A 243,793-nucleotide genomic window follows, 5' to 3' on the forward strand; every position below is an offset into this window, starting at 1 on the left:
TTTTGAGGTCAAAAAAAATTTTGACTTTTTTTGGCCGAAAAAAACGCCTTACTATACTATGACGTTTTTTATGACATTTTGAGGTCAAAAAATTTTTTGACTTTTTTTGACGCCTTACTATACTATGACGTTTTTTATGACATTTTGAGGTCAAAAAAATTTTTGACCTTTTTTGGCCGATTTTGACGCCTTACTATACTATGAGGTTTTTTATGACATTTTGAGGTCAAAAAAAATTTTGACTTTTTTTGGCCGAAAAAAACGCCTTACTATACTATGACGTTTTTTATGACATTTTGAGGTCAAAAAAAATTTTGACTTTTTTTGGCCGATTTTGACGCCTTACTATACTATGACGTTTTTTATGACATTTTGAGGTCAAAAAATTTTTTGATTTTTTTTTACGCCTTACTATACTATGAGGTTTTTTATGACATTTTGAGGTCAAAAAAAATTTTGACTTTTTTTGGCCGATTTTGACGCCTTACTATACTATGACGTTTTTTATGACATTTTGAGGTCAAAAATTTTTTTGACTTTTTTTGGCCGATTTTGACGCCTTACTATACTATGAGGTTTTTTATGACATTTTGAGGTCAAAAAAATTTTTGACTTTTTTTGGCCGATTTTGACGCCTTACTATACTATGAGGTTTTTTATGACATTTTGAGATCAAAAAAAATTTTGACTTTTTTTGGCCGATTTTGACGCCTTACTATACTATGAGGTTTTTTATGACATTTTGAGGTCAAAAAAATTTTTGACCTTTTTTGGCCGATTTTGACGCCTTACTATACTATGACGTTTTTTATGACATTTTGAGGTCAAAAAAAATTTTGACTTTTTTTGGCCGATTTTGACGCCTTACTATACTATGACGTTTTTTATGACATTTTGAGGTCAAAAAAAATTTTGACTTTTTTTGGCCGAAAAAAACGCCTTACTATACTATGACGTTTTTTATGACATTTTGAGGTCAAAAAAAATTTTGACTTTTTTTGGCCGATTTTGACGCCTTACTATACTATGAGGTTTTTTATGACATTTTGAGGTCAAAAAATTTTTTGACTTTTTTTGACGCCTTACTATACTATGAGGTTTTTTATGACATTTTGAGGTCAAAAAAATTTTTGACCTTTTTTGGCCGATTTTGACGCCTTACTATACTATGACGTTTTTTATGACATTTTGAGGTCAAAAAAAATTTTGACTTTTTTTGGCCGAAAAAAACGCCTTACTATACTATGACGTTTTTTATGACATTTTGAGGTCAAAAAAAATTTTGACTTTTTTTGGCCGATTTTGACGCCTTACTATACTATGAGGTTTTTTATGACATTTTGAGGTCAAAAAAAATTTTGACTTTTTTTGGCCGATTTTGACGCATTACTATACTATGACATTTTTTATGACATTTTGAGGTCAAAAAATTTTTTGACTTTTTTTGACGCCTTACTATACTATGAGGTTTTTTATGACATTTTGAGGTCAAAAAATTTTTTGACTTTTTTTGACGCCTTACTATACTATGAGGTTTTTTATGACATTTTGAGGTCAAAAAAATTTTTGACTTTTTTTGACGCCTTACTATACTATGAGGTTTTTTATGACATTTTGAGGTCAAAAAAATTTTTGACCTTTTTTGGCCGATTTTGACGCCTTACTATACTATGACGTTTTTTATGACATTTTGAGGTAAAAAAAATTTTTGACTTTTTTTGGCCGAAAAAAACGCCTTACTATACTATGACGTTTTTTATGACATTTTGAGGTCAAAAAAATTTTTGACCTTTTTTGGCCAAAAAAAACGCCTTACTATACTATGACGTTTTTTATGACATTTTGAGGTCAAAAAAAATTTTGACTTTTTTTGGCCGATTTTGACGCCTTACTATACTATGACGTTTTTTATGACATTTTGAGGTCAAAAAAAATTTTGACTTTTTTTGGCCGAAAAAAACGCCTTACAACACTATGACGTTTTTTATGACATTTTGAGGTCAAAAAAAATTTTGACTTTTTTTGGCCGAAAAAAAAAACGCCATACTATACTATGAGGTTTTTTATGACATTTTGAGGTCAAAAAAATTTTTGACTTTTTTTGGCCAAAAAAAACGCCTTACTATACTATGACGTTTTTTATGACATTTTGAGGTCAAAAAAAATTTTGACTTTTTTTGGCCGAAAAAAACGCCTTACAACACTATGACGTTTTTTATGACATTTTGAGGTCAAAAAAAATTTTGCCTTTTTTTGGCCGAAAAAAAAACGGCATACTATACTATGAGGTTTTTTATGACATTTTGAGGTCAAAAAAATTTTTGACTTTTTTTGGCCGAAAAAAACGCCTTACTATACTCTGACGTTTTTTATCACATTTTGAGGTCAAAAAATTTTTTGACTTTTTTTGGCCGATTTTGACGCCTTACTATACTATGAGGTTTTTTATGACATTTTGAGGTCAAAAAAAATTTTGACTTTTTTTGGCCGAAAAAAACGCCTTACTATACTATGAGGTTTTTTATGACATTTTGAGGTCAAAAAAAATTTTGACTTTTTTTGGCCGATTTTGACGCCTTACTATACTATGACGTTTTTTATGACATTTTGAGGTCAAAAAATTTTTTGACTTTTTTTGACGCCTTACTATACTATGACGTTTTTTATGACATTTTGAGGTCAAAAAAATTTTTGACCTTTTTTGGCCGATTTTGACGCCTTACTATACTATGAGGTTTTTTATGACATTTTGAGGTCAAAAAAAATTTTGACTTTTTTTGGCCGAAAAAAACGCCTTACTATACTATGACGTTTTTTATGACATTTTGACGTCAAAAAAAATTTTGACTTTTTTTGGCCGATTTTGACGCCTTACTATACTATGAGGTTTTTTATGACATTTTGAGGTCAAAAAAATTTTTGACTTTTTTTGGCCGATTTTGACGCCTTACTATACTATGACGTTTTTTATGACATTTTGAGGTCAAAAAAAATTTTGACTTTTTTTGGCCGATTTTGACGCCTTACTATACTATGAGGTTTTTTATGACATTTTGAGGTCAAAAATTTTTCTGACTTTTTTTGACGCCTTACTATACTATGAGGTTTTTTATGACATTTTGAGGTCAAAAAAATTTTTGACTTTTTTTGGCTGAAAAAAACGCCATACTATACTATGACGTTTTTTATGACATTTTGAGGTCAAAAAAAATTTTGACTTTTTTTGGCCGAAAAAAACGCCTTACTATACTATGACGTTTTTTATGACATTTTGATGTCAAAAAAATGTTTGACTTTTTTTGGCCGATTTTGACGCCTTACTATACTATGACGTTTTTTATGACATTTTGATGTCAAAAAATTTTTTGACTTTTTTTGACGCCTTACTATACTATGACGTTTTTTATGACATTTTGAGGTCAAAAAAATTTTTGACCTTTTTTGGCCGATTTTGACGCCTTACTATACTATGAGGTTTTTTATGACATTTTGAGGTCAAAAAAATTTTTGACTTTTTTTGGCCGAAAAAAACGCCTTACTATACTATGACGTTTTTTATGACATTTTGACGTCAAAAAAAATTTTGACTTTTTTTGGCCGATTTTGACGCCTTACTATACTATGAGGTTTTTTATGACATTTTGAGGTCAAAAAAATTTTTGACTTTTTTTGGCCGATTTTGACGCCTTACTATACTATGAGGTTTTTTATGACATTTTGAGATCAAAAAAATTTTGACTTTTTTTGGCCGATTTTGACGCCTTACTATACTATGACGTTTTTTATGACATTTTGAGGTCAAAAAAATTTTTGACCTTTTTTGGCCGATTTTGACGCCTTACTATACTATGACGTTTTTTATGACATTTTGAGGTCAAAAATTTTTCTGACTTTTTTTGACGCCTTACTATACTATGAGGTTTTTTATGACATTTTGAGGTCAAAAAAATTTTTGACTTTTTTTGGCCGAAAAAAACGCCATACTATACTATGATGTTTTTTATGACATTTTGAGGTCAAAAAAATTTTTGACTTTTTTTGGCCGATTTTGACGCCTTACTATACTATGAGGTTTTTTATGACATTTTGAGGTCAAAAAAAATTTTGACTTTTTTTGGCCGAAAAAAACGCCTTACTATACTATGACGTTTTTTATGACATTTTGATGTCAAAAAAATGTTTGACTTTTTTTGACGCCTTACTATACTATGAGGTTTTTTATGACATTTTGAGGTCAAAAAATTTTTTGACTTTTTTTGGCCGAAAAAAACGCCATACTATACTATGATGTTTTTTATGACATTTTGAGGTCAAAAAAAATTTTGACTTTTTTTGGCCGATTTTGACGCCTTACTATACTATGACGTTTTTTATGACATTTTGAGGTCAAAAAAAATTTTGACTTTTTTTGGCCGATTTTGACGCCTTACTATACTATGACGTTTTTTATGACATTTTGAGGTCAAAAAATTTTTTGACTTTTTTTGACGCCTTACTATACTATGACGTTTTTTATGACATTTTGAGGTCAAAAAAATTTTTGACCTTTTTTGGCCGATTTTGACGCCTTACTATACTATGACGTTTTTTATGACATTTTGAGGTCAAAAAATTTTTTGATTTTTTTTGACGCCTTACTATACTGTGACGTTTTTTATGACATTTTGAGGTCAAAAAAAATTTTGACTTTTTTTGGCCGATTTTGACGCCTTACTATACTATGAGGTTTTTTATGACATTTTGAGGTCAAAAAAAATTTTGACTTTTTTTGGCCGAAAAAAAACGCCATACTATACTATGACGTTTTTTATGACATTTTGAGGTCAAAAAAAATTTTGACTTTTTTTGGCCGAAAAAAACGCCTTACTATACTCTGGCGTTTTTTATGACATTTTGAGGTCAAAAAATTTTTTGACTTTTTTTGGCCGATTTTGACGCCTTACTATACTATGAGGTTTTTTATGACATTTTGAGGTCAAAAAAAATTTTGACTTTTTTTGGCCGAAAAAAACGCCTTACTATACTATGAGGTTTTTTATGACATTTTGAGGTCAAAAAAAATTTTGACTTTTTTTGGCCGATTTTGACGCCTTACTATACTATGACGTTTTTTATGACATTTTGAGGTCAAAAAATTTTTTGACTTTTTTTGACGCCTTACTATACTATGACGTTTTTTATGACATTTTGAGGTCAAAAAAATTTTTGACCTTTTTTGGCCGATTTTGACGCCTTACTATACTATGAGGTTTTTTATGACATTTTGAGGTCAAAAAAAATTTTGACTTTTTTTGGCCGAAAAAAACGCCTTACTATACTATGACGTTTTTTATGACATTTTGAGGTCAAAAAAAATTTTGACTTTTTTTGGCCGATTTTGACGCCTTACTATACTATGACGTTTTTTATGACATTTTGAGGTCAAAAATTTTTTTGACTTTTTTTGGCCGATTTTGACGCCTTACTATACTATGAGGTTTTTTATGACATTTTGAGGTCAAAAAAATTTTTGACTTTTTTTGGCCGATTTTGACGCCTTACTATACTATGAGGTTTTTTATGACATTTTGAGGTCAAAAAATTTTTTGATTTTTTTTTACGCCTTACTATACTATGAGGTTTTTTATGACATTTTGAGGTCAAAAAAAATTTTGACTTTTTTTGGCCGATTTTGACGCCTTACTATACTATGACGTTTTTTATGACATTTTGAGGTCAAAAATTTTTTTGACTTTTTTTGGCCGATTTTGACGCCTTACTATACTATGAGGTTTTTTATGACATTTTGAGGTCAAAAAAATTTTTGACTTTTTTTGGCCGATTTTGACGCCTTACTATACTATGAGGTTTTTTATGACATTTTGAGATCAAAAAAAATTTTGACTTTTTTTGGCCGATTTTGACGCCTTACTATACTATGAGGTTTTTTATGACATTTTGAGGTCAAAAAAATTTTTGACCTTTTTTGGCCGATTTTGACGCCTTACTATACTATGACGTTTTTTATGACATTTTGAGGTCAAAAAAAATTTTGACTTTTTTTGGCCGATTTTGACGCCTTACTATACTATGACGTTTTTTATGACATTTTGAGGTCAAAAATTTTTCTGACTTTTTTTGACGCCTTACTATACTATGAGGTTTTTTATGACATTTTGAGGTCAAAAAAAATTTTGACTTTTTTTGGCCGAAAAGAACGCCTTACTATACTATGACGTTTTTTATGACATTTTGAGGTCAAAAAAAATTTTGACTTTTTTTGGCCGATTTTGACGCCTTACTATACTATGAGGTTTTTTATGACATTTTGAGGTCAAAAAATTTTTTGACTTTTTTTGACGCCTTACTATACTATGAGGTTTTTTATGACATTTTGAGGTCAAAAAAATTTTTGACCTTTTTTGGCCGATTTTGACGCCTTACTATACTATGACGTTTTTTATGACATTTTGAGGTCAAAAAAAATTTTGACTTTTTTTGGCCGAAAAAAACGCCTTACTATACTATGACGTTTTTTATGACATTTTGAGGTCAAAAAAAATTTTGACTTTTTTTGGCCGATTTTGACGCCTTACTATACTATGAGGTTTTTTATGACATTTTGAGGTCAAAAAATTTTTTGATTTTTTTTGACGCCTTACTATACTATGACGTTTTTTATGACATTTTGAGGTCAAAAAAATTTTTGACCTTTTTTGGCCGATTTTGACGCCTTACTATACTATGACGTTTTTTATGACATTTTGAGGTCAAAAAATTTTTTGACTTTTTTTGGCCGATTTTGACGCCTTACTATACTATGATGTTTTTTTATGACATTTTGAGGTCAAAAATTTTTTTGACTTTTTTTGGCCGATTTTGACGCCTTACTATACTATGAGGTTTTTTATGACATTTTGAGGTCAAAAAAATTTTTGACTTTTTTTGGCCGAAAAAAACGCCTTACTATACTATGACGTTTTTTATGACATTTTGAGGTCAAAAAATTTTTTGACTTTTTTTGACGCCTTACTATACTATGAGGTTTTTTATGACATTTTGAGGTCAAAAAATTTTTTGACTTTTTTTGACGCCTTACTATACTATGAGGGTTTTTATGACATTTTGAGGTCAAAAAAATTTTTGACCTTTTTTGGCCGATTTTGACGCCTTACTATACTATGACGTTTTTTATGACATTTTGAGGTCAAAAATTTTTTTGACTTTTTTTGGCCGATTTTGACGCCTTACTATACTATGAGGTTTTTTATGACATTTTGAGGTCAAAAAAATTTTTGACTTTTTTTGGCCGATTTTGACGCCTTACTATACTATGAGGTTTTTTATGACATTTTGAGATCAAAAAAAATTTTGACTTTTTTTGGCCGATTTTGACGCCTTACTATACTATGAGGTTTTTTATGACATTTTGAGGTCAAAAAAATTTTTGACCTTTTTTGGCCGATTTTGACGCCTTACTATACTATGACGTTTTTTATGACATTTTGAGGTCAAAAAAAATTTTGACTTTTTTTGGCCGATTTTGACGCCTTACTATACTATGACGTTTTTTATGACATTTTGAGGTCAAAAAAAATTTTGACTTTTTTTGGCCGAAAAAAACGCCTTACTATACTATGACGTTTTTTATGACATTTTGAGGTCAAAAAAAATTTTGACTTTTTTTGGCCGATTTTGACGCCTTACTATACTATGAGGTTTTTTATGACATTTTGAGGTCAAAAAATTTTTTGACTTTTTTTGACGCCTTACTATACTATGAGGTTTTTTATGACATTTTGAGGTCAAAAAAATTTTTGACCTTTTTTGGCCGATTTTGACGCCTTACTATACTATGACGTTTTTTATGACATTTTGAGGTCAAAAAAAATTTTGACTTTTTTTGGCCGAAAAAAACGCCTTACTATACTATGACGTTTTTTATGACATTTTGAGGTCAAAAAAAATTTTGACTTTTTTTGGCCGATTTTGACGCCTTACTATACTATGAGGTTTTTTATGACATTTTGAGGTCAAAAAAAATTTTGACTTTTTTTGGCCGATTTTGACGCATTACTATACTATGACATTTTTTATGACATTTTGAGGTCAAAAAATTTTTTGACTTTTTTTGACGCCTTACTATACTATGAGGTTTTTTATGACATTTTGAGGTCAAAAAATTTTTTGACTTTTTTTGACGCCTTACTATACTATGAGGTTTTTTATGACATTTTGAGGTCAAAAAAATTTTTGACTTTTTTTGACGCCTTACTATACTATGAGGTTTTTTATGACATTTTGAGGTCAAAAAAATTTTTGACCTTTTTTGGCCGATTTTGACGCCTTACTATACTATGACGTTTTTTATGACATTTTGAGGTAAAAAAAATTTTTGACTTTTTTTGGCCGAAAAAAACGCCTTACTATACTATGACGTTTTTTATGACATTTTGAGGTCAAAAAAATTTTTGACTTTTTTTGACGCCTTACTATACTATGAGGTTTTTTATGACATTTTGAGGTCAAAAAAATTTTTGACTTTTTTTGACGCCTTACTATACTATGAGGTTTTTTATGACATTTTGAGGTCAAAAAAAATTTTGACTTTTTTTGGCCGATTTTGACGCCTTACTATACTATGAGGTTTTTTATGACATTTTGAGGTCAAAAAAAATTTTGACTTTTTTTGGCCGATTTTGACGCATTACTATACTATGACATTTTTTATGACATTTTGAGGTCAAAAAATTTTTTGACTTTTTTTGACGCCTTACTATACTATGAGGTTTTTTATGACATTTTGAGGTCAAAAAATTTTTTGACTTTTTTTGACGCCTTACTATACTATGAGGTTTTTTATGACATTTTGAGGTCAAAAAAATTTTTGACTTTTTTTGACGCCTTACTATACTATGAGGTTTTTTATGACATTTTGAGGTCAAAAAAATTTTTGACCTTTTTTGGCCGATTTTGACGCCTTACTATACTATGACGTTTTTTATGACATTTTGAGGTAAAAAAAATTTTTGACTTTTTTTGGCCGAAAAAAACGCCTTACTATACTATGACGTTTTTTATGACATTTTGAGGTCAAAAAAATTTTTGACCTTTTTTGGCCGAAAAAAACGCCTTACAACACTATGACGTTTTTTATGACATTTTGAGGTCAAAAAAAATTTTGACTTTTTTTGGCCGAAAAAAAAAACGCCATACTATACTATGAGGTTTTTTATGACATTTTGAGGTCAAAAAAATTTTTGACTTTTTTTGGCCAAAAAAAACGCCTTACTATACTATGACGTTTTTTATGACATTTTGAGGTCAAAAAAATTTTTGACTTTTTTTGGCCGAAAAAAACGCCTTACAACACTATGACGTTTTTTATGACATTTTGAGGTCAAAAAAAATTTTGCCTTTTTTTGGCCGAAAAAAAAACGGCATACTATACTATGAGGTTTTTTATGACATTTTGAGGTCAAAAAAATTTTTGACTTTTTTTGGCCGAAAAAAACGCCTTACTATACTCTGACGTTTTTTATCACATTTTGAGGTCAAAAAATTTTTTGACTTTTTTTGGCCGATTTTGACGCCTTACTATACTATGAGGTTTTTTATGACATTTTGAGGTCAAAAAAAATTTTGACTTTTTTTGGCCGAAAAAAACGCCTTACTATACTATGAGGTTTTTTATGACATTTTGAGGTCAAAAAAAATTTTGACTTTTTTTGGCCGATTTTGACGCCTTACTATACTATGACGTTTTTTATGACATTTTGAGGTCAAAAAATTTTTTGACTTTTTTTGACGCCTTACTATACTATGACGTTTTTTATGACATTTTGAGGTCAAAAAAATTTTTGACCTTTTTTGGCCGATTTTGACGCCTTACTATACTATGAGGTTTTTTATGACATTTTGAGGTCAAAAAAAATTTTGACTTTTTTTGGCCGAAAAAAACGCCTTACTATACTATGACGTTTTTTATGACATTTTGACGTCAAAAAAAATTTTGACTTTTTTTGGCCGATTTTGACGCCTTACTATACTATGAGGTTTTTTATGACATTTTGAGGTCAAAAAAATTTTTGACTTTTTTTGGCCGATTTTGACGCCTTACTATACTATGAGGTTTTTTATGACATTTTGAGATCAAAAAAATTTTGACTTTTTTTGGCCGATTTTGACGCCTTACTATACTATGACGTTTTTTATGACATTTTGAGGTCAAAAAAATTTTTGACCTTTTTTGGCCGAAAAAAACGCCTTACTATACTATGACGTTTTTTATGACATTTTGAGGTCAAAAAAATTTTTGACTTTTTTTGGCCGAAAAAAACGCCATACTATACTATGATGTTTTTTATGACATTTTGAGGTCAAAAAAAATTTTGACTTTTTTTGGCCGATTTTGACGCCTTACTATACTATGACGTTTTTTATGACATTTTGAGGTCAAAAAAAATTTTGACTTTTTTTGGCCGATTTTGACGCCTTACTATACTATGTCGTTTTTTATGACATTTTGAGGTCAAAAAAATTTTTGACTTTTTTTGGCCGATTTTGACGCCTTACTATACTATGAGGTTTTTTATGACATTTTGAGGTCAAAAAAAATTTTGATTTTTTTTGACGCCTTACTATACTATGACGTTTTTTATGACATTTTGAGGTCAAAAAAAATTTTGACTTTTTTTGGCCGAAAAAAAAAAACGCCATACTATACTATGAGGTTTTTTATGACATTTTGAGGTCAAAAAATTTTTTGACTTTTTTTGGCCAAAAAAAACGCCTTACTATACTATGAGGTTTTTTATGACATTTTGAGGTCAAAAAAAATTTTGACTTTTTTTGGCCGAAAAAAACGCCTTACTATACTATGAGGTTTTTTATGACATTTTGAGGTCAAAAAAAATTTTGACTTTTTTTGGCCGATTTTGACGCCTTACTATAACTATGAGGTTTTTTATGACATTTTGAGGTCAAAAAAAATTTTGACTTTTTTTGGCCGATTTTGACGCCTTACTATACTATGACGTTTTTTATGACATTTTGAGGTCAAAAAAAATTTTGACTTTTTTTGGCCGATTTTGACGCCTTACTATACTATGACGTTTTTTATGACATTTTGAGGTCAAAAAATTTTTTGACTTTTTTTGACGCCTTACTATACTATGACGTTTTTTATGACATTTTGAGGTCAAAAAAATTTTTGACCTTTTTTGGCCGATTTTGACGCCTTACTATACTATGAGGTTTTTTATGACATTTTGAGGTCAAAAAAAATTTTGACTTTTTTTGGCCGAAAAAAACGCCTTACTATACTATGACGTTTTTTATGACATTTTGACGTCAAAAAATTTTTTGACTTTTTTTGGCCGATTTTGACGCCTTACTATACTATGAGGTTTTTTATGACATTTTGAGGTCAAAAAAATTTTTGACTTTTTTTGGCCGATTTTGACGCCTTACTATACTATGAGGTTTTTTATGACATTTTGAGATCAAAAAAATTTTGACTTTTTTTGGCCGATTTTGACGCCTTACTATACTATGACGTTTTTTATGACATTTTGAGGTCAAAAAAATTTTTGACCTTTTTTGGCCGATTTTGACGCCTTACTATACTATGACGTTTTTTATGACATTTTGAGGTCAAAAAAAATTTTGACTTTTTTTGGCCGATTTTGACGCCTTACTATACTATGACGTTTTTTATGACATTTTGAGGTCAAAAATTTTTCTGACTTTTTTTGACGCCTTACTATACTATGAGGTTTTTTATGACATTTTGAGGTCAAAAAAATTTTTGACTTTTTTTGGCTGAAAAAAACGCCATACTATACTATGACGTTTTTTATGACATTTTGAGGTCAAAAAAAATTTTGACTTTTTTTGGCCGAAAAAAACGCCTTACTATACTATGACGTTTTTTATGACATTTTGATGTCAAAAAAATGTTTGACTTTTTTTGGCCGATTTTGACGCCTTACTATACTATGACGTTTTTTATGACATTTTGATGTCAAAAAATTTTTTGACTTTTTTTGACGCCTTACTATACTATGACGTTTTTTATGACATTTTGAGGTCAAAAAAATTTTTGACCTTTTTTGGCCGATTTTGACGCCTTACTATACTATGAGGTTTTTTATGACATTTTGAGGTCAAAAAAATTTTTGACTTTTTTTGGCCGAAAAAAACGCCTTACTATACTATGACGTTTTTTATGACATTTTGACGTCAAAAAAAATTTTGACTTTTTTTGGCCGATTTTGACGCCTTACTATACTATGAGGTTTTTTATGACATTTTGAGGTCAAAAAAATTTTTGACTTTTTTTGGCCGATTTTGACGCCTTACTATACTATGAGGTTTTTTATGACATTTTGAGATCAAAAAAATTTTGACTTTTTTTGGCCGATTTTGACGCCTTACTATACTATGACGTTTTTTATGACATTTTGAGGTCAAAAAAATTTTTGACCTTTTTTGGCCGATTTTGACGCCTTACTATACTATGACGTTTTTTATGACATTTTGAGGTCAAAAATTTTTCTGACTTTTTTTGACGCCTTACTATACTATGAGGTTTTTTATGACATTTTGAGGTCAAAAAAATTTTTGACTTTTTTTGGCCGAAAAAAACGCCATACTATACTATGATGTTTTTTATGACATTTTGAGGTCAAAAAAATTTTTGACTTTTTTTGGCCGATTTTGACGCCTTACTATACTATGAGGTTTTTTATGACATTTTGAGGTCAAAAAAAATTTTGACTTTTTTTGGCCGAAAAAAACGCCTTACTATACTATGACGTTTTTTATGACATTTTGATGTCAAAAAAATGTTTGACTTTTTTTGACGCCTTACTATACTATGACGTTTTTTATGACATTTTGAGGTCAAAAAATTTTTTGACTTTTTTTGGCCGAAAAAAACGCCATACTATACTATGATGTTTTTTATGACATTTTGAGGTCAAAAAAAATTTTGACTTTTTTTGGCCGATTTTGACGCCTTACTATACTATGACGTTTTTTATGACATTTTGAGGTCAAAAAAAATTTTGACTTTTTTTGGCCGATTTTGACGCCTTACTATACTATGACGTTTTTTATGACATTTTGAGGTCAAAAAATTTTTTGACTTTTTTTGACGCCTTACTATACTATGACGTTTTTTATGACATTTTGAGGTCAAAAAAATTTTTGACCTTTTTTGGCCGATTTTGACGCCTTACTATACTATGACGTTTTTTATGACATTTTGAGGTCAAAAAATTTTTTGATTTTTTTTGACGCCTTACTATACTGTGACGTTTTTTATGACATTTTGAGGTCAAAAAAAATTTTGACTTTTTTTGGCCGATTTTGACGCCTTACTATACTATGAGGTTTTTTATGACATTTTGAGGTCAAAAAAAATTTTGACTTTTTTTGGCCGAAAAAAAACGCCATACTATACTATGACGTTTTTTATGACATTTTGAGGTCAAAAAAAATTTTGACTTTTTTTGGCCGAAAAAAACGCCTTACTATACTCTGGCGTTTTTTATGACATTTTGAGGTCAAAAAATTTTTTGACTTTTTTTGGCCGATTTTGACGCCTTACTATACTATGAGGTTTTTTATGACATTTTGAGGTCAAAAAAAATTTTGACTTTTTTTGGCCGAAAAAAACGCCTTACTATACTATGAGGTTTTTTATGACATTTTGAGGTCAAAAAAAATTTTGACTTTTTTTGGCCGATTTTGACGCCTTACTATACTATGACGTTTTTTATGACATTTTGAGGTCAAAAAATTTTTTGACTTTTTTTGACGCCTTACTATACTATGACGTTTTTTATGACATTTTGAGGTCAAAAAAATTTTTGACCTTTTTTGGCCGATTTTGACGCCTTACTATACTATGAGGTTTTTTATGACATTTTGAGGTCAAAAAAAATTTTGACTTTTTTTGGCCGAAAAAAACGCCTTACTATACTATGACGTTTTTTATGACATTTTGAGGTCAAAAAAAATTTTGACTTTTTTTGGCCGATTTTGACGCCTTACTATACTATGACGTTTTTTATGACATTTTGAGGTCAAAAATTTTTTTGACTTTTTTTGGCCGATTTTGACGCCTTACTATACTATGAGGTTTTTTATGACATTTTGAGGTCAAAAAAATTTTTGACTTTTTTTGGCCGATTTTGACGCCTTACTATACTATGAGGTTTTTTATGACATTTTGAGGTCAAAAAATTTTTTGATTTTTTTTTACGCCTTACTATACTATGAGGTTTTTTATGACATTTTGAGGTCAAAAAAAATTTTGACTTTTTTTGGCCGATTTTGACGCCTTACTATACTATGACGTTTTTTATGACATTTTGAGGTCAAAAATTTTTTTGACTTTTTTTGGCCGATTTTGACGCCTTACTATACTATGAGGTTTTTTATGACATTTTGAGGTCAAAAAAATTTTTGACTTTTTTTGGCCGATTTTGACGCCTTACTATACTATGAGGTTTTTTATGACATTTTGAGATCAAAAAAAATTTTGACTTTTTTTGGCCGATTTTGACGCCTTACTATACTATGACGTTTTTTATGACATTTTGAGGTCAAAAAAATTTTTGACCTTTTTTGGCCGATTTTGACGCCTTACTATACTATGACGTTTTTTATGACATTTTGAGGTCAAAAAAAATTTTGACTTTTTTTGGCCGATTTTGACGCCTTACTATACTATGACGTTTTTTATGACATTTTGAGGTCAAAAATTTTTCTGACTTTTTTTGACGCCTTACTATACTATGAGGTTTTTTATGACATTTTGAGGTCAAAAAAAATTTTGACTTTTTTTGGCCGAAAAGAACGCCTTACTATACTATGACGTTTTTTATGACATTTTGAGGTCAAAAAAAATTTTGACTTTTTTTGGCCGATTTTGACGCCTTACTATACTATGAGGTTTTTTATGACATTTTGAGGTCAAAAAATTTTTTGACTTTTTTTGACGCCTTACTATACTATGAGGTTTTTTATGACATTTTGAGGTCAAAAAAATTTTTGACCTTTTTTGGCCGATTTTGACGCCTTACTATACTATGACGTTTTTTATGACATTTTGAGGTCAAAAAAAATTTTGACTTTTTTTGGCCGAAAAAAACGCCTTACTATACTATGACGTTTTTTATGACATTTTGAGGTCAAAAAAAATTTTGACTTTTTTTGGCCGATTTTGACGCCTTACTATACTATGAGGTTTTTTATGACATTTTGAGGTCAAAAAATTTTTTGATTTTTTTTGACGCCTTACTATACTATGAGGTTTTTTATGACATTTTGAGGTCAAAAAAAATTTTGACTTTTTTTGGCCGATTTTGACGCCTTACTATACTATGACGTTTTTTATGACATTTTGAGGTCAAAAATTTTTTTGACTTTTTTTGGCCGATTTTGACGCCTTACTATACTATGACGTTTTTTCTGACATTTTGAGGTCAAAAAAAATTTTGACTTTTTTTGGCCGATTTTGACGCCTTACTATACTATGACGTTTTTTATGACATTTTGAGGTCAAAAAAAATTTTGACTTTTTTTGGCCGATTTTGACGCCTTACAACACTATGACGTTTTTTATGACATTTTGAGGTCAAAAAAATTTTTGACTTTTTTTGGCCGAAAAAAAAAACGCCATACTATACTATGACGTTTTTTATGACATTTTGAGGTCAAAAAAATTTTTGACTTTTTTTGGCCGAAAAAAACGCCTTACTATACTATGACGTTTTTTATGACATTTTGAGGTCAAAAATTTTTTTGACTTTTTTTGGCCGATTTTGACGCCTTACTATACTATGACGTTTTTTATGACATTTTGAGGTCAAAAAAAATTTTGACTTTTTTTGGCCGAAAAAAACGCCTTACTATACTATGAGGTTTTTTATGACATTTTGAGGTCAAAAAAATTTTTGACTTTTTTTGGCCGAAAAGAACGCCTTACTATACTATGACGTTTTTTCTGACATTTTGAGGTCAAAAAAAATTTTGACTTGTTTTGGCCGATTTTGACGCATTACTATACTATGACATTTTTTATGACATTTTGAGGTCAAAAAATTTTTTGACTTTTTTTGACGCCTTACTATACTATGAGGTTTTTTATGACATTTTGAGGTCAAAAAATTTTTTGACTTTTTTTGACGCCTTACTATACTATGAGGTTTTTTATGACATTTTGAGGTCAAAAAATTTTTTGACTTTTTTTGACGCCTTACTATACTATGAGGTTTTTTATGACATTTTGAGGTCAAAAAAATTTTTGACTTTTTTTGGCCGATTTTGACGCCTTACTATACTATGACGTTTTTTATGACATTTTGAGGTCAAAAAAAATTTTGACTTTTTTTGGCCGATTTTGACGCCTTACTATACTCTGACGTTTTTTATGACATTTTGAGGTCAAAAAATTTTTTGACCTTTTTTGGCCAAAAAAAAACGCCTTACTATACTATGACGCTTTTTATGACATTTTGAGGTCAAAAAAAATTTTGACTTTTTTTGGCCGATTTTGACGCCTTACTATACTATGACGTTTTTATGACATTTTGAGGTCAAAAAAAATTTTGACTTTTTTTGGCCGAAAAAAACGCCTTACTATACTATGACGTTTTTTATGACATTTTGAGGTCAAAAAAATTTTTGACCTTTTTTGGCCAAAAAAAACGCCTTACTATACTATGACGTTTTTTATGACATTTTGAGGTAAAAAAAAATTTTGACTTTTTTTGGCCGATTTTGACGCCTTACTATACTATGAGGTTTTTTATGACATTTTGAGGTCAAAAAATTTTTGGATTTTTTTTGACACCTTACTATACTATGACGTTTTTTATGACATTTTGAGGTAAAAAAAAATTTTGACTTTTTTTGGCCGATTTTGACGCCTTACTATACTATGACGTTTTTTATGACATTTTGAGGTCAAAAAAATTTTTGACTTTTTTTGGCCGAAAAAAACGCCTTACTATACTATGACGTTTTTTATGACATTTTGAGGTCAAAAAATTTTTTGAATTTTTTTGGCCGAAAAAAACGCCTTACTATACTATGACGTTTTTTTATGACATTTTGAGGTCAAAAATTTTTTTGACTTTTTTTGACGCCTTACTATAGTATGACGTTTTTTATGACATTTTGAGGTCAAAAAAAATTTTGACTTTTTTTGGCCGATTTTGACGCCTTACTATACTATGACGTTTTTTATGACATTTTGAGGTCAAAAAAAATTTTGACTTTTTTTGGCCGAAAAAAACCCCTTAATATACTATGACGTTTTTTATGACATTTTGAGGTCAAAATTTTTTTTGACTTTTTTTGACGCCTTACTATACTAAGACGTTTTTTATGACATTTTGAGGTCAAAAAATTTTTTGACTTTTTTTGGCCGATTTTGACGCCTTACTATACTATGACGTTTTTTATGACATTTTGAGGTCAAAAAATTTTTTGACTTTTTTTGGCCGATTTTGACGCCTTACTATACTATGACGTTTTTTATGACATTTTGAGGTCAAAAAAAATTTTGACTTTTTTTGGCCGAAAAAAACGCCTTACTATACTATGAGGTTTTTTATGACATTTTGAGGTAAAAAAAAATTTTGACTTTTTTTGGCCGAAAAGAACGCCTTACTATACTATGAGGTTTTTTATGACATTTTGAGGTCAAAAAATTTTTTGACTTTTTTTGACGCCTTACTATACTATGACGTTTTTTATGACATTTTGAGGTCAAAAAATTTTTTGACTTTTTTTGACGCCTTACTATACTATGAGGTTTTTTATGACATTTTGAGGTCAAAAAAATTTTTGACCTTTTTTGGCCGATTTTGACGCCTTACTATACTATGACGTTTTTTATGACATTTTGAGGTCAAAAAAAATTTTGACTTTTTTTGGCCGAAAAAAACGCCTTACTATACTCTGACGTTTTTGATGACATTTTGAGGTCAAAAAATTTTTTGACTTTTTTTGGCCGATTTTGACGCCTTACTATACTATGATGTTTTTTATGACATTTTGAGGTCAAAAAAAATTTTGACTTTTTTTGGCCGAAAAAAACGCCTTACTATACTATGAGGTTTTTTATGACATTTTGAGGTCAAAAAAAATTTTGACTTTTTTTGGCCGAAAAGAACGCCTTACTATACTATGACGTTTTTTATGACATTTTGAGGTCAAAAAAATTTTGACTTTTTTTGGCCGAAAAAAACGCCTTACTATACTATGACGTTTTTTATGACATTTTGAGGTCAAAAAAATTTTTGACCTTTTTTGGCCAAAAAAAACGCCTTACTATACTATGACGTTTTTTATGACATTTTGAGGTCAAAAAAAATTTTGACTTTTTTTGGCCGATTTTGACGCCTTACTATACTATGACGTTTTTTATGACATTTTGAGGTCAAAAAAAATTTTGACTTTTTTTGGCCGAAAAAAACGCCTTACAACACTATGACGTTTTTTATGACATTTTGAGGTCAAAAAAAATTTTGACTTTTTTTGGCCGAAAAAAAAAAACGCCATACTATACTATGAGGTTTTTTATGACATTTTGAGGTCAAAAAAATTTTTGACTTTTTTTGGCCAAAAAAAACGCCTTACTATACTATGACGTTTTTTATGACATTTTGAGGTCAAAAAAAATTTTGACTTTTTTTGGCCGAAAAAAACGCCTTACAACACTATGACGTTTTTTATGACATTTTGAGGTCAAAAAAAATTTTGACTTTTTTTGGCCGAAAAAAAAACGGCATACTATACTATGAGGTTTTTTATGACATTTTGAGGTCAAAAAAATTTTTGACTTTTTTTGGCCGAAAAAAACGCCTTACTATACTCTGACGTTTTTTATCACATTTTGAGGTCAAAAAATTTTTTGACTTTTTTTGGCCGATTTTGACGCCTTACTATACTATGAGGTTTTTTATGACATTTTGAGGTCAAAAAAAATTTTGACTTTTTTTGGCCGAAAAAAACGCCTTACTATACTATGAGGTTTTTTATGACATTTTGAGGTCAAAAAAAATTTTGACTTTTTTTGGCCGATTTTGACGCCTTACTATACTATGACGTTTTTTATGACATTTTGAGGTCAAAAAATGTTTTGACTTTTTTTGACGCCTTACTATACTATGACGTTTTTTATGACATTTTGAGGTCAAAAAAATTTTTGACCTTTTTTGGCCGATTTTGACGCCTTACTATACTATGAGGTTTTTTATGACATTTTGAGGTCAAAAAAAATTTTGACTTTTTTTGGCCGAAAAAAACGCCTTACTATACTATGACGTTTTTTATGACATTTTGACGTCAAAAAAATTTTTGACTTTTTTTGGCCGATTTTGACGCCTTACTATACTATGAGGTTTTTTATGACATTTTGAGGTCAAAAAAATTTTTGACTTTTTTTGGCCGATTTTGACGCCTTACTATACTATGAGGTTTTTTATGACATTTTGAGATCAAAAAAATTTTGACTTTTTTTGGCCGATTTTGACGCCTTACTATACTATGAGGTTTTTTATGACATTTTGAGGTCAAAAAAATTTTTGACTTTTTTTGGCCGAAAAAAACGCCTTACAACACTATGACGTTTTTTATGACATTTTGAGGTCAAAAAAAATTTTGACTTTTTTTGGCCGAAAAAAAAAACGCCATACTATACTATGAGGTTTTTTATGACATTTTGAGGTCAAAAAAATTTTTGACTTTTTTTGGCCGAAAAAAACGCCTTACTATACTCTGACGTTTTTTATGACATTTTGAGGTCAAAAAATTTTTTGACTTTTTTTGGCCGATTTTGACGCCTTACTATACTATGATGTTTTTTATGACATTTTGAGGTCAAAAAAAATTTTGACTTTTTTTGGCCGAAAAAAACGCCTTACTATACTATGAGGTTTTTTATGACATTTTGAGGTCAAAAAAAATTTTGACTTTTTTTGGCCGAAAAGAACGCCTTACTATACTATGACGTTTTTTATGACATTTTGAGGTCAAAAAAAATTTTGACTTTTTTTGGCCGAAAAAAAACGCCTTACTATACTATGACGTTTTTTATGACATTTTGAGGTCAAAAAAAATTTTGACTTTTTTTGGCCGATTTTGACGCCTTACTATACTATGTCGTTTTTTATGACATTTTGAGGTCAAAAAAATTTTTGACTTTTTTTGGCCGATTTTGACGCCTTACTATACTATGAGGTTTTTTATGACATTTTGAGGTCAAAAAAAATTTTGATTTTTTTTGACGCCTTACTATACTATGACGTTTTTTATGACATTTTGAGGTCAAAAAAAATTTTGACTTTTTTTGGCCGAAAAAAAAAACGCCATACTATACTATGAGGTTTTTTATGACATTTTGAGGTCAAAAAAATTTTTGACTTTTTTTGGCCAAAAAAAACGCCTTACTATACTATGACGTTTTTTATGACATTTTGAGGTCAAAAAAAATTTTGACTTTTTTTGGCCGAAAAAAACGCCTTACAACACTATGACGTTTTTTATGACATTTTGAGGTCAAAAAAAATTTTGACTTTTTTTGGCCGAAAAAAAAACGGCATACTATACTATGAGGTTTTTTATGACATTTTGAGGTCAAAAAAATTTTTGACTTTTTTTGGCCGAAAAAAACGCCTTACTATACTCTGACGTTTTTTATCACATTTTGAGGTCAAAAAATTTTTTGACTTTTTTTGGCCGATTTTGACGCCTTACTATACTATGAGGTTTTTTATGACATTTTGAGGTCAAAAAAAATTTTGACTTTTTTTGGCCGAAAAAAACGCCTTACTATACTATGAGGTTTTTTATGACATTTTGAGGTCAAAAAATTTTTTGACTTTTTTTGGCCGATTTTGACGCCTTACTATACTATGACGTTTTTTATGACATTTTGAGGTCAAAAAATTTTTTGACTTTTTTTGACGCCTTACTATACTATGACGTTTTTTATGACATTTTGAGGTCAAAAAAATTTTTGACCTTTTTTGGCCGATTTTGACGCCTTACTATACTATGAGGTTTTTTATGACATTTTGAGGTCAAAAAAAATTTTGACTTTTTTTGGCCGAAAAAAACGCCTTACTATACTATGACGTTTTTTATGACATTTTGAGGTCAAAAAAAATTTTGACTTTTTTTGGCCGATTTTGACGCCTTACTATACTATGACGTTTTTTATGACATTTTGATGTCAAAAAATTTTTTGACTTTTTTTGACGCCTTACTATACTATGACGTTTTTTATGACATTTTGAGGTCAAAAAAATTTTTGACTTTTTTTGGCCGAAAAAATTGCCATACTATACTATGATGTTTTTTATGACATTTTGAGGTCAAAAAAAATTTTGACTTTTTTTGGCCGATTTTGACGCCTTACTATACTATGACGTTTTTTATGACATTTTGAGGTCAAAAAAAATTTTGACTTTTTTTGGCCGATTTTGACGCCTTACTATACTATGTCGTTTTTTATGACATTTTGAGGTCAAAAAAATTTTTGACTTTTTTTGGCCGATTTTGACGCCTTACTATACTATGAGGTTTTTTATGACATTTTGAGGTCAAAAAAAATTTTGATTTTTTTTGACGCCTTACTATACTATGACGTTTTTTATGACATTTTGAGGTCAAAAAAAATTTTGACTTTTTTTGGCCGAAAAAAAAAACGCCATACTATACTATGAGGTTTTTTATGACATTTTGAGGTCAAAAAAATTTTTGACTTTTTTTGGCCAAAAAAAACGCCTTACTATACTATGACGTTTTTTATGACATTTTGAGGTCAAAAAAAATTTTGACTTTTTTTGGCCGAAAAAAACGCCTTACAACACTATGACGTTTTTTATGACATTTTGAGGTCAAAAAAATTTTTGACTTTTTTTGGCCGAAAAAAAAACGGCATACTATACTATGAGGTTTTTTATGACATTTTGAGGTCAAAAAATTTTTTGACTTTTTTTGGCCGAAAAAAACGCCTTACTATACTCTGACGTTTTTTATCACATTTTGAGGTCAAAAAATTTTTTGACTTTTTTTGGCCGATTTTGACGCCTTACTATACTATGAGGTTTTTTATGACATTTTGAGGTCAAAAAAAATTTTGACTTTTTTTGGCCGAAAAAAACGCCTTACTATACTATGAGGTTTTTTATGACATTTTGAGGTCAAAAAAAATTTTGACTTTTTTTGGCCGATTTTGACGCCTTACTATACTATGACGTTTTTTATGACATTTTGAGGTCAAAAAATTTTTTGACTTTTTTTGACGCCTTACTATACTATGACGTTTTTTATGACATTTTGAGGTCAAAAAAATTTTTGACCTTTTTTGGCCGATTTTGACGCCTTACTATACTATGAGGTTTTTTATGACATTTTGAGGTCAAAAAAATTTTTGACTTTTTTTGGCCGAAAAAAACGCCTTACTATACTATGACGTTTTTTATGACATTTTGACGTCAAAAAAAATTTTGACTTTTTTTGGCCGATTTTGACGCCTTACTATACTATGAGGTTTTTTATGACATTTTGAGGTCAAAAAATTTTTTGACTTTTTTTGGCCGAAAAAAACGCCTTACTATACTATGACGTTTTTTATGACATTTTGATGTCAAAAAAATGTTTGACTTTTTTTGGCCGATTTTGACGCCTTACTATACTATGACGTTTTTTATGACATTTTGATGTCAAAAAATTTTTTGACTTTTTTTGACGCCTTACTATACTATGACGTTTTTTATGACATTTTGAGGTCAAAAAAATTTTTGACTTTTTTTGGCCGAAAAAAACGCCATACTATACTATGATGTTTTTTATGACATTTTGAGGTCAAAAAAAATTTTGACTTTTTTTGGCCGATTTTGACGCCTTACTATACTATGACGTTTTTTATGACATTTTGAGGTCAAAAAAAATTTTGACTTTTTTTGGCCGATTTTGACGCCTTACTATACTATGTCGTTTTTTATGACATTTTGAGGTCAAAAAAATTTTTGACTTTTTTTGGCCGATTTTGACGCCTTACTATACTATGAGGTTTTTTATGACATTTTGAGGTCAAAAAAAATTTTGATTTTTTTTGACGCCTTACTATACTATGACGTTTTTTATGACATTTTGAGGTCAAAAAACATTTTGACTTTTTTTGGCCGAAAAAAAAAACGCCATACTATACTATGAGGTTTTTTATGACATTTTGAGGTCAAAAAAATTTTTGACTTTTTTTGGCCAAAAAAAACGCCTTACTATACTATGACGTTTTTTATGACATTTTGAGGTCAAAAAAATTTTTGACTTTTTTTGGCCGAAAAAAACGCCTTACAACACTATGACGTTTTTTATGACATTTTGAGGTCAAAAAAAATTTTGACTTTTTTTGGCCGAAAAAAAAACGGCATACTATACTATGAGGTTTTTTATGACATTTTGAGGTCAAAAAAATTTTTGACTTTTTTTGGCCGAAAAAAACGCCTTACTATACTCTGACGTTTTTTATCACATTTTGAGGTCAAAAAATTTTTTGACTTTTTTTGGCCGATTTTGACGCCTTACTATACTATGAGGTTTTTTATGACATTTTGAGGTCAAAAAAAATTTTGACTTTTTTTGGCCGAAAAAAACGCCTTACTATACTATGAGGTTTTTTATGACATTTTGAGGTCAAAAAAAATTTTGACTTTTTTTGGCCGATTTTGACGCCTTACTATACTATGACGTTTTTTATGACATTTTGAGGTCAAAAAATTTTTTGACTTTTTTTGACGCCTTACTATACTATGACGTTTTTTATGACATTTTGAGGTCAAAAAAATTTTTGACCTTTTTTGGCCGATTTTGACGCCTTACTATACTATGAGGTTTTTTATGACATTTTGAGGTCAAAAAAAATTTTGATTTTTTTTGACGCCTTACTATACTATGACGTTTTTTATGACATTTTGAGGTCAAAAAAAATTTTGACTTTTTTTGGCCGAAAAAAAAAACGCCATACTATACTATGAGGTTTTTTATGACATTTTGAGGTCAAAAAAATTTTTGACTTTTTTTGGCCAAAAAAAACGCCTTACTATACTATGACGTTTTTTATGACATTTTGAGGTCAAAAAAAATTTTGACTTTTTTTGGCCGAAAAAAACGCCTTACAACACTATGACGTTTTTTATGACATTTTGAGGTCAAAAAAAATTTTGACTTTTTTTGGCCGAAAAAAACGCCATACTATACTCTGACGTTTTTTATGACATTTTGAGGTCAAAAAATTTTTTGACTTTTTTTGGCCGAAAAAAACGCCTTACTATACTATGAGGTTTTTTATGACATTTTGAGGTCAAAAAAATTTTTGACTTTTTTTGGCCGATTTTGACGCCTTACTATACTATGACATTTTTTATGACATTTTGAGGTCAAAAATTTTTTTGACTTTTTTTGACGCCTTACTATACTATGACGTTTTTTATGACATTTTGAGGTCAAAAAAAATTTTGACTTTTTTTGGCCGAAAAAAACGCCTTACTATACTATGACGTTTTTTATGACATTTTGAGGTCAAAAAAAATTTTGACTTTTTTTGGCCGAAAAAAACGCCTTACTATACTATGACGTTTTTTATGACATTTTGACGTCAAAAAAATTTTTGACTTTTTTTGGCCGATTTTGACGCCTTACTATACTATGACGTTTTTTATGACATTTTGAGGTCAAAAATTTTTTTGACTTTTTTTGGCCGATTTTGACGCCTTACTATACTATGACGTTTTTTATGACATTTTGAGGTCAAAAAAAATTTTGACTTTTTTTGGCCGAAAAAAACGCCTTACTATACTCTGACGTTTTTTATCACATTTTGAGGTCAAAAAAATTTTTGACTTTTTTTGGCCGAAAAAAACGCCATACTATACTATGATGTTTTTTATGACATTTTGAGGTCAAAAAAATTTTTGACTTTTTTTGGCCGATTTTGACGCCTTACTATACTATGACGTTTTTTATGACATTTTGAGGTCAAAAAAAATTTTGACTTTTTTTGGCCGAAAAAAACGCCTTACTATACTATGACGTTTTTTATGACATTTTGATGTCAAAAAAATGTTTGACTTTTTTTGGCCGATTTTGACGCCTTACTATACTATGACGTTTTTTATGACATTTTGAGGTCAAAAAAATTTTTGACTTTTTTTGGCCGAAAAAAACGCCATACTATACTATGATGTTTTTTATGACATTTTGAGGTCAAAAAAAATTTTGACTTTTTTTGGCCGATTTTGACGCCTTACTATACTATGACGTTTTTTATGACATTTTGAGGTCAAAAAAAATTTTGACTTTTTTTGGCCGATTTTGACGCCTTACTATACTATGTCGTTTTTTATGACATTTTGAGGTCAAAAAAATTTTTGACTTTTTTTGGCCGATTTTGACGCCTTACTATACTATGAGGTTTTTTATGACATTTTGAGGTCAAAAAAAATTTTGATTTTTTTTGACGCCTTACTATACTATGACGTTTTTTATGACATTTTGAGGTCAAAAAAATTTTTGACTTTTTTTGGCCGAAAAAAACGCCTTACTATACTATGAGGTTTTTTATGACATTTTGAGGTCAAAAAAAATTTTGACTTTTTTTGGCCGATTTTGACGCCTTACTATACTATGAGGTTTTTTATGACATTTTGAGGTCAAAAAAAATTTTGACTTTTTTTGGCCGAAAAAAACACCTTACAACACTATGACGTTTTTTATGACATTTTGAGGTCAAAAAAAATTTTGACTTTTTTTGGCCGAAAAAAAAACGGCATACTATACTATGACGTTTTTTATGACATTTTGAGGTCACAAAAATTTTTGACTTTTTTTGGCCGAAAAAAACGCCTTACTATACTCTGACGTTTTTTATCACATTTTGAGGTCAAAAAAATTTTTGACTTTTTTTGGCCGATTTTGACGCCTTACTATACTATGAGGTTTTTTATGACATTTTGAGGTCAAAAATTTTTTTGACTTTTTTTGGCCGATTTTGACGCCTTACTATACTATGACGTTTTTTATGACATTTTGAGGTCAAACAAATTTTTGACTTTTTTTGGCCGAAAAAAACGCCATACTATACTCTGACGTTTTTTATGACATTTTGAGGTCAAAAAATTTTTTGACTTTTTTTGGCCGAAAAAAACGCCTTACTATACTATGACGTTTTTTATGACATTTTGAGGTCAAAAAAAATTTTGACTTTTTTTGTCCGAAAAAAACGCCTTACAACACTATGACGTTTTTTAAGACATTTTGAGGTCAAAAAAAATTTTGACTTTTTTTGGCCGAAAAAAACGCCTTACTATACTATGAGGTTTTTTATGACATTTTGAGGTCAAAAAAAATTTTGACTTTTTTTGGCCGATTTTGACGCCTTACTATACTATGACGTTTTTTATGACATTTTGAGGTCAAAAATTTTTTTGACTTTTTTTGACGCCTTACTATACTATGACGTTTTTTATGACATTTTGAGGTCAAAAAAAATTTTGACCTTTTTTGGCCGATTTTGACGCCTTACTATACTATGAGGTTTTTTATGACATTTTGAGGTCAAAAAAAATTTTGACTTTTTTTGGCCGAAAAAAACGCCTTACTATACTATGACGTTTTTTATGACATTTTGAGGTCAAAAAAAATTTTGACTTTTTTTGGCCGATTTTGACGCCTTACTATACTATGACGTTTTTTATGACATTTTGAGGTCAAAAAAAATTTTGACTTTTTTTGGCCGAAAAAAACGCCTTACTATACTATGAGGTTTTTTATGACATTTTGAGGTCAAAAAAAATTTTGACTTTTTTTGGCCGATTTTGACGCCTTACTATACTATGACGTTTTTTATGACATTTTGAGGTCAAAAATTTTTTTGACTTTTTTTGACGCCTTACTATACTATGACGTTTTTTATGACATTTTGAGGTCAAAAAAAATTTTGACTTTTTTTGGCCGATTTTGACGCCTTACTATACTATGACGTTTTTTATGACATTTTGAGGTCAAAAAAAATTTTGACTTTTTTTGGCCGAAAAAAACGCCTTACTATACTATGACGTTTTTTATGACATTTTGACGTCAAAAAAATTTTTGACTTTTTTTGGCCGATTTTGACGCCTTACTATACTATGACGTTTTTTATGACATTTTGAGGTCAAAAATTTTTTTGACTTTTTTTGGCCGATTTTGACGCCTTACTATACTATGACGTTTTTTATGACATTTTGAGGTCAAAAAAAATTTTGACTTTTTTTGACGCCTTACTATACTATGAGGTTTTTTATGACATTTTGAGGTCAAAAAAAATTTTGACTTTTTTTGGCCGATTTTGACGCCTTACTATACTATGACGTTTTTTATGACATTTTGAGGTCAAAAATTTTTTTGACTTTTTTTGACGCCTTACTATACTATGACGTTTTTTATGACATTTTGAGGTCAAAAAAAATTTTGACTTTTTTTGGCCGATTTTGACGCCTTACTATACTATGACGTTTTTTATGACATTTTGAGGTCAAAAAAAATTTTGACTTTTTTTGGCCGAAAAAAACGCCTTACTATACTATGACGTTTTTTATGACATTTTGACGTCAAAAAAATTTTTGACTTTTTTTGGCCGATTTTGACGCCTTACTATACTATGACGTTTTTTATGACATTTTGAGGTCAAAAAAAATTTTGAGTTTTTTTGGCCGAAAAAAACGCCTTACAACACTATGACGTTTTTTAAGACATTTTGAGGTCAAAAAAAATTTTGACTTTTTTTGGCCGAAAAAAACGCCTTACTATACTATGACGTTTTTTATGACATTTTGAGGTCAAAAAATTTTTTGACTTTTTTTGGTCGATTTTGACGCCTTACTATACTATGACGTTTTTTATGACATTTTGAGGTCAAAAATTTTTTTGACTTTTTTTTGACGCCTTACTATACTATGACGTTTTTTATGACATTTTGAGGTCAAAAAATTTTTTGACCTTTTTTGGCCGATTTTGACGCCTTACTATACTATGACGTTTTTTATGACATTTTGAGGTCAAAAAAATTTTTGACTTTTTTTGGCCGAAAAAAACGCCTTACTATACTATGAGGTTTTTTATGACATTTTGAGGTCAAAAAATTTTTTGACCTTTTTTGGCCGATTTTGACGCCTTACTATACTATGACGTTTTTTATGACATTTTGAGGTCAAAAAAAATTTTGACTTTTTTTGGCCGAAAAAAAAACGCCATACTATACTATGACGTTTTTTATGACATTTTGAGGTCAAAAAAATTTTTGACTTTTTTTGGCCGAAAAAAACGCCTTACTATACTCTGACGTTTTTTATGACATTTTGAGGTCAAAAAAATTTTTGACCTTTTTTGGCCAAAAAAAACGCCTTACTATACTATGAGGTTTTTTATGACATTTTGAGGCCAAAAAAAATTTTGACTTTTTTTGGCCGAAAAAAACGCCATACTATACTATGAGGTTTTTTATGACATTTTGAGGTCAAAAAAATTTTTGACTTTTTTTGGCCAAAAAAAACGCCTTACTATACTATGACGTTTTTTATGACATTTTGAGGTCAAAAAAAATTTTGACTTTTTTTGGCCGAAAAAAACGCCTTACAACACTATGACGTTTTTTATGACATTTTGAGGTCAAAAAAAATTTTGACTTTTTTTGGCCGAAAAAAAAACGGCATACTATACTATGAGGTTTTTTATGACATTTTGAGGTCAAAAAAAATTTTGACTTTTTTTGGCCGAAAAAAACGCCTTACTATACTCTGACGTTTTTTATGACATTTTGAGGTCAAAAAAATTTTTGACTTTTTTTGGCCGATTTTGACGCCTTACTATACTATGACGTTTTTTATGACATTTTGAGGTCAAAAAATTTTTTGATTTTTTTTTACGCCTTACTATACTATGAGGTTTTTTATGACATTTTGAGGTCAAAAAAAATTTTGACTTTTTTTGGCCGATTTTGACGCCTTACTATACTATGACGTTTTTTATGACATTTTGAGGTCAAAAATTTTTCTGACTTTTTTTGACGCCTTACTATACTATGAGGTTTTTTATGACATTTTGAGGTCAAAAAAATTTTTGACTTTTTTTGGCCGAAAAAAACGCCATACTATACTATGATGTTTTTTATGACATTTTGAGGTCAAAAAAATTTTTGACTTTTTTTGGCCGATTTTGACGCCTTACTATACTATGACGTTTTTTATGACATTTTGAGGTCAAAAAAAATTTTGACTTTTTTTGGCCGAAAAAAACGCCTTACTATACTATGACGTTTTTTATGACATTTTGATGTCAAAAAAATGTTTGACTTTTTTTGGCCGATTTTGACGCCTTACTATACTATGACGTTTTTTATGACATTTTGATGTCAAAAAATTTTTTGACTTTTTTTGACGCCTTACTATACTATGACGTTTTTTATGACATTTTGAGGTCAAAAAAATTTTTGACTTTTTTTGGCCGAAAAAAACGCCATACTATACTATGATGTTTTTTATGACATTTTGAGGTCAAAAAAAAATTTGACTTTTTTTGGCCGATTTTGACGCCTTACTATACTATGACGTTTTTTATGACATTTTGAGGTCAAAAAAAATTTTGACTTTTTTTGGCCGATTTTGACGCCTTACTATACTATGTCGTTTTTTATGACATTTTGAGGTCAAAAAAATTTTTGACTTTTTTTGGCCGAAAAAAACGCCATACTATACTATGATGTTTTTTATGACATTTTGAGGTCAAAAAAATTTTTGACTTTTTTTGGCCGATTTTGACGCCTTACTATACTATGACGTTTTTTATGACATTTTGAGGTCAAAAAAAATTTTGACTTTTTTTGGCCGAAAAAAACGCCTTACTATACTATGACGTTTTTTATGACATTTTGATGTCAAAAAAATGTTTGACTTTTTTTGGCCGATTTTGACGCCTTACTATACTATGACGTTTTTTATGACATTTTGAGGTCAAAAAAAATTTTGACTTTTTTTGGCCGATTTTGACGCCTTACTATACTATGTCGTTTTTTATGACATTTTGAGGTCAAAAAAATTTTTGACTTTTTTTGGCCGATTTTGACGCCTTACTATACTATGAGGTTTTTTATGACATTTTGAGGTCAAAAAAAATTTTGACTTTTTTTGGCCGAAAAAAAAAACGCCATACTATACTATGACGTTTTTTATGACATTTTGAGGTCAAAAAAATTTTTGACTTTTTTTGGCCGAAAAAAACGCCTTACTATACTCTGACGTTTTTTATGACATTTTGAGGTCAAAAAAATTTTTGACCTTTTTTGGCCAAAAAAAACGCCTTACTATACTATGAGGTTTTTTATGACATTTTGAGGCCAAAAAAAATTTTGACTTTTTTTGGCCGAAAAAAACGCCATACTATACTATGAGGTTTTTTATGACATTTTGAGGTCAAAAAAATTTTTGACTTTTTTTGGCCAAAAAAAACGCCTTACTATACTATGACGTTTTTTATGACATTTTGAGGTCAAAAAAAATTTTGACTTTTTTTGGCCGAAAAAAACGCCTTACAACACTATGACGTTTTTTATGACATTTTGAGGTCAAAAAAAATTTTGACTTTTTTTGGCCGAAAAAAAAACGGCATACTATACTATGAGGTTTTTTATGACATTTTGAGGTCAAAAAAATTTTTGACTTTTTTTGGCCGATTTTGACGCCTTACTATACTATGACGTTTTTTATGACATTTTGATGTCAAAAAATTTTTTGACTTTTTTTGACGCCTTACTATACTATGACGTTTTTTATGACATTTTGAGGTCAAAAACATTTTTGACTTTTTTTTCCCGATTTTGACGCCTTACTATACTATGACGTTTTTTATTTTGAGGTCAAAAAAAATTTTGACTTTTTTTGGCCGATTTTGACGCCTTACTATACCATGACGTTCTTTATGACATTTTGAGGTCAAAAAAATTTTGACTTTTTTTGACCGAAAAAAACGCCATACTATACTATGACGTTTTTTATGACATTTTGAGGTCAAATTAAATTTTGACTTTTTTTGGCCGATTTTGACGCCTTACTATACTATGACGTTTTTTGACATTTTGAGGTCAAAAAAATTTTTGACTTTTTTTCACCGATTTTGACGCCTTACTATACTATGATGTTTTTTATGACACTTTGAGGTCAAAAAAATTTTTGACTTTTTTTGGACAATTTTGACGCCTTACTATATTATGACGTTTTTTATGACATTTTGAGGTGAAAAAATTTTTTGACTTTTTTTGCCGAAAAAAATCCGCCATACTATACTATGACGTTTTTTATGACATTTTGAGGTCAAAAAATTTTTGGACTTCTTTTGGCCGATTTTGACGCCTTACTATACTATGACGTTTTTTATGACATTTTGAGGTCAAAAAAAAATTTGACTTTTTTTGGCCGAAAAAAACGCCTTACTATACTATGACGTTTTTTATGACATTTTGAGGTCAAAAAGTTTTTTGACTTTTTTTGGCCGAAAAAAACGCCATACTATACTATGACGTTTTTTATGACATAAGATAAACCTTTAATAGTCCCACAATGGGGAAATTGCACAATTTTGAGGTCAAAAGAAATTTTGACTTTTTTTGCCCGAAATATACGCCATATTATACTATGACGTTTTTTATGACATTTTGAGGTCAAAAAATTTTTTTGACTTTTTTTGGCCGATTTTGACGCCTTACTATACTATGACGTTTTTTATGATTTTTATGACATTTTTAGTTCTTACAAGAAAATGTATATTTTTGGCATATTTTGAAGCCGTTCTATACTTTGACGTTACATTTTGAGGACATAGGAAAGTATGACTTTTTTTGGACGATTTTGAAGCCTTATTGTACTATCACCTTTCTTCATGACATTTTGAGGCCATACTAAAGTATGACTTTTTTTTGGCCAATTTTGAAAGCTTACTTTACTATGACCTTTTTTAGCCTATTTTGAGGCTGGTCTAATGTATGACTTTTGTCCCCATCCAACCAAAAACCAACACACTATACAAATTATACAAAGCTTTAACTATTACCAAATCATACGCATGGCAAAAATGTCTACCTAAAATCACCTTGTTGTTGTATTCACACCTGGCAGAATTCCCAAAACAAGAGGGGGTGTGGCCACAGACATCATTCATCATTCATCATAAGACACCACTGAACCAAACAACTAGTCCCACTCAACTATAGTCCCACCTCCCTACATTTAATCATGAAATGTGTATGGTTAAAATACAAATTACACAATGCTTGGAAAAACAATGTCTAACTTTTAACAAAAGGCTCATTAACCTGCTTCATCCACATCTCTCAAACTGAACGCTAACTGCATGAGTTATCCTCTGACAAACTTTATGATACTTTTTCTTACGTGCAACTTTCTTGTGACCACATTACACATGTAGTCACATACACACAACTCACTCAAAGTACAAATGTCCACAAATACCAGGATACATTTAACCAAGGACAGGATTTACAGTAAATGTAAGTTCTTAACATGTGTGGTATTCTTAACATATGTGGTTGAAAATAACACCATTGAAATGTCTACACAAACTCTAAACAACACTAAAGTAATTTACAAATAACACACTGTCCATTAAACCAAATTACATTTGCTCTGCACAGATAATCAGGATGACCTTACACGCTCAACTCATTTATATGCTCATATGATGATACACTCATAGCGCTTCCTGCTTGGAGGGGGCCATGTCTTTTCTGTTGCTGTATACTCCTGTGCTTCTCTGGGGAGAAGAGCAGGAGAGAGGAGAGGACATAGGAGGACTCTTGTGCGTGGCTACGCTGGCTGCGACTGCTGCGGCTCGCAAGGGGTGCGAGGGCCCGCCATTGCTGCTTGCAGCTCTAATTTCACCTGCTCTTGTAGTTAAATCGCTTTGACTTTTTACCACAAGATTTAATCAATGAACAACTGAATAACTATGAATACAGAATGAATGGCAAATGAGAGGCTGAATGGCGAAGGAAAAGCTTTGAACTTGTACCGTTCTATGATATGACAGTTGTGTGACACTGAAAATATATAAAAATGTTCTTTATTGACATGAAAAGTGAAACATACAGTACTTTCAGTCAGTATTATAGGTTTGCCTTCAGAAATTACCAATACGATCTGCACAAAGGGGGGAAATAAATTCAGAATGTTTAAATGTTAAACCAGCTTTAAACATTTTAAGCTGCAGTAAACCACAGACAAAATACAGAAGACTTCCAATTAATAATTTTAAAATGAGAGAGAAGTGACAGAGAGAGAGAGAGAGAGAGAGAGAGAGAGAGAGAGAGAGAGAGAGGATCTACTTTAGATTCCTGTTGAGAGGGAACATCAGAATATGTGTTTTCAAACAGTATAATTTGTTGGCAGAGGTAGACAGCAATTAATGGATGCCATAGTCATAATATATGTTTCACCAACACAGAACAGTGTGACTTAAATTTGACATTAAAACACAGGAAAATCAATTGTCTCAAGACATTACCTATAATGACTACAATCTAGTGGGGCAACTTATTAAATTAAAAGTGGGCCTATATAATAACAGTAAATACTCATTTTCAAATTGTACGGCAATGTGTTGTATATTCTTACAAAACTATCAGCTATCTCTCTGAAGTTTTTTTTTCCTTTTTTTTTGTTGCAAAAGCATAGTATTAGGCTAACAGCCACAGACACTTACCAACAATGATATACAGTTCATGAACACGTATTCAAGGAGTAAATCTTATGATAAACAAAAATGGATTTTGTAAAAATGTTAAAGTACTGCCAAATCTACATTCTGTTGTGATCAAAATGTGAAAGATGTTATTCAAATACAGAATCAAATTAGTTTCCTTTACACATTGTTTATCCTTTGTCATGTTGGGGCACTCGTACCAGTGCACCTCATGCTGCCAGTGTTAGTGCTCTTGCCAAAACAATGACAAGAGAATGTGACATATTTGCTCACAATTATCCAGTAAGAAATTAGCTTTGGCATCTGGTTTTAACAAACAATGTTTAGAAATTTACAAACAATATTATACTGTAGGTGTAACTATGACACTGTGGACATTAGGTGAGAGTTAACAGAAGTGTTAAGTGTGCAAACAAATAATGCATCTGACACTGACAAGTAAAATAATGTACACTACATTTTTAAGGTGAGAGTCTAATTTAAACAAGCTTTAAGCAACTCTGCTTTGGCTTACTTTAGTCATAACACTCTGTGGCAAACTGCTGAAATGAACCTTGCCTCATATGGGAATCTGACGTGTCTGTTTTTATTTATCTGATACACAAATATTGTAGAGGGTATTCACATTTCTTGTAGGAAAAGACGTTTAAGTGGTTATGGGGAAAAACATCCATACAAGCCTTTTTTTTTCCATCCACTGATTCATGGTCCATTGGAGCCATCTCTTGCACTTTGTTGCTCAATCTCAGGGCTACTTCCAAACAGGGTGACCAGCTGCTCCTCATAGTTAGCAATGTTTCTCTTCATGATGTCCATGCACGGGCCCAGCAACCTCTCAAAGGCTTTAACATCCATGACTAAAAAACAAAACAAAACAAAACAAAAAAAGAACACAAGAGTCAGGCACAGTTTTAGGAGAGTAATGTAAAATAACAAGTGGCATACTGGATAATTTACATGCCAGGCTTAACATAAAATAATAAATTATCATGAAATTAAACAAAATATACCCAAGCATTTGACACTCCCCACAGCATATGCCGATGCAGCTCTGGGCTTGTTTGTGACAAGCGCCAACTCCCCAAAATACTGGCCCCTAGAGCATGTGGCAATATCCACCTCCTCTTCCTCCTGGTCTTTTTTCGTCTGTCAAGAAAAAAAAAACGCACAGAATACCCAGAAAACATGACAGATTTTTTTTTTTTAGTCAGAAGGTTTTTTTACAAATAAAAATTAAAGAGAGACAGTGCAAACGTACCCTGCTTCTTTTCATGGTGATTCTAACTTGGCCAGACTCGACAATGTAGAAGCAATCTGCTAAATCACCCTGTAACACAAAGCACTGATGCATTAATAAATTAGCCCCCAAAAATACGTCACTTTGTGTTTATAAATACTCTTTTGGAACAGAAAATAAAAAGACCAGTCCAAGAACAGGCCATACAAACAGGCTCGTCACCTGAGCAATAATCTGCTGTGAATCATTGTACACCTTGGTGGATAGCACGTCCACAACCTTCATTCTCTCTGAGAGCTGTGGATGAAAAGATATTTGGTTGATGTTGGTTTTACTGTGAATGCAGACTGCAGTTTATTAACACCGGAGGACAAAGCCAGTCTTCTAACCTCCAATGATGTAAGCAGTGGTAGAGTTTCAATGAATGCCTCATACATCTTCCTCTTCTTGGCATTGTTCTTCACTATGATCCTCCTGAATGTCAGACGATCCTGAAGCAGAGATTTGAAGAAAACGTTCAGGTTTGTGATTAAAGAGATGGTGAAAAGAAATATGCATTTTACAGGATCTAATCTTGTGTTACTGCAGTAATTATTTATAATTATTAAGTATATGTCAAACATAATTTTTTGAGTCAAAAGCCCTCTCGATTTTTGATCACTCATCTTGAATTTAGGGGATACAGCCTACGTAACATAATAATAATGATGATAACAATAGGAATAATGGCAAAGAATCAAGAATACGCAGAAGGCCTGGCACCATCATAATTTTTAATTCTGTGCTTGTTTTCCCTGCACTCTCTTGAGTTCAGGGTGACTGGGTTGTGACAGAGTCATTTACATTTCCCCTACAGTTCCAGACTGTTCTGGCACCCTTATACCAAACAATAACTGATATGAAACAACATTTAGCAGTAGGGGTCACTGTAAACCAGATTTTAAATAAGGAGTATTTCCTGCAAACCCTAACACCATATTTCAACCAAGTCACATCCTGCTTCTGTCAGTGATAAACCTTTAGAAATCTCAAGGTTGTAGGTCATTTCAGCAGGATAAAGTGTTGTTGAGACACAAATATTGGCCAGGAACATGGTAGATGACTACATACTCTACAGTCTAGGGCGCCCTCTAGCTGGCAAGACAAAAAAAAATTCCCAACCAAACAATTCAGCACATCTCAAACATCATCTTGTGGTAAAGCGGCCGGGAGACTCAGCCCTTGGACCTAGAACTCATGAGTATTGTAGTTATAATATCCTGCCAGACTACCACTATGTTACAGTGCACTTGAATCTCAGGCCTAAATCAGACTCTAATTGGAGCCTCTGTTTGCTCAGAAGCCCCTCAGCAGTGCTATCCTTTCTCAACCCAAGGGGATTGTTAGTTGAACAGAGTTCGCTGCTTGTTCAAGGACTCAAAAACACAGTACAAGTGCCCAGGTCAGCAGGGGATACATCTGCAACCTGCCCCGTCTGCGCAGAGATGACATAACAAAGCTGTTACCCACAGTTTAAGGACACGACCCTCACTGAGTCATTAATAAACAAGCTGCTTCACAGAAAGAGATCAAGTAGCCACTGCATATTCAAAACAGCTGTTCTGACCACAAGTCATTAAATAGCTGGATGTTGTTTAAGCAAAATACCATTAACTTTCACTCAAAGAATAATCATGCTCCATGACTGTGCTGGCAGCTCCACCTTCACAGTTTGATCATTTATTACATCTTAAGTCAGTACCTAAGTTCATCTGAGGTGAATAATTGCTAAAACAGACAAGTTTAGCCTTGTTTATCTGAGCTGATCAGACAGCTGAGTTCTCAGAAAGGGTCACGCAACATTTCTTTTTCTTAAAGTCCTGCATTAACATTCACAGATATCTTTTTTTCCATATTCAGTTTGCACATTCATTATGTTTTAATATATGAATTAATGAGCATGTAAAATTATATCTGGAGGCGCGATTAGTAGTAGTCTCACTTTTAGTCAGACATCATCTTACTCATGCTACCAGGTACTAACACTGCCACAGACAACCTGGATGTTTACTGTAAATCCTGACAACTGACAGCACAGCATGTTATACAAACCTAAGTACAGAGCCAACTGTGCCTTTGAATGAGGATTTAATGGTTTACTCACTAGGCACCAAAGGGCTCCAGGCGACATGGCGATTATTGTGGCTGCCCTGGGGGTGTTGTACATCAGCGCTAGTTCTCCAAAGCTGCCTCTGTTGTCATAGCAGCCAACCAGCTTCTCTATGCCATCAACCTTCACAAAGATGTTAAACGTCCCACTGAGTGAAAATACAAAAGAAAAACAGCGAATCAGAGATAATATAAACACATGGTAGCTGTTATGGTGTCTTCTGAGATCTTAAGTCAGCAAGAAACATTGATTTTACAGAACATTTTAGAAACATATTCATTTTCAGAATTACTTATTTAACAATCAGTGATCTGATTCAGGACAAAAGAAAGTAATCATGTGAAAATTTACCTTTCAATGACATAAAAATTGTCCCCATCATCATCTTGATCAATGATATGCTCCCCTTCTGTGCAGAATTTCTCAAACATTGCATCCAGCACCTGAGACATCTCTTCCTGTATGATACAAAATGGCAGGGTTCGACAAAAAAAAGTAAAGTATTTGAATTTCGCATGTTGAAACAATCACACAGAACCAACTCAGTGTGCTGCTTCAGCTACTTAAAAATAACCATCTTTAATAATCATGCATAGTGCACTGAGCTGTGGCAAAAAGCTGCTGGCCTCAGGCCCCGTTCTCCTTTGTGTAATTTAAGAGATGGCAGAGCACACACCAGAGTGCTTATGGAATAATCCACTTACCGGATCCAAATTCTTAAACAGAAGAATGTCCCTACATGCTTCCTGTAGCCTCTGTCTCTGCTCATCGGTTTTTGGGTGGGTGACCTGCAAAATAAAACACACCCATGTGATGTTGCCTGGAGGTAACTTACACAGAATAAGTCATATTGTTGACCATTTTATTCAAATTCTGAGCTACAATTCATAATGCTGTCGCACTGAATGGAAAATGAAAATGAGATAATTGTGACATGGAACACAGCTTACCCATGGCTCTTTATCCTCCTCATCTTCATCAGGATTGAATGCTTCAGCACACACTGCGTGACACAGATCAACAAATGAATGAACTGTTCAGTCACTACCAGTCAGTAGATTCAACCAAAACTTCTGTTCCCTCTCCCACATCTGAATTTCTTTTGTTGATAAGTGTTTTGTGTTGCTGTCAGTCCAGAATTGTTTAGTCCTTATTGCATTCTATGACTTTTAAGATACATTGTTTATATTATATTATGGGTGTATTTTATTATTGTTATTGACACTGTGATTGCTTTAGGTGTTTGTAATTTGGATCATTTGTCGATTGGTTGTTGCCACCTGTTGCTCAAGTATAAGATACTGTTCATATTGCAGGTTTAAAGCCCGTCTATGGTCTATGAGATTTGTGTTGACCACATTTTTGGGAAAAAAGACATCGTGTACGGGCACCCCCGTAGCCTGAGGCTACAACAATGTTTAGGTTACCACATAACTGCATATTCAAGTAGCCCACATTTCGTACCGCATTTCCTTCCTGTTTTAATGGTAAGATAATAGCAAAGCCTTATCTGAGTGAACCTAGCATCATGTAGACACAAGCTGAATTATGCTTTATGTTTGTTGATTTTGCAAAAACATACAAACTCCTGAAACATTGTTGATAAAAAGTCCAAACCCCACTATCTGTACTCTCAATTTTTACTTTATATAAAAATATACTTTCTTTGGTTTAATATTTAGTCTACTGCCACTGTTGTGTCAGGTGCAGAGGATGTTCATTTCCCATTTGAAGTGATAAAGGGTAAGAAATTGACTGAGCTTCAAGTTTTACTGATTATTTTCACTTTCTCATACTTTCCATTCAAACTGTCCAACATGCAACCATCAGTCCTAATACAGAAAAGTTCTTTTTGTGATGCTACAACACTACTATAAGCCAAGCAAGAGATTTTTATTAGTAGTGGTACTTGTCCAGATCTCCCCACCCGAATCACTCAAGGACATTATTAACTGGGCTTGAGGCAAAGTTGGTTCACAAACTCCAATAAATCGACACTATGACAATAAAATGAAGACAGGGAGAAAAGACAGATGGAAAAATATGTCACTATTGCTTGTACTAGGACGAATCTGACGCAGCTTTAGTGTTCATGCAAGTTTTATACATTTCCAGCACTGACACTGTCCAGAGTTTCCCTCTTGACAGAACAGGCTTTTAACAGCCAGTTTAAACAGGCAGCAAATGACAACTCACCTGATGCTCTTCTGATGAATCTGTTTATTACCGGGGCTGCAAAAGAACAAAAAAATATGTTAACAGATTAAATTTCATCATAAAGTGACCCTATCTTACAGTAACTCAATTATCACCGGAAGGAATTAATGCTCTAGTTTTCTACATCTACAGTGGGACATGTGTGGCAGAGTCCACCCAGCCCTGTGCTCATTAAGGATCCATATTCATTTGGGTAAAACCTGAATAAGGACAGCTGCTTTGAAGTGCCGTTTGCCTATTTGAATCAAATTTAAATAAGAAAAAAAATTGAAATGTAAAACCCAGCAAAAAAAAAAAAAAAAAAAAAAAAGTAAGTGCCAAGCTCCAACACAATAGCTCGGTATGAAATATACATTAGATAGGAGGTCTCATCCATTAATAGCCTGGCAGCCAGCGTTGTCCGAGGAGGCTCACTGAAATATCATTAAGATAAGGCAATGGAGGTGCGATGGTGCAAGATCATGACACAAAAATACCACAACAGATAGTTTAATGATTGATTATAGAGTCCTTATGTAACCGTTGCAGCCAGCCTTGTAGACCCCACCACTCATTGGGATGCTGTGTCAGAGCTCTGGGTTGCTATGCTACTTGCTGCACCTTATGGCAATCCAGCACTGGCCATTGTGTTAAATATGACCACAGTTAAGGAAGCACAAATTAATCTTGGCTGGGTAGTCGTATTTTCGATAGCTCACATCACAGCAGAGCTTTAGTTTTCTACCTTTACATGCTGTCATATTTTTCATACAGGGCAGGCCCATCAGGCCCTGCGTCTGAAACTGAAAATATTCAAATGACCTAGAGGTGCAGGGTCTTTCTTTAAAAAGAAACAGCGATTCCCTTGATTCTGCAGCTGTTTTCAACTCTGTCCTTAATACAAAAAAAATTCTGTCTGCATAGATGAAGCGCAAGACATGTTCATTAACCACCATCCAGGCTCCGTGACCATATATGGCAAATGACAGAGAGCCGCGGTGGATGCAAGGTGGCGATCGCTGGAGCATCACTGCGCTCGGTGTGTTTCTTCTCCTCTGCCACCGAACAGAAGCCATGCACACGGCGATACACGCTCACAATTCAAATCAAATTAAGGTCATACACGTTCACATTCGGTGTCTTCCTGACATATCGTAAATCTATCAGCCTACCTACGAATTCCTCGTCATCGTCGTCCTCCTCCTCTCCGTTTTCCGAATCGATCTGCATGGCTTCGTCAATGAAATTGACCGCTTTTCCAGGTCTTGGGGCCGAATTTTGGTCATTGCCAAATGAGGCCTCTTTGGTCTCACTGTCCTTCAGCTGGGTGAAGTACTGTAATGCAAACTCGAGCAAATCCCTGGGCTGATTCCTCAAAACTTCCACGGTAAAGCTCTGTAACAGCTCCGTCAGTCCTTCAGGAATTTCTATACTCATTCCTGTTATCAGTCTATGGATGTGGACTAAATCGGTTTGCTGCGATTTTGAAATAATCAAACGCACCACAGATAAGATGAAGGAAAACAAAAGCCAAAATTAGCAGACGGGTGTAGTCGGGCCACCCAGCCAGCGAGCCATCTACAGCGGATCCTCTCTTTTTCTTGAATGAAAATGGCTCTGGATTTTTGATCCAAGCATCTTCTGCTGCTTCTGGCTACAGGAAGCCCACGCATGTGACCCAGGAATCCATGGCAACCACCTATCCAGGGATTGCGTATGAGCAGCAGCAGCAGCAGCGCAGAAACCGCAGTCAGTCGCAAAATACAAATTATGGGAAAGAAAAGCCCTCGGGAAGATCGATTTTCACTGCGAGAGATGAGAAGACATCTCAGGTGTCCATATTATTACTATGTTGTCCAGTAGTAAGATTAATATTTCTTGTTTTATGGCCAGACTCTTTTTTATTATTATTGTTATATTATTATTCAGTCTACTGTCCTTCTCTCTATTCGCACAGGCCGAGACAGTAAATGTCTCACAAGACCACTTCAAAGCAGTTCAAAATGTATTAATACAAAATGAGCTAATGAAATTAAAAATACAAAAACTAATTTTAAAAAATCAAGCAATGATGGCCATTCTAAATATAAAGATGTGCAACTTTGGATTAATATATGGAAAATGGGTAAAAATTGTTCATCACCATGTCATCTGTGTATGATTAATTGTTTATAAGGGGGTCAAACAGGTCAAAATTAAAACAGCTGTAATTTACAGAAAGACCAGAGAAAAACAGCTTTCCATTCACATTGTAACTCAGGCTAATATTTCAGAAAATTCTTAAACTAATGAATAGCCTTAAGACAAAGGCTCATTATAGAGGGACTGTCTTTCACAGCAATGGGAGTTTGGAGCCCATTTCTAATAAATCTGATGCTTTCAGAACATTATGACTCCCAGGCAGAAAGTTTCATTACAGACTGAAACATTCAGTTTTGGAAAGAAACGGCTGTTACAAAAGTATTCTCATTCCTGAAACTAAAACATGACAGTCAGCACACTTCACATAGTCATCTATAGTGAGCCCTTTGCCTTTTTGGGTGACAAGTCATTTGGGTTTTAAAGATCAGTGAATATGAGTTAAATATAAGATCAAGATATAAGCATTTATGATTAAACAGTACACTTTAGAATCTGGGCCTTCCTATTGACTTTCCCACAAGAGCAGAAAACATCATCTCTGGGATTCAAACATGCCCTTAAACCTGTAAAACCAGTAACTCTTTCCAACTGCGCTCTCAGCTTTAATTCTGTAGTACTCATGTTACTCAACCTCTCCTTTTACAAAGTATATAGAACTTTAAACACAACACAGTCAATCCACTGTGCTGTAGTTAGTGTTTTGATTGGGACTCATGGTGGTACAACTGCTACCATATGAAAAAACCCTGAGGCTGCCAAATGTGCAACAACCTTCTGTTGTGTGTGCCATATTGTAGGGATGATCATGTTGAGTTGGCCTTTGATGATGGTGAGAAGAGAGCAAAGAGACATGAAGGAATAGTTCTACAGGTGAACAGCAGGGAATAACTTGAGGAGGAAAATATCTACCAATAGAGCGCAGCTATTATCTGCCATGGTTATCAGTCCTCTGTGCCTCCGCTGCAGGACCCCTCCCCCTGCTGTGGCCCATATCTGTCACCCTTTATTAAGAAGGCACAACATTTTCTCACTTAGGCAAACATATGGCCTGTCCATGGAGTGACCTGCAACACAACACTGCTGCAGCTTAGCTGCTAGTTCTCAAACTCACCATTCAAAATTTTAGGTTTCTACTGTCCACCAAAGGGATTTTATTTGGATGTGCGTAGTACAACCCCATCCTGGTTTCTAATGAAAGAAGACATTAGAGACAGTTGTTAGTAGAGAACAAACACAGAACATCAGTCCTGCTCTCTGAACCGTAGATCCTGAAGATTGTTTCTGCTTTATGCTTCTCAACAGACCAATAGAGCTTGCAGCTGTGGAATAATCCCACTTCAAAATGCAAAGAGTTTCTGAATCGTTGCAATAATACTTCAGATTGTCATTTAGTCAATGCAATCAGGGAAGAATGAATAGTTACATGTGTGGTTAACTATATATACAAGCAAGTGCAGGCCTCTGTTGACATTTGGATTAGGGCACAGTATTTACACAGTCAGTCTACTGCATCAGACAGGTTGATGACAGAGTTTATAAAACAACAGTCCTGTAATAAAAATATCCTCACAAAGGTTAGAATGTTAAGTTTTTGTTTATTCATATTTAGCCCACCCTCCTTAATATCTATGAGGTGAATGAACTTGTAAAATCACCTGCAGTTTAAAACAACGCAGTTCAACAGTACCACATACTACAGCTTCCAAGTTGGTAACAAAACAAACACTTCTCTGAAATAGTTTCAACAAAAGACAAGCCGTGTGCGGTCAAGCTACAATGCAATACTACAAGCGCAGCCTTTAAAAGAGATTTTACACTGTGTTAAAGGTGCTTTCTTATTGCCACAAAGGCTATGGAACTACTGGGAGGCATAAAACAGATGTGATTGGCCAGGGTATGTTTTAAGGGACATATTGTGTAAACACATTATGTATGCTCACTGTTAGTAACAGTGTGACTAGGCTGACTTCTGTGGTTCAGCTTTGGGTATATAAACTCAGACCAGTTGTGAGAATTTATTCATCTGAAAATGTGGGCCACAGCTTGGCCCATATCTTTCACATCCAAAGGAAATATGCTGCCTGGGTAGCTTACTCACACACCTAACACATCATCCTGAGTGTTTTCCTACTTTCTCAGCAGATAATACCTGCGGTTAAGGCAGCTTCTGATATTTTTAACGCTTCTTCACCAGTCTAGACCTCTGTAACCTCTTCAGTGGTAATCAGTTTTTTTTTTTACCTAGTGGCAGTAATATCATTCACAATTTTTATATTCCCAATTAATAAATTGGGGGTAGTTTATATCGCTGGCTTTGGGACAACTTGAAGACATATGGCTGACTATTATAACTACGTGTGCCTAATGTTAACACTAAAACGGACCGAAATTGGATCTTTTAGCAACAGACGTTCTGCAGTCTTTTTTACTGTACGTTTATCATGTCTGTAAATAAAGAGTATTAGTAAAAGGGACACTAACATGTTTTCTTTCTTCAACACACCTTATAGTGCCATTTTTATTTTCAAGATGTGGGTAACTGTGCCACCTACTGGACATGGCAGGGTATTGTAATGCATTGTTACATCATGATATCTTGTCTTTACATTATCAATTTTGAACAATGGAGGATTTCACTAAACGCAAGACAGATTAATAAATGGTTCCTGCAACCTATTCACAGGGTTGTGGAAGGAACATAATTTGTTTCATGTTTTGTAAACTCAACCATTGTAAGCCTTTTAAGTTTTCATAACAGTAACTCCTTCTGTACTGTAGATATTGAGATAAGTCCATACAATTTGCTCTTATCAGATTTAAAACCGCACACAGGTGCTGCTGCTAAGAAATGTCAACCTTGGAGTTTCCACTGAATTTATGATTACCTGGTGGCTTGGAAATTCACATATTTAACTTCTTTTTTGCCTTATTTTCATGCTGTAGTGATTGTGAAAAGACCTAATCCTGTTGATGCGGCACAAAAGGTATTGATAGTTAATTGTGTTTCTACCGTAAAAGCTGATTTTTCTCAGCCCTTCCCTCACACCTGTTATGATCAGTGAGCGTGCTCCCAATAATACTGCAGAGAGCTATTTGTGTCCTCTTTGGGTGACAACAGTTCTGCTCCCAGCACCTGGCTCCAGACTTCGAGCTGTATTCATACACTCTCTGTGATTGACTCTTACCTGGATTAAGTGTCTTTCCACTGAACCCAGAACTGATTTTGTTCTCCTCCTATAAATGAAAGAAAACACACTGGTAAACTTCAACAAGCTCAGTCAATGAAGACAGAGTTTGACACAATAAAAACACAATTTCTATATCAAGTCTTACCTGTAGGATCTCTCTCTTTGGACGTGCTGTAAAGAAAACACAGGCACTCAGCCTTGTCCAGTTCATCACAAGTGTGGCTGATTTCAAAGTCTCTGTTAAACAAGGTATGTATTCTTCCCTGAATCTGCAAAGCTCTGAAACAGAAAAGCACCAAAAAACATTTCACAGTAAAAGACATAAAAAACATGCAATGAACACACTGTTTAAAAGCTTATCTTCATGTGATTCATCAAACCATTGCAGTACAAAACACTTACAGTTCTGCTTTTTCTTCCTCGTCTCAGTAAGTAACAGGTGCAGTTACACATTCAGCAGTAATCCAGTAGTAGCTTGGAACCATGGGTAATAATGAATCGCATGAACCAGACATCAGTCAGGCTAAATGTGTTCTCTGTTAGAATAATAGAAGGTGAATGGTGTGGTGGACAGAAGTGGTGGAGACGTCTCTGTCCCGACTTGTTGACGATTTTGACAACTGATTATTTATTGTATTTGGAGGAAGCGTCCGTGATTTAGATGTTTGGATGAAACTCTGAGAAGAATTTCGATGGCGTGTTGATTCAAGGTTTTAAATATTGGATGATCCATGTGAATTTTTTAAAAGTCCATTTTTCAGAGGTGCTTTCACAAAGCAAAGGCTCAGAGTAACAGAGAGAAGCCCAAACCACTTCCTTCCTCTGTTTAAGTAGTGACTTTATCTGCTACCCTTGGCTTATTAATCAATTTTGCAGTACCTTTGCAAAAGTAATAATGATTTGACTTCTAAAAATGTGTATTTACCTTATGTTGCTTTTAGAAACTCAGACTCCTGATTGGCATGTACACCTCGGGGTCAACCGTCTTTCAGTTACATGTATACTTTTAAAATCAATGCGCTTCACAAAACCAGACAAACAGTGCATGTCCTTTTTCCAGGAAACATTTATTCGATCGAGAGACAGGATCGCATCTTTCCATAAACAAGTCAGTTAAATATTAACAAATTTACAGTCATGAGGAATGTAATAAAAAAAAAAAAACAAGAACAAAAAAAAAAACAACTCGCCTTAAAAAACCCAACCCAGGGACCCCCACCCAGGATAACGTCGACCACGATGGCGCTGAAACAAGAGTCAAATCCCATTTCCAGCTCCATTGTTACATGCTCTTCCATTCAGTGCTTCACAGTTCATCTTTGTCTGTTTTTGGCTGCAGAGGAACAACAAATCAAAGTTAAGGAAAGAAAAAAAAACAGCCAGAAGTAAATAATCTAGCATCTGAATTCTTTACATCCTAAAGATGCTACAGTTTGTTAAGTGTTCTCACCGTTTCTTCATCATCTTCCTCATCTACAATTTCATTATCTTCAGAGTCGTCCTCTGCTGGCTCTTCTGGCTCCTCCTCTGGTTCTTCGTCAATCTGCAGAATGGTCACATACTCTTTAACAAAACCCATCACTGAGCTGACACATCCAAAATTACTCAACTGGGCAAAGTGGAGAAGGTAGGGATGATTAAACTGTTTACAAAGAGAGAACATACTACAAAAAAGGAAAGTGGAAACATTTCCAATGAAAAAGGAACACTGTTTAATCAAGTCAGAGATAAGAATGTGTTCACTGGCTGCAGAAGAGGAGATATGACTTGACACACGCACACCGAAACTGGAAACACTTGCTATGCAAATGCCTATGCGCAGTAATACAGCATGTGGCAGGTGGCATTGACTTGCCTGTTCATCCAGGGGTACATTCATACTGAGTCGGAGCATGCGCTCTATCCTGTCTCCATAAGCCTTTGTGTCAGTCAGTTGGTAGCCCGAGCGCAGAGTGGCCGTCTCAAACAGAACCACGGCCAGATCTGAAGCAGTCTGGTCCTCAGCGTCAGTCTGAAGGATGCAAGAGATAGAAACTGTTAAGCTCTCTGCATTGATTGGTACATTTTATGCTCAAAAATAATGCACTTGAACCAATTAAAACATATTTATAGGTTAGATTATCATGTTAAAAACGGTAATCACTGATACAGCAACCACATTCCCATGTTCAGCCATATTAAATATGCAGTGCATTTTAAAGCTGTCAAAAAACTAAACCGCTTGATGTGAATTACATAACATTTATAGCATCATTTTTTAAATAAAAGAAACAAATCATTTGATAACATCACACAACATGGAATTCAAATAGAACAAGGGGTCAGACTTACATTGACTTTTGCAAGCATCTGCTTGATAAGAGGATGTTTAGGGTTGATTTCTAACGTTTTCTTCTGGCTGGCATAATAACTAAGGAAGAGAGAGAGAGGAATTGCCATATAAGCTCAACAGTCAGGCCACAGCTTGGCCTACATTTGCATTTTACGACTGTGACAACAAGCTTAAACATAGTTGGGAAGCACGGGATCATCATCACTCACTTCGTGGAAATGTCTTTTCCTGTCTGGTAAGCCTGTGCCTTCATGATCCTCTCCATGTTTCCTGACCAGCCATACTGGCTGGCAACCAGAGCACAGGGTGAGTTGGTGAGCCTCTGGGAGAGGATGGCCTTCTCAATCTGCATCATATGAAGCATCATATGAAGCAATGAGGTTGATGAAACAGACATAGCCAAGCAGCAGCCAAACTTCACCACTTCTGTGGCTGGTACTTAATTGCGATATCATGAATATTACAAATTAATGGTGCTCTACCTTGTCCTTCAGGGCCTTGTCCTTCAGCCAGGTGGTGAGGGGTTCATACTCTTTCTCCAGGGCCTCCCTCTTCTCCTTGGCCTTGTCGCTCTCATCAAATTTGACACCCTCCTTCGCCACGTTCTGGAAACGTTTTCCGTCAAACTCGGGCAGTGCCTGGACGCAGTACTCATCCACAGGCTCTGTCAGGTAGATCACCTCGTAGCCCTTCTTCAGCAGCCTCTCAACGAAGGGAGAAGACTCAGCCTGCAGAGAAAAAAAAAATACAGATGTGCTGTGATTCCTTCTTTGACTTTATGGTATGAATTTAAATACATGTCATTTAGTCACATCTTCTATGTAGGAGTGTTTAGTTTTAAATCGTTCTTACAAATCATTCCAACCATCCACTCACCTCCTTCCTGCTGGTACCAGCCATGAAGTAGATCTTGTCCTGCTTCTCCTTCATGCGTTCCACATACTGCTCCAGGCTGGACAGGGTGGTTTCGCTGTTGGAGGTCTGGAAGCGCAGCAGCTTGGCCAGACGGGTCCTGTTGGAGTGATCCTCAATGACACCCAACTTGATGTTGGTTCCAAACTCTTTCCAGAACTTATCATTGTACTGTTCCTCCGCGATCTTCTTGATCATGTCCAAAGTCTTACGCACCAGCTTCTTACGGATAACCTGAACAGGGACAAGATGAGCAATGATTTTGTTGCCATTTTCCACTCATATTAAGTTTTAGCGTTCTTTTTCTTACACGTTCTTGATTTCACAACTTTTACTCTGTTCTTTCTTTCCCTTTGCTCTTCCTGTAAAGCACTTTGTGATTTCTGCTGTGAAGTGTGCTCTATAAATAAGGCTGCCTTCCTGCTGGCTTCTCTCTAAAATGCCTCAAAGACCAAAATTAAAAAATGACATTTACAAATAAAATGAAACATAATTGGTATTGACATGAGGCATTAATCTTAAGCCATGAGGCTCACCTTGAGAAGTTTGTGCTGCTGCAGAGTCTCTCTGGACACATTCAGTGGGAGGTCATCAGAGTCAACCTAAGAAAATAAATGTACTTTAATCACAGTGCTGGTGTTGTTAAAGCAAAGGCTGAACAGCCCATAATATCACGTGGCTCCGTCATAATTACAGTTAGAAATAACTCACCACTCCCTTGATGAAGTTCAGGTACTTGGGCATCATGTCGTTGAAGTCGTCCGTGATGAAAACTCTCCTGACAAACAGCTGTGACAGAAAGACAAATTTATTTCAAAACTGAGCTCATGAAATGACTGAATATCCTTCTACAAGTGTATACAATCCCTTAAAGTGAAAACTGAATATTGCTCAAGCCACATACCTTGATGTAGTCATTCTTCTTGGAGCCGTACTCGTCAAACAGGCCACGGGGAGCTGAACTGGGCACAAAGAGGATGGACTTGAAGGTAACCTCACCCTCAGCTGTGAAGTGGATGTGGGACAGAGGGTCGTCGCTGTCCTGTTGGAGAACATAACGTAGTTTGACTTGCTAAAATTAAAACTTGTTGAGCCCACAAGGAACACACACACAACATACACTGATTTGTGACAAAGCGTTACTGTTCAGGTACCTACCTTGGAGAATGTCTTGTAGAAAGCCTTGTACTCATCCTCCTCAACCTCCTTAGCTGGTCTCTGCCAGATGGGCTTGATATCATTCATCAGTTCCCAGTCCCACACAGTCTTCTCAACCTACAACAAACATGATGAAACTTTTTTTAAAAAACAGAAGACATAAAAAAATATGTGTGTGTGTCCAAAAGTCCAAATTATTGTTAGTATGGTAAGTAAAAATTATTTTGACACAATTTAAAAAAAAAACAGTGCAACATGTTAATATCAAGACACATGTGACAGTCATCCCAGTATTAATTTTGTCCATATTAGCCACCTCCAAATGAACTTCCTACCTTCTTTGTCTTTGGCTTGTCTTTGTCCTCCTCCTCCTCTTCTACCTCAGCCTCGTCTTCAGCAGCCTCTTTCTCTGGTTCCTCTGCTGCCTCAGCATCTTCCTCAATGGGCTCCTCAACTGTCTCAGTCTGGCATGTTGAGAGGAAGAAATGATGTAACTGCCATTTATTCATTTCCATATTTGTCAGTTTCATAATCGAACTGAACACGGAAATCAAGTCCGAGTCAAAGTGTGGAGGGAAGTGTCTTAAGTAATCACCTTGCTGGCCCAAACATAGATGGGGAAGTTGATGAACTGAGAGTATTTCTTGACGAGATTCTTGATGGTCTCCAGCTCCAGATAGTCTGAGGCCTCCTCTTTCAGGACCAGTCTGAGGTTAGAAAAATATGGGAAGGATTTAATTTCAAAATAAATACTAATAATACTAATTATTATAATAATTATAATTATTATTACTAACAGTTGAACAGTCTCTCTTAATTGCCAGTAGATTGTGATATATAGACACTTCTCCTGTGACTACACATATATTCCTATTAGTTCTAGGGACAGAAGGGGGGGCCAATGTAAATAGCTGTAAGACTAACAGTAGCTCTTCATGATCTCAAAAAAGAACCTAAAACTGGTGTAGGCAACTTAACAACGGAAAAACAAAACATGAACTCACGTGATGGTGGTTCCTCTGCCCAGTGTGGTCCCGCGGGGGTCCTCAATGACGGAGAACTGATTGGAGTCTGACTCCCAGATGTGCTGGGTGTCATTGTTGTGCTTTGACGTCACAATGACTTTGTCAGCGACGAGGAAAGCAGAGTAGAAACCCACGCCAAACTGGCCAATCAGCTCTGAAGTAGACTGTCCCTCAGACTGCATCTCTGTCATCTTGTTGAGGAACTCGCTGGTGCCGGACTTGGCGATGGTGCCCAAGTTCTTCACCAACTCCTCTTTGGTCATTCCAATACCAGTGTCAGTGATGTGGAGCATGTTCTTCTCCTTATCAGACTGGGGATTTGAACAATACACTTAAGTTACCAACAGTGCAAGAGCTATTAACAAAGTCAACATATATATATGTAAACTCCCTCCACTTATCATGCATACTTTTATTTTGATGGTCAGCTCTTCATTGGAGGCCAGTGCATCTTCATTGGTTAGAGACAGCAAGCGGATCTTATCCAGAGCATCAGAGGCATTGGAAATCAGCTCCCTAAGGAAGATCTGTAACAGATAAACAAAAATAATTTGAGCATTAGTTTAGCCCACCCTGATGAAGTCTGTAAGCCATACCATACAACTAAAGAAGTTATCTTGCAATACTGCTGATTGTACTTCAAAATACTATTTATTCCTGCTCACCTCCTTGTTCTTGTAGAGGGAGTTGATGATCAGCTTCATCATACGGTTGACTTCAGCCTGGAAGGCATGTTTTTCTGACTTTTCTCTAAGTTCCTTAATCTGAGCTGCATTCAACCCATCCAGCTGGACAGCCTCCTCCTCTCTGAGAATAGACAGATGCATACACAGGTGATTATGGCGAGTGCAACAACAGGAAGTCATGGTTGTCAAGAAAAATATGCAAATTTTTTCTCCCCTCTAGAGATCAATATCCAAGTTATAAGGGAAGACATACAAGATGCCCTAATCTTAATATGGGACGTGAAGCAAATCCTGCAAGGCTCTGCCACCACTAAAAATTCCAGGGTTTCTCTGTTTGTTTGCACAAGCTTGGTCACATTGACCTTGTATTGTTAACTTAAGGTTTAGTTGACCTTCTCAGATAGAAACACCCACAGCTCGCTCAACTTATACAGTTTGAAAATATATTCAAAGTGAGACCTACCTCTGCACCACCTCATCATCTGTTCTGGAGCCATCCCTGCTTTTACCCAGGTCCTCCTCTACTGTCCCATCCACATCAAGTTCATCTTCTGCCTTTACAGCAGCTGCCAGGTAAACAAATAGATGTTAGATTTGAAAAACCTTTCTAATTGCTGCAGGCATACGTGGAGAAGTACTCAGCATTTAAGATTATCTCAATAAGAACGACGTTCTGCAACGACATGATCAAAATCACCAAATAGATAAGGTGTAACGTTTGGTAGGCTGGTTTTTACAAGTTAAAATATGGATGTGCATCGGTGCAACAGCAACTGTTTTTCATAGCGATGTTAGCTAGCGTCAGGCAGCTTTAATATACAATGTGTTTCAATCAGAAACTTCTGGAAAGGCATTTAAGAATAACGGGTACTGGCGTTACTCTGAGAAATCCGTGGGAGCTACACAAACCATGCGGTCTAACATTAACAAATGGACAAAATTAAACTTGGAAACTGGAAATATAAGAAGGCTGCAGTCACAAATGAGCAGAGAGTTAACGTTAGCTTACCGGCTAACCTTCTTAGCTACAATGCTGGGTAATTTCAACAAAGTGGGACGAAATAGCAACTCTTTTCGCTACTCACCAAAGGCTAAGAGCGCAAAAAGAAGACCTATCAACCAAACTCGCTTCATTTTGCGTTGAACGACGACGTGACCGTTCAGCTGTTGAAACAAAAGCCGGGGATCACTGCACGCAGCTCTGCCTTTACTACTGAGACTGACAACCTGCCTCTCCCACCAAAAGAGCCCACTCTGTTAAACCCGTGACCACCGGCCAATGGCTGCGCACCACGCACAACCTTCAGCCAATCACAGCAGAGCCCATGGCACATGTTGTCCAATCAGATTCTTCAACATAAGTCGATACCCTAAAATCGTGGCTGGACACCATTGGCCAAGAATGAATGATCAACACATCACTTCCGAAAATTTACCTTTCATTGTGGAAAAAGAAAATCTCAGACAACACGTTAGTTAAACTTTGATGTTCTTATGCAATGTCACAGTTTCACGCTTGACTGACAATATAGATGCAGACATTTTTGTTTTTGGCTCTGTTGTAACAAACTATAGCATTATATCTGTGTGTGTCTATGTTGCGTCTGTATAGTATTTTGGCTATCTGCATTGTCTTTCCTATTTGGTGTATATTCACTGTAGTCAGAAATTCTGCTGTGAAAGTACACACTGAATGAGCACACATCTACATCTCTGATCTTTCTCCATAGGATGGCACTGTTCAGGTAGTCTGGTGAAAATGCAGATGATGGCAAACAGTTATTTCCCCTCCAAACACAGAATCTGATCCATCTCAGATTGTGCCTTACTGGAATCACCAGTGGATAATGTGCATAGTATTATCATATAAATGCACACATTATTGTGCCGTTTGCTCAACATGTCTGAAAGGTGTGTGCCTGTCTGTGAGCGATCAGGCTACAGGTGTCAAATAGAAGTTATAGTTAGAGTTATGGGTGTGACAGGGTGGAATGTATGTGTGTCAAATCCCCAGTTTTACTTCATATGATTTGGGTCTACATAACTTGATTGATCGCAATTTTTTTTTTTGGACATTTGCACCATTGAAATACAATATCAATATCTATGACCCAGCATTGTAGAGTTAGACCTTCACTGTTTTAGTTTACACTGAGGTCATTTTGTTGAAGCTGTATTTCTTCTAATTCCTTCCACTTTTTCCTTTTCTCAAGTGACTAACACACAGTAGGGCACAGTGTTATTCTATTACAGGAGAATTGTAGGGCTGCAACCAACAATTTCCTTCACTGGCATTTTTTTTTCTGTAATAATGGATTAATTACTCAGTGATTAAAATGTCAGAAAATAGTAGTAAACGTCCATCATTGATCCCTGAACAGTGGATTGTAAAAACTTGAACAGCCAATCAGTTACCAGAAATGTTGCCTTTTTTTCTTCTTTTTGTCAATTGATGAATCGATTAATCAGTCGTTTCAGCTGTAGAGTACATACATTACAGGAGTTCTGTATAATAATGGATCTTTTTCTGGATTATATATATTTAATGCACGTATCTGGTGACTGTCTCAGCTGTTTGGTGGACAGTAGGAAACGACTGAGCTCCACACTCGAGCGCCTCTGATTCGCTGGTTGGCTGGGACCTTGCCAAACACGGACGTGACGTACAGAGCAACCATCCAGGGACACTTTCGGTATTTACAGAGGAGCCTGTGAGCCGCATGCAGTCGTCCGGGAGCCCACTGCGACCTACACACGGGCTGCCACTCAAAGAACAGAGCCATGGCGCCCTTGTCATTGCCCCTGTCGTCTCTCCTGAAACATAAGGAATGTCTGCAAAAGGCGAATGTTTTCTGTAGTGTCTTACAGGGTGTACAGCACCGGCCATTCAGGTCTTGCTTATGGAAACGGAATTTCGGTGCGGTATACCATGGAGTCGGTCAACTACTGTCACACCAGCCCAGAGCCAAAAACTACGCAGCATCTGTTTGTAGCAGCTCTTCAGACGGTCAGGACATGACAGAGAGGCTGTGGTCTGTTTACAATGAGACCAAAAGGCAGACACAAGGTATGAACACTGATAAAACAACGGAGTGATCATTCATTCACAGATATACAGCACTGCGGTGAATACACAACTGTTATTGCTTTATAACCCTGTTATGACTAATGTTTCCAGGAGACTAATGCTCCATTATTTCCGCAGCCTCACATTAGCAGATTTCCAAACAATAAACTCAACCATCAAATGTCGTGGAAATAATCTAGTAGCCACAGTCTATGATAATTTATTTCACAACATCAGCACTTGTAAAATAAAATGCCAATTCAAATCCATCATTTTCTCAAGGTTGTGGTATTGTTGTAGTGTGTTGCAATATATTCCTAAGTCTTTCTGTTATTTTATCCAAATTCTTAAACACAGTTTCAAAGCCATATCCGTAACTTGGTTATTAATAGTGTTTTGCATTTAAGTTGAACTCAACAACATGAAACCTTGTAAAATATAATGTAATAATACTTAGTGAAGTGCATAATGTCCAGTATTTGTTGAGAATATGTCAAAGAAGGGTTGAATCAACCTTGTGGTGATTTTGAAGTGCTTTTATACAAAATAAAACCTAGTATACTAAGGTGTTCCTATTATATAATATGTTATTATTTATTTTACCAGTTATGCCCAAGAACTTATAAATTCTAAATTAACAGTAATTCAGGTACCAGACAGAAATGTACCTCCAGTATTCGTTTGGGTCTGTACAGACGTTTATGGACAAAAGATTTTAAGTTAAGTCACATCTTGCTCCTTTTTGCCTTCACTTGAAAAAAAACAGGCCTTTTCTGCTCAGTGTTTACAACCAACTAAATCGTGAGTTCCTGCATTCTTTAGAAAGTGGTGGTACTGTCTAAAGCCAGTAACAGCTGTTGAACATAAACAGCTACAAATGCAGGTTTTCCAAGTCAGTGTATACTGGCACTTATTCCCAAATGGAAGCAAACTGCAAATAACCTCTAGTGCGTCTCTCTCTCTTCTCAGATTTGATCTCGGTCATATCCACAAACTCCGTCAACCCTGACACCATTTTTGCCAACAATGAGATGAGCCTGCGAGACATAGAGATCTACGGTTTTGACTACGACTACACCCTGGCGTTCTACTCCAGCCACCTCCACACCCTCATCTTCAACATAGCCCGGGACATCCTCATCACTAACCACAGAGTGTGTGCAGTGTGGGACTCTTGAAACCTGTCACTTCAAATACATTTTTGTTCCAGATACAGACAGAATTATTCATGTTCGTCAGGACAATATACTGTATAATCCTTTGTCTGTGATGTAGTCACTCATTTCCACTTGTGATTTTTTTTTTGTCTATTAGTATCCAGAGGGTCTGCGAAAGTATGAGTATATTCCAAATTTTGCTGTAAGAGGACTTCACTATGATGTTCAAAAGGTGAGATCTTTTTTTTTTGTCTAAGTAAAATATAAAAATATTTTGCATATGTTGAACTGTAAGTTCAGAGTGATGATCAATTTTATGAAAGAATTCAATGATTTACTACAGGCGCTGCTGATGAAGATAGATGCTTTTCACTACATCCAGTTGGGAACTGTATACAGGTATCTGTGCAATGTATTACACCAGGGCAGTGGCTAAAATATAAAATTTATACAACACCGTGTGAGTATAAAATGTTTCACTCCAGGCAACAGATGTACATGTAGTTTTAGGAGGTTGCTTTGTAATATTTCATGTTTCTCCTACAGGGGCCTTCATCCAGTTCCTGATGAGGAAGTAATTGCCATGTATGAAGGTTGCCATGTACCGCTAGAGAATATGAGCGACTTTTATGGCAAGGTAATAAGCACTTTTATTAACACAGGTACACAGATGTAAACACAACAGAACATAATTATGTTAATCACTCACTGTCCTGCAGAGTTCCCATGGCCACACCATGAAACAGTTCATGGACATATTCTCCCTGCCTGAGATGACCCTCCTGTCCTGTGTCAATGACTTCTTCATGAGGCACAACATTGACTATGAGCCAGTCCATCTCTACAAAGACGTGAAGGTGAACTTTCTTCTTATCATTCATCCTTCGTTTATCCGTGTTTTGAAATATTGTGATCAAATGACTCAGCATCACTCTTCTTCTCCCTGATTGAATCCCCCCTGGGGAGCAGTGTGTGTAAATAAAAACCATAAAATCCAACCACATGAATGCTAATGTATTTACATGTTTGCAGTGTGCCATGATACTCTAGCCATTCAGTGCTGTTTTAAATTTAGCTCCGAAAACTGGTGTCTAATTTTAGTAGAGCAAACCCGCCTCCAGCCATCTGCGTCTGCTCTCCGGTGGCTCCGCTACTTCAGAGGGAGAGAGGCGAGAAAGAAGCGCTGTGTTCTCCCTTTGAGGGCAGCTGTCATGCTGGTCCTGTCTGTTCTGTGTGACACTGTAGCATTTTTGACAGATCACTGTTATTAAAAGCCCTCACACACACTCTGTTCCACGAGTGCCTCTCATATCTTTTCAAGGACACCCTCCTTAGTCTTTTTTGTTCTTGACAAGCCTGATTTATTATTTGGTGTTAACGCTTTCATTTTTTTTTTTTTTTTACTGTATTTTCCTTTAACGTCTGCACACCTCAAACAGCCTTTGTATATGATAAGCGTCCTTTAAGTTTGACCTTTAATGTCTAGCTTTATTGACTCTCTCACTGATTCAAAAGCACAAGATAAACTGTTGAAAATGTGGTGGAAAGTTTCTCTCCGTGCCACCAAAGTAACTTCACTCCAGGGTCTGTTTTCTTCATGTTTAATTTGTATTCAGAGATGCACTCTTTGTGCTTCCAAGTCAACTGTTTATGTACAGAGCAAAGTGTTGCTATGAGAGCTGAATGCTAACATTGTGTCACTGAAGTCAAGACTTCCTGGCTGAGGGCTGTTTACTTTTTCCTCTTCACAGGAAGCCATTAGAGATGTTCACGTCAAGGGCATTATGTACCGTGCTGTGGAGGCAGATATTGGTAATGCTCTTTGATTTATATTACTTTGTTTGAACTAATGTAAAAGAAATTATACGGCCGCATCTGAGCTGTTGCCGAGACATAAAAAATTGATTTGGAAAATAATGAGGCTGTACAAACAAAAAGCAGAGTTTTGTTTGCACAAATTATATCAGTACCACCCACTCTACCCCATCCCTGTTCCTCTTTTTCTTTGCCTCACTCTGTTTTCTCATTTTCCAGAGAAATACATTTGCTATGGTGAGCAAAGCCACGCTGTGCTGAAGAAGCTGTCAGAGCATGGAAAAAAGATGTTCCTCATTACCAACAGCCCTTTTGACTTTGTGTAAGTGTGAGCAAACAGAGTGCAAGTGTTTGTTGGCATGGTTAATTAAAAACGCTGGGTATTGGTATACAAATATTTAATTGGTGCCACTGCATAATGCCCCAACTTTTTAAGGATAGCCATTAAGAATCAAAGAGCTTTCTGTTCGTAAGTATTTGTAATTCATGGTAAGTCATTGACTGTGAGCCTCTTTTGAAGTCAGGGTTGATTGACCAGCTATGTCTGTTCAACCTTAAAAGGCTTCCCAGTACCCAAACACATAAAGCTTATTTCCCTGATTTAACCGCTAGTTGGATTCATTCATCACAGCAACGAAACATGGAATCGGCAGATTTAAAATAAAGCAACTGTTTCACTGAGTTTTGTTTAAACTCACACTAACATAGTAAAAGTTGGACATATTATTGCTGGTGTTTGCGTCATTATCACTCTGTGCTGTGCCGTCAGCTCAGTCATTTGTCATTGTACCCTCATCATGAGCTTTAAGATGCTGCTGACAAGGTAACATTTGAGTCTTTGTCTTCCTTAGGGACCGAGGAATGAGCTACATTGTAGGGAAGGACTGGAGGGACCTGTTTGATGTTGTTATTGTTCAGGCCGACAAACCTAGTTTCTTCAATGACAGGAGAAAGTAAGTGTGTTTGTGTCTGTAGCTCATATTAATCCATGTTATGCCTGTTATATCCCACTAGGGGTCTCACTGGACCACACAGCCAGCAGTCACAAGCAGCCTTGTACAATATTTGTAAACCAAATGTGCATAAGTATATGTGTATTTTTGAGCTATTAATATTAAAAGTAAGATTTGTCTTTGTGTATTTGTTCCTAGACCTTTCAGGCGAGTGACGGACAAAGGTGCGTTGCTGTGGGACAGGATTCACAGATTGGAAAAAGGGCAGATTTACAAACAGGTGTTGTACCAGGAAATTACCATGTCATGCCGGTTAAATATCTCTGACAGATTACTCCAGCATACACCTTTTGATGAAAAACATGGTTGATTTTTTTATGTGTCTTTGATCACTGTAGGGAAACCTTTATGAGTTCCTGAGACTCACTGGCTGGAGAGGATCCAAAGTGCTCTACTTTGGCGATCACATCTACAGTGACTTGGCTGTAAGTGGCATCCAGACGTATGTACAACAAAGGGCCAATTATAACTACACAAAAATCTGTGGTACAAAATTTTATAACGATATGAACACCGAGGGGAGCCCTGCTTTGACCTTGCTCCACTTAAGATGTTATTTAAGACTGAGTTCAAAGGATGTTCTTTACTCACAGCAGTCTAAATGTTAACATTCTGGTGCAATATGCACATAGCGAGATACTGAGCAAATGCTAGAAATAAATCAATGATGCTAAAATAACTGGGTTGAGAATAATTCATGCATTAAACCACAGCCACTGTAGCACTGCACCGGCTGACACACATTTTAATGAGTGTCAGTGTCTCCTGATATATCACACCTACCACATCTACAGAAGTGAGTATGACTTCACCTGATTTACCTTTTTTACCTGTTACCTAGCAACTTACCAACAGCTGCCCCTCATCTGCACTAAACAAAATTACTAGCATCTTTTTTTTCTTATTGTATCACAATGAATTATAACAACCTGAATATTTGAATGTGTGTCTGATCAGCTGTAAATGGTGATAATGAAACACATCTTTGGCATAATGCCTTGCTGGTGGCTGGCAGCCAGCTGTCAAACATCTCATCTTGCTTATTTAGAGGGATGGAACATGGCGTGTTGGGTTTACTCAGTCAGCCTCACTGGCTGTAGGATGAAATCATTACTATAAGCGGACACAGAGCAGAAGCATCTCTGAGTTACTAAGACTTTACAGGGGAAGAAGGGATGGAGCAATATTTTATTTTTTCCCCTCATACAGTTGGATAAAGAATTCTGATACACAGAGTCTGAAAGGATGTCCTCATTACTCAGATCCATTTCAACTTGGTTTTTTAATTTCATGTTTGTCTGATGGAACAGATAGACTTTGGTTTTAATTGGTGCTGTTTGCACTGGCCACCTAACAAGCTGCTCTTCACTAAGGCTTTGGGCACATAATTGCAACCAGAAGGATTAAGGCTTGAAGTCTGTTTTCTTTCATCTCATGTGCAACTGCATTGACTGCATGTTGGGCTGTGAGCACTGTGTATTGCATTTCAGTATGCAATACTTCTGTGATTGTATATATGGTATGTAAACTATGGGCCATAAGTTAGAACCCCTCAGTTTTTCCATTTGTTATTTAAATTTACATAATTTAAGGTTTCAGTGTTTTTGGAATTAAAACGTAGAACAAATAAACAACTGCAGAGTTTAAAAACACTGAAAGTGAATTTAATCTAAATTCTTTGACTCATCCGACAGCCAGACATACTCGTGACATTCTTTATACAGTGGAAATCAATATGGTTCACAAAGTTCATCCCAACACTGCTGCAGAAGTTCCCACAAACGTGTTACAGTTGCAGGTTGTTTTTCCTTTCACCTTCTGTCCTTTTCATCCAAAACCAGCTTCATAGGACTCCATTTCCTTCTGATAGATACAGTGGGTACAGAAAGTATTCAGACCCCCTTAAATTTTTCACTCTGTTATATTGCAGCCATTTGCTAAAATCATTTAAGTTCATTTTTTTCCATTTTCATTAATGTACACGCAGCACCCCATATTGACAGAAACATGAAATTGTTGAAATTTTTGCAGATTTATTAAAAAAGAAAAACTGAAATATCACACAGCCATAAGTATTCAGACCCTTGGCTCAGTATTTAGTAGAATCACCTTTTTGAGCTAATACAGCCATGAGTCTTTTTGGGAATGATGCAACAAGTTTTTCACACCTGGATTTGGGGATCCTCTGCCATTCCTCCTTGCAGATCCTCTTCAGTTCTGTCAGGTTGGATGGTGAATGTTGGTGGACAGCCATTTTCAGGTCTCTCCAGAGATGCTCAATCGGGCCACTCTGCCATAAAGCCCCGACTGGCAGAGGCCTGCAGTGATAGTTGACTTTCTAGAACTTTCTCCCATCTCCGGAGCTCAGCCACAGTGATCTTTGGGTTCTTCTTTACCTCTCTCACCAAGGCTCTTCTCCCCCGATTGCTCAGTTTGGCCGGACGGCCAGCTCTATGAAGGGTTCTGGTCGTCCCAAACGTCTTCCATTTAAGGATTATGGAGGCCACTGTGCTCTTAGGAACCTTAAGTGCAGCAGAAATTTTTTTGTAACCTTGGCCAGATCTGTTCTTTGCCACAATTCTGTCTCTGAGCTCTTCAGGCAGTTCCTTTGACCTCATGATTCTCATTTGCTCTGACATGCACTGTGAGCTGTAGGGTCTTATATAGACAGGTGTGTGGCCTTCCTAATCAAGTCCAATCAGTATAATCAAACACAGCTGGACTCCAATGACGGTGTAGAACCATCTCAAGGATGATCAGAAGAAATGGACAGCACCCGAGTTAAATATATGAGGGTCACAGCAAAGGGTCTGAATACTTATGGCCGTGTGATATTTCAGTTTTTCTTTTTTAATAAATCTGCAAAAATTTCAACAATTTCGTGTTTCTCTGTCAATATGGGGTGCTGTGTGTACATTAATGAGGAAAAAAATGAACTTAAATGATTTTAGCAAATGGCTGCAATATAACAGTGAAAATTTTAAGGGGGTCTGAATACTTTTTCGTACCCACTGTACATACAATACTCCTTCCTGCAGTACAGTATTGTCCTAATAATGCATCAGAGGGTGTAGTAACACAGTTTGTTCCAACATTGCCTTTGTGCAGACAGACGGTTTGTAAGTAATCAACAAGTTGAGGAACCTAATTTGAGGTAATTTCCTGAATCATTGACAAGTCAAGCTGTTATACAGTATTTTGGGTTCAAGATTGGTCTTCTGGTCCTTTGCTCTGCAGGATCTAACACTGAAACACGGTTGGAGAACAGGTGCCATCATCCCTGAGCTGAGGAAAGAGATCAAGATTATGAACACGGAGCAGTATGTGCACATGATGACCTGGTTGCAGGCACTGACTGGACTCATTGAACAGATGCAGGTCAAGACACTTAAAAACTTTTGTGTTGATTTCTTCCTTTTGCCTCTAATATCAACTTTTTGTGCTTAACTTTTATATACTGTTCCCATACAGATACACAGGGATCCAGCCTCTCAAGCTGTCGTTGAGGAGTGGATCAGAGAGAGAGAAGCCATGAGGTAATGGACATAATTACTTTGGCATTCATGAGAAGTTTGAATAATTTACTGAGCTCTTGTAGAACTGATCTAACCATATGGTTATGTGTTTGTGTTTGTGTGAATATATTTTAATGGCAGGCCACAGACAAAGGACATCTTCAACGCTCAGTTCGGGAGCCTTTTCCGAACGTACCACAACCCCACTTACTTTTCACGGCGACTTTCGCGCTTTGCTGACATCTACATGGCCTCCATCAGCTGCCTGCTCAACTACGACTTCCAGCACACCTTTTTCCCTCGCCGTACTCCGCTACAGCACGAGTCCCCCTTCTGGCCTGAACACAGCCCCGCCGGCCTGAGTGTCTCCTCGCAGCTCCACAGGACCAAAGCAGAGTCTGATTAGAGAGAGAAAGGAAGACATTGTTAAAAAGACAAGGACTGAATGATCTCCATTGCTAATTTAAACTTAACTTTTTTTTCCAAGTTTTGAGATATGGCATTTTAGAAGATGCATGCCACATTTAAGTTATGTATAACTGGTAACAATCATGTAAACTGTTGATATTAAGCTTTAAATTAAATAGTAATGTAGATCCTGTCAAAGAACTCAGTGGATTTAGTGCTTTTAAGCCAAATGACACAACAGAACAAGCATTTTGACAATTTGAATTTAAATATGCCTACTTTGTATTTTAGAAATTTTCTTTGAAATTTGGAACATTGAAGGCACTGATTGTTTTTGGGTTTGCGTGTGTGTGTCTGAGAGAGAGATTTTGTTGTGCGAGATTACACGAAGATGATGCATTTACACTGTTTAAACAATAGGAGGCAGTCACACATCAAGTTTATCATGGTGGATCTCTTTAGTACGAATTGTACACCTTCTTTAAAGATCATCTTTGCCTTTTTTATCCTTTGCATCTGTGAAAATGTGAGAGACTGTTGGTGAAATACTCAGATGTGACATTTACAGTACAAACTCTGTTGCCTTAATCTCTTGTTCACATTACTGCAATGTATATATTTTTGTAATAGCCTAATATTATTTATGGTGATCAAGCTTTTCAGATTTTGTCCACAAATATTTTAATTCATTTCATTTTAAAGTGAATATTGTGATACACACTGCACACGGATTCCCAGAGATCTTTTGTTTTGATAGTTTTCGCACAGCACAGCCTGTATGTCTCATTTTAGCAGATGAGAAATGGTAATATTTGTCAGGAAAAAAATAGAGCATTATTTCTATATTTAGCATGAATGCTGTTATTTGATCTGTGAAGGCAGCACACTGGGTTTCGTGGGTTTGTCACTTTTTTTTTGCAGCAAATGTGTGAAATTCTCTCACACATGCTGCAATGTTGGCTGGAGAGGATGTGTTTCATGTATAAGCTGGAATATTGCAGTGTGTAATGAATTTGAAAAAAAAAAGGGAATTCTTACATACCAGTGGCCACAACCAAGACCTCATGGTTTATTTTATTTATGTGTTTCTGTAGTTTCAAATATGTCTTGATGAGTTGTATTTTTATTTCACTATTTATTAAAATAGAAATGGTTTAATGATCCAACCCCGTGTTTATGTCATTAATGTAAAGCAACTTGATGTGATTGGATAAAACCATGATTGGATTTAATTTGCAGGTATGTGTTTATTGAATGTGCAGTCCACTTTTTCTACTAACTGTATAAACAACAAAGGAAACACTTCATAATTTGAAAATTAATTTGAAGGACTAATTGATCCCTTGTTAATAACTCTTCAACTTTCCAATTACCATTATAGCTGCGGGTATATTGGAATTAATCCCTCCAAATCGTGTTACGGACCAATTTTCCATATTGCATTTGGGGCTTTCTCTATTAGACAGGTGCACAATCTGTGATCTTGGAAATAAGAAAAGCCGAGTAGTTCGACAGGGATCAGACAATGATAAGATCAATGACGCTGTTTCCTGAGCTAAGCAGAGGGTCTGCGGGTTCAGTCTCTGGCCTCACAGTTGTTAGGACTTCATCTAGGCACCATGGACAGCAACAGCACTCCATGGACCTCCAGCTCTCATCCTCCATCCATCCACGACGAGGTGGTGACCGTGGCGCCCACCATCTTCCCCCGCGTGGGCTACAGCATACTTTCTTTCCTCATGTTCATCAACACGGTGTTATCAGTTTTTAACAATGGTCTGGTGATAACCGTGATGCTGAGGAATCCGTCTCTTCTCCAACCTATGAACGTTTTTATCCTCAGCCTGGCTGTGTCTGACCTCATGATAGGCCTGTGCGGCTCCTTGGTCGTCACCATCACTAACTACCAAGGCTCTTTTTTCATTGGCCACGCAGCCTGTGTGTTTCAAGGATTTGCGGTCAATTATTTTGGTAAGTGGAGATGTGAGACAGGAGTTTGTTTTTTATTGACCATTGAGACTTTGAGACAATCTAGCATTTTCTGTGTTTGGAGGTCTTTAATTATGATACATAATATACAACATTTTAAAGAATGAAATGCCACCTTATTGTTCTTTCACTTAATCACTGAATGATTATGTTTGGGCTTTTTGAAGAAGAAGTCTTTCTGTTCACATCAGAGTTTTCAATGAAATCTCATGGTCTTCTCATAGATGTTTTCTCAGTTGATGCAGTTAAAAGAAAGCTTGTCAGTGAACCTTGATCTAAGATTTTTTTTTTTTTTTTTTGCTTTCCCAGGTCTGGTGTCTCTCTGCACTCTGACCCTGCTTGCTTATGAGCGGTACAACGTGGTGTGTAAGCCAAAAGCTGGTTTAAAGCTCAGCATGCGGAGAAGCATCATCGGGCTACTATTTGTCTGGGCTTTCTGCTTGTTTTGGGCTGTGACTCCTTTATTAGGCTGGAGCTCCTACGGACCGGAGGGAGTCCAGACCTCCTGCTCTCTGGCCTGGGAGGAGAGATCGTGGAGCAACTACAGCTACCTCATCCTCTACACACTCCTCTGCTTCATTTTGCCTGTTGCAGTCATCATTTACTGCTACTCCAAAGTGCTCAAATCCATGAATAAGGTGGGTTTAGTATGGCTTATGTATATTTATCACACTTTTACTACATTAAAACAAAATTTAAAACTCACACCTCCTTCTTCATCTGTTTGCAATCTACCACCTACAGACTAAAACAAGTTTTTTAGCTTTTAATGGGGGTCAAATTTGTTTTCCACTCGCAGCTGAACAGGAGCGTAGAGCTCCAGGGTGGGCGTTCGAGCCAAAAGGAGAATGATCATGCCACCAGTATGGTCCTGGCCATGATTATAGCTTTTTTTGTTTGCTGGCTGCCCTACACGGCCTTGTCGGTGGTGGTAGTCGTGGATCCAGAGCTCTACATCCCTCCACTGGTTGCAACCATGCCTATGTACTTTGCCAAGACCAGCCCTGTCTATAATCCAATCATCTACTTCCTTTCCAACAAACAGGTAAGCAGCTAAAGTATGCGTCTGCTGTGGAATTGAGGTCCAAAGGCACTGTGAACAAAGAAGCACAAGAAATACAAGAAATTTGCATGTCTTGATGTCTGAGATGAACGCTCATATATTTCTTGACAGGGTGTTTACGTATTTTTATGTCCAACAGTTCCGTGATTCCGCTCTGGAGGTGCTGTCGTGTGGCCGCTACATTCCCCATGGGCCCACCAGTGTCAGCATCAACATGCATTCGTTGAACAGGAAGAGTCAGCAGACTTCCTTAAGCAGGAGTATCAACATGCACAGCAAGGTGTTGCCTCTGTGACGCTCTCCAGCAAAAACAAAGGCGCTGCCGTGGTTGTCGGTGTTTATTGGTGCCTCATCAAGGACACAGACCTGCACATCTACAGGCTCATGTCTTTCAGAGAGGTCTTCACTGTAGCCAGATGAGAAAAGAATCAGCTCAGAGACTTATGGCTGATATTCAGAAGGTGGATAAGGCAACAGGGAAACTTTAGTATATACAGTAATCAATACAATACCACTGAAAAAGGGTTTATTTTGCTCATCTTTTGTTTAATCTCTTTTTGAGACTACGTTGTTTTGGCATTTTATTGAGCTACATAATATTGCAGAGGTGTTCCTGTAGTTATTGTTCATCCCCCTTTTGTAATCATTAAGATGGCTTTATTTCTGTGATTTGTTCAGATCAATAAACTGTTACCTTTTTCACATTGATGTTTGCAGGTGTGTGTGTGTGTGTGTGTGTGTGTGCGTGTGTGTATGTATGTGTGCATGTGGGAAACTAGCCAAATAGAAAGGAGATCTCGAAAGAACAGAAAACATTGGCTGAAATGAATGTTTTCATTTGTATTCCTTTTTTTCATTTACATGCATTTTTAACTAAGACTGGGCAAGTCAAATACAGCCTGACTGCAGTGAGAGACTGTGAGGAAGCCAAACCTTTGGCCCCTGACTTTTTGTTCATAAATAAAATGCACTGGACCTGTTTTTGTGTAGTGTGAAAACACGCTTTCTACTTTCTGAAAGTCACTTACATTTCACGGAGTTGGGTAATGAAATATTGATCCATACATATAGCAGACTGTGCAACCCCCCCCCCCCACCACCTTTTTTTTTTAATATTACAAGGCCTTTTGGTAGCAAGTGCTCTGATTTTATGTAAGAAATACTGCACAGCACCTCTTCCTATGTAATGCTATTATGCAAATAAATAAAATTAAAGTCAACAGTAGCCATCTCCATCACCCAATCAACACTGACAGCTAGGCCAAATAATTTTATGCAATTACGCAATAATAACATTCACACTTTCTAGATGCCTGCTGCACAGAACACAATAATGTTACATTGCTGCAGTATATCCAGGCTTAATTTTGCTTGTAAGCACAAGTGTGAATACAGGGTTTACTCAGTACAATTATTTTTCATTTGCAGGGAAACAACAAAGGCAGCATAATGTGCTAAAATCATGTTTGCATTACGCACAAAATCACATTAGGAAAACATAGGGAAATTTGGGTGCACTTGTTAAGTAAGCCTGCAGCACCCCTCACCTTAAACAGCACCTGTTTCATCAATGGTGAGTCAGTCAGGCAGTAAAAGACTTTCATTTTTCTTGGTTAGCCTGTTCTGTGGTCTAGCTTTTCTGCATTTGTACTGTTTGTTGTTGTTGTTGTTGCTGTTGTTGTTATTGTTTTTAATCTTTATGGACGGTTCAGTGGGGAGATTAGACAGTTCAGAGAAAGATGACATAATGACATAGTCTCTGGGCCTGATTCAAACCCAGGACATCGTGTCTCACATGGCACGGACCTGAACCCACACTGAGACACCAGAACAAAGATTAATATGCGTCAGTGAATAAAGATGAAGTGAAACCAAACACAACTGAAGAGAATTTTAAATGCTGAGTTAGTGTTAGCAACTGGATTATAATGTTTTTGATTAGTTATTTGATTATTTACTTTATTTTGTTGTTCTGTTTCTTTTTATTTACATCCTATTGTTTTTCTATATGTGTCTCTGTTCCTCTCTCTCTCACTAACTCTCAAGGTGTGATCAGCTGGTCCCACCCACCTGTGAACTACAGACCAACCTCTCATCCGTCACATTGAAATACAGTTGTGCAATCCACTGCATCAACACCTAATATGAGGATAATACAATCAGCATCAAGAGAGTTCATTCCCCTTTTGACTTTGTTTAACTATTGTACTCTGTAGAACAACAGTGTTGTTAGATGAGTCTGCGTGTAAAACCTTTGTTTGGTCTGCCTTTCACTGCACACTGTGCACACTAATCTCTTAGTCTGTTCATCCAAGTTATTTCTTATCTTGTCCTGCTCTCTCCCACTCGCTTGATGTAAATATTGTAAATTGGAATTTAATTCTAAATAAAATATTTTTTATTTGTAACTCCTACTTTGTCTCATCATTTCTATTTTAGCAAACTGCTTATTATGTTGTCACAGTTCATGGTGTCCCAAAATATTTGCAGTTATTTGTTAGCACCAAGAAGTTTTTTCCAGTAAACCTCCAGGTTTTTTTTTTTATCTATATGCTTTTGAGAGACATTTGATCAGTCTAATATGAAGCCTGGTCAAGAGGAAAATGTATTGTGTTGATCTAATCCCAGATTTGGCATAGTCCATAAGCTCTTGCATCTGAAGCAAAGAGCATTTCACACTTTATCTCCAAACAGGATTACACAATGTCATGCTATAATCCAGCAGCATGGTTCCCTTTATTTCCTGAGCCAATTCAAGAACTCCCAAGTCATCCATCTGGCATGTTTAATGCAAACCTTTTAACCTTTGTACGGTACTGTATTAAATTAAATGGATAGCTGTTCAGTTCACACACATATGCACATTCTATGCATCACTCTGCCATTCATCATTAATGCATTTCATCTGGTTGGCTTTTTAAAGTTGGATTTCAGGATTGAGACAACTATGACGTAACTGCTTTTCAATTAACAACCATCTTTTTTTTTTTTTTTTCCAGTTGTCTCTGATGTGAATACACAGCACAGTTCTTAATGAATGTGAACAGTGAGGACTCCCAGGTGACCCTCTGATGCTGTGGAGTGATAATGAAAAGGGCGGACACTTTGACGTAACTTGTCCAAGCTACACATTCACCCATTAATATTATTCATTCAGCGGAGAATCGCTTGCCTTAATGTATGTTAGATCATCGTTTGGAGAATGAAGATATAGAACTAAACATGCTGACTCTTTGAACTTGGAGATGAGAGCCGAACCTACACCTGCATGGGACTCTGGTAACAACACCATTTGGGAGGAATACATCGACATCACCTTTGTAGTGGCAAACAGCTTGATTCTGTTGATAACTTGTATTGTGGGAATCGCAGCAAACATTTTTGTGATACTGGCAGTTTATCACCAGAAATCACTGCAAACTTCAAACAATGCACTAGTGGTGAGTCTTGCTATTATTGACATCCTGCGATGTGTAATTGACTGCCCCATTCTTCTAACCATTGTTACGGCTGTGCATCAAAATGGACATGCGGACGAGTTGATCTGTGATGCACAAGTGGCCTCTTTCTCTTTCAGCTGCTGTATCCAGCTTTTAACACTGGCATGCATAAGTGCAGAGAGATACCAGGCCATTGCACAACCGTTCAAAACTAGTCAACGAAGAAAACGGATCATGGTGCTAATTCCAGTCACATGGACCTTGGCTATTCTGGTGGCTGTTTTTTGTCTCATGTTTGTAAAGGACTCACCCGTGCATATGAGATGCAAAAAATCACAGAGCGAAACATCATCCTCCTATGACACTTTTGGACTTTACATTCTGTTGCCACTGTGGGCAGCTTGCTTTAGCGTTATCATTGGATTCTATGCTCGCATATTTATCCTTGTGAGATCACACAATCGCAAAATATTTGACAAAGGCACTTTTCCACTTTCTAAAAAACACAAAACTCAAGATAAACAGAAGAAAGAAGAAACCACAGTGGAAAATGGGAAGTCTGGGCAAAACCAGAAGCTGAGCAAAAGTGTTGCTCACGTGGAACCGGTGACACAAGTTGAACCAAATTCAGCACAGAAAGATTCTTCAGCGGTTTTACTGACCTCAACAAAAGCTGCACAATGTGTCTCCAGCTCAGAGAAAAAGAAAGAATTAAAAAATACAGTGGAGATAACTGACTTGGAAACAGAACAGCCTTGCCCTCCTGCAATGCAGGTTGCAGTGCAGACTAAAGAGAAACCTTTTAAAACAGAGCAATCTAATCCCTGTGCCACAAGAGTTGAAGCAAAACCATCAAATGAAGGTTCTGTTGGCAGTGTTAAGAACTCAGCCACAAAGCCACAGAAGGTGTCAAGCAATTTCGACACAGAAAGCCAGTCCAAAGAGAAAGTGAAAAGTGACGAAGTACCTTCTGAAATGAAAGAAAGCAGCCCTCATGTTCCCTCCTCTGCACAGTTAGAAAAACCTGAATCCACCTCTGTTTTACTGACGGAACAGAAACAAGCTAAGAACAACGATGGAGGAGAAACACTGGCCATTACTACTGTAGATCAAACGTCTTCATTACCTCCAGTCTCAGGCAATGCTCCTGAAACAGAAGCTCCAAAACAAAATTTGGAGGTCGAAGGTGCTGTTTGCATAATGCCTTCAAAAGCAAATAGAGACAGAGCGAACAAAAAGAAGGAAGGTAAAATGGCTAAGCGTGCCGGTTACATAATTGTAACCTTCCTCTTGTTCTGGCTGCCACTGATCACAACCATCGTGGTGAATTTTGTGGTTCACAAAAACAAGAATATACAGGTAAGTGTTTGTAGCTGTTAGGATGCAACTTTTACTGACATTTTCCAAGTCAAAAAGTGTAATACAAAGTTTTTGTTTGTAGTAGGTGAATATCAGTGCTTGAATAGTTTCTTGCTTCTCAATTATTTCTGACCCATGAACTTACTTTTGGGTCGCAAAAACATCATGACGTTAGCTATTAAAAAACTGTGATGCAAATTTGAGTATGCTTGAGCATGCTTTTAACTGAGCTATGTGTGTACATATAAAAATATGTATATGTATATACATGCAAAAATTGTACCTTGTACCTGTGACCTTTTCCGTACGACAAATGACCATGTGTGTTGTGTGTATGTTGTGTACTTTGATAGCCATTACACAAAGCCTATTAAACGATCTCTAACGCTTTTTAAATTCAGTTAATTTTTTTTTGTTTGTTTCAGATAAAGATCATTCAGGATGTGGAGATCCTGTCAGTGTCTGTTGCCTGCATCACTTCACTGAGTGACCCGATAATTTATGCTGCAGTCAACCCCCAGTTTCGATCAGAGTTTTACAGGCTAAAAAATAAGGTTAAATCCACATTCAGTGACAAATGATAATATTTCCACTTCTGTCTACCTTTGAGTGGCACTAGACCAAATGACCATATTCAATATTTGTAATGTAAATGAATATTAAAATGGTTAACATTTGTCTCGCTTTTGTTCAAATATTAACTGAATTAAACCCCAGACGCCAAAGTTTGAATTTTTATTTGGGTATAGGAGGCCTATTATTTTATATGCTGCTGTGTTATCTTAGATTTCATGCAGGCTGACTTCTCAGCAGTTAGTAAACACTGCAGAGAAGAGGCGCTGCATGCTGTGAGAAGCAGCCTGGACCGATGCAATCAGCTCAGCGGGGGTATGCTGCTGAGTTCTGAGTGAAACAATCAGTGAGGTCTGCTTGTCTGTCTCCAGAGACCCTGCAGCCGGGACCCACCACTGGGCCAGTCAGGTCCTCACATGTCCTCCAGCAGCACCTACTTATTATCCCATCCCTGTTATTAGTAATGCTCTTTGAGTAATCAGGAAAAACATTATGAAATCCACCTAATTGTATTTTAGTTTGATTTAAAGAAAAAAAAAAAAAAGACATGGGTCACGTAATGGATGTTTCAGTAGAGCTACAGTATTTATTCTATCCACTGCACCAAATCCACAATGTGTGATTATTTGTCCCTTTTCCTTACCCTTTATATATGTACTCATTGACAAGATTTGTATTTCATTAAAAGCAAAGTGTTGCAAAATTTACATAACATACCAGCCTCATTGTGTTTCCTTCCATCAATCTCATTTTTACTGACAAACCTCCAACAAGAAGCAGAGACATACCTTAATAAAACGGAATTCTGCAATGACAGCATGCAAATCCTTAATTCAACCAGTTAACAGACAGAAATAGTATGCCAACAATTGTCAACTAAATCTAGAAATAAGAGGAGCCAACTTCAAACGCGGTTGATAAAGTTCTAACCGAGATATTTACAATATGAAAAATGTACAAAATGGCCCTTTAACACAGTGAAATCTACCAAGTCTCGCCTTTGAATGTTATAATTTAAGAGGAACTCGGTGGAATTGATGTTCAACACTCTTTTGTGTGGTTTTCCAGGTCAATACTATGTGTCCACGCTGGGGTTAGTATTAGTTAAGTGTTGCAAAGAACATTCACTTGTATTTCTACCTTGTAACCTAACTAATATGTACCCTGTATTTCTCAGTATCAGTCGTTAATTGATGACAGTGGCTTTCACATAGATCCACATCAGAATGTCAAATATGTAAGCTAACACAGATTTTGTCATTTTGACTTTCACTTGCACGTTTCACAAACATGTCAGGATGCGTAGTATATTTTACTCATCAAGCGATGACATCAACCAGTTAATGAGGCAGTTAATGAATATTCACAACAGTTTTTCATTCCCGTGGATGTATGTTTTCTGAATTTACAACAGTGAGGGGACGATTAGAAACCAGTTCATTGGGGGTTTTTAAAACAATCTATTTAACTGGGTGGTGAGCGAGATGAATGTTTCTAATGTGTACGCAGACTGCTTTAATATTCACAAAGATGGCCCTCGGGTAATGAATGTGTGCTTTGTCATCAGAGGCCATCAAGAATGACCTTTAAACAACTGCCTTTCCTCCTCTGAATCAGAAGACAACAAATACACCTACATACCTACATATTCAAAAATAAAGTTTTTTTCTCAGTATGTTTAGGCAACGATGATAACCACGCGATCCCAACACTTCCTTGCTCTGCTGTGCTTAAGCTTAATGGAGCAAGATCTGCTGGTCGCTTTTATTCCAAGGCAGCCGTCCACGTCATTCTAATACCATGCAGAGTTTGACATCAGATGAGATCACTACTTCAAAAACCCAGACCTCGGCTAATCTTATAATCCCTCTAGATTATGGCAGGTTGATGCTCGGTGGTCCCTCTCCTCAGCATCTGGTGCTTCTTGAGACCAGTTAGCTGATAAGATAGGCATGACATCTACAAGGCAGATACTCGGACAATGTTGCTCTGAGAGTATGCGGTGGTGGTAGTGGAGCCGTCCCCGTCTGATGAGGTCACCACTGGGGCAGATAGGCTGACCATGGAGGGAGTGATGTAAGGTTCGTCACATTTCAAGGGCACAGTTTCATCGAGTTTGGCATTCAGGCTGGAGCGGCTGTAAAAGAAATCACAGGATGAAAGAGGGTGAGAGGCCTGACCTTGTGAATGTATTATACAAAGCCTGTATTACACAGGGTCCTTTTATACACTCTACACTCTATAAAAGCCACTGTTAAAATATATCCACATTCTTTGTACAGAGGGGATATAGAAAGGAAACTGGATCATGTTGCTCATTAAGGTATAACTCAGTTTTCAATGCAGACTTCTACAGCTTTTGTCAGTCTGTGTAGAATACCCTGTGTATATGAAACTAAAGGCCTAGACTGACAATACTTGTGCAGTATTTCTCACATGTAACTCTCTTTGATATGAAGCCCATCATGTTTGAAATCATTCTGTAAAAATATACATAATAAATGTGTTTTTTGGATGACTGTGAACACACTTAACATTCTGCTGCGCCCTAATTTAACAGAGGTGAATGGAATTTCATGTTATGCTCACAACAACTGAAAAATTACATTCAACAGGAACCCCTCTTTCCAGATACAGTGTCCTCGTTGCTCTGGATAATCCACAGAACAAGCTGTCAACAGCTTCCGTAGAGATTAGGGACTATTTCTCCACTAGGAAGCAGTTTCAATGAAAATCATTCACTGTTCTGTGAATCGACCAGTCTCCACTGTGTCTGGAAGTACATGTTGATTTTCAGTTTTACTTTAAGCACCAACAACAAAATTCAATTCACCACCAGCATATTGGGTTGGAAGAAGAAATCTCAGGGACAGACACAGAGACAGAAACAAGGGCAAATAAAAACCAGATCTATCTGCTGATGCTATCAGATACACCGGTAGGTGCATCTGCAGAGAAAAGAGAAAAAAATATGATTCTCCATAACATGAATGAACTGACCCTTTAAGACAACCACAGGTAATTTGAAAAAATGGTATACAGTTATGAAGACCAGCATGTCCAAAAATTTTTTTGTTTGTTAGTTTCATTTAATTTCCTTGCATGGAATCAATAAAGGTTAGCTTATGTTATAATACAGGACCAGTGGTTTGCATGCAGGGTGGTTGTGGTGTGTATTTGATGTGAGTGAAATGAGAGAGACAGAGATGTAGAGAGAGAAAAAAGGACAAAAGAGACAGACTACCTGTTGACCACTGGCCTCTCTCTTATCTGTATGGTGCTGAGCTCCTGGTTGTTTGTGCTGGGTAGGCTGAAGCTGCTCTTCTTCCTGTGGCGTCGAGAGCAGCATGAGCTGAGGCCGTGCGGAGACGAGGACAGCGAGGAGGAACGGGAGCCCGACTTGTTCATCACAGAGATCTCCATGCAGTTGGCCTGAAACGTCTGCTCGTCCACAAACTCATGATTCTGCAGAGGAGCAGGGTGGAAATTTGGATTCAATGTTGCTCATGAATCACTCTATTACATCAATGATTGGCTCTGTTAAATAATGAGTAAAGATGTTTCACAGTAAAGACTAAACAGACTGAACAGAATCCACAGCAAAATTGTTTAATAATTGGAAAATGAATCATCAAGGGAATGGAAATATATTGGCCCAGATGTCCATATTAAGTGCCATCTGTGAAAACATTCACAACTGTTATCCCTGTGACAAATGTGCATGACTTGAAGGTCAGGCTCCAAGTATGTTTCAGACTCTGCCAGCAGGTGGCAGAGTCGCCACGCAGAATCTGATGCCATGCCTTGAATCATATCTCCTTTCTTATACCTTCCCTCTGTCACTTCTGCTCTATTCTCTGCCATCTATAATGCACACACTGAGAGGCCTGATGCACACATGTGCACTGCCATCTGAATGGCATGAAGCCTTTATGGAGATTTTCCCAGACGACAGGCAAGCTTTTTATACCGGGGGAGAATCATCTGTGAGGAGGAGCACTGATTTACTGCCTGTCCATGTCTCTGTACGGGGTTTAGAGCTGCAAGTGTAAAACTCATGCCAAAGCCAAGCATTAAAGACGCTCTTGCACCTCTAAATTATAGATAGTGTAAAATGAAGTACGCTGGTTTGTTTGGAAGGAATAATGTTACTCCCTGGCAGAGTCATGTTATCTTTAGTATGTTGCTGGTGAGGGGACTCAACATCTCCCAGCCCCATTTACTGCTATTTTTAACTCGTGTTGCATATGAAATAGATTCTACAGTTTGTGCATGGATGAGAAAACTTAATCTGTTTCTATTTGCAACGCACTGTAACAGGCTGGCACTGCTGATGATACAGCGCAGACTGCAGGAGTGATGTAATTTTACATAAAAGGAACTTTTTTTTTTACAGTGAGCTATTTTAAGGTGTACTGTGTAAAGTGTGTTACCAAGATAGTAAAAATGAAAGATGTTAAAGTGACTGTGTGTTTTCCAGTGGACTCAGCTTTTAAGTTTTAGAGAAGGAAAAAAAAAAAAAAAGGATTTTTACCGTGGTTTTCTCCAGGCAGTGCAGCAGGTGATGATGCTGGCTCTCAAAAGGAGGGCTGGCGGCCTTCCCCACCAGGGCTTGTCCTGCCTCCTTGGAGGCCTTGGAACACACAAAGTGGAAAAAGAAAACTGTAGATGAGCAGGCTCAGACTGCACAGGAACAGAGTCTCAGGCAACGGCTAGTAGCTCGATGATGTAGTGGAGAGTATGCAAAGCACTGAGGGTTGAAATGCTGATCTGTAGCACGGCAGCCAATCTACTGAGAACCTAGTGAGATGGGATGTTTTACAGATGCATAGAGACAGTGGCTGATTACAACATGTTTCACTGATAAACTTGCTTTTGCCATTCTTTCGCTGATTTGGTGAGAAGGACCAGAAAAGTCAAATTAGAACTGAACTCATTTCAGTGCAACAGCAGTGGCACACCTAGACACAGATCAAACAGACTGCACCAAACACAGCACAAATTCTACACCACAACCACACGACAGACTTTGATGAAGCTCTGCACGGCTCTGGGATGGAAGGTATGTTGTGTTAGTCTGCACTACAACCTGGATGCTCTAGAAATAACACACAGAACACACAGCAGATCAAAAAACAGAGTTTAGAGGAGATGCAGGCTGAGCAGACAGCCTCCATAGGCGACCTACTGTCCAGGAAGCCATTGGTTCCCTCCTTCCCCTCCAAACCCTGTTGGACAGACATGCAGAGCTTGGTCATGAGTCAGTGTGACTGTAATGGCTGTGCTCCACCAGAAGGCAAGTGTGCCTGCCTGGCCCTCCTGCTGTATGGACAGAGAGAGAGTGTTGACGAAGCATGTCAATGCTGCAGCTGAGAGGTGTGATGTAAGAGAGAGGACGATCACACTGAAGCACTGGAATGACAGTAGCCCCTGTGTTACAGCATGAGAAGCCCTCCCCCCTCCCCTGTGTGTGGTGGCATGGCCCCCGAGCAGAGTGGCATGCAAGCGTCAGCGAGGCCCCGGTCAGTCAGCCCCCAAGCCGCTGCTTGGCCCCGTTACCTCCTCCAGTGAGTCGATCAGGAGCCCATTTTGTTTGTAGCGCATATAGGCATTAGTGCCTCGAATCTTCGCAGCACGGATTCTAGCAAGCCGAGTTTTCTGTTTGAACAAACAGACCTCTGTTTTAGCCTCTGACGCTTTGTCTGTCACACTAATTGGCTCTGTCTCCCTCTGGCAGCCACAGTATTTAGTAAGGAGTAGCTATGCTTAAATCTACGATTAGGAAATTCTGCCTTAGCAAACACTTTTAGAAAGAAATGCACATATTGCTATTGAAAAGCTGCTGACACAAAAATGAAGATCATTTGTTCAGTCATTGTCATTCCCTCTTATTTCTTTCTCCCACTGAAATATACTCAAGCAAGTTTAGCCCACCCAATACACACATACACAGAGGCACAATAAAAGATTAATATTCTGGAAGATAGAGTTTGCCCTGTCATTGTGTTATGCGTGGATAAGACAGGGACAGAGGAAAGAGGCAGATAGAAGCAAAATAAAGGGAGATAGAGAGAAGAAGGAGGAGAGGGAGGGGGAGAGTCAGTACCCTCTGGGCTCGTCGTTTCTCTGCCCGCTGGCTTTGGTGGTAGATACGGCTGAAGTTTGACACTATGACAGGGACAGGCAAGGCGATGACCAGCACCCCACTCAGAGAGCATATGGACCCAAATATCTTCCCCACGATTGTTTTTGGCACCATGTCACCGTACCTGAAACACAGAAAACAGACAACAGTGAGCACACTGGGTGGAACAACAAGAAGGAAATATATTCCCTTTAAAGACTCTGCCCTGGTGGCTTGTTTTATCGTGTTACGTTGTTGTGTGTTTAATGTTATTTTTAATAGTCTTGAAATAGTTAGAGTGACCTTGGATTATTTCACTGCTTCAAATAAGAAGTCACACATTTGAAGTGGGTGAGGAATAAATAGGACTTTTCAGAAGTCTCTGCTTCCTGGCCTACTTTCTACATGCCATCATGATGCTCCTCTTTTAAAACCCTGTTTCATATATAATTACACACCTGCTGGCACCGGCTAATGCTTTCACGTCGTGACCAAACGTGCTACATATCCCCTGTGACCTCTGTTAGCCAAACAGCTTGTGAAAGATACAGGGAGTAGTATCACATCGAGTAAAAGCAAAAGGGGAAGGGAACAGTGTGATGCCGAACCCTGGAGAGATCGTTTAACTTCGTGGGCTTCAGTAACAGCCATTTGTGTGTTTTGTTCTTCTTCCCACATGGACCTTTAATATTGAATGTAGCTACGTAGTGAAAACACATTAAAAGAATTCATGTTCAAGATAAAGAGAAAAGCAGCTCTTTGGAAATTGTGCACGACACTGATCCGACGGTGCACCTAAGCACAAGCATGTAATTTTTCAACACCATACAAATGTTGAACAGGCTACATTCAGCATGAACAGATTAATGGTTGTATTTATGTCAGATGGGACTGAATCATCCCCATTAAAGAGATTAATGTGCCTGTCTTCTCTCAGGCAGTCAGACCTGTCTGTGCTCAAGGTAAAGCTGAAATCAAACTGTCTTCATGATCTCACTTTCTTTAGGTTAGCAGACACCTCCAGTGCCGCTTACCAGGCATTAAAACCAAGACTAACAAGATAACATTCGCCACAAAACACAGTGATATTCTGTTGCCCGACAGAGAAGTGACAGCCATTCAACATCATAAAAAATACAAAAACATAAGAAAGCAAGCCCTGATTTCTCAAAGGCAATTAATAGGTACAAGCCTGCAAATTAAACACACAAATCATTAGAACATACTCTGCATGTTCATGAATACCCCTGTGTTTACGTGTGAGGCCACAGGCAGAACTGGGGTTTAAAAAACAAGCAAATGAATGATTCAGAGTGTGTATGTTTTTCTTGTCTTATAAACATTCCTCTGTGTGCTGCAGAGGACCAGCAGTCCACAGGATTGCAGGTGGGTGAGATGAATGATCGAGACCCTAATGCGCAAATGACCTGAGAAGACCATTACCTCCTGAGAGTAAGATGAATGCAGGTAGGAAAGGACATCAGCATTGCTCAGTGGCTGTGACAGCAACGCGTCTCTCAAGTGAGGCAGGGTAATGTGAATGTATCGCTACATGGGAGGTTGACTATTTCATAAATGAAGTTGTCTAATGCCCACGGCCGTCTGCTTGAGTCATTAGCCTCAGGTTTCCATCACATTGGACCCAACAGCCTGGGCTTTTACAGAGCTTGGGCGGAAAGATGTAAAAGTGGACATTTTAATATCACGCTTGATGGGACCTCATGTACAACAGTTTGCTTTCAAGTTGAGTAATCTCACACAGATGTCATTAGTTTTACAGTTCATTACAGGTCAAGTCATTTTCCTATGTAATCACCGACAAAGCCTGACAGCAGGTGTCAATTATAGATTCCGGATGTACTGTTGAAAGCCTATTAAGAGATCCACATAAAAAATGCAGGACAGCATTGCTTCATATAAATGTGACTGCTCACATGTGCTTTATTCCATCGGGAGGAGCGGCAAGATGCTGCTGGATGTAAAAATTAGTCTGAACAGTCAGCTGTGGAATACAATATATTGCAATTCGTTCCGTGAGCATCGTCTTTGGAAAGCAAAGCATAGTAGTGAGCAGGTGAAAAAAAGAAAGGAGCAAGCGCACTCTGGAGAGAAGCACTAACAGTGATGGATTGTTCATACGGGAGAAGCTGAGATACACAAAGCTCTGCCTCTTGGATGATGGCAGAGGTAGGAATTAACAGCAGCGAGAGATTAAAGTAATGTTCCTGCTTTGTTCTTGTTGTCTCTGACTACCAGGTACCCACATTTGCTACCCCGAGCTGACATGGGTGAGACACAAAGATGGATGACCAGATCCTTATCCACCCTGCAGAGGAGGAAGAGGGGTGTCGGAATGACTGAGTATCAATTCCCCAGTTCCACCCACCTGAAACCATACTGTGCTTGCACTCGCACCGCTCTTAAAAACAGCGCATCCTGTAGAATTGTCCTACAGTAAGATGACAGCACTGCAGATGAAGCCCAGCGCAGTGGTGAGAGAGGGTGAAACTGGAGGTTCGCCTCAGACGTTGTGGGAGAAATGTCAGCCTAAAAGGAATATTTGAATTCCAGAACCGGGGGATGAATGTCCCCGCCCGGCGTGGATAATAGACCAATCAAACATTCATGAGTCCCTGTATCAACCTGCGTGGCTGGGTTTGTGCGGCTGACCTTAAAAGCAGTGCGGTATTCCATCAGGGGGTGCTCTGAGACAGATTTCTGTACATGACCTCACCGCCTCACAGCGAGCACTGACACCCAAAAACATGGACACGCCTGAGACACACAGGAACACACACACACAGAGGCAGTCACGAGAACATGTACTTATTTGTTTGTGTGTGCGTGCATGCGTGCTTGTGTGTGCGCATGTGTGTGTGTGTGTGTAAAGCCCTTTAATTTGACATCTACTTAAACCAATCCCCCCCTCCTAAAAAAGCAATCTTGTTCCTTGATTGTCTTCCAGAACCCTGTGTCTGAAATCTGACTGCCATCTGGTTAGTGGGAAGCGAGGAAAAAAAAAAAAACATATCTGGATGACTTTACAAACACGTCATTTGTTTATTTCTCTTCTCAGAGAGAGCCTTTTTTTCTTAAATCAAACAAGATAAAATCAAATCTTTTCAGGTGAAATGAACTTAAACTGTAAAAACCTGACCTTTTCTGGTCATTTGAGCCACTGCGTCCACTGCACACAAATAAACCAAGCTATTAAAGTGTTTGGGGGTTGGCAGGAGAAAGGCAATACTTGCGTACAAACTTCTCTTTAGTGAGCACAGGCTCAAGTTTCTGATGTAATTATAGAGGTCTAAAGTAAGTCCTGCTGTCCCACCAACTCACATGCCATTTGAGATCATCGCCAACAGCTTAGCAGTGCTGACAATTAGGATCCAAGAAGGATTGTGGCAGATCTTTCAGCTGAGAGGGCTTTGTCAACAGCGTTAAAATCCAATCATCCACTGGCACCCCTGTCATGGTACTTCTAGTTTTCTCTTCCTGGGTTTTACTGTGAAACCAGCTCGTCTCCTGCAGAGGAGACTATAGTAAAGTGCATCAATAAAAGCAGAGGGAAAGGCTGATGCTCAAATGGCCTCACAGTATTCAATTCCACTGATGTAAGCAATCAAGGTCAAGGTGTTCAAATAAAGAAAAATCCTGTGATGAAAATACCAAAGCTGCCAGACTGCAAGGTGCCATCCTGTTAAATCCATCATGGTAAAGACATTAAATCTCTATTTCATCAAACTGCACTTTGATCTACTCCTTTTTGATATTTCAATGAGAAGCAATGGAATGAAACTAATTTGATTAATACATTAAGCGTTTTGACTCGTCAGCTGATTAGAATCGAGATGAATTAAGCCCACCATCCTATCTCATGCACCATCTATCCGCGTTGTTTCATGGCAATAATTACTGAGGGGCCTTCAATCTGATAATCTGAATCTCAAATTAATTTCAATCTCACCTTCTTCCATGAGATTGGTTTAACTTCATTTCCCACTCAGCATTTGTCTCTTGTTATCTGCAAGCAGGGGAAATCGTCTTGAGACGCATCCATTGGACTCACTGGCATCTGTTGTGTGGGTTGAGTCCCAGTGAACTTACCACTAGATTCTCTTCGCTAAAACAAGACATTCATCTGCAAAAAGCACTTTATCAAGAAAAAAAATGTCAAGGTCAACCATTTTTAGTCTGCAGCGGCATTAGCATTTTTTATCATTTCAAAAAGATGAGATTGGTAAATTCAAAACATGCTCTCTGCATCAAGTATCCTCAGCATGTCTTTGATAATTCTGTGAATGCATGATTTTCTGTTTGACCTTCACCAAACATCCCATCGCACACCAAGCTCCCTACCAGTGCTTCCTGAGGTAATTCCACTCATTCAGTTTCACAGTTCAATGGCTTCTACAGCGCAGACAAGCCCTCCAAACCTGTGAGACCAAAACCTGTCAATTATCCAGTGTCTTCCGATACTGTCACTGACTGTACCAATCAAAAGTTGATAATGAAAGAGAGAGGCATTAAAACTGTACAGGGATACCAGGATAGTGGCAAGGTCGGGAAGTATCGGATACTGCATCAGAAGCGGTGACATCTCGAGGTCGGGCGTGATGTGAAATGTAAAGCTATCGCAGAGGATCAAAGAGTGTCAGGGTGGACACAACATTAAAATCTTGTCCTAGGACTTGACATGGAGGTGATGAAGCCTTACGCTGACCAACTGAGAAAGGCTCCTTTTTTTTTTTTTTACAAGCCATGACAAGGAGCAAATGGAGCAATGCTCCTCGACAATACGGTTCTCTGTACCTTCTCTACAAGGCTGAAAGAGGACAATATTCATCCTTGCTGACAGTTAAATAATAGATGTACCACAAAAAAGTAATTTTCCTCCTGAACTCCATCATGCTCGTATAACTATGAATTTAGAATCTCAAGAAAATGGATTATACCGCCTGCATGTCATGGAGGCATACTAACATGAGTGACAAGAAGATATAAATTTTCTGGGGTGTATTTGTGAAGACCGCAAGATTTATAGAGTTCTGCAGGAGAGGTCTTGAGGGTGGTTATGTCATATTAAGAGCCCTCATAAAAAATTTAGTTCATAAAAACAAGAAAGGCAAGGCTATATGATCGTTCTTTTCTGTGCCAATAGGCATTGTGAATCTGACCACCGAGAACGAAAAGAGAAATGCAGCAATATTATTGCTGCATTTACAGATAAACAAGGGTAAGTGATGCTAGTCGAGTAAAGGAAAACACTCTCTGGTGTAGCATTTATTTGTATTATTGATGAACCAAATGTAAATGTGCTTTGTGTTTTGGTCAGCATGTTAAAATATTAAGTACATTCTGTATTTATTAATCTTCACCATGAACAGACAGCGAAACAGAGCAAATAAAAATTTTTGTAATGCCAAAGAGACTGGCTGCATCACTGGTGGCTAACACCTGCAAGCATTTTTCAATGCAGTGGCACAGCTACAGCACGAACCACTGCAATGATATCCTTGGAGAGATATACCACAAGGTTTCAGAATCAGGAGCACAATAAATGAACATGATCTCCAACATGATCCCTAAACACCACATATCATTCCTGATGTTCTGCACTGCAACTCTGGCTACAGGCCAGGAGCACAACATCCAAAGCATTGCCTCTCTTGGGTTTGGACACCAAAGACTGATGGGATTAAGAGTGTGTGGGCTGATAGGACTCTGCTCTGATGCTATCCCCTCAGATATACATCATTATAGAGGGGGGAATCCCACAGGCGCTGGGATTAGCCCACTAGATTTTCACTGCAGGTGATAAGGGAGAGAAGGAGAGGCTGGCAGAACTACACAACATAATGGGGAGATGGGAAAGCAGAGATAGGAGGGAGCCAGCGGACCGCACTGCCTGGTGTAATGCGTGTGGTAGGAAAAAACAGAGCGCTCGAGTATGAGTAACTGCGAACAATAGCTACAGGGAGGAACAACTTTGAGATAGGTGAACATCATCGACTCTGTGGGCAAAAATGCACAGACTAAATTGTTCTGACTGGAGGTTGAAATGCAGTAAAACGTAGTGTGGAGCAGATGTGAGAGATCATTTTTTATGCTTTCCACAGTGCAACTGAGATCTAGTCTCTGCAGATTTGTGAAAAGGCAGTGGGTAGAGCTGAAGGTTACCATGTGAAGTTCAAGGAAACAGCCATAGAATGCATGGCTACATGCCAGGTGGTGTTAATACATTGTAGATGAAGACTTTGTGGTGCAGCTGTGTCAACGTGACTTTGATCTTCCAACTGAACATTCACCCAGGAATCTCAGGAACTAACCCTAACTAACACACAGTGAATAAAGGCCAGTGAAATTCCTCTCATTTAGCAATGCAGACACAGATAAACCATATAGAATAATCCCCCACGTATAGCTCTGGCAAAGGCACCTCAGCTCTCTCTCTCTCTCTCTCTCTCACATATCAAACATGTATTCCCTTGGCCCTCCAAATCCCAGCTTAACCCTCAACCCGCGAAACCAGGCGGCTAGTTATCACCGCAGCTTTGACATTAGCATGCACGCCCTCTCTCATTTGGGAGATCTTCTTAAGAGTCAGGGATGATAAAAAGCTTTCCTCTCTACCGCTCTTCCATTCCTGACTTTGACTCACCCTTCCTCTGCCTGGACCTGCCTGCCTCTAACTACGAGTTGGAGATGAAACACTTCATTCTCTTTCTTTTTCTCCTCCTTTTCTATTATCATGCAGTGCTAGCACAGCCCTGCTTGACATTTTTCTTTTCTTCTACTCTTCTCCAGTCTCTCAGTCTACACCTGCTGACACTTGAGAAACAACTGCTGCCCTATGCAAAAACGTACCCCTATTTCACTTCTATTATATGCCAAGTCACCTCTACTTCAGCTCCTCATCGTCATGATTACGACCAATGCCTTGTGGCAATTTCTTTTAATTACCAGATGAATGGCTGCTCTGTATTAATAGAAGTTTTACGAGGGTGAAGTATCCACATGGATCCATAAAATAGCATGCTATCCTGCAAACACACAAATATGAGAGTAGTCATTTTTGTGTGCGTCACTGGGAGGTCCGGATGGTGCAAGCCTTTGATCAGTCAGGACATGATGAAACCAGTGTAAACTGACTCAAACATGTCTCAAAGTCTAATTTGTCATTCCATGTTTAGATTTCTGTCCGTCCTCCTTACATTACTTCAGAAAGCCAAGGGCTAAAAATATATTCCCACAACGTCAGTATAATACTTTGATAATGCAATTACACTGCTTCGTGGCTGAATCGGGAGGGCAAAGGAACATGAAAGAGGGGTTGGAAGCACGAAGGGGTGCCAGAGCTATGGATTATGAGAGAACGTGATAATGAAATGAAATCATCAGACACTCAAGCGATTATGCTAATGAACTCATTACGTATTCATCAGGTTAATCGGCATGCGGGCGAGAGAGTGGTGGCATTTTCTTGAACACCAAAAGCTTTGATTGAGCAGGCAGCGAGTTACCTCGCCTTTGGCGCGTGAAGGCCTGAGGCGGGGTTAAAGGTGAAAACGCTGAAATTTTAAGATGACCAATTAAGAAAAAATGAGAAAATGAGAGCAGTGATGACAGTAGTAACATTAGTAATAGCGAAGTTAATAGTAACGGTTTTTTTGTTTTTCGGGGTTTTTTGTGTTCGATAAAGTACAAAAAATCCACTTGAAAAAGCACAATCGAGATGAGACTCAATAGCAAAACCCATGAAGAACCCATGCTAATGGTCAGCTACTACTGACCCCATGAGATTTCAAAGTGACCCCTGTGACCTTTGTTGTGTGGTCAGGTGATGGAGGAGAGGAAAAACGTGAAAGGTCTTGCGGATTAGTGCCTCTGTATTGGAAAGGGGAACTGGTCCAGGAGCCTCATCACACTGACAGCAGATTAGTGCTCCGCGGCGCCAGAGCAGACGGTGCAAGATTAACTTTGATGTGCGATTCCACACAGAGCAGCCGCTGGATATCAGCTCCCTCCACCAAATGGCCCCTTAACTCTGAGTATGCAGCGGGTGCATTCATGAGCTACAGTATCTAAAAATCTGCTTTTTAATGGAAGAGAACAGTGTTACCAGATTTTGCCCGCAGTGAATTTGCAGTCTTGGTAGTGTTGAATCCACCATAAAGAAACATGTACATGCTTTTGATTTTAAATAAGCCAGTTTTATTCATTAGCTATTATGGCCTGTACTTACATAATGTTTTTCAGTATTGATTAATCTTTTTTGATTAAAAGGGAACTCCACCAACTTTACACATGAAGATCAGGAGAGGATCAACAGTACTCAACTTGTAAAAACAGCAGTATAATGGTTTGTATAAAAATCCCTTTCAACTATTTGACCAAATCCCAAAGGTTATTTAATTTGTAATAATAAAAGACAAAGCACTTCATCTCATTTGAGAAGCTGGAATTCGCAAATGTTTTGATATCAAAACTGAGCTCACATGAGCTCACAGATTCATCTTCATGACAACTGAGCAAACTCAGATTGTGTGATAGGATTGAAACCTCTGAAAGAGCTAGTAAGTGGACCTCATATTGGCACTATTCTGTCAAGCTACTGCTTCCAAGGTCAAGACCAAATTGTCATGATTAACTCACTAATTGTATAGGCATCAATTTGCCGTCTCTGGACAGATTCGTGTTATAACAAATGAAACACTAGGAGAAGCAAATAAATTAACACCCAGAAGGCCAAATATATAGAATTCGGAGGGAAGGAGAAGTTTCAGGATAGTACACACTGGTGGTACAGGATCGATTTTTCTCATGCTCAACACCAGAAAACTTCTAGATTCTGTTTGAGTTGCAGCTTTAAATTGTCTATATCAGCTTTTTGCAGCAAACAGCTGCAGCCCCTCATTTTCAAGTTCGCTTCTTGTACATACAGAGCCACACGCACATTCAAGATAGTTAATGCCTTGTATGGCATACTGTAAGTAGACACAGAATTCAATACAGAAATGGCCTTGTTTGTCACACTACAGCAAGGAGCATTCAAAATTCCTCAGAGAGTGTCTTTGAAACAAACATCAAGGTACAAATTCCAGCCGTTTAAAAAAAAAAACAGTTGCAAGTTCAAAGGAACATTTCAAAATCTCACTGCGAAACTGGGGGGGAACAGCGGAGGTTGGGATGAGACAGAAAGAGCGGTAGAGCGTAAAAATGTACTGAGCGCTCTCTCAGAGAGTGTGGACAGCAGCCAGACTGGTGACAGCAGTGAGCCCAGATAACAGCGAGTACCAGGAACCAGCGAGAACCTGTGGGGAAGTATTGGGAAGAGCTGCATCTCTTCTAACAGCTGCTGACTGGCCCCTGGGGCAGAGTGGAGCTGCTAGCTGCAGCCATATCCACCATCTCCCCACCTGCACCACGCGACTTCATGCGCATGGGGACATCATTACTTTTTCCATTTCACTCCACGAGACTCCTCCTGTCAAATCAAAAAATGACATGAAAAATAATAACTCAGGGCCATGGGCAGAACAACAACAACACAACCGAAAAGGTCATTTTGCCGATGAAAATTAGTCTCGCATCCACGCAATCTATCAGTCAACAGCAACTTTATTGTTATGTCTGCTTTCACAGCAGGGGTGGCTGAAGCCTGAATTGAACTGACCCTGGGCCAGTGGGAGAAAGTATGTGTACTTAATGACACAACTCTAATTATTTATAACTTCAGCATCATTGTCACTGCAGAGAACGGGCCTCCTGATGAACAATGATGCTAACACGCTGGAGATAGGCAGAGTAAAGGCACAGCTTTGGCTCCACCACAGACAGCACATTCGAATGTACCGTTAACAATCGTGACTGAATGAAGGTTATTCATTTTAATCACACTACAGCACACCCTCCCTCCCACTATCCCAGGGGGTTGCTATATTTAAGCACTTTTTCATTTCTTCTCCTTTTTTTGGTCTTGGCTGATGGCAAGGCAATTGCTTTGTGGGACGTCTGCCCTTGAAGAATCAGACAACAGAAGGAGATATTTATACATACTGTAGATGTGGAGTGAGAGCGAGCTGTATCAAATCCAGCGCCTTCCTTTTTGACTGTGTAGTGTTAAGAAATCGAATCATTGGCTTTGTTTTTGCATGCTTTTTAGATTTTATTTCTCTGTTTTTTTTATGTTTCCCTTCCAAAACAGACGTGATGTTGGTTTTGTACCTGTACTCTAAGATTAGCTGTCTGTCCTGGGGGAGAGAGAAAGAGTTGGAACGTTTGTCTCCCATTTCTCCCATTCATTCACCCGCTTTCTAATTGGACTTCTCCATCTGTTGAGGGCTACAAATTGTCTTCTGGGGATGCTACGGCTAAAACATCCTATCAAACACACAAATACATCAGGGACAGCCTTATTGGAGCACTGCCATACCAGACACTGAAAGAGTAGTCTGGTCTGTGTGTGTGTGTGTGTATGTGTGGCTGTGTGATGTATAATCAGAAGTCCAGCAGCATACAGCCTGGAGATAAGTAGATATACAGTATACGCTGTACTGTGATATAAAGCTGGCAGGATTGGCTACTTGGAAAATTAATCTATCTACCACACAGCAGATATGTCGGCGGCGAGTGACATACTTTAATAAGAATTATTTCATGAGATGTCAGTGTTGATGTGTGACTGAAACACAGTGTCAGAAGTATTGACTGTATGTCACATGCTCCTCTAATAAATGTTTCTCCTCTGCAGTCCCCAAAGATGTTGAGCAAACAGATGAGATATTTCAGTTTTGAAAAATGGCAAAGTTTTGAGATTCTCTTTGAATTCTCACTTGGAGTTGTTAATGATATGGGAAACTGTATTCCTCAGGCTTGTCACTCTTTACATCCCATTGACTGTGTGTTGAATACTCAGGATCGAGCAGTGGGATGTGTGACAGTATATTTGTGGTGATGATTACAGCCCATTAACTTTGATGGATGCTATTCCATAGAAAAGACGATGGGAGTTGGAACAATGGCAGCACAGCTTGTTTTCTGTCACCAACATGTGCACACAAAATTGTGGGAGTAAACTGTAGCAAAGTCCATGCAAAATTGATTTTTGGATCTGAATGAGACCACTTCACCTTAGGTGGTAATTGAATGTCACATTAGAGAGGCTGTTGTTGGATCTGTCTCCCAGGATGCTCAGGCATGATTCCCCTGTGACCTCCAGAGGACAGCAAGGACTGAAGCATCCAACAACACCACATCTGCGACCAGCAGATACATCAGGAATGTAAATGATGTGTGTATTGTGTGTTTCCTTATGTGTGAGAGTGAGTCCGTATGTGCAAGTAAATGAGACTAAGCTACATCTGTAATTGATTGCATTGTCCGGCTTTATTAATGCTAACTGTCTGGGTGGTTTCTTTTCAGCTCAACCTGCTTGCTTGTCTTTGCCCTCCAGACTAAATGTGTGGCGCAGTCAAAACGAGACACATTCCATTTGTCTGTGGCCGTTACGTAAAGATAGGGCCGTGGATGCCAGAAATCTAACTCTTAAGCTCCTCCACAGGGATTATGGACAATTGGCTAAGGGGAAAAATACAAATAATAATCAACTGTTTACGGTTTTCCCCTAATACCTTGAAAAAAAAGCAAAAATCCCCACATGGAAATGCAATCCTTAAGCTGGTGAGATACTCCTGCGTAGGATGCCTGCGGAGAGACACACAGGCAGGAAATCCCTTAGGTGGGAGCTGAACCCACACTTCAGTAATGCCTAGACAAACATATCAATCTACAGTAGCTATCATCTATTCCGCTCTAAATAAAGCTTTTAAATTGTTGCCGTTTTTAAGTGAATGAAATCCAACCAGTGCAGCATCAGAAGGCACTGACAGAATAGGATTAGGATTTGTCATTTTGTTTTTTTACTTTCAACTTTAATGTGCTTACCTGGTGCGACCTTGTTAGCTGTTAGCCTAACTTACCCCCTGGAGAGTGTTTCACTACTTGCATGTAGCCTTTAAAAAAATACCTACGTTGAATACATATAGAAAATGCTTTGAAAATCCCTTAGCAATACTTCAATGAAGAAATACCTCGTTATTAGTAAAAGTTCTCCATTGAAGATTTTACTTAAGTAAAAGCACACAAGTATTATCAGCAAAATGCACTGGAGCATTAAAAAGAAAAGGAGTTGAAAACTCTGGTCGGCTTCACAGATTTATATTTTTATATGTATTATATTTCTGGATTCAAATTATTGATGTATTTATGTGTGAGCCGCATATGTTCTGTATGCAAAATCTAAATCTCCAAGGAACTATTCACTATACTGTAGCTGTTGCATAATTTCCCTCTTAAATGCAGTGCTGTAGATGTACTGAGTAAAGCAGCACAACATGGACAAACTGAAGTGCAAGTACCTTGAAATTGTACTTCGGAAAAATACTTAAGGAAGAGTTACTTTCCACCAGAAAATACTGCTAGCTAACTGTCCTGACCTGCTACTGACCCCCCAGCGGCAACATGGTGGGTGTCACACGTGACACATAGGTAAGGGAACAAAGGCATCCTGCATGGATCCACTGAATCAAGCTCAGCACAATGACAAAAAATGAACACTAAAAATACAGAGACAAGATATAATTTAGCTGTAATTCAGTGTAAAGGTTAAGCAATGTGATGTTGGAATAAGAATTTGCAGGTTTTATCAGACTAATCTTACAGTTACCTGAACAGATTGTACTACAAAGAAAACATCATATATGCTCGCAGTGACAGTGCTAACAGGCTGATGTTTAACAGGTAACGTCTACCTTGGTCAACATCTTAGTGTAGCATGATAGCATGCTAACCATTGCTAATTCACAGTAAACCCAAAGTACAGATGGGAAGGTTGTATCCAGGTATTTTGCAGGTAAACCAACATATTGGACAAATTCAGTGTTTTAACTGAGGATGGGGCTATATAAAAGAAAATTGATCATTTAAGTTACTGCAATTCATCTCAGTACCAAATTTCAAGGAAATCTGTCCAGTCTGTAAGGTTCTTTCTTTGGTGACCATGAATATCTGTACAAAATGTCAGAAATCTATTAAACAGTTGAAATATTTCCTTCTGGACCAAAGTTGTGGATTGACTGACTGACAGCCATGCCACTATAATGGCAAAAAAAAATTACTGTTGCCAGCTGTTTATGCAGAAACCTTAAAAAACACTATGGTTTATCTCCGTGGGATAATAAATTATACTGAAATCCAATAGACAGACACTGGCATGTGCTGCCTTCCACCTGTCATGTCACTATTCTGAATTTACAGTGGGTGGGTACAATAAAAGCATCATCACCATCTCCCTTTGTAAAGATTTAGTGCTCAATTCTTGTTGAGACTGTGCCTGTGAAATGTTGACTTCACACTGTGGGAATGTTTTTAAGACCACAGTTTTTGGTAATTCAGTTGCACCATATTGTTAAGTGTGACTGAAATTCTGACCACCTTTTGGATATCGTTCTGATGGACACAGAAATACAGAGAACTAAGGAATATTACAATTTGCACAAACTGGCAGTTACTGGAGTGCTATAGGTACTGTATAGGTAATGATTTATCTCTATCACTGATTTTCACTGTGTGGGACAGCAGAGGGTAATGTGTTGTTTCTGGCCTATTCCAAAATAGACATGATTGATTTGTTCATGATAGTCAACATCTGAACAAAAAAGGCAACTAGCTGCCCTAGCCTCTAATAAGGAATAGAATAAACACTCAAAGTGGTCTGTCATGACACCACACCCCTTTAGACTACTGTCTCCTCTCTATCTAATTCTGTACCCTCCTCATTCTGCCTAGACAATCCTTATAGTTTTAAATCCATAAAATGTTTTGGATAAATTCGTTTGAACATCTAAAGCTTGTGTCAGCAAAGAAGGATGTACTGAAAGAAGACAGATCCTGATGTTCTGGTTGTCACAGAAACCTGACTATAAAAAAAAAAGCATAAATAATTCTGATGTCAATAAATGGGTGCAATATATATAGAATAAGCAGGATTGGTAGAGGTGGGGGGTGTTGCTCTTTATGTGAAAAAAAAAACAGTTTTAATGTGTTTATCCAGTCTATTACTGTACCTAAATACTTAATTAATACTTATTGCACTGAAAACTGATTGTGGATTTAACAATTCCACTGTCGTTGTAGGGATCTATAGGGCTCCTTGAGTGGAGTCATGCTTCATAGCTAAGCTAGAGGATGTTCTCTCTTAGGTGACTTTAAACTTGATTGGTTATGTAACACTTCTTAACACCTTAAGGAATTGTGCAGGAATCTGAACATTTCAAAAGTGATTAGTGAGTCTACCAGGCCCAATCAAAAAAAAAAAAAAAAAGGTTTTTTCAATCTTGGAATAAGTGATCAGTGCCCAGCTGCTTGTGTTAGGGATACACATTTGAAGAGAACACAATCTAGAATTGTTGTCAAAAGCAATCTTACAATATGCAATCTAAACAAACGCTTATATCTTACTTTTATCATAGTGACACTCATTTCACCTCTGAAATCCCTGATGTTGAAATAGCATTAGATTATTTCTCAAAGAACTTCCTTGCAATTGTGGATTAACATGCACCTTTCAAGAAGCTCAGAATAAAAGACAGGTCAAATCCTTGGTTTTCCCCTGAACTTTCAACTCTGTTTAAAGCATGAAACAAGGCATGGTCTCTTGATAGACGCTCAGGGGATCATCCCACTGGCTCTCCTTTAGGCAACTGAGAAATAAATGGGCAGCCTATGACAGGAATCAAATTCACCGCTCAAAGTGAAACCAGCAAAATTCTGGAAGGCAAATTATAGGCAAAGTAAATTAGTGAATAACACACATATTTTATCTTTCCATTTCAACTTGTATAATTCCCAGTATTTGAAAATCTGCTCACATGATACATTTGTACAAGGAAGAAGACAACATTGCAATAATTGACAAAAATCCCGGAATCACTGGTGTATAATCCACTAAAGGTATTTCTCTCAAAATATTCTGTTTCAGCCCTTAACAGACTGGTTTCAGACCTTTGAACAATACAAGCTCTGATGTTACATCCATTGTAAACAATATTGTTTCTGGTAAGGACAAAAGGATGCATTGTGCTGCTGTTTTCATTGACTTATCAAAAGCTTTCCATGCAGTTGATCATTGCCTGCTTATCCAGATAATGTATAATATTGTGTTTGATTCAGCTGCTGGTGGATGGTTGTAGAATTCCCTTCCTGAAAGATTGCAGACAGTCAAAGCTGTAAATATCCAATCAAAATTTTTACCAGTAACAAAGGTGTTCCACATGGATCAGTTCAAGGCCCTGTCATGTTTACATCTTCTCTCTTCTCTAACTGACTGTAAAAGCTTGTATCTTTTATCCCTTACTGGAGATTCACCACCCTATATAACACGTATGCTGGACTGGACCACAGGATCCTGACCAAACTCCCTCTACTAACTGTCTTATGCTTCAAGCCCCTGAACTTAGAAGATTTGCCTTTCATTTTTGTGCACCGATTACATGGAATTATCTACAACACATCCTCAAGATGACACTCACACTACCCCTGGACAATTCAAGATAATGATCTCAATCCACTTCACCTCATTGTGCCACTGTTTTCAGTAAGTACTGTCCTCTGTGAAGTTTTCTGTGTCTCAACATTGCAAATGAGGGTTCAAAAAATAAAGGTTTGAACTAAACAGGCTTTGTTGTGTCACCAATATGCAGTTACTTTTAATAGTAATTATAATAATAGCATCTGGAAGTTATCTTCACAGTATCTTCCTCAGGAATAATATATAGCATAATCCTAACAGATATATTTATAATATTTACCTTTATAATCTATTACGCTTGCATTAGACAAGCTAAAATTATCATCTAAAGGTGTCTGAAGGTCTAAACCTGACATAAAATAATGGCACTATACGATCGCCACTTAATATATCATCAATCCATCTGAGGCCATATGGAGACAGTTAAAGAAGAAGGAAATATTAAGACTGTGGCGAACGCACTGATACACCTGTACATGAGAAATTAGTTTGAGGTGAAAGAGAAAAATGTAGCCCCAGAGCACATGCCCTGTTTAGTTTCTGTTTGACCAAATGGCCTACATTAGGTGATATATTTAGCTATTTATAGAAGCTGGGGCAGGCAGGAAACAGCTGCCATGCGTCAGGGTGACAGGCTGACATCCCTCATCTCAGCAGGACCTCCCTGCCAGGCAGACAGGAGGAAGGGCTTTATACCTAAACTGAAATGGGACGTAGCTTCTTATCATTCATACTGCATACAGAAACTAATAATCTATGGAGCCTGTGGCAAAGACTCAACAATGAAACTGGGTTAACAGTAGCTAGTATGGGCAGCTCGATTCAAAGCCACACTTGTGCGCTTTACAGAGATCTGTATTCTGCCTTTACAGCTAACACTGTGTATTTCATTCAAGTGGGATCAGTATTGATCATGAGGAGCTTTTATTGTGGCATCCTGGCGCTGTAAACTGGCACAAGATTCCTCCGCTCTGACAAAAATGAGATGGTTCATGAACAGTGAAACAGAGCTTTAAGCCGACAAACAGGCTGAATCAATATTCATGACTTTGCCGTGAAGCTGCTGCATTTAGGTATCGTGAATGGGCTGTAAACCAAATTTCAATTAATGTGTTAGCATCAAAGTTTTACGGCTCTCTCTGAAACTGATGACAAGCCGTGCCTTCTGTTTGTTTCTGGTACATGAAAGTCTATATTGATTTCAGCGCTCTCACAGGATACAAGACAGTAGCTGGTGTTAACATTACTCTCTATTACACAATGAAAGTGAGTGTGTTTACTTGCACACTAGTATCCTGGATTGTATGTTTTTTTTTTTGGGGGGGGGGGGGGGGGGGGGGTGGTCCTGGTTATATTTTCTGCGTGTAAACAGCTCATCCTGGTTTCCAAAACCTGGATATGCTACCTGAAGTACTCCTATAGAAAGTAAGTATAGAAACCAGGATACTGTGGCATGTAAACACCCTATCCACTTTTCTGAAACATCTCATAGTGGCAGAGATGGTGGAAAATCGAGGTACACCTGCAGGCAGACGTTCAGAAACCTGGATTCTGTTATGATACAGGGATGGGAATAACCAGATTTTTTATGTTGCATGCAAACACCATATCTCAAATATAATCAAAAACAAAAAAAACTATTACACATGTAAATGCACTGAATGTGTCACCATGAAATGAATGTATACTCTACAGCATTTGTGTAGGTAGTGTGTAGGTACTTAAAAAACTAAGGTAACTGCCAAGGTAATGGATTTCTCTCATTTCACTCCAGTTAATATTTTGCTGTGAGGCTTTAAAAACAGCATAACTTTCTTTTTAAAACCTTATCTAAGGTGATATCCTATCAGTCTTCAGATGAGGTGTCAAAGAGGCAGAAGTTACATCACTTTTCTGTTTCATTCCCCCAGCAGACTGATGATTGCTGTTAGCTATAATCTCAGAATCTCTGCTGATCACAGATGTTGGCTTGTTGGCTGGGGGGTGTTTTTGATAAAGAGACAAATGTTGAGGGGTAGAAAGGGGTGGGGCAGGGTGTGTGTGTGTGTGTTGGAGGGGGTACTCACACACTGGCATTATAAAAGCTGGCACCGTTTCAAGATATTGTGTTTGCTATGCTGTCCCTGTGAGCCTGAGAGAATTAATCGGTGCAAAGAGCAGTACCCCCCCCTCCCAAACTCTTTGCAGTGGCGGGCGGGACTATCATCACCTTCATCATAAATTTTTGGTCCTACATCTGTGCTGCAAAGCTGGATTTCGAGGTCAGGAAGGGGCGATGGCTGGTTTGGGTCTGAGAAATGCAGTATAATGAATACTAGCTGTTTGTTTACCATAGTGACAGCGGCATCTAAAAATAAAAGAACAACTGTTTCTCCCTAAACCAGCGCTCATTACATGCCAATGCGGGGAGGAGTGTAATGTTCAGACAGGCATAGCGGACATGAAAAATCTTACAGCTCTCCATGAAAACAAACCACAGCTTGTTCTTCTGTATGCTGATTAGTTCAACAGTTACACAAAAGTAACAAGTGCAAGGCCAGCGACTTGCATATGTTTAACACTATAATTTATAACGGTGACTATTTTCACAGTGTTAATGTGTGGGAATTACTCATATCAATTCATTTCTTTGTTGTTTCAACACTATGTTGAGTTGATAGCCTAATTCATTTTCTGACCTAGAGTGAAACCCTGACCATGAAAATTTAAACAAGTGAGTGGTCGTGAATTTCTCTGCAAGGAAACATTTTGTAGCTGTTGTTGAACTTAGAAAAAGCGTTTGTGCAGAATGTGAAAATGTTGTATTGAATGTGAGATTGTGCCTTCATAATGCTGTTAAGATCCTTTCAGAATAAGAGGGCACTAGCATGGTGAGACTTCAATGCACTTTATTTTAGAGAAATACTTCCACATTTTGGGAATTGCACATATTTGCTTTCTTGTCAAGAGTTATATAGGACATCAAGTCCCCCGAATTAAAAAATAAAATAATAATCCATGTCCTCAAGAAAGCCACATAGAGGCATGTTCTGATCTATCAGTACAGTACAGTATAATTTGCCTGTGTCTTCTAAAACTGAAACAAATCACTGCTGAAAAATAAATCACTCTCATGATGTGACAAAGCTATGCTTAAAATGGCTGGTTAAGTTTAGGGAAACATTGTGGTTTGGGTTAGAAAGATTACTTTTTTAAGGAACGATTGTGGTCATGCTTAAAAAAGAACAACAACAACAATTGGCTTGAAAAATGCTGCAAGTCACAAGCAGCACGATAGACGTCACCAGGCATCACTGAAACTGATATAACAGTTATTAGTAAAACTGAACACTACCGTAGACATACTGCAAATATGTCCAACAATATTGGGATTATGATATCACATTTAAACTAAGATAAACATTGTTTGTTCATTTTCCAACATTACTGATTATTTCTGTATGTGTATTGGTGTATCTCTGTGTGCCACATATGTATTGTCAGAGTGGCATTTGCTTGTGTTTTCCTCAGCTGTATTGTGCTATGCGGGTGGGTTGATACCTAAAATAGCTAAAAATGGAATGCACAATACAGATATTTGTTATTTACAATTAAAAACTGATTTGCATTTATTTACAGTCTATGGTTAGACTGTAAATAATAAGAATAATAAAAAGAAATGACTAATGTTTGGAGCTCAGGGAAATATATTCAGAAGTAGCCTATTAATGATGATAATATTCACCTCATAAATCATGACACATGGTTCTCTCCTACATGAAATTACATTATCGCCTGTAATAATAAAAGGTCTCCGAATGATTTTGCTGTTTCTGGCCCTGGTGCTAAAATTTTTGTTGCGTTTGCCAAATTTTTATGGAATCGCCCACCTCTAGGATAGTCTATGTAAACAACTAAAACAGCCTGCACCTTTTTCAATGGAGGCATAGTAACAAGAGTAATAGTAATAATAAGAATTAGTGTTTAGCATAATAAGCTCTACTCATAGGCCGCCAATCCTAAAATCTTGTGTACTTCTTTGTAGAACACATTTATCATGATCCAAGCATGATAACTGCATGGATCTACTGGTAAGCACAGTGTAAACCAGAGGCCTAAACTAAAAAGTATCCACTTAGTAAACTGTTGTACATTTCAACAAAGTGATGAGGAGGCATTATGTGTGTCTGCATACCAATCTCCATGACCAGACAAGCCATTTTCATCTGTATGTTAATGCTGACTATGTAAATAAGCCATGCAGCACTAGAGGAGGAGATAACTGTTGGGCTTGGGTTTATCATTTGCACACTACAATATTTGATCCACTGATCTCGTGGCATACACTTTACATCCGACATCTTTTACGATATATCAGCTTCCAAGATAGGACACAGTCACATAATAGGCAAAATTTCCTCATTTCATTCATTCAGTTGGGCTGGGTCAGGGTTTCTGGGCTGTTAGATTGGATGGAAGTGGAGCCAGGCAGAGCAAATGCTTTCTAACAACAATGAAATCGAGGTGATGTGTTTTCTCACATATCTCCTTATTTCCTAATGCAGTGATGCTGCATTCATTCTGAGAAACTTTAATCTTGTTCTGGAAAATTACATTAATCTTTGATGTTGCTTGCAATACAAAGAAGAAGATGAAAATGCTGAGCTGTGGAAAAAACACTGATGCCATATTTCATGTCCTCACACTACGTTACCCAGACCCAAGTGCAGAACATGCTAGTCTATTTCCCTGCTTAATGCAGCACATTCAAAGTGAATTAATGAAAACCCCCCGCATGGAATGAGTGTTATTGGTGCTGCCTCGAAGACAGGTTGTCAAAGAAATCGAATCAAATGGAAGGACAGCCATTTTGTCCTTGCCATATAGATTATTTATCAATCTGACCATCCGCAGTGATGCATGCCTGCTTTTAGAGTCAGTTCACACACACAGTATCCTCACATCAACCAACCAGCTGGCCATAATCTGATTTTCAGTTCAGGGTTGACTGACCACAAATACATTTTCTTTTTGACATTGTATTATTCCACAAAAAAATAAATTAATAAATTAAATATATATATATATATATATATATATATATATATATATATATATATATACACTCTATAATTAAAATATAATTGAAGGCGCAGATCAAAGTCTTTGAAGTTTCTACATTTTAAAGTACATCAATATGATGCAATAAATCTGTAATATATGAATGCCTATAAAATGTTAATCAATCATTCAACTCACACCTCCACAACACCCTTTTAAATCTCTGCCAGTGGGAAATTGTTTCAGTGATGAAAACAAAGAGAATAAAGAAAATGTAGGGGCTTGCGTATTTTCAATTTAGCAGAAAAAAGAAAAAAGATATTTGAATTTTTTTTTAAAAAGAGGATCTTTGTTTTTTCCTTTCACAGATTCTGTCTTTCACAATGATCTTAATCTTCCCTGAAGAAGGCTGCCTGTTCCCGCCCCTCGTTCTCACTCCTCCATTTCACAGTCATTTGCATGGGCAAAAAGGAGCTCGCACAGAACACATTTCAGTGCCAGGTTCCCCTCATTAAGTCACCTGTCACTTCAGGACCATTATACCAGCCTCGTATTAGCATCACCTCTCCTTCCCAATAAAGCACCTGGAGGGGCACCGTGAGCCTACAGGCTAATGGCAGCCTACACATCTCATATCAGCCACTTCTGCTTTACACAGTAATACATCACATCACATCGCTCATAATGGATTGCTGATTTTCATAATGTGCATAACACACACAATGCCAAGTGGTGTAATGTATTCTACTGAACACAAAAATTACACCCATTGCAGTACATAATCAAACACACCAAATGTTCTCGCTGACTGTCGTGCTCAGTTGAAAAAAAAAAGGAAAAGAAAAGAATGAAAATCCTCTGCATGGTAACTTATCCAACCACATGAGTACTATATCATTATGAATGCATTTGTTATCTCTTGGGTACAGAGACAGTAAAGGGTCCTCCAGATTGTTCCTGTACATTTCAATTACATTTGACATGCAATGAAGGGTTTGGACTTCAAAAAGCTTTGCTCTGCACCACGTCGAACCACGAAGTTAACGCTTTGGATTGTAGGCTTTGATTGCCACGGGGCTGAGATGTCAAAACTGGCAAGCATGATAATGGTTATACTTCTGGTAGTTTATGGGCCCTACAGTGACCCTTGTGTCTGTTAACCTTGCCTCCTCTGTCTTATAAATCCTATCCTGAGAGGTTTATAGAGCTCCCTTGTCAAGCCTTTCCAGCCGTACTTGGTGGGTGGAGCTGTGGCACAGACAAACGACATGGTGATAAATTCTGCATCTGTTGAGTGACTACAATGTACTGCCACGTTTGTTGCACCGTAGGACAATGCACACAGTAAATGCCACAACAAATCAGTAATTAGAATAATCATTCTTCTCAGTGTTATCCAGAGGCAGTATAGCTGAAAGAAGGATATTGATATGAGGATTGGGAGTTAAGTGTGTGGATTTGAAAAGAACATGTTTGTGTCGGAAGCTAAGGCCTATTTAGCTTCCGACACAGGTAATGTCTGTGTCCATGGTGTGTGTGCCTCTATGCCAGACTAAACCCTGTCCTCCCCTCTCCTCTTCCCTTGTGGGTTGCGCTTGACTTCCACTGTTTTCACAGCTGCTCTCAGCAGTGCACTCCATTACACCTTAAATCACTTAAAAGATCTGAAGCACCAAAAACTCCCTCCGCAGCTAATTCACCCTGACTGTGTGGATCATCTAGAGAAAACAGGAGCAAGAAAACATTGCAACATCTGATTCCCACCTAATAAAGTGCAATGCTATCTTTGTATTGGAATCTATCGCTGCCTTAAATGGACAATATTTAATCAAGTCACAAAATTATACTCTAAGACCTTAGTGCAGTTTAAAAAAAAAAAAACACAATTCCACAGAGAAGAATCTCATATTTTACACCCAGTCTCCCAGTTCTTGAAGATCTTGGCTGAAGCATTCTCACAGGGGCAGATTCCACTTTGTAGGTTGTCCGAAAGCAAGCACAGAGATTAGGGTCAATAAATACGTAGGGATAAGTGGGTCTTGTCCTGTGTTTGGTGCCACAGAGCAGTAGACGCACAGAGGTGTGACACACAGCTGCACAGTGCTATTGATTCTCCACTGGTCTCCAGGCACCCTTCCCTTTCATTCAGGCTGCCTGCCAAGTGCCTCTGAACAGGAGCCCCTGCTCTCCCAATGTCTGCACGTCTGCTTAAGCACAATCAATGGGCCATCAGCAGGGGAGAGAACGCACGCCACTGTCTTTACTTCCACAGGGTGTGAGTCAGGAAAATTGAAAATATATGTAGTGGAAAGGCATCATGATACCATGCAGGCATAAAGCATCATTGACTATCAAAATGAAATCAAATGCTTTCAAAGGCTTCAAATGGAGGTTCCAGCCAGTAGCACCACCGCTAACCTTTAAAGAGCTTATTTGCCACCAAGTGAAAAGACTACCCCGTTCATATAAATAACTATTTGTTAGACGGGGATCAATTTTTCTGCATGCTGAGCTCTGAAACAAACCATCAGAATACCTCATTTCCCCTGATCAGATAAGCGTTTGAAGGTTACTGGAGGAGAGTACAACAACAGATATTTTCCTCACTCCAGTGTATTCAGCAGACAATGACAACCTCTATTCAATTCAATTCCACAGGGATTGCATGAGATGTGTTTTTTAAAAGCACACCTTAAGACAATGATGAATCATGAGAAGGAGCCGACTTTGTCTTTCAGTGATGGGTATTCAGCCTCTCCACCGGTGGTCCACTATGCAGCATTCTGCACCACTGCAAGGCTTCAGTTCAGGTTGCAAATCTGTCAGCCAGGCTGTCATGGTTCACAATGAAGTGACAGAAACGTCCCTATTACCAAGGACATTTCAGTTTTGTTCTTGCACGGCAGAACATCTTTTTCAAATCCATCTTAAGCACCACAAAGGGGATTCCTGGCTGAATGCAGCAATATCTTTGTTGCCCCCTAAAGATAAATAACGCATCCTCTTACACAACTCATTGTTCATCTGCGCTTTCAATCTGAATCTGAAAGCATGGCCAATGCAGCATTACATTTGAGATGGCAGCTCCAATCATCGGATCGTGCATATCACTAATTATGTACTCATTGGTCATTTCGAGGGTGAGTGGTAGTTCGGCTGGTATTGAGTGAGCGCAGGGGGAAGCTCGGTATGCCATTAAGAAGACAGAAAATCCACTAAGTCCGTGTCACCACAGCATGAGACAAAATAGAGAGAGGTTGGTATCGTGACAGATATTTGAAATAATAAACCGTAATAACAACATATGTTGCCTGCAGATCTAAAGTGTAACCAGGTGCAGAGTGGCTGCATCAATGCAGATATGAGGCCAGACAAAAACAAGTAGGATCGATAGCAAATGCATGAAAAGTCAAGCACACAATTCAGCTTGTTTGCATCATGTATTACAATCATTCCTGTAAAAGGAAATCCCAATATTCAACAGAAAAGCGCAAATTTAAACTTTATATTCACAGAATTATGCCTGACACATCTCAAGCACACACATACACACACACATACACACCTACAGACACAGAGGAGAGAACGAGTATGCACAGCCTGTGGCAATTTGTTTTGCAATGTTTGATCTGTGATGTTATGACTTTCAAATTAAAAGACAACATTATTTCACCACGACCTCATTTCTGTGCCATCCGTGAAAAGGAGGGTGTGAGGACTGACACTGGCTGAGCACAACCTCATACATGCAGCAGTGAGAAAAGAAGCAACCAGGATTTTTTTTTTTTTTAACACACAAATTAGGAACGGTTTGATCATTATTTCCCACTGTATAACTTGTAATCGCGCTTGAGGCAGCCACACGTTCATTCGTTTTATTCATTTGAACAGATAAAAACCGAAAAAAATGGCAGCTCGTCGGCTCATTGACACAACTTTTCAGCACCTTGGAAAGCGCACCGCCCCAGAATGCTGAGCAGGAGTGAATAATAGTAATAATAAGAATAATAATAATAACCCACGCCCAGCAGCTGAGCGGTTGAGTGCGCTCATCAATACAAATTAATTTGATGTAATCGTCTTAACCGCGTTTAATTATTTTATGCTACATCAGCACATAGTATAGCTGAGGTTGTTCATGAGCATGAAATTAGCGTTCAAATATTTACTGTACCTCGCTGAAAGGGAGGAAGAGGAGCTGAGAGAGAATGAATGAGCGACAGAGGGGAGGCGGTTTAGGCAGAGGAATGGTGCGTGTGTGTGTAGACTACACATTCTGTAAACTACTTTGTCCTTAATTCAATCACTGCACTTGTGCCTCAATTTGGCCTGTAAATGCGGTATGCAGGATCTTGGCCAGTTAGGAGCCTTTCTGTCATTGGTCCTAAGAGCTCTCCTGTAATGCAGAATTTTTACAAAATAAAAAAAAAGCCCTCCGGCTGTCTTTTGATTGGCCAGAATGTTTGTATTCGTGGCTCTAACCTTTCCAGAAGAGCGCATTCAGTAAAGACCAATGGAAACAACCAGGGACGAGCCCTAACCTTCGGATAAGGGCTACTTGTGAGGTGCAGTCTCATTGACAGGCAGTGAATGGCGCAGAGAAGCCTCTATGAAGCAGGTCGTTCCTGCCCCCTGATTGGCTGAGCAGCGCTCGAGGCAGTTAATATGCTCAGTAAAAGCACACCTGTGGCCGCTCCACCATCATTTCAAACAATGTCCGAAAATGTGTTTTAATTATGCCCTGCGTCTCTCAGCGAGCTAATTTTACTCCTCGGGAATTAAAAAATAAAAATATTTAATCACTACATGTTGTTACTGTACTTAAGCATATGTGGACTTGTTTTGTACCTTGTTTTGTGTTTTGCTTTTTAAAAAATGCGTGTTTCGTGGAGACAATAAGCCAGTTGGGGTGGTGATTTATGGTGTTTTCAAAACGCATAAAGGGTTTTATGGACTCATTCAGGCACTTACCCCAGTGTTGTCATGGTGACAATGGTGTACCAAAACGCTGCGGGGATACTGGTGAACTTGCTGGCTGTGGAGCCTTTTTCTGCATAAAACATGACCGTTGCAAAGATAATGATGGCCATGGTGAGGGAGAATAGTAGGAAGCCCAGCTCGGAGGCGCAGCTCTTCAAGGTGTAGCCCAGGATGCGCAGCCCCGCGGAATGCCGGGAGAACTTGAAAATCCGAAAGACCCGGAAGACTCTCAGCGTGACGAAAGCACCGCTCACCTGGTCATTGTCTGTCATGACCAGGCCGATGTAGTAAGGCATGATGGCGACCACGTCAATGACGCTCATCACACTTTTCATGAACTTGTAGCGGCTGGGAGCTGCGATTAAACGGAGGAGGTACTCAACAGTGAATATCATGACACACGCAGTGTCTAAACAAAAGAAGGCCAGCGCGTAACGGTCTCCACAGGAAACCTCCTTTGACCTGTTGGGCAAAGTCCCACATGGAACCGTCTCCACCACATTGGCCATGACTGATATGGCAATGAAGAAGCCTGTGACATAGTAGAAGACCAGAGCTAAGGTGCTGGTGTGAGGGTTTTCAAAAGCCCGCCACAGGTACTCCCGGTACGTCAGGTTCACCGGCGTGACGTCATTGTTCATGTCCATCTCCTCGTCGTCTTGAAGCCTCTCTGCATTTTCGCGCCTCCGGTCTTTGTACTCCTCATAACAGCAGTCCCCAATGATCTCGGGGATTATACCAAAGAAAGCGAGCTCCTCGTCGTATGCAGATATGCATTCTTGGCGCGGATAGTGTAGTTTCCCCGTGCGGTAAAAATTGAGTATATGTCTGAAGATGTCAGGGTCACGGTCGAAAAAGTACTCATTTGTCTCCTCGTGGAAAAAGAAGTCTCTCTCCGTGCTCCCCAGCAAAGTGTCCGGGTACCTCTCCAAAGTGTTTCGCCACGTTTGAAACTTGGTCCCACTCACGTTAAGGATGATGAGTCCGTCCTGGGCTTTCCTCTTGTCTTGGGGAGGGATGGGCATCGGGGTGCTCGCCACGGGCATCCATCCTATGGCCGCCGCTCGGGCGAAGGGGAGCCATGCCGCTACACCTGCTGCCATGCTGACCTATAGTGTTTAAAACGACCCCGCTCCGGTTATCACAGTGCTATGGCTCAGAGATGAATTGCATCTGCACGAAGAACAGCAGATAGAGACACTGATGGTTAGGCTTCTGAAGCACCTCGGCTTAACAGAATAAGATAACACATAGACCCATTTACTTATACTGATACTGCGCATAGCACTGTTGAGTATCACTCTCATGCCTTATCCACAATGTAACTGTTCAGTTATGGAAGCCTACTTTGCGGCAGAATATGAATTGGATTTCGGAAACGTCGGCCATCAATAAGCAGGAACTGGATTTTTTTTTTTTTTTTCAATGAAAATCTAAGTAAAAGAAAACCCACCTTAGGGAAAGCTGCTCGTTAAACTGCATCCAAGGGGAGTTTGATAAAATATCTATCCTCGGAAGATAATTCTTGCGATTCCGCCACCCATCTATCTGTCACTGCAGCCAGACGATAGATGAAAACACTACAATAACGTCGCATCAACAAGTTAAACAATTCAAGCGACAGTTTCTCGGCAGAGAGTGGTCATTCGTCCAAGCGCGATCTTTTCTTTCCCCCCTCTTCTTGCCATAGGCAAAGCAACGGCGCTCAGTTGCATGCGTTTTTCCTCTCGTTGCAGCTACTCCTCAATAAACTCCTGTTCCTCTCGTCGACTGCAAGACCACCCTCCCCCCTCCCCCTTTCACCACCAAGCCCCGACTGTGGAGAGAAGAGAGAAAATCATATGCAGCGAGAGGAGTGGTCCTATCTGCACCCACAAATTCCTCTGCTGCTTGGCTGTGGGGGGGAACTGATCAATGCGTAATGGTAGTCTAAGTAGGCGGCATCTCCAAAGCCCCAAGTTAACGTGTTAGTGTGTTGCCTCCCGCTGCATGAACCCTCACAATTCCACTTACCCGAACTGTATTTTAAACATAAAACATAACGTCGGTAATATGATGGAATCTTCTAAATAAGGTGGTTTGTTTTCTGTGGCGGTCGTAAGGTATTTGGGCTTTGTCTAAAGATACATTCACGCACGAAGTCCTTTGAAGTTTTCCTATAGTCCCTATGGTATTCCAAAAACAGAAAGAATATAACAAGTGCGATACCACTCAGTCTGGGGAGTTAAGAGCAATGTCTTTGTTTTTTTTAATGTGTCAAAACTCTTACATAATACTATGTGCACGGTTTCTTGGCAAAATTAATTAATTGCAATAAGCAGGCTTCTTAATTTGTTTATTTTTGTTTGTTTTCGTTCTGTGGAGAAATAAATACACAGATTTCAGAGCTGCAACAAATCGTGATCAATATTGTTTTTTGTTTTTGAATTGCATCACTGTGATTCTGCTGAACGGAGTTACACACAGCTTAAAAGGTCAACATCATTGGGCTACAATGCTCAACTGACATTTCCCCCAAAATAACCATAATCAATGAAATGTCTCCTGTGTTCCATAACACAACACTGGCATCTCCGAGGGGATTCGAGACAGCTGCGTCCACTGTGAAGCATGTGTTGCAGCGTAGACCCTATTTGGCATCAGATTCACGTACTGGGGCATAAAGAGCGCGTTCCCACTGAGTCTTGAACAGATTTAGGTCCGCGTTTTGGTCGTTTTCATTTGATTTTTGTTTTTCAGCACCGCGGACAGCACCAAAGCGTTCAGCATCCCTGCAGACGCCAGTTTCTCGTGCCTGTGTTAGCGTGCAGGTTACAGCTTCCTGTAGTCACTTAGCTGTGGATCTTCTCCAGCTTCTGCTAAGCTCACACGGGTTCAGTGTCATGCTTAACTACACTCAGCTGCCCAGCTTCTAGAAAATGGAAGACTCCCAGCCTCAACCGAGATGAGGTAGAGATTCATCCCCTTTAGAAAATTTACTGCAGCTGTTGCGCTTATCCAAAGTACTGTAATTTGCGAGAAGTGAGCTGGAAGGGGCTCCCTTACTCAAGGACATTCTGACAGCATAAGTGGCCGCTGATGGACACATTAGATGTTGGACCAGTCAGACCTGTGGCCTTTTACCATCCAGATCTTCAGCCAGTACACTACATTCACACCCAGCCTCTGGTCCCCTCTGGCACAATGCCGAGTTTTTGTTGGATGAATGCACAGGACTGTCAGAAGTCCCATTAGTGTATGCTGACCATGTCAGAGCACACTCAGTGTTCAGTTTGAGCACTCAGGTCCAGGGGCTATGTATTCATCAGGGCATTTAAATATTCCAGCAGTTGCCAAATGGCACCAAACACAGGCATCCCAGCTGAGCGGGATGCCAGACTAGCTGCAAGCTTGTCAGAGAACAGATAGCCACAGTCTTTTAATTTAACAGGTAGTGAAAGTGATTATTTTGCATTTACATATCCAGTAATTTAAGTAAAGCAAAGCAATTTGGTAAAATGTTCTGAATTTCTGGTATTTCTAACAAAACATGCTCATATTTACTTTGTAGGTGTCAGACAAAATTACATTTTTTAAATCTGTCATCCGTCATATATCCATGTCTTTGGTTTGTAAATTCTCTAAACACCCATCTATGGTGCTAACACACTTTATGAACACAATCTATTTCAAGAAGTTCCAAGGTCATTTCAGATGATTGGTGTTGACACAGAGCTGTGCAGATGATTTAATTACATCGTTTGTGTGTTTATGGATTTACTCTTTGGATCCAGTAATTAGCATGTGTCCTTAACAAGGTTGAACAGCTCATCCTTGGTGTTTTTGAGTGGACACTGGTTCAAAGATGAAAGTCATTGATTGGAAAGTACAGTAAATGCCTAAATCTAAAAAAAAAAAAGGTTTTCTGTGAATTCCAGTAATAATATAATACACAATAATCAGGCTCTTGTCCTGTCCAGCCAGACAGTGTTTGCTGACATTTTGAACATGTACCACTGAAGTGACACTGAAGCCTCTGGGATTAGGTTGTGCAACAGGATATATTTTGTAAACAGGTCCTTAAGTGTGCTGTAACACAAAGGCACAGACCCAAAGCAAACACACACACTGTCTGATAAACCTTCAGACATTCATGTACACACACACACACACACACACACACAGAAACACACAGAAACACACACAACCATCTTTTTCATATGATCCAAAGACAGTAACAGTCTGTCCAGTGTAGTAGACTGATGCAGCCTACACTGCAGCCTTTATTCTATATTTAGTCAGGTCCAGCTCAGTGATTGAGATGATTAAACAGATGAGTCCCCTTCACTGGAGACATGCCAGGGCTTGTTAAGGAAGAAGTGAAGGGGCAGCTGCCATTTAATTCAGGTCATCAATAGGGAAACTCAAAATATTTGAAACAGTGGAAGTGCAATTTTGTAAGTTTAAGCCAAAAATAAGAAGTGAGCACAATGAATAATCTACAGTACAAATGTTTGCTTCAGTGCCTGCAACGCCTTTGAAGACAATCATGTAGACCAGTGCTCTGCACCGTGGTGGTAGTGGTGCAGAGATCTAGTTTAACCTGATAATAAACTTTATTTTTATGGAGCATTTCCACGAGATGCAAAGTTCATGACAAGCGATAAAAGGATAATAAATAAAAAGCCAATAGGATGAGCAGTAAAAATCCCAGAAAGGGAGAAAAAGGTTAGAGACGAATAAAACAGGCAAATTACACATAGTACCCTATTTCAAGCCTGGGAACACCCTGGCATGTTTTATGACATGCTGCTAATGAAGTCATGAATCGTCCTCATGACCTCTGGTGCTCAATGACATGCTGATATCCTCAGGTGAACAGCCCACAGCCACACAGCCCACCTCCCACCACGTCATCTCCCTCAGCTGCCTCTGCCTTTCCTCGGCTCTAATGAGTTATTGACCCCCTGTGGATGTGTAAAATAGAGAAGGTCTTCTTGGTTCTTTATTGCATATGGCAGCTGGTGTGTTTGTGTCTGCGTCTCTGTGTCTGTATGTGTATACACACAAGCATGCACTCATGTGTGAAGCTATTTATATGTGTTCATGTGTGTGTGCTATGTACTGCAGGGAAGGGAGTTGCCGGGAGTGGGAGGCTGACGTTTGTGCTTGAGGACAGTATCCCTGTCAGGATCACTGGCATAATCTGTAATTTAACAACTGCTGTTTGTCAGAAATCTCCAAATAGGGCATATGGGTTGTATATGGTTCACAGCGCATTTAATGCTACCTGTACTTTTTTAAGCGCTGGAAGCACATTCATCTTTGTAACTTCACTCTCTGATGCCACTGCAGACAAACAAATATGTTAAAGCATATGTGACTAATGCCATTACAGCTGGCATGTGTTGTTTAAAATGGTCTTACTCACTGAATCATTCTGTAATTTATATACAGTACATTCTGCATGGCAGACAATGAGATGGGGACAAGTGTTCCACCCACTAGCGCGTTTTTAACTGTTTTTCACCCAGCTCCTTCTCACTGTGTCTATAGGGAAAGTAGCTCTTGTCATCTGGTGAAGAGGTGTAGAAGGGATTACAAGAGAAAGGAGGGTGTCTGTCACTGTGAGTACTTGTGCCTATAGCTAAAGCACATACACTGCAGCATGTGTCTGGGGCTTTGAGGACTCCTTGAGCATGGTACATCACTGCACGATTAACTACCACTGCACAAGGGCAGATCAGCCGGGAAAATGTACAGCAAGGCCATGAAACTAAACCGAACCATACTTTCCTATACCTTGTCAGCTCAACCTTGCAGCACTTCTTTTGGCCTTGTAGCAGAAAAATACAGATGTGTGTTTATCTCATGGTATGTAATTAAAAACCAAAGACAGCATGACGCCTGCCTGGCAAATCCTCTTTGAAATAGTAATTCTTTTCCAAGGACATTGCGCTGTTTACTTGCCTCATCTGTTGAACACAATCCTCATTGCAGAGGTGCTGAGCAGATGCTATGTGAACATCTAAACACAAGGCTTTTAACAGGTTCACACTGTCTGTGCAGCTGCAGCCACAAATTGAAATGAAGCTTTTTTTTTTTCCAACTGGGGCAAGTGTTGAAACCTTTATGTTCCAGCTGCTTCGGCGTAGTGAAGTAATGGCTAAGAAAAGACAGAAATTAGCTGTCGAGTTCAGCTCTGGATCAGATTAGACATTAACCACCACATTCAGAGTTCATTGCTCATCATCCCTTCGCATAAATTTGTATGACCGTTATGTTCGAGTACTCTTTTCAGCTGATGTGACTTAAGTAATAGTCCATACATACCCACAAGTTCAGGCCATCAGTGTTCCCTCCACACTCCCTAAACTTCTTGCTAATCCATAAAGATATATTCTACTTGTATTTAGGCATTCAACTCTTGTCCACATGGACTGTGAGAGTGCTACGCTAGGATAATCTTTAATTCCTAGATCACTATCACCGTCATTACAAGCAAGCGACAGTGAGGCAAAGGGTCAGGAGGGGATCAGACTTGGTGGCAGGGTTGTTTGTTTGGGCAGTGTCAGTGTGGGCTTCTCCTGACGTCATTTGTTGGGACTTGGCATTGGCTGGCCTGACCAGTGACATTTGCTTTCCCACCATGTGGCCCCTGTACTTTGAGGCCAGATGGCAGATGATGCCTCCAAAGCAGACGGCACACAAACACTAATGCAAGCAAATACACACACACACACATACACACACCCACACACACAGAGACACATTAACATAAACGTGCACACACACAGTGCTCACAATCAAGTTTCCCTTCACTCAGCAGAGAGAGGGTGGCAAAGCAAGAGATCGATTTGTCACCCAAAATAATTTATAAAGTCCTGATAGAATGCCAGAAAGTAAACTTGGAGAAAAGTGGATGTATTATGATTGGAGCCGGGTAGATCGATGCTTTCCTCTCACTGTGAGGCTCAGCTTGTTTGTTCAGGGTGAAATATCATCATGAAGGCGCAGCACACAGTGCTTCCACCTCCCCTTTATCTGGACTGCAAAATTTGTTTCTCTTCTTCTCTCTGTCTCGTGTCCCCTCCCTTTTTTTCTTGTATCCGTGCCTTAGTCCCATATGAAGGAATCGTCAGTCATCTGTGAAGAGTATTCAGTGGAACAACCAGTGAACTGAGATTTGTCATTGAACCAGATATCTTGTGATATAGTCCACAAGCCCAGTGAGACAAGGGTTGAAAAGCAAACTGAACACTTTGTGGGGTGTATATAAGTGTCGCCTATTAACCTTGCTAGGAGGAGGCAAATCAATTTATTTCCTTTGAAAGTTTTATCAATCATAAGAATCACAGCTTTGAGGAAGACTAAATGAAGGAGGGCTTTCTCTAAATACATCATATCAGTAAACTGCGATAAGCATCAGCACTTTAATCTAAAGCTCCTTCCAACCACTTCTGAAAAATCATTTATGCTTTACTAAAAAAGCACAGAAACCACAGAGTCGCAGGAAATTATAGGGACAGAGAGGCAATGACAGGGAATGCACATGGTGATCAATCCGTAAGAAAGCCCAGCGTTGCAAGCTGCTTTTCTTAGAGCATTTCATTATTTCCAAATTCACTTCTCACTGCTTTTGTTGTGTAACTCACCAGATTAGAAATAAACAATTTTTTTTAGAGGGAATTGAGCCCAAGCAATCCCGAATTTGACCAAATGACTGCACAAGATCACATGTGGGGCAGTGCTGGAGGGGGGTGGGGTTAAAGGATTAGGTTGAAATTTTCAAAAACATGCATATTTGCATTCTGGAGGAGAGTTAGATGAGAAAATCAATACCACTCTCATATCTGTCTGTTTAATACAGGGCACCATCCAGCAACTGGTTAGCTTAGTTTATCACAAAGACTGGAAAAAGAGGGCGCTAACCACCTACCAGCACCTCTAAAGCTCACTTAACACGTCATGCCCGTTCCTTTAACTCGTACAAAAGCCAATTTGTAAAGACAATACTTCATCAAGTTACTGCTCTAAGGTGATTTTTGGAAGTGGAGCATTAACTTCCTGGTGTCTCTGCTGGTTGCTTCGCAACTACTCAGACAGTCTGGCACATAACGCCCCATGAAACTGCAAATTGATATTTTTATGATTTAGTTTTTGAAGAGCTGCTAATAGCCAAACTTTGTTGCTTTCAGCCCGGAGCCAGGATAGTTATTTCCCCCTGTTTCCAGTCATTGTGCTAAGGTAACCCTACTAACCAGCCTATAAAGATTGAGTACCATAAGTAAACTTTGATTAGTTAGCCAAGTAGTGGACTAGTTTCTAGGTTTCTAGGTTCATGGAGGTAAATGCTATGCTGTGTGAAAGTCAGAAAGGTGAAAAACAAACCCAGAGCTGAACTTAAGTTGTTCACTGTATTAGAATACCTTGTAGAAAAAAAAAATAAAATAAAAACTTTTGCAACTTAGCAGCAGGCATCTCTAATAAAAGTAAACACACTAATTAGCGCACTTTTATGAAACCAATAATATGAGCATCAACTCAGTCCATAGCAACAGAATTTCAGATCAGAATTTCAATTCAGAGTTCAGTTAGATTTCTCTTGTTCCAATACCTGAAGCAGTTTATAGTTCTGCAATTTCTTTCAGTCAGATTGGCTAGTTTTATCACATGGATCCTTTAGGTATGAAGAGTCAAAGAGCCATCAATGTTCATCATCCAAGTAAATGAGTTTGGTCAAGTTTCTGTAAGTGTTTTTTTTTTCCTTTCTGGTTGCACCCTATTATTTGTAACAAGTCAGCATTAGAATGGGGTCTTGACACATCTTACCACACCAGTGAACTGCAACGACGAAGGAACGGGTGAGATCCCTCTCTGATGAAGAAGCAATCAGATCTCCCAGTGGCTCGTCATCTCCCTCGTAAGGGAGAAAATCCACTTTCCAGTTTCCAGAATCCAAGGAGTTTCCAGTGATGTCAAAAAAACCTAGCCTGCATAACAATATAAAACCGTTAACATTCACAGTCATAAAATTTGATCACTTATGGCTGTATCTTAGATTAAATCGATATTCTAAGAAAACACTGTAGATACTGTATTTATGGCATACTTCTGTGATAGCAGCAGCTTCAACTCACATCATTTTGTGGAATGTTTTTAACCAATGTTAAATTATGATTTGTTTTTAACTTTTAACCATGAAATTATGATTACTAGCCATTATCTATGGTTACAAATCTAACCATGAATTTTATGTGCTTATTCTTACATCATGAACTGAAATACAGTTCAATAAAAAATCTCTTCAACACCCTAAAATCTTCACTGAGGTCCTTATATTTATCCGAACAAATTTTAAACCTTTTCAAAAATAAACAATACAGCTACATCTCACATTCATTTTCTTCATGTTAACAGAGAAACCCGTTTATTAGCTTTGAGCATGTCACAGCAGTAACTATTGCATTTTGCATGCAGCGCATTAGCTAGCAAGCAGACACACGAACTGACAGGCTACCGCCATTAGCTAAATTAGCTTAGCTGAAAATGACTCACCGAGGCGGTCCAGTAATAGTAAACCCCTATCAACAGGCTTTGGGTCATCCCAGGCACTTCTGGCATCCGTTCCGAATCCTTTAAGATAGTTCAAATTGACTTATGTGTAATAACCGACTAGAGTTTACTTTTCATTTTTCATTCGTTATAGTGTTTCTCTCGCTGCTCCGGTGTGTGTACTCACGCAACTGCTACCTGAAAGGGGGCGGGACTTGCTTCCTCCCTCCTATAGCATTTCAGTACTGTGTGATTGGACCAATAACAATAAAATAAACTTGACAGACACATAAATCAACCAAATAACTTCAAATAACTATAGTTTTGTGAACCAGAAAGTAGCAAGAAAAATAAAATTATGATTGAATATTCAATATTTATCAAAAAAGGGAAACCACTGGGTTACACTAAGCTGAGCTAACCACTGCTGACCGTAGGCTTATGTTCGGTGAACAGGTATGAGCGTGGTATTGAAGTCTCAGCAAAAACGCAAATAAGTGTATTTCTCCAAATCTCAGACTATTCTTTAAATTTCAGAACATTATCAGCAGCTATTTTTAGAGTAGGAAATGAACGTGGAAACCTTGTAATCAGCATCTTTAGCAGCAGTAAGAGTGTACATTCAAAAGACTGCACATTCAAAATTAAATGACCAGTGCAGATAGGCTGTGTGTCATAAACTCAATTGAAGTGCCACTGAGCACATGACGGCCTTACCCTTTAAAGAAAATCTTTACATGGAACAGCTTGATACAAAGATAACGATGTATTTCAGTCTTGCAGAAAGAGCAATATTGTAAATGAATGGCTGAGCTGCAATGAATAACGAGATAACCTGCCTATTAAAGATAAAGGGGAGGTGTTGAGGTCATCAGCTCCAGAGAAGCTGCTATTGGATGGCAGTTCAATTTAAGAGGGGGTGGACCGTCCTTTGAGAGTTTTGTAATTAATCAAAGTCCCCCTTTAAACTCAACTATTTCGCATTCAATTTTATCTGCTTGTCTCCCACGTGCAAAGCCCTTGTGTGATGTGAGCCCATATCTTAATTACTCTCAGATCACTGATACCCCCCCACACACACTCCCAGTATCTCTTGAAGAGACAGAAAATCATTTTACAGCTGAGAAGATAAGTCCCCGTGCTCCCTTTAACAGCCCCCCTAGCCAAAGCACATCTGACAGTGTTGTAATGACAGACAGGCAGCGAAGGGCCTTGTTCCGATAATTCCTCAACTACATACTAATAATGACCCCCCCCACTCGTGATGGATTTCAAATTGAGTCTTTGCAAAAATATTAGGATTTCAAAGCTGACATACATCGTTAATATGTTATTAATGACAAGGGCTGCTGGAACTGGCCTGCTGCTGTATAAGTTTTTCACTCTGAGTGAAGGATCATTATGAAACGTGTGTTTAGACAAGGGTGTGTGCATTTCTGAGTGTTTACTGAAGATGTAGCCTGCTTTACCACTGACTCTGTACTAAGGCCACTAATCACTGAGTCTAATCTGATGTCATGTTCTACTTAATGCAACATCTGATTGTATTTGGTGGCCTGCAAAAAAAAAAAAGAAGAAGAAAACAATAAAGTCACATTCTATGGTCCACTCCATGTTGTGTGCAGATCAGTCACTCAAAGCATTCACAATGTCGTGTGGCTGGTTTTCAGTACCTCTTTTTTCCTTGGTTCTGTTGCTGCGATGCACTCAACTCCCTTTAAAATGATCCGAGGAACGCTGTTAAAAGTTAATCCATAAACGTTTTAATATATGTTTCATGGGTAATTAAAGATTTGTGCACCCACAGGAGTGACTGCAGTGGCTGTAAAAGTGATTGCAGAGGTATGTGTTTACACTCATGAATATCTAAATGGAAGAACATTTGGACAGAGGGCATTATTGAAATCTCACAAAAAAAAACAGAATTGGACTCTAGCCCACACTACACAGTGAAGTGCCTGGAGCTGCTTGTCAGATATTATGATGGCAAGTAGCACACACAAGCTTTAAAATGACACGATCCAGTGTGTCTTTTGATGTTAAAATAATTATAAATCTTTCGTTCTATAAATAAACCTGTCACATTAAAGTGCAATATTTTGATATGCTAAGCCATGGGTTTCTTTATCTGCAAAGGGAGAAAATGCCACAGGGCAATGCTGGGGCTTTGAGCATAGCTCAGGGGCTATGCTGACAACACAAGTGTGTGGTTAAATTAAACAAGAGACTGAAATAAACACAAGGTGAGAGACCCAAACTGAACTGCTAATATTAAATAGAATTCCACTTTCTGATCTGCCCAAGCAGACACAGCAACATAAAAGCACTTCCATTTCACTGTGCCTTGGTGTACCTTCAGTCTAAATTAGAGTAGTAAAACCACATTTTATTACAATTTAAGATTCTCATTATGGTTGGGCTCGCCACCACGAGTATAAACATCATTAGAACATCTATTACTGCGTACAGCAACACAAATATTCACCTACAGCGGTTTGGTTTTTCCCACTGGCGGATGAATCAGCATGCAGTTGTCTAATCAACTCCTTTCACTCTTTCAGCTTGTTACTGGCTAATCATGCTCACTTAAATGGCTCACATGTGTAATTACTGCCGTCAAGCAGTCCCAGGCCTAACAGGTCAGCTTGCTTAGAGGGCCAAGCCCATTATGGAGACGTTAAGTTATGATCATAGCTGTAGGCCAGCTGTAGTAATACAACCCCAGGGAGCAAATGCCAGCCCTTCTCATTGGGAAAATAAAGTGTTTGTTTAACATAGGACATGGTGTGTGTAGTGTGTGGCTTCGATTAGCATAAATGACCATAAGTCATTTATGGCTCATCAGTGGCTGCTGTTTCCCAATCAGACCATTTCAGTGAAACCCAGCGGGCCCTAATGATGAAAACAGTGACTTTGTGCTTCTGTTTTTCTTCAGCATAAAAAGTCTAATTGTGCTGGTGAAACCTAATGGTGGTCATGATGGAGCAAGGCTCATGCAGTTGATTGTAAGTGTTTTTTGTTTCTCCAAGGCTGCGTGAAGGATGGCAAGAGGGGGGAGGGACAGAGATAGTCACGTCTTGGGGAGGTGTCTGTACTCACCGTACAAAGAAGGTTCTTATTTAGGATGCGGAGAGTGCAGTGACACTCAGAGGATTAGTCGTGGCGTTTTCCATAAAGCAAAACCGTTCTCAGGACACCTTCAAGTCTTTCTCACTTTCCCTTTAACTCCCTGTTTCTTCCTCTCACTTTTCTTTTACTCCGTTGCCACACTCCCAGGAGGTGCAAGAAATAAGCCCCGAACTGCTGGAAGAGAGGAGGCAGAGGAAGTGAGAACAGGGTGAACATAAATTCATCAGGTTTTTCACGAAGATGTGTGTGTGTGTGTGTGTGTGTGTGTGTGTGTGTGTGTGTGTGTGTGTGTGTGTGTGTGTGTGTGTGTGTGTGTGTGTGTGTGTGTGTGTGTGCTAGCTGTATGTGTGTGGGAATTCACAGCCAAACATCTGGGGATGTCATGGTTCCTGCAGGCTATAAACCAATGTTAAAAAAGCAGTGCAGATCTGCAGCTGGACTGAACCAGTGTTATGGCTGGTTTATGGACTGTGCCCATCCAATCAGAGCTCTAATTAAGCAAGAGCAGTATGGGAATGGTTAGAGCTTGCACCTCATAGCCCTCAAGATTATATTGCTGTTTACTAGAGCCAAAAGACTTCGCACTGTGTGACTGCTGCAGTGCCATGTTGACATGGCTGTTTTATTATGAGCAAATACAGTTTTTTCCTGCGCCTTCTCTGCTTAAAAGAGTCTTGGCGAGGCAGACCCAGGAGGCTGTACATTCTATTTCATTTCCATTTGAAAAACAGTGCAGTGGAAATGACAAATGTGTGAGGCCTATTGAGGAGCCTTCAGGGCAGTAATGTAAATAACAGAAATTAATCATCTTCTCCAAAGAGGGAGAAACACGCCTCACAGTCACAACAAAGGTCACAAATCCGGCCTACGCCTTCACGTCTTCCAAACAAGAAATGACAGACTTCTGACACGCCACTAATGTTTGACTGTGTGGTCTGTGTGTTTTACTGTGTGAGTGTTTACTGAGTGTGTGTTTTCATGTTTGTGTATGAGTGTGCGCAAGCATCTCTCCGTGAATGCTTTTTTTTTGTGCATTTCTGAATCTGCCTTTGAATTTCTTTGGTTTATTTATGTACAAGTGTGAGGTTGTGCATGTGCATCTGCATCCACGTGCACATGTGCTTGCACGCCTCTATTGTCTGTATGAGTGAGTGTTTGGTCGCAGATTCGCAGGATACCTTTTTCTCTGAGGCTGAGCCATCTACTTTTAGCTGACAGCAAATAGTTGAGCAGAACCAATTTAATCTTGTTTTTCAGCCCAGGATGACATACGGGAGAATAAAGCAGTGAAGCTTGTCCTAACTCTCCTGGTGGAGGCAGTCACTACAGGCAGACGTACACTGAGGAATAGATGGTAATTGCAATGTGTTGATTTGAACTTTATAGGCATCATGGGAAGCTATGGCAACACACTACCACAAACTACCACAGTGTGGTATTACCATACGCTTGGCAGACACATGTTGCAAACCTCTCATAGCTAGACTAACAGCTTCCAGGGAAACTAATTTGCAGCTCGGGAAAATACTACCTGACAGATCGATTCACCAGTTGTACCCACAATTAATGGACGATTCACTCTCATGGAAAAAAATAATCCTCTGGGTAGCTTTGGCACAGGAAAAAGAGAGCACAAATGTTGCTCTCCCACATCTCATAAATGTCACAATTAAAACCAACCACAAGCTCTGTGTACATTACAATGCCTCTCGAGGGACAGCTTGACATTTGGACAATCATGTCGAGTTTCTCATCACGAAAGAACTTGGATTTTATGTACCCTGAAGAGCTTGCGCATTGCAGCGTTATTGGACTCATTTGGAGAGAAAGAGGCAATTGCATAGGAAATAAGGCACCGCAGTATGTTGCACATATATTCATAGCAGCAAGAGCCACTGAAATAGACTTTTTCAATGAAGGCGATCTATACATAGAGCTGGTCTGAGCTGAAGTGTTGCTGGTGAGGAGCACACCCCAGCTGTCAGTATGGGGAAAGAGAAGAAAATAGCTTTCATCACGGAGGGGAGAGGACTGTCGGGCCACAGGGAGGCAGAGACTGAATCAGTCATACATTTTCAAATAAATTCACTTGGGTAAACTGGAATTTGACTGCAGGAATCCAGAGTGGTACGTAACGTAACTGAACTGCTCATCCTCCCCAGAGAATCTGCAGATGAACAGAGTAAAGCTACAAACAACAAATCCTTTCAGCTCCCAGAATTCTGCAGTTCCAAACCAGATTAACTGTAGCTTTGCACCAAGTAGTCGATGAAAATTTAAAGGAAAGGCCTCAGATTGTTTTACATAACACCAGGGTGGCTGTGACTGAACTAGTGTTGACTCTATCTAGACTTCCTCCATTTTGAATGGCTGAAACTGGGTAGCTTAATCATTGCCTTGTTGCTTATGTTTTTGTTGATGGACAAAATTATGGGATTTGACTAAGAGGATTAAAATGACAGCAGTTAATGAGACACAGCTGGGACTGGATCACAACAGACAAAATTGTATCCCTTTTTTCCCCCCCGCTGGAGTTACAAATCCATAAATACATAAACAGACAACACATGCACACAGGGGCATACACATCAACACAGAAGCACATATGTTCCCTCTCGCTCTCTTTCTTTCTCTCTCAAACACACACCTAGAGGCCAGGAGACAAGCTGCCACTCACTTCCATATAATGCTTATTACACAGGGTTTATTATCCCATTCAAATGAACCAGATTAATTTATGTCTTTTCTACTGGATTTGAAGTATTTAGCCTAACAGGACACACTGGGAATAATAGCATAATTGTAAGCTCTCCCTTAGCCTTTCTCTGTCAAGTAAAAAAAAATGTTCCTGTAAGTGTTATAGGAAGAAGGGCAATATATGCACATGACAATGAGGCTTCTGATGCTGTAAATGAAATTCAAGGTTGATTCACATCGCATTACTAGCTTGATCCATGTTATTATTTTCCATAAAGTCGGCTACCATGACAAGATGAACAAGAAGAACTGGCATCTGTGGGACAAGATATGACAACATGTTAACTCTCTGCTCTGACATGGTGTCAATACTGATACCCAAAGCAATACTGACTGATTTGTCTTTTTTGGCCACTTGAGGGCAGCTGAACAAGTTGTTAACACAACACTGACATATTAACACCTTAAAAAGCTGATATGGTGAACGTGTTAGTAAGTAGTTACCTTCTTCTACATCTAGTACACATTAAGCAACATTAGCATTCATTCAAAATCGTAGTTATGTCTGTCAGTGCTATGTAGCCCTGTTTTGGTCTCCACCAATTCCCAAGGTAAATGTCTGGCTCCTTACAGTTGCTAAATGCTACACTTTGTTAACCAGCTTGCTTGGCAATGTTGTCTGTCTGCTATTTTGTGTCGGGGGCAGGTAGCAAGTAGTAGTAGTAAATTTATAGGCCATAAAATCTAAACAATGAACAGAAAGAGACTAGAACGCTCCATATAACTTAGTGGAAGTGCAGAGTCAGGTCATGATTCTCTGTGGGCTTGCCACTACAAGTGATACCTTTCACGTTACACTGTTGTCATCTGGATGCAAACCGTGATCCAAACATATCAAAAACAAAACATATCAAAACCAAGATCAAGAGGTTTGGTCAATCACCAGAATTCTAAACACAAAATAGAAACCCTTGAAACTTCCACACTGACTGACAGACCTTGACTGTAAACAACAGCTAAATCAATGCAATTAGTGTTTACAGATCGGTAAGGGTTAAGGTCAGGGTTTAGCAATAGGGGTAAGGGGTCAGAATTGAATGTTTGTTTTTATCTGTAATGTCTGTAAACACAGATGCAAAACAAGATTAATCTGAGTTACAATCAGCTAACAAACAAAATTTTCATAATTCTATTAAAATTGTGTATTGTGTTATGTGAAAATACCTGTAATTTATAGAGTTGGAAAATCATCGCATATCTCATATCTTCTAGGTAAATGTCACCATTTGATATTTAACACATCAGCTACAGCTGGATATGGTGCAGAGCTTACTTTCATTAAATGATCACAGATTGATTTCCTGTGATAATGACTGTCACCGTCATTTCTGCCTCCAGATTTGTCCTCCAGTCTGTCTAGTAAGTCAGCGGTTCCATCCTTCGACCATTATCTTCCCACTCTTGAGTAATGACAAGTCTACTATATCCAGTGGTGATGTGAGATGCCCAATGTATGAAAAATGTTAATGACAGTCCTGGACATGATGTCCTCATGAGCAGCCTGCAGCACCGCCATACACACTGAAGACAACATGCTTAATTAAATTCATGGGGACCTTGATGGGCCTACATGACACTAATGTGGCTTGAACTCACATGATAATGTAAAATGCATGTTAATAAAGAGGCATCCAGTTTAAAGATTATAAATAATGTAAGCAACACATTATTAATCATGACTGGGAGCATGTCGAGAAGACAGAGTGCCTGCAACGCATGCATTTTGAAGCAATCTTGATGAAAGAACTTGTGTGTGCGTGCCTGTGCATGTATGTGCGTGTGTCCATCTGTGTGGGCGTTTTAATCTATGTACACCTTGTGACTTTCGCACACAGCAATGATGCATTACAATACATTTTCTCATGCAACAGACAAAAATTACATTCCCTGCATCAGTTTGCCACTGCATATTTATTGTGATTCCTCTCATCTTTCAGTCTTACAGACAGCCCAGTGTTTGGTTGGTACATTCAAAAGGGTGTGTTATAATCAAACTTTGATAAAAAAAAAAAAAAAAAACTAGCTGTGGTTCTCCCAGAGATGCATGCATTAAAGTGAGCCCCGTTAGTCAGTCTCATACAAAGGAAAAATGCAGAGAAGGATTGGAAATCAGAGGGAGATCACAGCAGCAAGGCCGTGGCTGTGAATTTCAGTTACATGGTGTGATGTGGGCTGAGGAGTAAGCTAGCAAGATCAGAGGGATAACCCCTCCTTTGCAGCTTTCCTGTGGTCAAGCCTGCAGGACGGACACGACATCTCACCATGCAAGGCCCAGCCTGCTGGTATTAAGATTCAACAATTAAGTCCAGCACTTGTTTAGGCTGTAAACAGTCAATCTGCTCTAATATTTGGAAACACATCGCCCTTTCAAAGCTCAGGGGCCACAGCATTATTTAGCTTGGCCTGATGCTGTGATGAATTAGAGAATTTCTGTGAGTGTGCTCTGAATTCAATTATGCTAATATTAACAGGCGGTCCATCTGCAAGGAGCATCAAATGGGATGTATTTCTGTTCACTTGAGCTAAATCTACCCGGTGGAACATAGATTTAACCACCTGTGCACATGTTCTAGTACAACATGATTTTCATGGAGGCACTGTGACCAGTACTGAAGAAATGTTCTTTAATAGGAATTGGCATACTCACTGAAATGTAAAAAGCAGCGCAGGTGGTGCCCAATGACCCACAGACCCCTATCATCTCTAGGTTAAAAGCTGATTGAGACCAGTGACTTTGAATCTTACAGTAAGAGGGAACAAAAAGTTATGCTTCCATTTCAAATCAGCCTGAGTTTCAGCCCACACACAGGACATGCTTCAGTGGTCTGAGAAATTACAGGATACCACCCCTTCCAATTTCGCCATCACTCGGCCAGACTGTTGCAGGCTTTTGAAACAATTACCCCAAGGGGACCAGAGTAACCTTGTTTATAGCTCATTGAACATCCACAGTTCCAATTTAGCACAGGTAATTACAACATCGTTATCTTCTCCTAAATCTTCACCAAAGGTGTTATCACAAAAAGCTACCTTTGACTCAGCTGTTTGCCTTTTGGACACTGATTGAAACAAACACAGCCTCAGTATGCCCAGACATTTCTTGGATGGGCTTGTGCTCATTCTCCAGGTGTTGGTGACCCAGCACAGCCTGCTCACCCAGAACACATCAGTCACACTAACACACATCTGTCGCACCGGTCCAGCCCACTCCATCACCGCCATGGCTGGTCTCTCTCCTTGAATGTCCCGCCCCACTTGGCGAGGACAAACAAATTTTCTGATTTGCCTCTAATCTGCAGTCTACCCTCAGCATGGGCCACCGTCAACCCAGCACATCAAGGACAAGCACTCCACAGGGGGGCTATCCATTAGCACAGCATCCTGCCTCCACCATAGTGTGATAGGGACAGGGCAGAGGGATACGCTCCAATTAGAGATGGAGACATGGGGACTTTGCCCCTGACATGTCCCTGCTGCTCCACAAAAGAAGTGTGAGCACACCTTTCTCGTACAAAAGGGAGGCTTTCCTTCCTGTCATTTCTCCTGCCTCAGGCTGTTGCTGTTCATTCACCTCATGAAGCCAAACTATTTCACATCATGCTGTTTCTTTTTATGTGTGTGGTGCAACCTGGGTGTGTGAGCCTGTAAGCATGAATGGCTGGTCAAGCTTATGTTTGTGTACATGTCTGTGGAAGAAAATGTGTGTGATCTTGTATATGTGGGCTTGCCCTTTGGCACCCATGTGAAAATGCTGTCTTGGGGTGGTCTTTGACATGCATCTCTTGTCTGAGGCTTCCATCAACAGAAATCCATCCCTCTATATAGTGCAGCATGTTCAGCTTGCCTGTGCTGGGTTGAGGTAGGTTGGACCGGCTTCATGCTTCATGCATTTGCATGCTGCATGAACACAATCTGCTGACGCCCAGTGGGAACTCCTTCCATACATTTGCATTGTTTTTACGCTGCTACGTGATGAGAACCAATTTGTGGCCACAGTCCGTTTGATTTTTAATCAGAATTTGTGTACATGAGAGGTAGGAGACACAAAAACAGAAGAAAGCATAGCAACAACACTCTGGTATGAATATTTCATCTTTGTTCTATATGAATAAAACACAACATGGGCCTAATTCAACCACAGGACAGCATACCTTCCACTACTCCCGTGTGTATCTGTCCATTCTAAAGGAGAGATATGAGCACTCAGATATGAATGAACCTTTCCATATTAAGGCACCTCCCATGGAATCTAAACTTCACCAATGGCCTGCAAATGCAAGTGCAGCCTTCTACAAAAATGTAGAGAAAATCGAGTGTATTTGGTTGATTATGCAGTGTATCAACTATGCATGAAGCAATTACATACCCGGGCCTTGGGGCTCGGATGGAAACCGAATGGCTGAATTCCTACAACGATCCCTCCCTCCATTCTCTCTACATGTCCATTCATTAATCCAGTCGAGCGGCCATTTGTTTGTGCAAACATTCGTTTAGCTGTTTGTTTGTCTGTTCGCTCAGCCATGGACGTTTTCTGGGGTTTTTTCATCTGCTTCAAGAGACGTCATTGTTTTGTGACACAGTCTATAGGGGTTTCCATCTGAGCAGAAGAGACTGGCTGCACTGATAAATAAAAGGTCAAAGGTAGAAGAAGCAGGCGTGGCGACAAGGCTTGCGATGACAGAAGAAGTGAGACGAGAAATAAACCACTAGATCTGCAGAGGCTTAGATTGATTGGAATTTAGAGAGAGGGAGGAAAAATTAAATTGGGGGAAGGGTTGGGGGAAGGAAGGGAGGGAGGGAGAGGTTGGATCAGAGTAGATGGAGAGAGAGAGAGAGAGAGAAGAGAGCAGGAGTCAGCATGATAGGGGCAAGCCAGAGAATGAGATTTTTGCCCTCAGAGCACCAACTTCAAAAGCTTTTGGGGGCATGCCTTTACACAATTTTACTCTTAACATAATCCAGATTTCTGGGAAGGAGTGTGTGTGCGTTTGTGTCTGTGGTTGTGTGTGAGAGGGAGCGAGGACAGCGATGAGAAAGATGTAAGAGAGAAGCATCTCCGTGGCAACCACACCCCCTCATTGATCCCCTTTAGAAGAGAATTAAGAACTCATCACCCATTTCACAAAGTCAAACATTTAAGATTGCTTTGAAAGATTAAGCTATACACTACATTAGCATGTTATAAACGAATTAGCATGTTGTAAATTAATCTGGAGTATTGATTGATTCATTTACAGTGTGTGTACATTCAGCTTGGCTCAAATCCTTTTGGTTGTCTGTTTCTGTGTGTGTGTGTGTGTGTGTGTGTGTGTGTGTGTGTGTGTGTGTGTGTGTGTGTCTGTGTGCGTGTCTGTCTCCCTTTCTTCCATCTGGATTCTTTTAATCCCATTCTCTTCCTCTAATCCACCCCCCCATTCCGTATCTCCCCCTCTCTCTCTCTATTTGCTTGATCACTGCTGTCTGCATAGTGAGGAGCTGCATCTTGTGACGCGGTTGTGATTCACTTGGCAGCCGCATGAGATAAACATGTTGTGGTGGACAGACGCCTGGGTCCTGGTCCGGAGGAGCAGGACAGGGCGGACAGACTGACGTGGGTGGGCTCTGCACTGGTCCCAGCGTCAGTACGGGCAGCACCAGCCACTTGGCCAGATGGTCCTGAGTCGAGCTCTCGCCCCTGTTCATCAAATGCACCCGCTCCCTCTGTCTTGCCTCTGATGGCCCCTAGCATCCTGTCACAGTAGAACCAGAGAAAATTAGCACCTAATTATAGGCCCCTCTCTGTGAAGAATGGTACTGGTGCTAGTAGTGTGTGTGTGTCAGCCTGTGGAGGCTGGGTGGTTGACTCACTGAGGGACTGTGGCCTGCAGACCACGCAAAGGACATACAGAACACACACACAGGCCATGGAAGAGACACAAGTGATTACGCACACATATGCATGGGAGCATGAGCAAAAGGCTGAACCTCCCTTCTTTCTGGTTGATTTGTGCCTCAGCAGGGTCTGCCTCCCCCCACGAGGATGCCACAACAGAAACCACTTGTGTTCCATCTCTGATCCAACAGGATTAATTACACACACAATGGATGCTGATGCCTCTGGTTTCTACGCTCCCTTGTGTTCAGGATGGTGTAGTTAATCTTCACTGGGAACAATGGATATTTTGTTCTGGTATATGTGGTTGAGCCACAGAGGAGAGCTTGACTATGCTGCCATCTTGTGATTGCATCTGGACAAGTACAGGATGTAAATGACTGGAAAAATGTCCCGCACTATTTTATTAATGCAACACTAAGCAGTGACTAAGTAATGAATTGATGTCAAAAGCAAATGAAGGGCTAAAGGAGATTCAGTGGAGGTGGAGACAAGATACAGGTTCTCAGCTGAGAGCCTCTGAAAAAATATCCTGACAGCTGCTTAGACGGACAAGCCAGCAGTGATCAGAAAATAGCTGCATGATGAAACTATGGAAATCTAAAAAGTTAGAGATGCCTCCTGCTGAACAAGCAAAGGCTCTGCCAGCACTGTGAGAAATCAAATAAATTCAATCACTTTTGTCTGGAAAGTAAGCAATTAAATCTTTATTAGGTCTGCAAAGACTTACCAAAAAATAGGTTAATATAACAAAAAAAAGTCAATTTCTCATTCTTATACCATACAAAACCATATTGAATCACACTTCAATACTGCTATTCCAACATTTCTTAACATTCATATATTATGCCATTCGTTTACAACACAACAAAATGGAGAGGAGAAACTTTATGGACCGAGCAAAACATTTAACCAACATCACTCAAAGACTCGTAAACCACACTGTTGCCTTTATATCACTCTGAATGTGGATGAATACTTGTAAATGTAATTTCTGGAGTTAATACAAAGCTTTGGCACAATAGATATTCTGTCATCAAGAAAACTGTAAGCAGGTGTTCTGGCAGGTTTTAGTGCATGTTGAGTACCAATGAAGAGCAAAGTACTGGGGAGTCTGATTGATGCGTGCACATGACAAGAAAAGGCTGGTGGGTCAGTGGAAGAGGAGAAGAGTTGGAACATTGGTACAGTTTATTTTAGGGTACAACCACTTTGTAGGGGCTCCCGGGAACGTTGTCGTCACCCCATTTCACAATGACGGTGTAGCTGCCCTTGTCCTTGACAGTGTAGGTGACGTTATAGAGCTTGTTGCCCATGTGCTTGACATACACCTCCTCGCAGGGAGCATGCGGTCCATGCACGCCCACCATCAGCATGTTGGTACCTGGACAGAGTAGTAACGGGGGATTTAATAATTGTGGTGTACAAAAGTTGCACAGGTGCCTGTGTTTGTGTGTTAAACACGGTTCTTTTTTTTTTTTTTTAAATAAAATGGCTCTGCTAAACTACACATGATCTGCCCAGCAACAAGTGACAGGCAGACAAAGATAGTGACTAGCTGGTGAACAGAGTGGTGCATTTTGCCGCTGAAGAGCCAGATATTTTCCTCAGAGGTTGGTGGAGTCCAAAAAACTAAAGAGAGATTGAATACTGGACTTAAATTGGTTAAGTTGTCAGAAACATGACTCCAAATAAATGCTTTGTCTCACCTGCTTTGCTGCAGTCAACTGTAAAGTTGTTTTTCTGTCCCACCAAAGCTTTGGACAGCCCTGTTCCACGACAGACCACCTTGCTGGCGTCGGACGTCAGTTTTGTTGAGGTGGTGGACGATGAGGTGCTGTAGGCGCCGCCCACTTTGGAAGTCTTGGTAACTGTTTCAACCAAGACTGAGGAGGTCTCATGGAGGCTGTGTCCCCCTGACAGCCGCGTACCTGGAGGTGAGGAAGAGACAGAGAGAGAGGAAGGTCATTTAATGTTATCAGTCCAGACGTTACATAAGCATTGACAAAGATATGAGGGAGGCAAAGATGCTGATGCTGAAGAGTTTCCCTCCACAGAAAAGTGCAAGGACTTGGACTAAAGCCTGAGCTCAAATAGGAAAATATTTTATACCACTTTCAAATAAAGTGAACTTTGAGGACTCATGGGAATTATTTTCAATCTTGAAAACATTTAAAAAAAAAAAAAAGCAATTTCTATGCCCCAAGTAGTGACAGGAATATTGTACACTGAGCAGTATGAACACAGATGATGTGACATTTTCTTGACTTCCACACTTTTTTTTCAGAGGAACATTTGTTTCATAAGCAAGACACTTGTCATCTGAGATCCACAGATCAGATGGGCGAATGACTGTTGAGCAGACCTGTGATTTTAGCTTTGAAAGGGCTGCCCACGATGTGCTGTGGCCCGCCGTATTTGATGGTGATGAGATAGTTTCCAGGAGCCATTGGAGTGTAGGTGATCTTGTAGCCTTCAGGACACTCCCGACAGTCCATCTTAACCTTGGATGGTCCATCGATGTTGACGGACAGAGTGCCTGAGCCTGCTTTACAGGTGTTGACCACAAACTCTGAGGGTGCACCTGGAGGAAAGAAGGCAATGCAGAAAAAGATACAGATTGTGAAAAAAAAAACAGCTTATTTGTTGCACATTATATTACATTTAAAAAAAAATTAAAAATAAGAGAAAAAATAGGGATATCATGCCAAATTATCAGCAAATACAGTACACATTTTTAGAGGTGGTGATGATATCTACCTGTGGTTCCTCCCTGTAGTCCAGGGCCGTGTGCAGTCACCATGCCTGGGTCTCCAATCAGCCCCGGGTCTCCCACTCGCACATTAAAGGGGCTTCCAGGAATGTGGCATCCATTGAACTTGACATCTATGGAGTGAACTCCATTCTCCCGTGGGATGAAGCGGATTGCACTCTTGTCTGGAAAAAGAGGTGGAGCTGTTACAAACCAGTGCTCTTATATATGATTTTTATAAATAAAAAGCTAAATTCTCTGACTCTTGAATTGTCCTTTGCGTGGTTGGTGCATACCGCTGTCAAGCTCAGTTACATAGCATTCCTCAGAAGAGCCAGAGGGGGTGTGGACTTTGGCATCTACCACACCTCGAGCCCCATTTCGCTGCACCATGAAGGATGCCTCTTGGTTCACCTTCAAGTCCTTCTCCTACAAGAGACAGGGAAGAATATCATCAGAATATATGTGCATTGTGTGTGTATGTGTGTGTTCCCGCACCTAGAGGGACACAAAGCGTGTGACTCATCATGCCTGAACGAGAATAGATTGAGCGGTTGGGTGTGAGAGGCAGAAAAGGTCAGAGTTTACAGCGAGGCGTTTAGTGTTTTTGCCCTACGGGCGGACGAGCAGTCCTGGCAGATATGAGAGGTAGCGTGACATTTTAAATGTTGGTGTTATATTGCACTTCACCTGGCTTCTAGTGGTAGAAAAAGCACTCTGAAGTGGCATTCCAGTTAACTAAAAATATATGTTTTTAGCATTGCTGGCAGCTGTAATGGTAACTGTGAACGCAAACAAAACAAGTATCTGTGAGGCGAGGAGACCGACAATGTGAGCTGTCGCAGGTATCTTTATCTTCCGCTCACTCTTTTCTTTCCTCCTTCCTCTCAGACAGAGACACAATCACACAGTCTAGCCGACTGCCCACACATAGCACAGCTTGTGTTGCCCCACATTAGCAGGGGACAGTTAATCCAACCCTTCATCACTGGCCAGCATCACAGTATTATAGTTGTGGATACTGCTCCAACAGTGGCATTCAATTACACTTCAAGGGCAAAGTGCTATTACAGAGAAAAATCTACAACCACTGCTACATTATGTTAACTGCAATCTGCTATTCACACATTTTGTGACTGTGTATGAGTTGTTATTATTTTGTGCCACAAAAAAATAGCTTTTATCATCTCAGTGTGTGTGTGTGTGTATGTGTGTGTGATCTTACCTGAAGGCTTGTGACAGTGAGCCTGCGGGCCTCGTCTGACAGTGTCGCAATCGGAACGATGAATGGGCTGTCAGGGATGTGCTCGTTGTTGAACTTGATTGACACCTCATAGTCACCTGGGGAAGCAGACAGGTTATTTACTTTCACCATTAAATGAACTGGAGGAAGTATGCGAGAATTACTGAAAAGTATAGCAGTTCAGAGACAACACATGCAAAACATGCAAATGAGGAAAATTCTACATTTGTACGTGACAAAAATTCTACCTGGTTCTTTTACTATGTAGGAGACTCCGCAAGAACCATCCTTCCTGTCTTCAAAGGAGATTTCGGCCTTGCTAGGACCCTCTACAGCAATGGACAGACCACCAGCACCTGCCTCTCTGGTCCAGATACTGAATTCAGCTAACAAAGGTAAAACAAAGCTAGATCAGATGAAGGTTGTGTATCAATATTTAATCAAACGGTTAAAAACATTTCTTGAATAGTACTTGTAGAAAACTCAGTTCTTCCCAAGGACAGAATGTCCATGTCCACATAATGAACTTACAGGGTGCTCCAGCGACGCCCCTCTCCAGACCAGGTCCTCCAGCACGGACCTTGTGCGCTCCTCCCTCCCCCATGGGCCCCACAGTAAACTGGAAGGGGCTTCCAGGGACGTGCTGGCCTCTGTATTTGACGTTGACTGTGTGGGGTCCAATTTCCTGTGGGATGAAGCGGACGCTGTAGGTGCTGCTCCCTCCATCCACAATGTCAGCATCCACCGTTTTCCCACTGGGGCTGGTCACCTGAGCTGTCATGGACTGGGTTCCGCTCTCAACTGGGGAGGCAGAGCAGCACAGCAGGTTAGATACAAACAAAACATTTTTGAAGGATATGTAGATATTTTTTGTTAAAACAAAGAAATAATAGAAAACACTGTATAGCCTTGTGGACACTTTGCAATTCAAATTGGGGGATTTCAATTTGGTATCTCACCCTCAGGTCTGGCAGTGATGCCAGCGAAGCTGCTGAGGCTCTCTCTGCCTAGAAAGTCTCCAAAAACATCTCTGAATGGGCTCCCTCCTCCGCCCACCTGGGTGCTCTCCTCCACTCGTACCTCCCTCTTGGTCTCTCCACCACGTGTTTTGCTGATCTCTGTGCGCTCAGTGCGGGTGTAGGTGTGGCTGCTTCGGGTGAATGTCCTGGTCAGTCTCTCCTGAGCCGAAACCATCTGGAACCAGTTTCCTACAGCGAGAAGAAGGCAGTGAAAATACAAGAGTTCAAAGCAGATTCATTTATTTTAAGATGTTGGGCCACCGCCCTCTAATCACTTCTAACTGGACTCACCTGGGATCTTGAGGTTAAGGCCACATGTGCTGCCCACTGAGGCAATAGAAGATGCCTGCCTCTTCCTAGTAATACTCTCCTTGATCCTTCCTTCTCCAGTCACCTTCACTGTGAAAGGACTTCCTGAATGGGAAGAATTCATATACAGTGAATCAAATGAGATATATTAAGACTTCTTTCTTTAGATGTCAAGTTTTGTTCATATTTGTACAACATTGTCCAAGTAAAAGATTCTAACCTGGGATGTGCTTTTCAGCAAATTTGATATTAACAGTGTAACTTCCAGGTTCTGTTGGACAGTAAGTCACTCTGCACGTCCCATCCTCTACATCTTCACAGTTGATATCCACTTTGCTCGGACCCTCAATTGACAATGCCAGACCTCCATAGCCTAAAGGGAAGAGGGAAACACAGAGGGCGTAGTTAGTTACTTCTGTATTTTTTCCAACTTTTGTCATAAAGGTGAAACCCACTGTCTCTAAAACTTACCTGCGTTCCTTGTATCCACAAAGAATTCAGCCATTTCGAAAGTGTGTGCCTCCACCAGGCCTTTACCGAAGGCCTTGACTCTGCTGGCCTCGCCAATCTCTGACTGGCCGACCATGATTTTGAAAGGGCTGTTGGCTACGTGCATGCCATTCTTCCTCACGCTCACTTCATGTTCACCAACCTCCTTAGGGGTGAAGGAGATACCTGTGAACATAAAAAAGGGTAGGGAGGAAAGACAATCAAGACAAGGAATCAGGAGAATGAACTCTAAATGCATTAGATATATCCAACAATGTCTTATCTATGTTCTACTCTTCCTGTTATTTTGTGTCCCTGGGAAGTGAATATCTCACCGAGGTGTCTGTTGGGCAGTCTCTTGAGCAGGCAGGGCTCCTCGTTGCCTGATGGAGCTCTGATACTGGCAGTCAGAGAGCTCAGATCAGTCTCTGTGATCTTCAGGGACACGTCAGCTGCTGTGCCGACATTCAGCTGGGATGTCCTGGTTATGGAGTCGTCCCCTTAATATAAAAAAGATGTTTTAGATGCTTGTCAACCCTTAAAACCTAATTTGTAGTATACACATCCGGAATAAATATATGTTCGCAGTATAAAAAAAAGGCCAGTGGGAGAAATAATTCATTTCCTCACCAGTGATCTTAGCAGTAAAGGGACTGCCAGGAATGTGCTTGTTGTCAAATTTGACAATGATGTTGTAGTCTCCAGGAGCGGTGGGCAGGTAAGACACAGTGCAGGTACCATCTTTGTTGTCCTTACAGGTGATCTCGGCCTTAGAGGGACCCTCCACTGCCAGTGACAGACCACCTGAGAGAGAGAAAATAAGCCCAGGTTCTTTATTTTCTGCATTGTGGTGTTGGCATGGATAAGTGTACTACCACAGAACCACTGTGCAGGAGCAAATATCACTGGAAAAGAAAGATACTTTACCTTCTCCTGCGTTCTTGGTGACCACGGTGAAAGTGGCAGCCTTGTTGACCATGCCGTAACTCAGACCTGGACCATAAGCAGTCACCACTCCAATGTTCACAGCATCCACATAGAACTGCAGAGGGCTTCCTATAGATAATATAGTCATTGGCAAACAGTAATTAGACTCAGAACTATAGATTTGTCGCAGTATGAGACATCTATAATAATTTACCTACAAGAATAAGGCTGTTAAATAATTCGTGATTGATTTCAAAGAGAACAGCAACTTCCTATCCTTGTAATGTGGTGTGTTTCTGACCTGGAATGTGATTGCCTTCATATCTGATGTCCATCTCGTGCAGGCCTCTCTCTGTGGGCTGGTACTTGATTGTGATGGTGCCGTCCTTGTTATCTGTGATATGTGGGCGGGCAGTCTTGCCAGAAGGCATCCGCACCTCACCTATAAATGACAACGGCATGGTTAAATGTCAGTGCGCCCTAAAAAAACAATGTTTTGTGGATGTGTGTGTGTGTGTGTGTGTGTTTGTAGGATTTTGTTTCTGTGTGAGTGGTGTTTATCACACCTGTGATTTCTCCTTGCCGTGGCGTGAAGGGGACAAGGAAGTTAACAGGACGGAAGAGAGGATCCACAGTATCACGGGGTGCGACTGGCTCATTTGTGGCCTGTCAGTACAGAGAGAGATGAGAACAAGTTGGTTGCATACAAGTAAATGTCAGAACAAGAGAACACAACTGCAGCAGCTTTTCAACAGTCCTGTACTCACCATCACATGGAAGGGGCTCTTAGGGATGTTCTGTCCCCCAAAGCGGATGGTTATAACATACTTCCCAGGTTCAGGGGCTGTGTAGTAAATGTCAAAGGTCCCATCGTGATTCTCCACCACGTCCATGTCCAGCTCCATCCCCTGCGGGGTCAGCACCTTGCAGGTCACCTTGCCTTTCCCAGCAGCCTTTGCATCCACTGTGATAACTGTATCCTCAGATGTCTGTAGTTTCTGAAGACTTGCTGTTAAGGACAGAAATGGAGAAGGTGAAAATGTGTAAAAAGTAATGCATAAATGCATGGACTCCTGAAGATTTTCTATTAACAGAAGATGGAAATAAAAACAAAGCCTTGGTTACTCACACATGCCGTGTCCTCCAATTGACACTGCAGATAAAAAGAGAATAGTAGTGAATATACATAGAAAAATAATACAACTAAAATCTGTAATGATATCCTTGTTTATCAGCACCATCATGGATCTGCAGTAGTTTTCTTACCTGTGAGGCGACATTTGCTGGCATCTCCTGTGGGCAGGGACTGGATGCGGTATGGGGAGTAAGGAATTTCATCTCCGCCATATTTAATGGTGATAGTGTAGGGGCCTGTAGAGTCAGGTACGTATGACACGGTGTAGGTGCCGTCCCTGTTGTCCTGGATGGTTGCATTCTTTGGTTTGCCCTCTGGGTCCTGTCATTAGAGAATATTGAGTTGTTTTAGATGGCAACTTATGATTCAAAAGCTGGAAATCTTTGAATGAATGTAGCTGAACCCACCAGAATCTGCACAGTGAGCAGTCCCTCTCCAGCATCACGGGCATCAATAGTAAACTCAACAGGCAGGCTTGCAGACACACCTTTGGTGTCTAGACCAGGACCACTGGCGCGTACCTTACTGGCGTCATGCCCAGGCTGAGACATTACCTTGAATGGACTGTGGAAGAAAGACAGAATATCAAGATTAATTACTAAACAGGGTCCTTAAAAAGACAGAAATGGAAACAGAAAATTTGCTGTGCTACACTTTTCTTTCTCTAATCCAGTCAGACAGGGCAGGACTTTAATTAAGACATATCTGCACATACTGCCTAGCTTAGCATTTTCTTTAAATCATACTGTACCTGTGTGGGACTTCCTGATCTGCATATTTGACAGCTACAGTGTAAGGGCCATCCTGAGCAGGGGTGTAGTGAACTGTGTGGGTGCCATCACCGTTGTTCTTTACACCAACCGGCTCCACAGTACCTGAAATAAGGCATGATGGAAATAATCACATACCACCAATTCAACGATACTGGTCAAAAAGTGTGTACATTTACATTTGTTTATGGGTTTTCATTTGTCCAGTACATCCTCACCTGTTGGGCCATAGAGTTTGACATCCAGTGGGGCCTGACCAGCCTGGGTACAGTCTGCTGTGAATGTCTGAGGAACATGGGCTCTCACTCCAGTGCCCAGACCTGGACCTGAGCATTTCACCTTGCTGGGGTCCACAGGGTCCTTCACTGGCACACGGAATGGACTGCCAGGGATTGGGTGACCTCCGTAGTTAATGTTGACGTCATAATCTCCAGGAGTGAAGGGGACATACTCCACGCTGCAGCTGCCATCTTTATTGTCTTTGCAGGATATTTTTGCCTCTGAGGCTCCCTCAATGGTGAGGCCCAGGCCTCCTGTACCAGCACCCCTGAGATGGAAGCCAAAACTTTTATTTTATTGCACATATTTGAGTAAAATCCCCACACATTTCTCCTTTAAATGTGATCCAACAGTACCTGGTCTCCACAGTGAAGCAGTTGGGCTTGTTGGTTATTCCTCCTTCCAGACCTGGTCCATAGGCACGGACCCGGGTAGGATCACATCCCTCCACCACAGACACTCTGAAGGGACTCTTAGGTACAGGGGCATCATCATACAGCACCTCAATCAGATGTATTCCTGCACACAAATAGATATGTCAGTTCAGTATGTGATATCGTACCTCTCTGCCTGAGTGTTCTCAGAGCAAGCAAATATTTTCTGGTATTGCCACTTGCCTTTAATTATGGGGCAGACAAATTCCCTTTTAGGGAGATAAACATCTGTTTATTTATAAAAGATGCCATCTAGAGTGCAGACGTTCTGGTAAACGTACATGGAATTACATCTGTTCCCTATTCATTATTCTGTTACAACATTTTTCTGACAGAGCCCTCTCAGTAGGCCTATATGCCAGATTCCCAGCCACAGTGCTATGATATTAGAGCATGTCTGGTGGTGGAGAAGTGCTCTGTGATCTCTTTGCTTTGTGTTATAGGTCTCTATTAATATCCCCTGTCATTCCCCTGCTGTATTGCTATATGCAGGCAGCATTCAGCACACATACCTGCCTGGTTAAGAGCTTCTGTTCCAGAGCACACTATTTATAAGACAGAGCCTGTCTGCCTGCCTCTCTGCCTCCCTGCTCTCTGCCCCTCAAACCATTGCTTCACTGAATCATTCTGTATTTATACCCCTTTCTCTCTTGCTCTTTTTTTTCCCCACTCTCCTGGTTTATTCCCAAACGGCGACCCAGCCCGAGCACCTGTTAGTGATTTCTCTGTCTGTACGCGCTCTTTCAGACAGTCTGTCTATGTAAAATCCCCTGTTTATCTGCAGCAGATAAATAGAGGTTTGTAGGTTTGGAAATGTTACACTTTTTTGAGATAGATCTTAAGTTCCATCGTTGCTCAACATCTTTTCACTTTATGATCCTTTTAATTTCATAAATTAACACTGTTAAATGACATAATGTAATATTTTCCACTGTGCTCCTACCGTCCTCAAACGCTGTGTACTCCACTCTGTAGGTGCCGTCTCCCTTGTCAGTGATGAAGTTGTCAGTATTGGTGCCGGAGGGGCTGATGATGCGAACCTTCACATGATTTCCTCCAACCTTGTTGAGGGTGCGGGCATCAACGATGAAGTGGGTTGTGACTTCTCTGAGGACCCCTAGAAACAGAAAAGCCCTTCAGGCTATTTGTTGCTGAAGAGTAACATCAAACACAGTTCCAACACTGCACATCAGAAATCTTTCTAACTGATTCATGAACTGTTTATTAACTAGTTAAATTAATACATACTATACATACAGAATACTATGGCTGCAACTGCCAGATGGTGTAAGTGCATTAAAACCCTATTATGAAGTGCTAACTCATTTTAAGCTTAGCATCTTGGGCTTGTTACCTCTGGGCTCCACTCCTGGCCCATAGACATGCACCCCGCTGGTGTCCACAGAGGGCTCAACCTGCAGGACCTTGGGAAAGTGAGGAATCACATGGCCACCATACTTGATCGTGATGGTGTGTGCGCCATGGAAGGGCGGGATGTATGTCACAGAGAAGGTCCCCTCTGCAGTTTTCTGGATGTGTACTTCAGCCTTAGCCCCAGTCTCTGACACGATCTCGATGGTGAGCTCTGCGTCGCCTGCTCGGGTGCAGTCCACAGTGAAGGTCGCCGGTTCGCCTGCCTTGGCCCTCTCGAGACCCGGACCACTGGCCGTTGCCTTGCTGGGGTCGAAGGCTGGGCGCACTGCAGCTTTGAAGGGAGAACCAGGGATGTGCTGCTCTGCAAACAGGATGTTGATGGCATACTCCCCAGGCTCGGTGGGCAGGTAGGACACTGAGCATGTTCCGTCGCCATTGTCCTGACACTCAATTTTAGCTTCACAGGGACCCTCCACAGTCAGGCCCAGCCCACCTGCACCAGCTCCCTTCGTGTCAATAGTGAATGGAGCAGGTTTACCCACAATGCCTCCCTGCAGGCCAGGGCCAAAGGCTCGCACCTGCGATGCAACAGTTAGGTCAGTTTTTGAGGTGTGGTATTACAAACTTGTAATCAAGAAGTACGGACAGAGTGAAAAGCTACATGCAGCTTTCATTAACTTTTACCTTTGAAGAATCAGCAGGCATCACTGCTTCAACCCCAAAGGGGCTTCCCATCACTGGGTTGCCATCGTAGCTGACATCAACCTTGTACTGCCCCTCCTCTGGGGGAATATACTTCACACTATGAGTGCCTTTGGCTTTGTCGGATTCCAGCTTGCATGGGATTGGTCGACCAGAGGGTGAGGTCATCTTTACACCTACATTGCCCTGCCCACCAGCTCCCTTTGTGTTAACTGAGAACTCCTGATCCTTTCCAACCTCCACTTCTGCAAGAAAGATTAGCACAAAACACTTAACCTTTGCTATTAGCTATTTTTACATTGTATATACAAGAGTATAGGATTTGGTGAGTGTAACTTACTGGTGTCTAATCCCTCCACTTTCACCTTCCCTATATCCAGAGGTGGTGCCACTGTGATGTGGAAGGGGCTCTTGGGAATGGGATCTCCACCGTGCGTCACCGAAATTGTCATGTTACCCTGAAAAAACACCAGAGGAAGAATTAATATTCATTCATTTGGGGTATTATTGTGAATAATCCTCTTCTAATGGTATTAGACTTCAAACAGATGCCTACAGTACCTGTTGAAGAGCCGTGTACTTGACAGTGTAGGAGTAATCGTGGTTATCGATGATCTCAAAGTCACGAACCGCCTCTCCTGGGCCTGCTGCTGCAAAATGCACCTCAGGCTTGGCCTTGCCAGCTCCCTTTGTGTAGATGGTGAAGTGGGTTGGAGTGCCCACCTCCACTCCTGAAACACACGTGTTTTGTCAGTGAAATCAGTCAAATTACCTGATTTCTGTGACATTAAAGTGTTGTAGTGCGTGTTTGTTGCAAATGAAAATACCAAGAAATTTAGTGTGCTCAGTAACTTTGTATATATCTCACCTGTCTTGTTTAGTCCAGGACCCTCTGCTCTCACCTTGCCGGCATCATGGGAAGGATCCACTTTGACTTTGAATGGACTGACCGGAATTTCCTGATAAAGCCAATTGTGAGAAAATTCATAAGTAGCCAAAACCAAACAAAATCCATCATCATTTCACAAGTTGTGTAACACAGCCCATCAGTCCCTCTTCCAACGGAAACTGTATTCTTACCTGGTCAGCAAACAGCACCATGATAGTATATTTGCCTGGACCGGGGGGAGTGTACTTGACAGTGAAGGTGTCATTGTCATTCTTGATGATGTCAAAGTCGATGTCTGCCTCGGCAGGGCCGACCACCCCTGGGGCACACTTGATTCCAATGCTGATGTCCCCTAATGGTGCATAGCAATGAGCATAGTTCACAGAGGTCATTCAAAAGTAGATGACCTGAATAAATAGAGCCAGTCCATCCACTGCCTAGAGCTTCCTTTTAAGTACATTTTATACATTTCAAATAACTTTACCTCAGTGTGTCAGCTCAGCTGGACACATTTACCCATTCTGTTCATTCTGTGCTTTATATGTTTCATCTTTTACATGATGTAGAACTCATTTCATTAAGAGCCAGCAAAACTCTGAGTTTTTGAGTTTTTGTAACCACCCACATCATCTCCTCATACGTGCTCACCTTGACCAGCCTCGCTGCAGTCCACAGTGAAGTATGTTGGCTCATTAGCCTTGAGCCCTGTCTTCTCCACTCCAGGCCCATAGACCTTTACTCTGTCTGGATGAGAACCCTCTCCAACCAGCACCTAATGAATTCACAGTGTACTTGAGGTAAAAGCAATTGGTTCAAGTATAACTGCTGCAGTCCTCTTAGTTTGTCTTTATTTACTGGAGTATCATTATATTAAATTGACAGAATTTGAAATGCAGTACAGCTGTGTGTGTGATTGTGTGTGCACCGTCGTGTGTCTTACCCTGAAGGGGCTGTTGGGCACGTTGACCTCGCCCCAGGTGATGATGATGGTGTGTTTAATGGGTTTGACAGGAGTGTACACACACAGAAATGTGCCGTCTCCCCTGTCAGTGATCTTGATGTTGATGGTGCAGCCTTCAGCATCCTTAGTGGATACAAAAGCAAGTCAGCTCCAGTCTGTGCAGCCACATGCAATATAAATGATGGTTCCTATAAATAACCAATGATGGTTTCACAAACTGATGCTCTCCATACCTGCGCATAGATCTTGAGGTGACCCTTTCCAGCCATGCGGGCATCAATGGTGAATTCAGTTGGTTTGTTCACAGTGACACCAGTTGGCTGCAGACCTGGTCCATAGGCTTTCACCTTCAACCACAAAGGACATTTGAACTTCTTTTTTTAAATGCATTTTCTTGCAATTTAGTTAGGAAAGATCACCATGGTAACCTGGTTTATCCATGCATGTATGGTACTCAGTGGGAATTACCTTCTCAGGGAAGACGTCATTGACTGCTGGGAGGATGTGGGCCATGAAGGGACTGTCTTTGATGTCCTCATCATCACAAATCACATGGACAGCATAGTCACCAGGCTCAGTGGGCCAGTAGCGTACATCACAGGAGCCATCGGCCTTGTCATCACATTCAATTTTAGCCTGTGATGGGCCTTCGATGGAGAAGCCTGAGCAAAGAAAGTATTCTCACATTTAGAGTTCAAGTTTGAAAAAAAAAAACAACTTCTTTTGTAAGCACTCATATCTCTTGCACGTCTCACCCAAAGTTCCAACTTCAGTGCCGATAGCCTCAACTACAAAGTCAGCAGACTTTCCCACCACGCCAGTCTTCAGACCAGGACCCCAGGCCCTAACCTTCTGAAAACCTGCCTCCTCACCCACCTCCACTTCGAAGGGGCTGCAGCACACAGGAATACACAATATTACTTATCGCAAATGTGAAGGTGCATTGTTAATGAATAGCTAAAGGCATCAACAATACTCTACCTGCGCGGAATGGGCTGGCCTCCCCAGGTGATGCTGACTGTGTATTTACCAGGCTTAAGGGGGTAATATTCACATTCATACACACCGTTTCCTGCGTCTCGCACTTTCACTTGCTCCTCTGCTCCAGCTGAGGATCAAAAATACAGTCAATACAGGCTATCATTATGTCAAAGACACATTTCATGCATTGTTATAACTAACTTACACTTAAGTGAATGCATCCCTGAAGACAAAAAAACCCAAAGGACATAATTCTAAAAATGTAAGAGGAGGAGTAAGGAGTGCTGCAGAGAAGAGAGAGCTGTCTGACTCACTTGGTCCTTTGACTGAGACGTTCAGTGCTCCACTGCCAGCTCCTTTGGTGAAAACTTTGAAGTCTGCAACCTCCTTTACTCTCACGCCTTTAGGCTGAAGGCCTCTGCCTGTAGCTCTGCAGGCGTTTGGGTTCATAGCTGAAAGGAACAACAACAACAACAAGTGTGAAAGAGAGAAAAATCTAGCAAGGCAAAAGGCAACTGAGAGTAGCCAGCAGTTGACAGCGATGTTAGTAGCAAAGACATTAAAATATTCAATTCAAATGGGATTCCTTAAAGGTTGACTGACAGAACCTGAAAATGAGAATGATGCTTTTTGCAGCACATATAACACAAAGTACAGAATGCTGATTGGGATACTGACACATTCAAGTGCATCAAGGGAGCTTCTGACAACATTTCAGTCAGTCAGTCGGAAATGTTGACTGCAGGCTTAAACTGAATGCTGGCTGATGCAAATTTAAATGCAATAAAAACAAACATGTCAACAGCACAAGCAAAGATATTTAACAGAGAAGAACAAAGTAAACAGAAATGCAAACTGGGACAATGTGTAAACTATTTGTGCAACATTGCATCTCATCTCTCTGAAACATCAAGCTGCAGGACGCAAGTAAAAAGCACCGTGCCGAGCCATGGCACCAGAATCTTAAGAGAAAGCGCAGAGAGGCATCAACAGGATGCGGCATAGGGAAAGGTTTTGGGGGGATCTGGCTGAGCAATTGGCACAGGCTCCTTCCCAGCAGACCATACTAACTTGGGCGGCTGGGTTTTGGGGGGGGGGGCCCCTTTCCACCCTTCGCTCCAGGAGGGGTGCGCACTGACTGAGGGGCTATCTGCAGTGGAGCTCCCAGGGGAGGAGCAACGGGCAGAGCTAGAAATGACAGATAGGAAGGGTTATCGTCTGTACTGGGTGGCTTTTCCCAGGGAGAATAAAGATGACTGTAGATTGTGATGGATAGATCACCCTGACACTAACAGCACGCTATGAAATCTGATTTCTCTGACACTAATTTACAACACAGACAGATGGCTCACCTTCTGAGATGTTGACAGTGAAAGGACTCTTGGGGATCTCCTGGCCTGCAAACAGTACGTGGATGGTGTGAGGGCCCTCTAACATTGGACGATAGGTGCAACGGAAAACACTGTCACCCTTATCCTCCAGGATGAGCTCAACTGTGTCCTTTTTGCCCTGAGGATCAACGATGACCACACTGACATCGCCATTACCAGCACCTGAGTGTGACAGAAAAACAATCAGCTATATAATGATGAAGTTGATGCTGTATCATTGGTTTCTCTAAGAAAATTGCAGTGATTCATTTGATATTTTTTTTAAACAATGCAAGCCTTTCATTAGATGACATTCCTATTGTTTGCATGTCTATATGTCAGCATGTAAAGTGGTTGAATTTTCCATACTTACCAGCTGTGTAGATGTCAAAGTAGGTGGGTTTGTTAGCCACATTGCCTGTCGGCTCCAGACCTGGTCCTCTAGCATGGACTTTGCTGGGGTCACCCATAGCTTTCGCCACATTCACTGTGTAGGGGCTCTTGTCAATGTCCTGACCGGCAAACAGCACTTTCACCTAAGAATAAAAATGAAAAACAATTTTAAAGCATATTCAGACAGAATGGTTTGTCTTTTTTGTGCGATGCACTTTATGTATTTAAGAAATAGGAGCAGTTTGATCTTACCTTGTGGACACCCTCAACTTTAGGAACATAGGTGACAGTGTAGGTTCTGTTTTTGTCATTGTTGGGTTTAACCTTAGCCTGGAGAATAAGTAGACAAAGCAAGAGAGGGTTAGATAAAGATTAAATGCTACACTAAAAACTTTTAAACTTAGCACCAGGATTATCTGAGGAGGAAAGTAGGCTGTATGCTAATATTCCTTGTGTATCAGGTGTAACTGACCTCCTCTTTGTGTCCCTCAGGATCCTCCACATAGACCAAGACCTCACCACTTCCAGCTTCCAGAGTTTCCACAGTGAACACAGCTGGTTGCAGCACCTTGTTGCCATGAGGTTCAATACCTGTCGTGTAAATATAGAGGCATGGGGTATGGTGCAACATTTGGAACAATCCAACATTCTTAGAATCGGGCAACAAAGTGGACACACAAGATATCTATGTGGTACTGCTACCTAACATCACTTCTTTGACATTCAGGACCAAGAAGGGGAATGATGTTCATTAAACACTCATACTGTTCATATGAATTTTTGATAACTGTGCGAGCGTGATCTACCCACCTGGTCCATAGGCTTTAACCTTGTTTGGGAAAAGCTGTTTGGGCCTGAGAGGAGCGCCAGGCTTCAGTTTTGCCTTGGGGAACTGAGACAGGTAGGTCATCACTGAGTGCTCATCCACATTTGGGTCCACAATCTCCTCAGGGGCAATCACCTACAGCACAGAAAAGAAACAGGGCTTAATCACGCAACATGACTCTATGAATATCTGGCTGGGATATCATTGAAAAGTATAGGGTTAGGATTAGGGTTAGACAACAACTGTGACCATTAAAAAAACACCATAGCCTAATTGATGTTTCAGTTGATTGAGCTGTCATTTGTAAGAAGCCTATGGTTGATTCTTTAATCAACTCCCCCTTGTTAAGAATATTGCAATTGGATTTAACAAGGATTAAACTTATTTATTCCCTCCACCTCTGACTCCTCTCTCCTTTGCAGCACTTGTTTGCCTGTCTATCACACGCTGGCACAAAGCCATACGCCATTCCAGTTATATTTAACCCCAGGACAGCGGGGTTAAGGATTGTTGCCTTCAATAAGCCAGCCAGGGGGATTTATCCTGAGCCAGACCTCTCCCACATCTCCTTAACACCACTACACTGGAATCTAGCCCTCAGGCCTGCAGATCCATGACATATACCCCCCAGCTATCTCACCAATGCTAAGCCTCATGGAGAATAGCTAACCCTCTGTCTTACACAAACAAGTAAACAACCTGCATAGCGCACATCGCAATACATAGACTCAGAGTCTTACAAATGGCGCAGGAAATTTTGCTCTGTTCACATTGTTATTCTGATGAGTGCAGGCATATTTACACCTGTGTCTCGGTGGCTAGCTCGGGAGGCGTTAAGAAATCTCACACCTCCACAAATTCACGAATACACCAAATAAAACTCCTACTCGCTCACTCACTGAGAGCTACAATAAAGTAAAAGGAAATATTAGAAGTGAGCTGGGTAATAAATATTTCATGATACCCTGCAGCATGATCTCCCTGGAAAAACACTGGGCTCTATATCCTACATAGCACTGTTTTTTTTTCAGTACATTGCAGCCTTACAGGTACATGTACATGTGATGATGCATGTTTGCATTTGCAAAACATGTGCTGCTTGGAGATGACTGGTGCTTACTGAATGTCTCACAACTCAAAAAGCACTTTGTGACCAACATCTATCTTGCATCTTACCTGAGGCACACCCAACCAGTCATCAGCTTGTTGCATGGCTTCCCTGGCATTCTGCACAGGCTTGTTTGGGTCCCACTCCGCCCAGTCAGGACACAAACCTAACCGAAGACAAAGACGCAGATTAGACAATTCTACACAGACAAATGCAGGCAGCGTTTCACTGCAGTAGCTATAATAAGGCCACTTGGGCTGTCACTACTATCTACTCCAACACCTCCAACTACAACTATGCATGCCCTTACCCACACTGCTGTGCTCCTGTGAAATCAAAATGTGTGACAATGAAGGTGTCTCGATCGTTCTAAAGAAATAACCTCGACAGACGCACAGGAACTTTCACTGTGGCTAAAGCTAGAGCTAGCCTCCTCTGTGCTGCTAATGCCTAAATTGGATTAGTGTTGGTGATGGAGTGGCTGCTCATTCAACAGGTCCATACAGTCGCACCACAGAATACTATAATCCAATTAATATAGACATAGGACCACAGTATTAGCAGGGTTGGGTTTATATGTATCTGCAAGGAAGGAGTGTGCAGTGAGAGAACAAAAAAAAATTATAAATCTGTCAGCTGGGAGGCACCAGGGTGAGTCTACCACCATATTACTTTGGGAAATCATTCCTCTGAAGTGATGTCAGCTCTGGAGGAAAACCATAGCCATGTAGTTCATAATGCAACATTACTGTAATACCAAGGGAAGCAAGTGTACGCTATAACTGTATATGAGTAAGATAGATACTGACAATTGTAGCTGTCTCCCTGTCGTTAACAACGCTGGTTTCCTCCTGGTCTGGCCAGTGAATTTGTTTTATACATTTGTATCGGAATTAAAAGCAGAGCTTGTGCGTTTCTGTGTTTTAGAACAGAGTTAGTTTCACCGGTTACCCTGCTGTTTGGTACTTGCTGATGAAACAACAGAACCTTGTATGGTCAGTGTTGCAGCACAGTGTTTGAAAGATGTGTCTGCTCAGATCAATGGCTCATGTAAACACAGTTAAACATGGTGTTCTACACTTCTGCTACTCCTCCACCTTTCATTCTGTGAAGCACAGTTAGGAGAGGACTATCTAATGTCCAGCAAAAGCCTAAATTGGCAGTGACTCAAACTGTGGTCTTGTGGTCTTTGGATGCGTGGCTTAGGCACCTCCCTGTGACAGATCACTCTGCATTTTGATGCGGGGCCAAGCATCCCCCTTGACAGAAGAGGAGGAATGGTGCCCAAATTTGGGGGTGTTGTGTAGCAGCAAGGCTATAAACACTAAAGCCAGGCTTGGGCCTCAGGGTCCGACACAGTGAGAGTGAAAGCTTCAGTCATTGTGAGACAGCTGGCAGGGACGTCCTCGGGCCATCAGCAACCCCTCTACAACCCACCGACACTACCTGCTCTCCAGAGACAGATTACTCTAGCTGACATGTGAATCTGAATCTGAATGTCTGTTTGCAAGTCTGTGTGTATGTGTATGTGTGTGTGTATGTGTGTGTGTGTGTGTGTGTGTGTGTGCCCCAGAATGTCTGTGAGATATATAGCCCTCGTTTCTAGAAGAGGAGCAAAGGAGACAAATTCTCCTGAGGAGGTGATACTGTTTCAAATACACTGACTGACATATGCTTGACCCTAACCTCCATAGCAACCAAGCAAAACCGCCACATACAACAAACCTGTCAATAGGCGCTGCACATATTCTGACTCAGCACTTGCTCCTGCCGGCCTGTAGACTCAGCCGAAGCTACTACAAGCTACTTACCGGGGGCACAGTTGTCAACCAGAGCTCCCAGGGCTTTGCCATCCCGCCAGTCACGGTTGAAGTTGTTGATGGGCAGCTGGGGCACTTTGTTCTGTATCCAGCCCAATAAGCGCTGTTTGGGGGTGAGCTTCTTAGTCTCCTCGTCATCCTCGTCATCCCACATGGGCATGGAGATAGAGTAGTGGAGGATGAGAGTCCAGATAAGACCCAGGATCAGCTTTAGATTGCCATCCACAATGGCTTTGCTATCTGTAGTTGGACAGGAGAGACAACAGTGTTCATGAGGATTTATAATTTCCAAAAGTTTCACCATGTCTGTCAGTATTTCAGTACATATACTGGTTAACTGCATCTTCCAGTTATATGTTCATTCTTAATTTTTATGGGCCCTTCCAGGGAGATTTCTGCAATCTACTAGCAAGGCACCGTAATGCTAAACCATAAGAAATTAAGACCTATGATTTGTAGATACGCTTATTATATCAAAATAGTCCTTCCTTGCTGTTTTGCAGAGATGACCGGGCTATTCTGAGTAGAAATATAAACAATAATGATTGACTGCTGAGGAGACAAGAATCTAATGCTCCTCACTGGTTCCCCCGAGCCCCTCTTCTCTCAGACAGCTGTCTGACTGAGGACCCCTGACAATCTGTCATCCAGTCACAATAGCAGTCTGAAGACAGTGACAGCTGATGTGGAAGTGGATCCCTCTCTGCATAAATACCACTTGGATTTCAATTACCGCCAAAACTTTTAGCGCTAGAGTGTGATAAATCAAACAGACGGAGATTAGATTCATTGACAGTGAGCAAGCAGCTCCTTTCCTCAAGTTCCCAGAGGACAAGTTTGTTAAATAAGCCATTTTAAATCTACTCTAATTTAGAGATTCAGCCCCATAAGCCCAATAACCTCTGCGGAGTGGTAGATTTTAATGTTACATTGTCTAATCTTGTGTGATACACTCCAGTTAATTCAGTAAGACTTTAATAATGGAAGAACTTTGATGCCAGTTGTTTATCACAAGACCATTTTATTGAGACCATTTATCTTTTCATAGATCAGTGGCCTCTATCAGAGGGTAATGTATGATGTGTCACTGTTTGACTGGCACAGGCAGGTGGCACGATGTGGCACAGTGTGATTTTGATCCTGCCGTGTCCGGCTTTAAGGGCAACTGTGTGGTCAAAGAGACATCCATCAAATGGTATCTAGTTACACACTGTGACACATGTGCAACTAAGCCTGTGGTGATTTTTTTTAGTGTCTCTGGGTCACGGTAATAAAACTGAGACATCATCTTAAGAAGGCTGCATTGACCCACTAGAGCTGCATGCAGAAAGAGGGTCCTAGGAAGTAAAATGCCAGGGCTTCTATTATCATGCCCTGTTTCTGTCAAAACAGTCTGACCTAGTGTTTGTCTGTACAGCTGCGCCAACTGTGCCAGACACTCACTAACATATTAAGTCCTAGACACACAATTCTGTACACACACCCTGCAGACTTTGAGGTAATATCTGTGATTCTAACCTTTGCCCTCCTGTGATCAGCAGGACTCCTTGTATTTCAAAGAAACACACGCAGTGCAGGTCCAGGTGGACAGACTGTGGCCTTCACAGTCTGCCAGCCAAAGCCTCAGCCATGCTGAGAATTTCACTCGTGTGTGTGTCAGGATTATTAGTCACCAAAACAGAAAAATAGTCTGTCAAAAATGTTATAGCTACTCCGCCATATAAATTGTATGGTTCTCTACAGGCGTATAATTAATCCATGCTTTTCATATCATGCTAGATAGTTTTAAGAGGCAGCATGATGTCTGGACAGGAACTGGCTGTCAACGAGGAGCCCCAGTGAGTCGTGCTGACCCCTGACCTGTCAGATAAGGTTGTGTGTTTGTGTATAGAAACACTTGTGTAACTGCTGTCCTCATGTATAAATTGTGTCATTCTCATTAGCACAGCCCTGTTGAATTTCCAGCCCGTAGATGACCATATTGCTGCAGCAAGAGTAAACTAAAGCATATATCGTGCAGCCACTAGGCCTTGGCGCTGACGCAAGTTAATGACCTCAGTGACACCTCTGCAGTAACTTTCCAATAAGCTGTTGACCCCCTCTCAACGCAGCTTTCCAGAGGCCTGTGAAAGCCATGTCTCACTGCTGGCTGACACCTGGGCTGATAACATACCAACACAGCAGCTACAGAATGTGTATGTGTTTCTGAATATGTGACTTAAGAATGTCAAAAGATCAACTTTTAAATATCAAAGCACTGCATCTTACTGGGATCTGGGATCTTTTTACTTATTCCCATCTAATAATGGTCTGCCAGCTTTTTATGTTTGCATTTTACAGCTAAATGCTTTCAATTTACAAAGTCATTAAAGCCCGAGACTGACTTACCTATTGAGACCAGTTTGATACGCTCTCTGTCCAAGAACTCTAGTGCCACGGAAACATTTTCCAGTTTCATCTGACGGAAGTTGGGTCTGGTGTGGTGCTTTCTGTACATTTTCTTCTGGCTCAAAACTTCCAGGAGTGAAATGAGCTTCAGCCCATCACTAAAATCCTTCTGTAGGTCGACGATGGTCTTGTTGACGCACTTGAGGTGCTCGTTGCACCACCTGGTGAAGGTGTTCTGCTGGATCTTCTTCCATGGCGCGTCCTCAGCCAGGTCCTTCTCCGTGGCCGGCATCTCGTCGTCCTCCTCTTCCCCAAAGTCAGTGGCCTGGTAATACTGTGGAGGCAGCTGCTCGTCGCCGTAGTTGTTGCTCATCATGATGGCTTTTTCCGTGTCCAGTTTTATACCTCGGTGACACTTAGGTGTTGAATTGTAACTTCGGCCGCGCAGAAAACTTTAGCAGGTCGATGGCAAGCGCGCTCTCGCGGAGGAAAGTTCAGACTTGGAGGAGTTGAGAGAGCAGCTTAGAGATTTTTCGGATGTACTTGCGAAGAAGCCACTTAAATCAGGACAGTGATGGATTAAATTATCCGATTTACTGTGTGCAGGGCAGCTGGTCGTCGCTGTTTGTTTTTTTTTCAATTGGCACCCTCTTGATAAGTCGGTCCTTTCTAATATGGCCCCGAGAAGAATGTCGCGTTTTGAAAAATGGAGTTTCGTGGCAGGTGAACTGGATCAGCACTGTTGGAGTTGACTCTTAGCGTGTTTAACTTGACTGTTGGGAGAGGACAGACACGCGTTTTATAAAGGACGCCGGGCCACGTCACTCAGCCTCTGTGATCATAGTCTATTTGTTAATCCATAAGGAAAACGGGGGTCGGTTTACGGGGAGAATGGGGCAGGGATTGGTCAGACCCCGGGCAGCGCAACAGTTGCGGCATGCTTCTTATTTTTAGGCGCTCCTATTTGGGCGTCTGGGGGCTGGAGCTTACCGATTGTTGTGAATGTGTGTCAGGCTCAGGGTCCAAGTGGCTGAACAATTGAGCTAAGAAAAGAAAGTGAGAGGTGTAGTGAGACTCTCCCTATCAATAAGTTGTCAGTTTACAGAAGATAACTGTCCAAAAGTGGGATTTTATGCATCAAATTCTCTCACCGAGGCCTCAGAGAGACAGATTTTAAAGGATGAGGTCATCCTGGTGAAGATGAAGCAATTGCATTACGTGTGTTTCACATCTATCTGATACTTTCCATGTAGACAATCAAAGGTCAAGACAGGCTCAGGGGGGTTAAAGGAGTATGTTTGATACTGGAGGAAAACTGTTTATTTAGATCTTTATATAGAATTAAGTCTTTTTTCTTTTTTGCACTGTCAAGCAATGTCATAATTTAACTTTCAACTCACAAAATTTAAAAACTAATTTTACAGATTTAAACAGATTTTCAGAACATAGTATAATCTTTTTTTTTTGCCAAAACCAGTAAGGATAGAATATGTACAGAATGATTACTGAATATTGTTTGTGCTGCAGGTTTAGAAACTGTCACAGAGTTGTGACTCAGCAACCAGTGACATGGCAGTGACACCAGATGACAGCACCAGCCTTGATGAAGTAGTAGGAGGTAAGAATAACTGTGACACATGCAGAAAGCATGTTTGGGATACTCATTCTGGACACAGCCAGGGTTCCCCTGTTGATCCCCCACCATGTAATAAGATAGATACTCTAAACATTTTTTGTTCATTTTAAACATTTTTTTTAGCTATTTCTTAATAACTATTCAACACATTATGAATCACATAGACTATAAAGTCACCAGTGTAAATTTTATATTGTTTAATATTGTTTTTGTCCATATCTCCCACTATTGATAGGAAGTATAAAGTATATTAATTGTAATTAAATTTGAATTTGAATTTGAATCATTTATTGTGAATAAAAATAAAAATATGTGAATAACTAAAGTGAAAACCAAATCAGAGCTGCATCTGTTCCTGGACACTGTTGTTCATTTGACATTGTATCTCCCGAGAATGCCCATGGCTGCTTTCACAGTCAGCTTTCTTTTTAATTAGCTTTTTCCCTGTTAGCCTGTCAGTTAAATATATTAAATATTTAAGGAGGGATTTGGGGTGAACTTGTTGGACAAATAGGCCCGAAGCAAAGGGCCAGCTGATTAGATTTTGCTGGTGATCTGGATCTGACATTTCGACACTTCATTTCTTCAGCTGTAACTCTGAATGAGATAGAAACCTGATCCAGAATCCGTTGGGAATATCTGTAAGCTCAGGAAACTAATTTAATTTAAACCTCAAGTGACAGAAGGAGGTTCAGTGAAGCTCTATGCTAACTATGCCCCATGACTAGTTCTTCATGAAGCTGCACATCCAGGCTACTTTTAGATAATTAGCTGTGCTTAAACTTAGTAAACCATGACTTGTGGCAGAGGAGTAATGAGCACAGTATAGACGCCTCATCAGTAACATTGACACACCAGTTCCTGCCATCTGTAAAAAAAAACATGTCTGTGAGCTTATGTCACGTCTCTGGAGTGAAGGTTATTAATATCCATACAACCCGTGTAACGTGATGCCTGCAGAGACATGGTTCTCACTCAGGTTGACTGCTGGTGATTTCATGAATGGGATTCCACAAGACCTTAAACCCTGTGACTGATAGCTGGTGATGCCACCTCCCAGGAAAAGAAAACTCTCAGACATCATGTGGAGTGGGTATATTTATTTCCTCAAGTCATTTACAGTACAAAATAGACCTCCAGGTAACAAAATAGCCACACCTATATTGAAAACAACACTGCTATCAATATGTAAAGCAGCAAGCTGAGCAACACTCTGCAGTACAGAAGCTTATGAAACTATGATAAATTTAATATTCATGAAATAAGCTCAGAAATGATGATAAACAATGTCCTGAGTCCAACAACGTCCAAATGTACTATTGCCGTCAATGAGAATTTAATTTTTATTTCAAATTAATCAATTTAAAAAGACAGTGACAACCTTTTGCAGTCCAGTGGCACATTATTTCCTCAGCGTATGTTCATATGCAGAAATTGGTCAGGCATTGCTTATCAAGGTTCTGTTTAATGACAAATGTTTCAGAAATGATTTCTATACATTTCTGAAAGTTAATGGACTGGAAAAACCAGGAGTCGTACTTGCTGTTTCTGGCAACTAAGGTCAAATGCAATCTAAATGCATGCAATGACTACACCACCTTTGAACACAGAGGTACTGAAAATGATTAGCAATGCAAGTAGGTCTTCTGAGTAACGTCACCATAAATAAACATTTATATAGCATATAATTTGGCTATCAAATATACGATGCTCTTTCAAAATAGAATAAACTTTCTACAAAGCTAGTACAAATGGATTTAAGAAATATCTCTCCCATAGTACTATATGTCACATCTATTTACATGAAATACAAAGTAACATAATCAACATAACCAACATAAATTATATATTGTGCTTCTATGTTTTATAGCATGCTTTTTTCATTTCTAAAAGGTTTTCACCCAAAAAAAGTTTCACAAATGTAAACAATAATAAAGAGTCCTTCCACATATACATATATATTTTGTAACTGATGCTTATTTACATATTTTGGAACCATTTCAATGTCTAAATGGCTTCACAAACAACTAACTGTGATTGTTCACTTCAGCGGTTTAATCTAGGTGTGACTACATGCCGACCAGTGTTGGTCCTATCTGCAGTTTTTCTCATAAAGTGTGTCGTCAGTAAACGAGAATGCTGACAGTCAACATTATCACACTGTGTACCTTTTAAAAAAAACTTGCAATCACAATAAATCTTAAGAACAACACACTTGGAAAAACCAAGTCATTTAAATCCTGCTGAAGAGAGGAAAAAAAAAGTTTATTTCTCCACATCGAAAGCATTATAATATAGCTCAATAATACCAGAATTTGCCCCCAGAGTTGCTGGAATACTTTTACTAGCGCATAACAAACAACAACAGTGCAGCTGTGGGTTCAGATTTAGTGTTCAAACTTTCAGAGTGAACTGTGAGAAGGCAAGATGAATCAGAAATACTGCACTGACTGGCATCTTGGTTAACTGATAATTAAAGGGGGACGTGGGAGTTGTCTGATTTCAGAGTCAGACACAAGACAATGCTTGAGCAGGCAGACAGACAGAGCTTGGAGCAAAGCACATAACTGAAAAACTCTGTGAAGATGTGCGGTCTCCACCCACCTGGGGTGACGTCGGGTTAAACATCAGCTTTATACATACTGACAGGTGCTTTGTTTGCCATACCTGTTCTCCTTGTAATAGCACACTGTTGCAATGGAAAGAACTGATATCTAGTATTGGAAAGGACAGAATAACAGCAATAGAATAGTATATATGGTAGACTGATGTCGATTCATTTTGTAATTTCTAATAGGCCTACACCTTTGCAGTACTGTGAATTTATTGCATTTAGAATTTTTGGGGAAGTCATTGATAGTTAACTACTCATTAACAAAAAATTGACACTACTCTTTCTCTTAATGTTTAAGGACATATTATGTACATTTCAGGATTTTCAGTGTATTGAATTTTTGGACTCCAGGTTCGTTGTTATTATCAGAGACAACTATAAACAATATTTGAACAAACAAATAAATAAACATTTGTTAAATAAATTGAAAAAAATTGGTGCACATTAATAATAAAAATCTTCATTTTATCACATTGTTTAGCTAAAGGATAGAAAAAAAATCACAGACACAGAGGAGAAAAGACAGTACTAGCATACAGTTAGTGAGATCAGTCCTCATGTGGCTCTCTGCAGGTCATCGTCATAGCGATCTTCTCATGAACACCAATAAAATGAGACTGAGAGCTTTGTTCTCAGTCTGCGTGTGCATGTTGTACCTTCTCATTACAGATAAAATTTCTCATACTTTTTTCTACTACAAAGCTGTCAGCTCTATCACATTTAGAGAATTCCAGGTCAGTCTATAGACATAGCAGGAGACGACGAGGGCTGGCCTAAAGCAGACGTCTTGTCCCTGTGCAGTTGTTGCCCATCCAGTCAACATCGGACAATAGCTCTCAACAAGCTAGTCATCATTAGTAGCACTGCTGTGGCTGCAGTGATAGTCAAAATGGAGTTCCAACCTACCTCACTCCCCTGAGGGAAGACAGGAAAAGGAGAGTGTTAAGAGTTAGCAGAGACTATCCATCAGCTATAAATAAACCATACTGGGCTTTTAAAGGAATAGTTCAACAGCTGTCTTACAGATAGTGAGAGTAGATGACTGTTACCACTGTTATGCCTGTATGTTAAATAAGGAGCTATTAGCCTAGCTTAGCTTGAAAAATAAAGCATTTCTTGGCTGTAGCTTTATATTTAACATAGAGACATTAGAGTGGTGTCAAACTTCTCATTTAACTCTTGGCAAGAAAACAAACAAGAATATTTCCCAAAATATTGAACTATTCCTGGAAATAACTTATTCAGTGTGATTCAAGGAAGTATTTTGTTATAATTTGACAAACTGCCCACCCGTCCCATGTCCACTTTCCATGAATGCTTAACGTCACTACCTTTCAGCATCTTAATTCATTTTCCCCAGCCACACTTGGCATTTGTTCAGTTTAGACCCTCCCATAACAACCAAATGAATCCTGAGTAAGAAAGATTCCCAGTAATTAATATTAAAGGGTCAGTTCACAAAAATAACAAAAAATATATTTACCTCTAATGCTATTCAGCCATGCACACAGTTTGGTTTTTATTTTCCAAGATTTTGTGTGTTTGTTTTCACCTCAACCTTGATACAATGGAGGTGAATGAGATTTTGATTTGTGAGTCTCACAGGATTAAAAAATTACATTTAAAATTCTTCAGCAGCAACATGTCTTTCCAAAACTTTTGTCTTGATTACTCTGGATAATCCATATAATCGATAGAAATACTTTTCATTATTACTCTGTTGATGCCTACATCCATATCTGCTGTAGCTCCCCTCTCCACATCCTCTGTATGTTATATTATTGGTACTGTTCACTTTACTAAAATCTAATGATCATGTACATGTATGTTTATTACAGGGGGATTAGTTCTCCCAGCAGAACCCCCACTGCTGCTCTCTTTGAGAGCTCCCTTAAAAAAGCAATTCTCAAAGGCAGATATCTCAAAATCTGAGCAAATCAAACCAAAACTACAGTATTTGCATTGCGAAATACAACTAGAGGTATGTAGTAAGAAAATATATATTTTTTGTTTCTTTTTATTTCTCTGTAATTTGCATGAACTGATCGTTCAATCTACATGTAAGACTCGTAGGTAGAATTACAAATCAGATAGAGATAAGCTCCTCCCATACCTTGCTCTCTGGGACGCCAGCTCCGACAACCAGCACCAGACCACAGCCACTATTACAATCATTCCTATGAAGGGGATGGAGAGAACAGGGTGCTCAGACGGATGGATGAATCTCTGAGGAGGGAATAAAAACAAACACAAGGGCCATGGAGATGAAGGGAATGAATGAAAGGATGGATTGAAGTAGCCAAATAATAAACACAGATAAAAAATATGACAACAGCACAAAAGGGCCTTCACTACAAAAATCACTGAAGTAAGGGTGCGACATGGGGTATGGCTGTGATATAAAGGGGAAGGAGTGTGATGGAGTGATGTACATTTCCTATTAAACAAAGTGACATACACATCAACTCAGTGTGAGTATGTGTGAGCAGTCCTATGTGACATTTATTGGCCGCATGTGATGTTATGGTGACCAAAAAAGAAAGACGTACAGCATGAATGTCGTGACTAGCATAGATGGTGGTATTTTCGTCTCTCTATCCTCATTTTATAGTTCATTTGTTTTTATGTTTCGCTAAATTTGCTATTAAACAGGCTGAGAGGTCATGGACATTCAGAGAACAAGGACAGCATCAGAGACAGGCACGGGTAGACAGTTTGACACAACGCAAAGACATCTCATCATGGCTGTTGTAGACAAAACACAATGTTGTAGACCTGTTTTTGTTCGTGTGTTTTTCTGGGGTGTTTTTGTTGGGGGGGGGGGTTTTGTTTGTTTGTTTAAATAAAAATAAAGGACCTGATTAGTAGTAACACACATAGACCACTTTGCATCGCTTCCAACAAGTTTCCAAAACAGTATTATTTTGGGGTTGCTGTGTTTTCAGTTTCAGTCACTGGTATCTGTTCTTTTCAAAACTGAAGGGAAATGAATTTGCTGAGTATTCAGTCTGTCTTTGCGAGGTAATGCAGTTGAAACTACAGACTGTCCTGGAGTTGGTGCATTCAAGTGCCACACTGCACTGCATTCACAGACTGTCAGAAAGTTAAACCCAGAGGACAAACAATAAGCAAATATAGCTGTCATGGAAATTACAATGAATTTGGTTCTGTAGCTTCACACGTTTAGAAGGTCCAAGGGGAGCTTCAGACTTTGCCATCAGCACTTGAATACACAAATCCTTTCAAAACAAGTGCAACAAGTGTTAACTGTGACTAAAGTAAAACTGGGCATGCTGTTAATTGTTTCAATTATCTATTTCAGACAAGTTTCACTTCACTGCAAGTTGACTTTCTTGCAGCACCTCATTAAAATGAACAGAAACCAGTCTTAAGGGAGGAAAAAGCCATTTGAAAATCTAAAGATAAAAAGGTCCTTTAATTACTTTTTTTCTGTTGAAAAATGTTGAAAAATATCTGAAGACCAAAAAGAATTCTGTGGAAAAATAGGCATTCTTAGCTTGATGCCTTTCTTTTTCAGATTTTGTGTTTTTGTCCAACAACAGTATTTAAGCATTGCTGTCACAGAGAGGTTAGGACACAGACACAATGGGGGGAAAGTTCCCCAGCCCCAGGCACACAATAAACACTGATATGGGCTGACAGGCCAAGTCAGTTCATATCAAAACACGTATTGCTACAAATGAGACACATAAAGAAAGTGGGCTCAACACACACACAATACAGTAGGTGTGATGTGAGGTGTGTTACGTGTTAGTTGACAGTGTGAGTGCAAAGACAGATCTTTGTAAGTTTTTAATCAAGGTGAAACGTGAGCTGGAAATTCCTCAAATTACCTTAAGAAGTTCAGCAAACATTTCGAATCAAATAAACAGTGAAACAACACAACCTGCTCCACAGATGCTGTAGAAATCTCCAGTCAGGTATGCAAAGGTAACCACACAAATGTCCTAAAGACTGTGAACATTAATCCCTCAAAGCTGTACAGGATTTAAATCTGTTTCGCTTCTTCTGATACCAGTTGTTTACTATTAATTTATTCATGTCTGCCCCTCACCTGAGCCCCCCCTGACAGCTTCTCCAGCTCTGCCTTGCAGCGCTGCAGCTCCTCCTCCAGCTCTGCTCTTTCCCTCTGACTGCTGTCATACAGTACCTGAAGCTCCTGCAGCTCCATCTTCAGACCGTCACACTGGAGGACACAGATGTCAAACACTCAGTCTTGAAAACCAAATTTATTGTATTTTATTAACTTTAATATACCAAAATATCTAAACTAATTTTCTAATCATATTTTGATGCAAATATGGCTATGTTTTATGCATTTTTCCAGCCAATTCCCAAACAAGACACTAAGGCATCATACCTCTCTCTGCACCTGCGAGGCCTTCTCCTCGGCCTGTTTCAGCTGGTCTCTCAGGGAGAAGATCTCCCCGACGCCTCCATTCCAGCTGGTCGGTGTCACGGGCTTCCCATCAAATGAAATATTCTTCTGGATGGAGGCGTCCACCAGGCGACAGTTCTCAGACTGGGCCATGGTCATGTAGCTCTCGGTCATAACCTCATCTGGGCCAGTTTCCATCTCCTTCCCCTCGGTGCCCTCTCCTGCATCCTCCTCTTTCAGTGAGAGGTACACACTGGAGCTGTGAGGTGGATGAAAGGAGCAACAATAAAGTATCCAAAATACTTTCAGTTTCAGCTGAAATATCTGAAGAAATCAAAATGAGCTCCAAATGTACAGATGATTTTGATGATCAAAGGCTCGGCATGGTTTCTGGGATATTTTATGTGATTACCAGAGAGCTAGTCAGTGTTTTTTCCTTTGTCCTGCTACAACAGGTGTCTAGACAGCCTTGTAAACAGGACTGCACTACAGATCATTGTCATCTTTGATTAATCTTTTTTGTATCTATAAAATGTAAGAAAATAGTGACAAAGGCCCATCACAGTATTGTCTGACTAATAATCCAAAACCAAAGTATCTTAAAACCCATGTGTTTTCTTTGTTTTTTTCTTGGTTTTATGTTACTTTGTGGATACACTTATTTCTCCCTGCTTTATACATTGTCTTCTCTGTCTATTCTGTCTCCCTTTTCCCCTTACTACTTTCTGTACTTTGTAAATTCTTTTTTGAAAAGTGCTATAAATAAAGTTTTTTATGCATCACAGATCTTCCTCAGCAGATGGGAGTTTTCCCAGTTGTCTGCTGGGGTACATCATGTGATGCATTCAATAGGTCCAGAACAACTACTAAATAGATCTTGTGGGGACCTTGTTTTCAAGGTCAAGAATGATCTTTGAATCTCAAAATAGTTGTTGATTAATATTCTGCCAATCTTCCAATCAGTTAATCAACTAATGCTTTTAGCTCTTATGTGTAATCCCTCAAATGATGCTACAAATTACTGCAGTCATTAAACAGGTGGCCAGTATTTTCTAAATGACACGTAACGTGAATTTCTGCGATGAGAGGTTGTATTCCAGAGGGTCTCCCCTCCAGCTGATCTGGTAAGCGCAGCTGATGAGTGAGCAGTCATTGACCTCTCACCATGTCCTCTGTCTCTGCAGCAGCTGCAGCCTCTCAGTGAGACGTCTGTTGTCCTCCTTCAGGGTCTGACACTCCTCCCTCAGCATACGGCACTCCTCCTTCAGCAGGTCCACGTCACCTGACAGAACACAGAAGGTCAGAGATGAAGATATTAAAGAGGATGCAGGTGATTAGAGCTCATCTTTAATCTTGCCGCTTGAGGTTTTAAAATCATCACAGCATGTTCAGAATATATTAATGGAATAGTTCAACAAGACGAGAAGCTTAATACCACCTTCTGTCTGCTAACTGTGAAGCTACAGCCAGTTAGCTTATCTTAGCATAAAGACTGGAAACAGCTAGCCTGGCTCGGTCCAAAAGTAATGAAATTCACCAACCTGAATCTCTAAAGCTCATTATTTAAAATGTTACCTTGCTTGTTGTTGCTTGTTTAATCACAAAACCATAAAAATGTGTCAGTTCACAGTTGGAGTCTTTTTTGGCCAGGAACAGCGGGTAGGCAACCTGCAGAGTCTCCAGAAAGTGTGTCCCCTAAAAATGTTGAACTATTCCTTTAAAATGGAATAAAATCTCAACTGTGACTTAGGTTACTCTTTCATACAAAATCCATTTTTGATGAAAGAGCCATGACAAATAAAATGAAATCTTTCGCTCCCTCAGTCCCACCCGAGGATCAGCTGCAGAGTCCAGCGGAGACATCATGTGTTGGAAGTGTGTGTCCCTCCCCCCTAATGACTTCATGTCCCCGGTATCCTAAATGCGCACCCACACACACATCCACACTCATTCCTACATTGCCAACAGTGGACGTTTCTCACTACACCGATTAAGTGTGGACCACTATTTCAAGTGATTTCAGAAAAAAAAGAAATATAAACATTTTGTTTGAGGTCTTCTCTTAGAATGTAACTGCAAAACTTCTTCTGTAATAACTTTTTAAAATTGGCAAGAGGGGACATACAACCTTGGCCCCTATCAAAGAGGGAACCTCCGAAACCTCTCAACATTATATCATTTAACTATATTGCACATAGCATAGTAGAGGCTACATAGTAGTATTTACTGTGAAACATCACATACTGGAAGTGACAGTGTGCCTATATTAGGCACCTAATTTTCTAAAGAACTTCTCAGTATTTTAAGTGTACTATCTTGCTCTTCTTTTGTGTTATTTATTTCCTGGTTATTTTATTCTATTTCTTATTTTATTGTATTATTTAAACCTTTTAGCAAGCTTGACTCAGGGGAGGGATGCACAAGAATTCCAATGCACATGTACTGCAGTGTATCTGTGCAAATGGCAAATAAAAATTCTATTCTATTCTATTCTATTCTAATCTATTCTATTCTATTCTATACTAGCTGCAAAATGTTTTTAAGTAAATTTCAGTAGATTTTGTACACCATAAGATAAAAGTGATCAAAGAGAAGCTCCCATTGTGAAGGGAATTTGCTGGTGTGGTGGGTTTGTTTGTCCATAAGGTGCCAGAGGTGCAATGTCTGGTTGAACCCCTGCTTGAGATCGGAACCCCCTACATCAATAGAAATAGAAGTAGGGGGTTAAGTTCTGGAAAACCATGACTGGCTAACTTTTTGGTGCGTGGTGCAGAGATTTGAGAGAAGAGTGCGTATATATGTATATATATGTACACCAAGTACAGTTTTACTGTATGGCTATATGACAGTGGCCCGGCACTGTGTCCCTTCACCACCTGTTACTGTGTGTAATGACTGGGAGGTCCACTGTTGGATAGGTATGCAAGCAAACGCATACACACACACACACCACTCCCCTTGCAACATTCAGCAATCACATTTATAATCTGTAATATTCATTAAACTGATTTATGGTCTTGACTGCAGGATGCTGACGTGATGAATATGTCAGCATCCTGATGATGAATATTCCTTAACATCATGCTTCATGTTCACAATAGCTGCTACTAAGACTGATCATGGGTTATTTCTGCCAGTAGTAAGCTGGACAAATTCCATAGTACAAGCAGAGACAGTAGGCCTTTGTGTTTTAAGTGTTTCCTCACACTGATAGCTGTTTACATAAGGTGTGAGGACGAGGTGTAAAACCAAAGCTTATTGTATTTTAACTTCATCATACTGCGAGTAATGTTTTTTCTTTCATCCCCCTTCTTTGACATCCATCTATACATGCCTTCTCCCCTCCATTCTCCTCGTCCCTCACCCTCTCTCCTCTCGGCCTCCCTGCGCTGACTCTTCATGCTGATCTCAGCCCTCAGTGTGGTGATCTCCAGCTCGTACTCCTGGGTCTCCTCACTGAGGCGCTGCAGTTCAGCCCGTCGGCGACACAGCTCCTCCTGCAACGAGGCGATGTCGTTCTCCCTCTCGGCTGCCGCCTCCTCTGCTGCCTGCTGGAGAAGGAGCACCTCCTCCTGAGCTGCACGCAGCTCCTCCTGGGCCTCAGCCAGCTCACTCTCCTTCTCCTCCTCCAGGCTGTCCATCTCCTCCTGCACAGAGCGCAGCTGGGCTGTGGGGAGAGAAGGAGGAGAAGGAAGATATTAGGTTACCGTTATGGGGGATGTGTGGGTGAGAATGCAGCAGTGTTAGTATGGGTGTACATATATATGTGTGTGTGTGTGTGTGTGTGTGGTGTGTGTCTGTGTGTATGATCTCACCTGAGGTTTTGGAACAGTGGGCTTGCATGTGTTTGTGTGTGTGGGTGGTGTGTTCCTGTGTGTGTGTGTGTGTGTGTGTGTGTGTGTGTGTGTGTGTGTGTGTGTGTGTGTGTGTGTGTGTGTGTGTGTGTGTGTGTATGTGTGTGTGTGTGTGTGTGTGTGTGTGTGTACATGCTGTATGTGTGGGCAATGTTTCAAAGAGGTGCTGATGTAACTGATGGTAACAGACTTTTTCTTTCAGGGTCAGATTCTGATTATTAATTTAGTATTTTAAGGAAAGGAAACTGTTCTCTGACACTCACAATAACAACAATAACAGCAACTGAATTAACTTGTTTAAAAGGTTTATAGACATTTATTACAATATATATTTCCCATAGTTTTTTTCTTTCTCTTTTCTTTTTTATTTTCTTCTTTATTCTTTTTTCTCCTTCCTCCTGTTTTAGTCACCCTGTCATAATTGAGCACATATGCCACTGAGGCATTTTTGAAGAATAATTAGGTCTCTGTGTGAATGATTCCTTAATTTGTTTATATATCTGCATGTCATACAAAAAAAATGTAATAAAAAAGACATTTTCCCAGAAATCAGCTAGCCAGATGATTGCAAGCATTTAAACTGTTCTAGTCAATTACATCCCAATTTACTTATGTAGCACTTTCTGTCTGAGACTATTCCATAGAGAGCTGGTGGGACAATAGAAATCCATATAAGATGGAAGTCCTGTTGATTAATGCTAGCAAACTGTGATTCACTGGCAGCTTACAGAGCAATACTGGTATTGACCCTAACTGTTGACAGACATAAGAAGTGTAATATGCAATATCTGATTTGGATTTCTGATTGTTCTTCCTGTTTCCATTGTTGATAAATCCAGTGGAATAGTTATTGTCACTGTCTGGGTTTATGAAAGAACAGAACTTTAATGCTAAGGAGTTTATTACTTTGTTACCTTGAAGATTCTGGATTTGGCGTGTGAAGGCTTCTGCCTGATGGGCGCTGGCCAGACGCTCATCCTCCAACAGACCTGGGGGAGAGGTGAGGTGAGGAGAGGAGAGGAGACACGGGGAGTGGGGAGTGGGAGATAAGAGGAAAATGTCAGTTCAGCGGGTCCATTGAAAGATGACAACTTGATAAGCTGCTCAACCTTGAAGCATGACTGAATGACACAAGCAGTTTTGTGTGTCTGCCTGTTAAATACAACGTGAGCAGGACCATCAGCAATAGTATTAGATATATATAGAGCCTATGCCCCTTTTATCAGCAACATCCTGCTTCAGATTCTCTGATGTTTGACTATGCTTTCATTCCTTTATTCCTCTCATTTTTCATCTACAGATTTTTCCAGCTGGTTCAGACCCTCTAGTTCATAATCATCAGCAGTCATAGAGATATCATTGATCTTTACCTACACGTCACCTTACATCATTCTCTGGCCACACACACTGTGGACCACCCCCCCACCACCACACACACACACACACACACACACACACACTCACACAGTCACTCACTACCACCTCCAAAGCTCTACGCCCCAGCAGCTGCCAGCACCGTGAGCAGCTGACTGTTCCCACTGGGAGTCCAACAACAGTGATTTCTCGTTGTGATCTAGGACACCCAGTCTGGAAGCTTCCCTCAGCATGCACGCAGTTGTCTGTGGAATGCCTCCGCCGCTTCCACACAAACAACTGAGCTCACCGCGCCATGTCTTTTAGTAAGACACACAGTTATATACACTCACTCACACACACACACACACACCCACACACACACACACACTGAGCTCACTGTAGCCCCATACCTAAGGCCTTACTCACTGCTAGTGTCCCTGAACATTAAGCCCATCATTTCTAAGGTATGATGTGATGCTCCATTTAGCGGCTATGAGGAACTGACTGTGTCAGTGACCGCATATAAACATTTACACTTCTACGTGTTCAGCCAGATTGTGATGGTGGAAAGTTAAGCTGTCCAGGTAGAGGCCAGGGTTTTTTCTTCAGTGACTGCGCATATAATTGTGAAAATGTGAATCACTGAGATGCAAAGTGTAAATGTGTTTCTTTGATTGAACTCTCGTAATAGTTACAGTTTAAAGGTTGACATCTCACAAACAGGAATCCATAACCTTGACATTTTACAACATCAACTAAGCCTGATTCATGGAGAGTGACAAGTCTGGATGGCACAAGGGCCGTAAATGTTAGTATTTAATTGCATTGTTATTTTTAAAACTTGTTTTGCTCATTTACAATTCACTTGGGATTCAGGGGAAATTGCTTAATTCCTGAATCTGGGTCTTATTCTCACATTTCTGTCTACTTTGTTTATTTGTCTAGTTAACATTTTTAATCACCACCTACACTGAGATGTGTGAAATTTAAGATACGTGGGTGCAAGAACGATGTTTATCAGTTGTAGCAAACAACAACAGTGATTTTTGAGCACTGTTTACACACAGACAGGAAATGGTGGCAGCATCGCCTTTTACAAATGATAGTCACCTGAAAACAGCACATGTATTTCCAAACCACCACGAAAGATAATTATCGCATGAAATGGCCCACCGTGCAGACTGCAGATGCGGCTAATTGCTTCACAACTGCCATCTTATTTTCTATAACAGCAGCAGGGACTTGCTGGAGTTTGACTAAAAATGAACATTGAACATTACTTCTCTTGAACTGAATATTTTTAGAGAGCTGTAGCTGCTAAGGCTCCATCCCCCAGTAAGACCCAGGCTGATAAATGACAGAGTTTCCACTTCAATGTCATAAAATTTGCTGATGATAAGATTTAGGGTATGTGGTGGAGTGATGGAAGATGTATTTAGTGCGTTAGGATTAGATCTTGATTTATGGTCAGATGGCTGTTTGTAAATAATGGATAAAAGATTGTCATAAAGGAAGTTTAATGATTCAAGGCATTAAAAATGAATGAATAGTATAAGTATAACCTTGCAGTTCGTGGAAGCTCTCCTGGTGTTTGTTGGAGGTCTCCCTGGCGTCCTCCAGCTCCAGCAGCAGCTGCAGCACCTGGGCCCTCAGCTCCTCTAGCTCCTGCTCCTCTGTGAGCGGCTCCTGCTCCTTCCTCCTCTTCTCTTCCCCTTCGCCTTCCTCCTCCTTGAGCTTCTTCTCTTCCCCCTCCTCCTCCTGAGCTCTCTCCCGGTCCATCTCCTCCTTCTCGTTGTTCTCCTCCAGGACGCCTCTCTCCTTGGCTGTTATCTCGTTGTCCATGGTGGGGCTGCTCTCTGCTTTCAGATCGCACGGGTCATCTGATGGAAAGATCACAGCATAAAAAGAGATTAGAAAGGGACTGATAATCCCTATCAGGCATCCCTTAGAAAGGGATGGCTGATAGAAAAAGACAGGGAGACAGACAGGGAGATTTACAGGTGACAACCCTCTCTGCCATCACCTAAACTCAGCCAGGCTTTAAACACAGTATAGACTGTGTTTTCTTTTGAAACAACAGCACCATCTTGTGATTAAAGTCGCACTGAGTCCATTGCACACCAGCCTCTATTCAACTCATGTCCCCTAATTTAACACACTCATTTAAACACAGAGAATAACAGACAACCCCTTCAGGAGGTACAAGCTGAGACTGTGACAGAAAGGAAACGAGAAAATCATTCACCTGGAGGAAGCATAGCTCAGAATATATGCCGAAAACTGTCTAGCATGTCAAAGGTTACACGCCATTTAGATGTCAAGTGGATGTATTAATATGCAACACATGTTGATAACGGCTGATTCAGGTTTTTAAACACACAGGTTACACGTGCCTCGCTCTGTTTTACATTTCTCAATCTGCACCGTTTGATTTAAATTGTCGACCAGTAGGTGGAGCGAGTTAGCTGACACAATGCGGAGAGAGAAGGGTGGGGGGGGGAGGGGGGGGGGGGGCCAGTATGCTGAAGCAATCACTATGACTCACCACTCAGCAATGCACCTCAAAGTCCATAATAGCACAAGCTACCAGTCATAGTAAGAGAGATGTGACAAACAGACATCTTTTTTTCATGTTACACTGTGTCACATCACATGGTTGTCTGCTGGGTTTGCTTTTTTTGTGTAGGGTTTTCTCGTTCTTGTAGACAGCCTGGCCTGGGTCGAGAGCCGTTGTTAATGTGGGCCTGTAAAGCCTAATGGGACATTGTATATGATGTAGGGCAATTCAAATAAACTTGATTTGACATTATAACAGCTGTTGCTTCCTAGCGCTGTGAAGACAGACTGCTCTCAGGCAGGCAGGTCAGAAAACACAAAGGGATGGCATCATTTGCAGCACAACAACATGATGTTAAATTCCCATTTGAAGTCTTTTCCCATTAGTCAGATGAGATTTACTGTGAGGCAGGAAAGGCCACAGCTAAATGGGGATTATATTCACAGTGTTGGTTTGTTCTCAGGACGAGTTTTAAAGGTAAATTCTGCTTACATGACACGCACTGGCCTGCCATAATTTCTCCCTTATTTCTCTAAAACTTTAGCATAAATTGATATGTAGCATCACACGTTCATGTTCGAGTGATCTCCGAGTGCTTGAAAATTGCTGCTTGTATTCAGAAAGCAGTACGAGGAAGAGAGAGGGGTTTGGTGTTTGGTGTTTGGTGAGAGACACAAATAGAGAGAAGTAACCAGAAAAAAGGTTCAGCCAGGGACAGAATAAAGCATTAACTAAAGATCTACCTAATTAAGAGTGATGCTCACCGGTGTAATCTTGGCCCAGGGGAGGCTTCCGTTTCTCGTGGTAATTATTTCTCTGCCTTGTTGTTCCCCTCACTAGATTAGACTATTTCCATCACAACCAAGTACATGTGACATATTTTCATCATATCTGTATTGCATTAGCTGCAGTCTTATTTTGTCCTGTCTCATAATAATGTTAATTTAAACAATGCAGCCCCTGAGAGACATTTGAAAGGTTTCATGAGCACTGGGCTATTTTGTCATTAAACTTTGATGCTTGTGTAATGAGTTAGTCATAAAGAAGAGAGCTGGGGCCGTGTGGCAGGGAGAGAGCCAGAGCTGCTTGTATAGCCAGAGGCAGCTAAAGGCCATCAAGAGACAAAAGACTTCCCACTGAATATCAGTCACATCCAAATCCTTTAGGGATGGATAGCTCAGGGTGTAATAAAGCTTTGGCTCAAGTGAATCGTGCTGTATTTTAGTTCCGTGATTTTGTAGATGCAGTGTCCTCCAATGGACATAAACTACAGCTGAGAAACAAACTGTGATATCGGGTTCGGGTTACACTGAAAACATGGAAAGAATGAGTACTGTACGCAGTTTTTATACAGTTTTTCTGTCCTGCTGTCGGGTACCGAGAAACTGTTATGAAAATCCCTTAATAGTGGAGAGATGTGGTGGGCAAGAAAACTCTTCTCCACTTTCTTTAACTTCCTTTGACAGCATCTTTGCAAAATAATTAGTCACTATCATATTATGGTACCTCTAAACATATTATTGTGTGCTAATCAACTCTAAACCCTCAGAGAACCTCACCTACAATCTCTCCAGTGCTCCCATAAGTCTGCCGTCGTAGCCTTTCCCAGCAGCTTGTTAATCATTTCATTCCTTAAAGAAGCTTTATCACCTAACCTTGTGAGTGAATGTCAAACACATTGTGCAAAAGAATCAGCTGCCATGACACCTGTGATCACTCCACTGCATACTTGGCACAGTGCTGGTCTTTAGTCACGCTGGGATTACATTAGACATGGACGCTGCATGCATACAAGAGCAGGGACAAGCAGGAGAGTCATCTTAGAAGCAGTGTTATAGCTCCAGGGAGAGGATTGCTTTATCTAGCCACAGCACATTCCTTCATAATCACATTGCAGCAAAACACATTGAGTATGTCAGTGCAAACACTGTGCCACTTCAGAAAAGAGACAACAGGCAGGCCGAGTGTTCTTTGTCAGAATCTCAGAATAGCTGTCTGAGATTAAATTTAAACATTAATGTGACAACACAAGCCCTTTGTTTTGCTTCCGATTTGGTGTTCAGGGATGGAGTGAGGAGTGTAATGAAATTTGCACTTTGCAAAATTGAGGAGCAGAGAGAGGATTTTAGCAAACAGAGGCATTCTGGGAGAGGGATAGATGTAGAACATAGAGCTGCTTTAACCTGGCACCACGGGAAAGCCTTTTTACATAAAACCATCAGTGTGATCATCATCAGCAGTTGTGTGTATTAAATATGAACCAAAAGCTGAGATTCAATATACTGAACAAGATACACTCACCAGCTACTTTATTAGGTAAGCCTTGCTAGTACTGGGTTGGACCCCCTTTGGCCCTCAGACCTGCCTTAATTCTTTGTGTCATAGATTCAACAAGGCGCTGGAAACATTTCGTCCATATTGACATGATCCTGCTCCACCACATCCCAAAGGTGCTCTATTGGATTGAGATCTGGTGACTGTGCCTCGAAGTGTGGCAATAACATATACCCCACACCATTAAACCACCACCAGCAGCCTGAACCATTGATACAAGACAGGATGGATCCATACTTTCATGTTGCTCAAGCCAAATTCTGACCCTACCATCTGAATGTTGCAGCAGAAATCGAGACTCATCAGACCAGGCAACGTTTATCCAATCTTCTATTGGTAAGTCCATGCGAATTGTAGCCTCAGTTTCCTGTTCCTTAGCTGACTCAGAACAGCCCGTCTGGCACCAACAACCATGCCACGTACAAAGTCACTTCCCCATTCTGATGCTTGGTTTGAACTTCAGCAGGTCAACTTGACCACGCCTACATGCCTCCATGCATTGAGTTGCTGCCATGTGATTAGCTGATTAGATATTTGTGTTAACGAGCAGCTGAACAGGTGTATCTAATAAAGTGGCTGGTGAGTATATGTCTGTGCAAAGAGTTTTAATTTCACCTTAACTCCTAACTACTGCTTTATGTAATAAGGTGCAATATGATTCAAAATGTGCTATAAAGCCTTTTTAAGAGATGTTCTTTATGCAGTAAATGAGCCTGCTAGTTAAATATCTAATGTTACTGTAATGAGAGGAGCATGTAGAGTCAAATCAGCTGTGAAAAGAAATGATGGCTCACTGAATCAGGAGCTGGAGGCTGTCTACAGGTGTGGTGTGATGAGTGCCCTGTTCTGAACCAAGCTTAAAAATGGTACGGAGCAGACAGGTGGCAGTGTTAGTGATCCAAGTGTGTGCGTGTGCGTGTGTGTGTGTGCAACCTTGTGCGTGTGCAGCATATTTGTTATTTTTCTGTATAAGGTGTACGAATGTGGCGTGTTCTTGTACCTGTGTTCTACACCTGGTGAGCCTATGTATGTACACACAGGTTTGCCATGTTTAAACTGCATGCGTTCAGTGTGTACATGGATGCCATGGATCTCTGCAGCTGTGTAGGAGGCCATGCATAATGCACACCACCTCCTCCTGCCCCAGCTTTGAAGCCAGCCCAGCACTGATGTTGTTGCTTTTCCCCTTCGCTGGCACACTTCCTCACCAACACATAATACGGAGCAGGGAGGGGGAGTCGTAAAAAGACAGAGAGACTGAATGAGAGCAAAAGAGGAAAGGAGGGGAGGACAATAAATGAGATGCAGAGAAGGGGAAGAAGTTAGGATAAGGGCCAGAGGGCAATCGAGCTGCCTCCCTTACTCATGGAACTAGTGGTCTTCAGTTGAAGACACACACTGGTTCATCTCCATGAACTTGTGAGACTGAATCTCAACAACCCAGGGCTTCGACATATGGAAAGTCAACCTGGTAATAAAGCTGTGTTTTTGTCCACAGTTTTGCTTACCATGGAAACTCCTCTGTCTGCCATTTGCTTTTTTTCCCACAGAGAAGTCCAAGTGATCTTATCAAGTGCCCCTTCATAAAGCCCAAATGGTGAGGTCACCATCACATAGGATTTGCTGACTTCAGACTACCTAAGAGTCAACAGCTTGAGATGAGGAGCGAGCTACAGAGGTGAAGGTCTCATGAGGTTAATGTCAGTTTATCTCTTCCTCTTTGTCTCTGTACTCTGAGCCTGAAAACTCCAGGGAGGTGAGGAACAGCAGCAGCAGCAGAAGACAAGAAAAGGAACAGGAACCACAGGCACCCAAGAGTTGGACTGACTTAATGAGCTGCTCTGTTATTTAAATGGAAAATCCATGTTTGCACTTTCAAAGGGAAATAAGAGAAAGTGGGTCAACAGAATAGAAAAGCATCACAGAATGCGTTATAATTTGGCCTCATTAGATGAGCATTCACAAAAACTGTGCCAGTGTGTACATACAGTAGGTGACTGATTCAGGGAATCTGTTTTTTTATAGGAATGTGTGATGTGGTGGTGCAGTGTGAGTGTGTGCATGTGCTTGTTGTTTAGCTATTCCATTAAGGGATAATGAATAGCTACAGAGAACAAAGCATGAAAACAAGTGATACGGTAATAATCCATTTGATCACAAATCAGTGCCTCCCACCTGAAAGCAATCTCTCCGGAAGGTTTTACATCACTTAAATCACAGAGGAAAGAGGGGGATACCACAGCTCACCATGTAGCTGCCGAATCCAAAAAGGATAAAGACCCAGAGGGAGAGAGAGGGCACACTAATTATAGGTTGACAATGCTGAGCATTTCTGCAAGAGAGAAGAAAAGTTCAGAAAAATTCATAGAATAGGCTTCAGGAAGGCGCCGCATAAGTTTAAGAACCCTCTCTATTCACTTTAAAGTTTTAAGAATTTTCCCATTATGCAATCACGAGAGAATAAAAGAACTTGTGGCACATTCAGTTTTGTCAGGGACCTGCAGAGCGCTTTGAAAGCCTTTTTTTTTTTTTTTAAATAAAGCACCAAAGTCTGGCAGGGAAAATGGGGACAGGGTGGTGCAGCGAAACATGTCACATTGTAGGGCTTCAGGACTGCAAGAGAAGGAATCGGAACGCCTGAGGGTTTGTTTTCGTTTAGTCCCATGACTGGCCATGTTAAACACTGATGTGAGCATCTCAAGTTGTTGTTTTTCTCAGAGGTCTCTGCAGCTCCCAGATCTACAAAGTTTGTCCAAGGCAGCAATTTTGCTGTTTATTAGTTTCAGAGAGCTGAGAGAAATCCTGTTTGTGCACCCTTGGGGAGTATCACTGCTGATGTGAATTTCACAGCACTGGCACAACACTGGAGAGGAGCTGAGGGAAAGGAGGAGAGGACAGGAGAGCACTGCTGTGTGGGCTGAGGCGCTGGCAGGTGCAAAGGTTTGTGTGTCTATGCATGCGCATGTATGTGCATGTGTGTGTGTTGGAGGGTGTGTGGGCGCTGAAGAGAGCAGAGGATAGCGACTAAAAGAGGGGGAAGAGATATCGAGTGGAAAAGCAGAGAGAAGGATGGAGAGAGATGGTCGGCGACTCGTGCAAGTGGGAGGAACAATACGGTACCCGACAGTTGTAAGACACACAGACAGCTAGCAAATGTCAAATCAGCCTCTGATGGTGTTGTATTGATCAGTGGGAGCATGTGTTTGCATGAGAGCATCTGTATTCCCTGTTGGTAGATGTGCCAAGTGATTTTAAAAGCATTACAGTAAGTAACAGCACTGGAAATAAAAGCCTAGAAAATAACTACTGTTTGGAATAAAGTCACCTTTTTCTAAGAACCCATACTGATGTCAGGCTAAAACTCACCCCAGCCAGGACAGAATAAAAACACTTTAATCCATTTAGATCCCCGAGTGTATGAAATTCAAAAAGATACGCGTTAATACTAGCTGTCACTCAATCCACTTTTTGTTTACTGTATGCCTATCCTTATTATGGTCAATCACTCAGGATGCATGCTAAATTAAACCAGACACTTGCCATCACTAGATGCTGAATCTCTGGCTTTAAAAGCATGCCTCAGGCTGTGATGAAAGGAAAGAGGTCCCCAGAGATAAGATAACAGGAACAAGCTTGTTGAGGAGGAAGAATTTCTCATGAGACAGCATCCATGTTATGATGGTCAACAGACAGGCTTCAGTATAATACATTTTATGAAGGAAATTTCTTAATGAACACTTAGCACCAAGTAGTTCAATTAGTCTACAGCTCGTTTTACAGCATAAGAGGGCTTAAAGTAATAATCCAACACATATATACTACTTAAAGTTCAGTTTGAGGTCAGTGCTGTACAGGAAAAGGAAGCCAGATTCTGGCAACCTGGCCGCTGGTCAAAGGGCCGTTGACCTGTGATTCTCACTGAGCCCCTCCACACCAATAAACATCCTCTGAGCAGTGTCCCACACAGAGTTGCTCTGTTTGCACACCCATTCACAACATGCAAAAAAACCCACAATTCTTCCTTGTTGGGACACACAGGCACAAAAAAACATTCCACGCATTCTTCTCTTAACTCTTGCTCACAGTTCCACAGTACTGATTCTGTATGAGGCAAAAAATGAAGATGCATTGTGCCAGATGTCATACAGAGGCAGTCAGTGGTATGAAGTTACCAAGCAAGCTTAACTGCAACGAAACAACACAACCACTACATGCAAAGTGAGTCTTCCACAAGAATTCATTTGTGAGACAAAAATAATCTGAGCATAAAAGATTCAAAGCTGTACTAAAATAATATCCAACACTGCGTGACTCCACGTTGCATCAATTCTCTAATCAGCCTCGGGAATAACATATTCAACACATCTAACACAGCCTCAACTAATGACTACATTATTTCCTGCCTCTGGCTGCCAGCCATTCATTACCTGGCAGCGTGTAGCCTCCATCAAATGTCCACAGATGCCATAGTTGACAGTAATGCCCACTCGTCAGTCAGTCTGTCAGCTCGACTACAGCTCCTAATAAAGACGGGCTTCCACAATAATCTCCCCACCTCCTACCACCTGACCACCTCTCTTTAGCTCCTCCGCCTCTTCGGTTCACCACCCCATCCCTCACTTTCGGAGTAAACACTGGTTCTTTGCAGAGATAAACCTCAACTCTGTGAATTTTCGGCTAATCATATCTGATCTGTAGTGCAGGGCTAAAAATAGCCACACGCCATCCAAGTGCACGGCATAGCAGATAAACACACGCACACACCGACAAAGCAGCTGCACAGACCTGTAGAGTCCAAAGCCTCCTCGATGAGTGGAGGTAAACGCAGTCCATCCATAGCCCCCTGTAGCTGCAGCAAAGAGGGAGAGACAGAGAAAGAGAGTGGGCGAGAGAGGGTCAGAGGCTCCACACGCCCACCTCAGCTGCAGGGAGAGAGGGAGACAAACACACGGAAAGTACTGAGCACGGCGTCAAGCACTCGCACACGCGCAGGCTTCAATGCATATACACACACACATACACACACACACACACACGTAAACAGGCTGTACCTCGGGAGAACTCGGGAGGGTCCGGGGAGCTGAAGGCTGAGCTCTGAAGCGTGGGAGAGATGCCGAGAGGGAAGAGGGGAGGAGCAGAGTGGAGGGAAAGATGCTGTTTTCCAGACGGAAAGCTCCGTTTCCCTGCACAAACCTCCCTCTCTCTCTCTCTTTCTTACACACACACATACACACACTCACTCTGTTTACTATTTTTGCACTCTTCTTTAAACCCCTTCCCTCTTTTCAGTGCCTCTTCCTGTCCCCAAAAGATCTAAATTCAAAATGTAACATTCATGGAGCCCCGTTTGTTATGATGCTAAACCTGACCAAGCATAAGTTGAGTTGCTCAGTCCAAATGAATTTCAATACAAGTGGGTGCCAAGAGAACTAAATGTAAGTATTTTTCCAAATGTCTTGTGTAGTTCCCAGCAAACAAAGTCGATGATGTGAACGTGTGTCATGATGAGCGCAGAGAGATAAGAAATGACAACACACAGATTTCCAAAAGGAGCTCAGATGAACACAAAACATATGCAAATAAACCACATCGTTGCTGCGTTCACCACTCATCTGTGCTTTCCTGTACACACACATACTTCCTCACACACTCTTGCACATTCGGCCTAGGCCCCTTAGCTATATGATTTTACCTATAATGAGATCCAGACAGGCTGTAGCAGTGGAGGCTGAGAGTTAACGCTGTAGATTACTGATCATTTCCTCTCCATTGTTCATTTCCTCCCCTCCCCTCCCCTCTCTCATTCTCACTCTCTCTCTCTCTGTTTACTGCTAATGAATAGTGGCTCTTATGCTATAAAGAGCATCAGAAACAGCCCCCCCTCCCACACCCCTGAATTTTTATCACTACCCTTCACACACATCTCTTTCTCTCTCTCTGTCTGTCTCTCACCTCTTTCTTTCTCTCTCTCTCTTTCTCCCTCTGTTTTAGCCGGTATCACATCTGGTAACTTCTGTGCAGTACGTAAGAAGCCAGAAATGTGAGGTGTGCCGTAAAACAGTCACAAACAGAAACAGAGAGAGAGGAAAGGAGGGCCAGGCTTAACCGTTCGCTGGCCCAGTAGGAGGATATTCCTATCACAGCACTGTCAGAGAGCAGGAAGTCCTTTGCAGACACACACACACACACACACACACACACACACACACACACACACACACACACACACACACACACACACACACACACATGTATAGCCAAACGTGCTCTCACATGGAACCTGTCAGCATCTGAAAGAGGAAATGTTTCTTTTTTAAAAGCAGAAGTTTGTGTAACTGAAATAGAAACAAGCAGAAAGTCTGTGTCTGAGGCTCAGCATGTGCTTGTTTGAACCTGTGATAAACAGCAAGTGATTTCCCAGGGACAGGCAACAAATAACAGGGGATAAAAGGTAACAGATTGAAAAGATTGATGCCTGCTTATAAGCACTTCCTACACTTCCGTGTGGTTCTGTGCAGTTTTCCTCTGGCAGCTGTAATCCCCAGACAAGGAGAGAGAGCATGGAGGCATCTTTCAACTTGAAATCATCCCACAGTCTCCTCATCACACACAATAACAACCCCCCACACAGACACATACACATACACAAACACGCACAGGAAGGGAGAGCTGTGGAGAGAGCTGGCTGACAAGGTGTTGATAATGAGCTGATAATGTCTGGCTTCAGTCCACCCGTGTCACTCTAGTGTGGCAGGAGCCCTGTTGCAGAGAACAGACACAGAAGGAATGCAGATACCATCAAACTTTGGTCAAATGCTAAAATAATTCTTTGTGTTTGTTTAAAACTGCTTGCTGAACCAGATGGGTGGGATGTAATTGCCTCGGGACTGCTCAAACAGTCCCAGCCGCAAAGCTCTTTGCCAAAATACATAGGCTGATTGTTAGATGCTGTGTTGCTCAGAGATACACTCAGATTTTTGCCACAGTCGTCACCCATACCAAAACTACACCTAAAAAAAGTAACAATACAAAGGAAAACTGAACGACAAAAAGTGTCCACAAGTGCCATTTGACCAAGGCCTTATCGCCCTGCAGTGGGAGTGTGTTAGAGATGAGCTGTTTGTTCTGTAACAGAGAAGCAATCCCACAGAGTGTGAGGTCATATGAAGGGAATCTCTCCACTCTACTCATACTGCAGTCTTTGTTTTGTCCAGATTCAGCAAGTCATACACATGGCGCCCACAGCTGAAGTATAAACCTCAGGAATGCTAGCCTTTGATTAACATGTAAGGCCAGTAGGCATACTCAGACACAAACACACAAAGGGCCAACAGTTTCTTGAAGAGTTTGCAGTGTGTGTCTGTGATTTTACATTACGGCATTATCCATTCATGCAATCTTCCGTGGAATGACTGGGAGTGTTTAAAGTGGATTTACACAAAAATGTGCATCATGAATGTGGTTATGTGTGGAATTCATGCAATGTGAACTCCGGTCACTTTCTTTTTTACATAATAAGGCATCTGAGTTGCCAGGTTAATAATTTATATCAGAGTATTAAATGTACTTTGATAGTTTTTGTGTTACAAGGACATACAGAGCAAATTTACTGAGAAACATTATCATTTATTTGGAGCCATGTTTCTGTCCACCTGGGAAATCAAAGTTCAATGTTCATTCTCTTTTTTAGCTTTGTTTTAGTCTCCACCAACTCTCGAATAAAATATCTGTGTCTCTTTAGCAGCTAAATGCTCTGGTGTGTCATTCATTTTGTCCGTCTCCTGTTTGGTGCCAGGCAGGTCGCGTACAGTGGGTTTATCAGAGCTTTCCTCTTGAAAACAGCTGTCTACTGTGGCTGGAAACAAGGTTAATGAGGGCAGTGAAGCAAAACTATACATTTGCAGGCTAGAATACCACAGATAGGCCCTAAGTCAAAATGAAGGTTAAAAGCATCAGATGATGCTGTACAGAAATATCATACCAATGCACAAAACCACATTTAGGTTTCAGGGCCCTATGGTGGGTTAGTCCAGTCCTGAGAACAGTACACCATGACAGAGTAGGTCTATAAAAGCAGACACATGCAAGTGTAAATTAAAGTCATTGCAAAAACAGATGAGATTTATGATCACAAAGGACTACAAAAATATATACAAACTCTCATTTGCATGATGTATGGCATGCAGAGTTTAAATACACTACAATATGAAAATTCAGGTTAGCACTGATGTTTCTTGAATAGCCAAATTCAGTGTTCATGTAAAAGCACCATAGGTTGTTACGTCTTTGAAATTAGTTCTGATAATTAAAATGGTTGCGCTGTTTGTCCAACTGGCACTGGTCAAACACCCCAAGCTCCACTACAACTGTTAGTTGACATAATTTGCTTGTGGATACACCAGAGGGATTGACAGGCTACATAATTACTCTCCAGTGACAGAGTATCATTGTCACTGTCAGCTGGCCATGTAATGGAACCTCTGAGCTATAAAAGACAGTGATTCACCCCACAATCCACTTTACACCACCAGGCTGCCAGCCTTTAACTCCAAGCATCACTGTGGCGCTCCATGGTTGCTTAGCAACTAAAGGAAATTGGAGGTGCCTTTGAATTAGGGCATTTTAAGAGGTGATTTATATGAAGACCTTGATGATAAATGTCTCCATAAGTCTGGAATTTTCTACTGGCTATTTCTATGTATTCGTCATTGGACGTTCTAATTCTGGTCACAGACTCTGCAGCGTCACAGAGCTGCAGATCTTGCGCCTGCTGTTGTATGAGACTGTGGTTCTTTGCTCGATGCAGAGTACATTTTTATGTTATAGTGCAAAAGCAGAGGAAGGGAGCATGGCCTGTTTCCATGACACCATAAACAGGAAATGGGAAGGGCCCAGTGCTGCCAGAGGAGTCTAAATCAGCATGGAGGTTGCCAGAGAGGTCAGAACTTTCCCATAATGAGAGTTTGTGTACTCAGAGTGACAGACACACACAAACCCAGACTCAAACACAGTTACAAACACACAAGTAAAATTCACAAAATTTAAACCACCAATGCTCAACACTAATTCTATCCATATACTTTTTGCTCTTTCCTTTCTCTTCCTGGAAGGGAAAAAAATTTGTCCCTCTCACTTCCCCTCAGTACTAGAGAGCAGGAGTGAAGCTGTGGCGGTTCTTTTGGTGGTCTCTTCCATGCAGGTCCCATCCCCAAGTCACCATGCCAACCTGTGTGAGGAGGAGGTTTAGCTGCAGGCCCAAAGAGACTTGATGAGGTCCTGGGATAATTAGCAGCTCATTATGGAGCCCAGTGAATAGGCCAATGAGCTCCAGGCGCCACAAGGGAGAGAGCGCAATGGAAAACGCACAGGATCTGACATCAAAGGAAAGCCCGCACTTTTTAGATCACATAATACAGAGGAGAGAGAGATTGGGAAAGAAAATATGAAAATATTCCTCTCCATTCACACCTACAAATATAGCTCATAATCCCCATTTTTAAGCCAGTGTGTGTGTGTGTGTGTGTGTGTGTGTGGGTGGGTGGCTGTGTGCATGTGTGTGTGTGTCAGTCAGTTATCTCTGCGTCACACCAATCTGAGTATTTTTTCTCCCCCAGAGGCCTTAGTTGCTCCACAAATGCATGAAACACACGCCTACACACACGCACACACAGACATATGTGCACACAACTCACACAACGATTCCACTCTTAAAGTTAAGCTCTCATAAAGTATGGGAACACAGTGTCAGTGCTGCGGATCCCCAGTTAAGCTATCTGTCTATCATCCCCATTCCTGTCCCTGTATCTCACCGTGTTGGCTGTGCCTCTGTTTGGCATGCAAGCAGACACTAGTCACAGTCTAAACCATGCACATCGCTGCACCAGGTGACCCATATTGCATTGCGACTGACTTTAACCATGCACAAGTTTCATTTTGTGTGTACATGTGTGCCCCTGAATATGCACCTACTCCTTCCTGACAGTGAAATGCGCCAGTAATGTTAATACTGCTACACTGTAGAATATGAATAACATGTCACGTATAGTATTATTTGAAATTGATATTTCACATGTATTGTAGCTACATGATGTGCCATTATTTATTATTGTGGCTGTTTGATATTGCTGGAGCGGTGCTAGTTGATCAAAGTGAAAACTGAATCCATCTCTCTGATTTTCAGCATCCTGTGGACCAAAATCCTCCTGGGTGGGAACCACATTAGTCACAGTTATGGACAAGTATCAGTCTACAGAGAGCACTTGTGGCCACAGCATGGAATACTATATGACCTAGATTTGATGTTTATGGAAATGTACTGAAATGTGCTGCAATGGAGCCATGCACTCGAGAAATGCATAGCAAAGTGTAAAGAAAAAGCTGTAGATTCAATATTCATTTGTCACAACACTAGAGGGCGCTACTCTTCCACATAGTTGTCTTACTGCCACAGGACAGGCTTGTCTCTGTCTCCTGTCTTCAGGTCTTAATGTTTGTGTGAAGTGTGGCATTGATTTTGATAGAATGGAAATGAACATTTTAGAAATAAAACATTCATAAAAATTATTTTGGTATCACTCAATCTTGCAATGTTTTTTTTCTTCATCTCTGTCATGTGTGTCAAGACTGCAGCACCTACCCCCCCTAGTGGTGGTGAAGGCAAAAGAATTGAGTACTGTGGAAATAGTGTTTATATTAATAGGGTGTAACTTTTTAGAAACTGCATGCTAATTCAGTTTTTCTAAGGCTTTATTCTTCAGATGCAAATGTACCAAAGGAAAAAGAAGAAGATAATGACAAAGAAATCTGCAGTTTTAATAATGAAGACTGCATTAAATATGTTCTGTTAATGAAAATAAGCTACTTTCAGGAAGCTTCACAGTGAGTTAACAAACTTCACTCCCAGCTTCCTTTTTTTTTTGCACTACTGGCAAATGATGAAGTAATCTGTGATTTTCTGACTGCCTACACCAGAGGTGCCCAAACTGTTCCACAAAGGGCCAGGTGGCTGCAGGTTTTTGTTCCAACTAAGCAGCAGCACACCAGACTTCACTCATTTAATCAACTGATCTCAGTCTTCAGACAGTTGATTGGTCAAACTGTGTGCTCTTGATTGGTTGGAACAAAAACCTGCAGCCACACGGCCCTTTGTGGAACAGTTTGGACACCTCTGGCCTACACTATTGTGACCCTCATCACATGGCAAATACGACAAACACCAAACACTCTGTTCTAATTCTAAACACCAGTCAGAAGTTGATTAAAAAGGTTTGTTTAATTTAACAGAAATTGTCAGACAAAGGCACGTAATCCATGAAAATACAACGGATTGATCACACAGTGCACTGGAGATGAAAACAGAATGTAAACCAGATCTATAGTTCTGCAGGTAAAACTTCCTCAAATATGTCAAAACAGGAACAAAAAAACAAAATGATACATTTTGTAGATGATCAGTAGAACAACAGAGAAACAACATCAAACATCAACACAAATATGTTACAATGGCAGACAAACATTAAAAAGTGGTCCGTGGCTTCATGTGATATCCTCATAGGCAATGTTCATAAGACAAACATGAAATAACACATTAGTCAGTCCATAAAATAGGCTCATAGTTAATCACTTAGAGCCCGTAACGTACTCCTCTGCCATCACTGGAGTACTGAAGGCTGTTTGTTGCTTATTTGTTTAAAAAAAACAAAAAAACGGGGAATAGCATTTTTCCTCAGAATAATGCTTTGTATCACAGTATAACCCATCGTCTCTCAATCACATTATTAGTAAAAGACAAACATCAAACTGGACAAAATCCATAAGACACGTAAATACAGAGAGCAGAGCGTCTGACTCTGTTTTTGTGTGTTTGGGTGTGTGCGCATGTGTGACTGCACTGGTGAGCTAGCATGTGTTGATATTACCACGCTACCAGCGCAGTGATGTAGTTGAATTGATTTTTGGCCCTTGAGAGACGAGACAGCTGGTCTTATCAGAGCCCAGCAGCGGCCTCGGTGATTATGGATCTCTCATGCCAACATTACTGACACTTACCCCTCCCTCCCAGCACCAACACCCTGTCACTGTACATCACTGACGTAATACACTCACTCCTAAAAGAATCATTTCAAAAACGACGCTCTTAAAAATCATATATATTGCACTTTAAAAAACAGGAACAGTATACAGAAGAACTTTAAGAGATGACTGACCACACAGGGCAGACAAGTCAATGAAAAGGAAAAAAAAGACACTAAACATCAAAAAACACAGGATGTGCATTTCATCTGTGCTTTATAGGTTCCTCATTAAATTGCAACATTTTAAGATAAATGCTTATTCATCTTTTTTCTGAAGTTAGGTTTGAAAATTGATACCACTCTCATGTCTTTACAGTAAATATGGAGCTAACACCAGAAGCCTGTTAGCTTAGCTTAGCCCAAAGACTGGAAACAGGAGGAAACAGCTAGCCTGGCTCAGTCTGAAGATAACCAAGTCCACCTACCAGCACCTAAACATCATTCACAATATGTTATGGTTTAATGCTAAGCTCAGCTAAAAGGCAGCTGGTTGTATCTTATTATTTACTATACAGAACTAACAGTGGTATCGATGTTCTCATATAACTCTCAGCAAGAACGCAAATAAGCAAATTTTCCAAAATGTCCAGCTAATTCTTCTTATCATTTCATAACTGTGGCCAACGAGATACCAAGCTTGAGGTTATCTCTGTGTCTACATGTGCATGCCTGCAAAAGTTTGATAGATATTAAAGTTGAGCTGAAGCAAAATGAGAAAAATGTCTCAGTTTTACCTCATCTGTGGATTATTTCCCTGGAAAGCGTGGTAAAGAGTGAGTCCCATGCTCTGTGATGATTTCTGAATAATCACTGGGGAAGTAACAAGATTTACTGTTATATAAATATTATTTTAAAGGTTAAATGAAATCATTAGTTACACACATTCAAGTTCTACACAAGAAAATCACCAAAATTTCATTTCAGTCTGACTTTTAAAAAACAGTGACTTCTGTAAATGCATGGCGATCGTGTCTTCTGACGATTGTACAACCAATCATCTTAGACAGTCCTGTCCTGACAACTGACAGCGTCCATGTCGTTTTCAATATCTTCTCTTTACTCTTTATCAGGCAAGCACCAGCATCCTGTCTATGGCGTGCTGTAAACGGTCCCAGTTCTTCCAGAATATGGTCAAAAAACAAATCCCCAGAAAGGTAGCTACCACATGGTATCGGCTCCTCATCAGCGGAGCGGCAAACTTGGCAGCAGTGGAGACACACACCAGGATGACGGTGATAATGGCCAGCATGATGTTGATGCTCTTCCCCAGCAAGACTCGGGCATCATGGCTCTCAAGCTGTACTGTCTGCTGCTGCTGCTGCTGCTGAAGCTCCAGCTTGGACACTCGAGTCTGACACGACTCAAGGGCTTCCTGAAAAAGACAAGAGAGAGACTTTGTGGACCTGAAGTGGCTAAAGGGCATTTTGCTGACCTTTTTATCTGCAATTACCCAAATTCCCCAAAATGATTAATCATGTATCAGCAGAAAGACATGAGGACAGAGAAGCACATTTGTGTTCATAAATGTCAAATGACATGACATTTGTTTTGTCGAGTGTTATTTGATGAAAGGAACCATTACGCACAGGCAACTAATATAGTGCCTATAAAAAGTTTTCACCCCTTGGATATTTTCCCCTTTTATTGCTTTTATAAATGGAATCCTGATCAATATATTTGTCTTATTATAAGAATTTACGAAAAAACAAAAAACCTCTTTAACGTCAAAGTGAAAACAGATTTCTACAAAGTAATGTCAGTGAATAAAAAATCTATAATCTATAAAATAAAATAAGCGATTGCATAAATATTCACCCCCTTTGAAGTGACTGACCAAAATCAATAGAGGTCCAGCCCATTGTTGAAGAAAGCTTGTAATATTGATCATGATTCCATTTCTAAAAGCAATAAAAGTAGGAAACATCCAAGGGGGGTTTTATAGACACTGCACATTCACCTCTGTATGGACAACATCCGTATCAATGGATGCCAGACAAGCTTCGCCACTGTGTTGAGATTTTAATCAGAGATCTACTGATTCATCAGCATATCATATTTTTTTGAACCCACCTAAGTGGCTGTAGTCAACATATGGATTGAATAGATTCACTGTCATATACCTGTATATCCCTGGCTCTTTCATGTGCCTGGTAGGCCACCCTCTCCTCAATGCTGGCCAGTTCTTGCTTCAAATCAGCCATTTCATGCTGGTGAAGCTCAGTCAGGTCGTTCAGTTGGTCTTCCAAACGCTCATACCTAGAAATCAATGCAAGAGATGCAGAAATACTGTAAATATTATAAATGATCATTTATTTATAAACAGATTCTTATATGTGATTTTTACATGTTTATATGAATAGTAATTTTGTCTATTGTCAATGTGGCAATAGACACAATATTAGATATCAGACCACATAGTGTATTATGTAAGGACAATGAAAAATTAAGTAATATAAACATACCTGTATCGCTCCTCCTGCAGTGTTTGGCTGATGATGCCATACTCTCTCTTGAACTGAGCCTTTAGCTCCTCTATATCCTCCTCCAACTGGCTCTGGGCATCTTTGATCTCCCTCACCTCCTCCAGGCTCAGGGCCAGTCTGCTCTGATCATCTCCCCCTGCTGACTGCCCCTGGCTGTTGCCCTGACTTTGCGTCTGCCCCGCTGACACTCCTCCCCCCGATGGGTTCCCATTACTTTCTGCTGAAATAGAAGCACTCCCTGAGGAGCACTCGTCATCACTGGGATACTTGGGCTTGCCTACCATAGAGGTGCTGCTACTCAGCCCCTTTCCTGCACTGTCAGTGGGCAATGGAGATGAAGCGTCGAGAGTAGTCTTGAGATGAGCAATGTTGTCAGCGCTACCAAACTTGTTCCTGATGAGGTTGGCAAACTCTCTGGGCTTGCTGAAGAAGAAAGGAGGGGAGAGAGAAACACCCGGTCCGATGGTCTTGATCTTGTCCATGGTCGGGTGCCGGCCACTGCCAGTCATATCCCTCAGCAGTTCTCTCGGTGACTCCCTTGGTAGGGTGCTGTGTTTGACAGTGGAAGGGTGAGAGGATGTGCCGTGATGGATTTCACTGTCTTTCATCTTTCGATGATACTGCTCCAGCTTCTTTTGCATCTGAGCAATGTTTTGAGCCGATTTCTGGTTCTTCTTCTCAAACACCTGCTTAATGCGCCCCACCTGCTGCTTGTCTGCACTGTTCATCAGCTTCAAATACTCAGCTACATTCTCATCTCGTGCCGTTTGCTCAATTTTCAGCTGTTCTGTGACTTTCAGTATCTTCTGCTGGAGGTTGTCCAAGCAAGAACGACTACGTTGGACCTCAAAACCAAGAGCAGGACCAGGACTTCCATCGCTGAGGTCCAGATCCAGATTGTTCTCTGAAGAACCCCGCCGCATTGACACAGGGATGCCCAGAAAACTGCCCTCAGTGCTCCGATCCTACAAGGAGGAGAAGTAAAGATATTAAAAATGGAGCATAGACAGCAATGACCTAAATCTACGGCAAAGGGGTAATCCAGGCGAATAAACATATGACCTACAAGTCAAATTCAATGCATTTAAAATGTGAGCCCAAAGTGTAATGACATTATTTTTCAAATCAGGCCTTATGTTCTAGTTTTTAGCCTTCAGGCAGTTTACGATACAGTATTTTATTCACTAATAATACTGTCTCTAATAAAGATCTTAATCACGTCATCTGCATAGTGATACAGTTACACTTATCTAAAGTACCTATCAGGAGGTAAAATGAAGATGAGCATCCTTAACTGTCCATCACAATCTACAATGACACTGCATAACTACATGCGGCCAACTGCAGGCAGTGTATGTTTGGGCAAAGTTGAACTAATAAGCAGTTTACTTCAAAGAGTTTAACAGATGGTTTCAAATGAATGGTTTTGATAACTAGATTAAATTGTCTTTTTTATTATTATTATTTGCTCTGATGGTATTTCTATGCCCTGCAGACTCAGTTGTAGATGTGTCTATATTGGTGTCGCTGCTCCTTCTTGCCTCTACAAAGTGGCTACCGATTAGAATGTTACGAATGATGGTCAAAATAATGAACATAGGAACAAGGTTGTAAAAATGTAATTTTCCTTTAATGGTCTTTTTTCACTTGTTTTAATATACAGTATGTCCACATAGTTCTTTGCCTCTGCACTATTCTCCTACACTGATATTGCCAATGTGAGACCATCTGGGTGTGTATGTAATGCTCTTATTTGGCACATATGTTACGTTTTAGCTGCCAGAATTTAATCCTGTTTGTTTAAAGTATAGCACACAGATGACACCGATGACAAGATTCACATAACAGCTATTAATGCGTGTGAAAGAAGTGGAGCGTGCACATAGGATGTAGGTCAGTGATAATGTCACACAAGGGCACAAGGCTGAGGAAATCCCTTTTCCAGACAATGTCCCCTACTTTTACAGTAAATTACCATTTTCCTAATAGAGGCTCAGCATTACACTCAGTTTGCAACCAATGTGTCAACAGTTCATTTGTTCTCTGCTGTAGATTTGAGGAAGTGAAATAGAATAAATATAGGTAGAGTAAGCAACTTTAACTACGGGAGGAAACCCTAAGACTTTCCATAAAGAGGAAACTGAAGAAAGCTTTAATTAGGTTTAAGAGCAGCATTTTTAGAGCAGAAGTGTCACTTTGAGTGTAATAGCACTGAAATGTAACAATGGTCTAAGAAGTATCTGAATCTTGCAAGCTGATCACGGTACAAGGCCAGAGTAATGACAGGTAAGCTGATAAAACCTAATACAAAGTGTTGTACAACAAGCACTGTGGGCTGTACAAAGCTGCACTAATCCTTAACAAATGTAACACTGCTAGTTTCAAGCAAATAAACAGATCACGGCTAACTCAAGCAGACTTAGGCTTCAATCCTGCTTAGCATTTCCACATACTAGTACGTCATAGTTACATATTGCAAGCTAAGGACCTTTACAATTGACTAATGCATCTAGTTCCTCACACACTGACGCTCCTTGACACATGACTGTCAGGTGGAACTCAAGACAGGGTTTACTAATAATAAGAATATTATGTATGGCTGGACATTTACTGGTGTACACACTGAGTGATATAAAGCTGATGCTCAAACTAAAACAAAAACAAATTTCACAGGACTATTCCTCTCTTAATTCAGTTTGATTTAACTTATCCAGTTATTCATGTACTTTCCCATTTACTTGCCGTTGGCACAGTGAGCTCACACTCAATCAACTAGTCAAACCTGTTTGTGAGGCAGATAAGGTGAGCAACAGGAATTCAAGGTATCATCTCTGACTTCTCTCTTTATTCCTACAATGTTTAACCATAATGTGCAACAAAGAAACAGCTTTGTACTTGTTTTTCACCATGCTATCAGCATGGCTTTAAGAGTGTCAGTCTGTCATATCAGATATCCAAGTTCATGACCTGCTAAACTAATGACATATTTGGTGCTAATTAGCAAATGTCAACATGCTAACATGCTAAATTAAGATAGTAAATGGTAATGGTTATGCCAGCTGAACATCAGCATGTTCACATGGTCACTGTAAGCATGTTGCCATGCTAGCATTAGCATTTAGTTCAAAGCACTGCTGTGCTACAGGCTAAAACCACAGCTTTAACAGGCTGCTAGTCTCTATGTGCCAGTCATTATACTGTACATACATCAATAAGTATATTTTATGTGTAGAGTGTGAGCAGAGAATACCATGCTTATTTCTACAAGCATGCCTTGGGCATTTCAGCCTCTGTCCTCATCCCATTCTCTCCCCCTCTCTGGCATCTGTCCTCCTTGAACACAGGACTCTTTCTCTCCAGAGAAAAAAGCACACTTTGTCATGTCCTACCTCTGCTCTGTCCAGGACTCTGATGGGCGAGCTGCTGCATATGGATTCATTGGCCTGACGTAGCCTATAGCCTGAGGAGCCTTGCACCCAATCGCAATCCCTCTCCTGCCAGAGACCATGCAGTATCTCTTGTTAAAACAGGCTCACATGTAAGCTGCGCTTTTGTCAAACCTGTTTGTCATACAAAAGACAGACAAGCATAATATCCTCCTTCTTCAAGAGGACGTGTAGGGCAGGCTGTATTGTAGGTTGCTCATATTACCCAGTCTTTTTAGTTTTCAAACAAGAAATACAAAGAACTGCCTGTTCGACCCAACTGCTTTTGACTGCATGCTATTTCTGTAGTACTGGAACAAAACTAGATCCTCAGGCACTCTCCCACCTCTAGCTTTTATTTTGAAATGTTCAATATTCTCCTCTGTAGCATTAGGGGCCAACTAGGGTCTAAGTTTATTGCTTCGAGGTGTGGTGATATCATAAAGAGGCGATGAGAGTAAAATAGATGAAACAGAGACCCAGCAACTATTAATGAATCACTGCTGAGGCCTGCAACAAAAGCAGACCTTTACAGGGGTGGGAGACCCTTGGAAAGAGCATCGGCACAACTTCCATAGTCACACTCATGCACCTGGAGTAGAGAACATCAAGCCAAAATTGTATTACACAGCTGGAATGAGAGGCAAATGCTTTGTCTTATAAAAACAAGATGGCTTTTGGCAGAATGAGGCCTGATTCATGAGAGCAGCTCAGATAACACAGATAACACAACCCAGATGTTTTACACACACAAGAACCCAAAAGCAAGTTTGGGAAATCTGACAATTTCCTGATAAAAGATTCTAAAAAAATTGTACCATTTCAATTTAATAAGCCAATTTCCACTGCCACTGCTGCTACTCAAGATTTCTGACTGACTGCTGGAGCAATCTGAGGATCTCTCTGGATGAGTGGCTCTGCTAAATGAATTAACCTCATGCTGATGAAAATATCCTCCCAAATCTGCTGAGGAGCTGCCCTACTTTTCACTCCATTTCTCCCAAACACTTATGCAGGCATTCTCTAGGGGATGTTTAGGTAGGAGGGTGAAACGGGGTAAGGATTGAATGTCTTTGTGGACGGCTGGAGTTGACAGAGGGGGTGAAAGCCCAGTAACTAAGGGAAAGGCTGCTACAACACAGCAGATGGCAGCGGTAACGTCTGACAGGTAGGTGGACTGTCCTAAACTGAGAGATAACAAACCTAACCAAGTTAGAGTTTGATGAGACTGTGGTACCAGAAACCTTTTCTTTAGTCATCTCACAATAAACTATTGAAACTGTTGTATTGAAATTAACATGCCAGGCATACACCCACTTCTGTGTGACTCACCCAATGGTGTTAGTGTGTCAGTAGAGCAGAAGAAAAGACAGACAGTGGGAGAAAAAAAACTGAAAGCTACAGAAACTGAGACGGATAAGAGATAAGAGGACAGGAACAGAACAAAGAGAGGATGGTCCCAAACACAGCTCAGCAGCACATATCATCCCAATCATCACCATCATCATCATGTCCACCAACAGGATCCACAGGAGTCCTCTGTGCCCTCAGGGTGCCTCCCTCACACCTCAGCCCTGTATGAGCCCCCTGTCCCCCACGCTGGCCTACATAGCACACAGCGTCTGTCCAGCACTATGACCCATTTAATATGCTCTGACCTCTCTAGACAGCATAACATAAAGATCCAACTGCATTAGCCTCAATCTTAACCCAACAAGGGCAAGCCATGTGTTGTTCTGCTTGAGAAATCCACCCAAATCTTGGCTACTTTTTGGGGCCAAAGTCGGGGAAGTTGATAGAAACTGCAGCTCTGCTCTGTTCTGCAGTGCCAACACTCTTTGGATCAATGATCTAGTTAGTGATTCAATTTTTTATGCAAAAAGACGCTACACTCGCCTGCCCACTGCAGCACCAGAAGAAACAAGAAGCAAGAATCAAGAAGAAACATCCAAGTCCTGAACTAGAGCACTGCACTGAAAGCACACAAATTATTTAGATCTGGGTGGGTACAATGTGGGTGTATTCTAAATACTCAGCTGTGTTAGTGGAATAAATATTGGTTCAGATTAGCAGAACATACAGAAACTGGGCCGGTTTCTTGCTAAACTCACTGTCCCTCCCTGTCTGGGGGGTTGTTGCTAAAACTACAGACAACACATGTTATGAGAACAGGAAGGCACTGTCCCTGTTACGAGGAAGTAATGTTTTTAAGTACTCACACGATTGCAGCTGTAATCTGGTGAAACCACCAGTTTGCAATTCAGGGTCAGGACAAAATACATGCTAATACAAGTAGGTGGTCGGTGGTAATACAAGGTGTTTACAGTGATCTGAAAACAAAAGAACTGATCAAAATAATGAGTCTCTGGGGTGTGGTACCCAGGGTGGCACTTATTTGATATTCTCTGTAATTGCCTGTGTGCACCCCAAATGAACACACACACACACACACACACACACACACACACACACACACACACACACACACACACAGGGCAATAGAGCTGGCATACTCATTGAGATGGAACAAAACCGTCCCTTCAATGGAGAACAGAACCACAGAGGGGAAGAAACCCGCAGTGCTTATTGGTATTCCTTCCAGCTGATCCTCATGGATACAGGCACTCTCCCACTCAGGGCTCACACAGGGAAACGGGAAGAAAACCAGAGGCAGAAAGAGTGAGAGCGACAGGGAGCACATCTTTGATTGTAGTCAAAAAGCTGACCCAATGTCTCCTCCTCCTCTCATCTGCTTCCCACAGCTGCCTATGTGGTCACACTCTGATTGCTTTCTTCAGAGGAAAAACTGTTTGCCTCATCAGAATCAAAGAGGGAAAAAAACTAGAAACAGAGTTTCGAGTCTTGAGTTTTCTGAATGACTAATCCCCCAGAGGTCAGTGGAATGAACTTCTTAAGACGTATTCACTATTATCTCATGGACAAGCTGGTCCAGGACTAAATCAATAGCCCATTAACACTCCCAGCGTCTGCTTGCCCCCGTGGACTGGGAGAGTATTGAATGGGATTCAATTAAGATAAATATGCAGCTATATTCAATGCACTGATTCAAAAAGAGAAAGTGAATAGCGCCAATGAGTAATCAGTGTTGGGTAAGAGTCAAGCAGCTCATTAGCCAAGAAAAACATAATAGACCTAAAAAAGAGAATACAAAAGGAGAACAATAGTCTCCATTTAATGATTCACAACATACAGAACACAGAAAATTAAAAGGTTGCCTTTTATGCATAAATGACGCCTAATGTGCTTTCCTTTGTCTGGTGACGCGAATGTACGACAACCATTACAGGTAAAGCATGAGGTTCAGATAAAGATATGTCATTGAGAAATGGCACACAAATCTCTACATAGCCAGTGAGGGTTAAAGACATTTTCTGGAAACGAGCCACTCAAACTGAATTGTTGCATCATCTTTGGCCTCTAACCCACTATATCTTCTGCACAATGGCTTTTTGAGAAACAACACTGGAATGTTATTTGCGGCCAACAAAAGGAGGAAAAGCACAATTACACAGTTCAGCAGTAATAAACCAGCCAAAGAGTCAGATATTTCATTCCATTATATTGTTTTGATGGTTATACAGTAGCTTCAGAAAGTATTCAGACCCCTTCACTTTTGCACATTTTATTGTGTTGTTGACTTCATTTTAATACATTTTTGTTTGTTTGTTGGTTTGTTTGTTGATTTGTCAGCAGAATTACACAAAAAGTACTGAACAAATTTGCACCAAGCTTGGTGGAGAGGTCAGAGTAAGGATACAGTTAAAAGGGGCAGGTACAGGAATTTTTTTATCACTTGGAGGTGGAGGTTTGTGCTCTGCTGAGCACCATTCTAGTTTACAAAAGTATTCAGATCCTTGGCTGTGATACACCAAATTGAGTATGGTGAGGTGGTTCCCATTTGCTGTAATTTTCCTTGAGACGTGTTTAGGACTTGATTGGAGCCCACCTGTGGCTAACTGAATTGATTGGACATTGTTTAGAAGGCACACACCTGTGTCAGGTCCCACAATTCACAGAGCATGTCAGGACAAAAACCAAGGCATGAAGCCCAAGGAACTCTCTGTAGAATGCCAGGATAAGATTGTGATGAAGCACAGATCAGGGCAAGGGTATAAAACCATTTTTAAAGCTTTGAGTGTTCCCAGCAGCACAGTGGCCTCAATAACTGAAATGGAGGAAGTTTGGAACCACCAGGACTCTTCCTAAAGTTACGGAGTAACCTAAAAGGGCTTTTGTCAGGGAGGTGACCAAGAATTGAGAACAGTCACTCTAACAGAGCTTCAGAAGTTGGAAAGACTGCAGCTGCATCACTGCAGCTCTCCATCAATCATCAATCATTCCTCAAAATATGTTCTCACTTTGTCATTATGATTTATTGAGTGAAGATTGATGGATAGATTTTATCTTTAAAATCAAATCTACAACATAATAAAATGTGCAAAAAGTGAAGGGGTCTGAATACGTTCTGAAGCAACTGTGCCACAACTGTCTAATTACTTACTTGAGAAGCAAGCTCATATTATTCCTGTACAATTCTTTTAAGCTTTTCTCCATGGAAAAAGTTATTGATTTCATCAGATTATAAGAGTTAGTGTTACAGTTCTATCTGAAGTTGCGGTTGCTCACAGGGCAAGAGAGGAGTTTCAAGAAGAGCTAAACAGACCAAAGAAGACCTCTCCTTTGGGATGTATGATGCTAGCGACAGGTGAACAAAATGCCATCTCTGCCTCTGAAGACTAAAGGCAACTAAGTGACAGGCCTGAAGGCTCATACATATACTAGGAAGAGAAACAACATCTGACATGATACTTGGTTGACTTTCTGGTTGCACAAGAATCACACCTGACCGAGCATTCTTCTCTTCAGTGTCACTGTGACTGAGAGAACCCGGCTTTAAACACATACTCAGGTTTCTCTCCCTTTTCTGAGCTCCACACATTTACATACCCAACACCTGTTAGTGTTAGGTTAAAGGGTTTTCTGGGGGGAGTTTATTCATATCCTAATCAAGTATCTGAGGACAGATTGTTGTGTGTTGTCTAGATTGGTGAAGCTCCTTCAAGCAAATTAGAGATTTGTGTGAGTGATTTGACTTGACTCAGTCAATACTATGTTTCTAGATGAGGATGTAAAATAAGATCCATACTTTGACAGTAATCACATTCCTTTATTTTGTTCATAATCCCCTCTTTGCTTTGGGCTTAGAATAAATGTTTACATAACATTATTTATACACTTCATTTGGAAAAAATATTTGCATGTGGGGTGGTAAATAAAAAATGTGCAAGACAATACAATAAATGATTCAATAATATCATACTATATATTCTAAATGTCACTGTAAAAAATGTTAACGAGTTAAAAAAACAACAAATTAATTTCTGTTTAGACCATTACTTTTTCAATTTTATGGTAAGATTTGAAGCTGTAGTTTGTTGTACTGGTGTTGTACTGGACTGCATTATATTGGAAGTGAAATACTTTAACCATCATATTTAGTTGGAGGAGGACAAATATTAGAAACACTTGTAATCCAATAAAACATCATCACATACCATAGCATAAAATTACCATGTAGTTGAATCATCACCAAAAGGATGGATTTAAGTTCAAGATTTTAAGTATTTAACACTCAGAGTACTGTGGTGGATTGAAATGTACAGGGGTTTTTATTTTTCTTAGTCATTCAGTTTAGGTGTGTGTTAAAATGGCACCAAGATAGTCAGGCACAAAAATGCCTGGTAATTTTAACTAGAGCTGGAACATTTAGTTGATTAATCAATTAGTTGACTATAAAGAAAATTAATCATTCTAGTAATTTAAGTCATTAAATAACTTAAGCCCAAATCCCCACAATTCCCATTCACTGGATCCAGTTTCTCTAGTCTGAATGTTTACTGGTTTCTTAGTCTTGTGATTGTCAACTGGAACAGAAACAAATTTTAAGACATCATCTGGGACTCCGAGAACTTGTGGTTGCAAATTTTTCACTATTTTCTAACATGTAGACCAAATAATAATCGAGTAATCAGGAAAAACAATCGCCAGATTAATCGATAAAGGAAACAATAGCCTGTTTCAGACCTAACTGTAATCTCACGCAGCACAGAAAGATTATTGTCCCGTTTGATCATCGTCAAATATTTGGACAAACCCATCATGTCCCGACCAGCATTTTCTCTGTGTACACAGCACTCCAGAGTTTCCAGTGACAGACACTTAAAGACATCCTTATACCACAACATCGTCTCTATAAAAACGTGCCCTTTCTTCTGTGATATTTGCCCAGATGTATCACCGGGGTCACTGGGGCTCTTTGTTAGGAGAAATATGCAGCTGTAAACCGGCGCAGCTGTTGGTTTCACATGACGTGGAGCTGAACAGACAACAATGTGTCGCTGGTACAGTGCGGGACCTGCCGTTTATCAACACAACAACGCTGCAAAATGCACTCACATGATACTCACCATCCGGCTGCTGAGGTATTTCTCCACTTCAGACAAACTTCGCACGGACACGTTGGCGCTGGGCATAATAATCCCGTGTTAATGGCCAGCAAGGAGCTGATGGTTCTTCAATTCAAGATCAGGACTAGTTTACAACTACCGCCTAATTTTCTATCCATGTTTAGCCCCGGTTATCTCTTTCTCGCCCCCCTCTCTCTCTCTGTCTCTCGACGTACACACACACACACACACACACACACCCGAAAAACTCACACTGACTGCCCTCTCCAACATACAAAAACTGTGTGTGAACCCAAACTCCGCCTATTTCTCTCTGCAGGGTGGCAGCGAGCGAGGAGGGGTTAACTCTTTCAACACGTGCCCGTCAGTGGCAGATGAAACAGCCTCCTGATTTGCCTGTGAGGTGATCAAACGGAATTTCTGAAATAATTATATTAGTACAATATACCCATAATGGTAAGTGTGAGTTTAGTTTATATAGTCTTCGGACAATTAAATTAAAAAAGAGTTTGAAATCTCTTCATTATGCCGAAAGAAACCACATGAAAATTTTTATCAAATATTTTTGCAATGCTGTCCCAAATACAAGACCAGGTCCCATTTTACGCAGCGCACTGTTTACTTATGAGTGTAATGTAAAAGACTGTCAACAAACTATTCGATGTAAAAGATTCTTGTTATTTTTTTCATAAAACCAGCTCTGTCTCCATGCTTCGCAAAACACACGCCAGTCCCCCTCAAACATTCAAACCCGAAAACCCCAACAGACCATGGGAACAGTCCAACTGGCCCTTTCACTCACATTCATTCAGCTTGGAATGAGCTAATCCACCTACCCATGAACACAAAAGCCCATGTTGCATCACAAATCCCTTAACCTTTACAGAAACAGACAATCAGTGTTTGTCTTTGCGATTGCAAATTGTTTGGGCGGTTTGTAAAGAGATGACAAGCATATCCTCTTTTGTGTGTACCAAACACACAGTGAGTGCACTATACATTGACATGCAAAAACCTCTGTGGGTCAAAGAGGACGGAATCAAGCAATGCAGAGTCATGACAGAATCACACGAAGAAGCTACTGGATACACCGGACAGTGGGCGTCTAAAAACAGCAGCAGACAATAGCAATCATCTGGTCATCAAGTTTTAATGCTGCTATCAGTGCCTTTAATTAGCTCGACACGTTCAGAGGGTAACTACAGCAAAAGAAAGCTCATAGGAACCGTCCTCTGTTCACCCATATCCGCAGAGGCCTAATGAAAAATTGATTGGCTAATAACACACTGAAAGTCAAGTCCCTTGCACCCAACGTGCTGCAACATCTTCCATCTTCACGTCACCTGACACGAAACACAACAGTAAGTCAGACACTGGGGTAGGATACAGATTTTGCATTATTAATTCAAAGGGAACATGTAAACAATCTGCTGTGTTTATTGAAGCAGGGGGGCAAGTTCCAAGAAGTGTGATAGCTGAGTTTTTTTTTTCTTTGATAAGTGCATTGGGTAAAACTCAGAGCCCCATCAAGTACATAAGAGCTGCTCCAAGTTTTACTGTGCAAAGTCATCCATATAATTTAATAAATCTGCTTCTTGGAAGAGCTTCAATGTGTTGAGGCAGAAGACAACATGTTTACAAGGCTCCAGTGGTCACTCCACAATCAAACGAATGTAAATTTGGTCAGTTACAGTGGTACCAGGTTACTTGAACCTGGTCAACAAACACTACAGAATCACTGCTCACTCTTGATGGGACTTAGGATGACAAAGGTCAAAAGCTGACTAGCGTTTTTGAAACTAAAGAATGTTTATCCCTTTTACTGCTATGAATAGCCCACTATGTGTTAAGCATTCAGGCGAGAGCCAAACTGATTACCTGGCTCAGAATATGTGTAATTATTTTTCAGTTTCCATATTTTTTTTGCAGCAATGGCAAAACACTTCCCAGTACTCTGCAGAGTTCCAGATAAACACACTCACTGACAAAAACAGGCAGTGCTATAGATAATACTTACCCTCTTCGTCCACACAGAAAGCCTATTATAATGCAGACTGTTGACCTCCCAGTTTTTCCTAACATGACTGAGCATGGGTCCAGCACACCATATTTTAGGCAGACTGTTTTGTAGCCCACAGCTGCTGTCCAAAATCCTAACACAAAAAATAAAACGCAGCACACGCAGTCTGAAAAGCTTGATTCTTGTGAGCACTACATAAAAATTACACTGAGAAGATAAATACTGAGGAGATATTGTCAAACAAAATGAAAGCTCAATTGTTTAAATAACAGGGAAAAATAACTGAAAGATGTTTTTATTATCAAATGACTTGACCATAATTTTCCATCCACATGAATTTGTCCAGAAGACTGAGTTCATGAATTACCAAGTGCTGCCCACTATAGCCTTCTTGGTGCATTCTATATACAAATTTATATACACAATTACTTCAGATCATGATGTCAAATAGTTGACAAGTGATGCTGCCCTATCCTTTGGATTGGCAAACAAGAAATAAAGGTTATAACCTTTAGCAATAACAACATCTCACAAATCTATTCACAGGACTACTTTTTTTTCTCCTTATAATTATTAGAAAATAAAAAAGCATGGCCATGTAGGAAAGCAGTGTAAAACAAACCATTCAGATTCCTTTGAAGTACAAACAAGATCTACAGAAAAAAGAAAGGCTTGGAGGCAATGAAGCATAAAATACTATGTACAATAAAAAGCACAATCTACTATGCAGGTTTCAAGGGTTCATTCCTGAATGGGTAGATACTGGCAGGCTTGCTTGCCACTGGAGCTGATTGAATTTGTCCTCGGTGTGAGTTGTGCTCTACTGACTGGTTACTGAGGAATCAGAAATAGGAGCAAGGTAAGAGTGAAAACAAAATTCACATAGGATGCTGCGTCATAAATAAAGTATGTTATGACCACTCAGTGACCAGTCTGCACAGCACTCTGATTGGTTGGCTGTTGAGTTTTCACAGTCCAATGTTTCTAATAACAAATGGCACAGTGTGTCAGACACCGGAGACCGCCTGGCTATTATAATCAGTGGACTCCATTTTGAGGATGTAAGGGATGATGCTGTCAATCTGCACGTTGCCAATGAGCCCAGCGAAAAACAGCTCCTCAGTGACAGCTGCACTTATCAGCCTGAGGGCAGGAAGACGCAGCAACAGCTTGGATAACCTGCAAGTAATGAAGGAGAAAGGAGACTTGTAATTTAAACATATGTAGCAAGTACATCAAAGGCATCGCTCTGAATCTTTCCTCATTTCTTTAAACACAGAGTAATTCTGTGTAAGTACAATATTGCCTTTCCAGCAGTGAGCTGGCAATATGCAGGATCGAAGTAAATACCACTAACCGATAGGAGTCTTCTGGGTAGGTCCTGGTTACATAGTCCTGCAGCTCCATGTAAGCCTTCTCCTGGAACATCTCGATCTGTGGGGTGTTATCTATGCCTGGGTGGTCTGGTACAAAAACATCACATGCAAACAGCCAGACATGAGTCTATGAATATTTTACCATCTGTAACACTTTTGATCTGGAGTACCGACATGCTAAGGATTCTGCCCTACTACAAAAAGAAAAACCTGAAAATGATATCTACGCACCAGGACTAAAAAGAACGATGGCTTTGAGGTAGGCATATTCATAAGAGTCTGGGGACAACTTGGACATGCTGTTACAGAACTCCTGCATCCTCCAGATGTGCTCCATCACTATTTTTACTCGATCTGGGGATAGCTTTTCTGTAGGACACAAAAACCAAAACAAAAAGACAAGTTTAGTGGAGACAGGGACATTGAGGAGTCAAGCACCAATATAGTTTTTTAGCAAATTCAAGAAAAACCAAGCCACAAAAAACTGAATATGACATTTAAAATCTGAGTTTATTAGAATATGCTTCAGGTCTGCAAGGCTTAATGTCTTTCTCCTTAGCATCCCGCTGAGGACTGTTTGTGCCTTATTGTATTCAAATGGAAAAACCTTGCAGGCAGGCAACAGCAGAGCCCTCCTACCTTCCTGTAAGCTGGTCTGCAGATGGTTGATAATGGCACTTAAGATGGTACCAACATTCATAACGTTAGAACACTGTGCCAGACCCAGGGCAAACAGTTCATTCCAGCAGGCTTTCATCAAGTTAATGTCATTGTCTTGACCACTGCAAAATAAATAAGATTCATTTAAAACTGTAATTTTATAATTGACATGTAATGACAATGATTTAAAAAGGTGTATTTATGAAAATCTGGTGACCAAAGCTTACCCAAGGGTTTGAAAGGAAGGTATGGAGCGTGCCCAGTGCATAGAGAGAAAAAGTAAGCGAGAAGCTGACTCACAGATGTAGTTGACATTGAGGTACTCTGGCACAGGCAAAGGCATCATAAGCTGTAGGAACAAATTATAAAGCAGAGGGAGAACACATGACGTCCGTGTTCAACACAAAACTGTGTAACTCTGTAAAAATAAACAGTGTTTCTTGGTTTCAGTTGGATTTCACCCTGAGGGTCAAGGTCAGAAGCTTTTACCTTGAAAGGGATATGGCTGTCTGAGAGTAGAGGCCCCTCCAACTCCACTACAGGACCCGACTGGTCCCCTGACATCAGCTGCATTGTGGCCTCCAAGGAGTCCCCTGCTGAGCCATCACCAGGGTGCAGGACTTTGGCGAGGGTGTCAAAAGCTCTACCAAAACACAAAAGATCCACATTTTGATATACACGTCTAATATATTTTAGCTTGCAAAAAAAGAGGACATATAGGATACAAGTCGCACTGCAGTGCACCCCTGGCATAGTCCTAGACAGTATAGTTTTGATTGATTATGGCCCAATCTAATTAAGTCCTTAAAAGCGGAGTCAGAAACCACATGGCCCCACAGGAAATTCAATTAAAGCTTTGCGACAAACAGAAAAAACAGCAAACAGCCCCTGGGTTTCTCTCTAGTGCTCCTGTAGTTCTCCACAAGCCGTATCAACTTATTCAAAAACCAATGGTCAGTATCAAAGCCTCTTGATTGATTATGACATCTCCCTCACCGAGTGATATCACTTGCAGTTTGCTCATCTCCTTGGATGTCTGTCATCGAGCTGTCACCATTGCTCAGCGTTTCAACTCCCATCAGTTCATTGCTGCTGTCACTTGCCTCCCTGGTCTTGTTGAGGTGGGCGAGGGATGTCACGACATTTGCCAGCGTACCAAGGTCACCATGAGACGGGTCATCCTGCTGAGGAAGCCAGCAGGATTTATCACACATGCTTCAAAAATACAACAATTCGTACTTGTTTGCATTGCCCTGCTTCAGGTTGGCAAAATGACCGTGCTTATCACTGAACTGCCTCCAGAAACAGCAAGGACAGAACTGGTCCACAACTCACAGATTTTATAACACATTCATAATTAATGAACAACCAATTCTTGTTTTGCTAATTGTAAGTGTTAACTGTCTATAAAACTCTAATATTCTCTGTGGCTTTCCTACTTAAGGATAAAATAACACATTGGACTTTAGCTAATTTTGACTGCATCATTGTTACCTTGTCAGGGGACGCTGGGATCAAGATGGTATTCTCCAGCTTGGAGAAGGGTTGTTGGATGTTGAGCAACATGCTTGACTCCAGCAAACTTGTAGACCTGCAGTCAGAGATTTGACATCTCATGTTTCACATTACATTACACATTAGAGAACCATCCTGTATAATAAAATGGAGAAGCCAAAACACAAAAGACAACTTTCAATATGATGCAGTTCAATGCAACATCGTAGGTATTAGAAATGTAAGAAAGACACTTTTTATAGCAGGGATATTAACTGTGTTATATTAGACTGTACAGCTGTATTCAATAATCTGGTAAGTTAGAGTGTTATGGTTTGTTAAGTGGCATGTACCTAGCAGTTTCCTTGTCAGAGACAAAAGTGGGTGTGGCAGCCAGAGGGCTACACAGGTTCTTGCGGATGTAGATCTTCTCAGTGGAGGCAGCACAGTTGACAGATTTCTCTCTGGTGGTCACTTCCACAGGCTTCCTCTCACACTGCACAGCTAAAACATGAAACAGAGACATCAGACCTTATTTATGCGAGTCCTAAATAACATATCCATAACTGTATAAATTGAATATTACAGTGTCTTACAATCTTGTTTCATGCCCAGGGCAATGCAGCGCTGAAGTCGACAGTACTGGCATCGGTTTCGGTGAAGTTTGTTGATGGCACACTCTCCAGAGCCCCTGCATGTGTACACCAAGTTCTTCCTAATGCTGCGCTTGAAGAAGCCCTTACAGCCTTCACAGCTGACAGCTCCATAATGACGCCCTGAGAGAGGAAAGAGAAAACAGGGTCACGGTGGTGAACGCGTGCTCGTGTTACTGAAAATCAACGATTTTAAAGCAAATTAAACTTTCCTACCTGAGGCCTTATCCCCACAGACAACGCAGTACTCCACAATTGGCTTCACAATAGACTGGTCTGAACCCTCAGTCACAAACTGAAAAACAACCCAAGACAATGGATTAATTTAATACAGCAGGCATAGGATTAAGTTTAGACTAAACATGTTCATACTTAAGTCATAAGACCTTTCTGTAACTTGTTTATCAAAACTGCCTGAAAGAAGTCACTAACATCCTCTGGCAGTACCTGAATCTGCTGCCCAGCCAGTTCAGGGGAAGCAAACAACAGCTGGTTAACCCCAGAGCCGTCTGGAGTAGCGAGGATGACCTTGTTGGGTGAGCCCTCCTGCTTGGCCAGGATCACCTTCCCACCTGTGGAATAGTCAGCATTTGCTAGAATAAACTGCTGCTTTCCAGGGGAAGATGGCTCGAGTGCTGTGACGATCTGGATCTTCTGGCCAGTTTGTTGATCTGTTACAATCTATTAGAAACAAAAAACAATCAAAACATGAGGGAGAGCTAACTGTAGATGCAGAAACAGTGGGTGGGGTTAAGATAATTTTGTGCACATTGTGTATATGAGTTCATTCAAACAGAATTAAAACAGAATAACAGTCTCTAGTGGTGCACAGGCTGTCACATCACCTGGATTCTGTGTCCTAAATCCATGCTGTTGTCTGCTGACACAAGCTGAATCCTTTGAGTCTGTCCATCCATTCTGATACTGCACACACCTTCCACTGCTCTTCACATCAGTGCCCCATGAGGCATGAGCACCTGTACAGAGAGAGCATATGTTTTTCTTTATGTCCAATTAAACCAGGTCATGGAATATATCCATCCAAGGATATGGCTGGCTTTATTCTCTAATTTTCTTAATGTCAACAATACAGTGCTCACCAACAGGTCACAAGTATGCAGTTCCATTTTCTAAAGGCTGAGTAATTTGGCTAGGCACAGCTTGGCACCATAGTTGTTGTGCTCATATTGGGGACTATTTTTTATCAGGTTTTTAATCATTAGGTCAACTAGTAAGTATTTACAGAAGCTGGACAGAATATGTGGGATTGACTCACTATAAACTACAGTGCTCAAGGTAATTAGCAAAAGGGAGAGGTAATTATGTTCTTCTAACAGTTCTGGACAACAGAACTGTTAGTTCTATGATGCAGAGAAATAAGATCTATAAGGTTACAGAGACAATACAACATGGACAGGATCAATTAACTGTTTTGATGTTTTCATGGGGGATTTGCTGACAATAAGAAAAATACAGACAATCATCTGTCTTATATTTTAATTGATGTTTGAGTTCTGTGTCGAATCAAGATCCCACAGAACATTTCATACAACTTTAAAACAGAATTTTTATGTACTGCTGTGTGAGGGGGCAGCCAGAGCTGGGACTCAAGTTTCTAATTAGATCCACTGTATCACAGTTCATTAAGATGACCACCAAAAGTGAATGAATCTTACAAACACTTAAATAACGTTTCGGCTTCTCCTACTATTCCTCGTGTTTAATTGTTTACCTCTCCCTTTAGCTGGAAAATGTTACTGGCCAATACTTCATTGATATTTATAAACGATGTTAAGAACTACCAGAGTCAGAATTAGCTTGAAATGATCTGTAATGAACCAACAGGAAAATGACAAACATCTGATTCATTATATTGCGTGTCAGTAAGTAATAGTTTGTGGCCTATGCTAACCAATCTAGCCGGCGCTAGCACGAAACTGCACTATTGGTGGCCCTGTATTAAAATACAACATAATGTCACTTTAAAACGACTACAAAAGTGCCGTAAAGCGGCGGTAGTAACACAAACAAGCTCCTGACAGCCAGTTTTTTTAAAATCGATACGGAAGATAAAGGTATTTCTTTTCCTGTGGGTGAAAGGTCAACATTGAAGGGTTAAAGCATGCTAGGGTTCAAGGCCCGTGATGCCGAATCGCAGAGTCAACGGCGGGTCTTCGGTTTTAACAACTGGGCGAAATTCGCATTCATTCTTGCACTGGATTTCCACATCACTCGGCAATTTAGCAAGACAGCTGATGATTTAACGCTACGACGCACCGCTCGCTTCGCATTCACATTTAAATCAAGGATGTGGCTGTTTAGTTTGCGGAGACTGGTTAGCTACGCTAGCACAGCAGCTAACACCAGCTAGCATTAACGCTGTTAGCTGACGCGGCTAAGCCTGTTGGCTAACTAGCATGTCTCTTAACAATGTTCATGTTGCCAAATGGCCACTAACAGCTATACGTATATGGTTGCTACAGGGGCAGATATAAAGTCGAACACAAATACTAACACAATTACATACTTGCCAAATTTAGTTTTTATGCGCCGGGCTTCGGACGGCAATGCTAACGAACTAGGTTAGCCTTTGCTAGCTGGTAGCTAATGGCAACTTCCCTGCTGTAGACCTACTGAACACTCCCTCCCTTCCTGTGTAACCGGCCGCTTGTGTCTCTTGCATGACCGTCTCCTACGTCCACATTAGTAAATATTCCTTACCTGCCGATGGGCCGTTGGGTCAAATAATATATTGCTTTCAATAAATTAATATTTAAACTGTTTGCTGCAGTTGGTGGGAGGGTCAGAGTTCGTGACCTTTTTTCATCAATAAACGACTTGTGCACATGCGCGGTTAGTTATCCGCTGTTCACAGGCTGCGTTGGTCTGTGATGGTGTAAACCTGTCAAAATGTTACTATCGTCTTATTTGGATGCAGATTTTTACAAGAGTAATCACTTATCTGAGGAAATCGCTAGCGCATCACACAGTATACGGGCGAATGAGAAATTTTAATAATTCCCTTACGCTGAAGGCACCTCAACAGTTCTGCATGAAGTCCACCTGCTCCCACATAGGCAGTTAGTCAAAGCAAAAACGTGATGCTGTTACTTTGTTGTTCTCATTTAGACATAATGGTGCCACAAAATATTACTTAAGAGTCATTAAAAACTTACTCAGACTAATAGTTACCCCTTAAGAGGAGTAGGCAACGTCACTGCATGTAATATTATGGTACCACTTTCGGATAAGACACCATTAATCAAGGTTTTATGAGCTGTAATTAATGGCTAATTCAGTTATTCATTAATGATTTTCTCATACTTTTTGCATCAGTTGTAAGTCATTATTACAACAAAAGAATCTGGCATCTTCTGGTTTCATAAAGGGGATCCTCCAATGAACTTTGTCCATCTACCTTCTGGAAAAGGGCTGTGGAGCATCTCGACCAAAATCCATTCATTAACTTATACACTCTCTTTTCTACAATTGCTGGTCTTTGTGCAACAGTAATAAAGTTTTTACACTTAAATGGATGTAATTTCAAAATAAAGTATTTCAGTGATACTTAGTGTAAAATTTCAGCAACACAAGCATTCGTGTCCTTCGTTGTTTCCCCATTTGCTGACTATTTAAAACCATCGCTTTTCAACTATTTTATTGTGCAGGCAAATTGTTCCTCTTTGTACAACTGACCATGACCAAAAGAAAAACAATAAAACAAACATTTATTACAGTGACAGAATTTAAGCATTAAAAACAAGATTCATGGAAATTTGAAAAAAATTCATTTACAATATTATATTTCTATATCTATATCTATATTTACAGATGATAAGTGAGTAGGGAAACAATCTATGTACAGCCATCTCAGTGACTTAAGTGCGAAACACATAGCATGTACAGTCATGTAATACAGTTACTGTATGTCCAAACAGTGAATATTCCCGATATACCATTACTACTTTAGGTGAGACTCAAAGTTATAGAAGGGCTTAATAATGTAAGGTGAAAGTTTCTTACACAAGCATGAACAGTGCACATTGTGTGTTCCATAGCCAACTTCACAAATGTGAAATAAAGTAATTATTCCCAAACAACAAAACACATCTACATGACCTATGAATATTATTGGGTAAATGTTGATCAAAATGATATGACAGTATTCATTACACATTTATAGACAATGGGCTTTAATTGACAAATCTGTGCTATGGAGGTCCAAGCAGGTTACTATACAATTAAATGAAAATGTTCTGTCAAAATCAAAGCATAAAAGTCTAAAATAGCTACACATGACTGTGAAATAATCACAATCATCTGGTGGAAAAGATTCACATTAACGAACACAAATAAGATGGGTAATTCCCACCTTCACAGGAGCTCTGATGTAAACGGTAACTATGTTAAATCTGATAAAAGCAATAAAATACTATGCATGTATTTAATTTAAATGCAGCTATGATGGTGCCTCCAGATTCTTTTTGCAGAATTCAGAGAGCACTGAGGTAAAACATGTTCAGGTGAGGGCAAGAAAATATGTTGAATAACTTCACACATGGTCTGAAGGTTTTAAAGTACAGTGGCTTCTTTGAATGAGTTGATCCATCTGGTAAAAAAAGAAAAGATACTTAGTATTATCATTACAGTAATTATGGTGTACAATAATGAGTAGTATCCCTCTTTATACTGTACCTCTGGGCTGTTTGTACGTCATCAGCTTTAAAAACATAATAAAGTGTATTTTTGTGGTAGAGCTCAAATTGTAACTCCTGAGATGAATCTACTTTCAACATAAATCCTAACAGGGGCTGACTCTCCAAGGCTGCAACATCCTGCATGAAGGCACAATAAAAGAAAGATGTTAGATGGACATGAAATTAACTCCTATTGCTCCAATTATAACATGACAATGGGCTTTCATTGAGAAAAGTAGGAGACTTTACCTCACTTGCAGCGTATGTGTACAAGACTTTGTCTTTGATGACAAACCACAGCCTCTTCCCAGGCTTCTTACTGCCCTTGGACCTCTGCAGATACCCACTCATGGAGGAGTTGTGTGTGTTAGCTGACACCTGAAACAAATAACACTCATCTGATGAGTCTGCTGGTTATTATGAGCAACAATGCATCATGATCAAGACAAAGCATCAGTCACCTCTTTGAGAGCCGCAGGTATCTTTTTCTGCTTCCTGGAGAAAGCAAAGGTAGCTCTGTTTCCAGGGGATACAGCCGCTGATACGGACCTTTCATCTGATGAAAAGAAATATGCAACATGCTGTTGTTTAACACAGAAAATACAGGATAAACATAAACCCTTACAACATAAAAATATAAGGATGACACTGTGTCCTCATTGCAAACAATGTTAGAAAGAATCTATTCTTACTTTTCTGAAGCTGAAGAACAAGGAAGCACTGGTCACATACTCGTGCTGACTGGTTCTTTAGGTATTCAAGACAGTGTTTGTTGGAGGAACAGGACTGGCACACCACCTGATGGGATAATAAAGCATAAGATACAAACTTTTTCTCCTTTTTCACAACAGCAAATGTGTTGTCCTCTTGTCCTGATTTTAAACTTGTTTAGTTTTTGTATAGTTGAAACAAGCATGTTAATTAGTGAGCTTTACAGATACCGGTGGGCCACTTTTTGTCACCCTACCTTTCCACATGCACGGCAGTGGTGTCTCCTCCATGTTAGGGAGAACTCACAGGTGCAGATCATACACATGGTGGTCCGTGGGTCAGGGATCCATATTGGGGCTTTGGATCCCAAAGGAGCACCATCAGCAGTATTCCTCAGTTCTACCTGGATGTAAGTGAATAACACTCACTGATCATAAATATACCAAAAACTTGACTTTTTAGTTTTGATAACCCTAACATTGGCTCATACTTTGTAAACACGGAACGTATCAGTTTGCCTTACCTCTTCCTGAGGTTTGCCAGATATAAAACTGATCTTCTTCCTGGTGTAGTCATTGATTGCTGTGGAAATGGCCTCAAGCCATTCATCTCGCTCTGTGGCTGAACTGCAGGAACAGAAAACAAAGTGTAACTACACTCCTACACAACATCCACAGACCTATGCACTACAAGAAGAAACAGAGGAGGACTATTGTGTAATGAATTATGAAAGAGACATCTTTTGTTTCTGATCCTTACCTTGCAGAGAGAATGAAGGAGCGCTCCACACTCTCAATGTTCAGCTCATTCTGATAGGCCTCTTGGCTTGGTTTGCTAACCTGTAATTATTTCCACTGTGAGCAGTGATGGTAGCATATATCTTATCTTGTGATAATATGTATGTGAAAAAATGAAAAGCGCAAGGAAACAAGAAGAAGAAGAAGTTCTCACCTTCATCCCTGCCAGACACAGCATTTTGTTGAGCTTGAACTGGCCTGACTGGCCACTAACAGGAGTGGTGTACAGCAAGGTGTCGCTAAACTGAAGCAGAGATGACACACAGATATACATTTCATTCTGTCTTCTCTGATACACTACTGTCTAGGAGCTCAGAGTACGTTTATGAACAGACTGGAAAACAAGAATTGATTTCAGGTTATATTTTGGTTTCCTTAGCCTCTAGTGCTTTGATAAAAGGCAATTACAAAGTTTGGGGAAATATCAAATGCTTGATCACATGTGGGCCTTGACTTCAGGACAGTCTCTGATCAAACCTTGACCATATGATGCCCTGAAAAGAAACCATAACTAAACACGAAGCCAGAATGGGCATCTCTTTGGACTTGCATCTGATCACAATGATTCTTTGCAGAGGTATTTGGGGGAAAGTGAAGGAGTGAGAGTGTAGACTGGGCAGATGACACAGTCATTGCAGCGTTATCATGATCATGCTCTGAAAGCATGAAGTAAGAAAAGGAAGAGACTGATGTGTACTATACCAGGAAGAACATTCTGGGCTGCATGACCTTCCTGGCCAGCTTCATCAGGATACCCTCTTTTAGGAATATCTGAGCACAAAAATGTCACAAGAACACATTAAGTCACGTTTGTTGTTTCACATGTTTAATTCAATGAGACACATAGCTGCTTTCTGAATGATAGGGAAGTTTAAAATGTCGTTCTTAAAATGAAGCACTATAATATCCTAAAGACAATAAAACATCAGGTTGATAAAAGGTCACAGCTGATAGTGCTGTAGTTCTGCAAGTGTGATTTCCTATTCATCATAAAATTATTACTTTTAATATTATTATTATTTTTCATTGCTGTGACAAGAAACTTTAAGTTTTACTTAAAATTGTATAACTGATAATGTAATATCATTTAACTGTACTTCATCTGAAAAATTTACTATTTATGGAAAAGGGGCTTTGATGATTAATGTAAATGTAAAAGTATAGTTCAAAAATGTAAACAGTCTTTATTAATGTAACACAGTCTAATTTAGATATATTTTCTAATGGTTAACATCTATAGTCTAGGTCTTACCCGCCCAGGCTGAACTATCTCATGGTGGCCGCTCAGACTGCACTGCACCTGGATCAGCTTCTGGAAATTATCCTGACATTTAAAGAAAAGTGGAGATCAGCAAACTGTATGGAGAAATGTTATCAACATGTTAAGAGAATGCACTGATCATTAAATTTTAATTGGCTCTCACCCCTTGTTTCATGATGTCGTTGGCATGATTAGCTACCTCTTTCACTAAAGCAAGAGCATCTGTGTGAAAAGAAAAAAAATGACACATGACAAGCAATGTTTCAATCCCACTGACACGTCACATGAATTTTAAGTATACACATGTAAAAAGGTCCTCTGTTTACCTATTGTGTCCTTGTAATCATCTGAGTTCTCAGACAGGTTTTTCAGATAGTCTGAAACAAACATTTACAGACATTTCAAAGGCAGTGCAACCACACAAGTTAAAACTACTTTGTACAGCGGGTCACAAGTGCTCATTGTTGTGTAGTAAATTCCTGGAATGTAATCTGAAACAAAAATCCTGGATAAAAAGGTCTGCAGGTGCTTGCATAATGAAATTATACAAGAGTGACGTGAGGAACATTCTTCACATTTTGGCACTGAGCGATCGACACTGATTGACTGATTAGACTCATGAAACACTAAGTCCACTCATGTTAAAGCTTGTGTTATGTCACAAAATCTGATTTGGACTGCACAGGATGGAAAAAGCAAAACAGAACTATTGATTATGTTTTCTGTACACCAGGGGGCAGCATGATGCCTTTAATGAGACATCACAGGCTGGTGAAACATGCAACATTTAGGAACCCAAAACTACAACCATGAAGTGATTTGGATTTAAATAAAGCTTGACTTTGACTTAAGAATGATGTGTCAAGAAACTGAATTGATTCATTTAATGCTGTGAAAGTGACAAGTCATCTGAAGTACCTGTGAGCAGCAGCTGATACTGAGGAATCCTCTGAATGGGCTTCAGTAGGTAATGCTTCAGAGCCAGGTTGGCACAGCGTGGACTGGCCTTGGAGAAAGAATGATATACTGACACCATTTTCAGGAACAAACACACATACACATCCTATACACATGCACAAACAATTAAGAATCACTGGCCCAAAAGACACACCCCCTGGCCAGACAGAGAAAACAGGTTGAGCAAGCCTTGTTACCTCAAATTCCCTTACTACAGCTCCGAATGCTTGGTTCTTCTTAGTCTGCTCTTCCAGTAGAGCCGCATTCTTTTCAAACTCGCGGATGTATGTGGAGTACATCTTCAGATAGGGCCCTTTCTTCAGGAAAATGTCTGCTATCTGCGGATTATCATCCCTGTACACATAATAAAGTACAGTGAGATAAACTAGACACTGTGACACCTCCTTGAGTATGTATGTGTACCTAAGCTGTAGAATACACTGTGAAAAATGATACACTTTTAGTATGAATCATTTTACAATAATATTATGGACTGCTTCAGAATCAAGCTTTGTTGTTATTCCAACAGTCATTATTTCATTATCATTTTCAGTACTAAAACTAATATTGTTATTATTATTATTGTTATTATTATTATTATTATTATTATTATTATTATTATTGTTTGCAACATTTAAGTTAATTATTCATGCTACTTTGTCCTAGAGTTTATGGGGACAGTACTGAATCTAACAATAACAGACGTAACAAGTGTAACAGAGCAGATTTGGGAGTGACTGGAGGACGCTACGCCATGAAGAAAATATGGCTATAGACCGATGACAGCATTGATATTGAGAAGCGATCTCCAGTCACTTTAACTTGTGTGTCATAAACAGGCCACAGTTTTACTTTGAAAAAAAAAAAAAGAAAAAAAAACTTCCTTAATCAATACCAACAAAGAAAAATAATAAAACACTCAACTTCCCTCTACCATGACACTCTGATCATAGTAATCGAGCGATATCGAGCGATATCGAGCGATAAAGAGTGGCAGATGTGTCTTGTGCAGCTTAGTCACACAGCAGTGGCAGATGTGTCTTGTGCAGCTTAGTCACACAGCATAAACAAATAAGGAAAACTAAGAAATTACAGAAAATCCAAATTTAATTTGTACAGTATTTAGGTTCAGTATGTATCATTTATGATGCTTCTGGAAAACCAGATATTTCATTAGGTTTTCTGGTTATTATGAGCAACAATGCATCCTAAAACTGCAACAATGCAGTTTTTATCAGATACATTCAACATAACCATATCAAGTATGTTGACACCCAATCTTAACAATAATAAATAATCCTTAAAAATGTTATTCCAAAACAATGGATAATAATAGTTTGCTATCACAGCCTCTACCCTTCCAGGAAAGGTGTTGGAATTCATTCATTCAGCCTAGTGAGGTCAGGATATCGAGCGATAAAGAGTGGCAGATGTTAGTCCAGTCCATCCTGAAGGTCTTGAATGGGGTTGAGGTCAGAGCTAACTTAGAAAAGCTAACTATGTTAACGACAGCAAGCGTTCTCGTTATCTGTGATTAGAGAGATGATCACTTGCAAGCTAAATGTTTGCTTAATTTCACTGAGTGAAGGTCTTTAGCTGTTGTGAGGTATCCATATTTGTCCATATTATTAAGTGTCAAGTTGGATATTATATCAGAGCTTCCGGAGAAACTAGAGTTTCCCAGCCGTAATTATGATTTGGAAATTGACATGAATGTTGTTTCCAAGTAGGAAAGTGATAATTACAGTAACTGTGATGCGGCATTGGCAGCATTTTAATGAACCTGCTGACAGTTGGTATGTTGTTTGTTCACTGTCAATCATATTTAATTAAATCACATCCACACGGCTAATGAAGTGAACTAGCTGAGTTTTTGAGTGTAAACTTTTACTAAAAGATGTTTCTCTTAATGTTGTGATCGTGAATTTTTAATATTATAAAGATGAATAAGCACTTAAGATTTTAAGAGGCTTAAAAATTACCTTTGACTGCAACAAACGGATGAGCATGAACTTTGAAAAACAAAAGTCCTAGATCAAAAGTATGCAAATGTATGGAGATGGGGGTGTCCACATACCTTTGGACATATGGTGTAACCGTATCTGCTGCTCTTGGAGTCAGTAAGAGTGATCAATAAACACAAATGTAAAAATGTATTTGTGATTCTGTTGTACCATTTGGCCAATCTCCGCTTCAGCTCTCTCAGCAGGTCTTGGTTGAGTTCGTAGAGTTGTGGGAGGTAATACAGGATCTGGTTGAGAAGACGCTCTTCAATCACGGGCTTCCCATTCTGATGAGATGCTTTAGACACTGCATCACGGAAGTCCTGTACATAAGATAGACAGAGAGGGGGGGTCAGACGGTCAAATACAGGAAGACAGAACAACTGGGAAAAACCAAGAATGCAATTCATTGAGATCATTCAATGAAATCCAGGAAACTGACTAAAAAATACCAGTTCAAAAGCTGTCTTCTCCCCAAATCTTGTAATATGGTACCAAAAAGAACACTATAAATAGGATAAGCTCCAGGAACCTTAGTATAAAATTTAATGAAAGAAAAATACTGCTGATCCATGACCTACACACACCTGACTCATATTAAGCATCGTCAAATTTCCAGGATATAGTGAATCAGAACTAAAAAAACGAAAACAGAAGAGCCTAAGGGTGCCATTTCTGCTTCTTTTTCTGATGATGTGGGGTTTTTTGGTGGTTTATGTGGACACATGGCAAATAAAACTGCTTGCAGACTGGGCATCCAGTAGAGAGCTCCTGTGGTAAACATGTGATCTCTTCCTATTGCAACAGCTGACAGTGTTGGAGGTGGGTCATGTGGCTATTTGAAAACATGGATGATTCACAAGATGAGACTCAGCAGTAAGTGAATATTTGTTAGTAATGTTATGTTACTGTGCCCACTTCAGTCTGCACAATCACTGACTGTCTAATGTTCTGATTTCACTTAAAGATCACATACTCGTCAATGGACTGAGAATATTCTACAACTTATGAGGCTTTGAAAGCTCGTCAGACAGACCAAGCTAAAAGTCTCAGTTGTTACTGTTTTTCAGTTTGTAGACATTCTGGAGACGGCAGGTTTTCACCTGACAGTACAAAGAGCATAGCACTAGCAGGGCTAAAAATATGGTTAAACTGATAGCTGATAAAAACATTGTAATGTTATCATCGATCGGTTAGAAGCTGGCTGACTTCCCGGTAAAGATGGAGAACAAACAAATCCTCCGTCACAGTCTTCGTATGACTGTTCCTCATTACTAGACTCCATTCCCTTACAGTCTACAAGCCCAAGCACTTCCTGGGTAAGGAAACATTGCTTGTGACTCAGTCCCACTGAGTAAACTGTCTATCATGCTAATGTAACAAACCACTGTGGCTGTTTGTAGTCATGGTTAAATTACAAAAGAAAAAAGAGATGACGTAATGTTTTACATGGACTGTCTTTGTTTTTAGTGGTGTGGCAAGGCTGGTCTGTCAGTCAGTGGGTCCACAACTTTGGTCCAGACTGAAACATTTCAACAACTATCAGATGGACTGATATGAAATCATGTGTAGACATTCAAGGTTCCCTGAGGATGAACCCTACTCACATTGGTGGTCCACTGACTTTTCCTCCAGTGCTACCATGAGGCTAACATTTTTAACAACGAAATGTCTCAATAACCACTGGATGGATTGTTTAAGGTCTTCATGCCAATATAACCCACAACTGCTGCATTGGTAGTTGTGATTAAATTACTTAAAGGGTTAAGTCCTCATTTTGTAAACTGCCTTAGTTTTTTGTTTTGTTTTCGTCTGAAAGACCAAGCAAGTTTACATATTGGATTGGGCTGCTTTATCTATTCATATATTGTGCATTTCATATCACTTGCAGAGTGACTTAAAGGTCTCTGCAAAAGTAGAGAATTTCAATTGTGAGATTATAATGTCAGAATGGTCTGACAACAGAAACTAATACTACTTCTTGTTGTACTTGTTACCCTACATTGTATTTTGTCATGTGTCACAAACATTTTGAGGGAAATTTAGCAAAGAAACCAGATCCTCGTATCATTTTGGCGGCTTCGATCCATTAAAGATTAAATTTCCCAAAACACCACAAGGAGACAACATGACTCAGATTAGGTCCAGATGAGAGTCGTGTTACCGTCAGATCTTACTACCACTGAAAGTCAGGGGAAAACCATGAGGAATGTGAACTGAGGGGAGTTGGGTCTGCAAACAGTCGTATCCTGCATGGGGTGTGCCCCAGTACTTAGCATAATCAAACACATATGGAGAATGTGGACTCTCACAGTAGACTAGCATTAGATAAAACATATACAGAATAACACCAGCCTCTGGTCTTATCACAGCAAACATGTGGCCTGTTTGTGCGGAAAAAACACTAAAGGGTGATGTGTGGAGGTTCTTACAACATCAAGCAGCTTCAGGACATCAACAAACCTAGAAAAACAAACAGTGGGTAAAGTTAAATAAGTCATGATGGATAAGTGAAGCAATAAAGTAAAACATCATTCATTACGTACAAGAAAAAACAGATTTCCTCAGTTACCTCCAGTGTTATCTAGCCATGCTGATAATTGTGAGGTCATTTGCCAAGGTTTTACAATATCTGTCTCCACCAAATACAGTGTGGTTGAATGAAATTTTGTCTTTGGTGCTCACAGAATAAAGGGTTGGCAGTTAAAAAAAATCAAGTCCAAAAGCAATGTCCTTTGTGTTACATAAACCCTTCTGTGGGTTTTGCATTTTGTACTAGATAAGCGGTCTCTGTGAAACTGCTGATGGTCACATTTGCGGATTATCCAGAGTAATGGGATCACCATTTGTAGGCTGTTGAATTTTGTTGAATGTCAAATTGCGAGAACCACAAACAACATTCCTTTCACCTCAAATGTACTGTGGTCAAGGCGCAAATCTCAGAGATGGATATCTCAAAATCTGGAACTAAAACTTTCTGAAAGGCTGATACCACTAGTAGTAAGTGGGAATTTCGTTTTTCTTTTTGTAACTTGAGTGAACCTGTGCTTTAAGGAAAAAAAAGACTTACACACTCTCTGAGCTCATGATTTCTGTAGCGATGTGGTGAATCTTGCTCTTCTTCTGTCCAGTTTGCTTCTAACAAGGGTGCAAAAACACAGAAGTTGATTGCAATGCATTAAAAAACAAGACTCATAACAAAACCACTCACAGGAGATATATGCATCATAATACACTCAGTTGCCACTTAATTAGGTCCATTAGGGGAGAGGGTGTAGTTGATGGTGCTTCTGAACTGCATTGCATTAAACAGAGGGGTATCTCTGTTACTTAGCCTACTCTAAATATCATATATGGGGCAGACAAAATAATAAAAACACCTGTCAGTATAACACAATATAATTCAATAACACCACAACATATCTGTCATAGAGTTGGATCAACATCTCTCTAAAACATTATAACAGTATACATTATAACTTTAATGAATGTAGGATTGATTGCTTTTGTGTTAGACTGCATTACTTTTAGCAAGGTGTTCCTAAACTGGCAATTGAGTGTATATTTAGGAGGATTTTCTATTGTATAGAGAATTTTTGCTTAAGCATATTTGTTATAAATGACATCAATGAAAATAAGGGAAGAAAGAGTCAAAAAGAGGTTTTCCCTATCGGTCCAAGACTTAACCATTATTTCTCAGACCTCATAAAGGACAAGCCCTGTGGGATGATTACAGGAAATATTTCTGAGCAGAAATCATAAACAGTGCCTGTTCTCCTCACCGTACTCTCCTCTGGCTGCTCAGGGTCTCCTTTACTTGACATGGAGCTGCTTTCGTCCTCGTCCTCCTCATCTGAGGACAAGGTGCTGGCCACAATGTCATCATCCGAAGGGCCATCGCCCAGGGGTGCCACTTCCTCATTGGCTGAGCTAGTGTTAAAAGGGCACGATGTTAGGGTCAGGGAAGAAGAGAGGCAGATGCCAGGGCATGAACAAACTGTGCAGGTATTGTCGACACACAGAAGCAGCTGCAGGCATTTATTAAAAACACTGAATGCAGCAATCCATGACAAGCCTTTAGTCATTCAAATGTCACATGTGTAGAATAAAAATAAGGCTACAAGAAAGAGGGGGTGTTATTTATAGAAGCAGGGAAAGAGATGAGGCTGAAATAAAAACATGTATGTCAGCATATTATTTGTGGTATTATGTCTTGGTCAGTTCAGCAGTATTCGAACATTTCCTGCTCTGATCAAGGGGGAGCCATAAAAATAAAACACACGCACAGACGCACACAGGAAGGGGAGTACTTGACACAGCCGGAAAAAAACATTTAATGATAATCATCAGCACTGTCACATAACTCTAACCCTGGTCCAGCTGAGATTTTCGGGTCACAGAGCAGTGGTTTGGCGAAATTCTGCCAAGTCCAACAGAACCATACTCTAAACCAGATACAAACCACTCCTCACAATCATCACATACTTTGATAATTTAAACCTGCAGCTTAAAAATGACTAGATATGAAGAGCTAAAAGGAAACCATAGAGTAACTACAAATCTAAAATACCACAATTCCCTGAGGGAGCACATGTGAAACAACGGCACCTCCCTGCACAAAACTGCAGAAGAAAATAGACCAAGGCAAAACAGCAGACCCAATAAGCCAGAGTCAGTGGGTCTTACATACTATGACGTGTTTACAATATTTGTCGCATTTAACAGTGACTGTTTGTGAGCTGCTCAACGTGTTTCCAACATGTGATCGTTGCACTGTTTGAACTAAAGAGGGGCGACACATTAAGCCGTGAGAGGCAGAGTGTACAGTTACACAAACTGTAATCCTATTTTTCCAACTGACTTCTGCTCATTGGTCCTTCATAACTCGAAATGCATTCTTTACATAAAAGGACTTACTTAAGGATTACTCCTGAAAATATAAATATAATAAAAATTGAGCTAACTGAACACCAAACGTAGTCAAACTTTTCGAGGGTCAGCTCACCCAAAGTCATATTTTCTCACCTTCCAATCAGCTACTGCATATCTGTATGTGCAGATATTTTTGTTGTTTTAATTTAGTCCTAGAATTTGAGCAAAAATAAGGAAAACCGAGCACCAGTGCCTTGTTCTAGAAACTGTTCCGCCCTGCTTACTTCACCAAGGGAATTCTATCACTTCCATTGTGTTTTGAGTGAAGGCAAAAATCTCAGTGACAGATATGTCAAAACCATGACTGTTGTTGGATGACCCGACCATAAAAAACCAAACCACTTTTTAGTCTCAGCCTTCTTAGTCTCAGGATTAAAAAAAGCTGCTGCAATACACTGTTGACAAACACCTTTTATGCCAAAGGCACTCTAGTGTTGCCTCTGATGATAACCTATTGTTTGATGTATATACTTATAAAATGGTATGTGCAATCTAAATTTTTAGGTCAAACCACAATCTATCAGCACCTGAAAGGCTTTGCAAACACAGTTGCCGCAATACCTGTCAAACTCCCCGGACAGGAATCTGCAACCAAAGACAATGTGACATGCTTCTCAATGATCTTCCTTTTTTTACAAATGATAGAGTCACACTCTGTCATTAACTACATCCTTTACAGCTACCTGAGTTTAAGAAGCCTCAGGCGTTCTCCTGTGCTCTTTTCTGAAAAGGGCAATCACCTAATGTACAGTTAACTCATAGATAAGTTAAGGATGTGATGTAGACACAGAAATTAAAGCAACCACAATCTACCTTTCATCATCTGTTGGTGTCTGACACTGTTGGTGTCCAGCATTTTTCTCAAAGGACATATATGGCTCCTGCTCCTCATAAATGCCCTCATCATTATACATTTTGCTGCCCCAGACCGCAGGCTGTGAGAAGGAGGCCTCAGGAGACGACCCTGCTTTTCCCACATCTATGTTCATGTAGTCGGGTATTTCCTCGTAGTGACGGACGTTCTCATAGTAAACAGCTTGATCTGTTCCAGGAGAAAACTCATCTCCGTCCACGCTTTGCTCTACTCCAATCAGAGGGTAGGAGAATTTACGTTCAGAACTCAGAGGCTTGGGGAAGTTCTGACATGCATCTTGGTCCTGGTCCACACTTTGTTCATTGTCATTCACAGTGCTGTCTGGGCTCTGGCCTCCTTTTACTATCATCTTGGGCAGCATCTTCACAGCGAGTTTCAAGTCCAGCAGTTTCCGGAAAGAGTTCCTCCTCTGTCCTTCAGAGCAAATGAGGTCAGCGCCAGAGAATGACTTGGCTCTCTGTTTGCCCAGGCTGGACCGTGAAGGCTTGGTGATTCCAGCTGTTAAGAGGTTTCTGCTTGTTTTTTCATCTGGAGGCAAAGGCAGCTCCCTCATTACTCTCTCCCTCAAAACACAATCATGTTTCCCCTCTGCTTTCTGCTCATTAGAGTCCTTCATCTGCGTGCATGCACTTGGGCTGTTGTGTCTCTGAGGCTTCCTTGGAGGGACCTTGACTACCCCATCCTCCGTTGCAACAGCGATGGCAGGAGGTTGGCTGATCTCTGGCTGATTGAGCAAACATCTAGATGGACAATTGCTGTGGACTGCCTCCTGATCATCCTTTCCTTCCACCTCCCTCTCCACCTCTTCATCATCCTTGTCAACTGAGGTCTCCATGTCATAGATGCTGCTGTCACAACCCTGATTTTCCTCTTGCACATCCTCTGGCAGTGTCTCTGAAGCAGAGGTTGGCACTTTCTCAGGTACAGACAGAAAAGGCTTTTTCTTGGGTGGAGGGGCTGGTGGAGCGGAGGTTTTTCTCGCAGATAGAACAATTGGCTGCTTGTTTTCTCTAACAGGTACACTGACAGATGGGGATGAGCTGTCCTTCCCCACTGATGACACTTTCACCTCTTTGACGTCCATTTCCCTCCCTTCCTGGCTAATCGTCTCTTCCCTCTCCTCCTCCACCTTTTCCTGAAGAACCTGAACAGCTGCCCTGGGTTTCCGTGGTAAAGGGACAGGGATGGGTTTCCTAGGGGCTGCTGGGACTGGTTTGGGTTGGGGCACACAAGACATTTGCCCTGAGCCAGGAGTATCTTCCCCTGCTCCAGGTGCACTCTGAGGTATTTTGTTACCATTTGTTTCATCGCTCCATGTTCTGTGGGGAAGAGACGGCCTGTTTGTTTTCAGATTTTTGTCTAAAGTAAGCATATTTTGCAGAGGGTTATGGTTAGTGATGTGGGTGTCGGTGGAGGCAGACTGTAGACAAACATTTTGTGGAGGGTTAGCGTTCATTGCCTTGCTCTTAGCAGTGTCTGTTATCTCTCTACTGTCCACAGCAGCTCGAGATGTAGGGAGAATCTTTCTGTTTTCTTCAGTTTTACCCTTGTCCGATGTTCTCAAGTCTTTCTCCATTCTGTCTCTGTTTGCTGATGTGTTCCTGATGCAATGGCAGCCTTCCTGACTACACAAGCAAATGGGAATAATATAGTCCCAATCTGGCTTTTTGTTTTCTTGCTGTATTCCATTTTGGGAGTTCAGTTGTCTAACTGTTCGAGGGTTTTCTGATACAGATGTTTGGTGCAGTCTCTTTGAAGCAAGAGGTTTGGATTCCACAGCAGCGGTGAGCTTGGAGAGGCAGGGTTTGGGGGCCAGTGCTGGTTTAACTCTTCTCTGTGTGCCAGGAGATGGGAGAGAGAGGCCCTCTTTTCTAGGGGTTGAGGGGGACCGCCCTGGCTTCTGGGGCTGCAGAAGAATTGGCTTAGGAGCCACAGGTGGCTTGAGCATGCCTGAGGAGAGAAAAACAAAAGATATATACTTGAGATTTTGTGCTCATCATTTTCTATAAATCAGAGCCTCAATCACACTATATGAACTATATCTAAAATACAGAAAAACAATCTCTAATCTGACACAACAAAAAAGCATTTTCTAAATATACAGATGGCATGTTTGATGTGTTTTCAGTGGTCTGACAGATGTTGTTCTTGTGGGGTTTTGCACTTTAAATCTGCCCTGTAGCATTGATCCTAACCTAGTGACAGCTTAGTGTAAAACGGTTGTAAAGTACTAAACCACCTCTCCAGGGGGTTCAGATATCACATGGCTTTTGTTTGGCGCTGCACACAACAGCACAGTAATCCAGCCAATGACCCATGTCAACAGGCCGAGGAGTGGGAGCAGATGGGAGATGAAGAGTGAGAGAGAAAGGGAGGAGGGGGGACAAGGACTGGAAAAGACGCAAACTAGTACATCTGTGTGAACTAGTGTCCCAGAGTCTTCTGTGGTTGACTGTTACTGTAACATGCTGACAGGAAGGGATGTTTGCTCTTTCTCTGAAAATCTCTTATTTCCCCATTCAGCAAATCAGTCTGAACAAGTCAAAACAAAACAAAAACCATCTACTGGCATTTAATTTGGAGGTTACTGGCACAATGAGTCAGAGATGTTGTACATATGTGTGATATGAGTGACACAAGTTAAATGCATGCTATAATACATTTTTGAAAAGCATTGCCATTGCCATTCACTTACCTGTACAACACCAACATATATGGACCCATGCACACAATCTGTTTGATCTCTTTTTTGTGTTTATTTAATCTGATAATTTACTCATTTGTTCAGGTGTTTCAATCTCAATTTAAAAACCAAACCAGGGACTGGGGCTGCAAATTGCCTTCAGCTAGCACTGATACATCTGTTGCATTGTTTTTCTGTGTTGTGTATCTGCATGTGTACTGGGAAAAAAAGAAGTAAAAAGAAGTAAACGTGAAGTAACAAATAATTTCCTGATTTGCAGTATGTTTGGCAAGCGGTGACCGCACACACCCACACACAAATCAAACTTACCTGAGTTCATCATCGCTTCACTCACTTCGCCTCTGTTTTGTCAGACCTTATCAGTGCAGCGGAAACAAACCATCCTTCATGTCCCGATCGCATTAAAAGCCGTCGACTCAAACTAAAGTCATGCGCCTAAAAATCGACATTTTCTTCTTCGCGTTTGTTCGAGCAACACTTCAGGTCCCGCTGCCTACACTTCATTCTCACTGGAGCCGCACTGGCCGCCTGCCTGCGGTGTGTACGAGTGAGCTTCCTTCTTGTTTTCGTAAGCAATCCACTAGAGGTCCTCAGGAGTCGCAGCGGACTGGATTCAAGAAAAAAAAAAAAAAGAGAAACGCTCAAAAGTTTAAATTAAGTGTAACATTAAGCAAACCTAACATGTGTAAGAGAAAATTCCAAATGCTTTGATCTTATGTTATTATTTGTGTAAACGACAGACTCCTCCCCACCAGATCAGCAATCAGATCACCTGATCACCTGAAAAGACTTTGTAATTTCTCATCATAACACGGGAATTTTCCAGTGCCATGCGCGCACATATCTTTCCACGTACATCATCACTAATTTTAACATCACTGCTTTGACTCATAGTTAGTGAGCCATATTTGACGCATGGTTGAGGAAGTAAAACTCAAAAACCATCATTTATCGGTGGCGTTTTCATCACGCTGTAACTTTGCCATCAGGTTAATCAGACATTCTTACAGGCAACAGGTCTGGCTTGCAGGAAGTACGGGTTTAAGGCTGTGAGGTTATTACACTTTAAAAAAATATATATATATGAAAGAAAGAAAAATTTTGGGGTAGTTTGGTGTTTGTTTTTAATATGTTCCTCTTTACTAAAACACACAATAAATACACATATTTACCATTGATATTTACATAAGATGAAAAGCCCATTATTCAAAGAACCCTGAAACATCTGCACTCACTGATTATCTTTGATGAGCTTTTGCCCTGATGCCCACAAGAGTTACCAGTATGTTCCTTGCATCTCAGTTACAGATTGGTGCAAAACTGCATAGTAGGCAAAAGAGGTGTTTGACGTTTGATTGCGCATTAACGTAAAGTATTAACCAACAGTTAGTGCCCTTTGGTAATTTTGAAGACTGATACAGAGGTAATCCTGTCACTGGAGCATATTCAGTGTGTAATAACAGGAACATGAGGAAATGCAGGAGTTTTTTTGGGTTTGATATGAAAGCCTCTCTGTCGATGACGGTGTGACACTTCAGGAACTTTGGTGTTGTTTCTGTTTCTGTTCAGGAAGAAGAAAACAGGCAAGTAATTCAATCTGATAACTTAAAACTGTCTTTAACATTAATTAACAACACAGATTTATGAGAACATAACACATTGCAGAGAAAAGAATCTGAACCGTCATACACATTAGTTCCATTATTCACCTAGAGAAATGAATCAGCATTAATTTATCTTTAAAACACTATTTCGGTCACAAACCTCTCATTGGCCTTTTCCTTTTCCACTGAAGCAGACAATGTTACATCATCTTCTCCTTTTAGTATTGCATCTTGTGAGTTGTGTGCATGTGTGGCTGCAGAGTTATTCATCATATCACTGCAGGTACAGGACAGAAAACTATGAAGAGAATCAAAGCACTTTAATCTATAATTTGTATTTTAGTAAAATAACCTGTGCATTGTGAATGTTATTTTTAGTTATATTATATATATTATATTTAGTTTCGTTATATATTATATTTAGTTTATTCATGTTACAAATTCCGTGATGATCACTGACAGTTGTTGAAGTCTATACCCTTTACATGAACACTATATCACTGATTAGTGAGACAGAATTACAGTCATGATACAGTAAATTACTGATTTACTTACAGTAAATCAGATTCACAGAGGCGAAGGTGCAGTTGTACCTGAACTTGTAGTCTGGTGGGAGGCTCAGACCTAATCTGTAGTCTCCCCTGGTTCTGGAGATTTGCTTTTGAAGGTCCCTGACTGAGCAGCTGCGACCACTGAATATGTAGCCCACAAACAGCAGCTTGCCTCTGATGTACATCTGTCACATGAACAAGGAGAATTTACATCGTTTGTGTGAGAACAGGGAAAAATATATCACTACAATCACACACTTTTACTGTCATTTTCAAAAAAGCATTGGTCCGTGTATTTTTGTTTAGATTACAGAGACGTAGTTTGCACCACCATGTTGATCTTATCCCTTTGCAGCATAAGTCATATCAGTCACACAATTATTTTCCTTTTTACATTTCACAACAGTGGTATATGCAGAATCCTGTCAGTCAGAATGGCTTCTCTTCCTGAATTTCTGAGTAAGAACATCTCAAGGCACCTAAATACTTAAGGGCCCTTAGGTATTTAAGTGCAATAGTATTTAAGTGTAATTATGGTTTGATTTATGGACTCAAGGAGGAATTTTCATCTTACAGCAAAAATCACTGGAGCAGCTGTCATGACTTTAGGCTAAAAATTAGAGCTCCGTTTTGTAATTAAGAAGTGTCATCCCTCACCCCTTGTCAGCCCATGGTGCTTTTATAATAAATGTCTGGGTTTCTTGGAGAGGGCAGCACCTTACTAAAGTCTTTCTCACCCCATCCCTCCCCTGCTATTGAGTCCTCTGCCTCATACAAGTGAAGCTGCTGCCTCCCAGTGGCAGCCATGAAAATATGTACTGATCATAGCCCGCAGCCTTGGATCAAGTCTGCAGTGGGTGTACTGACCAGAACCATCCCAGGAGCAGCATTGTGTCGCTGCTGCAGCAAGATGTTCTCAAATCCACCGCTGTGCTTCCCTGTTGACATCTCATACTTCACCAGGCGAAATGAATCCATCTGGCACTGGAATATAAATAAATAAATAAATAAATAAATAACCTGTTCCTGAGTTTCCATAAATATATAGTACAATGATCTGTTGACCATAGGATGTCTTTCACTGACCCTTTGTTCTTTGCAATTCTGTGTTGTCCTTGAAAAATGTTAGTATCAAGAAAAGTTCAGTTCTCTTTAGTGGACTTTGCCTCTGATTAAACTGAATGCTATTTACCCAACATTAATGCAACAAATAAGGCATGGACACACAGTTCATCAGAGACTGTAATGATGCTTGCCTGAATGTACATACTGTATGTATATCTCACGTAATAGATGAACAAAATAACTAAATTTGTTGCTTATTGCACTGTTTGTTCTTCTGTCTGCCTCCTGTATGTAAGACAGCTTTCACACCTGAGTACATGGCATGGTTCTGTGCTTGTTCCTCCTCCTGTAAAGCTGCTCCAGCGCGTCCTGGTCAGGTACTGCGTCTGCGTTGTTGATGGGTTGGTGCGGCACAGTCACACACACCACCAGGATCTGTTGACTGTGTGGAGGCTGGCCCATCAAAAAGGTATCGTACTCCAGGTCCGTTACCACTGGCATCAGTGTAACACTGCAGCAGCACCGCCTCCGTCCCCCCTCCCCCAGCAGGGCAGCTCTCAGCAGCACAGGGCACACTGTGAGGGGGGTGGAGGGAGTGAATGACGGCAGGGCTGGACAGCGGCTGGCAGCAGCAGGCTGCGACTCTGGACTCTTTGGAATAATCACTGACCTGGCAGGGTCACAGTGATAGTGAAATTGTCATTATGAACAAGCCTCTTAAAAGGTGCAGTAAATATCATTTTCCACAATAACAGCATTTCAGTGAGTGTCAATGACACAAATGGCTCTTACTCTAGTTTGATGTTGCCGTGGATTTGAAGGGGTCCTATCTGTGTGATACGTGGCTCCTCCTTTGTTTGCTTTTTAGGTGTCCTGACAACAACCAGGTTAAAATAAGTGAAATGGCCCATTTAGGGCCAGCATAATGCAGCATACATCTGTTCAAAGTCTAGCAGTGTTCAAACACTTGAAACTGATCAATAAACAGTGTGTCTCCATCACTATTACAAAATCAATCACTGGTTTCTGTTAAAGGATAAAAATAGATAGATTAGATGATAGACTTCCACCCAGCATAACCACACATTTATCTTGGTTCTACATAAATAAAATAAGCTAATTTAATGTAATTGCTTGTTATTTAGGCCCTTTAACATTAATCAATTATACAGGTGAGTAAATTTGTAAGTAAATTTGTCAGAAACAGTTGGTAAATACACTGTTGTTAACTAAGCTTTTCACCCCTTACAGATTGTTTAGACACAATTAAAATGAATGGATAATTTTCTCAGACTTGCTAAAAACTCCTCCAGGCTAATAAAAGACATTATACATCTGTTTTCATAAACTCTGTGGTACTTCTCATGATTACTAAGTCTGCTTTGACATATTAAATCAGTGGAGTAGGCCACGAGATTTTGGTCGCGTGTCCTGGTGTGAAGTGTGCACCTTGGCAGCCTGACGGAGGAGTCAGGAGGTCTTTCTGCTGGTGTTGGCAGGTGTCTGTTCAGCTCCTGTGGCTCGTTCCTGCACTCCTCTGGCTGGACTGGTTTTGCATCTGCCCACTCAGGTGGGTTCAGAGAGGGCAGAGCAGCTGACTGTACCTCTCTCCTCAGCCTGGTCCTCAGTGGGGCATCTGGCATCCGCTCCATGTCAGGACACTTGATACCTGAAGGAGAGGAAGAGGTCACTCAGAAATGCACACAGACACCGAGTGACACGACTGACCGTGAACAAGATCCTGATGGAACTATTCAATAATGTTGAGTTTGCAAGATGAGGTGATACTGTAACTTTTTGCTTCATTGAACTACTCTAAACAACCTTACCAGGTCAGATTGGCTCTTTGTTACTTTTAATTGCTCTACATACTTTTATAAATCATCCCCATCCGCTGGTGGCAGTTTGATCCCAGCTGGGAAGAGTGAGCACATTTTACACGTCTGAAAAGCTAGAAAGGCTATGTTGACAAACTCTGAGCAGGTAGGTACCAATGGCTGCACGATAATAATCCAGCCAGTCATCCAGGGTGTTCCGTACTCTCTGCTGAAGCTTTTTCAGCTCCCTGCCAACAAGCCCTGGTCTTCTCCACCGTGCTGACGGCTCCTCCAGCCCCTCCACCTCTCTGACCATCTGGAGGACCTCACGGGAGCACACAGACACCTGCCATACATCATTATTCGCATGGTAGAATATATGACATAGAGCAACATAAGGCACTTAGCAAGGTGTTCTACACAAAGTGACTCAGCGAAGGCATCTGCAGAACCTGTAGAGGCTCAGCAGGATATTTTTGTGGCGAAGAATATACTCTGAGCTCAAACAATAGGACAAATCCAAACTCATGATTATTTAAAGAATTATCTACATTTCTATGATCTACACAGTTAAAACTCATTATAATCACAATCTCTAATTGCAGTGTTGTGTTTAAGTCTCTTTCCCCATTGATTTGTGTTTGCCCTTACCTTAACCTAACTTTGACATGAGATCAGCAATGACACTAAAACATCATACTGTCATAAAAAAGTGTTTTACAGGTGTCAGCGTCAGGTTCCTCTTGCTCTCCACGACCACAGCAGGGGTTTTTGTCTTCCTCGCCAGCAGGAGGCCTTGAGCAGCATCAGAGGTAAACTTTCCCTCAGTCTGTAAGCACAGCCGTCAGTGCAGAGTGGATATTATCACTCGGGCTTTTTAAAAATTGCAAATCTATTGTCCAATAGATAATCAAAATCTCACCATTTCCTGTGATTGGTTAATGTTAGGCAGGGCAGAGATAGAAAGCTGAACACTTTCGTTGTTGCACCTGAAGCTGAGGATAGCTGAAGTACCACTGAGTAGCCTCATGGAGATCAGATCTGACAACTGTAGGAGACAGAAAGACACATTTATGGTTAACTATAAAACTGACACGGTCTTAAAAATATAAAATTGTCATGTGTTGTGGCAAATTCACACATCTCTGCATGAAGTACCCCTGTTCTAAAACTAGCCAGCCCAGCAGTGATGATGAAATGTGAATCTCTTGGTCTTGTCAGAGACATTTAGTGTTCATTCCTCAGTAGGTCATGCATCATACACAACAACCCCTGCTGTGTTTCCCCTAAATGTACATGAGAAATTTTGTTCATATAAAAACAGTTGCCCTCATTTGTTTATAATACAAGGAAAGTGGACATAGACTTTTATTAGTGTACATATGACTGTTACAATCAGATAGATAGATAGATAGATAGATACTTTATTCATCCCCAAGGGAAATTCACATCAGCCTCTAAGGTGGCTGTTTGTTCTCTGTTTTGGACTCTGACTTTTCAGAATTCTTGTTTTGATTTCCTGGGCTTTGTTTAGTAGTTCTTTTTCTTCTTCTTCTTGTTTTTTTTTTGAAGCAACTTGTTACTCTTGTTTTGGTCTCTTGAGTTTTGTTCTGCTGGTACTTTATAGAGTCTGCAAAACTTTGGAGCAATTTAGGTTAGTGACTCCAGTGACCAGGGCTTCATAGAGACCTCTCCCTGCAATAGACTACTTGAGCCCATTCAACACAAATGTCTCTTAGTACAGGAGCATGAGAGTGTGAGTGAATTCACAGAACTAACCAGTTCAGGATTCCTCTCTAATAGGCAGGGTTTTACAAAAACAAGTTCCTGGAGCAGTAGCTGAGCTAGCTATATCTCCCTGTAGTTTGAGGCCTGTAGGCAGTACTTAATGAGTCCATCAATTCTGTGCAAGACGTCAGTTAGCTCCTCTTTGAAACCTCTTATGTCTGCTGGGTTCATAGTTGATCAGTTCATACTACTGTGATGGCTGTAGCCAAGAACACGAGGAAAGGACCCAAATGCAGACACAGCAGGTGAACGGATAAAAAAAAATAACCCAGAAAAAACACACCAGAAACACAAACTCAAGGCAAAAACTCAAAAGTCCTTACTGTGGGGGCAAGTCCAAAGGGGAACACTGCATTTCCTGTTTTATTTTGAAGTCCTGGCTCTTATGTGTCTGTTCCTACTTCACTTCCTGTCTTTGTCTTGTTTCCCACCATTATTGATTGTTTGCCCCGCCCTAATGTGAATCACCTGTTTCCAATTTAACCAGTGTATGGAAGTCCTTGTTCTGATGTCAGAGTCTGTGTTCCAGCTCAAGTCTGTCCCTGCTGTGTTTCTACCTGCAGTTATCATCCCTGTGCTTGTCCCTATGGATATGTGTGTTCCTGAGATCCTGGCTGTGTTTGCCCCCTGGTTTGAGTTGACCCTCGTGTTCCCCTTTGGACATGCCCCCACAGTAAGGACTTTTGAGTTTTTGCCTTGAGTTTGTGTTTCTGGTGTGTTTTTTCTGGGGGTTTTTTTTTATCTGTTCACCTGGTGTGTCTGCACAGGTCACTGGAGTCACTAACCTAAATGGCTCCAAAGTTTTGCAGACTCTATAAAGTTCCAGCCAGCCTCTCTGTCTGCTAGCCTCCAGTCGGCCTGCTAGCCTCCCAGGTGGCTAGCTAGCCTCCCAGGTGGCTACCAGGCCGACTGGAGGCTAGCAGGCCAGAGGCTAGCAGACAGAGAGCCTCTCTGTCTGCTAGCCTCTGGCCTGCTAGCCTCGAGCCAGCCTCCCAGTCATTACAAGAATGACATTGGTAGAAACAGTTGTAGCTTTCTGAAAGGTCACTATCCTGTCACTGTGGCTGCATTTTCACCTGTATGACAATCTTCTCCTTCAGTACACGATCAGTCTGCCAGCTCCACTCCTTAGTTTTGTTCCCATAGTGGTCACTTAAGAATCCACCATGCTGGTCCCACACTGCTGTAATAGAGGAGCTGGGGGGAAATATGAGCAAGAACTGCTTTTTAAGCCTTATCAAAGCTATCTCACTTAAATGATGAGACATTTATAGACTGTTTAAAGGCATTCAGCATTTTTGCAGTGCAGGACATGAACAAATAGTCCAAGTTGAACTCCACGAAATTCAGTGGCAAACAGAAAAGTGTTGAGCCCTGGTTTAAAAGAACTGAGTGTTTTCTGAGGGTTTGTTCCAGATCTGTGAGGCATCAAAACTGGACACTGCTTCTGTTTAGACTGGCAGATATGTCCCAGAGGATCTGAGAGGTCTGAATAGTTCATAATGAAGCAGCAGGCCAGGAATATATTTTGGCCTAAATTAATCAGTGCTTTATTAGCTAACAGCTGTATTTTAAAATCAGTTCAGTGGCACACAGGAGCTCATTGCCTTTCTGTTAAGTTGGTGACTCACAAGAGACAGATTTTTTTTGTATAAATCCTCAAGATCAAAGCAGCAGAGGCAGAGATATTGACTTTTTGTCCCTGCTATGGGTCAAGCTCCAAAGAAGACAGGATCCTAAATTTCCCATAATCATGCAAAAATCAGGGTTTTTTTTTTTTTTTTTTTCAAACTATGGAAGGTGTCCTCCAAACCCACAGAAGATATTATACAGGTGTTTACACGGGCTGAGTAGTAAGTGCTCATCATGTGTAAAATCAGTGTAGTGCACCTTTAATTTATTCAGACATTCTCACACATACCTAAGAGGGTGTGTAACAGCCCCATGCCCAAATGCTGTGATAGTCGCCAGGATAATGGGGCACTCACTGTCACTGAACACGTTGGTGTAGAAGCCTCCACAGGGCAGACCTGAGTGACTCTGGCATACTGCCATAAAACCAGACGGGTAGCTGAGAGAGCAGGGTCAAGGGTCAAAAAGTCAGCTTCAGTGACACATTTGCCGCATGCCCTACGCTGTACTTGCTTCTTGGAAAACCCCTAGAATTAAAATAGATATGAATAAACATGGTGAGACAAGGATACTATATAAATGAGGAGCCGTCGTTGACCCTGTAGTGTAGTTTCTGTTGTACTGGATCCTGCTGCTTCACTTCTGGTATCTGGGGTATCCCATTCACTAAAGTGGCAGGCTGGGCCTTTCTCCTGGCTCTCCTGTCCTTCAGTTTTGCCTTTGCTTCTCCATAGTGACGGAGTATGAGTGGCATGTTCAGCTTCTGTCCAACTGTTTGAAGTTTTCTATGAAAAGATGAAACTATACTTTACGAAAGTGCTATGTTAGCATGCTTGCATTTTCTAATTGGCTCTAAACACAAGGTATAGCTGAGGCCGATTGGAATGTCTTGTGGGAATTTCGTCAGAAAGTACTGTGCTAAGTAAAATTTGAACCAATTAGGGTGCTGAATGCATTATTACAATTCATTCTAAGTGGGGACAATGTGTGTACCAGATTTCATGGCATTCAGCACAGTAGTTGTTCAGGCATATCAATCAAAACCTCAAATGTCAACCTCATGGTGGTGCAATAGGAACTGCATCAGGGGACCACCAAAGTCATCAAGATTCATTGTCCGGGAATAATGAATATCTGCAGACTTTTGTGCCAATTTATGCAGTAGTTGTTGACATATTTCAGTCCTGCAGAGGGTGGTGCACTGACCAATCAAAGATTCCCAAATATGACATTTTGGACTGTAACCCCTCATTGACACACTCTTGTTATAAATTCAGCTGCGCAGGTTAACAACGCACTCATGATTTCTTGCCACCTGCAGTCGTTCCACCACCCACTGGCACAAACTGATCCGCTGAGGCTCATCATAGGAGGTCTGCTTTGGCTGAATGATCCAACCTGGACACAAGTCACATCCAGCTGAGGCAGCAGAGGCTCAGCAGTAACACAATCAACCAGAATCACATCAGCCGTCTTTAACACAATGATGCAGCTCTGTGTCATACCTGGATCTTTGCTGCTGCTGGATGAGATAGAGAAACTGATGGTTGAGGAGTTGTGAGCTGTTGGGAAGTAAGAATGTGGAGTTTACATCACCCGAGGGCTTAAATTCACCATTTTGTTAAATCTGTACGGACAACACTGGTCAAACATACACCAATCAGACACAACACTTAAACTGGTAACTAGTTTTAGTGTTGTAGCTGATTGGTGTAAGTTGCCACCATTGACACCAGGGAACTTAATAATGTAACTCAATAGCCCTGTAACTGATTAACACGCAGCAGTTCATCTGTGCCCACCTATCAGCTACATTGTCTGATCTGGTAAACAAATCCTCTCACTTCCACAAGCTTGCAACCAAAGATGTCTCCAAATTCAGTGTTAGAAGATCACTCCTGTCTCTGTCATTGTTATTATCCCTTACCTGCATTAACTCTGACGTTTAGAGGAGCATTGTGGGTGTGTACCCATACAACACTGGCATTTTATATTAAAGTATACCTTCATGTTGGAACTAAGGGATTAATTAATGATTTAAAAAGAATTTATTAATCATTTGTAGATTGGTAATAAGGGTTGCCAGGTTTGGTTGGTGTTTATCCTTTTGTAGCAGAATTGCTTTGTCTTTGTATTTAGCTCTTTCTGGACCAAAAAAAAAAGATCATTACTTAAAGCCTCCATACCCTGTATGTGGTCTAACTCAAAATTGTGAGACAGGTCGGTCAGATTGAAGATAGTTGCTCCCACTTTTGACTCAGTAGCCTCCAAATTCTGATTTAAGATTTATTGTTATATGGTTGTAACTTTTCGTCTGGTGTTTTTTTTTTTTTTTTTTTTACAGGGCTTCATTTACCTTCATTGGAGTTTTGTTTGCGCTTTTTCACACGTGGATTTGAGCGTACTCGTGGTTTTCTCTCAGAGGGACCGGCGTTTCCCACACCACACGAGTCCCTCTCCCCTGACTCCCTCCTGCCATTGGCGGATACCTGGCGGGGAGTTTCGCTTAACTTCAAGGAACCTTTGGACCTTTGTCGTTTGTGGATCTGTTCCGGACTTTCCATGTGCAGCGCCCCTGCAGTCAGATCCTGCCACGAGTAATTCAGAATATTTTCAATCCCGCGAGGAATATACCCTTCCTCAGTCCACTTATGTTGTGAAAGTAGGAGGGCCAATTCATATAGCAACTGAGGGGCTGCTCGCTTGTACGCGTCCACCGGTTCGTGGTCCTTTGTGTTCGGTGCAGCACCGACAGCAGATGAGGTATCAGGTTTACTATCCTCACATGTTTCACCTGACAGCCTCTCGGCGAGCTCATCACTTTCTTTGTTGCCATTCTCGCGATTACTATGTGCGAAAATGTGAAAAATGATTAGACACACGTATCAGAAACAAACTAAACACGGTTCTAGCAGCAAGATACAAATTACCTTTTTATTGTGTCATCCACCTGCGCCCCTTCATGTGCCGCGTTAAAAAACAAAATGTTGCTTCGTGTCCCTTTAACTCGGTTTCGTCTTGTTGGCTGCAGAGAGGTAAATGAAATGGTTAAAGTCCTGCAGTCTATTTTAAACTACAGTCAGCAAAATGAATCAATAGCCCACCTGGTCAAAGAAATACAAAGGGCCAGTTCTGAGTTCTGTCAGCGCACCAGAAGAAGTCATTATCCCCCCCCAAAAAATCCACAGGGATTTGGTTCAGATTTTCTACTACTCTCGGAAAAACGCAGTATATGCTTCCACGCAACAAAATTATACCAAGACAACACCGCTGAAGTGCTTTGAAATCCACCTTTCACTACTGCAAATGAACCTCTCTATCCACTCAGTGTGCTGGGCTTGTTGCTTGGATACACTGTTCTACGCCCGTGTTCAAATACTCGCGTTACGCGCCATTAATGATCGACTGCGGGCATCACATTGAAAGGCTATCTATCTGTGACAATACAACAAACAACAAAACATCGCTCACAGTAACAGATAAGGTATCGGGCGTTTGGCAATGTGGACACTCAGGAGAAGTGGCACACAAGTCTTTATTGAGGAGCTGCAGTCACACAGGTGCGCACAGCCAGGTAACCCGAAACTCGGCGACTGGATGTTCACAGAAAATGATGATTCCAGCATACAGTGCAGTTCTTCCAGGTCATGCATCAGGACATGATGGTCACATGAACAAGCGATTCAGCCTCCGCATAATGCACAGGGATTGTGTTGCTCTATAGTACCTTTTGTCCCTAAATGCGATTTTCCCTACAGAAAAAAAAATCTGATGATAAATGACAGCATTTGCTCCTCGGAATAGAGGAGGATCGTCTTCCCTCTATTCGGGTCAAGTTGTTGCACAGAGATTGTCTAATAGCTCATTATTGGCTCAGCTGCTCCCAGCACACTTTTCTGCTTTGACCACTGGAGGCTCTCAGCAGCTTATGCGTCACTTCATCTCTCAGTCGCTGATCATGGCGGAGCTACAGCTACAGCATGAAGTGGAACCTCAACTTCTCAATGGGGACGACTTGAACGAGGAAAGAGAAGATGCAGATGCCCCAGAATCAGTAAAGAAAAAGAGAAGAAAGAAGAAGAGGAGCAAGACCACCGCACCAGGTAAGAGGCATCACTTTGTGGTTTGAGTCGTGGAGAAAACAGCGCAAAATTGTCACATCTAGTGCCACTCGATATAGAGCAAGAGCATCAAATATGCGGGACAGGAGACTTTTCAACCTGTCAGAGGGTATTCCTGTCCAGCTGTCCCAACTGTGAGAGGCTGCAGCTGAAGCTGAGGGCGCTCATCTGGAAACGGGACAATCTCTGAAAAACGTAATTTAACAGCAAAACTAACTGGAAAAAAATTCATGTGAAGATATGGGCGGAATAACATTTCATTTTATTCCAGATTAAATATGTTCTATCCTATAAATCCCCCTAAGCTGCATAAAAATTATGTAATAGAAGAATCCACAGTTTTAATGGAATAAGATGACAACCACTCTTACGCAAAAAACCATGATGATAATAGCAGCCTTACTGCCTCAGAAAGTGGAAATATAAAATCACAAAAAACCTCAGTGGTTGAACCTGCCCTAAGTCAACTGTGGTCCACACAGCACTGTCTTTGAAGGGCTAAATGTCATAATGCTGCATGGCACATATGTCCTTGGGGGATATTGACTCCCAAGGTATAGAAAGAATTTATGCACAGACCCTGCCAAGTTCAGATCGTAGTGGATGCACTTTCCTGAAATGACTCTGAACCACAGATAATTTTCTCACTCTTTGTGCGTGTGTGTGTGTGTGTGAACGTGTGTCACTCTGTTTGCATGCCATGCATGTGCATGCATGCCGCTGGTGCACACGTGCGTGTTCACCTGCACATGCATGCATAACAGTGTGTGACTTTGCAGCAGGGACAAATGAGGCTGAGGGGGGTGGAGAAGCCGGAGGTGTTGGTGATATGACAAAACAGTTGGAGCTGCAAACACTGGAGGACAAAGAGAGGGAGGAAGATGGAGAAGAAGGTAACTCCTCACCACCGCCACCACCACCATCATCATCATCACTATCATCATTATCATCATCTGCAGTGGTGATTGTGCTGAACTTTAAGTCTCTGGAAATGCACTGTGAAATTTAGCTGGTCATATCTGCAATGAGATATTTTATTTTCAGTAGCACACTGGGAATTGTGCCCAAGCTCCTGTCAATATTTCTCACTTTACAAACTGTATTGAAACTAATGATGCTTTCAACAGATGGGGATGAGGGAGAGAACTCAGCTGGAAAAAAGAAGAAGAAGAAGAAAAAGAAGAAAGGATGTAAGGCTTTTTTTGCTTTGTGCAGAAAATTGCATCTAAGCCGTCTACAACAGATTTCTCTTTGGTTCGTTAGACTAAATTCACACTTTCTTAATTCAGAATTAAAATGAATAGATAGCTCTGTAAGAACTCGGTCACAGCAAAAGAAAATCCACAACCTGAATCAGCTGCGTCCGAATTCATTTTAAAAATTAGGAAAATACAACAGGTGCACAAAAGCAGTTTGACTTGGTTAATTAGTGTCATGAGAGCTACACGATGCAGGACTGACACAGGCGGTGCAGGACAAAATGCAACAGGACCTTACATGTCGAGCAGATGGGACAAAATTAATGACAGCACATACAGCATCAGCACAAATGCAGTGAAAGGTGAGTAAAGCCAGTGTTACAGTCTGGAGTGAGTGAAGTAGAAGTAAGTGATCCTAAAAAATGAGCTGCACATATGCATTAGAACCTACTGTATAATACAGTTGCTTTTATATTACCACAGATTTTTCTCATAATACAATTCAGTGGATTTCTTTTACTCCAGGGTGGCTCACCCAGTTAGATCTGTAAGTCAGGAACTGTACAATTATTCTTTAGCTAAGTTAAAATGTCAGCGATATGAACATAGGAAGGATAACTCCTGTTTTCTTTTCTCTCTCCTGCTGCTCCTCTGCTTCTCCTTTTCTCTATCTGGGGCACAGTAAAGGGACAGACTGACCCTCCCTCAGTCCCTATTTGTGAGCTGTATCCCAATGGAGACTTTCCAAAGGGAGAGGAATGTGAATATCCCCCATCAAAAGACGGGTGTGTGACCTCCACATCGTCCCTCATACACAGCAGTATTTGTCCATTGTGTGCCATGTCTAGTATTTATTTAGCTCTCTCTGCTTTGCACTTATTCATGGTGGACAACATAATGGGGTGAAATGTTTACTGTGTGGTTTAATTTCCTGTTCAGGAGTAATTTTGTCATATCCTCAGTTAAATGAATGAATGTATGAATGCTACTTTCACCCCGTACAGAGTTTCCACAAGAGTGTGTCATATCCTCACTATAAATATTTGTATAATGAGAAAATAACGAGTGCCTTCTCTCTGCGGTGTGCCGGTCTATCTCCCGCCAGGCGCAGTGCAGCGTGGCGGACCACCAGCGAGGAGAAGCGGGCGCTGGAAATGGCCAATGAGGAGATGTGGAGTGATTTCAGGCAGGCGGCCGAGGCACACCGACAAGTACGTTCATATGTCATGAGCTGGATCAAACCGGGGATGGCCATGATTGACATCTGGTGAGACATGCACTGAAATATGAGCCCCTCATCCTGATTCTGGACTGATATTGATATGATTATAGCACTACTTTGTGCCATCCTAAAATTATGCTTGGTGGTTTTAAACTGTGCTTGCTGCTTAATCTGTCCTGACAGCAGTCTCATTGTTCCTGTCACCCATTTCCTTTTGTGCTGCTCTCTGTTTCTGGCAGTGAGAAGCTAGAGGACTGCTCCAGGAAGCTCATCAAAGAAAATGGGCTAAGGGCTGGCCTGGCCTTCCCCACCGGCTGCTCCATCAACCACTGTGCTGCGCACTACACCCCAAATGCAGGAGACCCCACCGTCCTGCGCTACGACGACGTCTGCAAAATTGACTTTGGAACGCACATCAACGGTAAGAGCTCACTGATAACTTTTTAAGTGCTTTTGGAGTAATACTGTGCTATTTCACACTTGGCATTTATTATGACATGGTAAAATGATGATTGCATTATAATTCTTACTGCCTGGAATAAACTGTTCCCATAAGTAAATTAACTCCCACTTTTTCTAGATGAATACGTGCTGACCATTTTTTGCAAAAGGATCAGCTCTCACAGTAACGGTTATGAATAATCAAACTGTTCGGTCTTTCAGGTCGAATAATAGACTGTGCCTTCACCGTCACTTTCAATCCAAAGTATGACCGGCTGCTGGAGGCTGTGAGAGATGCAACAAACACCGGCATCAGGGTAACGCATCTCTTTGTCTCATGCATGATGCTGGCTACACTTCACATTAAGATACACAAAATCCTGTAGAAATGAGAATCTTGTGAATCATCATACAAGTATTCAGAACACATTTACAATAATATTCATCTCTATATTGCAATGTATTATAATTAAACCCTCTAAAATAATACCATGATGACTGAAAGGATTTTTAAGAATTTAGTTCTTTCTGGTTCTGATGGTTGATTCCCAGTAAAAAGTGGATTCCTACTAACATGACATACAACTTTATATGAGGGGACACAATTAGTAACTAATATATACATAATGAGAGAGTTATGATTAAGATGGCATAGCATGAAGACCATAGAAATAATATTTTATAAGTTTTTAATCTAAGTGAATCCTCTAGTATACTCTAGATGAATTGCTTCAAAAACTAAAACACATACAAATACACATTTTGAGCATCTACAAAAAGGAGCATGAAGTGTAAGTGGTGCTACATATATAAATGGTAACTATAAAGTATATGACGACTCAAATAGATGAATAATGATGACACATAATTAGATATTGGTTTTACACTGAATATAACCTGATTCAGAGCTCAGGACTGATTCATAAAAGTGGTCAGCAAACAGATTCAGACATAACAAGGAACTAAATATCATACACTAGTTCATTAACACATTATCTACCTGTCAAGTAACCTCATATAATATACAAAGTTATTCATTTATTAGCAGTTAGTTCCTGGTTTGTACTTTCATAACTAAGAGTTTCTATATAAGACGTCACAAAAGGGGCTGACAAATATTTCTCACTGTGTAGGTTGTCTGTGCATGAGGAATGCAGTGTTGTTTACTGATGTGAGCGTAAACACCTCTCCATCCCAGTTTGCAGGAATCGATGTGCGCCTGTGCGACGTCGGTGAGACTATTCAGGAGGTCATGGAGTCTTATGAAGTGGAGATAGATGGGAAAACATATCAAGGTAATATGAGGCCATTTATCACCTTTTCTTCATGCACAGGTTCAGTGCTTCTTCCTGTTTATTAAATCTCTGTGTGGTGTTTTCTTTGCAGTGAAGCCAATCAGGAACCTCAATGGCCACTCTATTGGACAGTACAGGATACACTCAGGGAAGACAGTCCCTATTGTTAAAGGTGGAGAGGCCACAAGGATGGAGGTTTGTACACCAATGAACACTAATGAACTCTATTCAAATTGAATCAGTTAGAGGTACATGTGGCTGTGACTAGACTCTGGAGCACAAAACAGAACTGCAGTTTTTGGTTTGTTTTTTTTTTTGTTTTTTTCACTGTGTCTGAAATTAAACCTTTCTTAGCTGCTTGACCTTGCATATAAATACACCCTTTTTAATTCTTAAGTGTAATTGGAAGAACATGTGGCTGGTTAGGGTTACGATGGGGTGTGGAGAAGTGTTCCAATTCACTGCTCTAACAGCTTCTTAGTCACCCTCGTCAGCACTTTAATTACACCTTTAATGGAATTACCATCCGCATCGAGTAGCAACACGTGTTAAAACTCCAGCCCCTCATTTCACTGCAAGAGCACTGAAATGTGGGCACCCAGATTTCATTAACAGGCCAGTGCTTTGCCGAGGAGAAACATCACTTTGCACTCTTACATTTTCCCAGACACTGAGATCCATGCCTGCCTCACACCCGCACAGCTGCAGTACATGAATGTATTTGGATGGAACTGAGCATTTTAATTGGCAAGTTGCTGCGTCAAGCTTTTTACCTGATGGTTCCAGGAGAGTGAGGAGGGGGGGTTGCTGATGTGGCAGCTTTGCGTGTTGTATTTTTAGCTGAAGTGTGTTGGTGTAACAGGGACATTACCCTCTTTGTGATCAGAGAGTGCACGACTGGAGTGGCAGCTGGGCGTGCCACGGGGCTTCTAGCACTTTGACTGATTATCGGTGCAGTAAGAGAGGGTGTCGCAGTGTTATCAGCTAATACCATGGGGACTCTAACAACAGCCACACGCTGATAGAGACACAAAACGCCAATGAAACCCAGCCAATCAAGTCACAGGAGGCACTGCTTCAGAAAGGACACTACTGACAACTTGAGGTTTTTGTTAAATTTATTCTGTGTGCCTCCCCCCTGGAGTGTTTTTGTCTTTTTCAGTAACATCACACCCATTCAACCCTGCATAAAGGTATATGCTGCAGATACAATTAGATAGGTGAATTTTTATAAAGCTATAAAAGAGTTTCAAGGCAATTATACATTTTATGTTAGCAACAAAAGAAAGTGTTTCTGTGTCTTTTTTCACTGGTTCTCAGGAAGGTGAAGCTTATGCCATTGAGACATTCGGCAGTACGGGAAGAGGCGCAGTCCACGATGACATGGAGTGCTCACACTACATGAAAAACTTCAATGTCGGACACGTGCCAATAAGGTCACTGCTTACATCTCATCCTTGTGTTGAAGTTCAAAATGTCGAGTCTGAAAATTTGTCGGTTAATCTGCTCCTCACATTCAGTCTTCCATCATTCTGACAGAAGAGACTGTGAATAGGGCAGTATATCTGCATGTTATTTTACACCTACAGATACAACCTCTTTGTTTGTTGTTTGTCTCATTTTGTCTTTTGACTCTTTGTTGTCACTTGGCTGCTGCAGACTTCCAAGGGCTAAACATCTGCTGAATGTGATCAATGAGAACTTTGGCACCTTGGCATTCTGCCGCCGCTGGTTAGACCGCCTGGGCGAAAGCAAGTACCTGATGGCGTTGAAGAATCTGTGTGACCTTGGCATCATAGACCCCTACCCACCTCTCTGCGACATCAAGGGCAGCTACACTGCCCAGTACGAGCACACCATCCTACTCAGGCCCACCTGCAAGGAGGTAGTGAGCCGAGGAGATGACTACTAAGCATGTGCCATAAGTCAAGGCGAGGCAGGAGGAGCATGACAGCTCAGAGACAACAAACCTCTTCAGACTGACAGCAATTATGCAATATTTCTCTGATATAAATTTCCCCCGCTTGAGTACCTTTAGGTAATTATTAGCAAGAGCAAAAGACTTGTCATGGCGGTAGCTTAACAGTATTTTTTTTTTTCCCCAAAAGTTTAAGCCTGTAGAGGGTATATCTTTAAGAAATGTAGTATTGTCATTTTAGTTATATTTTGATGTGTTGCTTTTAAGAAATATGCAAAAAAAAATTATATATGCAAGAGAACCATGCAAAAAAAGGTTTGGTGAAGACTTCACCTAAAATGCTGTGCTTCATTCATTTATAGAAATATTTATATTTCTATATTTCTTTGCTATATTTTAATTTGAGGCGGTTTTTATAAGAATTAAATTGTTATAACTCTTGCACTGAATGCTGTCCATATTTATAGAACTCAAACAGCTTAACATACTCAGTTACAGTAACAGTAACAGCATACACTCAGTTGTCAGCTTACTAGGTACACCTCGCAAAAACTGGGGCAATCTAATCCAGCAGTTCTTCATGAAGATTAGAATATTAGTTTTAGAGGTTGATTGATTATTTTGGAGGATACAATTTGTTCTGCTGTTGAATGGCAGGTGTTTGTTATCAGTGAGGGCAGGCTAAATAACAGAAACACCTCCCTGTATAATGCAGTACAGTTCAACAACACCTCAGACTACATCCTCCAAAAAAAGTTCAATCAGTCTGTCTAAAACAGTTGGGAGAAAAACTGAAGGTGGGACTGTTGTATTAAGCCCCATTAGTTTTATCTAGTTGTACCTAATAAAGTGGAAATTCAGTGTGTATGAAGATGTAGAAATTTTTAACCATGTAGACATGTATTTCTCTGTTTTAACCAAAGGAGGGCGGTACTAAAACATGGGTCAAACATCAGTGGGCCACCTCTACCAATAAAGATGTTACAGGAAGATACATAAGACTATTCATAGCCTCCTGCTTCCGCATAATGTGACCATGGGATGAAATAGACTTTTCCCAGAAGCATTAAGAATGAGTACACTGACACAGAGTTTATGCAGTTTAGATGAAAAAAGGGACATATATGACATAGAAATAGCATTACAAACATCACATTGATGGCAGAGTGCATTCATGCACCCTGAATCACTACTTTGTCCTTTAAAAGATAATTTCCTGCCCATTTTCTTTTATTTTGGTAAAGTCTTTGGGACAAGGACATGGGCGGTGATGTTATGACTGAGGAATGCATCATGTCTCCTCACACAGTTTGTCCTTCTCCTTGGAGACAGCAGACCAGGCCTATTCTTAACTGGGCTTGGCTCAAAAATGGCCTATGGACTCTGGATCTGATACACTGTGATGTTAATGAGTACCCGGGCTTTTAATACATATTTATTTTGGGGCAGCAGGAGTCACAGGCCAAAAAGAGAAACATATGTTAAGAGAGTGTGTGAGCTCTCTCTCTCTCACATACACACACATGCTGGCTCCCACGGGTCGGGTCTGAAGAGGCCCTATCAAGTGAATCCTCCTCATATGGAAGTAGGTCTTTTGAGGACAGCAGAAAATCCTCACAGAATCGAGTTTGACTTAAGCAACCTGACAATGATCCACTCTTGTAACTGAACCAGCTCTGAGAGCACACTCATCCCTGAGTGTTTTAGCTGGTTGCAAGTGCTGCAGACCAGAGAGGGTGGAGTGCAGTGTGTTTTGCACTTGTCAGACAGCAGGCGGGCGAGTGTGCCAGAGCAAAACAGAGCTGCTCAGATTAAGCCTCCTGATTCCTTTAATGTTTTTTTCATCCTCTCTCCTCATCCAGGAGTTACTTGTTCTGACCTGCACCGTCCCAGACTCACTGCCAAGGACATCAGGCATATGCACACATCCACGCTCACACACATTCTGGTGTTGACTCATTCATGATTTATCACCAATATGTGTGAGACGACAAGGATAATTCAGTCTGGGCCTTTGCAAGATTTTAAAGTAAACAGCTCTCAATGAAATAAGTACAGCAGGACGTGACTGTTTTGGCTCATCAACTCTGACACTCAAGTGTAATTGAGTATTTAACATGCACTCCTTATTGCTCTATAAATTATCTAGAAAGAATGATGAGCTGAGGCACACAACATTGAAATTCTAACATCAGATTCTCTGGATGAAGGTTTTATGGCTTGCTTTGTTCTCTTTGATCCTTAAGTGACTGCAGTCTTAAAACAACCACAGCATTGCAGCCTTCTGTTTTTTGGTGCTGCGGACCCGACGTGGAAAAACAGTGAAATCACTGTAGTAGGCATTGCGTTTTTTGCTTGTACTCGTCCAGTGCCGAATTCAGACAGTTCCTGTGTTCATCTTGCCCATTATTTCACTCATCCAACATATCATCTGTATGTCACATCTGATCCTCCGCCTCTCCATCCCTCTGTCCAATACAGCGCTTGGCAATGCCCTACCAGTGGCCGCAGTCTTTCCTGAGGATGTGTAGGACTTTGCGTCCCAGGCTTGACTTCCACGGTTTAACAAGACTCTTGGTGTTGATCATCAAGCGACTGGTCTTCCAGTCTTCATGACCAGCCACTATGTACTCAGATCCTGGAGAGAAAGCAGAGCAGAGAATCAGTGAATCTCAAGTCTACTGAGAATGTTACAAAAATACACAGAACTGGAGAAAAATCACTGTGGAAAATACCTTATGTAAAAAGAGAGCAAAATATTATATAACTGTAATCAACGAGTTAAATACTGTGCTGCGATGGTTAGCTTGGATGAATGTTGCCAGAAAGGATTATTGTGAAATGTTAGCTGTGAAATAGTCCTATAACAGAGAGGTGGCTGTAATCTCTAAGTTGTAAATGTCTAATCTAAATGAGTGATGCTAGGACATTGGCACCTACTCAAAGTCTCTGTGAGGAGCGACAAAGATCTTCTATTCAGCACAAAGCTGGCTGATTGTCTACACAAGAGTTGACTAATTCTAAACTTCTGCATCGTGAGCAATAAAGTTTCTCCTTTTTCTTGGACCTGGCTGCAGCTGACCTGGGTTGAGGATGGGACATGTACAGCCTTGGACGGTCCAGGACTCTGGGTAAAGGGTGACACTTCCCCTCTGGATCTTCACCTGAGGATTCTGGTACAAGACCTTCTTGACCTTGACCTCCACCTCCGCATGGGAGCCTTTATCGTGAGCTGACATCACCTTCACCACCAGCACTGCCGAGGAAAAATATCACCCATTCAGCAAATTCAGCTCAAATTGCAGATCATCAGTACAAACTTCACGCTTCTCAAACTTTTAAACATTTGCACCATTGACCCTTTTCTTAACACGTTTCTTAGGTTAAAGGAAAACTCCACCCATTTTAGAAATCAGAATCACTTTACTGGTCGTGGGGCGCACTACCAAGCCTCTGAAAAAAGCTGTGTAATTTCTTTAACGAAGCAATGCACCAACTAAGATAGGGAAGAGTAAACATGGATATGAACAATGCTGGTTTTGGGATTATCCATAAATCATCTTTTTATAAGGAAGAAAATGCATACAACGTGTCTGTTGGACCTCAAGGATACACATGATGTGCTCTGGTGAGTAACACTGAATGTAAACTGAAATTTTGCTTGTTTAGAGAAAAACTTCATAGGTCCCTTTAGGGAACAACCTGGGGCACGTTGTAATTTTTTTCAGATGCCACAGACTTTACTTTGTTGTTAAATGGCCTCACAGTCCATGCCTCTCATGACTGGCTCACACGATACTGAATCAACTGACTATGTCAAATACTGCTTTGCTTACCATAGTCGTACTCTGCAGCACAGAAGAGTTTAGGGCTGCCAAGGGTGACTTCTACACATTCACATTTCTCTGGAAAAAGAATGAAACATAATTATGTAAATCATTTCATCATGATGTATAGATTTCAAGATCAAAACAGCTGCATTTTCATCTGTGTGGGTTGGTGAGTGTGCAGTGTATTAAGAGTGATATGACCTGTGACTCACCAGAGTGGTGCAGTGCAGAGAAAAGCTCCTCTACCCTAAAGAGTGCCGTCTCACTATTATTGCTGCTGTGTCCCATGTGGCCAGTGGCTGTATAGAAGACCTCCACATCTGAGCTGTGGCGCAGAGGTAAAACCAGTCAGATACAGGGCTCCACTCAGTGTTAATAACCTAGAATGCACTCTACCTCTACACCATACATCACTTTATCCATTTTCATATTTACTAATTCATATGTGTTCGTCTTGGCTCTCACCCAGAAATGCAGTCACCAGTGTAGGGATCACAGTCCCCCGTACAGTCACACGGACGGCAGCCGTATTCATGAAGTCCCCAGTAGCCCATCATGCAGCCGTCACAGCGGGGGCCTCCGACGCCAGGCTTACAAGTGCACTCCCCACTGCTAGGGTTGCAGAGAGGGCTACCACCCGAGAGGACAGAGCCTACAGGGTGGCAGGAACAGGCTGCAGAAGAGAGAGGTAACAGAACAAGAGGAACCCATGTTAACGTCTCTGTCTATGAGTCAAAAGACATTTCTCCTTTTCTGGCACAAACCTACAAGCCCGCAATACACATGATACACATGCATGTATGGAAAGGACAAACACACTTGTAGACACAAAAACAAACATATCTAGTGTGTCCTCAGTGAGCTCCCATGGCAGCATAAAAGTTAAATGCATTTTATCATCCTCTTGTAACAAGCGACAAGCTGCTTTAAGCAGCTGCAGCAGAAACAAACAGTAAATCATTCCCTCTCTACGCTGTCAGACACGCTGCCTGATGGTCCCTTGTGATGACAGATTGATTTTTGTTACAGACTTGCTTCATCTGTTTCCAAAAACGGCATGTTTGTTCTTAAAAATGCAGCAGCATGCCTGGTGGGGGGAGAGGGTAAGAATGGGAAAAATGTGCTCACATGGACCATGGGAAATTCCTCCATTGTTTGCAATTACAGTCACATTCCAAAACAGTAAGGTCTCCTTCATTCCTGCTATGGAGTGGACTGGAGTCATTCCACAATCTCATCACTGGCAAGACAGTGACTTAGAGAGGTGCTGGGAGGAAAATACCCTTATCAAAGAGAAGTAAATCTGCTTTAGTCTGGAGGGTCAAAAGAGAAATCAAATCTCCATTACTGCCCTCCAGATATCAAAGGCTACCCCTCTTAATTGGAATTCTCAGCTGGCATTCATCCAGACAGACTTATGGTTTAAGGAATAAAGAAGTAGGAAAAGAGAGTGTCTTAACAAGGGCCTCACGTTTGCAGGAGTCAGGTGCAGTTTGTGGACGACTGGGGTCTCTGAAAAAACCCTTCTTGCAGTTCTGGCAGTGACGGCCCTCTGTGTTGTGGCGGCAGTCATCACACATGCCGCCACTCCGTCGTCCTGTTGCGAGCCACAGTCTACGACTGAAGTGACAGCTCTTGGCGTGACCATTACACTTGCACTCTGTGTTTAGATGGACATTTACAATGAAAGAAAGAATGAGATGTTTTCCTTTACTAAGTTCATCTTGAAAAACATAGAGATAGCAGGGACAGCTACTCCAGTAGCTGACATTTAAAGACGAACTGCCCTGTTACTCATCAAGCATCGGCGTCTAAAAGGTTACATGTGATTTATGACGCTAAATTCATTTTGGAGATAAGTCTACACGCTGTGTGTCCTACTCTGCATTTGACGCTCTTCCCCCATCACTCACTCTGGCACTCATGTGGTGTCCCCATGATGCCGTTGGCAGCCTGCCAGGGCTGGTCATTGTAGAGGGGAGCACAGCGCTCACAGTGGTCACCAGCTGTGTTGTGTCTGCAAACACACTTGCCATGGACCTGCCAGGAAAACACAACAGACAGAAAATAAACCATTAGTCACTTATTTTCTTCTATCTCAATATATCTTTCAATTCTCGGCATGTAGCTTCACGTTGTTTCTAAACATTTTTGTCTTGACAAAGATTCGACTGAGAGTGAAACACTATCCGTTTAAGTTAATTTGTGGTTCGTAGTCAGTGTGCAGGCGTTTCGCTTTTCATCTATGGAGATTTCAAATAGCCTTGCTCCTACATGTGATGTACGTTTAATGATATTCCCTCTTAAGTATTGCAACATACTAACATTTTTATGCATAATCACAGTGTTTACACGCTCTGTAGCTTATTACTGCCTGTGTAACTTGTTTACACGCCCTCAGGCCATGTTGGAATTAAACTGGTGCTTCTGTTCTCCATTTACAGTAAAGAGAATAACATGACAGAGACTATGTGTTGTTAAAGCATTAGGCTGAATACCATAATTAAAGTTTCCACATCCTTAAATCCCTGTAATGGTAGGTAAAGCTATGGCCTAATATCCAGTCTTCACTGCAACCTTCAGCTTCAGCAGCACATACCAGAGCACAGCTGAGTAACAAGGGAGTGGTGGGAACCAAAGCCCCAAACCCTCTCCTCCCAATCTCACCACATCAACAAAAATGGCGGCAAACAGAAACTGTCAGCAGACTTCTTCAAGACATCTGAGTTAAGTTTTCACAACACAACCAACTGTACAAGGGTTTTTTTTTGGTGGGATATCATGCACCTGCAAACTGTATATTCACAGAATCCAGCTCAAAATAGCTCACCATGTTACTGGTCTTTTGTTGGCTGGGTTGGTAGCCCCTGGCTGGAACACAGTGGTCAGCATGTCCATTGCAAAGGCAGCTGCCTTTGACAATAAAATCATATATGGCGTAATGGTCTGTGGGGAGTACAGCAGCAGCAGGATGTTTGGCCTGGCAGGGACATGGCTGGCTTTGCAGCAAACGAACTCTCAGGTTGGTGATCATGAGCTGGTCTTGAGCAGCTGGTCCATAGGGATCCACTGAGTGCCAAGGAGACAAAGCTCTATAGATCACCTGGACATTGAAGGACAGAAAGCAAATGAGAATCTCTCAGAGCCTGCCTTGTTTTACTCGTAAACTCTCTAGCAAGTAAAAAAAACTGATCTTAGAGACACTGACACACCATGACAAAAACGTAAATTACATCAGTTTTTCTTTGTTCAAGGTCCACCAAATAAAAAACAGGCATCAGTCTGGTTCGCCTCTCTTCAAATAGCTGCTTTTCCAAGAAAATCAGAGTAAGTTCCAATGTAAACATGGGGCAAATGGTTCTTGTTCTACCTCATTCAGTTTGATCTTTCAGATATATGATCTCTGTCTGTCTATGAAAACGTACACCAATATAAAAAATGTAGACATGGCCATTACTCTTTGTTATAGCATCACAAAAAACAACTGTCAGACACAAACTAAGGTGCTTAAGGATTTTTATAGCAATACCAAGGAAAGCAGGAAGCGTGACATATTCATCCGGTCAAATGTTCTCACACAATGTTTTGGGGATGTCTTTGAGCCTTGAGTAACAGAGACATTAATTATAACGGGTGAGGGGCTTACACGGGGGAGCTGACAAACTATAGTGAGACACATACTTGGTGCAAATACACTGCAATTATAAGATCAGTCAAAACCATATACTCACTCAGATGTTCAAAAAGAACCTCCCAACGTGGTCAGAGGCACTTTGGAGTGAAACAAATATTTTACCGGCCAGTGAGAGTCTGTATCTGATGCCATCTGTGTGAATGAGTGTGTCTGCTCATTATTTAGATAGAACTGATTATCTGGCTCAGACCTCCCTGTGATGATACAGCAGGTCCAAAAATGCTTTGGGAGAACAACAGAGATAAAAGTGAACATTGATATTCTACTTGTGCATGTCAAAGCAGTTTAGGGATTAGAGGGTTGGCCTAACCAAAAAACAAAAAAACAAAAAAAAACCCAAAACAAAACTCTCCCACAGCCCATCAGAGGAGATCAGTTTACAAAGCCTGGTCAAATGTTCAGTGGTTTGTGTGATATCATCTTATGGAGCATCTTGGTGCCAGTAAATGGACAAGAGCAGAGCAGGTGGTGAGTGATATTGCTGTAAAATGCTGGGAGAATGTCTGGCTGCATGTTTTGATGTCAAATTTCACAAATAAAATCACAATCCAATATTGAAATTATTTATTTGCCTATTTAACCCTAACTCCTATAAAATCATCCAAAAATAAAATATGTAATATTTTATTTACACACACCAGTTTTTGTACTCCTTGATTTTGTATTGTAAAACTGTGTCATTTACAGGCAACTCTGTGTCCCTATGTTGTCAAAAGCAGTGAAACAGGCAAGAAATACAAAGAAAAGAGATACCTCCAACCTCATGGTATGTTTGCTCTTTCTTCATGTCAGTTCCGGTAAAGTATTACATCCTTTACTATTACATCCTATTACATTCAGTGAAAAAACTTTTTTAGTTATTAGCTACTTTCAGTTGTTATTTACTTGTAGCACCAACCACTCCCCTCTCATAACACTCTCAGAACCACCTGTCACCCCTCAGGTACCGTCTGAGGTACTGTCAAACTTTCTAGATTTGCCACTATGCTCACCTCCCCTCTGGTACAAGGAAAAGCTCCTGAATACTTGGAGGTGCATGTTGCCCCACTCTGCCCGACTGATGACCCCTCTGCCAGGCCAAACACCCCCTCACAGCCACTGGCAAAGTATCGGAGGGTCTTCCATGTGTGCCCATGATCCTGGGAGCGCTCCAGCACCATGGCAGCTGGGCGGGGGGAGTGGAACACCAGGATCAGATGGGTGAAGAGGAACTCAGTCTCCAGGTCCAACTGGAGCGTCTCCTCTTTCACCCCCTGCGCGGACTGCCACCAGGTATGAGGGTAGCGGAAAGAAGAGTCGCTCATGGCAGAGGGTGGGTGCGCCTGGCTGGGGATGGCGGAGCTGCACTTGCTGCATTTTGCCGCCGAGCAGGACTCCCGTCTGCGGGGGGCAGCTGTCTGTTTGTAGAAGCAGTAGGGCTCCGAGGAGTTGGAGCCGCAGATAGACTGGGTGCTCAGGACCCTACCGTGGGCCAAGTTGCCCATGCGGGGGTTGCAGGCTCGGCCGGAGCAGCTGCCCTCCACAGCTGTATCTTTGCCTTGAGATGTTTCTGGTAAGAAAAACGTACGTTTGTTTTAGTACAACCTGTGTGAAGGTGACAGAAGAATTGCAGTTGCAAATTGTTTTGTTTTGCTTTTCTGAATGGGCAGGGCAGTGCCTTTGTACTACAAGGGTTGCGAATTCGGTTCCCGTTTCCTCAACTCCCTGTCTTGAGATGTGTGCGCTTATGATGTTGTGGATACATTCCCAAAATAGTACGGCCAGTGCTTGTGTTATTTATCCACATCTTCATTAAGTGCGTGCGTAGTCTCAGTCACACAAGTTCAAACTCACCGGCAAAAAGAGGAGAGGATGCGCACACCGGGAAAATAATAAGTAAAGTCCACAGTCTCATTCTGAAGGACAAAAAACAACAAAAAAACAAAAACAAAACAGGAAGGCGCGTTCAGCAGCTCGATCCAAGGATATCCACTTGTTAATAATCTAACATTCCTTTGCGATATAAAATAAACTACTAACAAACTGTTCTGACGCAGGCACGAAGAACTTCATCTTATTCCTGTGTGTCATGGTGAAGAAATGCCTCGTTAGACTTAACTAGTATTTTCCAACAGCTCCTCAGTCATTGTCTTTAGAATATTCCATCCCACACACTTAAGGGTTCAGCTTTGCTGTGGAGAGTTCATTGACATTTTGGGAATATGAAGAGGTTGGCACCGCCCTCGTCTGGTCGTTTCCCACAGCCCTCCCCCTCTTATTCCTAAAATCAGTTGTAACCATGTTGTAACCATCTTGTAATCATCTCAGAGAATATGATTACAATGATGAGAGGGATTACTATACACTGAGGGCAATTGTTGTCAGCCTCAAACTATTTAGGGTAAAATGCTCATTTCACCCTGGAGCAGCAGTCATTTTTTTCCCTCTGCATTCCTCTCAAAGCACCCAGGATGGGAGAAATTAGTTGTCATCAGATTTGGAGTAGAAAAGAACAGTTGAACTGTCTAAAACAGTGACTAAGACATTTAGATTGTCTCCACAAACTGCACAAGCATGTCAGCAACAAGTATGTCAGTGTTGCATTCCAGCCACATATCACCACTTATTTCTAGCTGCCACTCATTAACCACGCTTTACCTGCCTCGTCAGACAGACAACAGACCTGGACCTGAGGGGTTGCACAACCCTTGACCCCAGTAATCATCCAGTTGCAAGCCTTTAAAAAAAAAAACTTAAACAGTGACATCATCTCATCATCATCAAAAAAGAGACATTTAAAGAAAGAATTTGGTACATATCTTACTGTAGGCAGCTTTGCCCTGTTATCAAGATTGATCATTCTCATTTGATACCATGTAAAAGCTTTAAAGTATAGACACTCTAAAAAAAATGGAGCAGACAGCCAAAGACAGGACAAGCTGATGCGCGAAGATGAAAATGGAACAGTGTCAGTGAGAGTGTACATCATACCTGTGAATGCACAAGGTCAGGAGTAATCTGTTCTCACTGTGAATATGGCCTGTCATATGAATCATCCTCTCATCTGAGTGTGTGTACATGTTAAAGGAGGAGAAAGGGAGTCATGAGGATTCTCAGTCTCTTCCCTAAGGCACCCCAGCCCTGACGGATCAGGACATTCCTGGAATACTGTGATTCTCGTCACAGTGGTGGCCTCTTCTCTTTAAAGGGGACGGGGTTCATGTCTGTGTGTTTTTAGATTTGCATGGGTTATTTCTGTCGTCTCCAGATGATCCGCTGGGGCAAGGGGTTTTGCATCTTGGGTTGTTCTCTTTGTGCATCACTTGCATGTTTTTTGATCCAAATCCCAGGGGTCACCATCAAAAATGCTGCAGGAAGGATGTCTAATCTTGGCCAGTCTGTGGTGTATTCCCCTGGCAGGATGAAAGCAAGACACATTACAAACAAATTCCTTTACTCTCTTTAGCTCCAGCTGTTTGTTGTTTTTCCCTGTTACACAACTTGAATTCTGCTGAGCCGTATCATTAAAGGAATAATATGATAACTGGGGAAATGTGCTTATTCGCTTCCTTGCCAAGCATTTAGATCAAAATATTGATACTGTTCTCATGTCTGTATGTTAAATGTGAAGCTACTGCCAGGAGCTTTTTAGTTTAGGTAGTCTGGCTTTGTCTAACAAAATCTGCCAATCAGCACATCTAAAAGTCACAAATTAATATGTTATTTTGTGATTGTTTAACTTGTTGTTTAACAAAAAGCAAGTGAAAAACCCGGCCAAGAAGTAGTCCTCCACATAACCCTCAAGGAAACCACAACTTGACATTTTCGGTTCAGTTTATGTATGGAT

General features: G+C 40.0%; 13 protein-coding genes across 24 annotated transcripts; 4 read left to right on the top strand and 9 right to left on the bottom strand.

Annotated features, from left to right (window-relative positions):
• Window positions 1–33,295: 33,295 nt before the first annotated feature.
• LOC121181756 (cAMP-dependent protein kinase type II-beta regulatory subunit) lies at window positions 33,296–40,832 on the bottom strand. The gene is made up of 11 exons (XM_041037888.1): window positions 40,568–40,832; window positions 39,396–39,431; window positions 38,150–38,202; window positions 37,904–37,987; window positions 37,551–37,657; window positions 37,194–37,347; window positions 35,440–35,541; window positions 35,273–35,347; window positions 35,072–35,140; window positions 34,824–34,959; window positions 33,296–34,670 (listed from the first exon to the last, which is right to left on the bottom strand). The coding sequence occupies exons 1-11, from the start codon at window positions 40,830–40,832 to the stop codon at window positions 34,516–34,518; spliced, it is 1,236 nt and encodes a 411-aa protein (XP_040893822.1). The 3' UTR covers window positions 33,296–34,515.
• A 4,980-nt stretch (window positions 40,833–45,812) lies between these two features.
• hsp90b1 (heat shock protein 90, beta (grp94), member 1) lies at window positions 45,813–52,070 on the bottom strand. The gene is made up of 18 exons (XM_041037887.1): window positions 51,924–52,070; window positions 51,302–51,404; window positions 50,818–50,959; window positions 50,563–50,679; window positions 50,132–50,463; window positions 49,723–49,834; window positions 49,463–49,591; window positions 49,128–49,244; window positions 48,874–49,011; window positions 48,681–48,758; window positions 48,506–48,571; window positions 47,934–48,203; window positions 47,540–47,785; window positions 47,267–47,403; window positions 47,057–47,135; window positions 46,581–46,736; window positions 46,176–46,268; window positions 45,813–46,058 (listed from the first exon to the last, which is right to left on the bottom strand). The coding sequence occupies exons 1-18, from the start codon at window positions 51,970–51,972 to the stop codon at window positions 46,032–46,034; spliced, it is 2,391 nt and encodes a 796-aa protein (XP_040893821.1). The 5' UTR covers window positions 51,973–52,070; the 3' UTR covers window positions 45,813–46,031.
• A 1,481-nt stretch (window positions 52,071–53,551) lies between these two features.
• nt5dc3 (5'-nucleotidase domain containing 3) lies at window positions 53,552–62,976 on the top strand. Its single transcript, XM_041039144.1, has 14 exons — window positions 53,552–53,905; window positions 54,875–55,059; window positions 55,220–55,294; window positions 55,406–55,461; window positions 55,609–55,699; window positions 55,782–55,919; window positions 56,814–56,874; window positions 57,097–57,199; window positions 57,729–57,830; window positions 58,029–58,110; window positions 58,229–58,315; window positions 61,128–61,268; window positions 61,362–61,426; window positions 61,547–62,976. Exons 1-14 carry the CDS (start codon window positions 53,620–53,622, stop codon window positions 61,809–61,811), a joined length of 1,737 nt encoding a protein of 578 aa, XP_040895078.1. The 5' UTR covers window positions 53,552–53,619; the 3' UTR covers window positions 61,812–62,976.
• A 456-nt stretch (window positions 62,977–63,432) lies between these two features.
• parietopsin lies at window positions 63,433–65,160 on the top strand. The gene is made up of 4 exons (XM_041039145.1): window positions 63,433–63,784; window positions 64,112–64,440; window positions 64,602–64,847; window positions 65,005–65,160. The coding sequence occupies exons 1-4, from the start codon at window positions 63,433–63,435 to the stop codon at window positions 65,158–65,160; spliced, it is 1,083 nt and encodes a 360-aa protein (XP_040895079.1).
• A 2,950-nt stretch (window positions 65,161–68,110) lies between these two features.
• On the top strand, window positions 68,111–70,575 carry LOC121181984 (D(2) dopamine receptor A-like). The gene is made up of 3 exons (XM_041038233.1): window positions 68,111–69,664; window positions 70,090–70,234; window positions 70,451–70,575. Exons 1-3 carry the CDS (start codon window positions 68,111–68,113, stop codon window positions 70,573–70,575), a joined length of 1,824 nt encoding a protein of 607 aa, XP_040894167.1.
• Window positions 70,576–72,196: 1,621 nt separating this feature from the next.
• Window positions 72,197–103,073, bottom strand: LOC121182217 (potassium voltage-gated channel subfamily D member 2-like). The gene is made up of 6 exons (XM_041038611.1): window positions 101,962–103,073; window positions 76,344–76,506; window positions 75,797–75,895; window positions 74,772–74,870; window positions 73,482–73,702; window positions 72,197–72,374 (listed from the first exon to the last, which is right to left on the bottom strand). Exons 1-6 carry the CDS (start codon window positions 103,071–103,073, stop codon window positions 72,197–72,199), a joined length of 1,872 nt encoding a protein of 623 aa, XP_040894545.1.
• Window positions 103,074–123,946: 20,873 nt separating this feature from the next.
• On the bottom strand, window positions 123,947–146,185 carry LOC121181772 (filamin-C-like). 2 transcript variants are annotated; one of them, XM_041037917.1, is made up of 47 exons: window positions 145,432–146,185; window positions 143,035–143,283; window positions 141,292–141,389; window positions 140,100–140,250; window positions 139,762–139,880; window positions 139,542–139,619; window positions 139,270–139,432; window positions 138,879–139,079; window positions 138,598–138,714; window positions 137,841–137,978; window positions 137,527–137,653; window positions 137,301–137,437; window positions 137,014–137,207; window positions 136,779–136,892; window positions 136,525–136,668; window positions 136,233–136,356; window positions 135,776–135,936; window positions 135,564–135,654; window positions 135,257–135,426; window positions 135,036–135,153; window positions 134,678–134,940; window positions 133,974–134,571; window positions 133,563–133,736; window positions 132,542–132,704; window positions 132,125–132,453; window positions 131,888–132,011; window positions 131,544–131,700; window positions 131,268–131,457; window positions 131,131–131,154; window positions 130,769–131,010; window positions 130,568–130,667; window positions 130,303–130,443; window positions 130,002–130,130; window positions 129,705–129,878; window positions 129,410–129,574; window positions 129,057–129,260; window positions 128,806–128,958; window positions 128,568–128,690; window positions 128,217–128,465; window positions 127,789–128,058; window positions 127,506–127,643; window positions 127,240–127,355; window positions 126,311–126,443; window positions 126,023–126,199; window positions 125,628–125,846; window positions 124,972–125,193; window positions 123,947–124,646 (listed from the first exon to the last, which is right to left on the bottom strand). In XM_041037917.1, the coding sequence occupies exons 1-47, from the start codon at window positions 145,805–145,807 to the stop codon at window positions 124,459–124,461; spliced, it is 8,235 nt and encodes a 2,744-aa protein (XP_040893851.1). In that variant the 5' UTR covers window positions 145,808–146,185; the 3' UTR covers window positions 123,947–124,458. The 2 variants fall into 2 exon arrangements, with proteins under 2 accessions (XP_040893851.1, XP_040893852.1); XM_041037918.1 differs by lacking the exon at window positions 138,598–138,714.
• Window positions 146,186–148,158: 1,973 nt separating this feature from the next.
• Window positions 148,159–170,220, bottom strand: LOC121182472 (coiled-coil domain-containing protein 136-like). Of its 6 annotated transcripts, none has more exons than XM_041038998.1 (10): window positions 170,134–170,191; window positions 168,967–169,030; window positions 160,853–161,170; window positions 158,849–158,923; window positions 157,445–157,747; window positions 155,245–155,362; window positions 154,063–154,339; window positions 153,757–153,888; window positions 151,795–151,907; window positions 148,159–150,596 (listed from the first exon to the last, which is right to left on the bottom strand). In XM_041038998.1, exons 2-10 carry the CDS (start codon window positions 169,016–169,018, stop codon window positions 150,584–150,586), a joined length of 1,401 nt encoding a protein of 466 aa, XP_040894932.1. In that variant the 5' UTR covers window positions 169,019–169,030; window positions 170,134–170,191; the 3' UTR covers window positions 148,159–150,583. The 6 variants fall into 6 exon arrangements, with proteins under 6 accessions (XP_040894932.1, XP_040894931.1, XP_040894937.1 ...); XM_041038997.1 differs by lacking the exon at window positions 170,134–170,191 and adding an exon at window positions 169,233–169,489; XM_041039003.1 differs by lacking the exon at window positions 168,967–169,030 and having other exon boundaries at window positions 170,134–170,220.
• Window positions 170,221–175,434: 5,214 nt separating this feature from the next.
• Window positions 175,435–188,911, bottom strand: LOC121182462 (transmembrane and coiled-coil domain protein 3-like). Of its 2 annotated transcripts, none has more exons than XM_041038976.1 (4): window positions 188,652–188,911; window positions 178,718–179,703; window positions 178,376–178,511; window positions 175,435–177,627 (listed from the first exon to the last, which is right to left on the bottom strand). In XM_041038976.1, the coding sequence occupies exons 1-4, from the start codon at window positions 188,715–188,717 to the stop codon at window positions 177,322–177,324; spliced, it is 1,494 nt and encodes a 497-aa protein (XP_040894910.1). In that variant the 5' UTR covers window positions 188,718–188,911; the 3' UTR covers window positions 175,435–177,321. The 2 variants fall into 2 exon arrangements, with proteins under 2 accessions (XP_040894910.1, XP_040894913.1); XM_041038979.1 differs by lacking the exon at window positions 188,652–188,911 and adding an exon at window positions 182,128–182,264.
• A 1,933-nt stretch (window positions 188,912–190,844) lies between these two features.
• Window positions 190,845–197,679, bottom strand: nr2c1 (nuclear receptor subfamily 2, group C, member 1). Of its 4 annotated transcripts, none has more exons than XM_041039155.1 (14): window positions 197,576–197,679; window positions 195,700–195,831; window positions 195,302–195,535; window positions 195,071–195,149; window positions 194,798–194,977; window positions 194,555–194,705; window positions 194,202–194,298; window positions 193,704–193,888; window positions 193,197–193,350; window positions 192,935–193,056; window positions 192,687–192,829; window positions 192,279–192,416; window positions 192,029–192,134; window positions 190,845–191,850 (listed from the first exon to the last, which is right to left on the bottom strand). In XM_041039155.1, the coding sequence occupies exons 2-14, from the start codon at window positions 195,769–195,771 to the stop codon at window positions 191,679–191,681; spliced, it is 1,833 nt and encodes a 610-aa protein (XP_040895089.1). In that variant the 5' UTR covers window positions 195,772–195,831; window positions 197,576–197,679; the 3' UTR covers window positions 190,845–191,678. The 4 variants fall into 4 exon arrangements, with proteins under 4 accessions (XP_040895089.1, XP_040895086.1, XP_040895087.1 ...); XM_041039152.1 differs by having other exon boundaries at window positions 193,704–193,891; XM_041039153.1 differs by lacking the exon at window positions 197,576–197,679 and adding an exon at window positions 197,382–197,479 and having other exon boundaries at window positions 193,704–193,891.
• Window positions 197,680–198,454: 775 nt separating this feature from the next.
• Window positions 198,455–214,449, bottom strand: LOC121182454 (FYVE, RhoGEF and PH domain-containing protein 6-like). Its single transcript, XM_041038956.1, has 21 exons — window positions 214,100–214,449; window positions 211,026–213,036; window positions 209,063–209,210; window positions 208,351–208,418; window positions 207,713–207,743; window positions 205,452–205,603; window positions 203,475–203,631; window positions 203,239–203,326; window positions 202,647–202,697; window positions 202,484–202,542; window positions 202,312–202,383; window positions 201,762–201,830; window positions 201,214–201,303; window positions 201,022–201,101; window positions 200,786–200,888; window positions 200,519–200,665; window positions 200,244–200,349; window positions 200,013–200,107; window positions 199,801–199,929; window positions 199,550–199,689; window positions 198,455–199,463 (listed from the first exon to the last, which is right to left on the bottom strand). Exons 1-21 carry the CDS (start codon window positions 214,110–214,112, stop codon window positions 199,427–199,429), a joined length of 3,846 nt encoding a protein of 1,281 aa, XP_040894890.1. The 5' UTR covers window positions 214,113–214,449; the 3' UTR covers window positions 198,455–199,426.
• An 11,726-nt stretch (window positions 214,450–226,175) lies between these two features.
• LOC121182441 (methionine aminopeptidase 2-like) lies at window positions 226,176–233,422 on the top strand. 2 transcript variants are annotated; one of them, XM_041038939.1, is made up of 11 exons: window positions 226,176–226,350; window positions 227,148–227,261; window positions 227,496–227,558; window positions 228,250–228,352; window positions 228,673–228,834; window positions 229,029–229,210; window positions 229,453–229,547; window positions 230,429–230,525; window positions 230,617–230,720; window positions 231,846–231,961; window positions 232,185–233,422. In XM_041038939.1, exons 1-11 carry the CDS (start codon window positions 226,176–226,178, stop codon window positions 232,435–232,437), a joined length of 1,464 nt encoding a protein of 487 aa, XP_040894873.1. In that variant the 3' UTR covers window positions 232,438–233,422. The 2 variants fall into 2 exon arrangements, with proteins under 2 accessions (XP_040894873.1, XP_040894874.1); XM_041038940.1 differs by having other exon boundaries at window positions 226,206–226,350; window positions 227,133–227,261.
• Window positions 233,423–233,484: 62 nt separating this feature from the next.
• On the bottom strand, window positions 233,485–242,111 carry LOC121182440 (netrin-4-like). Its single transcript, XM_041038938.1, has 10 exons — window positions 241,801–242,111; window positions 240,960–241,516; window positions 239,104–239,376; window positions 238,187–238,313; window positions 237,745–237,933; window positions 236,739–236,946; window positions 236,486–236,598; window positions 236,280–236,348; window positions 235,526–235,699; window positions 233,485–235,081 (listed from the first exon to the last, which is right to left on the bottom strand). The coding sequence occupies exons 1-10, from the start codon at window positions 241,859–241,861 to the stop codon at window positions 234,939–234,941; spliced, it is 1,914 nt and encodes a 637-aa protein (XP_040894872.1). The 5' UTR covers window positions 241,862–242,111; the 3' UTR covers window positions 233,485–234,938.
• Window positions 242,112–243,793: the final 1,682 nt, after the last annotated feature.

Source organism: Toxotes jaculatrix, chromosome 5 (genome assembly GCF_017976425.1).
Source record: "Toxotes jaculatrix isolate fToxJac2 chromosome 5, fToxJac2.pri, whole genome shotgun sequence".
Classification (NCBI taxonomy): domain Eukaryota; kingdom Metazoa; phylum Chordata; class Actinopteri; family Toxotidae; genus Toxotes; species Toxotes jaculatrix.

Bases quoted from the DNA above. Each gene is read 5' to 3' on its own strand.
- LOC121181756 (XM_041037888.1), bottom strand. From the start codon at position 40,832: ATGAGTATAGAAATTCCTGAAGGACTGACGGAGCTGTTACAGAGCTTT. The intron at 38,203-39,395 runs GTGAGTTGTCAT...TGTGTCACGCAG, and splicing joins ATTCATCAGAAGAGCATCAG to TGTGTGCTGAAGCATTCAAT. The intron at 34,671-34,823 runs GTATATTTTGTT...TTTGTTTTTTAG, and splicing joins GGGGAGTGTCAAATGCTTGG to TCATGGATGTTAAAGCCTTT.
- hsp90b1 (XM_041037887.1), bottom strand. From the start codon at position 51,972: ATGAAGCGAGTTTGGTTGATAGGTCTTCTTTTTGCGCTCTTAGCCTTT. The intron at 49,012-49,127 runs GTAGGTACCTGA...GTTCTCCAACAG, and splicing joins TCTACAAGACATTCTCCAAG to GACAGCGACGACCCTCTGTC. The intron at 47,786-47,933 runs GTGAGTGGATGG...TTTTCTCTGCAG, and splicing joins CTGGTACCAGCAGGAAGGAG to GCTGAGTCTTCTCCCTTCGT.
- nt5dc3 (XM_041039144.1), top strand. From the start codon at position 53,620: ATGGCGCCCTTGTCATTGCCCCTGTCGTCTCTCCTGAAACATAAGGAA. The intron at 53,906-54,874 runs GTATGAACACTG...CTCTCTTCTCAG, and splicing joins GACCAAAAGGCAGACACAAG to ATTTGATCTCGGTCATATCC. The intron at 57,831-58,028 runs GTAAGTGTGTTT...ATTTGTTCCTAG, and splicing joins TTCTTCAATGACAGGAGAAA to ACCTTTCAGGCGAGTGACGG.
- parietopsin (XM_041039145.1), top strand. From the start codon at position 63,433: ATGGACAGCAACAGCACTCCATGGACCTCCAGCTCTCATCCTCCATCC. The intron at 63,785-64,111 runs GTAAGTGGAGAT...TTGCTTTCCCAG, and splicing joins ATTTGCGGTCAATTATTTTG to GTCTGGTGTCTCTCTGCACT. The intron at 64,848-65,004 runs GTAAGCAGCTAA...TATGTCCAACAG, and splicing joins ACTTCCTTTCCAACAAACAG to TTCCGTGATTCCGCTCTGGA.
- LOC121181984 (XM_041038233.1), top strand. From the start codon at position 68,111: ATGAGAGCCGAACCTACACCTGCATGGGACTCTGGTAACAACACCATT. The intron at 69,665-70,089 runs GTAAGTGTTTGT...TGTTTGTTTCAG, and splicing joins ACAAAAACAAGAATATACAG to ATAAAGATCATTCAGGATGT. The intron at 70,235-70,450 runs GTGACAAATGAT...GTGTTATCTTAG, and splicing joins TAAGGTTAAATCCACATTCA to ATTTCATGCAGGCTGACTTC.
- LOC121182217 (XM_041038611.1), bottom strand. From the start codon at position 103,073: ATGGCAGCAGGTGTAGCGGCATGGCTCCCCTTCGCCCGAGCGGCGGCC. The intron at 76,507-101,961 runs GTAAGTGCCTGA...TCTGTGTTTCAG, and splicing joins GTCACCATGACAACACTGGG to GTACGGTGACATGGTGCCAA. The intron at 74,871-75,796 runs GTAACGGGGCCA...GTGTGTTCCAAG, and splicing joins TGATCGACTCACTGGAGGAG to GCCTCCAAGGAGGCAGGACA.
- LOC121181772 (XM_041037917.1), bottom strand. From the start codon at position 145,807: ATGATGAGCAACAACTACGGCGACGAGCAGCTGCCTCCACAGTATTAC. The intron at 137,208-137,300 runs GTGAGACGTGCA...TTCTTTGCTCAG, and splicing joins CACTGAAGTTGGAACTTTGG to GCTTCTCCATCGAAGGCCCA. The intron at 127,644-127,788 runs GTAAGTTCATTA...TACCTTTGTTAG, and splicing joins GGGCGTCGCTGGAGCACCCT to CTGAATTCAGTATCTGGACC.
- LOC121182472 (XM_041038997.1), bottom strand. From the start codon at position 169,409: ATGTGTGTGTGTAAGAAAGAGAGAGAGAGAGGGAGGTTTGTGCAGGGA. The intron at 157,748-158,848 runs GTAACAAAGTAA...CTCTCCCCACAG, and splicing joins CCAAATCCAGAATCTTCAAG to CCCAGCTGCGCTCTGTGCAG. The intron at 154,340-155,244 runs GTGAGAGGTCAA...TCCACCTCACAG, and splicing joins CTGCAGAGACAGAGGACATG to CTCCAGTGTGTACCTCTCAC.
- LOC121182462 (XM_041038976.1), bottom strand. From the start codon at position 188,717: ATGCCCAGCGCCAACGTGTCCGTGCGAAGTTTGTCTGAAGTGGAGAAA. The intron at 178,512-178,717 runs GTATGTTTATAT...ATTGATTTCTAG, and splicing joins CTGCAGGAGGAGCGATACAG to GTATGAGCGTTTGGAAGACC. The intron at 177,628-178,375 runs GTATATGACAGT...TGTCTTTTTCAG, and splicing joins AAAGAGCCAGGGATATACAG to GAAGCCCTTGAGTCGTGTCA.
- nr2c1 (XM_041039152.1), bottom strand. From the start codon at position 195,771: ATGGATGGACAGACTCAAAGGATTCAGCTTGTGTCAGCAGACAACAGC. The intron at 195,150-195,301 runs GTACTGCCAGAG...GTTGTTTTTCAG, and splicing joins TGGCTGGGCAGCAGATTCAG to TTTGTGACTGAGGGTTCAGA. The intron at 194,978-195,070 runs GTAGGAAAGTTT...TTCCTCTCTCAG, and splicing joins CTGTGGGGATAAGGCCTCAG to GGCGTCATTATGGAGCTGTC.
- LOC121182454 (XM_041038956.1), bottom strand. The intron at 203,632-205,451 runs GTACAACAGAAT...TTATGTGTACAG, and splicing joins AAGCGGAGATTGGCCAAATG to GGATGATAATCCGCAGATAG. The intron at 200,666-200,785 runs GTAAGGCAAACT...ACTTACATCCAG, and splicing joins CTGGCAAACCTCAGGAAGAG to GTAGAACTGAGGAATACTGC.
- LOC121182441 (XM_041038939.1), top strand. From the start codon at position 226,176: ATGCGTCACTTCATCTCTCAGTCGCTGATCATGGCGGAGCTACAGCTA. The intron at 226,351-227,147 runs GTAAGAGGCATC...GTGACTTTGCAG, and splicing joins GAGCAAGACCACCGCACCAG to CAGGGACAAATGAGGCTGAG. The intron at 230,526-230,616 runs GTAATATGAGGC...TTTTCTTTGCAG, and splicing joins AGATGGGAAAACATATCAAG to TGAAGCCAATCAGGAACCTC.
- LOC121182440 (XM_041038938.1), bottom strand. From the start codon at position 241,861: ATGAGACTGTGGACTTTACTTATTATTTTCCCGGTGTGCGCATCCTCT. The intron at 237,934-238,186 runs GTGAGTGATGGG...ATCTAAACACAG, and splicing joins GACACCACATGAGTGCCAGA to AGTGCAAGTGTAATGGTCAC. The intron at 236,947-237,744 runs GTGAGGCCCTTG...TCTCTTCTGCAG, and splicing joins TGCACCTGACTCCTGCAAAC to CCTGTTCCTGCCACCCTGTA.